Below are 288358 nucleotides of genomic sequence, written 5' to 3'. Positions count from 1 at the left end.
CTGGCAAGCTGCTTTCCTACCAAATGCTATGTCCTCAACAGTTGGGAGGAGACATGCTTCTGGGTACACACAGCTAGGTGGGCCCATGGGAGGTTTTTCTGGACAGCGTGGGTGATAGGGGGTGGGATTACAAAGGAGGGCCAGGCTTGCTGTCTGCTGCACATGCAAGACTGACAAGGGCCTAGAACCTTTGTGAGGAGGCAGGTGGTGATTGCTGGGTCATAAAAGTTTTGTGTTGGCTGATGATGATGTTTCATGACAAAGAGTGCATGAGGGTGAGAGACAAGGATGCTGGGCTAACATCAGGAGGAGCAGGGGAAGTGACCCAGATTGACACATCTATAACGCCCTCAACTTGGCACCAACTCAGGACAGGGAAACACTTGGTTGTCTTGTGAAGCATGCTGTGAGAAGTGAAATCCTCTGTCTCCAGCTTCTAACAGGAGGTGATACACTCCAGGGTCATGTTGCCCAAAGACAGCAAAGAGAAGAGAGGACTCAGCTTTCTAGATCTGTGACTGGGCCAGTGTGTTCACAAAGGTGCCTGTGGAGTAGACACAGATCCAGTGTAATATATACTAAAAAAATATATATTCACAAAATGTAAGCCAGAAATTCAAATACCTTAAAGTGCATGAGACCTACATTGTATAAAATCTCATCTTCCTGTACCCCACCCCTTCTTAAGCTCCTCTACCAGTGACATTCTCTAGCAGATACATGGCCTATATCCAATATAGAATATAAAATATAGAGACTATACTTTTCCTACAAATTAGAACGTAGTGTTCACAAAGGATAGATGCTTTATTTGTACTGATGGGACCAAAGTGCTTAGAACAGGGCCTTCTACTTACTACAGGCTCAATATACATTTTTGGAAGGAGGGAAAGGAAAGAAGGAAGGGAGGAAGGAAGGAAGGAAGGAAGGAAGGAAGGAAGGAAGGAAGGAAGGAGGGAAGGAAGGAAGGAAGGAGGGAAGGAAGGAAGGAAGGAAGGAAGGAAGGAAGGAAGGAAGGAAGGAAGGAAGGAAGGGAGGGAGGGAAGAAGGGAGGAAGGGGGAAAGAGAAAGAGCTGGGTTCTGTTGTAGACAGTGTGCATTAGGCAGGGGCAGCCACCCAGAGCGAGCTACAGAAGCCACTGTAGGTCCACAAATGGCAAGGCTCTGATCACATCAAATTGCGTTTCAAAATCAAGGATGCCAATATTGGTTCTCTTGCTTCCCATTTATTGGGTAAACATTTCCCAATGCATAGCTCTGTTCTGGGAGCAGCTAAGCACCTTAATGAGAATCGTGGGCTGGCTACCAGAATCATTTAATGTCTTGGCATTTAAATCACCAAATGCTGCCTTAGAGCTGACTCAGAGCTTACTCAGAGCCTGCGAGGGTTTTCTGTCCAGAGACCTTCACTGGATTGCATTCAGATTGTCTGACTTCCTAGTGAAGAGAAAGGAAAAACTTCAGAACGTTACTTGCACTAATATACATTCAGGGTACTTCCATAAGTTTTCCCCTTGCTTTAAATAAAAAACTAGCAATACTGTTCTTATTTCTTCTAAATACATTTTTCTTTTCTTCCTTTAATGAAAACAGCCCAATTTGACCATGCCATGCCCCTGGAGACTAGATGAATGTGTGACCACTAGAGGAAGCAACAAGTCTGATGGCCATCTGACATTCCAGGAACATTTGGACGAGTGAGTGAGTGAATGAAACGGTTATGAGTAAGTTAGTGAGTGAATGAAAGCATTATGAGTAAGTGAGTGAGTGAATGAAAGGGTTATGAGTAATAACTCTGTCCTGGAACTTAAAACGTAAATTTAATCCTTCACTTCAGTTGGTTATACATCTTTCCATTTTGCCTCTTGATCAATTCATATCCCATAAGATCACTTTTTATTGTGCTGTAGAATGGAAAAAGGTTTCTTTTCCAGCATCACTGTGATTGTTTTGAAATGCCATTCTGTCTCTCTGTTAAGATTTAATTATCTGTTGCAAATAGCATCTGCGAATTAATGTTGCCCAACTCATTTTGGAATGGAAACGATCAAATATTTGGTAGTAAGAAAGCCAAGCAGTGATGGCTACACCAAACACACAGCTTTCTGCTATGGCTCATGTCAAACAAAACAATATGGAGTAAATCAGAGAGAGAGAAAGGGGACCTAACAGCTAAGACACACGTCATAATCGCACCTCACTAAATTGATATATTTTTCAGTAACTTTGCCTTTGCCTTGTGGAATGAACACACACACACACACACACACACACACACACACACACACACACACGGCTAAGGAACTTCTGTAGGCACCTGAAAGCTGACTTGCCTGTCACTTTCCACTGGAGTACTATCACTCGAGATTAACTCCCATACAATCAGTCTTCTCCAAACTCAATTGCACTTGTCTACATTTTGAGGAAATATTTGAATTTCTCCCCAACCATTTGGCACATCTGCTTTGAAATTATCTTATTGAACACTGAGGCTCCACTGAATCTGAAAGTTTCATGGTTCATGTAAAGTTTGTGGCTTTTCCAACAATGATTCAGGCTCAGAGCACGGCTTAGCTCCTGCTTCGCTCTTCTTTGATGCTGTTCTGCGAGTGCTGTCTCACAGGAGTAATGTTTCTTCTGTCCGGGGTATTCTGCTAGAGTTGTTCGATCTCCAGGTCTGTTTTTTCCCCATACCCACATGTCAATCAGCTTGTCTAAAGCTAGAAAATGATAGTTGGAAGAACTGAAATTGCTAACAGCCTTAAACACCAAAATTTATTCAAGGTGCAGCATGACTGCAGAATAAATAGTGGCATTCAAAATGGGGCCATGTCACAAAGGCAAGTCTCACGATTAGTCTAGTCTAATCTTCTCCAAAGTTGCAGAGAGCATTCAGACAAAGTCAATTTATCTTGAGTGTCTTTCTGCCACACGTCTTGCTGGCCTAGCAAACTCAGTCTTTAGTTTTAACTTTTTAAAGCTCATGTTAACCATCCGTGCTCCCAGGGGCCTGTGGGTTGTGGAAGACATAAGAGCCAAAGACACAAAGTATAGATGGCAGCACCAGGTTTACATGGTAGGACTGAGGAGGGTGGTCATATGTAAGACTAGACATACCCAGGAAGTTTCCAGCATTCGCCCTTAGATTTACCCTGGCCTGTTTCAGGTTTTTCCCAGGGCAGAGAGCGGCTCTGAGGAGAAGGGCGTGGTTGGCATTTAAGCACCATTTGAAGCACAGAACTGGACCTTTGGTGAACTATTATTTTGTTAAAAGGTTCTTTCTAGAAGGCTTCTAGCCTTCATCTCACAGTGGACTGATTACACTGGGGAACATGGTAAGGTGGCTTTTCACTTCTGATACATACACATCTTAAAAGAAGGAAGAATAAGAAGGTAAATAAGAGAAGGCAGAGCAAGGAGGATGAAAAACTCCATGATAACTTAAAAATGAAAAAGCTGACAAACACAAAATGACAAGAATAGCAAACACAAAATGATAAGAATGACAAGAAGAGCTATGGTTTAGCAACAGTTATTCTGACAGAATGGGTGACCATTGGTAAACACACCTCAGATCATAGCCTTTGAGAAAGGAGCAGGTGCCCTGAAGCTGTGTTGTGGTGACTGTGCTTCATGGATTCTTTGACCCTGTGGACTGGTAAACACAGAGAGATTTGGTTTTTAATGCTCTTAGACTTTCTGCTGCACCGAAGTGTGAAGAAACCCAGCTAGCCGGGCTGTGCTCTTTTCTGAAGAGCCCTCTGGAGGCCCAGAAGCTTGCAGAGATGTGAATGGAGGTGCTGGTCCAGCCGGTGCTCAGATGGCCGGGAGGCCGTGCACAGGTGATTGTCCCCTGCTGCCCTTGGAGAACTACTTCCCACGTGCAGTGTGTCTCCTTTGGTACGTGCTCATGCCATCTACATCGTCTTGCTCACCGGCTTCATGAGCCCTCCTTGGAGGGAGCCTGGAGCCCCTCCTCCAATTGGAGAAGGGCCCAGGGATGTGGCCCCTGCAGAGGAGACCAGGATACCATACACAGGCCACATCGCCGAAGACAAATGAGACCAAAATGGTGGCCCCATCTCTCTGACGTCCAAGCAAAACCCTGTGCTGATAGTATCAATATATTGAAAAGGGCACGATTTGTCTACAAATTAAATACAAATCAAAGATTCATCACTTTCCTAATGAGGTTTTCTCTCAATCTTCTCTTCTCCTCAGAACACAGCCTCCCCTGCCTGACCCTGACCCTTCTGCAATAATTAAACCCTTTGTGAGGGCCTATCGTCCTGAATACCCTGTTTCCCTTTCTTCATTTCCATGATACGCCTTTTAGAACAGAGTGATTTGAGCTAAGCACGTGGTTTCAAATGTGATCGCATGCACTCCACGCATAGAACACTGCTGGAATAATCTCCTCGAATATATTTTAGTTACTGATCCCCATGCAACTGGATCTTGTGTCTTTAAACCACTGATAACCATTCTGATGCAAGGTTTTGATCATTATCTCACACTTCTGGGTCTCAGTCAAGGCCACTGTGTGTGCTGTCATTATTTTGGCCACAGGCCCTTTCACATGGTTTATCCCTAATCTCATTATCTCTCATTTTTCTCTCTTTAATTGCATTCACCACTTATCCTACTTGGAACCAGCCCCTCAGAGTGACACTGGCTTTTTCACCTCCATCTTTGTCCACAGGGCCCATCTACTGAATATCATTAACAAGTGTTCTTACCACCTGGGCATCTTTTCTCAGGACTAAACTGGTCCTGCCCTGACCTTCTCACAGCTCCTAACAGCATTTGGTGCCAGCTTCCAGAGTCTGATTTTCTTTCTAGTTGGACAGTGTGTCTTTCCTGCCTCGTCCATGCCTAGTGCACTGTGAGTTGCTTCCAGTTGAATATTTATGATGCTAGGAAGGGGCATCCTATGTCTAGTCTCTTCCATCTTCCTCTCTCTTTCTTGGCTTCAAAATAAACCAACAAAAACCATTTATTGCCGAAACCGGTTTGGCTCAGTGGATAGAGTGTCAGCCTGCGGACTGAAAGGTCCCAGGTTCGATTCCGGTCAAGGGCATGTACCTTGGTTGCAGGCAAATCCCCAGTGGGGGTTGTGCAGGAGGCAGCTGATTGATGTTTCTCTCTCATTGATGTTTCTAACTCTCTGTCCCTCTCCCTTCCTCTCTGTAAAATATCAATAAAATATATTTTTTTAAAAAACCATTTATTAACTGTTTTTATGTGTAATGAAATACCAGAAAAGGTATTCTATGAACTTTTCTCAGTTATGCATTGTTACTTATTAACAGGTGAATAAGGTCTGTTTTCCTAAGATGACTTTTAGCTCTGGTGAGAAATTTCATTGAACAGACACTGTGAAAACTTGGCTCCACTATGTTTCTCTCTCTGTGTGTATGTATATAATTTCTCTGTTTATTTCTATATTTATGGGATAGAATATAAAAATCACTTTTATCCCCCAGGAAATAAAAGGACCCATGATTCTTATCTTTCTCATGAAGCCCTAAGTATAAAATGTATTTACTAATTATTTCTGAAAGTTTCACATTCCGTTGCCTTGGCCTTTCCCCGCAGGATCTGGAGTTGGATGTGACCATAGCCCCGTGGCATCATGGGTTGTGAATGCACTCATTCCTGATCACCCTTGTTGACATGCTTCTGATTCCTTCACCATCCTTGCTCCTCCTCTGGGAAATGTGTGCATTACCATCATCTGCTCCAGCCCCCTTTGTGAATGATGAGAAAAAATATTAATTGATTTTTTTAGGAATTAATTATCATTGCCATGTTTCAGAGTCCCTATTGTCTCTCGGTGACCCCTGGCTCTATAAAGTTGCATTCAATTGCATAATTTATCTCACTACTTCATGGAGCCTTTCATTTCAGAGCATGGGTTTCTTGCCTTATTTTTTTTTTAACTTTTTAAACTTCAGTATGAGATAATTTTCTCATTTTGCTCTGCCCAGGTACTTTATATCTTATAGGTATTTCTTTTTTAGCATTCATCATTTTTACCCTTCCTTTTTCCACGTAATAATAATACTTAGCATTTATATGATGTTTTCATCTTAAAGTGCTCCACAAACTTATGGAGGTTTAATTGTCTTGCCCTTTTGGGCGCTGCTAGATCAGCTCCCAGAGACCCAGACGCTGCCTCCAAGGTTCAGGCAGGGTCCCCTCAGGCCCCACCAGCTTCTCTCTGACCTCCGGTTAATTCCACATGCAGTGGGCCTTCTCCAGAAGGGAATGAGGAGAGCCATGTCCTTCAGAAGTAGGCCACAGAGCATCCTTACACATCTCACCCCATTAAAACTGTAATCGATTTCTAAACCTATACCTTATGACCATTTGTGAGAAAGATGGCACTTTTAACATAGAAGAAGATGAAAAATGGGGACTATACCCTTAAATATCTAGCTTGCTTTCAATCAGGTGAACAGAGAGAGGAGCTTCCTAGAAATGCTCAGCAATACTGATCAGTGGGCAAGATGTTGTTTTGGGCAAGGACCAAGTGATCATTCAGTGAAAACCAATCTTTCATGGTGCAGCATTGTGGATTGATCACCTATGATCATCTTGTGAGTTTTATTAGAGTTGTTGTCAATGTTGATGAAGAGTCATTTAATAACTTTTCTTATTAAAAAACCAGCAAGGCAACCTCATAGAAGTGAAGAATTAAGAACAGATTTTTTTTTAGGCTCCCTGAATTTTTACTTTCTCTACAGAGACTTAGTAGAATTATCTATTTTCCACCCTCTCACCCAGCCCCCAAAGACCATAGAATATTCTCTTTATATTTTGCCCCACTCTCTATTTCTAATTTTTATTTTTTAAGCCTTGAAAATAAGTATAAATACATAACCAAGCTATGGGAGAAAACTATTTCTAGTGTCTATTCTTATTAATAACTCTTCAGCTACATTAAAAAAATTTAGTAACTCATTAGCTGAAACTTCAATCAATTGAGAGCATTTACTCATAGATAAATGATAATTGATGAGCATATTAAAAACTCTGAGGCATGGCAAATTCTCATGAGCCTTCTGAATCTCTAAAGAAATATTAATTTTTTTTAGATTTAGTTTTCTTTTGAACTGTATCTTTATTCTAACAACTTGAAAATGAACAATTCAGCTATTTTGCACATACAACAAGCTTAATAATCCCATTTCTTGTATATCTGGCATACTACTTGTTGTTCACAGTATATATTAAAATAAATGATAGAGTAATGACTTTCTGATTTGAATATCTATTTATACAAGGCATGTGACTATTCCAGGGAAACTGTGATAAATTGGGAATATCGTGTTCAGGAGTTACTCCTTATCAGGATAATCATATTTGGATACTGTAATGGTTTTGCAGCCTTGGAAATTCACATGGTTTGTAGGACCCAGGAATCAGATGGATCGTTGTATGTGACCTGCAATTCAATTGCTTATAGAGGCTATAAGTGAATTGCAAAGGTTATTGATTTCTCAGAAAATAATGATGTCTTGACCTTGCCACTGTTCAAATAGAATTAAGGAATTCTTTCCAACAGGGATGATGGTACAAGTAAGCAGGCTTCCTTCCGAAGGATAAGTTTGCTGAAACTTTTACTCCATATATTGATTGACCCTAGTGTGTGCATGAGTATGGGTGTGACTCTTGGTGTGAGTGGGTATGTGTTGGCATATGCATGCATGTGTGTGAGCATATGTGTGTTGACGCATGTGTGTATGTGTGTATAGTGTGTGAGGAAAGGTATTTAAAAAACTTGCTTGTGATTTGAATTGAGCATAGAGGAAGAATAAAAATATGACATCTTTTGAAGGATGGGAAAACAGAAATAGAGTTTAGCTACAAATGCATAGCATTTAGAGCAAAACATTGAGTAATCCTACTAATGAATATGTAATTACCTGCAGAGATAAGTCCTCTTAACGAAACTATGTAAAAAAGGAATTAAGGGGTCAGGTCAGGGAGAGCTTTCCAGAAGATGAAGAACTTGATTTGAATTCATGATGAGTTAACATGTTGAGTAAACTATAGTATCTGTCTGTCTCTATGTGTGTATTTGTATGTGCATGGGGCAGGCAGGGGTATGCATGTGTGTACATATGTGTCTTCGTGTCTCTCTGTGTGTATGCGCCTATTTGTGCGTATGTGTGAGTCTGTATGTACGTCTGTGCTTCTGTTTGTGTGTATGTGTTTGACAGGTGGGGATGTACGTCTGTGTATGTGTCTGTCTGCACATGTCCATGTGCACGTGTGTGTGCTTGCATGTGTGCCTGCTGCTGCCAGAGTGTAATTCAGACTGAAAGTAGAGCAGGTGCAAAGGCTCTGGTGAGAGTGAGCACCTTGCTTTCCAGCCCCTGAAGCAGGTGTAGCAGGGCCCAGGAGAAGGGAAGGCCAGTGCTGTGGCTGCATAGCAGGCTGAGGCTGCTGCCAGAGAATGATTTTGGCTAATACCCCAAGGGTGTTGGAGGAGTCTTAGTAGGTCTGGTTAGCAGGCAGCAGATACATTGGTCAAGTTCACTCTGGTGTCAGTGAGGAAAACCGACTAGGGGAATGTGAAAGGGTACCTGACTCCTTGTACTTAAACATTTCAGAGGAAATGATATGTAAATGGGTACCTTTTTAAAGAAGAATTGAACCCTGCACATTCAGCATGCCCCACCCCCTTAATGCATTAGATACAAGAGGACCAAATGCTGCTGTCTCCAGGTTGGACTTGAGGGACAGTGCTTCCTGCCTCCACACAGCCTGGCCCAGTCAGTGATGCCTTTCCATTTGTCCATATCTTGTCTCCTCCATCCAAATCGTCATGCATTGTTGTGCATGCATTGGTTGTTCTAGTAGCTTCTCACTGCCCTCTGGCAAAGCTGCCATTTCTAAAAACAACCGTGCACTCAGCAATCTGATAACCCATCCACAGAGGTGAGGCGGAGGGATCACCCAGGAGAGCAGACGTGGCTGCGGGAGGTGCGATATTGCCCATCATTGTTAGACTCCATGGAGGCTCTTGGGGGTGGTGTTTTCTGGCTGCCATAACATAGGATCACAAACTGAGTGTCTTAAAATAACAGAAATGTAGTCTTTCACAGCTTGGGAAGCCAGAAGTCCAAAATCAAGGTGTCAGCAGAGATGGTTGCTACTTGGGGTCTCAGAGAGGGTGCCTGTTCTAGGCCTCTCCCCCTTGGCATTCCTAGGCTTGTGGACGCTTCATTACAATCTCTGTCTCTTGTCATATGGCTGTCTTCTCCCTTTGTGTCTCTTCTAATAAGGACACTAGTCATGTTGGGTTAGAGGGCCCACCCTATGCAGTATGACCTCATCTTAACTAATGACTGTACATCTGCAATGACCCCCTTTCCAAATAAGGTCATATTCCGAGGTGCCATGGCGGGTGGGGAGTTAGGACTTCCACATAGCTTTGGGAGACACAATTCAATCCACAGCAGCTGGCTTTCAGGTTTTCAGTTGCTAGAATTCAGGGACCCAGTTCCCAGAATGAGGAAACTCTGCTGGACGATCTTTACTGAGACACTCTGGGAAAACATAAAGGAAAGAGAAGATAGCCTGTGTCCCTCAGAGCTTAGAATTAAAGTTCAGACTTGGTTTTCTTCCTTCAAAAACACTGTGAGATGCTGACCTGTGATAATGGGATACATGCATCTGAATATGCTTTATCGCTGCATCCCTGGGAGGATTCATTAGAATGACTTGGCCACAGAAACCCTCATGAGAGCCTAACAAACATGCAGGCGTTTTTCCCTACGGAGCTGGCTTCATTACAGGTGACTTCCTGAGACCCAGAGGTGTGTGGGTAGTTGAGTAACAGCTCTTTACTGCTGTGTGCCTGCTGCTGTCAGAATTTTAAAGATAAACATTTGACATCCCCCCACTGAGCCTGTTGTGGTCCTGGCTATGTTGCTCATAATGACAGATCCAGGTGGCCTAAATTCTCTGTTTCTGATGGTGGGTTAAAATACCTGCCCAAGAATTTATTTCATGCCTTGGAGTCTGCAACCTGCTCTGGCAAAGGCAGGTGTTCCTGGCTCGACTTCCTGTGTTCCTTCTTCCACAAAACTTGCAGAACTTCTTACACGCCATCCCGTTAGATCCCAGTGTCTCTATAATGCATTCATCATTAACACAATGGTCAAGGGAGGTCACTATGAGGATGATTAAATGAACAAAGTTTATCAGAATAGGGCCCAAATCATCACCTTCACTGTGGTCTCTGAGCCCAGGGCCTTCCCAGAGTGCCATCAACTATTTATGGTCACTCCTGAATGTCCTATGTCACATTCTTCAATGAAAATATATAGCAATGAACACTAGCTTTGTCACCATCTGCCTGGAGAAGTGGCACCACCTTTTGTGCCTCAGTTGTACAATCCACAACTTAAATGAATTGGAATGCCATTCAGCTTTTCAGCCATGGCAGCAGGGTTCTGTAAATGGTGGTGGGTGTGCTAAAGGAGTGTATCCCCCACCCCCAGCCCTGGAATGGCCAGCCAGGGCCTCCAGCAGCTGCAGTGGTAGCTGGGAACTGCAGCTGTTTACCCCAGTGTGCCATACAAATATTGCCATTTTTATGTGTCAGGGGCATGCAAAAAGGAAGACCTAAAAGAGAGGATATCAGGTACCCTTTGAGATGAAAGCTTTTTATTTAATTCCAAGCTCAATTCTTTGAGGTCTGATCCAAGTTATGCATAATATGTGTTGCCTTCCTATTTGATCCCCAGCCATTTAATAAACATCTATCCCAGATCCATTACGTGCCAGGTCCTCCTCTTGACACAGGTGATACCGGGATGCCACAACAGAAGAGTCCTGTGCTCAGGGATAGACAAGAAAACAGATAGAAGTAATTAGAGATTGGGATAGTGTGGAGGCTCAGAGTCTGGAAGAGCAGGATGTAATTCTCTGGGTGGGATAAGCAGGGAAGGCTGTCTAAGGGATTGACCTTTGAACTGTGACTTGAGTGATGAAGAAACCTTCAAGATTAAGCATTGAGCTAAGAGAGTGCTGGACAGGGAGAGCAGCTAGTCAAATGTCCTGAGGCAGCAAAGAATTGGAGGTGTCAGAGAAATGGAAATGAGGTCACTAGCTTCCTCTCAGTTTTTTTTTTTTTAACATTTTTTATTTACTTTATTTTTTATTTTATTTTGTTAATCCTCATCCAAGGATATTCCTCCAGTGATTTTTAAAGAGAGTGGAAGAGACAGAGAAAGAGAAACATCAAATGAGAGAGACACAGCAATTGGTTGTCTCCACAGGCCGGGATCAATCCAGCCTGCAACCGAGGCATGTGCCCTTGACCAGAATTGAACCCAGGACCCTTCAGTCCACAGGCCAATCCTCTATCCACTGAGCCAAACCAGGTAGAGCTCTCTCAGGTTTAACAAACATCTTGACTCTCTCCTGGTTGAAAAAGAACTTGGGGGAAATCTACTGATCATATTTTCCCTGCATTGGAGCAAGAACTGTGGCAGTGAAATGTCTGACACCCACTAAATACACAGCTAACACATCAAGCCACGATTCCTTTCATGGTGTATAATCTGTCCATTTGTTCAGGTTAGGTAGTCATTTGCAGCATTCTGTCCAAAAGGAAAGCACAGTTATATTACTGGGTAAATAATGTGCTCAGAAACAGGATTTTGAAATATAGAATTGAGATTGACAATAACAATTTGTACTTGTGGACTACTTTTCCTCCTTTGACCTCATAATTTTTCTCAACATAGTATGAAAGCATGAGTATGTTTTACACATCCTCATGGCAACCATGTGAGTCAAAGTGGCAAATCATAGTAGTAGCAGCTAATATTTACTAAATGCTGACTATAGCTATTCCAAGCCAGTCTAAGGCAAGAAATACTCATATATATATAATACTCAAATACTGATATATTAATTCTAGGTGTAATAAATGTAGTAAATATATTATGCTGATTAGTATGCTATTATTCAACAAATATTTATTGAGCACCTACTATGTGCCAGCCACTTATTTCAGACCTGGAGATAGTGTTGTGAACAAATTAGACAAAATCTCTGCTTTCACAGAGTTTAGTTAATTTCCTTTAATCTTTATAACACGCTAGTAAATATTATTATTGCCACTTTAAAGGTGAGAAAACAAATGTGGAGACTTTAAGTAACTTTTCAGTCAGGCAGATAATAAATGGTAAAGCCATTACTGCCTAGCCAGTCCTGTAACATGGAGTGAGTACCTTCAAATCATATATGATGAGACTGAACTTTAATTTCTTAAAGATGATGCCCTGAGAGGTTGCTGAGCTGAAAATGCAGGTACAATGTGCCTCCTGACCACACTCCAGCCCTGCCTTAGTCCCCATAACAGATCAAGATAACACCCAGGGCCCTGGCCAGTGTTTCTCATGGTTAGAGTGTCAGTCTGTGCACCAAAGGGTCTCGGGTTTCATTCCCAGCCAAAGGTACATACCTGGGTTGCAGATTTGATCTCTGGCCCCAGTCAAGCTGCATGTGAGAGGCAGCCAATCAATCTGTCTCTCTCATATCAATGTTTCTTCCTTCCTCCCCATCCTCCCTCCCTTCTTGAGTGGAAGGGAAAAATGTCCTTAGAGGAGGATTAACAACGACAAAAAAAAAAAGATACCTACCAGGAACACCGGAAGTGGATGTGAGCTACCTACCAATCTTATTGTAGGGACACAGGAAATGGACGAGAACGTCCCATGGGCCTTTTAATAGGGACACAGGAAATGAAAGTGAACTTCCCACTAGCACAAGTCTCATTATAGGAATACAAAGAGTATCAGTGAACCACCGGGACACAGAAAGGAGAAGTGAGCTACCATTGGTCTTCTTGTAGGAACATAGGAAAGAGAAGTGAACATCCCATTAGCCTCAGTCTCGGACCTTTGTCCTGAAAGTGGTACTGGATAACCCAGGAGTCTGAATAAGCACTTTGAGGCACACAGTTTTATTCTATCTACTTCACTTGTGTCTTATATGAAGCAACATACACTGCAATGTGATAAGAAGGAAAGGTTTCCAGTGAATTGGCCGTTTTAGACGACAACACAGAAGAAGATTCAGGATTGAAACAAAGCAGTATGTGTCTCTTTCCAAGATCTGTCTACCTTCCCCTGGGCCAGGTGACCTCACTGCCTGGGAACGTTTTCTTCTGGGACAATTTACAACCATTCACTTTGTCCTTCCTGATTAACCCTGGTAATCAGATACGTAGAAAAACCCTCCCTTCACGTCTCTCGGAGGAATCTCAAGGCATTCTCCTCCCATGAATGGCAACCATATTAGACCACAGAGCTGAATAACAATGAAATAATGGGCTGTGACAAGCAAATAGCTCTCTGTGTTCAGCTTTGCTGGGCCAGTGGAGGTATTTTTATACCTGGATGGAAGGGAACCTTGTCCAGGGCAGGGCTGATAATACCACGACAGATTCTTTTCTTTGGAAGCCCTTTTCCTAGATCCTCTTGTATATGTTAGCACAAAGAAGGTACCTCAAACGTAGTAAATACCCCAAAATTTAGTAGCTTAAAACTATAATCATTTATTTAGCTGACAATTCTGCAATTTAGCAGTATAGGTGGCCGTGGGCAGGAGGTTCTCTGGTCTTGACTGAGCTCTTTCCCATGTCTGTGGTCCTCTGCAGTCAACTTGCTCTCTCTTAGTCCCAGAAGCTTGACTTGGGCATCTGGGTTGACATGGCCTTGGTCCCCTGTCTTCTCAATCTCCAGCCAGCTGGTCTGGCAGGTGGGCAGAAGGTCAAGAGTGAGAGGGGGGAAACACACAGGGCACTGGGGTCCTGGGACTTGCTCAGGGTGACTTCTGCCCAGGTCAATGCCAAGGCCAGTCCATATTCAAAGAGGGGACATGGATTCAACCTCTTGATGGGAAGAGCTGCCAGTCACACAGCCAAGAACTTAGCATTCAGGGAGGAGAAAGACTGCAGTGGTTTCTACAAACCACTCTGTTTCACAGCCCAGCCAAATTGTTTGAAAATGAAGTCCCTTAGGTAACAACTATCTTTTAAATATTGTGTTACTATTTTATTATTCCTACTAGAGGCCCGGTGCACGAAATTTGTGCACAGGGGAGGGGGGTGTCCCTCAGCCCAGCCTGCACCCTCTCCAATCTGGGACCCCTCAAGGGATGTCCGACTGCCCGTTTAGGCCCGATCCCAATGGACGGGCAGTCGGACATCCCTCTTACAATCCAGGACTGCTGGCTCCCAACTGCTCGCCTGCCTGCCTTCCTGATTGCCCCTAACCGCTTCTGCCTGCCAGCCTGATCACCCCCTAACCACTCCCCTGCCAGCCTGATTGATGCCTAACTGCTCCCCTGCCAGCCTGATTGCCCCTAACTGCCCTCCCCTGCTGGCCTGATTGCCCACAACTGCCCTCCCCTGCAGGCTTGATCACCCACAACTGCCCTCCCTTGCAGGCCTGGTCCCTCCCAACTGCCCTCCCTTGCTGGCCCTCTTATGGTGGCCATCTTGTGGTGGCCATCCTGTGTCCACATGGGGGAAGGATCTTTGACCACGTGGGGGCAGCCATCTTGTGTGTTGGAGTGATGGTCAATCTGCATATTACTCTTTTATTAGATAGGATAGAGGCCTGGTGCATGGGTGGGGGCCAGCTGGTTTGCCCTGAAGGGTGTCCCGGATCAGGGTGGGGGTTCCCTTGGGGTGTGAGGCGGCCTGGGCGAGGGGCCTGTGGTCGTTTGCAGGCCGGTCATGCCCCCTGGTGACCTAAGTGGAGGCCCTGGTATCTGGGGTTTATTTATCTTCTACAATTGAAACTTTGTAGCCTGGAGCAGAGCCAAGCCTTCTGCTTGCTCCATGGCAGCAGCCATTTTTGGGGGGATTTATGTATCTTCTATAATTGAAACTTTGTAGCCTTAAGCGGAGGCCCGGGCCGGCCAGGGTGTGTGGAAAGCTTGGCTTCCTACATTGCTGCGGGCAACCCTAGCCTCCTGCTCTTTCCAGCTCCGTGGCTGCCGCCATTTCTGTTTGGGTTTATGTATCTTCTATCATTGAAACTTTGTAGCCTTGAGTGGAGGCCTAGGCCCGCAAGGGCAGGTGGAAAGCTTGGCTTCCTCCATTGCCGGGGAAACCCAAGCCTCCCTCCTGCTCTCTGTGGCCGTAGCCATCTTGATTGGGTTTATTTGCATATTCGCTCCTGATTGGCTGGTGGGCGTGGCTTGTGGGCATGGCTTGTGGGTGTAGCAGAGTGATGTTAATTTGCATATTACTCTTTTATTATATAGGATTACTTTCATTTTCCTGGAGATATCTCACCTCTCATTTCCATTGGACTCAGGTCACACTCTGAAGTCCTGGTAGATATTCCCCAAACGTGACTTAACTCCAGGTCCATCAACATGTTTGCCATCACCTTGGAGGCAGATGTGTTTTAAAGTTTAGAATTTTTCAGATTTCAGAATTATAATAGGTACATATACTGTATATATTGCACAGAGTCTGGGCAGCATTCCGTAGTCAGACACATTAATGTTTCTACATTAAAATGTATGAATATCATACTTAGTGGGATAAAGACCATAGTAGCCTCATATAGTTCAGCCAAAGTTCCATTGTTTCAGGATCCCTTACCCTGTCAGCTACCACCAAATGAGCAACAACAACAACAACAACTATAATGGCAAAACTTCAGTTTTCAGAATGTCTTGGATCCAGAAATGTAGATAAGCGATTAAGGACCTTTGTAAAGTATTAGAATAGACTGTGGTTCTTATGAAGGCAGCGGCCAGGCTTTCTCCCTGTTCCTTCATGGACTCTATACTAAACAAAGGGCCCGAACCATAAATACTCACTAATGTTTGAAGGAATAAGTAAGCAAACAACTCATGCACAATCGTTTCCCATCAGGTGGGTTCCTTCTGCAGGTTTTTAATTCCTCCCTTTTGATGCCAATTCTTATTAACTTTTACTTTTTAACGCAATTTTTTGTGCCCTGGCTGGGTTGATCAGTTGGTTAGAATATCGTAACATACACCAAAAGGTGCGGGTTTAATCCCCAGTCAGTGTACATACAGGAGGCAACCAATCGATGTTTCTCTCTCACATTGATGTACTTTTTTCCTCTCTCTCCCTTATTCTTTCTCTAAAATTAATTTTAAAAACACCATATCCTCAGGTGGAGGGTTAAAAAATGTAAATAAAAAGCAATGATATTAATTTTAGTATGACTGCTAAGCAACATTAATGATATAAAAAAGATGAAGTCTGTCTTAAATAATAGCAATAATCGTAATTTATTGAGTGATTACTGTATGCGAAGAACTATTGCTTTACATGTATTAGCTCACTTAGTCCTCATTACAACTCTAAGAAATATGCCTAATCATCATCACCACCATCATTCCTGATCAACAGATGAGGAAGCTGAGGTTCAAAGAGGCTAAGTAACCTTTTTCAAAGGTCACACAGATAGTGAATGACAGTCAGGATTTAAACCAAAGTCCTCTGGTTCCAGTGCAAACACAGTTCCCCACTAGGATGTTAACATCTACACCATATGCAGTCCCTCTAGGAAGACAAGACATGTGCATGTCTTAGATGCAACCATAGAAGAACAAACGCTACTTAACACCAAGGCAAGAGGGACCCACGACATATGCTCAGGGCAAAGAGGGAGATGGAAATTGCATGGAACTGTGACTGCATGTGCCATCTTTTCCCAGGATTATTATTTTAGAATCATGAACCGTTCTGCTAGTACAGATAAGTTTTCCCAGAGCCACATTTGAGGCATAAAAGCAATGAATGGATGACTCTATATAAATTGAACTGCACTTTTTCAGTGGTGATAGGCGTCTGTGGGCATGTGCTGTGTGTGGATTTGGGAAGTTGCTGGTATGTGTGTGTTTGGTTGGGACTTAACAATAGAGTGTGATCACAGCAAATGGCTGTCCTGGGGCAGGGGAGAAGGAACATTTGCAGTGCAGGGAGATTTCTCTGATTGTTTTCCTTGTTGCTGAAAGTTGAGCTGTAGTTGGTATACTGCCAGCTGGCAGTTAGAATAGACATCTCTCTGTTCTTGCCTCCTGGTTCAGCAACTGGTGCAGCTTCTGTAGCTAGATTAATTAGTAGGTATCTGATAAAATGAGAGACAGAGCATTTCTTGTTTCGGAGGTGTCACAGTTATGTTAAGTTGTTACTTTATATCCCAGAATAAACAATATGACGCAGACCTACATCATTATTGTTTAACACTGTACCAGACGACAAGGGATGCTGCCTGTGAAACCCGAGGAGGCTGTGTGAGCCCCTCCTCTGAAGTGTTGATGACAAGCAGTGTTACCTATGAGAGGGGTCCTTGACCTAGCATGTGTGAACCTAAATCTACAATGCTGGCTGCTCCATTGACGAGGCTTTTCCCTATAAATTCCAACATCTGGAATGGCATTGGCTTTGTAGGTCACCCACACATCATATAAATGTCCAGAAAATGTAACTGGCCAGGCTGCACCTTCTAAATTAATTAAATTATGGTGCTAAAATGACGAGAGAAATTATTGGGGTGAGAGAGAACAAATTGCTGTACATTTGCCTACTTTCCCACTCTTCAAAAGATAGCATATTTCTTCCTTCTCTGTGCTCAACCCAAATCACTGATTTTCTGCTTTTGCTCACACACACATATCAATATGCATATATATACACACAAAAACATGTACAGGGCACCAACTCACAGGCACACCTACATCAGCACACACCAACACACATGTACGTACATACATGCACACATACATCCAATAGAACATCCTATGATTATGTAAATGTACCCTCTCTGTGCTGCCCAAATATGTTACCTACTGGCAGTCTCTTAACATGAGTTCATGGAAATGGGGGTGAAGCTTTCATCTAATTGAACTTTACTTAATTCCAATTTAAAGTTATAGCTATGGCTGCCAAATGGCCAGCATAGCTCTGGAATGGAAGCCCTGTGAGGATGATACTTGGTTTCCACCCACCTCTGTATATCCAGCACAGAGGATGCTTCAAGACGTGTTTGTCAGCTGAAGGAGTGGAACCCTCAAAGGTCAGGGTTCTTTGCAGAAGTCACTGAGCTGTCAGCCCAGAGAGGATCTTTCCAGTATTGAACATATACTTTCTACAGCAGGAGATTGCCTCAATGGAAAGGATTGTTTTAGTTATTGTTGGTTTGGGTGGCATATTATAATTGTCACTAATAAATTTCCCAAAGCTTTTCAGGATCCATATATACGTTTGTTACCCACACAATTTCTTGGGGGTGATGGTTCCTTCAAATGTTTACCCAGGACGAGAAGCAGAATTGTGTAGTATTTCACTTGGTTTGTCGTGGATCTGCCTGGCCCTGCTGTCAGTCTCCTGGCATCTCAGAGCTGGAATGGGGCCCATGGCCACACTCTACTGGCCCTTCCCTGCTCTCTCCTCTTCTGGCTTCTCAGCTTCCCTTCTCCAACACACCACCTTGCTGTTTTGCTCAGAGACGGCCACAGGCTCTCTAGACCACTCACCTCCTTCAGTCTCCCCAAACTTTTTCTTCCTTCTCTCCAGGTTTTTCTCATTTCTTGGCATCTACTTAGGATGTGGCAGCTAAGAGCATAGCTGTCATTTTGAGCTATGTACCACTGTCATTGCCAATGTTGTCACAGAGAAAAAAATTAATTCTGATTATCCTTTGAGGTAAGGTGCCACGTTGTCTGGGAGTGTTTTGGGCCATAGCATGCAATTCTGTGGAACAGAAGCAGGGCAGAAGATGCCCACCTGGGTGGCACACTTCTCACCTGCACAATGGGAAGGGCAGGAATAATGGTGTGCACCATGCAGGCATGTGAGGGGGGTTACTAAGTCCGTGTTAATGATGGACGCAGAGAAGGGCCAGTACATGGCTGTCACTCGAAATGGCCAGCTGCCACAGTCTCACAACCCTGCCAGCTCCTTTCTAAGCGAAGTTGGGCAGTCCTAAGTTCCAAATGAAAATTGCCGGGGGAGCTGGATAAATAACACATCCCTGATGAACCAGCGAATACACAGACTCAAATGTGTAAAGTGAACGTCTGGCCTCCTATCAACCAGCCTCGGCCCTGGGGATGGCTGGCCACCCTGCAAGAAAATTAGCCACACGCTGCCCCTAGATAAAGAGGCCTATCCATGTGCCGATTCTCCAAGCCACACCTGCCTGTAATGGACCACCCTGTTTGTGGCCTCCAAATACCAAGTCTCCGGGCACACAGCCTGGGAAGTTAATAAAGGAGGTGGCACCTGCTGCTGAAGCCACAGGCATTTCCAGGCGCCTCCCACCTGCCGCCTGGCTCTCTTCCTCCTGCTGACCACAGCTCGGAGCTCTGGGTTCCATCTTTGCTTGCTTCATTTTGGGGTCCCCAGCTACACCTCCCTCCACCCACTCTTGCTCTGAGCCCTAGCAGAACAACTGAGAGATGAGGACTCCATCAGGGTGTTGTTAGGGCTGTCTGGGCTCACAATGGCCCATTTCTGGTGATTGGCAGCTACTTACACTCAGCCTCCCACTGAGCTATTGGTGAATGTTCTTGTTCTCTGCAATTTTAAACTGTTCCTGGCCTGAATATTAATATGTAAGGTCCAGTTCATGAAAAAAAAAATAATGGCATTTAAACCCTTTAACACCGAACCTGCGTATAGTGCAATGATTCCAAAGTCTCCCCAGAAAGCTCTTAATTTCAGGTTAGCCAAGGCATAAAGGGTGAAGACTACATTGTTAGTAATTTCCTTAGTGCATATTCATATTTTCTTTAGTTGGCTTGTATTAGCCCAGTTTTGAATGAACAAGCTGGAAAGGACTCCACTCACATTCAAATAAAACCTGATTATTATTTAGTCTTTTTCTTTACACTCTATCAGGATATGATCAGGCTATTACATGAGACATTTTCTAAAACTTGTCACAGGAGGGACAATTTGGAACCAATTATACATAACGAATCACTTTGCACATCTTTATCTCAGATGTAAAACTTGCTTTTAATATAATCTCGGTGTGTAATTTTTTTAAGGTAAATTATCCAGAATATAAGAAAACATGTTTTTTTTTTTTCTCTCATTTAAATAGATTGGGTCTTATCTTTCTGCCTATGTAGTCAATAGGATTAAACTTCTAAATGACAGGCCTGTGTGGTCAGGATTAGAATGATGGGCATGATTGCTGTGAAGGTAGACCCCAAGTCCCTGAAGTAGGGCTAGGGGCCTAGAGGCATGCAGGGTCTATTTGCTATCCCAATTCTCCCCAAATTCTACCTTTATTTTGTCCTTAAAAAGTGAATACTCAAATCCCACTCATGCTCTTCACATATCAGAGTAGAGACTCTTGAACTGACTTAACCACTGTTGATGCTGACTTGAATCACCTGGCGGGGTGTGTCCCCGCTTTCCACACTGTCTTCTTTGTAAGGAAGCCGCTATGCACAGCCCAAACTTAGGGAGGGGCACTATGATCCTTTTTCTTAAAGGTGAAGTAGATTTATAAATTATTTGGAAATCCTCTGCATGGGAAATTTAGCTTGTTTCCTCATTTTATTAACTTATTCAATTATCTATACTAATAAAAGGATAATATGCTCATTAGACCAGGAGACCTTCTGGACATCCTTCCGGACAAAGCCATGGTGACCAGGCCGAGGCAGAGGTGGTTAGGGGTGATCAGGCCAGAAGGGGAGGGCAGTTGAGGGTGAGCAGGCCAGCAGGGGGGGGCCAGTTTGGGGTGAGCAGGCCAGCAGGGGGGCACAAGGGGGTGATCAGGCCGGCGGGGGGGGGGCAGTTGGGGGCAATCAGGCTGGCAAGGGGGGGCAGTTGGGGGTGAGCAGGCCGGCAGGCAGAATGGTTAGGGGTGATCAGGCAGGCAGGCAGGTGAATGGTTAGGAGCCAGAGGTCCCGGATTGCGAGATGTCTCTCAAGGGGTCCAGATTGGAGAGGATGCAGGCTGGGCTGCGGGACACTACCCCCATGCTCATGCATGAATTTCATGCACCAGGCCACTAGTGTATTTATATTAGCATGGACTCATGGATTTGGGACTCATTTGCTTGTGATTTCATCCTTTTAAAGAACTAACACCATGAATGGTACTTATGAGGTACATATCTCACACTCTAAATGATCTTTCATTCACTAAAACATATAGCAGGAATCTAGGGGATATTTCTCAAACATACCTACACACTAATTTGTAAGTACCTTCTGGAATGAAATGATACACAGTTAATCCTATGTATCTGTTTCCATAATCTCATTTGATCTTGCCTACTAATTTATTTACACACATCATTAAAAATAATCTTGGGGATATTTTCTTGATATTTACCCTTTTTTCTGACATATAACTCATTCACTCAAGTTGCGTCTTTACAATTATTTAAATCAGGATAAATCTGCAAAACTTTATATTATTCTAATTAGCAATCCATTTATCCCACCTATTTTAATGAGTTCTCAGTTCTGGGAAGCAAGGAATGATCAAATTGGACAACTTGTGTTTCTTTGGGAAACCCACATTCTAGTCCAGGTGGACCAGCAACCCAGGCATGCATGAGTAAGGAAAGAAAGTCATTTTCAAAGGAAACAAGTGCCATTAAGAAAGCAGAACAGCCAGTATGTCCTAGTTGGTTGAGTGTCAGTCGTCTTGGTTCTATTCCTGGTGTGAGTGCATGTATGGGTTGCGTGCTCCATCCCCAGTAGGGGGTCATGCAGGCAGCCAATCAATATCTCTCTGTCCCCTCCTCTCTCTCTCTCTCAAATCAATAAAAACATATTTTAACAAAGCAGAACAGAGTAACAAGAGCACAGTGAGTGGGACATTCATTTTGATGCACATAAGAGAGGGTTTTTCAGAGATGTTTATCCTGTCATGTTAATTTCAAAGTCATTTTACTCTTGAGTCACAGTAGCAGGTATCCTATCTAATAAAAGAGAAACATGCAAATTGACCATACCTCTGCTATGCCCACAAGTCACACCCACCAGCCAATCAGGAGTGAGTATGCAAATTAACCCAACCAAGATGGCGACAGCCATGGAGCTGGAGTGAGCAGGAGGCTTGGGTTGCCCCCGGCAATGGAGGAAGCCAAGCTTCCACCCGCCCTGGCCGGCCCTGGCCTCTGCTCAAGGAGGCACTGAAAAAAAAAAAAAAAAGGAGGGGCTGGGAGCTTGGGTTGCCAGGGGCCATGGCCAGCCTGCAAACAGTCATTAGCCCCTCACCCAGGCTGGCCAGGCACCCCAGCGGGGACCCCCACCCTGAAGGGGGTGTGGCCAGCCTGCAAACAGCCATCAGCCCCTCACCCAGGCTGGCCAGGCACCCCAGTGGGAACCCCCACCCTGAAGGGGGTGTGGCCAGCCTGAAAACAGCCCTCAGCTCCTCACCCAGGCTGGCCACACCCCCATGGGGAGAGGGTTCCTGCTGGGGGGCTTGGCCAGCCTGCAAACAGCCATCAGCCCCTCACCCAGGCTGGCCAGGCATCCCATTGGGGACCCCCACCCTAAAGGGGCTGTGGTCAGCCTGCAAACAGCCATCAGCCCCTCACCCAGGCTGGCCAGGCACCCCAGCGGGACCCCCACCCTGATCCGGGATACCCTTCAGGGCAAACCAGCTGGCCCCCACCCATGCACCAGGCCTCTATCTATACTAATAAAAGGGTAATATGCTAATTAGACTGGGAGACCTTCCAGGAGACCTTCTAGACATTCTTCTGGACAAAGCCATGGTGGCAGGGCCAAGGTAGAGGCGGTTAGAGGCCAAGAGGGGAGGGCAGTTGTGGGTGATCAGGCCAGGATGGGACGGCAGTTGTGGGTGATCAGGCTGGTGGAGGGCGGGGCTGTTGGGGGTAAGCAGACCAGCAGGGGGGCCAGTTGGAGCAAGCAGGCCGTCAGTGGGGGTCAGTTGGAGGTGATCAGGCTGGCAGGGGGGGCATTTGGGGGTGAGCAGGCTGGCAGGCAGAGTGGTTAGGGGCAATCAGGCAGGCAGGCAAGCAGGTGAGTGGTTAGGAGCCAGCAGTCCCGGATTGCGAGAGGGATGTCCGACTGCCAGTTTAGGCCCGATTCTTGTAAACCGGCAGTAGGACATCCTTCGAGGGGTCCCAGATTGGAGAGGGTGCAGGCTGGGCTGAGGAACAACCCCCCCCCCCCCAATGCATGAATTTCATGCAACAGGCCACTAGTCAATATATAATTTCTTCATAACAGCAATTGTATAAGTGCACATAATTTGTGGGTATAAAGAGAGTACAAATGCCATAGATATTTTATACTTATATTAGAGGCCTGGTGCACAAAATTTGTGCATGAAGGGGGGTGGTCCCTCAGCCCAACCTGCACCCTCTCAAAATCTGGGACTGCTGGCTCCTAACCATTGGCCTGCCTGCCTGCCTGATTGCCCCTAACCACCTCTGCCTTGGCCCCTGCCACCACAGCTTTGTCTATGTCGGGAATGATGTCTGGAAGGTCGTTGGCTGTCTGGTCTAATTAGCATATTATGCTTTTATTATTATAGGTAACAGCTAGCAGGTTTTTATACTTGATCTTAGCCAAAGTCTGAGAAGAGATAGAGCTTTTTAGAGTCTACAGAACTATTCAGAGACCTTATCACATTTTATCACTAAGGGGAAGAGGGATGATTAAGGAGCACAGGGACTTTCTCAGCTTCACTTCACAGATGAGATATTTTAGGATGAGAGGCATTAAGTAGCCTGTCTGATGGTCTGAGCTAGTAAGTGATACAAATGGGAATCAAATTTAGATTTTAAGATTCCAGCTTCACTATTGAAAATTTCCTAATATTTACAAAGCCTGAATTATTAAAGCTCCATCTAATTTCTTTCAGGCTCATCTGGGAAAGTGCTACTAGTCTCAATCAAATGGAAGGCATATTGTTATCAAGGACTGTGGTGGAAATAGTGGTGACCATGTTGGTAATGGGGAGATAATGGGACCTTGCCAGATAGCTGCTCCCTCTCAATCCCTAACAGGGAAGCAAGTTTAAAAACCCAAATTTACCCAACTGTTGTCCAATCTGAGTGACCAGGACTCTACCTGAAGCTCTTCATTTATTGAATCCCAACATCAACCAACACAAGTTGATCAATCAACACATACTGATTAGTACCAACTGATTTCCACATTCTGAGTCTCAAGAACTTTAGGTTCTGGAAGAGCCCTTCCCCACTTGGAGCTTAGAGTCTCACAAAGGAGACAAATATTAAACAAATTAGCACATTCATTTGTTCAGCAGATGTAAATGGACAAAGAACTGAGGAGAAAATATAATGGAGATAGTGTCTGTGTAGCACAGGGGACCCAACCTTAGCAAGTGGGGGTAAGAAAAGCTCTCTTTAAGAAGTGGCACTAAATGTGAGCCAGACAGGAGGGCAAGAAAGTTCCAGAAAGGAACTTGTGGAAAGCTTTTCACTTTTGAGGAACTGAAAGGCCTAAATGGTAGAGCATAGAAAGGAGAAGGAAAGTGGCAGGTGCTGAAGTTGAGGCAACATCCCTTCAGCTCAAGTGTAAAGCCCTAAGTGGTCAGGTCCTCATGGCCCCTTTGACACATCTCCTCTCACTGCTCCACGCTCCCTCTGCCCAAATGTGTTCTTCTAATACTGGGGTGGGGAATGTCTAGCCCACAGGCTGTAGCCAGCAAAATCATTTGTTCTGACCCTGCCAAAGCATTAGGAGTGAATTAATTAAATGTTTGACCAAATATAGCAGGCTGATTTTTAAGTTGATAATTCTGTATGGCCCGAGAATGACATTATAAATATCCAAATGGCCTGTGGCAGAAAAAAGATTCCCCATCCCTGCTCTAATACAAGTGGGCTCCACCTTTGCTTTGCACCTGCCATCCCCATGCCTGGAGCACCTCTCCAGACACCCACGGGGCTCACTCCTTCACCTCCTTTGTCCCTGGGCAAATGCCACCTCTCAGTGAGCCCCCACCCCCACCCCCGCCACCCTGCTTGTGGAGCAATTTGCCACCCCCTAGACTCCTGATTCCCATATCCTGCCTGATCTACTTTCCCAATGTCCTTATCTCCTAACATGCTGTCTATATCCTTGTATTTTGTTTGGAGACTGACTCCCCCTCTCTGTAAAGTAGGAGGTTTTCTCTCTTTGGTTCTCAGATGTTGCCCCAGTGGCTGGAACAGTGCATGGCTCTCAGTAAATATTTGTGGAACTCATGCCATAGAGAACCATTGAGGGATTTGAGGCAGGAGAGTGACATGATAACATTTGCATTATTAAAAGAGTATTGTCAGTGTGAGGCAAATGCTTTGAAGTGTAGCCAGGACTCTGGGGATGACCAGGTGGGATTTTATCAAAATTCTGTTGGCAGCTATTCCTGGAGGCTGAAGAGATAGCTGTGGCTATAGTGGGAATGTTGGCTATAAAATGAGTTTTCAGGCTCCTAGGCAAAAATAACCCTTCTTTAAAAATTAGGTGAACTCCTGGGAAGAAGCCCCAGAATCACAGTTGGTGATTGGCCCCCCATTACCTACATCAGTATCTAAAGCATACTCAGGCAGGTAGATACAGGTAGCTCTCAAGTGTTGGCTGTGCCTCCTTCCATGTTCAAGTGAACAAGAGAAAGATTAGAAATACAGAAAATTTAGTCCATACTATATAGCCAAATGCAGCGCTTGAGGACAAAACCTGAGAACTCTGTGTGTGTACCAGAATCAACAAAAGGATCCAAGTTTTTCACTACAGAAAATAAACTCACTGAATTTGGAAAGTGGGCCATGACCTGCCCTTGGGCAGGTGAGGTGGGCCCTGAGCTTCTTCCACCTGCACCCTCAGCATGTAGGGGAGCGGCTCTGGCTGCCAGGAGAGGATAGAAAGCTCCTCAGAGATCTGAGATTCTGTGGAGAAGAGTCGGTTCCTAGCACATAAAGATTTTCTCAGAAGATGGAATGACTTCTTTCCCTAAGAACTACATCTCTCCTAAAATCCACACAGACTTCCTAAATCAGTTTCACATTAAAATTCCCACTAGCACAGCAGTTCTTGTCATACCTCATCTCTGGGGGTCACAGGCAGTGGCAGGCCTATGATGTAAGTTGTCCTAGAAGTTGCAATGTTGAAACAGAGGCAGGTTTCTAGAATCTTTCAATGAGAGATCTAAACTTTGACCGCCTATGTCAATGAATAACTTGAGCATATGTGGTCTCACAGGGAAACTGTTCTGAACTATAGGGAAAAATAAGGTGGGGCTTCTGGAAAAGGAAGAAACCAATGATGTGCCACTCTTACTGGAAAATTCTTAGACGTCCTACATGACTCGGGTCAGATAAATTTCCTTAGAAGCAACAGTTGACATGCTTGTATTCAGAAGTTCTCAAAGCATGGTCCGCATATTGCTTAGGAGCTCCAAGACCTTACATAGTGTCCATAAGATGAGAACTTTTTGTATAACGGTCAGGGCTGGCTTCATGGGCTTGTGCTTAGAAGGGTCCCATGCTTGGTCCAATGATCTGATGTTAGAGTCTTGAAATTCCTCATAATGTCTAAACAAGGGGATCTACATTTTTATTTTGCACTGGACTCTGCAAACTGCATAGCTGGTCCTGGTGACCTTACTTAGATAAGTGTGGTAGGCAGAGTTCTAGGATGGCAAGTCCCCTCCCCCTGCTGTGCATGCCCTGTTTCTGTAGATTATATCTATTGATGTTTACCATGCTAGAAACTAAAACTAAGGAAATGTTCACATGTTTATTTTAATTCATTTAAAACTGACTATAATAAAAACATTGCATATTAATACAAAATAACATACGTTTAAGAAAATATGTATATTTTCCCAAAAAAATCCATGAGGAAAATGGCCTTGTTTTACATTTTTGTAAATTTCTTTGCTGTCTTGCTGAATGAGGACAGCTTAGTTCTCATACTTCTTCTATATTAGTCTGTTGCTGTGTGCTTGTTCTGCTTGAAATATATGAAGAGAATCCAGTCTCACACAGATATGTAGTTAGAAACAAGAGGAGTATATGAATTCAGCTGTCCTCATTCTGCAAGACATCAAAGAAATTTGCAAAAATGTAAAACAATGCCACTTTCCTCATTTTTTTGGAAAACATAGTTATTTTCATAAAATTAAGTTATTTGTATTAATATGTAATGGTTTTGTTATAGTTATTTTAAATAAAGTAAATAAATATGTGAACATTTTTTTACTTTTAGTTTCTAGCATGGTAAATATCAATAGATATAATGCACCAAAACAAAGTTCTTTTAGTTTTTCAATGCTTTTGAATAGTGTGAAGACCAAAAACGTTGAGAATGGTTGATCTAATCTGACCTCATTGTACACAGTAGTCGGGGTCGGGGGTGGGGAGTGATGAGTTGGGGAGAGGGTGAATGCATTAATGTCGATCATGTAACTATTGTAGGCTGTATTGTGTCCCCAAAAAATATATGCTCAAGTCCTAACTCACAGTACCTTAGATTATGACCTTATTTGGAAATAGGGTCATTATAGAAGTAATCAATAGGGTGGTCCTAATCCAATATGACTGGTGTACTTATAAAAACGGGGAAATTTGGAAAAGGACACATAAAGAGGAAAGATGATGTGAAAACACAGGGAGAAAATTGGACTTGGCTGGAGTGATGCTTCTAAAAACCAAGGAAGTCCAGGGATTGCTGGCAAATGCCAGAAGCTAGAAGAGTCAAGGAAGAATTCTCCTCCATCCTGGCCAGTGTGGCTCACTTCTTTGAGTGTGGTCCTGTGCACCAATGGTTGCCAGTTCAATTCCTGGTCAGGGCACATACCCAGGTTGTGGGTTCGATCCCCAGCAGGAGACTCTTTCACCTTTCCCTCTCACTCTCCTTCTCCCTCTTCCTCTCCCTTCTTTCCTTTCTAAAAATCAATTTTAAAATATGTTAAAAAAAAAAAAAAAAAGAAGAAGAAGAATTATCTTCCAGAGCCTCAGAGGGAGCACAGCCCTACAGACACCTAAATTTTAGACTGGCCTTTGTAACATTGAGAAAATAAGTATCTGTTGTTTTAGGCAACTCATTTTGTGGTACTGTGTTAGGGCAGCGCCAGGACACTAAGACACCCATGTATATGCTCCCTGTAGTGGACTAACTTCCCATGAGTTACTTCATTCAGTCCTCCCAGGATCAATGAAAATAGGTGGCATTCTATCCATTTTACATATTAGGAAACAGAAGATTAAAAGGAATCAGTATTTCAAAGTCTGCTGCCTCCTACGAATGGAGGGGTTTGTTATTCTTCCGCAAACCCACTCCTGTGATATCTCAATGAATTTACTCAGGCTTGTCATAGGCCGAAAATTGACTTGGGCGGAAAACACTCTATTTGCTGATGCAGAGTTTATCCTTTAATTGTGGTACTCATACAAATGAGGTAATTATTATTTAATTGTATTGGCCTAGTATCTAACCATAAAGTTAGTAATTATTATTTTTACTGCTGAACATTAAGTCAGCATTACCATTCATCAATTTCATCAATGAATACAATAAGGCAATTCAACACACATCTACGGAGTCTCTGCAATACAGTAGTAGATATTGGAGGGGATGCAAAAGTTGATAGAGGACATTCCTGCCTAGGGATAACCAAACATAAAGAAAAGAGAGTTAACCTTCCAGACAGAAAAACAGACAAGGGCCCTCGGGGACTTCAGGGACATGGGGTCTGATGGGAGAGAACAGGAAAAACTGAGTAGGAGAGGTGATTGAAGTTGTGCTCAAAGTGGCATTTAAAGGTTGTCCAGGGAATTGACAAAAGCATGGAGTGTGGTTCTCCCCTCCCCACTCACTGTGTATCGTGAAATCACAGAGGAATTGTTTGTTCAGCTGCAAGAAGCTCTGGCCTTGCTACAAGGTTAGAATTGGCCTCTTGTCATGGTCCTTCACAATTTTCCCTTACGTTGTTCAAGAACAAGGCAAATCCTTGCTAAGGCATGTGTAACTAGAGATGGCCCAGCCTTCTCTTTTTCACTCTTTTTAAAAAAAAATAATAATTTTGGGGATACAATTATCCCCACCTTCACTCCCAAATCTTAGGAACCTAGAATTTTCTAGTTTCATCTTTCTTTTCCTTTAAGAAAGTCTACCTTCTAGAAGGATTCTGAAATTCTTTCAGGTTAATGTCTTCATGATTCTTCTCAGGGAAAGAGAAGTTAGAGTTTTGAACAAGAACAAAAATCTTATTTAACTTAAGTCAAGGGTGTAGATCTCTGGTGAGAGAATATCAATAATCTGTAAGTAGATGGGAGAGATCACTTTTTACAAAAAAAAAAAAAAAAAAAGAAAAAGAAAAACAAAAAGACCTTTCCATTGTCCAAGAAATTGCATAGTCTGTCCATAATGAAGTCAGGTTAGACAAAAGGATATTCTCCCAAGAAAGGTAGCACCCGCCATTGCCTCAGTCTCTTTCCAACACACTTCCTAGGAAACTCCACCTTTTCAACCTTTGTTCTCCATAGTTTAGCCTAAAATAGGTAATTCCCCAAATTCATTTCTCTGGCACAGAATGACAGAAAGCTAGGCAGAACCCCAGAGTGTACATAGCCATGCCTGTCATAAGTCAAGGCTCTCTAGGTAGTTATCCAATGTTGGTCTTAGCAAGGCTAAGGCAGTGGGAGCAGTGGCCTGGAAACGGAGCAAGCCTACATTCTACAAGCCTACAACCAAGCTTATTGATTGGTAATATTTCATTTCTAGTTTAAAACACATGAATTGATATGAATCAAAAATTCAGAAGTTAAACTTCTTTCTACCAGGCTAACAATTTTCCTATAATTTGATGGATAAGCCACTCTTAATTGAGCTAAAATAGTTCACACATACCTCATGCCATTGCCAGGCATGAGTACAAGTTCCAGGGAAATAAATTCTCTGAAGGACTCCACCAGCCTGTCTACACAGGGTCAATGGTGGTGGCTTCTTTTCCTACCAGGTCACGCTCATTTGAGAATTTCATGATTATTTCACATGGCAGAAATCATGGAAATAAGTTGGTGTAGGGGGAAATAATAAGCAATTGATTAAAATTGGAGAAGCCAGTTGATAAGATGCATTTTGCCTGGTGATTTGTGTTAAGTGCACAAAATCAAGCCATCCTTTTGTGTTGTAACTGAGCTACTCTCACAGCGGACAAAATATTTCCTGCCTAACAATTAACTTGCAGAGGATTAGTCAATCTTGGTTATCTAAAGAGCAGATTATCCAGTTGGTGGATTATCTAGGTTTTTCATTTATCCTTATTACATCACTGTAAATAAAGAGAACTAATCCCTTATTTTTGTATTGAAAGGTGCTTTTAAAATGCATTGCTTGACTTTATATTCAATAATTTGTTCTCTGCCTTCATCAAGAGTGGTTATATTGACATCTGAGGCTGAGAGAAATTAGATACATTTACATAGTGAGTAGGTTTCCCCTGAGAACTGACCACAGCCTTCTCATGTTTGAGGTTAACATTGGACTCTTTCCTTTGCACTATAGACAAGAAACTGAAACTCCCCAATCTGGATACTTGTGATGTTTTCCTTGGAACATATTGACAATCTGTATTTGTTAAAGTTTGTTTTCTTATATTACCTGTCATTTACAGTGATTTATTCTAGTGTTGCAGGAGATATAATCAGGAATTGGCTCTATATTTAGCCATTATGTTTTCATTTTTAATTGAGGAAAACATTTCTAGTAGGTGTGAAAAGGAAACTGATGGTGCTATATCTACTAAGGACCACTTAGTTTATCAGTTTGGAAATGAGCCCAAATGTTGGTCATCTGAGTGAATGGTTTCTTCACACATGACGAGGTCATCATAAGCTTGCTTTCACTTAATGGCTAAGTCTAAGATGCTTTAACCAGCCTTAAAAACCTTTTGTTCACCAGCCAAAGGATTATACTCAGTGTAGGAGTCATAGGGTATGGACCCACTCCAGCCCTTGGAATGTCTTTTATTATTGACGTTAATGGTCAAACAGATAAAGACAATATAAACAGAAACTTAAAACTTGTCATACTACCATATTTTTCTCAACAATCTGTATGTAAGAACAATGATGACTTTACCAACTGTAATCTAGTTAAAATAGAAATTTAATAGCTATCTCTAGCTTGGTTGTGTGATTGCCTGATGCTTCAGTTTATGAATCTTAGTTAAAATTATTACATTATCAATGGTTGACTACCAATGAGTGGTTTGGGTTCATCTAGGTTGCTATAACTTGAAAGATTTGTTTTCTTTAACATTTGGCCCAAGTACAGGGAGACTGAATAGACCAAGATGTTGGACATGCCTTGTCATGCAAAATAAGATAAACTTTCTATATACTTCTAAGTATAACCTAATAATCTCACAAATTCTTCCTCCCTTGAGAAATGTGATTTTGATTAGTATAAAAGAAAATGGGCCTGGTCAGAGTGGTTCACTTGATTGAACATCATCCTGTGCACTGAAAGGTTGCCAGTTCAATTCCTGGTCAGGGCATATACCTGGGTGGTGGGTCTGTCCCTGATTGGGGCACATACAGAAGGCAACCGATCGATGTTTCTCTCTCTCTAAAATTAAAAATATATATATATTTAAAAACGAAGGAGAAATGATAAGAGTATGTTTAGAGGACATGCTTGGAAAGAAGAATGTTGCTTCTCAGATTGTCAACTGTAATTGTACCTAAATTTTGTTTCCTGAGCCATGGGTGTCATTTAAGATTTCAACCTAGGCATTTTCCCTTTCTAATGACCCCAAATAAATGCAAATTATCATACTCTAACACAGACCTTTATTTGATGGAAAAAGGTAACATCCTAAAAGAATTGAAAGACTATTCCTTGGGCTTTCCAGGTAAATATTTCCTGAAGGAGGATGTTTAATTTACATCACTTATGCTAAGGGCATTCTTGGTAACCTTTATATAAAATATAATTGGAAGTTATGTTGAATTAGGATAGAGAATTCCATTGTCTATGAAACTGGAGGCTTTTTAACCCTTTGGGAATGACTTGAGAAAACACTGGAATATGGCAAAGGGCTGTGGCCAGTAATGGGAGAAGAAAAAATTTAGTCAAGAAGAATATTAGGTCTCACTTCAGAGGAGTGACAAAGAAGATGAGGGAAAGTTCATTATAGGAAGAACCAGCTGTGAAACTAGTATGTAGGGCTATAATATGTTTTTGTAGACAAAGGGCTAGTGAAACCTTGTAGGATGGAGGTGCATGGTCAGGGAGCTGAGCTGCAGCTCCTGGAACAACCAGAGATCAGCGTGGTGGCCCTCAGCACATCGTGGCCCATTCAGCCTGGAAGTGAGAAGGATCTTGATATAAGAGGGATCAATGGAAAACTAAGCAATATAGTAGAGAATCCTGAATGACATATGAGAGCCTAGAGCTTAAATGGAAAGGTGAAACAATTGCAAAACATCAAGAGATTCTTGTTTAAAATTAAACTTGAGAATGTATGGAGGCAAGCAGTGGTCAAACATAAATTCATAGAATGGTGAGAAGGTGTTTTCATTTGCTTGTTCTAATACTAATGAGCACTTGAAAAACCTTGGTTAGATGAATTCTTTGTTCCTAATCAGGACACCTGGGGTAAACAGGAGAGAAAGATCAGCTCTTGCATTCAGAGGCCTAGAATGTAAGTTTATTTCTAAATGGTAGTCCTTCTCCTGGTAAGATCAAGCCAATCTTTGAAGGTCAACACTGGCTGGTCTTCATGTTCCACTTTAGGGCTGGAGACTTTGTCTATTCTCTCTGGCTCTGGGACTATGGGCATTGGGAGGGGTTGGAAAGATGCTAGGGCTTACAAACTCTGGTACTTTTCTGGGAATGCACGGTGCCCTGCATACCCTCCATAAACAACTGTTGGATGAATGAATCAACACAGAATTAAAGAGATGCGCATATATATCAAACTCCCTGTCTATACCTAGGGCCTTCCATGCTGTGAGCTCTCAGGAAGTATTCCATTTCAATACAGGGCAGATGTTAGTACTGCTTGGAGTTCATGGTGGTCCTTCTCTCCTGGACACACAGAATAATTTGAAGTAAGGCTTGACTGGGTGGCTCATTTAGGTTAATGGAATGTGGATGTGTGGCACTTCTGAGTGGATGCATTGGAGAGCGGTGAGAGTCTCCATGATCCACCCCCTCTCCCCCAGGATTGTGGAAGTATGGGCATCAGATAGAAGCTTCCAGGATGCTGAGCCAGCACAGGGAGAATAGCTCTGCAGAGGATCCTTGACCAACAACTGAGCTCAGAAGTACTGAGACATAGGTTGTCTTAAACCAGCCGTGGGCAAACTACGGCCCGCGGGCTGGATCCGGCCCGTTCGGCTGTTCTACCCGGCCCACGGAGCTGAAAGAGCAGAGGGTTCTCTTGCTCTCCCCTCCGCTCCTTTACTTTGAATTTATATTAGTTCACACAAACACTCCATCCATGCTTTTGTTCCTGCCCTCCGGTCCAGTTTAAGAACCCATTGTGGCCCTCGAGTCAAAAAGTTTGCCCACCCCTGTAAACCATTGAGGCTTTTAATGTTGGATGTCACAACAGCACAAGTGAACCCATCTGGACCAAAATAAAGTATTTGTTTTTCATTATCCCTTGGTCAAGGTATGTTTGTTGTAAGTTTCTATGGAACTCATACTGGCACTGGAATAAAGGTGAATTGAAAGACCTCCCAGAAAGGTTGCCTGGTGTTTCATAAAAATCTCCAAAGAATGGCTCCCAAATGTTCCTTGGAAATAAAGTTAAGGTTCAGCACCTCCCTGAGCTCATTTAGTAAGGAAATCCATACAGATAGCTGCCCCTAACCTCCACCATGAGTCAGTCTTACACCCGGGACCTGTCGTCAGGCACAAACCCCAGTAACACTTCACAATGAAGTAGTACTAATTACATACACACATCTTTGTGCCCCAAGGGCCACTCATTTAATGACATGAGTGCATGCATTCACCATTCGCTGAGTATGTCCAGACATGAGTGTGTGTTACTACTCCTAACCTGACTCATCTCGGCAGCTGCTGGGCACCTAACCGATGACTGTGACAAGGTGGGGGTTTGAACACACGGCAATGACTTTGAATATGGCATGGCCATCTCCAAGGGCATTTTCACTTGGGGAAAGAACTGGGCTCCCATCTCAGAAATAAAGCCTGAGATGCCAGCTTTCTGTCAATCTTCCAAACATGGGCACATGCAGTATTCTCCACATAAGCAGCCTGGCTAACTGCCAACTGTTTTCTATAGAAAAGAAGCTTACTGCTTCTTATACTCAGAAAAGCACAGATAAGGCAGGAAGGTGGAGGGGGTAAGGATGGGGCCTGTCTGTGCCTCTCCTACTACCCCTCTCCCCCTCGTCCCATGTTCCAGCCCATAGACTTCGCTTCCTCCACATCTTCCACTTCAAACATCAGTAGGACTCAGTTTAGCTTTTGTGTGCTCTTCTGTGTGGATGAAGGCTATGGAGTTTGGGGAGCAAGAATTGCTAGATGGACCCCTGAGGTTGGCTCCACGTCCACTCTCTCTGATTGAGGGGCTATGCACAGAACATCTCTCCCAAGCCATGTCCTCAACTGTGAACCGGAGCTGGAGGAGCCAGGGAATGATGCATTTTCAAGTCTTTAATGAGCTGGACAGAATGAGAGCCTGAGCTCTTCATAGTCTGATGTCTCCAAGCAGGGTGCAAGCTTCTTCAGGGCAGAGATGTCTTTCGTCTTTTGTTACCCTCCACGGGCCCTGATGGCCCATCAGCTGCCCTAGTGGGGGTGGTAGTTAGTTGTCCTACAAGCAGGGCCTCCCCACCTGCCACCCCCAGGGCCCAGCATGTGAGCACTGTGAGTCTGGCCTCAGGTGAGCTCCGGGTCAGCCCCAGCCACTCTGCCTTCTTGTCCTCGAGACTTTGCAGGTGACCTTGCTTTGCCAGGCCCTCCTCTGGGGGTCTTTGCATCTTTTATCTTGAAGAGCAGCCTCCCTGAGAAAGCAGTGGTGCCACCACCTGAGCAGGGCACAGCTGGAAGCAAGTGCTTCCTCTCACAATAGGGTCAAGGCTTCAGGAGCATAATTACCCCAGGAAAAGCGTTGGCCAAGCTGACTCTCAGTTTTGGACTTTCTCCCTTCACCTTCCTGCTCAGCCAGTGGGAGGCAGTGACTCTGAGACAAGCCTGTGCACCCCACCTTCCTTTGTTTCAGGTGCTGTAAACTTGCCATTAAGCCAACCAACATCGACTCTTGAAAGGGGTTGTGTGGGGTTTTTATATTCCTCTCATTTCTGTTGAAACGTGACACTCAAACTTGAGAAGGGAGCAGAGATCAACAAACCCTGTCAGCCCTGTCAACCCAGGTGTGACAGCACCATCTTCCTAAATTGCCACTAATCTGCCAGAGATCTATCTGCAGCCTCCAGCGCGCTGTTTGCTCACATTCGGTTAACACTTTACATTTCCCTTTCTGAGGTGTCACTGTGTGCCATTTAGTCAGAAGAACTGCGAGAGCAGCTACAAGCACACGGATTTGGGAAGCTGGAAAAAGCTGATTAGCTATTCAGGGAGAATAATCTTATTGAGAGTAGTAAGAGCCGTATAAAGAATGCTTTTCCCTTCCCAGTAACAATCTTCTAATTATGTTGTCAAGCTTGCTGTTGAGTTCTCCCCCTGTGCCATTAAGAAACCTTTTTCTATGTTAAGAAAGAGATTTCCAGATTGTGATGCTGTTTGCTGATTTTTTTTATTGTTTAAAGAATCTGTATGTATTAAACCAAACATTAAAAAATGATTCATGTGCAGCATAATTACTTGAGATGAGGCATGGCAACAAGAGTGGGAGGTGAGAGATGAAGGCGGTGCATGGGGGGGTGCTCAATGGGGCTGGGATGGGGGCTGGGGTGGGGTGAGGATTAGAATTCTACATCAGTGCGTGATACTTTCACCTCAGCAACAAAATGTAGTAACTAATCAATAGTAGCTAGAAGGGTCAGGAGTAGGGTGGGTGCTAGGGAGGTGCAGTTGTAGGTTTCTGAGCCAAGCAAACATTTCCAATCAATAGGTGATCTTCATTGAATAAGAGAAACATGAAGTTTGAATTGTGCACTGAAGTGCCCTTCTGATTCCTCCTTTCCCTGCTTGAAAGGGGAGACTCCAAGTCATGAGATGCCTGCACTGAGAAGCACTGGGTGGCTTGCAGACCCCCAAAGTCAGTCATACTTTGATCTCAGACCCCCTTCTGCAGGAGAGAGTCAGGTGACCAGGTGAAACGTGGTGTGAATGCTCAGTGGCATTGTTCTTTGCTTGTGGGCCGACACTGTCTTCATACCACCTGCTAATTTAAATAATGAACAGTGAGAAGCTTTTTCTTTCTTTTTAAAATGATTTTTTAATTGACTTCTTAGAAAGAGAGGAAGGGAGAGGGAAAGGAAGAGTGAGAGAGAAACATTAATGTGAGAGGAAAACATTGATCAGGTGCCTCCTGCATGCACCCCGACCAGGGATCAAATCCCAAACCTGGGCATGGGACCTGACTGGGAATCGAACTGTCATCCTTTGGGTGCTCAACCAACTGAGTCACACTGGCCAATGTGTGACTCCACCTGAACCAGGGCACAGAAGTGGGTATCAAAAGATTCCATTATAACAAATCCCACCAAAACAAATAAATGCTGCAATCTAACCTGTGTGTGCCACCCAGCAAGTAGACTGTTTCTGGGGAGTCTACTCACCTGCAGGACCATCTATACTCATCAAGTTATATTTCTTTTGCTATGGTAGGGTTTTAGACCAATTCAGACAAATCCTCGATTTGGACAATTTGTAATTAATATGTTTGGGAGCTTTATCATAACACCTTCTGATGTATTTATAAGACTGGGGAGTTATTGGAAAGGACTTCTCTCGTAGTTGGCGACTTACACAATAAGATGACTCCATCAATCATCCATTTCTGAGCAATTGCATTTCAGACTGAAACTTCCTGGGAAGGGGTCAGTGTGGGAAAACAGAGATTGTATGCCAAATAAGTTCCTCCTGCCTGTGCCACTTTGAACAAATGTTTTACCTCTCTGACCCTGGGCTCTCAGAACTATGTATAAGAATGAGCACTTATTTCAGAGTTGTTGTAAGGCTTAAAAGGAAGTGCCTGGCATAAGTAGGTGTTCGATAAATTGTGTATTTTTTTAATTAGCTAGCTCACAGTGAAAGAACTACCTGAATGCTGATTTCCATTCTATTCTTTTCTCTTCTTTCTTTGCTTTATTTATTTTTTGAATAGGTAATACATGCACAAAACTCAAAAGATACTTTTCCTTTTTACATTCTGAGGTGGGACCCAGGAATGGCACTCACTCCACATTGAACCATAAACCCAGGAAAGAGGAGGACCCTCCCCACCAACAACATCCCATTGTTTGATTATATGGATTACCACAAATTACCTAATCAGCCTGCTGTTTGTTGATTATTTTTAATAATTTACATTGTAGTCAATGCTGCAATGGATATCTTTGAACACATATAGTTTGCACATGAGTCAGCATATATAAAAGAAAAATTTTCTGAAGTAATATTTCTGCATCGAAAGGAATGTGGCCCAGCCGGCGTGACTCAGTGGTTGAGTGTCGACCTATGAACCAGAAGGTTACAGTTCCATTCCTGGTCAGTGCACATGCCGGAGTTGTGGGCTCAATCCCTAGTATGGGGTGTGCATGAGGCAGCGGATCAATGATTCTATCATTCATGTTTCTGTCTCTCCTCTCTTCCTCTCTGACATTAATAAAAATATATAAATTTTTTTAAATGTGCATTTTTGATAGGAACTTTCCAAAAAGTAGATTGCTCTCTGTAGATTCTGCCCAATTTGTACTCCCTTAGGCCTTGTCAGAGAATGCCATTTCCCCCATTTGACATCCTTTTCAACCCAGGGTGTTATACAACATTCCAATCTTTGCCATCCTGAGAGGGAAGCTGTGGTGTCTCACTATAGTTTTAATTTGTGTTTTATTTTTATGAGTAAAGTTGGGAGCTCTGTGTGTAAGAGGCACTTGTATTTCATTTTCTGTGAACTGTCTTCCTATATCCCATGGCCATTTATTCTGTTACATTGCTGGTCTTTTGCTTATTGATTTGTAGAAGTTCTTTATCTATTAGACAGATTAGTACTTTATGAGTTCAAATATTTTTTATCTAGTTAGTCATTTGTCTTTTCTCTTTGAACCTATTCCTTTTTGTAATTCAATTTTTTTTCAAAATTTTTATCAAAGGTGATACAAAGACTTCTTAAGCATGATCCATAAAAGAAAAAATGATAAATTGAACATAATCAAAATTAAGAACTTCTGCATTTCAAAGGACACTTAAGACAATGAAAAGACAAGTCACAGACTGGGAGAAAATATTTGCAAATCATTTGATAAAGAACTTGCATCCAGAATATATGAGGAACTTTCGGAACTCAATAATAAAAGGACAAATAACCCAGTTCTTAAAATGGGCAAAAGGCTTGGAAAGATTTTTCACCAAAGAAGAGATAAATGGCCAGTGAGCACATGAAAAGATGTATAACATCATTAGTCATCAAAAAAATGCAAATCAAAACCACAATGAGACATCACCTCACACCAAGATAGCCATCATCACATAGACTGACAATAACAAGGTTTGATGAGGATGTGGAGAAATTGGAATTCTCACAAATTTCTGGTGGGAATGTAAATAGGGGAGCCACTTTGAAAAACACTTTGGTGATTCTTTTAAAGGTTAAACAACTTACAATATGACCCAACCATTTCACTTGTAGGTATCTACCAGGAGAAATGAAAACATATGTTCACACAATACCTTGCACATGATGTTCATAGCAGCTTCATCTTATAGCCCCACATGGAAAAGCACCCAAATGTCTATCAACAGATGAAGGGATAAACACATTTTGGTACACCTATACAATAGGCTATTATTCAGGAAAGAAAAGAACCAACTTAGGATGCACACAACAATATGGACACATCTCAAAATAATTATACTGAGTGAAAGAAACCAGACAAATAGCGTATACACTATATTGTTCCATTTATACAACATTCTAGAAAATGCAAATTAGTCTAGTGCAGTGGTTCTTAACCTTTCTAATGCCGTGACCCTTATACAGTTCCTCATGTTGTGGTCATCCCCAACCATAAAATTATTTCCATTGCTACTTCATAACTGTAATTTTGCTACTGTTATGAATCGTAATGTAAATATCTGTGTTTTCCGATGGTCTTAGGTGACCCTGCTAGTGGTTCTCAACCTGTGGGTCGCGACGAAAATAATTTTATGGTTGGGGGTCACCATAACATGAGGAACTGAATTAAAGGGTCACAGCATTAGAAAGGTTGAGAACCACTAGTCTAGTGACAGAAAGCAGGTCAGAGGTTGCTGGGGAGGGTTGAGAAGAGAGATGGGAGAAGTTAGAGGGATGGATAACAAAGGGCATGAGGAAACATTGAACGTGAACGTGATGGATGTGTATTGTCTTGATTGTGGTGAAGTTTTCATAGGTGCACATGTGTGTTAAAGCTATTATATTGTACACTTTATATATGTGTGTTTATTGTATATTAAATACATTTCAACAAATTGTTTTAAAAGGGGGAAATTATATGTAGGGGAAATCTTTTTATAGATTCTGGGTCTCCAATTATGAAAAAATTCTCTATTTTTCCTCTAGTATTTTTTTGTAAGACTAGACAAGATTTCTTGGGTATGACACCTCAGATAGTTTCATTTTTCACATGTATATCATTCCATCTTGAATTTGTATGGGTGTATAGGGTGAAGTAGAAATCCAACCTTTTTTCCCCCCCCAACTAGGCCAAATCATTCACTGCAAAAAAAAAACAAAAACTGATCCTTCTACACTTGAAATGCTGTCTTTATCATATAGTAAGTCTGATTATATTTAGTTTTGTTTCTGGACTTTCTTTGATCCTTTGTCTATTTTTGTATTAATATCATACTGCTTTGATTAGTGTAGCTTTCAAAATATTTTAATGTTTAACATGGAAAGCCTAGTGATTTCTTTGTTACATTTAATTTTTAAAAACTCTGACTATTCTTGCTTATTTACTTTTTCTTACGAAATTCAGACTCGATATATTTAGTTTAGAAAATTCTCCTTGCGCTCTTTGAAGGTGGCAATAAGTGTATTAAATGGTACAGAGCATCTTATGGAGAAGTGACAGCTTTCTGCTCTCGAGTCTCCTATCACAAAATCTACTTATCTGAAATCCTTTCCTTTAATTTGTCTTATTTTATGCCCTCCAGTAGCATTGAAGTTTTCTTTATATAAATCATGTAGTGGGTTTTTTTTAATTAAATAAATATTTTAAGAGCCAAGTTGTCTTGTAGAAATTTAAAGATAAGATGGAGCTAACTGGCCCTGGTCAGGTGGCTTAGTTGCTTGGAGTGTGGTCCCGTACACCAAAAGGTTGTGGGTTTGATCCCTGGTTGGAGCACATACGGAAGGCAACCAATCAACGTTTCTTGATCTTTCTCTCTCTCTCTCTCTCTCTCTCTCTCTCTCTCTCTCTCTCTCTCTCTCTCATTCTTTCTTAAATGAGTAAAAACATATCCTCAGGTGAGGATTAAAAAAAAAGTGGAGCAAACTGACCATGTGTCAGTCTTGGTTTCCAGGTCCAGGACTGTTGCTGACTACCCAAGTCACTGAGCCTGTTACTTGACCTCCCTGAGTCTCAGCTACTCTGGGATCCTAGGCCTCACACAGGTCCCTCCAGACAAACGCAGCAGGAGGCCTGGGCTATGGGGATGGAGGGTAGCAGATGCACCCAGACCCAGGCCCAGGCACCAGGACACTGAGGTGCTCCAGGGCCACACATCCCATTCCTCCCCCAAACCCATGTTCTTTTTCAATTCTTGGCCCCCTGGGCTTCGTCCCAGCCACAGTTCCTGTTTGAAACCTTACAACAAGGGCTGTGAGGGGTAATAAAACCCACACTAGGCCCAAAGGACGGAGCTCAGGGCTTTCTGCTGGGCCCCTAATGCCCCACTCATTTATAAAACTAATAATGGCCAATAATTATCAAGGCTTACTACTGGTCTGGCCTCCTGCCCAGCTCATCTAATATCCCAGCAATTCTGTGCGCAGCACTGTTGTTCTCCCCATTGTGCAGATGAGGAAACGGCGTGAAAAGGTGAAGTAACCTAAAAGCCAGGCAGCTAAGGAGTGGTTGAGTCAGGATTTCAGCCCAGGTATTTTCCCTGCAGGGCCCACACCCTCAAGACACTGTCCATCTTTATCATCCAGTTAAAGCAAAAATATGCAAGGTTCCCAGCCTGAAAGGGCAGGGAAGCATGAGAATTCTTAGCTCAGAGGTGGGATTTCCAGGGAGTCAGAGAGAGGGGCAGGCTGAACTTTACCTATTAGATTAGTCATAATAAGGCATAATACAATGGCCGCTCAGAGACCCAGGGTGCCTCTGTGTTTCCAAACCTTCTTCCACTTGCAGACAGATTTTGAAAATGGAAGGGGATCTAGTGAGCATGGTCAGCAAAATAACATATGGAAGTGAGTTAGCTGTTTGCCTAAAACTAGGGGTTTGATGGAGAAGACAGGGACTAGAGTGGATCTCCTGGTCCCAACTGTGGGGGGAGGAAAGCGGAGAGAGCGTGCAGAAGAGGGTGGGAGACCAGGTGTACCTCCCTCAACACTGCGTGGAACCAGCGGGGTGGGTGAGGGGGCACTGTCGATAAGAAAGACCAAAGGGGCACAACTCAACCTTGTCAAAGCTTAGCAGTTCCCAGCAGTGGTCCTCCTGAATATGGAAAACTAAAAGGGAGAAAAGGGAAGAAAAAGGGCTAGAGAGGAACGAAACCAGAAATTTCTATTTCTTGGAATTGCTGATATGTCTCAGGAAATCCCACCATGGCTCTGTTCTAATTAATGAGGCATGACACATCATTTCTCCTTAGCGGCTGTGCTAATGTCACCCCCACACGCTCTGATAACCCCAGTTGCAGAAAGCTCCATGGAGAAGAGGGGAGGCGAGAGGAAAAGGTCAGGGTGTCTGCACCCTGCAATCACCACTTAGAATGCAGCTTGTCCTCCCAGATCGCACGGAAGCATCCCAGCCTAGAAGCCTGGTGATTTCGGTGGCTGGCACGATTTCTGTCACACTTTTGATCACATTTGCTTTTAAAGCTATAGACTGCCCAGTGACGTGGAACTTAACAAATGGTCCAACCATCATCACTCATGCGCGCTATCTCTCTCTCTCTCTCTCTCTCTCTCTCTCTCTCTCTCTCTCTCTCTCTCCCTCTCTGCCCCCCACTCCAGAAATGGAGATACTCCATAATATTGATCGGCCTTCAGGAGCTGCTAGTCTAACAAGTGGTTGCTCATGGAGCGTGGAGGGTGACAGGTGCTACTGGGCGACCCCCATCTGTGTCCCTGGGGCCTGTCTGGGTTGAAAACCCACCAGGAGGCAGGAACCCAGTGCTGTGGATAAGAGTGAGCCTTCCTCTGAGGAATAAGCCTTGCCACTTCGGTTGCTGCATTGAAGCCACAGCCCGGAAAGCACTGTCTGCAGCCCCTGAGTCTCCCAATGGGCCTGGCGCGACTCTGTGGGAACACACAAGAGTCTGGCTCGAGTGTCGGGCAGGATCTACTGCAGGAAATGTCAGGTAATTGGGCTGGAATGACCGCCAGAGACCACAGGAGTTACATCCTGGCTGTTTGAACTGCCATTGACCATTTTACGCACAGACATGGTAGCCTCTATTTTCTCCATCCCTTAAGTGCCTTAATATCCACCCATAAATGCAACGGGAAATGGGTAATGATACAGGAGAGAGCCGTCCTGTTCTCATCCCATGTGTTTGAAAAGTCACTCAAGTGCCTTTTGACAGAGCAGTCCTAGAGAGCCCTGGGTGTGTGGGGGTGGACCGGCTTGGGGAAGCAGGCCTGCCACGCTCCCGATACATGAGGAGGAGTGAGGTCTGTGCCGCTCTGAGCCCAGATGCCTGCTCCAGCATCCCCTTCCGTCAGCCCCGCTCCTGGTGGCCTGCCTTAAAATTTTAGCTCTTCCCTCAGACCCCCATGATCCCTGGGCCCCACTCCCCTCGGCTTCAGTTTCCGTATAGAACCTTTCACCATTTGGCAAGCTATGCAGGGTGGTACTTCTTTATGGGCCAGGATGCACTTCCTGTGCTAGAAGAAGACAGGGCATTTTGTGGGTATCCCTGGAGTTGAGAAGAATCACTGGCATGTGCTAGGTGCTTCATAAAGATGGTGAAATGGAGACAAGGAGGCGGGGCAGGGAGGAAGAGGAGGCAGGCTAGGAGAAAACGCAGGCTACACCTCACAGAGGGGCGGTGGGGAGCAGCAGTCTGTCTGTCAATCCACTTCAGGATTTACATTCCTTGACTATATCATGGGACTCCAGAGTGCAATTATAGTCAGAAGTGCTTTCTCACTAAGGTACATAATGATTCATGCTGAGAACGTAATTAAAATATTGTGGTCGTTTAAAAATAATGCTCTATTAGGATAATACACCAAAACGGCTAATTCAGAAGGAGTGCTTGCTACTTTCATTGCATTGTGGTTCATATGGTATATCAAACGCTTTCATCTAAAGCAGGAAGGTCTATATTAATACATCACTGTGATGGGCCTTGGTTTCTGGGTGGGTGACATTTGAAAATCTCTGTGTGCTCCAGAGTGTCTGAGAGCAGCGTCTCAAGCTGACTGTGGTTTTTGAAGTTCTGGCATCCAGACGCCGGGAGGCTCCTCTAAATATCACCTCTGGTCAGTCCACGTGAAGGCTGGACTCCTGCTAGACAACCTTTGCCTCTGTCCGTTTGCAAATTGCACAGGTTGGAATTCTGAAACCCAAGCGATACACAGGGCTCCATGCTGCTGGGTGGGAAGCAGTCCTGGGGGACCCCGTAGTGCAGCCTAGGCACCTCATGGCCCACCTAGAAGAGGGGTCTGAGGAGGTGGGGCCTCAGCACCCAGCATCCACCCTCCCTGGTCCTCAGCAGGGCAGGGTGGCTCTCCTAAGAATCGAGACTCTGACTTCTTAGGGGTCTTGAAACAATGATGTACAGCTAGCATTTATTGGAGTCACCCACCTTAATTGAGAAGCTATTTTAACCAGGTCTCACAAACTTTGGCTGCCTCAGAGTTTCCCAGGGGCCGTGTTAAGACAGATTGCTGTGTGCACCTGGGGTTTCTGATTCACAGGGTCTACAGAACTCCGAGGCTCCTAGGGGATGCCCAGGCTGTTGGGCAGGGCCACCATGGAAGCCCACCACTTTCCTAGTGCCCTATAACAAGCACTTCACACTGACAACGGCACCCAGGCTTCATGCATCCCTGTCGTGGAGTTGTTATTGTTATTCCTTTGTGCTAATAAAATTAAAGTAAGATTTAAAAATCAGCAAGTAGACAAAAAAAACAAGACGAAGAGTAGGTTAGGAATCGGCTCAGGTTCATGCACTGTCTGTGACTCCTGCGCCTGTGTCCTCACCTAGTACACTCAGTGTGGACAGAGGAATTAACATGGATCAAACTGCTCACAAGCCACTCTAGTGAACTACCACGCTAGTAGTTTCCGGGGGTCACCAAAACAAAGTACCACCGACCTTGTGGCTTAAACAACAGAAATATACCGTATAGTCTCACAGTTCTCGAGGCCAGAGCCTGAGATCGAGGGGTTCTCAGGGCTGGTTCCTCCTGAGGCTGAGATGGCACATCTATTGCAGGCCTCCCTCCCGCTTCTGGTGTTTGTGGCAATCCTTAGTATTCTTGACTTAGAGGTGCATCACCCTGGTCTCTGCCTCTGTGGTCATATGGCATCTTCCCTCTCTGCCTATGTCTCTGTGTCTCTTCTCTTCTCGTCAGAACACCAGTCATTGGATTGGGCCCCCCCTAATGACCTCATGCAATTCACATTGGCTCGACTGACCTATTTTCAAACAAGGTCACATTCTGAGGTGAGGTCATGGGAGAGATTAGGACTTCAATATGCCTGTTTCGGAGACACAACTCAACCCGTAACAGAGGGCATGTGGTGTTACCTAAGCCCAGAATCTGGACTCTCAACAGAAGCAGAATCCCCAATCCTGGGCTATAGCCACTGCTTTGGTGGCCCCCATCCCCAGGTGGGAACACAAGGGAGCCTGGGAAATGTAGTCCCTGGGATCCAGAGTAGAGCCATGATGGGGAGTAGGCCAGCAGGCATAGGGAACAGAGAAGTCCACCTAACCCAAATTCTGGTCCTTATCAGCTCCCGTGCTAATGCTGACCAACACTTTTATGCCTCTTGGTCAGCCTTCTCACTTCTGGGAGAGGGAAGAAAGCCCAATATTGCTCAGAGTCTGCCCACACCAGTGGAGATAGTCATAAAGTTCTGTTCAGAGAAGTATGACTGGTTTTTCTTAAATCATTTGTTCACACACTCGAGTAGACATATAGTATTTCTATTTATAGCAATCATTACATAAAATCACATCCTTCTCCAGAGCCAAAGTTGATCAGCCCCATTCACTAGAATCTTTGGATGATCATAGTATGGCAGGCATGATGTGGTGGTAGAATTAATGTCGCATGTACAGAGAATATGCTTGGGCACTTTTATCCCACACAGAGAGACACAATTACAAGTACTGTAGCACAGGTCCCAGGTGTGGGCAGACAAAATGTCTTGTGGGTTGAAGGGACTGAACCTCATTCATGAGTTTGATGAAGGGACAGATGCCAAATTAGAGAAAGCAGGCCCCCATTTGCTGACAATTAGGAAGAGGGGAGATAGATTCTGGCTGTGGGAAAAGGTGATATTTGTAATTGTTTCATGGCCTAGTCACATCATGTCCAAAGGATGATAAGCTGGTTGCTAAAAATAGTCTTAAGGCCAAATAATGAATTTTGAGCTGTCAGCATTTTTCAGTTTCTCACTGCCCCCTGCACAACCAGCTCCCACACCTGCTGGGCCTTCCCCTGGCCAGCCTGGCAGGTGCCTTTCTCCCTTTCTTCTCTCTGTGTGTCTGGTCTTATCCCTGCAGGCTCCCTCGAAGATGCCACCAGTCCAACCTGAAGCTCGAATGTCTCCTGCAGCATGGTGGAGGCAATTCAGAAATTGTGGCCAGGATGGTTGTTTCTGAAGGGAGCCTTCATTCTGAGGATGGCCAGGCTGTCATGTAGGACTGCTTATTAGCACCAGGACCTCCTGTGCTGTGTGGCACAGCAAGGAAACCAAGTGAAGGGCAGGGCGCTCTCTGATCTTGGCTCCTCAGATAGAAGGATTGCTTTTCATTTTAATTTTATTGGCTTTGTTTTGGGAGCAGGAGTTCTGGTCTTGGCTTTAGTTTGTTTTAAAGAACAGTATAGAAAGAAGGAAGAAAACAGAGGTCAGAGAAGATGGAGGCAAGGCAGCTGCCCCACCAGGCGAACTGCTGTGTCACTTATAAATATTGCACCTCATTCTCTGTGAAGCGTGCTCTTCTGAATGCCCTTGCACTCTGCGTGCAGTAGGAGATCAGTCAAGGCCTCCAGAGAAATCAGTTTTAAAAGGGGTTCTCGAGGACTGTGCCGAGATCAGCTTTTTATTTTTATGGCCACGTAGCGTTAAAGAGTTTTCAGTAGAATAAAAGAGCCTTGGTCCACCATCCTTTACCTTTAAAGAAATTGTCATTTCTACATGGCAGCCAGTTTTTCCTGACTAGCAAGCAGGGACTTTCCCTCATGGGAGGGAAACATCATTTGACCATGGGACAGGGAGGCAGCCCCAGGCACCACCGTGCTGTTTCTCAGGTGGAAGAGGAGGCAGAGGTCTTCTGGCCATAAGGCCTTCTGCAGGGACAGTGTCCAGGAACTGCACCATGTGAGGGTAGGATGGGGCCAGCTGCCATCAGGGAGCAGGTGGCCAAGTACTGAGCCCCCACACCTGTGACTTCTCCCCACCTTCAGAGCTTTTCTCACTTGTCTCTATCCCACTCCCTCTCAAGAGAAATAACTATTGTCCGGTGCAAAGAGCAGTAGTCTGGGGTCTATCCATCTGCTCTGTATTAATAGTAGTCATGGCCATCACCATTGTCACCAATGTTGCCGTTATCATCATCATCACCATCTATTGAATATGTCCTGTGTTAAGCATCTCATCTGAATCAACACAGTTGATCTTCACCCAAGCCTGGGAAATAGTTACTGTTATTCTTATTTTATTAGAGGAAATGAAAGCTCACAACCTTTCAATACCCTTGTAGGACCACACAGGTTTCCAGAGCCAATAGCAAACTCAGGTCAGCATGATGACAGGAGCCCTCCTGCCCTTGGGGCAAGTCTAATCTTGGCTGCCACCTCAGGGCCTCTAAGTGGGGGAGGGGGGGTGCATCCCTGAGAGGTCAGCCGGCTCCCCCACCATGTCTCTGTTTTACTCTCCTTTTTCCACTTGCAATCACCTCATCCTCATCTCTTTTTGTTGGTCCTCCCAGGCCCTTTGCTGATAGCATGGAGGAGAGATGCACATTTAATATTTATTTTGCTTCTTACATATGGTTTGATGCTGCCTGTTCACAATTCAAAAAGCAGGTGGATTAGAAGGCTTATATGTCTTTTAGAAAAACTCATCTTTGAAATATAACCCTTTGTTCTTGTTCTGTGGACCATGGAGCCATCTAGAATAAAGACAGGCTGTGCTTCTATACACATACATGCCATTCTGACCTGAGGGTGTGAGTCAATAAGATAATTCCACTCGCTAATTGTTCATCTCTAAAGGCTCCACTACAGCTGGGAAAACATGGGCACACACAAGTCACGGCCACACAGCGACCACCGCTTTCATTACAGCTCACCTGCTAATGTGCTATTTGATAACAGCCAATATTTATCGTTACCTGACAGGACCGTGCTTTGCGAATGGTGCCTTTTATGATAGCTCTTCAGTTATCCGTCACTACCTCTCAACCATCGTATGAAGTAGACCCCACTGTTATTCCTGTTTCACAGATGAGGAAATGGAGTGACGTGCCCCAGTTCCCACAGGTACTGGGCATTGCGTCCCAGGCAGCCTGGCTCCAGGCCCATTGCTTTAACCCCCTGGGACGTGCTGCCTGAGAGAGGGTGTCAGAGCCATCAACATGGAGTCAGACCTAATAGCTCCTGCACAACCTAGGCAGAAATATTGGTGAAAATAGTAAACACTAACCAATCAACCAACCAATAAGAAGCTATGCCACACACACAAAGAAATCCTGCTTTTAGTAACTTTTTCACTGGTGTAAGTGAATTGGCCAGCAGCTTTGACATCATACAAACATCAGGGAGGTCACTTTAGTGATTCCGAAGGACATTTCCTAATGATGAAACAAGTCATAAACTCCTTTCTCCCCCATGAAAGAGTAATGCTACCCTCCAATCTGCTCATCTTTTGGTAGAAAAGTACCTGAACTTTGATGATCTTCATCGGAAACTATTTATTCACTCCAGCCAGAAAGTAATCCGTTGGCAATTTCAGCTCTGTGACATGCAGAGAGAAGTCTCAAGTCCCTGTGATTGGATCGGCCCACCCTCCATCCTATGCACTTTGGGTGTGAGAAGGGTCACTAATACATTTTTATATCTTCTTTGCGAATGGTGCCTTTTATGATATATTGTCAGCCTCTTTCTTACTTAATGTTACACTTCACCTTATGTTTCTCCTTGCCTGATATGGAAACTGTCATTCCAATCTTCTTTCCTTTCTTTTTTTTTTTTTTTCTTTCTTCTTTTTTGTCTTTCATTTACCCGGCATTTTTACGTATTCCTTTATTTTCAACCTTTCTTTACTATATTATTTCAGGTATGTTTCTTGGGCCCAGAATATACCCAGGGATTGTTGGCTAATCCAATCTGAGAGTCTGTCTTTTAATAGAGTAAGTCTGTTATATTTAGTGGAATAGCTAACTACTTGGTTTTATTTCTTCCACTTGAACATGTATTTTTTGTTGTTATTTATTTTTCCCTTTCTTTCTTTGCTGGTTTGACTAGGTATTGCTTCTGTGCCTCCTACTATCTGGCTAGCTCCTCAGTAGCATTATTAATGATGTCTTTCCTTCATGGTATGCATAATCCGACATATACTGCTTCATATACTATGACAACAAGATCCAAGGCATTTTCCCACTGAGACACCCATTTTCCTCCCTTGGGTCTCTAACACCTGCATCATCTCAGTCAGAGGAAAGCAGGGGAGCACTTCATGCCTGTTTTCAGGCATGAAGTGCTCATTGGCCCCCTCAGATGACATGACTTCTACTTCCCTGTTCCCACCATACTCATGCTTAGATTTTGTAGATTTAATACTTTTACTTCTGGACTATTATATGTCTCTTCAATTTCAAAAATATTTACTTAGCACTTGTATTTCTCATTCCCAGATAAGTTACCATCACCACTTATATGCATCTATGTGTGTTTATCTATTTGTTTGCTTGCTTATCTCAAGATTCACTGCTCACCAATGCTTCCTTTGGTATTTCCCCAGGAAAGTGACCCAAATATTTGCAACTATCTTTTCTTCACCTCAACACCCCAATGCTGTAGTATTCTTGCATCTCACACTCCCTCGCAGAGTCCATAATTCTATTCTATCATCTTCTTGCTTTCAATGCTCCAGATAAGAAATTTATTCCAGTACGATTCTTCTTCTTCCTTCAATCTACATCTGAAGGCTTATAGATTTTTCTCTTTATTTTTGTCATGTAGGGAATAATCCCCAACTATTCCTGGCATGTGTCTTTCCTGGCATAGCTTCCTAAATCCGTTGACTCTAGTCTCTCTTTAGTTTTTGCACTATTTGTTTGTCAATTGTCTCTCCTCCATTTGTTTCTTTCATTTTCTATCTGGAACTCTTACTTTTCAGCTGGAGGTTCCCTTGGATCTACCCTCTACTCTCTTTTCTCAGTGTTTCCTTGCCCTGTGCTTTGAAATATCTTTTCTTCTCCATCTACTAGGGTACTAATTTGGTTCTCAGCAGTGACCATTCTCTACTCCAATTTAGCTAGTACTTTTTTTAAAGCAGGAAATGGGGTATTTGCTATAAGAAATAATTATTGTGTGGACTTAAATCTCTGACAGCTGTTTGCTCAGACACCATTCCAGGTGCTCCCACCTGTGTTCTGGTGAAGGTCTCTCCCTTTCCCCCAGGATCGTTATTTGCTATGCTGCTTAGTATGGCCATGGACAAGCTGTTAGGGAGCAGCTCAAGGGTCACCTCTGGCCTTGAGCAGTGGCCTGTCCAACCCAGGAGAATCTTCTGTTCCCTGACCCCCTCACATTCTCTCAGGAGTGGAGAACACCAGCTTTCACTTCCTCCTTGGGCTAAGAGAACCCAACCACCTGCAAGGCTCTGTGGGACTTCATCCAGGGACCTGTCTCCAGACCCTCAAGTCTCTGAACATTACAGAGTCCTCAATGCCCATTTCTGTTCAGCCCAGAGAGGCTGGCAAGAAAGTCCTATATCTGTTTCTAGACCCCAACAGGGCCAGACCCCCAGGACTGCCAGTGGTGAAGTAGACGGCTGCAGCAGGGAAAGACACCCACACCCATCTTCCAGAATCCTGTCTCATAGCATCTACACCAAGCCCCATGTCTTTATGCACTTGTGTTAATTAGCATGGCGACATTAAGGATATTTGCAGGAGTCCTCTCAGAAGCAGTCAGTTGTACCTGAGAATTTTCATTTAGCTTTATAATCCCTTTTTTAATTAGGAGGCACAGAGCGGGCAGATATGCACTTGATTATTAATTATAGCTATTAATAATAACATTTATAGCATTTTTGAGTACTTACCATGTCTGGGTTCTGTATAACCATTATTTTAACTCCATTCTTTCATTTAATCCTCATGATACTAAGTGAACTTGACTTTGTTGTTTTTACTTTTCAGACAAGAAAATGGAAGTGTCAAGAAGTTAAATTGCCTGGAGATGCCCAGGAGGTAAGTGGCAAAGTTGGGTCCCTGGGTCCAAAGTCTGATACTTTTCATAGCACTTTGACACACTGTGGGATCTCTTCATCTGCATGTTCATTTATCTGGTATCTGTCTTTCACCTGGACAGTGAGTCCATGGTGGGGAGGCCTTTTCTTCTCCATTATGGTTGGACCTAACACTGCCATAGGAACTGGTGCACAGTGGGCTCTCTATTGATGCCAATGAGAGAGTAGAAGACCTTCCCTTCAATCCTTCATTGATGAGAAGCATTCCTTTTATTGACATCTATTCAATTGCCGGCTTTGTCCTTGAGTACAGGACCAGCTGAAAGGTAGCATGGAGATGTGGGGGCATTAGCTCAGCCATCCCACTGATTCTGGATTGGGCAGAGGAAATGTGGACTGAGCTGATCCCAGAGAGGTTGGGAACTTGGAACCCTGGCCAGAAGGCCAAGGCCAGTCCTCAAATGAGCATCTTTGACACAATCTCCAGCACAATCCTAGTATACCAGAAGGTGGGATCCTGCAGGACCCCAGAGAACAGAAAGAAGCTGCTGAGCTGAGAGAAGGAGCCAGCAGATGGGTTCCAGTGGGGAAAAAAAAACAACAAGAAGGAGATCAGAACCTAAGGAGTGTGAGTTCTAGGAAGGTGGGCTAAGCAAAGGGCGCTTGGCCCTATGGACCGAGCCAGCAGGCCCTGGGGGACCCTTTGTGAAGAGAAGAGGTTGGGGTGAGAGAAGGTCAATCAGAAGTCAGTTGTTCCCTATCCAGCCAGGCTTTGCCCCTGACACCTGCTCTCTGCTGACACTCCCCACACTTTATCAGTGTGCACTGTGGCTTCCTACAGACCCATCCTGAGCTAGGGATTCATGAAGGAGAGGGCCTGTGTGTCCCCCAACTCATCCCCACCAGGCACATAGCTGCTTGTGAAGCCAATTAACACATGAATGTGTGCATGAGTGCTGAAAGGCCAGGATGAAGAACTGCTATTTTTAAAATTCTGCTTTTCCTCCCTGAGGAAGAAGATCTTAGAAAGATTAATGATTGTGATGACAAATATATTTTAAAATTAGGGATGGCACGTCTTTCCTCATCAATTTCTATTCTTTGGGTCATTAAACCTTGAAGTTTTAAATGGGAAGACACTCACTCAATTAAAGCAGGGCTTCAGAGATGTGTGAAATATCAGGAAATGGGTCTCAAGTCCTTCTTACCATTTGTGATCATGACAACTTTATTTTGGCAAATCTTTGCACATTAGCTTACTAAGTATTTTTTTAAAGTGTCGTGTTGCTGTGATGGGACCACCTGTCAATTCACATTCCATCCTGGTCTGTGGCCCAGCTCATTCTCCAGGTCTCTGATCCCGTTGCCCTGGCATGCTCTGTACATGCCAGAATAGTCTACTCCAATGTCTGCCTGCAGGGGGCACAAAGGAGCAGAAAGTCACCACCCTCAGAGGAGCCATGTCGTATTTGAATTAAGGAGAAAATCTGATGGCCACACAACTTGGTCCACCTGTCCCCAGTGAAACCCTAACCCCTGCCTAACTAGCACCTGGTTATCTGCAGGCTTCCCCCTTGGCAGGAACAGCTAGAAGCCACAGTTGTACAGATTAGCCTTCTGCCCCTTCAGATTACACCTGGCATACAGTGCCAGCTTTGCCCTGCAGGGCAGGTGCAGGCACTCCTTGACATGCATGGATGTTTGGATGCCCACCCCCAACCTGTGTTTTGTGGCCCTCCTTATTCCCCATTTGCCCATGCAGCCCTAGTGCATCCAGCATCCTGAGACATTCCTTTCATCTCATTTCTCTGGTGTTGCTTCCCATATCTGCAACTGATGGCTAGATTTTGAATCTAATTCCTGCAGTGACTCTTGGTATCTGAGCCCTTATTATCTCTGCTCCATGGCTTAGGCTGTGTCCCAGCACACTGAATGTCCCTTCTGGGCCCCAACTCCCTGGCTATGTTACACTGGCTCCGTCTTCCTCCCTGTGTGGGCTCAACACAATGGAAATTTGCCTTCACAATTTTATGGGACAAATTATTTTCTCCCTAGAATTTTAACCCAAACAAACTATCAAGACTGACTACATTTTCAAACAGATAATTTCTCAGTAACTATATCTACCATCCACAATATCAGTGGGCTACTGGGAGATATGCCTCATCAAATGAGAGAAAAGCTAACAGAGACAGAGATATAGGTTCAGAAAACTGGGAATCCAAAAGGAGGGAGGCAAAGAAACTTCCAGAGTGAGTGAGAGTGAGAGAAGTTGGGGACACAGGCACAGAGGAGGAGGAAGGAAGGCAGGACAGGTGTCTTCCAGAAAAGGGGACAATGGCAGATCACCTGATGCCTTTTGCATGTTGAAAGGAGATTCACAGTTCTCACAGAGTTTAGGAATAAATTAGTAATAAATATGCAAAAACTAATGCAATGAAATAGAAAATTTATTAAGTCTGAAAAAACAAAAGAGTTGCATAAGGGAGGAAAAGAAGCCTTGGTACCACATGGCTCTGCTGTGAATGATAGTTATGCTGTCATGAAATGTAACTTCCTCTATTCAAATATTGACCTGCTCAAGTCCTGCACCATAATGGGTTTATAGGGGAGGAAAGGCCTATATAAGGTGTGTGTGCAGAGGGGGGTAATATGGAAAGAAGCTAAATCCTCCATAATTCCCCATAATAGGAAGTCAGCTAAAACTCAAGTTAAAAAAATCAAGAAAAAGGAGAAACCAAGATGGAGGCATAGGTAAACACCTAAACTGCTGCCTCGCACAACAATTTCAAAACTACAACTAAAAGACAAAACGGACATCATCTAGAACCACAGGAAGTCTGGCTGAGTGGAAATTCTATAACTAGAAGGAAAGAGAAAAGCACACTGAGACTCAGAGGAACTGCGGAAGGCAGAGGTACTGAGACGCACGTGCGGAGAGGACTGGCAACTGAGTGTGTGGCTGGCTTTCTCAAGCAGGAGGGAGACCAAAGCTCCTGACTGCATTGAATTCCAGTTCCGGGCGAGACTCTAGGGACCCAGACTCATTAGGGAAGAAACTGGACTGTCTGGCAGCAGGCGGAACTCAAAGGCTACTTTCTCTCAGAGGTGCTTGCAGCGATTACCCTGGAACACTGAGACACAGGGGCCTCTTAGGGCAGGGCTGATGGGAAACCAATGCTGTCTGCTTCACCCTGAGACTCCGCCCCATCCAAGCTGAGCACAGAGGCTTTTGCAAGTCTTGTCTCATAAGGGTGTCTCCAGCACAGAAGTTCTCTCAGCGTAGACACAGCTGATCCTCATAGCCAATTGGCCTGGAGGTCAATTCCTCCCAGTGATACCAACAACAATCAAGGCTTAACTACAACAAGACTGTGCACACAGCCCACAAAAGGGTGCACCAAGAGTGTCCACCTCAGGTAACTAGGGAGGCTGAGCCACTGGGCCCTATAGGACACCTAGCACACAAAGCCACTCTATCAACTCAGGGAAGCAGCCAAAATGCGGAGACAAAGAAAAAGGTCACAAATGAAAGAAATGGAGGAAAGCAAACGACTGGATATAGAGTTCAAAACCACGATTATAAGATTTTTCAAGAATTTTCTAGAAAAGGCCAATAAATTTAGCGAGACCCTCGAGGATATGAAAAAGGACCAACTAGAAATTAAGCATACACTGACTGAAATAAAAAATAGTATACAGAGATCTAACAGCAGACTAGAGGATCGCAAGAATCAAGTCAAAGATTTGAAATACAAAAAAGCAAAAAACACTCAACCGGAAAAGCAAAAAGAAAAAAGAATCCAAAAATATGAAGATAGTGTAAGGATCCTCTGGGACAACTTCAAGCGTACCAACATCAGAATTATGGGGGTACCAGAAGAAGAGAGAAAGCAAGATACTGAAAACCTATCTGAAGAAATAATGACAGAAAACTTCCCCTACTTGGTGAAAGAAATAGACTTATAAGTCCAGGAAGCACAGAGAACCCCAAACAAAAGGAATTCAAAGAGGACCACACCAAGACATATCATAATTAAAATGCCAAGAGCAAAAGACAAAGAGAGAATATTAAAAGCAGCAAGAGAAAAACAGTTACCTACAAGGGAGCACCCATATGACTCTCAGAAGATTTCTCAACAGAAACTATGCAGGCCAGATGGGAGTGGCAAGAAATTTTCAAAGTGATGAATAGCAAGAACCTACAACCAAGATTACTCTACCCAGCAAAGCTATCATTCAGAATTGAAGGGCAGATAAAGAGCTTCACAGATAAGAAAAAGCTAAAGGAGTTCATCACCACCAAACCAGTATTATATGAAATGCAGAAAGGTATTCTTTAAGAAGAGGAAGAAGAAGAAGAAAAAGGTAAAGATAAAAATTATGAACTACAAATACATATCTATCAACAAGTGAATCTAAAAATCAAGTGAATAAAAAAATCTGATGAACAGAATAAACTGGTGAATATAATAGAATCAGGGGCATAGAAAGGGAGTGGACTGACAATACTCGAGGGGAAAGGGGTGTGAGGGGTGCGGGAAGAGACTGGACAAAAATTGTACACCTATGGATGAGGACAGTGGGGAGCGGGTAAGGGCAGAGGGTGGGGTGGGAACCAGGTGAAGGGGACTTATGAGGGAAAAAAGAGGAACAATTGTAATAATCTGAACAATAAAGATTTATTAAATTAAAAAAATAATAAAATAAAAAACAGTAGGGCATTGGACCATGTGAAAGCTTACTATTATGTTAAACTCTTAATAGCAGGAAGATGTTCTCATGATGCCTGAATATATGGGGTGCATTAAAAAATATTCTTAGCTAATCCTGTGGTTGCATGTTCTTTCCTCTTATTGCATTTTTCCTTTGTGTTGACCAATTCCATTTTCTTCACTGCTGGCTGCCTAACCCTAACCACACCTTCCTTAACAGAGATATGAGGTTATAAACAGGAATCTGCTGCACTAGAGGTAAAACACAGCCTCTTAGGTAACAAATAACTTCCTATCTACCCTGACAAATAAAAATAGAACTTACTTATTTAGGAAGTAAACTTGTAAAGGAACCAAGATGATTTTGTTGAAGTTTTGGGGGAAAAATGGGTCTGCCTGGCTAGTGTGGCTTACCAGTTGAGCATCGACCTAACAAAACAAAACAAAAAAATCAAGTAAGATGAGTGAAAGTATGTTATTTAGAAATCCTATATAATAAAAGGCTAATATGCAAATCGACCGAATGGTGGAACGACCAGTTACTATGATGCGCACTGACCACCAGGGGGCAGACGCTCTATGCAGGAGCTGCCCCCTGATGGTCAGTGTGCTCGCCAGAAGCCGGGCTCACCGCTGGCGAGTGCAGCGGCGGTGGCAGGAGCCTCTCCCACCTCCGTGGCAGTGCTAAGGACCCCTTGGCAGTCAGGCAGACATCCCTTGAGGGGTCCCAGACTATGAGAGGGCGCAGGCTGTGTTGAAAGATATCCCTCCCCCCGCCAGTGCACAAATGTCATGCACTGGGCCTCTAGTGTGAAGGTAAATATGAGAAGGGGAGTGTAATGGGTGACAGGGAACTTGGGCTCAGGACACGCTGTTTTTGTCATAAGCCAATTTGAGTTTTCAGACTATGTATGTCATTGATAAAAATATTTTCTTGAAGTTTAGAGGGAGAATGAGAGGACACCACGGTTCTTGTACCTGGTTTGGTGAGCACAATACGATCACTGCTGAGTTTCTGTTAGTGCAGTTGGCTAGGGTGAATAATTTGGGACCAGAAATGGTTATATTTTTGCAATTAGCTGAAAAAAAACATAATTGATTTTTCACCTCATTATCTAATTATTCCCTATCCCTTAATATTCTGCGTGGTCTTTGTAATAATTGTGAGAAGTGGCAAAAGATGAGATAGAAAAATGTCAAGATTTAGTCGTAACAGTTAGTAGTGCTATTTCTGGTTTTAACTGGGCATCGGGGAAAGCTGCGTCTTCCCTGAGCAAGCGCTTCATTCTCTGAGCCGTGTTCTGAACTACATATCGAAGTAAAGTTCCACTTGGATGGTTTTACTGCATTCACGCTCAATTTAAAGCTGTTTGGAACATATATTTAAGCAGAAAGAAAGTTAATTTTGCCTTCCTTTACCTCATCTTCGCACCTGAAAAGAAAGTGACGGTGTTTGAGTCCTAGAGTTGCCGCCTCGAACGAACACGGGGAATTGTGGGTGCTCCACAGAAATCATCTTGATTGGTTGCCGATTTCACTGTGTGCTTTGCCCTTTCCGGGTTGTCTTCTTACCAGTGGCCATCAGCTCACACAGTGAGTTGAGGGAGGAGGGTGGACGACCAACCTTGTGTCAGCTCTTACTGATGGGGGTTGGAGTCCTCTTCCTAGGGACTGTGGGTATGTGCTTCTTTGTCCATCCTGGCTGTGCTTACCACCCTGTAACCTGTGCAGTGCCTCACCTGCCCCCTTGAGTGTCCCCAGGGGTGACGGTGCTAGTTTTCTGCAAGGACTCAGTGAAGCAGTCCTGTGAAGCCCTTAGAACAGCCGGGCACAAAAGGGGACAATGGAGCGGAAACCGGTTTGGCTCAGTGGTAGAGCGTCAGCCTGCGGACTGAAGGGTCCCAGGTTCGATTCCGGTCAAAGGCATGTACCTTTGTTGCAGGCATGTCCCCGGTGGGGGGTGTGCAGGAGGCAGCTGATCGATGTTTCTCTCTCATCGATGTTTCTAACTCTCTATCCCTCTCCCTTCCTCTCTGTAAAAAATCAATAAAATATATTAAAAAAAAAAGGGGGGGGTGGGACAATGGATACCTCCTTCTCGTGTTTTTATTATTGCTGGTGTGGTTGTTAAACTCGCTGCATGTCCTCAGTGTTTGTTTTCAATGTAGAGACATATTTGCATTCTATGTGGGTGGAATTTGCGATGTCTGCTGGACATGGTCCAAAATCAAATGGAGACCCTGACCCTGTTCCATGCCTTCTATTGGGGGAAAATGGGTGGGGGGCTGCATGCATCCTTTAGCCTGACTGGGACTTGAATCAACCTCATTAGTGAGATAAGGGCTCACCTTCTCTGTTCCCAGTGTCTACATGGGCCCAACCCTGAGTGAACATAGACTGGCATCCAGTGACTGGAGCAGGGAGGCTTTGGGATCCAGCCAACCCCATCTGGAGGTTTGGTTCTCCAGGGGGTCAGCTGGGTCACCAGGACCCCAGGACACCTGGGCTTCCTTCCCAGGCAGTCCTGACTGGCCTTGTCCTGGGCCCTCCCTCCTTCACTGGTAGTATTTGGCCCCAGACATTCTTGGGCACGACAGAAGAAAGAGCCCTGCCTACAGGGTGGGTAGTGGGAGGTCACAGATGCTATAGGTAGAAGGAACCCTGGAAATCACACCACCTCTCTATAGGCTGGCATCTTTGTTCAAACCAACTCCTTAGACACCTGATGGGTAAACTGATGAAACTCTTGCTGTGCCCCAAACATGACTGGGGTCTGGACGCCCCTGGTCTGCCTCCCCCGTAAGGATCACAGCCCCTAGTTTTCCTGGAAAACTGTTAGGAAGCCCACGTCTCATCCACCTTGAATTTACTGATGAGGAAACAAGCCCCGAGAGGCGGGGCCTGCTCCAGGTGTGTCCTAGAAGTGTTCCAGGTGTGTCCGAGCTGCCGGGATGGTCTCTGGTGGGGATCATTGGCTCCCAGGGCAGCCCCAGGCTCCCAAGGCAGCCCCATGCTGGGCCCAGCTACTGGCCTCCCTCCTCATCTTCAGTGGGATTTGAATGAGAGTTCTGGTTCCGTGAGCAGGTGTAGTTCTGGTTTAGTTCTCACATACTAAAAGAATAAAATAAAAGTAAATGAGAAAGCTATGGCCCTTGTCAGAACCATCACGACAAGAAATCCATGCAAAACGGGGCTGCAGCTCCTCGGGTCTCAGGGAGGAGCTCACTTTCTGCCCCGATGTCCAGACTTCTGTATGTAAACAGATTCCCTCCTGTGGTTAGAACATCACCTCTTCCTTGGAAGCTGTGGCTCCTGCGCACCTCCAGACCTGCATCCTCACACCGCGCTTGGTCAGCACCCCCTCGAGGCCGTGTTGGATCAGCTGGTGCTGATCCCGCAGGTCACAGGGGGCAGGAGGACACTGTCTCTGCTTACACAGGGATGGGGACAGGAGGATGAGAGGCACAGTGTTAATAAATGGCCTCAAAGCATTTTGGCTTTTATTTTCACTCCTCATAGTAAACAGAGTTAGAACCTGGGCCCCGCCCCCCGCCCCTCCCCCATCCACATGGTCAGAAAGTAGAATCTTTGCCCCTGCTTGACCCTCCCGTGCACCGTCCTCTGAATGTGCAGCCTCAGTGGCCTGGCATTGGGGTCATCTGGCCCTTTGTAAAGAATGTGGTTTTCAATTAAAGCCGGGCTGTCTGTGCAGGGGGCAGTCACCCAGGCAGTCTCATGGGAGACCCATCTCCAGGCTCTTGTGAGGGACCCAGATGTCAGCATCGCCGGTCTCCACAGTGGCTGTGTCCATCAGTAGTGGTGTGTGTCACTGTGGGAATAATTCTGAACCTGCTCCGCCAGCCAGAGCCTAAATAAGATACTCACACAAGTTGGTGACTACCCGCTGCAGATACTGACCTCATATTGTCACAGCTGTGCCCATAAGCTCACAGGCAAGTTTCATACTGAAGCCTGCCTTTCTGGCCCATGTTTCATTTTTCCACACCAGCCGTTCACTCGTGCAGTCACTCAGCGATTATTTCTTGCACACAGCTATTGGCACTAACCACAGTGAGCATAGAGATGCAACAATGAGTGAGAAAGGTGTCCCTCTATCTCATGGCATTTCCACTTTAGTGGTTCACATATCACACAAACATCTATTATATAAAAGCCAAGTGACCAGAACGCCGGAACGACCAGTCACTATGACGTGCACTGTGGCTGGCCAACAGGGCCCGATCGGGGGTGGCCCCTCTCCTCCCCCACCCCCCACCCCGGCCTGATCAGTTCCCATTGGGGCGAGCTGGCTGGACCCCACCCGTGCACAAATTCATGCACTGGGCCTCTAGTTTACCCAAATGATGACTTAGGAATAGCAGTACTACAATGCTGCCGCAGGGCACTGTAGATCCCTCCCTGTCCAGGGGAACCAGGAGAGGTTCCCTGAACAAATGGCATTTTAGTTGCAACCTGAAGGAAAACAGCATCAGGCCAGCGGAGATGGGACAGAGCCTTGCTCACTGCACCACCCACCCCTCCACTTTCTATAGCCATAGAGCAAAGGCCCGCACCCACCCTGGTCGGAGCAGGAACTAGGCAATGTTCTCTAAGCCCAGCCCTAGGGAGCAGTGGGAGAAAGTGTAGGTGCTGCCTCACCCCATGGCCAGATCCTGTCTTTATTCTCTTAGTTGTATTAAGGACTGTGTCAGTTTTCCTGTAAGGACATGGGGTGGTTTTCATGGCCTGACCTTGAAGGGAAATGCCCAAGGAGACACCTTCACTCTAGGATCACAGTATGCCTCTGGGAGCCCCAGTTTACCAAAGAAAAGACAAATGCATGCATCTTTTTTTTTTCCTTAAAAATACTTGGGAAAGCAAAGTTTCCATACATCCGGAGTGAAGAGGAAATTTGTGGATTAAAGAGTTCTGTTTTCCCCGAGCCAACCCCTTCGTCCACACTGGGGATCTGAGCTACCTTAGAAAGAGGCTTGGGAGCTCGTGACTCTGGCTCCAGCCTGCTCCCTACAGTTTGGCTCTTATCTGTCCACTTTGGGAAGAGGCGTCAGGGAAGGGGCGCTGCTTCTTGAGTTCCCTGAGGTTGTATATGCGTGAGCCCCAGACCCCCCCGCCCTCCACGCTGCCCAGGTACCTGGCTCTGACCTCTCATCCACAGACCCTGGAGCTTTGTCTCAGACATGACCAGGCCTGCACCACAGCCTTTTCTTCTGAAAACTGCCACAGTTTAAGTGGGTCCCGCAGTGGCCCTTTCTCTTTGGAGGAAGCCACTGTTGGGCGTGTCCTGCTGGGTTCTCAGGCCCCTTGCAGTCCTCAGAGCCCTTTGAAACCCAGGCTCTAGCCCTCTGAGGACCCCATACCCCTGACCCTAAGTGAGGCCCTGGCTGCCCTCCCTGGCCATCAGAGTCTGAGCCCCAGGCTCACATGTGCATGAATTTGCCAGTTTGTTGGGCTCTTGATCTGGGAATTCACCGTCAGGCAGCTCCCTGTAGATGCTTTATAAAAGTCTCTTTGTGTTGCAGAGAATGTTCTCAATGAGCAGGGTCACACTCTTTGCTAAGAAACACGGCTCGGCTCTCCCTGCTCGAAAGGCCAGCCTCAGCACCAAGAGGGAGGTGGAGGACTAGCCGCCATGACACTTGTGTTTGTCCTGCTGCTAGAGGTTTTAGCTGAACTTCTAGTAAATCGCTCGACTTCCCCATCCTTCCAACATCTTCCTGGTTTAACCATTTCAGTGATCTACGAGGGCACTTTGGAATAAGAAAGGGACTGCAAAGGCATTTAGAAGAAACGGTGTGGACTGTTTCCATGCGATTATTAGATAAAACCACCTTCATAGCAAATGCCTTTCCCTGAGCCCTGGGCACGGAAGGAAACCTTGACTTCTCAGCTGCCGCTGGAAAATCCTGCGTGCCGCCATTCCAGGTCATGGGAGTGAGAACCCCAAAGCCAGCAGTTGCAGGGCCTGGGTACCCCAGTGAGGATCTGCCCTGTGGTGGGCTGCAGGCTGTTGAAATCAGACCAGCATGGGAATCAGCTGGGATGACAGTCACAGGCAGTGGGAGCCATCCCCCAAGTGTTACTGTCTTAGGCTGGCCTGGGCCCACCTCCTCTAAGGTTTTGTCCCCTGAGGCTGCTTGGGGCTAACCACATCAGTCCATTGTGCTCAAGGGCCCCCGCCCCGACTTTTCTCAAAGAATGTCAGGTTCAGGTCTGGAGAGGATTCTGTTTGTCACTTAGGGCCACTTACCTGGTATTTGTATTTCATTCACAATTATATTCCCAAGGCCTATAATAGCACCTAGCATACTGCAGGTGCTCAATAGATGTTTGTTGCACCCAGGAGAGTCTGTTAGATGTGCTCAGGATGCCCCTTCCTTTCTTTCCCCCAGAGATCCCTGAGAGCTGCTGGAAGCTGTGGGCCAATTCACTCAGGCTTCCCAACCACAGGCTGGCAGCTGTCAGGGCTAACACATAGCCTGCCTACTACCTATCTTCACCCCAAGGGGTCGGCGGGGGGTTCCCCTCAGTGGCAGAGTACACCCCATTCCCAGTTGAGCCATGCTATTCCAGAGTAAAGTGGCCTTTCTCAGCCTTTTAATTCGGACTCTGGACATCTGGTCTCCAGCAGGCTTCTCCTAGCATGGCCTCCTGGTCCTCCAGGCTCCACCTGTGTCCTCCCCAGGGAAGGTGCTTGGCCCCGTCTCCTTCTCTACTAGAGTTGTAGCCGACATGGGCCGGCACCTGCTCTCCCATGTAGTGGGATCACTAGGCTCAGCCACTAATTTGTGAGCAACCCAAGGGCAGGAACTGTCCTCCCTCCCTCCGGCACGTGGGAAGGCTTAATTAGCATTTGTTGGGTGAATGAATAAATGAAGGGCCGTGAGGGTTCTCTGGAGTGCTCATCACCTTTTGATGTACTGCACATAGACCTGAGCATTGATTGACTGACTCACTGTCTGTCCTCTCTCACTAGCGTGTGAGACATCTGTAAACTGAGGGCCTGCAAAATGGGGGCACACATAGAATCTCCAGAGATGTGCTCAGTGAATAAATCTATCTTTCCACTCCAACACAGAGTAGATACTTAACAAACAGCCTGGCTGATACACTGCTTCAACTCTCAGACTTAATTCACCAGTTATCCGTCAGTATAAACTCAGCATCCTATATAATAAAAGAGTAATATGCAAATTAACCATCACTCTGCTACACCCGCAAGCCACACCCACCAGTCACGCCCACCAGCCAATCAGGAGCGAATATGCAAATAAACCCAACCAAGATGGCTACGGCCACAGAGAGCAGGAGGGAGGCTTGGGTTTCCCCGGCAATGGAGGAAGCCAAGCTTTCCGCTTGCCCTTGCCGGCCTAGGCCTCCACTCAAGGCTACAAAGTTTCAATGATAGAAGATACATAAAACCAAACAGAAATGGCGGCAGCCATGGAGCTGGAAAGAGCAGGAGGCTAGGGTTGCCCCCGGTGATGGAGGAAGCCAAGCTTTCCACACACCCTGGCCGGCCCAGGCCTCCGCTTAAGGCTACAAAGTTTCAATTATAGAAGATACATAAATCCCAATAGAAATGGCTGCCACCACGGAGCAAGCAGAAGGCTTGGCTCCGCTCCAGGCTACAAAGTTTCACTTGTAGAAGATAAATAAACCCCAGATACCAGGGCCTCCGCTTGGGTCGCCAGGGGGCGTGGCCGGCCTGCAGACCACCACAGGCCCCTCGCCCAGGCCGCCCCACGCACCAAGGGAACCCCCACCCTGATCCGGGACACCCTTCAGGGCAAACCAGCTGGCCCCCACCCGTGCACCAGGCCTCTATCCTATCTAATAAAAGAGTAATATGCAGATTGACCATCACTCCAACACACAAGATGGCTGCCCCCATGTGGTCAAAGATCCTGCCCCCATGTGGACACAAGATGGCCACCACAAGATGGCCAGCAGAGGAGGGCATTTGGGAGGAACCAGGCCAGCAAGGGAGGGCAGTTGGGAGGGACCAGGCCTGCAAGAGAGGGCAGTTGTGGGTGATCAGGCCAGCAGGGGAGGGCAGTAGGGAGGGACCAGGCCTGCAAGGGAGGGCAGTTGGGGGCAATCAAGCCTGCAGGGGAGGGCAGTTAGGGGTGACCAAGCCGGCAGAGGAGGGAAGTGGGGGGCGACCAGGCCTGCAGAGAAAGGCAGTTTGGAGGGACCCAGGCCTGCAGGTGAGAGCAGTTGTGGGGGGAACAGGCCTGTAGGGAGGGCAGTTAGGGGTGACCAGGCCTGCAGGGGAGGGCAGTTAGGGGCAAACAGGCTGGCAGGGCAGCAGTTAGGCATCAATCAGGCTGGCAGGGGAGTGGTTAGGGGGTGATCAGGCTGGCAGGCAGAAGCGGTTAGGGACAATCAGGAAGGCAGGCAGGCGAGCAGTTGGGAGCCAGCAGTCCTGGTTTGTGAAAGGGATGTCCGACTGCCCGTTTAGGCCCGATCCCACCGGGATTGGGCTTAAAAGGGCAGTCGGACATCCCTCAAGGGGTCCCAGATTGGAGAGGGTGCAGGCTGGGCTGAGGGACACCCCCCTCCCCCGTGCATGAATCTCATGCACCGGGCCTCTAGTTTATACATATGTATGCCACATATTGATATATGTACTTCTATAACTATTATTAACCATATGCTGTTGCTAGCGCTATTGATGTTGTTTGACATTAGCAGGTAGGAAACACTGATTGTCCCCATGTCAGTTGTGTGGGGAGCAGGGGGAGAGGGGGATATCTACCCACAGAACCTGAAACCAAGTCAGCTGATTCCTAGTGCACGTGGCTGGAAGATGAGAAGAGGCAGGGGAAGGGCAGGCACTAGCTGTACCCTGAGTCACGACTGGCCCTGCTAGCCTTGGGGTTGGGGTGGCTAGGCATCAATTTAGTGGGAAAGTAGCATGTGTTTATCAGTATCACTCATGAAATTTAACCTATAAATACTCGTCATGTAAGGAAACTTAGGAATCTCTGGTCTAGTGCTTCTCAACTCCCTGAGATTATATCCCAACAACAATATAATCATTAATGCACCACAATAAAAACAAAAACCACTTTTCACAAAAATGTTTTTTAAGGGACATAAACAAGTGCTATTGAGAGTAAATCTAGTGCTTGTGGATCTAAATGCCAAAGTGATGATTGCACTAATAGCTATAAATATTAATGTGTTACTTCTATGATACTGTAAAACATGAATCAATGTTAAGCCATAATATTATGTGCAATTAATGTTCCTGATTTGACTGGAACATGAAAAACAACACCAACTGCATTAATTGCTCTAACATTGTTAATGGTGGGGTGGGGCCATTAGCACCACACTCTACACTCTACTCAGGGGGGCGGGGGGGGCACTAGTTCAGAAGATCCAGCCCTGAGTGTTTTGCCCAGCTCCATGGTCAAGGATGTCACATTGCTTTCTTGAAATCAGCCATCATGGGAGAATTTATACTGGAGGAATTGACAAACACTGCAAGTCTGGACTTCTTTTTCTTTTCCTTCCTTCCTTCCTTCCTTCCTTCCTTCCTTCCTTCCTTCCTTCCCTCCTTCCTTCCCTTCCCTTCCCTTCCTTCCTTCTATCTTCCTTTCTTTTGGAGCCAGTTGTTGAACACTTAACCAGCACACCTCCACCTGTATTCCACCTAAACCAAATTTACATCCCAGTATTATTTTCTGTGGGGATTCCCTGCTCAGGTTCAGTCCCTTTCTGACCCTAACACACAAATGACAGGTGGAGAAACTAAGATTTGGAGAGATTAGGAACTGGCCCAATGTAACACAACTTATAACAACAAAACTAAAAAACAAACAATAAAAAACCAGGCCAATTTTACCCTACCAAATTCATTGCTTTCTCTACTATATTTATGTCCTACCATGGCTATACATACTGTGTATGGTTTTGAGACAAGATTGCTTTTCATTTAGAATTTGAGATTTTAAGAGTTAAGTACTTCAGTAAAGTTATGATTTATATAAAGCGTCACAAAAGAGTGTGTTTGCAAAAATTATTGGAGAGCGTTCAGGATATCATTCAATGTTGCTCAGCTGTGTAGTTATTTTTTATTACTAATGAAAACATATTTCCCTAATTGTTCAAAACCATCTCAGGACTGATCAGTGTACAATATAAGTATTTTATAGGTGTAATTCAATTAATCTCCAAAGAAAAATATCTATTGGATGCATGTAAACATACTGGTTAAATTGTATGTCTTTATTTCTTCCACTCCAATGACCGAGACTGTGGAGAATAGACTATAAAAATTGCTCCAAGGAGCTTATTCTTTTTTTATCACCTGTCAAATTATTGCTGCGACACCCATAGTTGGTGGTGAAACATTGAGATCCAATGCTAGCTAGCAATGAAACGCCAAGTGTGAGTTGTGCATTGAGTTTAGGTAATGTACCAGAAAACACTGCATGAAAACACTAATTTTCTCAATATATATTAGTACTCATGGTGTTTACCAATGAGAAGTGAGGATGTTTTTAAACAGTTTGTTAACTTGAAGTCTTGGCCAGGCTGCACACAAATGCTGTGTAGCTGGTGTTAAAATTGGGGACAGAGGCATCCTCAGGGCTGTGAGGTCTTGGCTGCAGCATCACGCCCAGCTGGCCTGGGGAATGTCCTGGGTCATATGCACCCTTACTCCAGGCTCATTCGCTGTTTACTATTAAGGCATCGCCAGCATTCCCAACATTCCTCCAAAATGAACAGCTTCTACTCTTTTCTCCATGCTGCCTCTTCTTAGCTCTTACCCACAGCACACACCCAACTCCTGAAGGAAAACTCCACACGCATTCACCCTTAAGCCAGTCATTCCATTGAAGGAGAGCAGAGCTATTCTTAACAACCCATCTCAAGCTGTTGAGCAAAGAGCTGGTTTAACTTAATTGATCTGGCCTATCAGAAAATAAAATAAGAGAAGTACGAGAGACGTTACTATCAGCCTTAGATGATACCGGCATTCAAGCATTTTATTATCTTCTTATTGAGCAATGTTTCCTAGAAAAGCCTCTTTGTCTCGTACACTGTTCTTAAGAACCTATTCTTCAGTTTTAAGGAATAATTGTTGTCTAAGAGCGCGAGGAAAAAAATAGTATCTTGGATATGAAAATAGTTGATCTGAATGTGATCTGCTAAAAGCCTGTTCCATCTTTGCCCAATATGACTTTCCAGTGTGCTCTGTCTTCATGTTTCTGTGACATGGTTTGAACCTCATATTTGGTGGCTTCGATCCTTGTGCCTCTTAAAATAATCTTCACTGACAAACTGTGGAAGAAGGGTCAAAATCTGAGTGTGTCCTCTGGCTCCCAAGCATTGTTGCAACATTGCATGAGCATTTACATTTGCTTGATTCCATGAAGTCTATGGTTGCTGTGCTTCAATTCCACACTAAAGGTGTAGGAAGGAGCCTGGCCTTCACTTCACACTAATCAATATCTACTAATCTTCCAATGAGCACAGAGCAATCCAGCATGAAGCTGGTCCCCTCCTTCTGCACTCTAGTGCCAGGCATTACATTCATTGAACAACCACATTAAAAAAACAAACAACAACAAAAAAAACACCCTGTGGATGTGAAACGAGGCATCCACATAGAAGTGCACTTCACCAAAGCAAAAGCAGAGTCTAGTGGGAGAACCATTTCCTGCAGGATGAAGAGTCTGGGGAATGATGCATCATTTTAGATGAGCAGGTGGCATTTGCTTCCATTTTTTATATTTATAGAATAATTATTATCACTTTATAGTGACATCCTTATAACCCCATGAACTAGGTCAGACTGTGTTATAGATTATATTTAAAGGATTAGAACAGGAAGAAGAGAATTCTTTCTCAATGAAATTTTTTAAATAAATTAAACATAATTTATGTACATTTTTTAGAAGTAAAATAAAATTTTATGGAGTTTTTCTTTCTTTCTTTTTTTTAGAACATTTGGAATATATATAAAAAACCTCTGAGAAAAAAAGGAAATTTCCTTAATCTCATTCCCAGAGGGAAATCTTTGTTAATGTGGTCATTCAGATTAGGCATTTCTACCATAAACATCATAGAGCTCCTAAAAATTCTCAGTTTTGCAAAATGAAAAATGGGTTGGGGCAGACTCTCAAAATCTATGGAACATTGTAACTAGGGCCTTAACAAAAATGGTATAATCTGAATGTTCCTGATTGGAACCTTTAGCAATACCTGGAGATATTTTTGGTTGTTAGGACTCAGGATGCTACTGGCATTGAGTGAGTGGAGGCCAGAGGTGCTGCCAACACCCCACAATGCACAGAAAAGCCCCACAGCAAAGCCTTATCCAGTCAAACTGTCAATACTGCTGACCAAAAAAATCCAGACCTAACCACTTACTGTCCAAAGGCCTCCAACAAAACCTAACCTTCCCTGTAAAATCCCACTCATTGCCTTTCTCCTCATCTGCCCATTACTAACTCATTTGTTCCTGCATCCATTTAGTTATTTACAAATATATAAATACTAGAGGCCCGATGCATGAAATTCATGCAAGAGTAGGCCTACCTTCCCCCGGCTGCCAGCACCAGTTCCTTCTGGCACCTGGTCCTTCCGGCCACCAGCAGGCACTCAGGACCTGGGCTTCCCTTGCAGCCCTGGCTTCGTCTGGAAGGACATCTGGTCTAGTTAGCATATTACGCTTTTTTTATTATAGATACTAGGGGCCCAGTGCACGAAATTCGTGCACTGGGGAGGGGTCTCTCAGCCCAGCCTGCCCCCTCTCACATACTGGGAGCCCTCAGGGGATGTCCTACTAATGGCTTAGGCCAGCTCCCTGTGGGGAGTGGACCTAAGCTGCAGTCTGGCCTCCCTTTGAGGGAGGCAACCGGGCTGATCAGGGGAAGGCGCGAGCCCCATCACCCCGCTGCTGCAGCCACTGCCAGTCACTGTAGCCGCCAAGGTATTTTCATCAACACAGACTCCAGTCCCTTCACCATGAAAAAATGACAACTTTCTTTAGGCATTTTCAAGATGTGTCTTTCATAGGATATGACATTTCTTTCTTTATTTTTCTTTTTATCCTCACCTAAGGATATGTTTCCATTGATTTTTTTCCCCTTCCCTACAATCCCAGGCTCGGCCCCTGACCAAGCCTAAAGCCTCCACCCCAGGCTTTAGGCTTGGGAAGGGGTTCCCCCCCAGCACCTCGGATAGCAGGCTCAGCCCCTTCCCAAGCCTAAAGCTCTGCCGGAGGCTTTAGGCTTGGAAAGGGGCCCCCCCCACCCCTTTGATGGCTGGCTGGGAGTGATCTGGGTGCCGAGGAGGTTCCTGGGACCCAGGTATGTATGCAAATTAACCACCATCTTTATTGGGTTAATTTGCATACTCACTCTGATTGGCTGTGGGCGTAGCAGAGGTACAGTCAGTTTACATGTTTCTCTATTATTAGGAAAGATGAGAATACAAAAATGAATAGCCCACAACCCCAGCCCTGGAGAATCCTGCATTCTAGACAGGGAGGTGATATGAACAATATCAACATCCATTTGCTTTATATCTATTAACTCATCTAATCTTGCAATCACCCAATGAAAAAGTCCTATGATAACTTTCATTCTTCAGATGCAGAAAGTGGTACATTAGCAAACAATTGCAATAGATGAAAGTGCCAACGTCAACATGCAAACAATGCTGCAGGATCACAGCAAATATTTACGAGTTGTTTCATGTCAAGGGCTCTGGATAAAGTGATGAGCAAAAACACTGAGTTTTTTAATAATAAACATAATTTACTAAGTATTTGGTTATTTTAACATATGCCAAAATTCAAATAAATTTTATTTATTTTAGTTTTTAATGTTTATTTTTTCAAAAATTATTTTTTTCAAAAAAATAGTTTATGTTTTACAATTTTAAAGGATAAAAATATTGTTAATTGCTTTTATATTGATGTGTGGCTTCGAGGACAGGGGAGGGAGGCATGTATAATTGTCCTAAAGGATAGCATTTTAAAAGAAACAACATCTAAATTTAAAACCCTCCCTCAGGGAGAAGTAATGAATTGATAATGACGAATATTGTTTCTTTTATCCCAAGTTTCTAGGATTAGTTTCCATGCTATTTCTACATGTTTTTATGAGTATGTGGTGGGGAGGTATGTATGGAACAATAAATGACAAAGAAAAGAACCTAATCAATGCTATCCAATATGGTAGCCACTGGCCATGTATAGCTTTTAAACTTTAAATTTGGATATAAATTATTTATTAAATAAAATTAAAAACTCAATTCTTCATTCGCACTCACAACATTTCATGCATTCAGCAACCATGCCTGGTTAGTGGCCATCATAATATTGCACAGGGCAAATGTATATTTCCATCATCACATGGAATTCTGTTGCCAGCATCATGATAAATCCCCATATTTCTAATTGTCATCCAGCAACAAAATAAGGGTCCATTATAAATTTCTAACCATTCATTTAGTCAGCCATTGTGAGTAAGGAGCACATTGCCATATCAAACAATGTGACATGATTTTTGTGATTGTAAAAAGTTTGTCATTCTTGATTCCTTGAGAGAAAACAATCAGATTTTATATGGACACGTTTTCAAATCTGGATTTACAAAGTACTCTGACTTTGAGAACTGTTCAGAGACCCCAAGACCTCACAAACATGTTCTGGGATCAAAGGGAGTTCCCAAGTGGTATCTATGGGACAAGGACATGTACCAGTACACAGAGCTGGATGGACCCAAGCCCCATGAGGGGAGGGATCTTAATGAGGATTCGACCTCCTTGAACTCTGGCATTGCAACAAGCTTAGAACCAAAAACTGTTGTCATTCAAGTGAGTCACAATCCTGTGGGCCACCCAGAGGCCCCCGCTGTCTCAGGTGGTTACGGTGTGACCGTATTAGAATGGCACACAGAATCAAAAGCAAGAAAGCAAAAGTTTCCTTCAGTTACAAGGTTTTCCTTCAGTTCCCTTCTTTTAGGAAACACCAAGATTAATAACAAACCAACAAGTTGACCTGGAATTGTGTGTGTGTTGCCCTTTCTTTTTTTTAATTGAGATAATTGACATATAACATTGTTTAAATTTAAGGTGTACCATGCATTGATTATGTATGTATGATTGTGACTGTGGCATCATCTAACACTTCCATCAGGTCACAGAATTATTTCATTTTGTAGTGAGAACATTTAAGATCTAGTCTCTTAGCAACTTTGAAGTTTATGATACAGTATTGTTGACTGTAATCATATTCTGTGTGTTAGCTCTTCAGGACTTACTCAGCTTCTAGTTGCAAGTTTGTACTCTTTCACCAATGTCTCCCCAGTTCCCTCAGCCCAGCCCCTGGTAACCACCATTCTACTCTATTTCCATGCGTTCAGCTTTTTTAGATGCCATGTATAGGTGAGATCATACAGTATTCACCTTTCTCTTGCCTGATTTATCTCATTTAGCATAATGCCCTCGAGGTCCATGCATGGTGTCATAAATGGCAGGATTTCCTTTTTATTTTTTGTGGCTGAACAGTATTCTACTTCTGGGTATATATACAAAGGAGAGAAAAACAGAATATCAAAAAGATGTCTGCATTCCCATGTTCATTGCAACATTATTTACAATAACCAAGAGATGTACACATCCATTCCTCAGTGGATGAATGGTTAAAGAAAATGTGTGTGTGTGTGTGTGTGTGTGTGTGTGTGTGTGTGTGTGTGTGTGTTTAAGGATAGTGGGTGAGAAATGAAGAATTGTCCCAGTCAACAGATGGCCAGCTCCCTCTTGGACCTCCAAGTTTCTAATTTAACCTGCAGGCCTCTGAGCCATTGGTTGGCAGCCACAGAATGCATTTATCTGTCCTGCCAGGAGAGCTATTCATCAGCACTGGTGAGAAGTGCCCACTATCGCCAGGGGGCAGTCAACAGGCAAGCAGGTCTCCTCCACTTCCTCATCAAGGCAATTTCCTTTCTGCCACAGCAGTCCCGGGGGGAGAGGGGGAGGATTCACGGCCCACGTGCAACCTCAAATCATGGGAATCAGTCATAGGAAGCAGCCTTCACCCTGCAGTACAGGAGCATGCTACTCAATGGGGGTGCCTTTGAAACCGGAGAGTGTACCCTGTGCGTGGATTCGCTGGGGGTGTGCTGCTCTCCCTCCGATGCAGCTGCTGGCTGATACCATTTTGCTCTTGCTTTGTTCCTCACAACCTCTTCGCACTGAACCCCAGATGCCAGTGAAATGGTCACAAAAGAAGTATCTGGGTTAAATGCGTGCTAAACAGGTTTAAAATTACTGCACATTGTTTGGAAGCAGATGCAAGCCTCAAACAAATGCAAAACATCAAGGCAGATGCAAAAGGGAGGGCAATTTGAAAATCGGATCCTAAGTGCCTGATTCTGTAGGGGGTGAAATGGGCTGCCTCCCCTGGCCATCCATGAGGCTGTCCGGGCCAGCTGCCCCAAAGGGCAGTGAGAGCCATTTACTAAAGGCAAGCGGAGCTGAGGAAGGGCGGACACCCCCTCCCATCTTTGGCTTTGTCACATTTGCCTAATTTCTTTAACAGTGGTCTTTATATTTCTAGTATCTTGGGAACTGCTATTAAAATATGCATCAAGCTCACTTCTGCTATTTATTTTCTGGATAACGTAATGAGGTTGCCCGGGAGCCTTTTCTCCCTTCCATCCACAAAGCTTCCACACCCACACCAGTGAATAGCCAATATTTAATCATGGGTTGCTTAGTACATAGTTCTGTTCTTTGTTTTTACCCTGGGTACATTTTGCACACCAGTGTCAATGGTGTGGTTTGCAAGTTGCTAACTCACAGGCTTACATTTACATAATCTACTTTTCGAGCCTGGCATCTTGCACAAACATGTTTAACTTAGTGCCGGGATTTCATGATAATAACATTGGCCATGGAACTGGGATCTTGTCATGAGGTATTCTTGAAAAGCCTTCCATTTTATTACAGCACCAGTAGAGAATGGGCTAACATTTCCTATTCTGTGCTAGGCATCTTAAGAAGCTCTTGACTCCTATCTCTGTGGGGTAGACACTGTGCTTTGTCCTGACCAGTTGGAACCCTGTCTCCCTCTTGGGTATTTGATCAAGATCAGGATATTGACCATGGCCTGCCTCAACCCCCATCCCAGTGCTGGGGTCCCCATGCCTCATTGATTGCATCCTATTCCCCATTCTAGTTCCACTGACCGCAATCCATTGTCAACTGGAGTTAGCTCCTGCTTTCTTTGGAATCGCTACAACCACATGGCCCACAGGACCTCGACTTTACTGTACTCCCTGAAGGGAACGCTCTCCCTGGTGCTGGCTGCGTCCCAGTGAATGGAGCACAGGCGATGGCAGTCAGCGGTTTGCTCTCCTGCTCCGTGACACCAGCTCCCAGGGCTTCTCTGTGCAGACTCAGCGTCCTTAGAGAAAAGGACGGTGGTGCTCCCACTGCCAGGGCCAAGCCAGGGAGGTGATGAGTTCATGGGTTCAGCGACTGGAGTGAGACAGGGTTCCCATGGGGGCAGGAATAGTCCTTCCTCTCCCTGGGAAGCACAGACGGAGCAGGACAACCAGGGGACACGGAAAGAAATGCCACCATGACAAAGAAAAGGTCCCAGAACAGGAAACCTGTGCCGAGCCCTTGAATTTGGAAGATCTGAGATGTTAGATGTTTGATGTTTGGGGGACCTCAGAAACTAGATAGTCTCCCCACATCCTTGGATGTTTAAAATATAAAGAAGAAAAAAGAAAGGACAACTTTTGGGCTTAGAGCTGTGCTTTTATTCAGACGTGGAACAGTTCAGTACCATGTAGACTATAAATGTTCCCAGATCAACTCGTGTGGTCTACCAGCCTGGTCAGGACCTTGATTGTGTCAAAATCCAGAGAGAAGACAGCACTGAGGATGGGTGTGTGAGGGCCCCGCCTTCCCCGGAGCAGGATCACATCACTGCCAAGGTCACCTGTGCCTCAGTTGTCTCTGGTGGTATTCAGAGGTGATGCTTCACCTCCCAGAACTGAGCAGCTCTTTGTGATCCCCTAGAGCAGGGGTGAGGAAACCTTTTTCTGCCAAGGGCCATTTGGGTATTTATAACATCATTCTCAGGACATAGAAAATTATCAACTTAAACATTAGCCTTCTCTATTTGGTCAAACATTTAATTAACTCACCCCTAATGCCTTGGCAGGGCCAGACCAAATGATTTCATGAGCCTCATATGGCCCACGGGCAAGACATTCCCAACCCTGCCCTAGAGACAACTTTTCCTTGCTGTGTGTGGTATGTTGCCATTTAAACACTGGAAGGAAAACCATTTGAAACATTCTTTTCTATATTGATAAAATTAACATTTTTTTTCCAAACACAGATTGAACCCTCAGGGCCATGCAGACGGTGCACCTCAGCCCCATTCTGCACCCTATTCAAGCCAAAGGTGTCTTTGTGAACCTTCCCTCGTTTCCTCAGGAGGGGGAAACTGGAGCAGCATTTTCTGAGGCTGTTTCGTGAGGTTGTTTTCTGTGTGCACAATACAAAGCAGAAAATTGAAACAGAGGATTACTGGAGGAGACACATTGTAGCCAGCTATATAGCGCACATTATTTATCCTTTATTAAGTCCAGACATGACAAAGAGCCCCGCTCCTCCTGGGGTGTGGACAAGTGGATGTCTAGAACCCTCGCAGGCAACAATTATCTTTACAAATAGCCCTGCTGCGCTCGGCCTCCTGTATTCTCTGCAACAGCCCACACAGTATAGGGCCCCATATCCCAAATAGCACTTGAGCCCTCACAGATATCACGCACAATGCAGCCAGGTATGAGTCACACAACTCGGCCCCAGGGAAAGAGGCTGAGACATAAAGCAGGGTTAATCAATGGCAACCCCACCTGAAAAAAACGTGTTTTCAAAAACATCTTCACTTCCCACACTCCAATTTCCATTAGCAGAGAACAGATGGAGCCCAGACACGGGGGTGTTGAACTTGGCCCAGGGAGGCTGTGAAGTGGGAGCATTTCTGAGAATTAGTAAGGTGCTGGATCTTCTGTTTACATTTGGGGCTCACTCCATGCAGACTGCCTAGAGCCCGTAACTTACTCATAGGGTCAAAGGGCCCTCCTGTCTCCATAAATTATAAGCCTCGGTAATTACCTGCTTCTTGAAATGGGCTCATTCTTCCTTGTGGGGAAGCCTTCTGAACAGCACAGCCTCTAGGTAGAGAAGGAAGCTTGGGAGGGTCAGGGGACACTATTATAGGAGAGTATCTGCCTCTGTCTAGCCAGGGGTGTAATAAATGGGAGAGACCAAAAGAGCCCTGAAAAAATACATAAATGTTGTTTGAAGAAAAGCATCAGCCTATCAATAACTTACTGCCCAAGTGGGTAAATCATCCCAAAGCTTTAGGCTTCCTATCTATGGCACGGAAATAAAAACACCCACCAACTCCAGGGGGTTTGTGATAACAACTATAAACTTCACATGGTGTTTCATAGGTGTCTGCGTTAGAGTGGCCACCTTGGCTTCAGCCCCTCTAGTAGACTTCTGGCATCCAGCATGGCAGCCGTGAGTATAGCGTAATTTTGGTTAATTTGTGGGACCTGAAAGGGACTTGAGAGACCATTTAGGTGGAAGGGTCCCAGCCTGGGTAGCCCCACCAATCTAGGGGCCCTTGGAACTGGGTGGTGGTCTAGGGACAGCCCTGTCATGTGGTTGGGTGAGGCAAGGATGCTCAAGGACCTGTGATTCAGAGTGAGTTTTTGCAGATGAGCAAGTGAGGTTTAGGGAGGAAAGCAAAGATTCCCACATGGTTCCTGGGAGTAGCTTTAGGAGAGGAAAGGAGGGCAAGAGAGTACTCAGTTGGGGAAGGGGTGGGGATTGACGTTTTCTGGGAGCCCTGTGATGCAGAGCTTGGGCACATCCATGACCCCACCTCCCTCCCTTGTTGTAGCCCTAGGAGGTGGGTCTTTATCGTCCCCATGTTAATTATGGGGGACCGAGGCTGGAAGAACTAGTAAATGGCACAATGTCACGCAAGTAGGAAGGGCAGGGTGTGGATCTGAACCCATTTTATCTGACTCCAAAATACCTGCTCCTTGTACCAAGAAGGGACCAGCATTGAAGAAGTTTTGCCCACCTCACTCTTTTGTTATGTAGTTTGACTGTTCATATATATTACATAGGCATACATGCACTTCCACTTATATACATAAGAAAATGGGTAGGAATCAGGGCATCCTGGGTTAATCAGAAGTCTCGTTAGTGTTTGGAGTTCTGCTTTGACTATGATAAATTGAAGATGTTCATTGGAAATTCAAAGAGATCTCTCCATTGGTCAGTTAGAAATACAGTCTAGAGCTCAGGGGCAGCAGGCATTGGGAGTTAATGACCCAAGATAGGTCACAAATCACTGTGGCTTCCATCATTCCCTCCCTCTCTTGCTCACTAGAATGAATCAAGCTGCCATGCTGTGAGTTGTTTTACAGAAAAGCTCATGGGGCAAGGAGTGAAGAGCAGACCTGGGACTGAGGCTCTCAGTCCAACAGCCTGTTGTGAACTGAATCCTGTATCAGATTTTCCCTCCTCCCACCTAAGCCATGTTTTGCTTCTGTTACATACAAGGACTTATTTATTGTCTTGTCCTATTTCCCAAGAGAGCCTGGAAAATTCTTGGCAAATTTGAACCATCCCAATGTACTGACTTGGAGATTTATAAGCTTTTATTCTATTTGCCCCAGCCTGGGCTCTCAGCACCACTCTCAAGCCCAGTCTCTGACAGACTTCCCACTGTCCATCCAAGCCAGACTCAGCACCACTTCCTCTAGGCCCCAAGTGCATTAGTTCCCCTGGCTCCTGGGTAAGACATTCATCACTTCATGCTACAGTGAGGGGTTTTTTTGTTTTGTTTTGTTTTGTTTTGTTTTAATGTGTGTGTTGTATTTTTATGGACTTTGCAAAAAAAAAATGGCATAAAGTTTTTCCAATTGACCTCAGGAACTACCAAACTACTCTAGAGAACAACAACAACAAAGCAATTACTATTCCTTGTTTCAGTCCATGAAAACCCAACCAAAAATGCTGAGCATTATTTGAGATAAAGTTTCCTAAAAGAATGATGCATTTGGGGGACTAAATTAGAATGTTAAGAAGTTGATTTATACACACCTGTAAAAGAGAAAGTTTTAATAACCTACTTAACTACTTAGTAATTCTAAACATATTAATATGTCATGGAATATCCCAGTGAAGATGGCATCATTTCTCTCCTGTGTGAAGGCATGGCAGGGCAGCAGGAGCGCTGGCCGTGGTCCTGATGCTGGGCTCTGTCTAGGCCTGGTTCTTCGTTCTTTAACTCTGCAATTCTCAGCAGTCACTTCACTCCCATAGGTTTCCCTTGTGAAAAAGCAAAAGTGATGATGAATATTTACCCCGAAAATTCTTCATTTAAGCAGATAGAACCATCCCAATTTAATGTTCCAGTATTTTTTTAAATATATTTTATTGATTTTTTACAGAGAGGAAGGAAGAGGGATAGAGAGTTAGAAACATCGATGAGAGAGAAACATCGATCAGCTGCCTCCTGCACACCTCCCACCGGGGATGCGCCCGCAACCAAGTCACATGCCCCTGACCGGAATCAAACCCGGGACCCTTCAGTCCGCAGGCCGACGCTCTATCCACTGAGCCAAACCGGTTTTGGCTAATGTTCCAGTATTTTATAAGCATTTCCCCACGTGCCATGGAGTGATGATAGAGCAAGGGAAGAGGGCAATAAAGCTGGATACTTTATAAATAAAACCCTGTCTATCAAGACCTGCCATTAGCAGATACTTTGGTAATTTGTACCCACTACATGTATTGTATCTACATTTAGTAGGATGAAGCCCTGAATCTAGCAATGGAAGACTCAGCTGCATCTGTTTCCTATCAACTCAGCACTCCCTACATCTCCCTGTATCCTGCATCTTCAGAAGTGAATGATCTGCGTGCGGCATCCAGAGTAACTCCTGATTTATATGACAAGTGGTTTATCTGCACTCTCCTTTTTTCGTTTGCTCTAGACAGCATGGTTTACTGTTTATTAGCTCAGAAATTGTTTTCCTGGTTTACAGTCAAATGTAAAATACCCTCCTATCCCACAAAGTCCCAACACATGAAGGAAAATCACAAGGCCACCTGGAAACCATGGCTACCAGCCTCCTCTGCTCTCCAGCTTGATCCCCCTTTATTCTCTACTCCTTAAAGGGGCAAATGGGAAAGATCATGGGTCCTGAGGCACAGCTCACAGGCCAGGGTGGAAGGTGAGGACTGAGCCCTCATCATCTCATAACTCCCTGTAAAGAAAAGCAGAGCTTTCCATTGACTCCTACATGCTATGGGCAGAGGAGATAGAAAGCAAGTAGAAATCAAAAGGAGAATAAGGTTTCAGCTTCCCTGCAAACATGCTGCAAAGTACCTGCAGTTCTCATCATTTGCAATAGTTACGTTCTGTAAAACCACTGCAAACCCTGAATTACTTCATGCGTGTTTCTATTTAAAGACACCTTATCTAATATATGTTGTTGATCCACTAACATGGAACTCACAGCCAACAGCACTATAAAACTTGTGCCTGAAGGGAGCTCATCTAATGCACGTACTTTCTTCCTAAGGCACATTGCGGCCTTCTTGAACTTAGGAACAGTAGACAGACTTCAGCACCATGGTTGGGGGCCACTTAAAACAGTGAAATCACTTCACAAGGTACATAAATGTCTAATCACTATGTTGTACACCTAAAATTGGTATAATATTGTATGTCAGCTGTAATTGAAAAACACATTTTAAAAAACACGATGAAATCACTAAAAAAACCCACAAAATTGAGAAAAACATGGGGCCAAATTGACTGCACAAAGGACCCTTGTTTACTGAATGAAATAGGAAGGCAGAGTGTTGCCCTATTAGACCTCAGCTGGGAACATGCCCATCAGGTGACTCAAGTTTTCATCACTCTGCAAGTGTCCATGCATGACTGCAAAGGCATGGTAGTGAATGATCTAGGGCAGTGGTCGGCAAACTCATTAGTCAACAGAGCCAAATATCAACAGTACAACGATTGAAATTTCTTCTGAGAGCCAAATTTTTTAAACTTAAACTTCTTCTAACACCACTTCTTCAAAATAGACTCGCCCAGGCCATGGTATTTTGTGGAAGAGCCACACTCAAGGGGCCAAAGAGCCACATGTGGCTTGTGAGCCGCAGTTTGCCGACTACAGATCTAGGGGTTACAAACAAATTGTAGTAAGTAGGCGAATTTGTAAATATGGATTTCATGAGTACTGAGGATCCACTGTATGTAATTCCTGGGAATTCAGAGAGTGTTCTCTGCATAGGCAAGCAGTCAGGCAGTGCATTTATGAGATGAGGCTGATTCCAACCCTGGCCCTGTCACTGCTGCTGTATGACCTTAGGAAAGTCATTTAACCTCTCTGTGTTCTGGTGTTCTCATCTGTAAAATGGGAGTTATACAGTTCTACAGCAATTTTGTGATATTGGTCCATGCTTACTTCAGTAAACATTAATTGCTGTTGTTGTTGCTGATACTTTGTTATTATTGCCATCCACTGTAAACATTAAGTCCACTGAAAGGAGTGGGATTATGAACTAAAGTGCCCAAGACTCCTAAATAGGCATTTACTGAAGACTATATACAGAATGCTGTTGATGGAGCCTGAATTCGGTACAAGGACAAAGCAAACAGTTCTACTTCTTATTGAATCTACAAATTTTCGGGCTGAAATTTTTCCTATTTTAAGGTCTAGACTAAATATAGAGAGACCGTGTCTAAATTTAGTAGGATGAATCTCTCTATTCAATTCTGGGTCTTTTAACTGTCACCACCCAGTGCTCCCACTGAGGTTTAATGATGCAGACCTTTTGATGTGGGCTGCACTAAACAGCCTCTCTCAGGGCTTGAAGTCTGGGAGCAGGAGGAAACAGAAAAAGGCCTAGAGACCATCTGTGAAGAGGAGAGGGAAAGAGTGCTGAGGGGGACAGGCGGGGTCTCATAGATGGTAGTTTATTCCGTCTGATTTCTTCTAGAGGAAAAAGCGTGAGAACCACAGTGGGGAAAATAAACAGAACAAATCAAGGAATCCAGTTGGATTTACATCAGTGCTGTGCTGGGCCAAGTTTAAAATCCAGCCAGGACTAGGATCACTGCTTTGTAGTGTTTGCCAGTTTCCATGGCATAAGTACTCCCACCATGGTGGATTTCATGCTGCCAGCATGATGTCCAGGAACATGGAGTTGGAGAGATACACAGTGTGGGATGTTTCCTCTCTTTTGATTTCCATCAGCCTGATGGAAATTTTGTCAGGTCTTCCCCAAGGCAGCCAAGGTCAGCCAGTAGTCACAAGTTACATTCTTCTTCCTGGTCTTTTCTCCCAAAGCTACAAGTTGATTCAGTCCACCATTTGCCTCCCAAGTTGCTATCCATTGTTTTACGACTGCCTTGCATGGTTCTCTCTCGTGTGGGATTCTAGTAAGAGACTCTTCACCAATAGCTACCAGACCGCCACGTGATGTCACTTGTCTCAGGTTACTCTAACAGCAGCTCTCACTTTAGTGTGCCAACTTTTGCATCTGTTTGGGATAGGACACACAATTCTGTGATAACCACCTCACTCGCAGTGGCTTCTGACAAGAAAAGTTTTTATTTTGTTCATGCTACATGTCCAGCTGGGTTGGGGGACCCTGCTCCTCCTCATCATCCCTAAAGGACCTGGTCAGCAGAGTCCTCCCTGAAATGTCCCTAGCCACCATAGCTGGCTCACTCTGCAAGGAGAAGGGGCTGATTCATAGCAGCTCCACAGACTGGAAGTGGCGCCCATCACTTCATCACACCTCACTGGCCAAATCTCATCTCTCCTCCAGATGAGATCCAGGAGGACGTGACCCATGGCATTACTGACCACTGCAAGGTGCTGAGCCTGGGCTGCTGATTCAGCCAGAGAATAAGACCAAGGTCAGAGATGAAAGCTTTGTCTACGAAAGTCATTTCTAAAGAAACATTTTCCACTGCAGCTACTGACTCTGCCCTGAACCACAGCGTGATTTCAATGCTGTGTCATTAGTCATGAAAGATCCTGGAGGCTGGATGGCCATGCTATTATTGTCCCTCCAGGGAATATCTGTTGAATGATGAGTCCCAGGAGAGGACAGCCAATAGGCCATGGGACTTCTCAGCTGTTGACTTAAGGCCAAGCTCTCAAACATGCTGAGCAAACTTTGCCAATTTTTTTTAAATCCCCATCCAGGCAAAATCATCACTAAGGTTGTGCAGAAGGTTAATTCAGGTGAAGCAATATTAACTGGTCATCTCCTTCAGTGCCTCGTGGCAACTCACTGTGCCTGTGGGGAACACATTAGCTCAGGATATATTGCCAAGTACTAGCCTTGACTAGTGGCATCTCCTTTGTGAACACTCATTTGAGTTGAAAAGCCATTTAAAACAAGAAAATGAAGAGTTAAATCCTGTTTCCAGTAATATTTCACTAGGTATCAGCCAACTACTTGCCAGTCTGCATTCCAGGCATTGTAGAAATAGGAATCATACAAAGGTCAATAAGACTTATTTACATTCCTCAAAAAATAGTTTTGTGGAATGAGAACTACTCAACAAATACAAGAAAATGGACAGAGAAGAAAGACAAAGATCTTGAGAGGGTAGGGCTGAAGTACGTAGTTTCAAGGTCCAAAGTAAACATCAATTTTATATTAAGTACCACCTTTATTACTTGGAAATCTTATTTTTTAATGGCAGATGATAAAAACAAGTCTCTTGTGTCTTATTTCTGTTCTAGCCACCACTTCTCCCTGGATAGATCCAACATTACACCTTCAGAAATATTTCATGAATATATAACATAACAAGCATATATATTTTTACCCTTTCCTCCATTTTTATGGACAAGTGGTAGCCTATTGCATATAGCATATGTCTTGCCTGAGTTTTTATTTCAGAATCTAGCCATATCAAAATCCATTAAGAGACTTCATTTTCTTTCATGATGACCTAGGTTACTTGCCGATATAATTTGTTTAACCTATTCTCAATTATTGAATTAGTATTTTTTAATATTTTGAAATAACAAAAAATAAATAATAAGCACAAGGTTACCCAAGGCACAAGTTTCTACGAATGAGATTGATGTTAGAAGTTTGCAAGCATTTGAATTAAATCTTAATGTACATTGCCAATTGTTCTCCAAGGAAGGTGCACTGGTTAACACTCCCACCAGATTACATGAACGTTTTTGTCTCTTTATATCTGGTCAATGCATTTCCAATCCAAAGGGTGAAAATGATACATCATTTTAGCTGTAATTAGCATTTCTCTGAGTGTCTGAGAGAGGCTGCACACTTTTTCAAATGTTGAAGACCCATGTATGTTTCCTTTTTATGACTTAACCATCTAGTGACTCTGAACATTTCCCATTGAGTTGAAATTTTTATTGATTTGTAAGAGCTCTTTATATCTTAAGGAAACTAACTGTTTTGCAATATAAGTTGCAAATATTGTTCCCAAATGGTCCTCTGTCTTTGCTCTTTTTTTTTTTTTTTTTAGGTACGGAGGAGCTTCATTCACAAATACAGTATTATATATTTGTAAAGCCAGGTTAATCAATCTTCTCTTTTACCAATTTTCCTTCATGACAAATATCTTCTTACTTCAATATTATCTTCTTTAAAAATACTATGATTTATTCTATTATCATTATAATTTCATTTAGTATGTCTAAAATTTTGATCATGTAAAATTTAAACTGGTAAAAGATGGACTCACTGGTTACCCAGTTGTTTTAACACTACTTTTTAAATAAATCATAATTCCCTCACTTATTTGAAATGTCACCTTTTGCATATACTAAATTTCAGTATGTATTTAGGCCTATTTCTAAATTTTTCAAAACTGTCATAAATCTGTCTATTTAGGTACTAGTGCTACAATATTTAGTTATATCTTTTTTATATGTTTGACTATCTACTAGGACTTGAATCAGCTTATCTTGTTCTCGCCCTCCCTCCCCCAAGAACCCTTTAGTGTTTTGGGGGGGATCACATTAAATTTATAGATTAACAGAAAGAACATGCATCTCTGTGATTTATGCATCATCCTGTTTAAAACAATGTACTTTACTGTTCATTTGCTCAAGCTTACTTTATGCTTTCAAGAACATTTAACAGGTTTCTTGTAAATTATTTCTATGTATTTTATCATTCTTGTTGTTCCATTAAATGGAGCCTCTTCTTTGGTATTTTTTCTAATACATGTTTCTATGTTCTATTTCTAGGCCACTGCCTGGCGGTGTAGTCATCTCAGGCCTTTTAAAAACAATGATAATTATGTGATCTTTTTATCTTGTTGCTCTTCATAGTTCGGGGGACATCCTGCAAAATACCTAAGCAAAATCCTTCCCTCTCTGGCTGTAGATTTCTGCAGCTCTGCCCAAAATGTTTTAATCTTTGTCAAAGATAAAACCAGGAGCTGTGGCTGCTCTTAAAACGTCAATGATTTCTGTTCATTTATGCATCATTAGGCCTGAGCAAATGATATTCAGGTAGTTACTCTTATTCTGTAAGGCCTCTTCTCTGGGGCGGTCGGGGAAGAGGGGGTGGCAAGATATCACTATCAACTTAATCTCCTTTTAAAGAAGAAACATGAATTTACCTACCAAAAATGACTTCCTGACACTTACTGCATTTTTTATTTTTGCTCTGCAGGCCCTACCATCAACTACAGTGCTGCCTGGTCACAGAGGACCTGAACTAGGTTCAGCCCAACCACCCTCTCAGCCATTCACACAAAGCTCTTGGAGACATGAGGGGCCAGGCACCACCTGTCAGGTCTACATCATCAAGAAATGCAAGCATTTCCTCTGGATGCCTTTGGTCCTCATCAGTGCACATACAATGCCGGTGCTATGAGACAATGTCTTAAGACACCTCTCTCCCCCCCTATCAATTTCATCATGAAAGTGCACATAGTTTTTCCAGTATTTCATAACCAACGCATACTGGTTCCAACCAATTTTAGTGTGAGGTTGCTCATGTCCAAGAATCCTGCCTTCTTTCACTTTTCACGGAAAGTTCACTAAACCGAATCACGTGCCCCAGGAAGGCCTTTCGTTGTACTGGGCTCCATGCAGACAATATCCTGAGATGCAAGTGCAAACTAGCTGGCTGGTTATTTCCATCTTTTAGTTTCTGGTATGTTTTTCTTTTCTCGTGAATTGCTTATTTAGGAATGCACAGACAACGAAGACTGATCAGACCCAGCCTTGTGAGGCATTCATAGGTAAAGAGCAAAACCAAATCAAAGGGCTCATCCAGTCAATATTTGTAAGCACTTTGCAGGCAGCAGGGTGGCAACCACAGAGAGGACACCATCCAACCTACTGAAGGAGACTCGCCTTATACACCTCCCTGGAGAACCCAAGCCCTTCATAGCCACACATTTCCCCAGACACCCAGGATCCATCTGAGGCACCTTGACTCTGACCATTGTTTACATGATGGGAAATATGAGGGGGAGAGAGGAATTAGCTCACCATCTGACTGTTCAGTTTGCTGAAACATCCTGGCCTCCTTGAGGATGAAATGCCAGTTCTAAAATCATGTCCATGAATGCCTATTATTGTTTTAGGACAAAATGATATGCCTATGAATAATTAGGTGATTGGAGGCTTTTTTTTTTTTTTTTTTTTTTTTTTGGTAAGGAAGTGGTTCTCCCACCAGTATAATTTCTAGTCTTCAGAAGAGCAAAACCTGTAACAAACATGGGAACAGAGATTGAGGAAAAAGACTTTACCTAAATGCTGTTAGGGCAAATCCTGTGGGAAGGAGAAGTATGGGCACGTTGTGGAGCAGAAGGAGAGCTCACCTGAAGACAGAAGAGTGGCCCCAATGTCCGGCCATCCTAGGTCAAAGCACCTCAACAGCAGCAAGGAAGTTTCCAGCAATAGGTGGATGCACAACAGATGTGGAAAACAGACCCTGCCTGGAACATTCTGACATTCTGGATCTGGATTGTCCAAAGACAGTGACCAGGAGGGAATTAAGGATACACCAAGTTGGAACTAGCTGTATAACAACAGATCAAATGCCTTTTTGTACAAAATGGACGGACAGTTGTTCAAAGGAACAAATGCCATCAAAATGTGTTGACCACTGCTCAATGTGAAATTTCTAAGGTGGCCAGAGGTGTGAGGAAAGGATGGAAACATAGAGGATGTGATGAAGAGACACCTAGCTCTACCAGGTGCCCACCCACTAAGAGCCAGTTCTGGAGTGGGAGGGAGGCCTGGTCAGCTAGACTCCTGTGCTCTTTCCCTTTTTTTCAACAACTCTTTGCATAAGCCCATGTTTTCTTAGGGGAGAATTCACTACCATATTTTGTGACCCATTTCTTCTCCCATTATCTAGGCTAATTTCTTCAGGTTTGAGGTTTGGGAACACACTGAGGTGTACTCCCAAAGAAGGTCTGATCTTATCACTGGTTCTCAGACAATTTCATCCTTGATGATCAAATCCAGAAGATTTTTCTCTCCTGCTAAAATCCAGAAGAAATAGAAAAAGAAATAGAAACATCCCAGTGACTATAGACAGCTAAATTTTGCTGGTTTTCTTATCATCCTGTCAATCCAGGAACCATTAACTCAGGATCAACAACATATCAATTAAATTCGATTTGGATTTGGATTACAAATTGCAATCATCTGAGAGATGAGGCGATGGAGTCTGTTTCAGAAGACTTTTACTCTGCAGCTGAGGATTAACAGACAATCACAGCCCTGACTGCACGATTTGTCCTTGGATATGTAAGTACAAATGCATGCTTCCTAGCTCTGCTGAGCAAGGGGGGTTCATCAGGATGCCTGCAACTGCTGAACAGTTCTGTAAAATGTTTGCTTCCAGAAAGACAGTCATGATGTGTTCGTGGCTGGTGGGGGACTCATCTCCAGTATTCAGGGAATGTTACTGCCATTTCTATTCTTTTAAAGCTCATAATTTTTCAGGCAAGGGGCCCTAGATCCAGAATGGATTTGCTCAGTTTTACGCAATCAAATTGCTAAAAGAGAATAGTAATCTCATTTTTGTTGTTGTTTCATGAGAAAAAGGAGGGGGAGGAGGCTGGAAATAAATGAGCAAAAGAACCCTTGGAATTAGCAAAATTGGGTCATTAAAAAAAAAAAGTTAAAAATTGAATCTAGTGATTTTTAGAAAGTATCCCATTATAGGGTGAAAAGCTTTAGTTAATCAGGTTTGTTTATTTGTGTGTTTGCTTTTGATCTGGGAAAGAATAATGACATGGATAAGAGGAATTGTGCCTCAAGGGGATGAAATCCATAGACTGGCCAGTACAGCCTTCGGTAATATGTCAAACAGATCCCCGGAAGTGAAAGGGGGAAAGATTACAGATTTAACCAATCAATGGATTTTACCTGTAAAAGATGAATGCTGTGGGTGAGGGCCATCCCCAGGTGGTTTTCATGGCTCCTCTAGTGTCATCTGGTTATGAAGAGCATGAAAATGCAGGCTTCGGACACACAGACACACACACATACACCCTCTTCTGGGAACTCTCATCATGGCAAACTTTCCCAAAGTTAAAAGTGAGAGTAAAACCTCCCATGTCTTGAGAACTGGTTATTATTTTTCTAGTTCTATGAATTTATGTTCAGTTGATAAAATATTGTTTTTAAATATGTGACAGTTATTTTCTGCTAAAAGTGATAATTCCCAATGCACTCAAGGTTGCAGTAACAGTGGTACAGTAGAACCTCGTTCTAGAACATCTCCCATCTGGAACAATATGCTTTCAACATGACAACCCTTTCATGCTGATATCTGTATGATCAGTCACTCATCTCTCAGGTGACAAAGAGAATGCATAAATATGAGTCAGTTTACCACTGTTAAAATCTCAGGATATTGTACTGTGAATATTTTCATGTTTTTTGCTTTTGTTGCAACTTATAATTATTATTAAATTTTCATTTTTACTAATTTTTGCCTTTTTGCCCTTTTTGTTAAATTTTCATTTACATTTCATGTCCTTTTGTTTTTAAAGTGTTTACTTATAGATTAAACAGTACAATAGGCATGTACTGTATATAAGACAGGTTAAAACAGGGAGTAATTTGGGGGTCTGGAATGGGTTAATTCAATTTACATTATTTCTAATAGGAAAAAATGATTTGATTTTCAAATAGCCTTCCGGAATGAATTAAGTTTGAGAAACTATAAATATTTTTAGAAAGAAATTTTGCCATGTGTTTTAACAGTCACCAAAATGACTGTCACCAAAATAATCTTTGCTACACTAATTTCATGCTCAGAAATTTTTCCTAAGGAAAAGTGCCAAATAACATACATGAAAATATGTGATTATTTATATAAAAGCCTAAGCAACCATTACGACCAAATGACCGGAACGACCGGAATGACCGGTCAACTAGTCGCTGTGATGCGCACTGACCACCAGGGGGCAGACACTCAATGCAGGAGCTGCCCCCTGGTGGTCAGTGTGCTCCCACAGCCAACCTCCCATGGCCCATTCCCTGGTCTGGCTGGCCAACCTCCTGAGTTCCCTCCCCCCAGCCAGCCAGCCCCCCGATAGACCTCGATCACAGGCCAGGCCGAGGGACTCTACCCATGCATGAATTCGTACACTGGGCTGCTAGTTTATTTAATAATAGAGAAACATTGGTAAGAAGGAAATAGGGGAATCATTTTATAAATTATGATGCAAGATATGTTGGAATTTTTTGAAATGATTTTGACAATGTGGGAATTACTAATGACCATGTAAAATGACCAATGCAAGATATGGATATGGATTGTATACTTGCGTTACATATATAAGCAAAAGTAATTTCTGCAAAAGGAAAAACTGAAAAGGATACATCTTCTCTTTTGTCATCTTATAGTTAGATGTATTGGTATTTCATTGTAATTTCTGATATACTTGACTTTGTACATAGCTCCTTATATTGTACTTTGTATTCATTCCACCTTGAGTTAGGCAGAAATCTAAGAACTCTCCCCTGTGGTGAACACACCCTGTTTAACTGTGAATAGATTAGGTTATGTTACTCAAGATCCCATCTGGGCAGAGATCCTCTGCTGGCCTTGAGAAGTAAGCTGTGGTGTTGTGGAGGCCTGATGCTGGCATCTAAGGCAGCCTCCAGGAGCTGAGGGCAGTCCCCAGCTCACAGGCAGAAGGAAAAAGAAACTTCAGTCCTAGAACTCAAGGAACTCAGCTTCCACCTGTGCTCCTGGCACCCACTGAAATAGCCTCACTTTATGGACTTAGCTGTTATCATTAGACATTGTTCATTGAAAGCTATGCATGGTTCCCAGAATGATTAGGTTTTCCTAAAGGCATCCGAGAATTATCAGTGTGGAGCTAAGCTAGAATAACTGTGAGATAGGCAGTCCCTATGACATTGCCAAAATCAAGCCTTTAAGAGGTCCTTCTGACCACTTGGTTAATGTAGGTAAATTATACAATTTTCTATGGCCCAATATACGCACAGAGCAACAGACCTAAAGCTCTTAGATAGATGATAAATAAATAGCTAGATCTTATAAATAGATATTGATATAGAGATAAATGGGTGGATAGATAGATGGATGCATAGATATAGATAGATAGATAGATGATAGATAGATAGAGATTTAGTATGAGGAATTGCCCTTTTAATTTTGGAGGCTGAGAAGTCACATAATCCATAAGACTGAGACCCAGGAAAGCTGGCCTAAGAACCAGGAGAGCTGATGATGTAATTTCTTGTCCAAGTGAAGGAAAAGATCAATGTCTCAGCTCAAGTAGTCAGGCAGAAAAGGGGTAAATTCTCCCACCCTCTGCCTTTTATTTTATTCAATCCCTGATGGAATGGATGATGCCCACCCACATTAGGAATGACAGTCTGCTTTAATGAATCAACCAATTCAAATGCTAATCTCATCTGCAAATACACTCATTGACACACCCAAGATACACCTAGAAATAATGTTTAATCTGAGCACCCTGTCCAGTCAAGGTGACACATAAAATTAACCATCACAATGGGAATCCTCCACCATGCCCACTGTGGGGTTTAAGTCCTTCTTACAGATTCTTGCTCTCTAACTATGGGAAGAATCAACACCAAGCCATTGCTCAGTGCTTTTAACAATAGTGCATGTCTGAAGATTGTTCCCAAAACACCAAATTATTAACCATTGCTGTGTCTGTGGACAGAAATGTACTTGAGACAGGGTTAAGGATTAAGTGTCTTTCAATCTTGCTCATGGGTTTCTGTATTTTTTTAAATCCTTCACGATGATAATAACTTTAAGCATTACAAAAGAAGGAAAGAAGATGCTGTGTTCTGATTGAACTGATCAGGTGAGACACACCCCACATGGAGTGATTTATGCTTGGTCAAGTCTGTTCTTAGAGTGAAGATTCCTATGGCATCTCTACCTCTCAATCTTCATCTGCTACAAAGACTCCTCTGAACCCTGGCCAGTGGCTCAGGTGGTTGGAGCATCATCCCATACACCAAAAAGTTGCAGGTTCAATTACCAGTCAGGACACATGCCTAGGTTGCAGGTTTGATCCCCAATTGGGGTGCATATGGAGGCAACCCATCAGTGTTTCTCTCTCTCTCTCTCTCTCTCTCTCTCTCTCTCTCTCTCTCTCTCTCTCTCTCTCTCTCTCTCTCTCCCTTCCTTCCTCTCTCTCTCTCTCAAAAAATCAATAATAATTTTAAAAAACATATATCCTTGGGTGAGGATTTTAAAAAAAGACTCCTGACTTTCTGGATATTAAGCATCTTAGAAAAGTAGGCAAAATTCCTACAACCTGATAGAAAAGGAAGGAAGGAATTGTTTAGATCAGCACATCTTCAACTTTAATACACACATGAAATTCCTAGGCATTGTATTGATATGCAGATTGTAGGACAGTGGATCTGGGATGATTCCCAGGATTCTGCATTTTTAACAAGATTCCAGGTGACGCGAATGCCACTGAACCGGGGACCTCACTTTGACTCTCAGGGCACTAGAGGGAACACCAGTATATGATTGTTGAGCTCAAGAGTGCTCTAGCGGCAAAGTTCTCTAAGGACTGAAGAGTCTTGATTGCCAATAATATTGCAATAAGTATTAGAGGGAAACAGTCATGGTGGGAAATGTCAAGTAAATACTTTGAATGAACTCATGAGTGGCTATTGTGGTGCTGAAAGGGCTGTGGGTGGGACTCTGATCACAGATCTGACACCAAGTAGCTGTTTCCTCAGGGCTTCAGCTTTCTTGTCTGAAGTGAGTGGGTTGGATAAGATGATCTCTAGAATTCCGTTCTGCTCTGAAACTGAGATTCTTATGACTGAAGTGGAATGATCCATAGTTAAACTTCATTACTATGCATGTAGAGTAATACAGTCATTAAAGTTGACATGAGAGTTCTACTGGTATAAAAGACATCCAGATGTGGCAGATTTGAATTTGCATGTTTAACTGCTATTTTCCCAGGGAATCTGAAATATCAAAATTGTATTTGTGACAGTTGTGAGCCTGCAATGTCATAGTCCAGAATCTACTTGTCATGCAGAGTGAATAGTTGTGTTGGTCAAAATCATGGGGTTGGGATTGTTGTTGTTTCCTTGAACCTCCAAGTCCCTAAAATGTTTCATCAGCTACAAAGAAGTTGGAGAAAGGTCTGTGTATCTGGTGAAATTAGTCAAGTTATAATGTTAATTTAAAGTGTAATGATAAATAAATAAATAAATAAATAAATAAATAAATAAATAAAGTGTAATGATTATAGCCTGAGCCCTGGTAGCTTTCTCTTTTGTAAACTTTAAATGGTGAATAAATCTGTTTCTGTCCAGCAATGTGATTGAACTGGGGGCATGTAGGATTCTTATAACCAGTTCTCTTTGGAGCTGCTCACCTAGAGCTACATGGAGTGAGAGGCAGAGCTGTAATGGACCCCAGATCCAGCTGCCTTCAGCAGTCTGCTCTTTGGCCTCCTAAGACACAGTCTGCAAAAGGAACGTATGCCAATTAATGGCATTGTGGAAATAAACGATGACCACGCAAATGAAAGCAAGCAAAGTCTATTCAGAGGTTACTATAGCAGGGAGTTGGCCACCACCACTTTTGTTTACTAGAGACTCAAGGCAGGCAGAGGAACAGGAAAGCACATGGTGAAAGGGGACATCTGAAGTGTGCCCTGATGGAGTGTGCTGGCCTGGGGAAGCTAACTAGAAGTGGGCATCCTATGTAATTGGTTATAGGAGCATATTTGGCTTTCTCTGATTGCTTCTGGGTTAAAATCAGGGACAAAAATTAGGGATGCTGCCAGTTACTGATCAAGCCCTGGCCATTTGGGGGCAATTGTTACAGGGTTGTTGGTTGACTTCCTGCATTGTTACCAGAGATAGGGTCAACTTTCTACTGAAACACATCTGACTTACAGATAGCGGGCTGGCTTCCTGCAGGTCTTATAGCGGGTTGCTTCCTATGCCTTCTTCTGTAGATAAGGGGTTGTTTCCTAGGCAGGTCTCTGCAGGTGGTGGAGCAGATTTCTATCTTTATATATGGTCTGGCCATTATCCATTTGCATATTCAGTCTTTCAGTTTTTAACTGTAGCTAATGAGGGGAAGATCTTCCCAAAGCTTTAAGGGAGTCATGATGGTGCCCAAATCAGTGACATAAATCAGTATCCTAAAAATCTTTTCTAAGATGAGAGTACCCTTCTAATTCAATCAAGGAGAAAGACTATATTCCACTCTAATGGAAAGGAAGCTTCTCTAATGGGTTACATGTTATCCCCATAACAGAAAAGGCAGATCTTGGTAGAGGATCTAGACACTGGAGAGCAAAAGGCTGAGTGTGATTGTTCCAAAAGGGACTATGGCAACAGATCCAAATAAGCAAAATACTTGGGAGATAGGAGAGATGAAAGAGCACTTAAGACCAGCCAAGTTCTGTTGTGAAGATCCCATATGCTCCAAGAAAATTTTGGCTAATGATGTGATTTTTAAAGGTAACTTTATTTGGGTTAGCATATACCCTGGAGAGAATGGATAGGAATATTTGAGTTTCTGAACTTGAATGCTACACTTAGACAAATGACCGAAATGGCACTGGGCTTCATGTCATCTCTGTGAGGTTGAGTCATGTTAAAATAAATGGATAAAACCAAATTTTTGGATATGTGGAGTAGAAGACCACACAGGTCCTATCCAACAGGTCTTCATCCAGCACAGTCCTTTGTGAGAGCTTATCTAGAAGGCCGTCATCTGGGCAGCCTTTCTCCCTGGCACCTTTTCAGCCAGACCACCAGCCCTTTTGGGGTGGCCATAAGGGTTTTCAGTCAGCACCTTGACAAACTATACTGGAGCTTGAGGGAAAAGGATAAATCAGTAATACTAATCTTCTTTTAAATTCAAATTTTGGTAATTTTTTCATGAATACTTACATTAAGTTTGATTTATTTAAATATTGCAATAAAGAATTCCTTATCTTAATTACTAGGTTTTCTGGTGCCCCCTTACATTTTGCACCCAAGGAGGGTACCTGGCCCTAATCCCAGACCTTCATGGCACTGGATCACTTCCCTTTGTAGACTCCTTTTAATTTACACATTACAAAGCTCCGTAATGTGAGGAAAAATGCATAGGTGAGAATCCCTTATAAGAATATTATGAAATACAAATTTAGTGATACAGATTAGCTCCAGATTTTGGAAGTAACAACATTAGAGAGGCCAGCTTAACCATCTGTTATCAGAAATAAAATGCCTGCCTGATTTTGAGGTTGGGCAACCCACAAGGCTGCAAAGCAGGGTTGCAGACACAGCAAACCCTGCTCCCAAATGAGAAGAAGCAAGATGAAAAGATGAGTGCTGGCCATGTGCATCAGGAGGTAAAATCCATGAGCATAGGAATAGCCATTTTATCCATGTTGTAACCTCAGTGCTGAATGCAGGGAAGCTGCTCTTCAAACTGAATTAAATTCCCTGCCTTTTCATCTGGCTTTCCCATGTGGACAGTAACCTCATCAACAAAAGCATCTTGGATGTAGGGTACCATGTGAAAAACCGATGGTGCTGATGGTGAATGCAATAATTAAATCCCTGGAAAAGAGAAAACTGTAAAAAGAGGCTAACATGGTGAGCCCTTGTCTGTGAATGACATTGGTCTCTTGGGTGAGCAGCACTAACCATGTTGAGGCTGTTTCATTCTCACCACCCATGGAGGACAGGAGTGGGACTGGGGTGAGGAGGTGTTCCTCTGCCTGCCTTGGGAGAACACTCCAGAGCTCCTGAAAGGCACAGCAGAATGGAAAGGCCAAGGGGCTGCCAGATAAATTACAGGACTCCCAGTCAAATCTGAATTTCAGATAAGCAACCAATACTATTTTAGTATAAGTCTGTCCCCAATAGCACTTGGGCATCCTATATTTTTATTGGCTAGCATTGACAACCTAAACATCAGGGGTGGGAATTTGAAGCATGCAGATGGATCATCATGACACCAGTAATAAGAGACTGACTACTTGGGGCTATTGAGAGCCAAGCAAGAGCATCCTGATGAGCAGTGTTTCCCTCCCCAACAGGGTCCCCGTGGAAGCCCAGCATGGCTCCGGGACTTTGTAAATTCCTAAGAAAAATCTCAGAAAGATGCAGTGAAATGGGAGGAGTTGTGGAGAAAGGCGAGAATAATGATTAAGGGGGTTGGTGGGACTATTTGATTTATGGTTTATGAGTAGAGATTTAAAGAGCCAGATAGGATTTACCTTAATTATACAATGACTAATTATTCAAAGGCTAATGACAGAGATGAATGCCTGTAAATATCTTTCCAGGCAAAAGCACCAAAGGTGATTAAACTCTGCTAGACTTAGGGACAATGGGACAGGGTTAAGAGAAGAAGAAAAAGTTATTAAGATAAAGAGCTTTCTCTAAAAACACCACAATCCTATTCATAATACATCCTGTGTGTTACATTGATTTCTTTAACATTTTGCCTACTTTTATTCTTTGGATGTTTTCCACAGTTGTGAAAACTTAGGTTCCAATCCTCTGGAATTCACTATGGACAGGGAGTGAATTCACTAATAGGTAGAGGAAGGAAGTTTCTGAAACACTAAATAATTCAGTGTTAGGTGATGTATAAAATACAATAAGAGGATGAAAAACACTATCTAATACAGGAACTGGTTGGCTTTTGTAAAAAATCCCAGAATAGTTAAGATTTGCTGATGGATGCAAATCCTTAGGACTCACTTAATTCTCTGGTAACAATGCAGGAAGAAATGAACAAACTTAATATGGCAAGTTTGTATTTTGAAGGTCCTTCTTAGAGACAAATAACATTGTTCTAAATAATGGACAATGACTGCAGAGATCCAATTTTACATTTTATTCAAATATGAATTTGAATCTCAAACACTACAAGGCTAGAGGGAAAGTGGGAGCAAGGCTTCTCCCTCATAAATGAGCCCAATTGCTGCCCACACCTCAGCAGTTCCTTGGCCATCCTTGCTTAGGCAGCGAGCACACATGAACTGATTAACACTGTGTTCACCCATTATTAAAGTGGTCCCACGAAGAATGCTCCTTGTTAGTACTGGTGATGAAGGTGAAGGAATTTAGGAAAGTGATAGCTCTTAGCCAGTTGATAGTTTTGTAAATGACTTTGGTCCCATGCTCATACATTTAAAGTAGGAATGAGCTATTTCAATTTTTAATGTCTATAATTTACACATGCTATTGGGAATACAGTGATGTGTGGGAATTGGAGAATGGAAAGTCTTGGGATATGCCTGTCACCAATATCTGGATCTACTGTCATACTTTTCCTTGGGGAAAACAAATCAGAAAGATAAAAAATTTCCACTTGATACCCTAACCAGTTTGGCTCAGTGGATAGAGCATCTGCCTGTGGACTGAAAGGTCCTGGGTTCGATTCCGGTCAAGGGCATGTACCTTGGTTGCAGGCACATACCCAGTAGCGAGTGTGCAGGAGGCAGCTGATCAATGTTTCTTTCTCATCAATGTTTCTAACTCTCTATCCCTCTCCCTTCCTTTCTGCAAAAAAAATCAATAAAATATATATATATATATATTTTTTTTTTTAAAGAATTCCACTTGAGTTGTTGTATCATCTATACAGTGGATTTAATCTGGTCTATGTTACCTACCTCTCAGTATGAGGATGAAAGTTTGCTTTCACAATGTTCACAGTCCCTCAGTCCATCAACTGAGTGGTCCTTCGGAAATGCAGAACTTTTGATACTTGTTTCCCAATGTTGACCACTTCTCATCATGTCCACTGGTTCCCAAGTAGGAATTTGCTGATAGGAGCCCCAGAGATATGACACAACACATGTTTCTAGGTGACATTTTAGATATATAATCAGAATCTCTGTTTTATAGAAAATACAGTTAATAATCCTCTGGATATAAATTAGTTTGTAAGCATATTGTAAGACATAATATGTGTGGATCAATAATTCTGCTCAGAACAGCTATGAATTTATCATGATTTTATTTACTGGGTTGTTTTTATTGTTTGCCACCTATTTAAGTTCAGCAAGAATATATATTAATAATTATAATTAGGTTTAGGAAAAATTAAAGCCAAGTGAAAACAAATGGCTACATCTTTAGAAGAAAATTCATTTCTTTGTTGTCAAGTTAGCATGGCGTCATTAAGGATTCTAGATTGTTTGCAACTTCTACGTGGTCTATTTGTGCACGAGGAAAACAATGAGTCTGAGCTCCCCTGCCCAACCTACAAGGTGATACAAACATTTGCTTTTTATTTTGTGTTTAACGTCTGAAACTATTAAAAAGTGATATTTGAAGGCCAACAATGTAAGAAACCAAAGTTGGTGCATTGTAATTTTATGACTTTCTTTGGTATTGTCCCACTGATGGCGCCAGTCCTGCCAGTTTCTGTGGGTGCCATCAGGGACAGATAAAATGGCAATGTTACATGTTACAAAACAATCTGGAGCAATTTGTCTGGAAATCCTGAGAAAGGCAATTCTCTAAAACATTGGCCATCTCCTGCCTCCTGGAAAGCATTGAAATCAACCTGAAGATGATTCCTCCAGTCTGGCAGGCATGGAACAGCTGCACCCATGGTGCTCTCCAGAGAGGCCGTGTGGAGTGGGTAATCAAGCTTGCACAGTGCAGGGAGCCTCTTTGCAGCTAAACCATTTCAGTCACTTGCCAGTAAGAAGACGATTTTCTTTTTATTTAAAAAATTTAATGCTATAAGAAGTACACGGTATCCAGAGGCCTCAGAAGAGGGGGCTGGTGACTTACAGTGCCAACCTTTTCTCTTTTTGGACTATCTGGAAGGTATCTTAGTGCTTGGCTGGAGAAACCTATGGGTATAGCCACCCTGGGCAGGCTCACATATAATTCTCTGCATAAGCAAAAGTGACAGCTCCTTCAAATGGTCACCTGGAAAAGTGCTTCTAGCAGAAACCCTGGACAGGGACTCAGGAGACATGGGTTTTCATTCTGCTTCTGCCATGAATGGCTGTATAACCCTGGGTAAGTTGCTTAACTTCTCTGGGTCTCAGTGTGTGTGTTTTTTAAATAAATCAAGAGATTTGGACTTGATCTTTTCTAGCTCTTATGATTTACGATTCTGTGCTTCGTTGATATAAAAATTTATTGTAAGCTCAATACTTTTCTGACATGAGTTTGGGCTAATTTTTCCTAGCCACTCTCTAGAACCAGAATTTTAACATTAGAGAATGCGAGATGTGATGTCCATGTGCCCCTCAGACCAGGCCCCTGAGAGCTCCTTGTAAGCATTATTTCCATGTGCAAATGAAAGACATATTCCATATGTCATAGGCTTTGGGATTTGCAAATGTGCATGTGGTCTCTTAGAAAACAAGAGACTCATCACTGTTAAGTTGATCTCATTACAGAGTAATAAATTGGAAATTTCAATGAAATCAGCTTGATTTCCAACTGACAAATTTTGGTTACAGGGTGGAAAAAAATAATCATATTTAAAGCTGCAACAGCTGTTACATGGCATTATATTTTAAAACCCTTTAGAGGAATTAGTTAATTAATTTTAACATTGTTATACTCTCCTTAATAGTGTTCCAAAATACCTAGTGGTGATTAATCATGATTGGAATTTTTATCAGTCATGATCTAATACATTTTTTTCTGAAAAGAAGATTTTATTGCATATTAAAATTACTTTGTTTGAATTCTTTAATTATAGATCTTAATCTTGTTTGAAAATATAATCTTTATCAGTATCATGCAAACTTAGCGCTTCTCTTCAAAAAAATTTTTTAAACTTTGCATGAATTCTTTTCTTTTTTACTTTTTAAAATACCATTTACTTTCATGTGGCTTTAATGAGTAATTGTTTTCAATAGTTTCTGAGTTTCAGTCAGCAATATTTCATTCCAGAATAAAAGGTAATGATCCATAAATTCTTAATGCCATATTTTTATAGCCATTAAATTAGTCTTTAATGGGTTCAATAAGTTCCATGATGTATGTCATTAATTGTTAATGGTGTTTTAACTAGATAATTGTTATGAAAAGCTGTTTATCATCACACTGGTGAATGACTGATTCGTGCTATCTGTTCCACTTCATAGTGCAGTGCTTATTTTATCTGGCTTTGTGTACTGAGAGCAGATCAGGTACCCAAAATGTGCAGACCAAATATCAAATTCCAACACCAGTGTATCATGTGGCAGAGACATAACTCTACAGCCTTCAGTTCTAATTTTTTTTTATCTTCTGTATCAGTTAGCCATTGCTCCTACAGTGCTGAGTAACATACCACCCAAAACCTCAGTAGCTTAAAGCAACCATACAGCTAACAACTACAATCAGTTGACTTTCAATAAAGGATGGTATGGGTGGTCCTCGTCCAATCAGTTGAAGGCTATCAAAGCAGAGAAGAATGCAGTGTTGACTCCTGTCTGAGTTGGAAGCCTACTGCCTGCCCTACAATTTTGGACTTTCCAGCCTCAACACATGCATCTGCAGGCTTGGTGGGGACCAGCTGTTCTAGACTGGGTTTATCTGGGCTTGGCTCATTGACATAGGTTGGGGCTATGCCTGTCCTTGAGTCTCTTGAGCTACCCAGAGCATGCTCTTCTTGAGCAATGGCAGAGAAGCAAAGGGGCTAGTCTTATCACTCAAGCACATTTCAAGTCCTACTTGCCTCCCATCTGCTAACATCATTGGCCAAAGCCAGCTGTTGATAGAGCACACAGTGTGGGCAGGGAAGCTCACTCCACTTCCTGAGTGAAGAATGACAAAGTCATGTGCAGAGAGTGAAGATAAAAAGGAGGGTGAAGAATGGCCAGCTATTATTCATTCCACCCTTCTCCTGAACCAGATAAGGCTGGTGATCCAAGGCCCCATAATAGACACAGGCTCCACTTACTCCTAACATATCTACCCTCTCACTCACTTGGGACCAGATGGAATCAGGGGCAGGAGGTCAAAGACTTTCTAGAATATCCTTTGAAGGCAAAGTCTTCTTTAAGAAACTTAACCAGGCACCACTGCAAAAAGCATAGTATTATCATTTTAAAACTTCAATTTGTATTGCACTCACTGACTGTTTACTCTTTGGTTCAATTTTATTTTTTATTTTTTGGCAACTTTACATGGGTTATGGATTTATTTTCCAGCCTAATAAATAGGTTTACTTTTGGCTTTTAAATGCTACAACTTCCCTCCTCTGTGTTCATTTTATGACCTTTTCCGACAGACAGTGTCTAATGCTTGTGCTCAAAGAAGGCTACAATTATGTCTGCAAGGGGAGGAGCACAGAGAAGACATGACAAGACTCCCCGGAGAGAAGAGCTCAACTTTGCCAGCAAAGATGGATGAGTTTTGAAAAGGGATTTCTCAGCCAAGGGAAAAACATATGCAAAATCAGAGAAAATGATAATTGGCAATAATCAATAATCACTTCAGTATAACCAAGCCCAACTCAATTGATACATGGTCAAAATATTGAAACATGGTTATGAATCACATGCACACATGTATACACACACACACACACACACACACACACACATACACACACTTTCAAAGCCTTCGGTATCATAGCATACAATTAAAGAACCTACAATGTCAAGGAGTTTGTGGGCCTATCACTGGATTGGAAAGTTAATTATGGGTTCAAATTTATAGGACAGTTGAATGTATGAGATTAAGGAGAAAGAAAAATCAAGGATGGCTCATTTTTCTAATTTGGTTGATTGTGTAGATGATAAGGTCATTACCTGTCTTAGGAACAGAAGAATGGGACCTACGGGAAGGAGGAATGCTGGAGTTCAGACACAAAAAATTTACCCATGCCTGTGAGGCAGGTGCTTATCTGGGTCTGAAGCACAGAAGTGAATCGAGGTTTGAAAATAAAGAGCAGAAATCGCTAACATAGATGTGATTGGAAGTATTATGGTCCTGACACTCCTGGGTATGGAGGGAGAAAGGGATAGTGATGGGGCTATGGAAGGCAAAGTGGAGAAGTGTGAGAACCAGCAGAGATTTGAGTCTCAGAATCTAGAAGAGGAGTAAGCTCCAAAGAGAATGGGGAGAGGGCCGCATGCCTGACAGGTGAGAAGATCACTGAACAAAAGGCTGTGGGTTTAGGAATAAAATCATTATTTTTAAAATTAAGCAACAAAACCCCTATTGGGATGCTCGGACTGCTTGCCTGCCACATCTGGTCTCTTGGGAGATGACAGACCTAAACTGAGGAACAGCAGCTTACTCTGCAGTGGGTCCAATCGAGGAAGCACATCAGTGTCACTAGCAGTGGGTGAAATCTGTCATTTGAGAAGGGTCCCGGGTGCTTCTGGACCAAGGGTGGGCAAACTTTTTGACTCAAGGGCCACAATGGGTTCTTAAACTGGACCGGAGGGCAGGAACAAAAGCATGGATGGAGTGTTTGTGTGAACTAATATAAATTCAAAGTAAACATCATTACATAAAAGGGTACAGTCTTTTTTTTATTTCAATAGTTTTATTCATTTCAAACATTTTAACAAGAAGAATGTAAACACTAATTATTATAATTTGAAACTTCAAAAAATGGAGGAATCATAGCACAATAACATACCTTATATTGAAGATGGCAAAGGCAAAATAAAATTGCCTAACAAAGGAAAGGTACAAAAGCTTTCAAATTAAACTTAAATATAATAAAATAATTTAAAACTAAAACAAATAGAAAAGAACAAAATGTGTAAACAGTAAATTAAACATTTTCTTTAGTGCAACTTCCAAATTATGCCCGGGACGTAGATGTAGATGGCAATGTAGAGTGGGTTGAAAGGTTTTTGGTCTTTAAAATATCAACTTCAGTGGGAACAGTGTTGTGGGTCTCCTTTTTAGCTAATGCTCTGATACTGTGCTCTCCAGGGGCGTGTCTCCCTACATCACCACGATAACGTGTCTATGCATTCCCAGGGTGATGTCGGGGGACGCGTCCGCGGGCATTACAAGGAGCCTCTGGAAGATTGAGAGGTTGTTCCTTCTACTGAATGATTTATATCCGCCCACTCAGAAGAAGGAGCTGCGGCGTGTTTCCCGACGTTGCCATGTTAACACTGCTGCTGGTGAAGGAGCGGAGGGGAGAGCAAGAGAACCCTCTGCTCTTTTGGCTCCTCGGGCCGGATAGAACAGCCGAACGGGCTGGATCCGGCCCGCAGGCCGTAGTTTGCCCACGGCTGTTCTGGACACACTGACAGTTCCAAGAAGTATTCTTTCCTTGGGTGTGTTTTTCTACCTTATCTTTCAAATCACTGTTTCAATCCTCTGCTCCATCCAACCTACTGTTTTTTCCTTCCAGTGTATTCTTTATTTCAGACTGTTTATTTTTCATGGTTTCTATGTTCTTTTTCATGCTCTTGAGCATTCTTATAACCATTGTTTTAGACCAGCCGTGGGCAAACTACAGCCCGCGGGCCAGATCCGGCCTGTTCGGCTGTCCTATCTGGCCCATGGAGCTGAAAGAGTGGAGGGTTCTCTTGCTCTCCCCTCCGCTCCTTTACTTTGAATTTATATTAGTTCACACAAACACTCCATCCACCCATGCTTTTGTTCCGGCCCTCCGGTACAGTTTAAGAACCCATTGTGGCCCTCGAGTCAAAAAGTTTGCCCACCCCTATTTTAGACTCTATATCTGATAAATTGCATGCCTCCATTTCATTTAGCTTTTTTTCTGGATAGTCCTTCTGTTCTTTCATTTTGGGCATGTTTCTTTGTCTCCCCGTTTTGGCTGCCTCTTCGTGTTTGTTTCTGTATTAGAAAGATCTACTATAATTCCAGCCTTGGTGGGGTGGCCTTCTGTAGTAAGTGTCCTGTGGGTTCCAGTGGTGCCATCTCCTTGATCACCTAAGCTGAGTACTCCAGGAGTGTTCCTTGTATGGGTTATGTGGGAGCTCCTTTTGTAATTGAGTCTTGATTGCTTATTGGCCCATTCATGCATGGGATAGACTCTCAGGCTGGCTGACTGTGAGACTCAACCTTACCACAGCATGCAAGCTGCTGTGCAGGTTCTGACCACACAAAGCAAAATTAGCTTCAGCTGACTCTTGTGTCTGCCAAGATCTCCCTTTGGATCTGCTCTTGTGACACATGCTTATTTGATCCTGCTTTGATGTTGTCTGAATCTGGCCACTGGATGTGTTTGTTCTGAGCCTCTTGTGAAGGCCAATGTTAAAGGCTGCCTGTGACTGGCCCTAGGCAACATGTCAGGAGCTACAAGTAATATACAATTTGTGACTACCTCTGCTGGGCCTGGGTGCACACAGGATGGACCAAGCTGTACACCAGGGCTGGTTTTTACCAGCATCAGGCCACGGGGCAGGTCAGCAAAAGTCCCAAGACACCCCAAGATCTGAACTCCCCCTGCCTTTGCCTGCTAGCTACCATTAGGATCAGTCACTGAAAGAGCCTCTGGTGGTACTCAAGTTGGATGCGGTAGATTCTCAGTGAGTCACCAGGTATGGTGTTCACCACATTGATACAGGTTCAAACTTGGTGCCAATGCTGGATCTGAGCCACTTAGCAAATGTTCCTGGGTATACCAAGTGTAGCTGCCATCCGCTGAATGCTCCCACACCTGATAGACAGAATCTCTGCTGATTTTCATAGCCAGATATTATGTGGGCACCTCTCCCTGGCTCTGGTGCTCTGGGCTGGGGACTCCGGCTTATGGTTAGACCCCACTCTTCTCTGAGGGAATCCCCCACAGCTGAGATATCCCTATCCCTCCAGAGCCTCAGCCACCACCCCTGAGAGTGGGGCCAGCCCTGTTAGCTTCTCCACCTTTCCTATCAGTCTTGATGTGACTGCTTCTGTCAATCCTTGGTTGTAAAACTTCTCTTTAGTTAGTCTCCTGTTGGTTATTCAGGATGATTGTTCTATAATTTGGTTGTAATTCCAGTTTGGTCCTGGGAGGGTTGAGTCTTCTATTTACTCTGCCCCCGTTTTGTATCCACACATTATTTCTTTTCTTCTTTTTAATAATTTCCCTCCTTCTTTGATATTTTCTATTTTCTGAGACATTGTTCTTATACTTTTCATGAGTTCTTGGAACATATTTTAAATAGCTGGTTTAAAGCCTTTTTTAAGAAAGTACAATGTCTTGGCTTCCTTGGGGGCAGTTTCTATTGATTGATTTTTTTTCCCCCTTGGGTATTAGCCAGACTTTCTAGTTTCTTTGTATGTCACTCATATTTTTTTTAATAAAAACTGGGCATCTTATACAATACAACATATCAACTCTGGAAATTAGATTATTTCCCCTACTTATGTTTTGTTGTTATTGCTGTTAGTTTAGTAAATTTCCTGAACTAATTCTCTAACATCTGTATTTTTTTAAACATATTTTTATTGATTTTTTACAGAGAGGAAGGGAGAGGGATAGAGAGCTAGAAACATCGATGAGAGAGAAACATCGATCAGCTGCCTCCTGCACACCTCCTACTGGGGATGTGCCCGCAACCAAGGTACATGCCCTTGACCGGAATCGAACCTGGGACCCTTCCGTCCGCAGGCCGACGCTCTATCCACTGAGCCAAACCGGTTTTGGCAACATCTGTATTTTTTATGTGTGAGCACTGAAGTCTCTGCTCAGCTAGCTTAGTGTCCAGCTAACAATTAGATTAAAAAATGTTTTAAATACCTGGAACCAATACTCTCCCAATCTTTGGTGAGAAGCCAGGCTATTCTTGCTGTTCTAATAGAGGCTGAATCATTTATAATTTGGGTGGTTAATATTTCCAACTACGGTATAGGTTTGCTGTTTATCCCTTCAATTTAGAAGCTTTTCGGAAGTTTTTATTTCTATTAAAAGGTTTAGGTAGAGAACTTTATACAGCTTAGATCTAACTGAAAATGTATATAATGTCATAATCTTAAATGAAAGTTATTTTTAATGGAATAAGAACTTAAAAATAAAGGGGGGAGCCAGACAGGACAAAATAGACATGCAGCCACAGGAGATCTTCCTGAGTTGGAGCAGGACTCCTTCCTCTGTCACTTCTTGAGCCCAGGTTATACAGCAGTTGAGCCAGGTGTCCCAATATTCAAGTTACAGGTGGATGCACATGTACCTTCACTGGATAATGGGCCCATGGAGGGTGCATGCCTTTGTCATTTCAGTGACACAAAGTGCCTGGCACAAAGCTGTGCTTGTAAGATGGTCTCAGCAGATGTGTTGACAGTGATGGTAGGAGATTGGATTTCTCTGCCCAGGTCTTTCCCTGGCTTGTTCACAGCCTGAAATAATCATTTAGACTCAGTCCTCAAAATGGACTACTTTGTTTTTATCCTACATGCAAGGTTTGAGAAGATTTAATCTGGCATTTAGTTAAGGCTATCATTCATGTTGTAGAAATCAATTTGTAAATTCGTCTGATTATTTGGCTCAGTTTATTTCTGAAAATTTTGATAGATAAGAATTTGTTGCCAAACCTGAGACATTCCCTTATTCAAATGCACACACAGAAGCAGACCTCTCAAAACAAACTAAGACAAATGTATTCCCTGTGTTCAGTTCCCTTGTGGCATTTATTCCTCTGCTCCTAAACATTAGTGGAATAAAGGAATGTCAACTCTTGTATGGTACAAACTCAAATCAATGAGAAAGAGAGAAAGGCTCTGTGCCCTTTGCTTCAGTATACACAAAGCACAAAACAGTGATTGGACAATAGCAGTTATGGCAAGGCAGGACAAAACAAACAAACAAATACACAAATCAATACATAGTTTGGTTGGCTTTTAAAGAACCCTTCCTAAGAGCCACAGTCTCAAGCCGGCAGTAAAGTTTCAGGCGCAATTCTCATGCCATGTGACTCCCTGGAGGGGGGAACATGGTTGGTTGAGGTTCAAAGACCTGAGCTCTAATTACCAGCATAATTAGAATAAGAACATGTTGCTCACTCTGGAGGGGCCAGCCCTGTGTCTCTGGGAGAAAGTGTGTTTAAGAATTCCCATGGAGTCGAAGGGGAGAAAAGGGACCCCTTGCCGAGGCAAGCCTAGTCTTCAGCTTGTCCTATGTAATTTCATGCCACTGTTTTGAATGTGCTAACGAGGCTCATTATTTTTAGCTGCATCAGCGAGGGGATCAGATTCCTGCCTGGGTGTGCTGCCTGGGGAAGGGACTTGTTTTCACACAGCCCTCAAGACAGCCAGAGAACGTCCCTTCTGTGCAGGGCAGGACTCTCCCAACTTGCATCTGTTTCTCCCACAAATCCACCCCTTTCAGCATTTGGAATCTGGAAGAAGCAAAGGATAATTTGATTAGTGGAAGCAGAGGAAGGAAGTCAACCTGGGCAGGAAGTAGAGCCCCTCATCTGATAACTAGACACCGTGGGCCTGAGTCAGCTAATGGTTGCAAACCAGTGCTGGAGGCCCACACTCATGCCCATGTGGACACCAAGACCCGTGGTGATATCCCACACCCTGCGTCCTGGATGTCCTGGTGGTGCAAAGCTCGGTTACAGGATCACACAGGTACTTCCCAGCTCTCAAGGCAGACTCTTTAACCTCTCTGAGCTTGTCTTCCCAAATGGAAAATAGGGATAAATATTCATACCTCACAGGAATAATGTATCTATTGCCACTTGTCAGATAGAAAGCCCGTAGTAAATGTCAGTTGTTATCATGGTCTGAGCTGCATCTGTGTTCACGTGTATGGTGCCTGCATTGACAATCTCCTACAATTCCCATAACCAAGTCTATGACAAAGGGACCGAGTGAGGCTCTGAGGGGCATCAATGAGTGACACAGTGATTTCCTGTCTCCTGATGAAGGAGAAGTTGCAGATAAGAAGCTGCCTTCATGAGGAATCTCAGAGACAAAATGACTATGACATGGTGATTATTAGAAGTAGGAGGTTAGGAGTGAGAAAGCCTTATAGGGTTCTGGCTGGGACAGAGCCATCTATTGGGAAGGGAAGAGGTGACTCCATGGTGTCTAAGTGGGATGTCTAGAAGGCAAGTGGATCTTCAATGAGGCTAGAGTACAGGAAATTGCCCTAGTGTGATTGTAAATTTGGGTGGAGGCAGTCTACAGGTAGTTTATTGCTACCATAAGCATGGATGGACAGCCTTGGGGAGGGCGGGGTGGAGGGGGGCCTGTGGAGGGACAAGAGTCCAGGTTAGCACTCAGTTCAGAGGGTTAGGGGCCTGTGACAGTTTGGACATGAGAGGAAAAGTGACTTACCAAGGGGAAGCCAGGAGACCAAAGCCCCAGAAGCTCTGAAGAAACAGAGAGCTGTCCAGAGTGGCCACAGCCAAGGGACCTGATACAGGCAATCACTGCTGGTTTCGGGAAAGGCTGGCTATGGGGTGAGAGGGAGGACGCCAGGCATGCGTGGTTGGAGGAGTGAGTACAAGGTGAGCAAAGGGAGGAGAGAAAGGACGGATAGTAGGTGGAGGAAGCTCGTGGGTCGTAGAAGCTGGGAAAGGCTTTATAGAACACTCCTGGGGGAGATTTAAGAAGACAAAAGCCAGGGCAGCATGGGGCTTGGTGGGTGTCCTAATGGGAGTACACCTTCTCTACAAGGTTCCGTAGACTCCATGAAAGAAGAAATTGCTTCATGTTGGGTTAAAACAGCTACTCCCACACATTCTGGCAGAGAAAGAAATTATCTGACTTGAGAGCAGAAAACCATAGTGACTCAGAGTCCTGGCTTTGGAGCCAGCTGGGCAACTCTAGGCAAATCTCCAAACCTCTCAGACCTCCTCAGAACCTCAGTCTCTCGGGTAACAGGAAGATCAAGAGTGCAGGGACCCAGGTGGATCTGGGAGTCTTGAGAATACCAATGCATCGAAGGCAGGAGCTCCCTGGTTCAGCTTATGTCAGAAAATTCATTCAAAAATGGTGAGATTTGTGTTCCTTAAGCCTAATTTTGAAATGACATTTAAAAAATGCAACACAAGAAACAACCACGCATAGCAGAAAGGTAATTTCCATAGATAAGTTTGCTAGATTTAAAACTGGGCAGTTTAAGGTAGGAGAGAACCGGCTTTCACTGTGGGAAATGGGTTGAACAAATCCCCACTGATCACATGCTTTGGGGCTCAAATGGGATTACTCCGGGTCCTGACCAGGGCTCCTCACCCTATCCTACTGGGTGATTTGAAAGAGTTCTGGAATCTCCGCTGTAAATGTAAATACTGAAAACTCTGGGTGAACCTAAGAACCCAGGAGTGAGCAACATCAGCCAACAGGCTTCATTCTGCAATCCCCCTTGGTGGATTCACGGCCAAGTGTAAACATCTGCTTTGACATCCTCTGACAGATTGTAGACAGGAGCATCCAAAAACTTATGCCTCATTCTATTGGGGGAGGGGAGGGAGAAAGAAAGAATAGAAAATAACATATGTGAAATCCAGTTTGGGGTCAAGGACAATTGCTAGATGAGCAAATACCACAAACATTATGAAATCTATTAACACCCCACCCTGGTGACTCGGGCCTCCCCTACCGCCTTCCCTGTCCACCTTCATCACTGTGAGACCCTGCATCCAGGGCATGGCTCTTCTCTCATGCTGATTGATCCATCCAAGTGGTCGGCCTTCATTATTACAGGGTTTTCTTTCTTAATTGGTTAAATCCAGAGCTGCCATTAGGACTTGATTTTTAATTCCACCCCTCTCTGATGCTTTACTTAAAAACACACCTTTTCTGACCTCCATGTCAGCCTGGCACTCAGAAATGTTTAGCTTCCCTGAATAGTGACATGTAGAACAGCGTATGGCAGACAGATAATTAGAGAACACAACACTCCTGTAAGCCAGAGGCGACATCTCCAAAGTCAATCTCGATTTGCAGCATTGCTCTAAAAGGTCTTCATGTCATTCGTGCTCAGCTCCAATCTGTGTCTTTGAGAGGAGGATAGACTCAGGTAAAGTCCAAATGCTGGGTGCTTGCCCGAGGTGGTGTCCCATTGCACAGACTCAGGTATGAAGTTCCCTGTGTTTGCAGACACAGAAGGCCTCTGCCACGTCTACCTTCATTATGCGAAGCGGAGCCTCTTCCCTCCACTTCTCAAGTTCTAGAGTCATAAACTTCATCGGGGCTTTTTCAGGAGGGCAAGGCGTTTGAGGCGGTTGGGGGTGTTGTTCCATTCACTGCCCGTCACCCAGCTCTACGTGGAAACAAGCTCAGAGCACTCACCAGAAGGATGTGGCCGGTGCCAGGGGAAGAAAGGTGGGAGGTGACACCAGGCCTCCTGGAGTGCCCTGACTTCATTTCCCAGGTGACCCAGCCGGATCGATGATCACTCTGGGGAAGGATGAGAGGATGTGTCCCCATCCTGCAGGTGCCCTCCCAGCATGAGGCTGTGAGCGGTGACAGAGGGTGGCAGCTTTCCGATACCCGCATCGTCCGTGTACCCTAAAATGCTGACCTTTATAAACGAACCTGAGCGTCTTCCCTTCAGCGTGTGACAGCACTCACCTTTTTTCTGTGGGAGCAGTTCGCTAACAGGTTTTCTCTCTGCCGTTTATCGCGCACCAAGGGCCAGGTCTGGGTCTAATGGTTCCTTTTCAGTGAGCTGTCTGCTGCTGACTGTGGAAAGTGTAGGTTTGGCTGCATTGATGGCTCTCGGTAATGGCTGTGATTACACCCTGTGCATCTTCTTCCCAGGCCAGCCTTTCAGCTGAGCAGCACATTATGCCTGGATAAGACTCAAAGAGCGGCTTAATATCAGGTTCTCTGGGGCTGTAATAAATGGTTCAAGATCGGGCAAATACAGCCACAGCAATATTTCTGTACAGTCCTCGGGTTAAAACACATCAATTGAATCTGTGGGCACTTTTTTGAGTTAAAGCTCAACTTCTACGTCTCCCTATATCCATGGGAACTGAATGAAAATAAACAAAGCCCTTGCATCCAGTGCAGCGCAAGAAAACTCACATGCTGCTACCCAGTAGCTCAGAAAACACACTTGTAGGAGCACAAAGGGGAAAACCCCAAAACCTGCACTATGCGGTTGCCAACAAGGCTCTCCTGCATCTCCAGTGGGATGCTCGCGTTAGCTTGTTATGTTATGTCTTTTTCTTGAACACTCCTGGGTCTACAGGGTTCTGCTGTTTCGATTATTTTGGGATGGAGGTGGGAAACCTGATTTAATTTGTGCCCTCTTACACATTAATTAAACAAGAGACCCTTGATCACCAAGCAAGTGCGTGTCTTCTTTCATTTCTAGGTAATATGTCCTTTTCTCCTCTTTTCTCGTCCTTCTTGATAGCATGCACTCAGAGGTATGGTCTGCAGGAAATGCCATTTTCACAGCACACTTTTCTGCAGCATGGGCTCACAGGCCATGTCACAGACTAGATGGAGTCTTGTGCTGGCTGTTTAGCCTCTCCAGATCCCTGCTCTCTTATGGATTTGAGGTACTCACAGGGTGTACTGCAGTGCAATCCTAGCGCTCGCCAACCAGAGGCAGCACCAGGCTCCACAGGTCAAAGGCAGGATCGTCAACAGCATGCCCATGCTCCAAATGTCAGATGCCAGTTTGGGGTTCTCAGGCCACCTGCACTTCTGACCAACTGGTTGTAAATCTCATGACCTCTTCCTGTAATGCTAATGCACTGTAATGACTCTCAGAACTCAGGAAGTGTTACCCTTGTGACCACAATTTTATTATAAAGTCAAAATTCAGGACCAGCCAAACAAGAGGTACATGGGCAAGGTCTGGGAGGGTCCCAAATGCAGCGCTTCTGTGCTCTGTCCCATGGAATCAGGGCACATCACCCTCCCGGCACATCCATGGGTTGTCCGGTTTTTACTGGGGGGTTATCGCAGAAGCGTGATTGATTGAATCACTGGCCAAGTGATTGAACTCAGTCTCAACCTCCCTTTTTTCCTAGAGGCCAGAGGTTGGGCTGATATCCCATGGCCCAAGGTTTCTATCCATTAATCATGTGGTTGGTCCACCTGGCATGGCCATCCCAATCCTGAGTCAATCCTGAGCTCTCTGGGGGCCCACCATGAATGACAGAGGCACTCCTCTCTCTTGGGAAATTCCAAGAGCTTAGAGTTACCTCCAAGGAACCCAGGACAAAGGCCAGACAAATTCCTCATTATTTAGTAATTATATTAGGCTCTGATAGGAGCATGATGGCAATGAAATGGGGAAATGCATGTAAAGCATGAATTACAATGTCCATAGTCTGTGGTTAACACAGTAAGCACTTAGTACATGTTAGCTGGCGGTATCACCATCGTCATTACAATCATCACAGTCCTTATGACTCAGGTCCAGTTCAAACTCTCTAATACCTAAACAAAGGTCCCTTTTATTTTCTACCCCAAGCTAATGTGCTAACTTCAGGTGCTAACAAACTTTATAACAGGGTATATTTGACTAATGCTCCAGACATCTATCTATAAATCATCATTTCTGCATGAACTAAGACACATACCAACTAATTTTATCAAGTCCTAAATTTCTAACTGCTTTTCAGAAAAACTTCATTTGTAGAACCTTAACCTATATTTTAATTTACACTATCTCTCACCTTTGATGCATTTTATGGGAAATGGGTTGGTTAGCTCTAAAAACCACAGGCAAACCAATAAATGCAAATCATTTTCACACTCGTGTGTAATTTTATCCTCCCAACAATACAAGGAAGTATCTGGGGATCCTCAGCATGTTACTGGGGATTCAATGGCACCTACATGGGGAGGGCAAGGGGAGGAGACAAATGGAAAAGAGTCTAACAGGACCCCGACCTTGACCCTGGGATCGGGAAGCTGAAAGGCCAGGGTGGAGATGATGGCCTGTGGTAAGTAAGGAGAAAGCAGAGCGTAGAGCAGGGCAGGCGTATGGCAAATAAGCGGTTATCCATATCATTCTTCATGATCTCTGGGTGAAAATTAGAGTAAAAGAGCAGCCGAGTTAACAAAATGCGATGAAAAGCATGCCAGAGACTCCAGAGAACTAAACTGCATGGAAAAATACAGTGAGGGAACAGTGTATACATCATTAAAGATAATCTACAAGTGGCTACTGTTCTAAAACTAGAGAATCTTCTACACAGCAATCATGATAACCAGGCCCCATCTCTGTATGTTTTTGTGGCAACTTCACCTCATTTTTGCTGGCGTTGGATTTTCTGCAGCAATCGGAAATGATGCTCCCAACATGCACCTGTGGGACAACAAAATCCAGGCCATGACCTCCAGTCCTTCCCCTGCCAGCGCCCGTGGAGCCCACCCCAGAGCAGTACCTCCCGACAGCCGCCCATTGTCGCAGGCTGCCCTTCTGTGTGCCCCCCTCTCAATCGCCACCCCCCCCCCCCCCCCCCGCTAATTGGCCACTGCTGCTCTCAGCAAGTCAGCAGCCATAGGCAGTACTTAACTCCCTTCCTTTCTGAGTATTTTTAGTGCTTTTTCCCCTGCTAACCCAACTCCCAGTCCCGCCACATCAGTTTGCCTGTGGGAGCAGTTTGAATATCCTGCTGTTAAATATCCTTTGCACTTATGTAGACCCGGGAGCGGGATTGTACTGTTGAATACAGAGAAAATGCTCGAGAAGCAAAATGTACTCTAGGTTAGCATCTCACAGCTGATAATACGTTGGAGGTGTCCACTCTTTTGTGGGCACTACTTCCATTTGAAACCTGATCTGATCTTTATAGCACGATTCTGCTGGTCTCCAAGAAGCCTCCCTGCTTTGCACTGCTGGGCCCTGGTGTGCAAAAGAGGAAGGCTGGATGATGATGCTGTTTCTCCCTCCTTCTTCACGCAGCCTGGTTCCTCCCTGGCCCTCTGTAAATCTGTTCCCTCCCCCAACCTTTCTCTGTCTCTCCTCTGCTTCCCTGCGCCCTCCCCCCGCCCCACTTCGTCCCCAGAATGCTGACTGGCAGGCATGTGACTTCAGCTTGCCCTGCCACTGATTGCTGGCAATGTGGGGGGGCCACATGGCAGGGGATAAGCCTGGTGATGGGGATTCAGGCCTTTCAGCTCAGAAGCCACCTGTGATTATGGAGGGACAGTTTCAGCTGAGAGATGGGGCCAGAGATTGATAGCAGTGTGGGTGAGGAAAAAGTTGAAGTCCTACATGTGGATGATTCTTTCAAGGACATTAGTAGTGGGTGCAGCATAGCAGCTTCCAAGAGAGCAGGATGGAGAGAAGAGTTGGAGGACTAGAAAGGTTGGACACATGGACAGGCGAGGGGAGGAGGCTGAGAACGGTGAGACTGGAGTGTGGCACAATCTGGAAGGGCTGGGAGTTCAGGGCTCAGGGAAGCATTGATTTAAATTTTTTTTAAGATTAATATTTAAACCCTGGCTGCGTGGATCAGTTGGTTAGTGCATCATCCTATACACCAAAAGGTTGCAGGTTCAATTCCCCATCAGGATGTATAAGGGAATCAACCTATCCATGTTTCTCTCTTTCTCTCTCTCTCTTTCTCTCTAAAATAAATAAAAACATATTCTCAAGTAAGAATAGAAAATAGATAGATAGATAGATAGATAGATAGATAGATAGATAGATAGATTTAAACTGTAAAGATTCCAAGACCTAATCCTTCTTGCTCAATCAATCAGAAAGCATCCGTTGCCCCCTGCGCTATGCCTGGATCACCATCCTGGGCACTCTTCGCTGCCAAAGGCTGACATTTCTCATATTTTTTATTATCCCTCTGTCAGCAGTAATAGCTGACTGATATGAAAACACGTCCCAGAAAACACAACTGCTATCTGCAATGAGACTTCCAGTTTCTGATACTGGTGCCCAGGACAAAATCCTCCTTGACTTTCCAGGTGTAGCTCACATATTACCGCCCTTGTGAAGAGTTTCCCCAACCTCCTCCCTCCTTTCCCATAACCATCCCCACCCTGGCCCAGGACATTTGCTTGAATCTCTGTGTTGAACTGATGTTCACCTGGGCTCCTTCCTCCTCAAGATCCCCAATGATCCAGGGTTAAACTTCTATAGTTTGATGTTGCCTTTGCCCCCTACATCTTAAGAACCTTCAATTTTGTGCAGATCTGACACTGCAGGGTATCCAGAGGGAAGGGTCAGTGCTAATCTGCTTCTCCTGTAGAGAGCCTGGCCCGAATCCCAGCTGGAGGACCAGGCTCCTTAACTTCAAAAACTTCAAGACAAATTAATGGAAGGACTTTAGAAGTAACCTCTTCAGAATATGAGCTCACTGTCACCTTGCAGAAACCACCCAGGAACACAGCATCCTGGGGCCATGGATGCCCTAGGGACAGAAGTGATAATTCAGTATCCAAGGACAGGTCTCATCCAGTGGGAATCAGAGCTGTTAGGAATCATGCCTATAGGCACTGATCATGACTGCCTTGGAATGTTAGCACAGAAGAGGACATAACTCTCACTTTCCCTCTTTTCCTGGAGGTGATTTTTTTTTATATGACTAGGGAATATACATCAAGTCACTGTACTGCATAGAGTGTCAATGAGATGCTATTATGATACTTTCTTTAAAAAGGTCCTTGGTACGCAATAGTAAGTGACCTGTAGGCCCAACTACCTTGAAGTCAGCAGCCTTCACACAGTTGTGAGAGAGGCCTCCTAGCAATAAGTTCCTCGACATGGCAGTCCAGCAGGGACTGCCTCCTTTTGGATGACCTTGGTTCTATGCATATCAGAGTCTAGTCATAGTGTTTCCTGGTTTAGTTCTGGCACAGGGAATGGAGTTGGAGATTAAGCATTCTCTACTGGAAATCTTTCTTTCTCTAGAATGTGTTCTTGCTAAACCTGCCTTCTTCTGGTATTTGGGTCCTTAGTTCTGTCTGTATCGTGTCCTGCCTGAATTTTACACAATAGTCTCCTAGCCAGTCACCCCAATCACGGTCCCACATGGCTCAAAGCACCGTCTGCTCAGATATCAGTGTCCACTTGCTAGAGGCCAGTTTAATCACGTCAGTCTCTGGCTTGAAATTCATCAGTGGTTTCCCATTGCCAGAAACCTGGGAAGCCCATCAGGATCTGGTCCCTGGTGACTTCCCTACAGACTTTTCCAGAGCACGCCCATAAATCCCATTTCATCCTGCCTGCCTTCTATGGTGGGACTGATGATTGAAACCCCACTGTGTCTTACTATGTGTTCTTATGGTCAAGATGAAGGTTGAATTACACTTGCTTTGGGCCAAGCTCATCTTTAAAAATTCAGTGACTCTCCACTGAGTTCTGGGGCAGAACATAAGCTATGTAGGAGGAAGTCTGGACATCTCATTGCTACACACTTCCAACTCTCCATCAGCAAAGCACTGAGGCCTGAAAGAACTGAGAGCAGCTTCTAGAAGGCTTAGTCTGCACACTGAGGGACACGGGGCTTCCAGAAGGGTCCAGCTGCTCCTAGAGAGCTGTACACATGAAAACTGGGCAGTTGGCTCTCCCCAAGGCCAGACATCCCTGCGCCGGCTCCTTCATGCAGAGCCAGGCCCAAGGCTGTGCTGACATGCCTCCGAGCCTCCAGGATGGGCTCATCCAGGGAAAGGGTTCCCACGGAGCCTCTGGTGTTAGGTGTCCAGTTCCCAGGGCCAGAGCCTCCGACAGGTCCCACGCGGGCAGGGCAATCATTCAGATGAGCTGAAATCCATCATATAATGAGTCCCATATGATACTCATCTTTTAGGAGACATGAATAAATCATTGTGCCCGACAGGAGACTTGTGCCCAAATGGAAGGGAGGAGGCATGGCTGTACTTTGATGAGTAGTGCTGGGGGACAGCAGCGATTTAAGGATGAATGCGCCTTTCTGTTTTGACCCACTAAGTCCCTGGCACCTGTTGAAACTAGACCTGGGCAAAGGGCACAGTCCTGCAGCTAAAGAAAGACATTAGGAACAAAGCCATCTGCTATCAGAGCTCTCCTCAGCCAGGCTGGCAGACATGCAAGCAACACAAAATGCTTCTGCGAGGCCAAGAACCCGAGCAGCCCCACCCCCATCCCGCCTGTGCCTGGGAGACAAGCTCCCTCCTTTGCCTCTTCCCCTGGGGCCCCTATCCATCCAGGCAGGCACAGTTCTGTCCAGCTTGCCAGTCCTCAGTGGGGTTTTTCTTTTAACAGGGGTGGGGAACGTCTGGCCCGAGGGCTATATAAGGCTTGCAAAATCATTTGGTCTGGCCCTGCCAAGGTATTCGGGGTGAATTCATTAAATGTTTGACCAAATATAGCAGGGTAAATTTTAAGTTGATAATTTTGTATGGCCTTCGAATGATGTTATAAATATCCAATATCCCTTGGCAGAAAAAAGGTTCCCCACCTTTACCCATATTCTCCACCCCTTCCATGGGGAGACAGTGTGACATAGTAAAATGTGGGCTTGGGATATGTTCGAGTCCTTGACCCTCGCATGCTCTCACCAGGCTGTAATGATAGGAACAGACTTCACTTCTCAGGGTCTCAGAACCTTGGCAGGGAATGTTGAAGACCCAGGCTCCTCAGGAGCTCCCACTATGTGCCCCAAGACAGCCCTGAGACCTGTATTTGGAGGGACTTCCCAGGAGCTCCTGGCAACAGCTTTAGAAACTGCCACACAACATCAAGGTGTTCCCACAGGTACCTTTGGAAAAGCAGATGTAACCTCTGCTGGGTCACTTCACTTTGAAGCTGGCAGACTGCAACTGTGTAGATGGGCCCTCTACAAGCAGCGCTGTCGGCATCATTTCTGCCCAAGTAGTCACGTCGGATACTGTCATTTGGTCACATTCAGGAATCTGGTGGTGCTTAAGGCCCTCATTTGCAATAAAGGATTGTGTCAGCATTTCTGTGCTGAATTCCTATTTTCAATGATTTATAATGAAGCATATTTTTAAAATGGTTTCAGCTGTTTGAGCTATATGCAGCCAAGAGAATAGATCCCAGGGCTTTTTTAGCACTCCACTAACTATGAAATTGTTTGATTTTTACAAAATATACTTAGCAAATTGTTAAAAGTATTGGCTAAACACAGCATTTCATAAATGAAATGTTGAAGTGATCAAGATGTTGAACTTTAAAATCATCTGCTTTCGCTGAACAGTGCCTTTTTTTTTTTACAAAGTTCAATAAGTATTTTAACATAATTTTACACAACATTATAAGTGCATTGATACATGTGGTAAATATCACGCCACTACACATTCTAATTACCTGATTACATTCATTTACATTAAATTTGTGATTAAATGTAATTTCGTGCTTACTGAGTGACAATCCCTCTGAAACAACTGCTTCCTACTCTCTGTGGCAGTGTGTGAAAGCAAGTGCAGCCTGGACCTGAAACGTCCTCAAGAGCAATCAGTAAATCCCACCCATTAAATCACAGTTTTTCCAATACAACTGCAGCCAGTACAACTGTATTTTCTCAAATATAACTACATCATGTGTTGTGGAGTTAGGTTGTAATGAGGGAGGTGTTAAGAAAAGAAGATGCTGCTTTGTCTCAAAGATTAGGAAATCTGACCTGTGTAATGATGACAACTACATTATGGGAACTGGGCAATGGGAGTCACCTGCCTTCATTCAAATCAAGTATTTTTAAGTCATAAGAATCTTTTCTTGACTTGCAACATTTTATAGTCTTTTTCCAAATTCTATCTCATCTCCTACTATCACCATAGCAACCCACATCCTATGGCAAGCCTGGGGACATTATCAGATCAGTGGTTCTCAACCTTTTTAATGCCACGACCCTTTAATACAGTTCCTCATGTTGTGGTGACCCCCAACCATAAAATTATTTTCGTTGGTACTTCATAACTGTAATTTTGCTACTTTTAATGAATCGTAATGTAAATATCTGTGTTTTCCGATGGTCTTAGGCTCTACAGCAGCAGTTCTCAACCTGTGGGTCGTGACCCACAGGTTGAGAACCGCTAGCAGGGTTGCCTAAGACCATCGGAAAACACAGATATTTACATTACGATTCATTAACAGTAGCAAAATTACAGTTATGAAGTACCAACGAAAATAATTTTATGGTTGGGGTTCACCACAACATGAGGAACTGTATTAAAGGGTCACGGCATTAAAAAGGTTGAGAACCACTAAGCTAGGAGGAGGAGGCTTAGCCCTGAATTTGGCCTTGAATGCTAATTTTATCTTCTTGTTGTGAACATTTAGCCTCGTGTTACATTTCAGCAGCCAAGTATATGCTATGAGAGCTTTCTTGGTGGATCTTGGCTTCCATTGATATCTTGAGGTCCCCCCTGTGGGTAGCATAGTATGATCAGGAGAAACAAAAATTACCTGTGCCTCGGAGGTGAAGCACAGCGGGACACAGGTAGAGGCACATTCTCTAAGCAAGACAGATAGACTCATCTTGTAGCCCAGAGTGGCTTCTGCTGGGTCCCGCTGCCTAGGGGAGGGTATGGTAACACTCCAGGGCCAACTGGAGCCCTCTCCACAGCATAATTATTTAAATGGAACAAAACACAAGCCTTCCTCGCTGGAAGGAGGCGAAGAAGTGCACACTGGTGATGTGCACACCTGAGTATGCTTGAGGTTTACCTGGAGGACTTGTTAAAACCCAGATGGCCAGCGTGTATCCCCAAGGTTTCTGATTCAATGGGCCTGGATGGGGCCTGATAATGTGCACTTCTAATGAGCTCCCAGGTGAGGCTGCTACTGCTAGCCTGGATGGTGCCTCCTCTCAACAGTGTTATGGAGACATTGCAGTGGCCCCCATACCCCACTGGGATCTGGGTCTAGACTCTCCACCTAGGCCGTGCCTACTAACACTGGAATGGCAGTACCCCCTTTCTTTTTTTGACCCCTCCTTGAATCGGCAGCTCCTTATTTACAAAGAGCAGTGTAGCCCATCATTCACCTGGAAGGGAGGGAAAGGAGCATCTTCAGAGCCACATGGCTCCCCAGAAACCTAGTTACCAAGTAGTTGCCAGAAATCACTGCACTTCGGGGTCTAGTCAATTGATCCAACTCACTGAATATTTGTTCAGGGCCTATTCCGCAGGAAAGATTGTTAAAGTCAATAAGACTGTTCCTTAAGGAACACACATTGAAAATTTCCATGACCCACTCCAGGTCCAAAAACTTCCCTCTATGAAACAGACTTAAAATGTCAATCCTTACATGTGACTCCTTCACAGGTAGAGTAGGAGACCCAGTAATTATATTTCCCTCACATTTCTCTCCCAAAATGGAAGTCATTGCTCTGTTCTGTAGCTCAGATAGGCATATGTGAAATCTAGTTTGGGTCAAAATCAAGCATTCTGTTGATATTCAATATAAGCAAAAATGTGTAACTATCAAAATATTTCCAGTAGCAGAAGGGTTTCAGGAGGCAGATGTAAACCCCATTTTGGAATCATAAGTACTATTTTATATTTCCTGCACGATTACAAAGAGGTGCAGAGGAACGCCGGCAAAAACATTATTTTGGAAAAATATAGGTATATATATTATTTTGGATGCAAGTGCTTTCTGATAATACTAGTGTAATCACAAGTAACCCCTGGCTTACTAACGTTGAAAAGTTGGTGCCCCACATTTCCTGCCTTACTCCTCCAGGGGTGCGGAGCTACTGCCACGTGTGGGGGACTTACCTCCATCAGAGTCTGCGCACATGTGTCTGCCCTCTGTGATTACAGTCCTGTCTACTACCATTTGCTCAGCATAACTGTTCCCCACCACAGAGAGGGATAGAGACAGCCTTGTGAGTTATCAATTTCCATCAAAACAGCTGTTGGTACAACCTCCCTAAGCCCCTAAATAGCACAAACTTGCCCTGCACGTACCTAATACTTTATTCTTACTGTATTTTCAGGAAACAGCATTTATTCATTCATTTGGCATTTAGAAAATATTTATTGAGCACCTACCATGTACTAGACACTGTGCATTAAAATATTTGGTAAATAGACTTCCCCGAAGGCAGGAGAGACATAAGGATTTTGGCTAAGATTGATGTCAGCTCTCGTTGGGGGCCTTGCTCCCTTGACTCAATCTTGTCACCTTTGTCCCATCACCTTCGTCCTGGCTGCTCACCTAAACTTTAGTTCCACGCTCCCAGTCTTTTCTAGAAAAGGTCTCTATATGTATATTTTCCATCTTCTTCTCAAATGCCTAAATTTATTTTTATTCCCCAGTTTAGTTCTTTCTCTGAACTTAATTAATCCATCTGTCGATGGGTGTTGCACTCTGCTAAGCAAGGAAGGAGAGGGAAAGCTCCAAGGATACACCAAGGTCTCTGCTTTAAGGAAAGAGATAGTGTGCACATAAGTAAACCATATAAATAACCAATAATAAGAGGTGGCATATACTGATGCTGACAAGCAGTGGGATTCCTCAAGGGGTGGGACACAGAGCAGGGAAGCGTCCAGTGTGAGGGTGGACAGCAGGGAAGGCCTCCCTGGGAAAGGGGAGATGGCGGGTCTCCATCTCCCAGGCACATGTGCCCTGGACAGAGGGAGTGGGCGTGGTAGGGAAAGTTCACTGACCTCTCTGAGGTCCAGCAGCAAGAAATTAAACCAGGAAATTGAGCAAAAGCTTCCCAAGTTTTGTAAGGAAAAAAAAATAAACCTGTATTTCCAAAATAAGTTTACAATCTAAAACCAAAATCAGACAGGCATAAAGGGTGGCTGTGAAATGCCTGGGGTGATGTTTCTCAGAATGGTGAGGCCAGGGGAAGGTTGGTTTGAGGCTTACAAGTCCACAGCTTCCTGAAGATGGCCAATTCTCCCAGGCCTTCCTGGAGGGCTCACCAAAAGGTGCCGAGCCTCAGGCCCCTCTTCACTGTGTGCATCCTGCCCCGTCTCTGCAGCTCCATGGCCAGCCCTCCCGTGGTCCTCCTTCTCACACCTTTCTTTCCCCTGCTCAGACCTCCTCCACAGCCCCATCCCACTCTTCCCCAAACTTTCTCTGAAAACAGGTACCATAAAACTGAAGTAGCATGATTATTCTTTCTTTTGCTCATTAGATATAGCTTTTCTTCTTACCAATAATTTGTAAGGCAAATGAATTGGATCTTTTTATATTTATATTTATGAAAAAAATTTTAACCCTATAGTAAGTTTATTGTTTGTCATTCTAGACTGTAAGCAGTTTCATGTCCTTTGTTTCTCCTTAGATAATGATATTAGTTTTAGGGAGTCTGTGGATTTTGGTAGAATATCTAGGCTATCATTTTTTTCTTTAAAATATATCATCTCTTGAGGAAAGATGACTGTAACAATAATGACAACAGTAATCATAGCGCAGCTAAGCTACATTTAGGCCAGGCCCTGTTTTGAACACTTGACACGCACTTCATCCTTTGATCCTCACCATAACCCCAAGAAGGAGGCACCATGAACAACCCATTTTGCAGATGGGGAAGTTGAGGGTCAGAGAATGTAAGCAACTTCCCTAAAGTCACACAGACTAAAGACTAACTGGTGCTTCCATGATATTGTCTGATGATGTGTGGATAACGTATTCGCCCCTCTGTGATGCTGACTTGAAATATGACTTCATCCTGGGGAACATTTGCATAAATAGGAGGAATTCTAAGTCCTGCGTGGGATCCAGGCCCTCTTATCAGTCTGGAACAGTTGCTCTACCTGGAGCTTTTCCTCACAAAGAACAAGCCTAGCCCTTGGCTCCCAGGTGAGTTGGGAGATGGTGAAGGGGATCTTCCCTTAGTGAAGGTGACGATGCCCCAGACTGTCCAGTTCCCATGACCTTTCCTGCCCCAGAGCCCATCAGCATCCTGCCCTCCCTTCTCCCTCACCTTGCTTTTCCCTGGTGTTGTCAGGTGATCGCAGCCCTAGCATCGCTGTCTGTCTGAGATGAGCTGCTGGCATTCTTGAAGCTAAGCAGGTGCAGGAGGGAAAAAAGGCAACGTGCTTTTTAGGAAGTCATATGGCATTGTACAGCAAACAGAAGGCAGGCGGCTGATTTCAAAGCCCAAAATCAGATCCTTTTATTTGTGTAGAATATATCAATTTGGAATGCACAATTTGAAATTGCTGGTTATAGAATTTGATACATTTGATTGTAGTATAATTTTCCAAGGCTGCTCTATCCAAATCCCAACCCAGGGTGACAAGCTCACGGTCAGGTTTATTTTTTCTGAAATCATCACCTGGTGTCCCAAGCAATGTGTTTTACAGGAAATGCTGGTTCTGCTCCCATTTCTAGCATGTGGACAGCGCTCTTGGGGGCCTTTGTTTTTCTGAACCATCTACGACTTGCCATATGCTGCTTAAGACTTCTCAGAATGAATTTTTATTTGTGTTTTCACTTTCTTCCTTACTGATTTCTGCTTAACTCAACTTCCATGTAAACAAAATAGTGAAAATATTTCCAGATTACAGCCTCTGCTCTCATCTCTTTCCCATTCTAAAGCACTTCTTTAGACTATGGCTTATCCCAAATGAAGCAGCCTTAAGCTCAGAGGAGAGAATGATTTTGGCTTCATAACCTATGTAGGACTGTCACCGCCATCCATCCTGGCCCACGTCCCTGCTTCCACGTCCATCACAACCTCTAGGGCAATGCCACCATCACCCAGAAGCCATCCTGCCCCATTCCTTTTGCCCCACTCATAGCCTCCGAGTCCATTCTCAAATGAAGGAGGGACTTCTTTCCTGTGGTTGAGGAAAGCTCTCCTCAAGAGCTTGCTCATTAGTGGGAGGTATGGAAGAGTGTGCCCCCTTCCCTGGAACTGCAGCAGAGACAGAAGAGGAACCATCTCAAAAAAGGCTTGGCTTTATCTGGGTCACCCCTACCTGGCATGAAGCTAGAGATCTAGTCCCTTCCAATAGCCCTGGGTGGGGTATCACCCCTTGAAGCCCTGAGGGCTCTCTGCCCTCTGTCTCAGCGGCATCTGCATTCAGACCACCACACAGCACATCTCGGAGTTTGGAGTGACATTCCAGCTGCCACTGGACCTCACTCTGGTTCATCTCAAGGGCACTGGTCCACACGGCTCCATGGGCGACAGCTGATCCCAGACTCAGTCACAGGAAGTGGATCCTTCAGTGTAGAATTCATTTCCATTTCCTCATCACTGCCATTTTGAATTGACAGGGGTACCATATATAGGTGCACCATGCATAAAGCTCTATCTTAGGAAGAAACAAAGAAGAAAGAAATAGAGAAGCAGGAAGGAAGGAAAGAAGGAAGGGAGGAAGGAAGGAAGGAAGGAAGGAAGGAAGGAAGGAAGGAAGGAAGGAAGGAGGGAGGGAGGGAGGGAAACAAAGAAATTCTTCTTAATTATTGTAGTCATTAAAATAAATGAAGAAGAGTAAAGCCCTGGCTGGATGGCTCAGTTGGTTGGAGCATCATCCCATACACCAAAAGGTTGTGGGTTTGATCCCTGGTCAGGGCACAAACTGAGGTTGTGGGTTCTATCCCTGGTCCAGGGGTATACAGGAGGCAGCAACTTATTGATGTTCCTCTCTCTCTCTCTCTCTCTCTCTCTCTCTCTCTCTCTCTCTCTCTCTCTCAAATCAATAAACATATCCTTGGGTGAGGATTTTAAAAAAAGAGTAAAGAAAGGTCACATTAAATATGCATTGAAATTAAAATACTAGCAGGTATGCTTCCAATTTTACCATTATTTTTAACTTTTGTCGTGAATTACAAAACCTTGGTGGTTAAGATAGCTTTCAAAACCAAGTGTTGTTTTTGTTGTTGTTGTTTTCTCTCTCTCTCTCTTCCCTCTCAGATTTCTTTGTCTGCTTTGGGCACACATGTCTCTTCTACACAATGATTTCTCTCTCTGAAGCAAATACCATCATATTTTTTACAAATAGAGAAAATGTGGATTATAAGATTCCTCAGATAAGCCACAAAATTAAAAATGTAGGAAGCATTATTGTCCCCGCGCATGGGAGTGTTCCCTGCTGGCTCATATCCTAGGAGCATCACTGTTGACAGCCTGATGCATATGCCTTTGGCCTCTTTTTCTATTTATTTATTATCCTATCTTATCATTTCTGAACAAAAATGGAATCACATTCTTCATACAGTTTCACAACTTGATTTTTTACTTAACAGTAAATTGTAGCTATCTTTCTACGCTAGGACAAATAGACCCACTTTATTCTCTTTCTTTTCAATTGATGCATCTTATTTCCTTGAGCAAATGGTTTTGTACTTTATTTTTTAACCAATCTGTTACTGAAGGGCATTTGAGTTTCTTCCAACTTTTCTTTTGTAATAAATCATTTGCAATTTTTACAAACAGCCCTGCCATAAGCATTCTTCACAGAGAGTGGGTATTTCTGTAGCATAAACTCCTAGGAGTGAAAATGTGAGTGTGAACAGTGGAAATGTTAAAGTCATTGCTCAGTTGTACCGGGTGTGTATCCACGTCCCCATTTTTCCATCCCTCACTGTGTGGGTCCCATCATTTAAAGAGGCATTTTCATTTGCTATGGTATTAAACACCGGGCCAGGAGGGCATCACATCCACTAAGTTTCTTTTGATATCCTAACCTGAAAACAATGCCTGTTGACATTAAGACAGTTCACAGTTAAAAAAAATAGTGTGCAAGTTCTGCAGGTCATGATCTCTACACTTTATGAAAATGAATACTTTTTCAGAATGTGATTTCTTTTAGGCCGTGACTCTCAAGATGTGTAAGGCAATATGGTTGCCAGTTCTCTGAGTCTCTAGCTCATTTTTACTTTTTGGTGGGGAAAGGGGGGAGAAAGTGATAATTAAATTCAATGCTTTCCTTAATTCTATCAAGTGCATCTCAGTTTCCCGGAGCTATGTATTTAGAGGATTTAAGTGGGCGTTCCAACTCTCCAAGTCAGCTGGTGACCAGGGCTTGCCCACTTCTGTCTGCTGAGCAAATGCGCCTGCAATCACTATCATTAGCTCCTAACAGGTTTTGGGGGGTGAGGAAAAGCCGTTACCAGCCTGGGTGGCACCTCCCAGGCTGTTGGGCTGCCAGGCTCTGGGCCCCCGTGCAGATGAGGCCAAGTGCCTCTGGAAGCAAGCCCTGGAATGCCATGCCTACCTCAGAATCCTGTATTTTGTAAGCTGTCCTGCCGATAGGGTCATTGTAGGGACAAAATTGGTTAAGTGGATTAATATCTGTAAATTCCTGAGGAAGTACCTTGAACATAGTAAGCTCTTTAGAAATGTTTGCTAAATAAAGAAATAAGAGGAGGTGGGCAAAGGGGGGGGGTGGGCATCTGTAATAATGTCAACAATAAAAATTAAGTTAATAAAAGAGAGGAAAGCGCTTTATGCATTTTTTATGATTTACACATGCTAGACCTTATTAATATTCACTTTTTAAAGTGGGTTGTATTTGTTTTTCTCTTCAGTCAGTTCAATGAGTATTTAACAAGTATATTGGATTTAATGTACAATGAAAATTGGACACCATACCTGAATAAACTGTGATTTTATATGAGGAAAGGATTGACTTTTTATGGGGGGATTGACTTTTAGCAGTGAGAGATCAATAAGAACCAAATGAGAGAATGCTAGGGATTTGTATTCACCACACAATGGTTGAGAGAACAGTATAATAAAACTCACATACCTTTCATCCAGCCCCTACAGTTTTCAACATTTTGCTATTGTGTTTTATTATCCACCCCACTTCGATTTTTTCGTCCTAGAGTATTTCAGAGGAGGGCTTTTCAGACTTTAATGTCCATGCCCAACACCATGAATGTCATTGAGAGGCAGGTTCTGCCACAGCAGGGCCGGGCCTGGGACTCCAGTTCTCAGCAGCTTCCGGTGATGGATGCCAGGGCGGCTGGGCCAGGCCACACTTGGAGTTGCAAAATTTTAAAGCAAAACCTGACCATCATAAAATTGCAGGCACCAGGCATTTATTTTTTGTAAGTATGAAGGCAAATGCAGCACTAAGTACAAGCCGGTACCTTCTACCTCCTACATATACCCAGGTCTTTAGCTTTTTGTAGTGAGAATTAACATTCAGGATGATGACTCACAGAACTGCAACATCCAGAATCAGCAAAGAAAGACCAAACTGGTTCCTTCGCTATATTCACAAAGGCAGACAAATACTCTCGCATGTGGTACAAAGACTTCTAATAGCATCTCTCAAAGAAAATCCTTATCTGAGTTAACTATACTAATCAAGGGGGAAAGGCCATCTAAAATCTACCCCAACTATCCCATTTTCTGAGCATTTCTGTTCATTAGGGTTTTCTGCTCAGATAGGGCCTCAGCACCGTTGGCTGTGGAGGCCCTGGCCCATGCCGGGACCCGTTCATGACCTCTGCTCATGTCCTCAGCCAGGCCACAGCGTGCCAGAAGCACACCTGGCCCTCACTTCTACAAATGCACTTCCACTGCTTCTGCCATGGCGCTCCCACCATGGCAGGGATTTTAGCCAGTACCAAAAGGAACAGTTTTACTTAAGTGATTATATATTTAATCTCTATCTAGAATAGACGTAAAAGGAAGTGATGACTGTTGGAAGAACTTGACCATGCAAATGAATGAAAGTCCAGATGAGACGGGCTGAGTGAGAAGAGTCAGGGACGGGACCATAAGCAACACCAACACTTTGGAGACAATCTAAAGAGGAGCCGGCAGAGGCAGCGGGTAGGGGAAGATCCGAGTGGAGGTGGGAAAGGGAAGAGCAGGCTCCCAGAGCCCAGGAGAGCATTTTACAAAGGGAGTAACACGTTACCAAATTTTACTATAAATGTGCCCAGTGGCGTGATTTGGTTATTAGCAAACAATTTCTTTGTTTCTGGTATCACGGTTAAAGGACAACATTCAGAAGTGTTTGCTTACCTCTGCTTCACACTGCTGATGACAGGGGTCCTGCTGTAGGGTTCTGGGAATGGCCAAGCACCCGACTCCTTATACTGGGCAGACATAACAGACAGCAGGTCATAGTCACACACACACCATCTGGGGGAGGGGACACCACACGCCACACAGGGCCACACAGGGTGCCCTCAGGCAGAATGAACAAGCAAGCACTGTTGAAGGGGCTTGGTAGTGACAAGAGGATGGGGTGCTTCTTTGAGTAGTTCCATAGGCCGGCAAGGCCCTGAGGCCCACTACTGAGGGATGAGAAGGCACTGGGCCTGTCCCTGTGAAGAGAGAGGGCTGTTTGGCTGGGAGACCTGATCCATGGTTGCAGGGTTGGGAGGGGACTTGCACTTAGGCCTTTGGAACTCTTCCAGTTTCACCAGAGGTCAAGGCAGTACGTGATAATGGGTCTTAATTTAGGCCGTACACAAAACACCATTTACATTGAGTGGCCAGATTATTATGATCTCTAAACGCATAATAATCTGGCTACTCAGGAGATATATATATATATATTAGAGGCCCGGTGCATAAATTTGTGCATGGGTGGGGTCTGGCCAGCCTGGCCAGGGGGAGGGGACATGGGTGGTTGGCTGGCCTGCCTGCTGGTTGAACGCCTGGTCGAGGGGACAATTTGCATATTAGCCTTTTATTATATAGGATATACACTGAGTGGCCAGATTATTATGTGTTCAGAGATCATAATAATCTGGTCACTCAGTGTATATTCCAAACAACCAAAACTTGGTTGATTCTACCTATTACCTAGCAACCACTGGGTGGACAGCCAAGCATGGCCACCTCCGGTGTCCCTGGAAAGGAAGTTTAACCAAACAGTGACGTCAGTTTATCCCAGAAAGGGCACATTAATGAATGCTGGAGAGAACACTCCCATGCCATTCTCTCTACAGTGTGATCTACTGTATTAATATTCATATGTGAGGAAAGGATTGACTCATACCAATTGCCTTGCAAGTGAAATCACACAGATTATTACCAACTGTGGATAGTGAGCACACCCTGATTCCTCGTAATGGTGGATACACAGTGCACATGTGTCCAAGCCCATAGAATGTACAATACCAACAGTATGCCACATTTTGATTACACATTTTTCATTTTCTTTCTTTATTTCTAAGTAAGTAATGTCTGCACATGATACAGGTCCCAGGGGCATGAATGAGTATTTAATAAGAAGTCTCCTCCCACTCTGTCCTCAGCCACCAGCCCCTCCCGGGGGCAACCAGTATGCAGTAGGCACTCAGTAAATATATGTTGAGTCAATTAACCAAGAAAATTAATTTATTTCCAATATTCAGGATCATTCCTCTGAATATCAGTTCCCATTGAAGAATACAACAGACAAGGAATACACAGATTGATTTGGTTTGTTCATTTATTTTTATTTGTTCATTTTTTTTTCAAATCCCTAATGTCATTGTGGGAATTTATTCATTCTTGATGTATTTAATAGATATTGATGGAGTGTTTGGTAGACAATATTAGGAACTGCAGATAAAATAGACACCCTCCAATGGGAAGAGGCAGGCAATAGTCAGATTCAAAATAAATGCATAACAGGTAAGATGGAGATAAGCATCGTGAAGACCGGAGCATGGGTGAGGAACAGGGTGTGAGTAAGTGACACCAGAGCCGGAACCAGGAGGAAATGAGGAGGTGAGCAGGCAGATATTGGCAGCATTCTGGCAGTAGGAATTCAAGGGCAATGGCAATAAACTGCCTGCAACCACTCATGGGGGGTTTGTTCAGTGCTTTATTTTGGTTTTCACTCTTCCTCCAAAAGTCACAAGAAGAAAAACTATCCACTTAATTATAATTTTCAAGTGTCTGAGCTCTAGCGTTTGCGGTGTAACAGCATGTGTCTGGCTTCCCAACTTGGGACAATTTGGCTGGGATCATAGCTGTCACGTGAGATTCTGCAGCCCATCTGGCCACCCTGAGCTGGTCAGTTACTGGGGACTAAAGAAAGTCACCAAAGGAGAAGGCAGGCTCCACCGCACAGACGAATGCGTCGATGCAGCATCCAATCTGAAGTGCCCACTCTACATGGCGGGGTTGTTACTGTGTCTGAGCCATCCACAGCCCTGAAGGAGCTAGCAACTTACCTGTTTCTATTTCCAGGTTAATAAAAAATAATAATAATAATGCTATTACAGAAACAATTGAAAAAAATAACATGTTAATGGAAACACACGTGATAAAATTTCAGACAACTGAAGGATATTTTATCTCACTGGATCAATGCCTGTGCTGTGACTTTTGTCATCCTGAGTATTTCTCACTAAGGTGACAATGTCTGAGGAGACCATACACATCCTCAGGTAGTTCTGCATATCATTAAGCATCAAAATCCTGCCCTAGCCGAAACCGGTTTGGCTCAGTGGATAGAGCGTCGGCCTGCAGACTGAAAGGTCCCGGGTTCGATTCCGGTCAAGGGCATGTACCTTGGTTGCGGGCACATCCTCAGTGGGAGTTGTGCAGGAGGCAGCTGATCGATGTTTCTCTCTCATCGATGTTTCTAGCTCTCTATCCCTCTCCCTTCCTCTCTGTGAAATATCAATAAAATATATTTTAAAAAAAAAAAAATCCTGCCCTGAAGAAGAAAGCCCTAGTGATAGAATTCTCCCAACCATTCATGGAGAGGGAGAGATGGGGAAGGAAGGAATGGAAATTTACAGTTACCCCTGAAAGTGTGTTAAGTCTGTGGCTTATCACCATGTGGGATAAAGGCCCTAGTGTCATGACATTAAGAGCAGCGATACCTGCGGTGGAGTTCCCATGGGCCAGTGAGCTGATTGCAGGGCCTCTGCACCTACCACTCCACCTGCCCGTGGGACTCTTTCGTAAACACCCACTTGGGCCCAACACTGTTCTCTCAGTGGACCTTACCTGATGATGCTCTGTTAGATTGGAAACCACCCAGTCTTCCCTGTCTGGTTTTTCAATACAGCCCTTCTCACTGTCTGACATACTGCAACCTTGACTTGCTCATAGAGGGATCCAGTGGAATGTAATGTTCCCTAGAGCATCCCAGGGATGCACTAAAGAAGTTTTCCACCTGTAACAGCAAAGACACCGGCCAGTGGGCACAGCCCTGCCTGCGTGCTCCTGATGAGGACGGAGGCGCAGTGGCCTCCACAAGCAGAACAAAGGTGCCGCCTCCTTCTCCAAGGCCTGGTGCCAGTCTAGGTTAGCTGACGTGTGTCCATCTGAAGGAGCCAATGGCCCAGACACACTCCCAAGCTTTCAAAACAAGCCTTGTGTCCCATATTTTCCTCAAACAATGAATATACCAAGTATTGAGAAGTAGGATTTCAGATTGAAGAGGTTCTACGATTCAGATGGCAAGGTCTGGTCGAAGTCTGTGGGACACCAAAGGCTTTTCTAGGGAAAGTAACAGAGAATGGCCCTCAGGTTCCCGGGTACATGCTGCCAAAAACGAAGAACTGACCCTCTTTTTTATTGTGCTAAAATATACATAACGTAACATTTGTAATTTTAGCCATTTTTAATTGTGCAATTCAGTGTTATCAAGTACATTTACATCATCATGCAGCCACCACCACCATCTCCAGAACTTTTCATCTTCCTAAACTAGAACTCTGTATCCACTAAACGCCAACTCCCCATTACCCCTCCTCCAACCTTCTCACCCACCATTCTATTTCTGTCCCTATGCGTTTGACTATTCTAGGGACTTCGGATCAATGGAATCACACAGTGCTTGTCTTTTTGTGACTGGCTTGTTTTGCTTAGCCTAATGTCCTCAAGGTTCACCCATGTTGTAGCATGGGCCAGGATTTCCTTTCTTTTGAAGGCTGAATAATATTCCATTGCATGGATATGCCACATTTTGATTATCCATTCATCTGTCGACGGGCAGTTCGGTGGCTTCCATCATAGGGCTATTGGGAATAATGCTGCTGTGAACGTGGGTGCACAAATAGGAACCAATTTCATGTTAAAGCATATGTACTTCTGAAGCTGGGTGTGAATTATTAAATGTTTCATCATAATTACAGGGGAGGCATGTTTCATCCTGCAGCCCCCAAGTGTTCCGAGTTGCACCGTAAAATACAATATAAAGGAAGCAGCTCTAAAATGGAGCTGGAGCTGCCATCTCAGAGGAACTGCTTTGCACATGTTATGCCTCAAACTTTTGGAATGTTAAAACTGGGCAAAATAACCCTTGGGACCAGCCTAACGCCACATTGTGGCCCAAAGAACTGTTTGCAAAGATAACAAGAAAGCAGATACTATGACCAGCAGACTGATGGCTACTGATGGTTGCCGGACTCAAAATTGAAAACCTTGTTTAGAATCAGCGTCCTTAAGTTAGCTTTTCTGTGCCAGTTGAAATGCCTTCCTTCTATGGACGTAATCGTTCCCTTCCCCTTTCTCATAAATGCCCCTTGCTTGTATCTCCTAGTCAGAACGCTATTTGGGTTTCTGCCTGGATCAATGTTTCCCAAATAGTTATTCTTTATGATCTCAAGTAAATGCTTATTGCCTCTCATTTTGAAAGGTGTTTTATTTTGAGGTTAACAGAATCATAGTAAGAAGTCCTATTGTTTTTTTTTAAATAAATTTTTATTGATTTCAGAGAGGAAGGTAGAGGAAAGAGAGATAGAAACATCAACAATAAGAGAGAATCATTGATTGGCTTCCTCCTGCATACTGGGGATCAAGCCCACAACCCAGGCATGTGCCCTTGACCAGAATCGAACCTGGAACCCTTCAGTCCGCAGGCTGGTGCTCTATCCACTGAGCCAAACTAGCTAGGACAAGTCCTATTATTTTTAACAGAGATGTCGGGAGGACTGAAGGGCACAGTGTGGGTTTGGAAACTCCATGGTGTAAGGTTGGAAATGGAATCTTCGGGAAAAGGCTGGAGGTTCCTGGGGTGCCCAGTGGCCTGGCTGGTGCCCTCTAGTTCTTTTTGTCATCGGGAAAGTAGGCATTGGGCCAAACACCCAGACATTTGGGACTAGATGTTACAATCTGCTTGTTTGGAGTGGGGAACAGCATGCCTTCCCCCATGGTGGCCCAGGGAAGGCAAAGGACGAAAGAGGGGCTGGTGCCAAAACCGGTTTGGCTCAGTGGATAGAGCCTGCGGACTGAAAGGTCCCAGGTTCGATTCCGGTCAAGGGCATGTAACTTGGTTGCGGGCACATCCCCAGTAGGAGGTGTGCAAGAGGCAGCTGATCGATGTTTCTCTCTCATCGATGTTTCTGACTATCTATCCCTCTTCCTTCCTCTCTGTAAAAAATCAATAAAATATATTAAAAAAAAAAAAGAGGGGCTGGTTTTGTTTCAGGGGCAACTTCCCTCTCCTACCAGGGTGGGCCTTGAGTCTGCATGTGGGCTCCATAACCTTCTGTGATACCCGAGGACCAGGACCCCACCATCACCGTGATATTTTTGTCTGTTATCTTCATTGCTGGGCTGCGGGGTTTTTTTTAGACCCAGCAGCCTTGATATTAGGCTTCTCAACGATGTTATCCATTACACTGTCAGCCAGGCAGGATGCCTCAGTGCAGGCCAAGTGTCAACAGAAGGTGAGGAAGAAAATCAGCTGCAATCTAAAGCTAATTACCCTGCCTAGAAGTTAATTAAATGCTTGTTAGGAGCAGCAGGGTAGATCCTAATTAAACTTGTCTAATAACAGTCCCCTGACATTCCCGGACACTGGGATTCCTACCGTGCTTAAATAACTCCACCGAGAGCAATAATACCTGTCACATCTCCGAGTCAGGCAGACTGCTCAGATGCACGGGCCTCAGTATTTTCTGTGCTAATTTGCCACATATCGAGCACTTCACATGTGTTTAATTTACACATGTTTTATTTGGGGGGCCCCCGGATTGCTCCTAATGATTTTGTCATTTCCCCCTTTTTTTTCCAAGAGGAAAAGAAAAGGACTAAAATACAACCCACGAGCTGCAGAAGCGGTCAGCAGCGTTATTTTGTATGATTTGGGGTAATGATCATGATTAATGCTTGTTGATTGTGATATCTCTTGTGTTATGTAAATAAAGCTGTGGCCTTCTCCTTCCAATTCCAGGGTGGTGTGGCTGCTTTCATTTGGAAGCGAGCAGGGGGAGGGCAGGGAGAGCCCTGCCAGCCTGTGGATGTGCTCTGAGCCTGCAGGCGCTTTCCCGGCCCCTGCTTGGCAGTGCCCACCCCAAACTCATAAGCCAGAGGGTGAGAGCCATCCCTGCCTGTAGGGGCCTCTCTCTCCACCCTCCTCCCGCCTCCCTCCTCCCTCCTTTCTCTCAGGTTCAGGCTGTGCCAAGGTGTGCAGAGAAGTAGAAACCATTCCCCAAAACGCAGCCTGATGGAAGAAGGAAGGGGTTTGGGACAGAGGGCAGCTGCAGGCCCCAAACTGTCAGCAAACTGAGGTGTACTTTCTGGTGTTCTTCTAACCCCAGTGGGAAAGAAGTGGTGAACGGGGAGAGAAGTCGGTGTGTTTGGGGTGGTTTGGGAAACGAGCCGGGCGGAGAGGAAGGAAGTTCACGTTCTCTGGTCCTCCCAGCATTTGGGATGGAAAGTGGTCATGTTCAGAAACAGAATTGCAGCGCCATGTAGGAGGTTCTGACCAACACAGGTTCTTTCTCATGCTAGGAGTGTCTGGGTTTGCTTTTTGTCTTTTTAAGAAACACATGAATGCCTGCACAATTTTAATGTCCATTAAAAAAAAGGACTGATTTTTGGCCAGGTTTTGCTGTTCAGCTGATGAGTTGTGGCACTGTGTGCATGAGGGGTGAGCCGCCAGTGTCCTGGCTATGTCTCTGAAAAGGATGATGTCAACGACAAATATTTTTTGCTGATAGAACAAGTCCATTCCAGAACGCCCCAGACAGGCTTTGTCTAGTGTGAATGGCCTGGTACTGCAGAGAAGCAGTGAGGGTCAGGCTTTGGGGAAGAGTCGCCACGAAGGCAGTTGTTTTCATTACAAAACGAGCATCCACCTACATCCTTTACACTTGGGTATGTAAGGATGTTGGGCTCATTCATTTTGCCCCTGCAAATTGAGCTTCAGTTTGACTGAGCAAAGTTATCCCCCATGTTCCCTTGGAGACTGGGTAATAAAAGAGTTAAATCAGGCAGCCCCTTCTTATTTTTCACCTTCTCACCAAACAGCATGAATTAATGAAAAGATGTAAGCACTCAGATCTTTTCTGGCAAGAATGCTTGTTGAAATAATCAATTAACCTTGGAAGATCAAATTGACAGGGCTTAAGTGCAAAGTTATTTAAGATGCCAGATTATCTAGCCAGATGATTGCATTTGTTGCAATGCAAGAAAGCAGCAAGAATGCTTTTGAAAATTTTTCAAGACTTCAGAAAGATTTAATGTTATTTCCCCACAGAATTAATCTGCCCATTAGAACATACTTTAACCTCTTACGAGTAATATCCTGGGATAACTTTAATTTACCTCTTCCTTTATTCACACAGTGAAAATGATCTGAAGACAGCAAACATATAAATTAGTTTCAAGCTTTTGCTTTCATTTATTTTCAAATGGGCTTTTAAAAAAAATTAAATAAAATCTCAATTTGCATCACATTTTTATTTTAATTCAGATATTCTAAATTCACCAAAGCTCCACTTGGATGTCTTTTATTTGCAGTAGACTACACTTGCTATTGTATAATCAAAGATGAGAACATTTTATTCAAGCATGCTTATAGGGGGGAAACTAACATTTTAATAACTCCATGGCCAGTCTGACCATTTTTGCAGAACATAATTATGCATTGCCCAGGGGTCGGGGGTGAGAGGGATCCCTGAGACTTGGTGTCAGTAGGTGCATTGTAGCATCTGACCAACCTTGGCCTGGTAGTGCGACATCAACTAAGGAGATGCCGCGTCTATCAGATCATTTCCTTTGGGGTTTGCACTTGTAAGAAGATGTTAGGAGCAGTTGGTGGTTACATGGTGTTTACTTACCCCACTTTAAGAAGCCATTCATAAGATGTGAGCATTGCTATAATTTGGAACAGTAACTGCAGAGGAGAGTGTAATTCAGCCTCCACATTCTCCGACCCTGGCCAGCTCCATGACAGTTTCTGTTTCTTGTGAAAGCAGCCTGCTTATTGGTAATTCCTTTAAATAAAGGAATTATTTTCCTAAGCAATTTGTTTTGATTGTGTTACGTTCTAGCTCGTCCTCCTCTGCTGTGATGAAAGAAAAGCTAATCTGCTGGTTTACTATCTTGCCGCACATAAAAGACAAGTGGGAAATGAAATTTTCGAAAAGCTGAACTCCTAATTTTTTGTGACAAAATGTGAATGAAAATGATGAACTTATTCATAAGAGATGAGAATTTTGAAATGAATGATTTATGGGTATAAGCCTTAAAATATATTAATTTAGGATGGAGGCAGCAGATTTAAATGTTATTTGGTAGCTGAGCACAAAGGACGTGCACAACTGTATTGAGGTACAAACAATGCACTTAGCCTGTCATGCTATTTGAGTGAGCATGAATCTCAGAGCTCTCAGAGTGAAATGAACCAGTGGGGTCCATAAACCCATGGGTGGTGGGTACTGATGCAACACAACCAGATGTGACATCCATCTTGATGGTGCTGAGTTTGTGAATGCAGCCCATAAATGGTATTTTGAGCACTACAGGTTGAATTGGTTGATTCTCCGCTTGGTATTCTGTAAGAGCACATCTCTAGCTTTATCTCAAAGGTTCTCAATCTTGGCATTATTGACATTTGGGTCCAATCATTCTTTGTTCTGGGGGATGGTTGTGCATTATTGAATGTTGGGCATTATTGGATGTACCACTAGATGCCAGTAGTACCCACCAGCCCCCCAGTTGAGACAATCAAAACTATCTCTAGACATTGGCAAATGTCCCCTGGGGGAGGGAGAGAATAGCCCCTAATTGAGAAAGCTTGCTGTAACCTACAACAACCCATGGTCATGGGAACATTGTTCTTAGGCCTCGGCAGCCGCTGACATACCAGGAAGCTAAGGAAGCCTAAGGTCCTGGCCCCTCACCTCCGCAGGCCCTCCAGAGGCTCTGTATTTAATTTTGTATTTATAATTTTATGTTTGCTTTTTTGTGTCTTTATTAAAGAGGATACCCCAAAATCTACAGGTTTGGCCCCATAAAATCTAGATCTGCACCTGGGTCTCAACCTAGTTGATATTATTCAATTTATTTTACAGAATAAAAATCTGTCCAAAATGGCTCCTACTCTTCCTCGCCATAGCCAATTTGTTTACACATTCAGCTAGTGTGGTGGGATGAGTATCCCACTTTGAACACAACACCCCTGACCTAATGGAGCCAGAGAAGATTTTGAGCAAAAGAGTCAAGGCCCACCCAACATCACTTCCTGTGTTCATCTGAAACTTCCACAGCCCAGGAAGTTGTCATGCACTTGAGCATTCCACACAAATAAAGGTTGCCAACTGAAAGTTCTTTTATAAAGCTACCTTCATATCAAAAATTGCTTGAGAAATAATCCCAGTCATTGCCAGCAACTTCTTAACTCTGAAAACATAATGAAGAAGGGGAGTTGAGATTATCTATGTATATTTTCTACGGAGACTTTGTCTTGTTGGAGAAGTCAGAGCTCAGGAATGATCAAGGGGAAGATAGGCTTATGTGAAAACAACTCCAATTGCCTGACTATGCACCCTCTCTTGAAACCTTAAAGACTTTGACTGTTCATTAAAATTAAATCTGGTATAAATGGAAGATAGATGGATGGATGGATGAATAGATGAACAAAGACTTGTCCTGCCATGTTCATCTTTGTGATCCTGCCCCATGTCTGTCTCCCTGCAATGCCTACAAGGGGGATGGCAGTCAGGTCTGTGCAGTTGACCCCAGACTTTCCATGGATTAGAGCTATCTGAGATAGAAGTGATCTCTCTTTCACTGAAACAACCTTTTTTAAAAAGCAAAAAATCTTTATTTATTTATTTATTTATTTATTTCAGAAAAAGAAAGGCAGAAAGATAGAGAGAGAGAAACATCACTGAGAAACATTTATCTATGGCTGCCTCCTACACACACACCCCTCCCAATTGGGAATTGAGCCTGCAACCCAGGTATGTGCCCTGTCTGGGAATTGAACCAGTGACCTCTTGGTTCCTGGGTCAATGCTCAACCACTGAGCCACACCAGCTGGGCACTAAAACAATTTTTTCTTCCACTAAACCCGTGGTCGGCAAACTGCGGCTCGCAAGCCACATGCAGCTCTTTGGCCCCTTGAGTGTGGCTCTTCCACAAAATACCACAGCCTGGGCCAGTCTATTTTGAAGAAGTGGCGTTAGAAAAAGTTTAAGTTTAAAAAATGTGGCTCTCAAAAGAAATTTCAATTGTTGTACTGTTGATATTTGGCTCTGTTGACTAATGAGTTTGCCGACCACTGCAATAAACCATTGTCAGAAAGATACTTCTTCTAGAGCTTTAAGTAGCTGCCACCTCCATTCTGGATCATGAAGCAGCTTTCAGCCTGAGAAGTTCCTTCAAAAGACCATGTCACATTTTCTTTGTACATAGAATGCATGACCAAATGATATCTGTAACAAAAGCTAGTTGATGCCATGTTTCTGGACCATCTACCAACTACCTTTGGCCCTATTTGAGTCCCCCATTATTTCTGGGTCCTCTGGAGTGCTCATGAATTGTCTGAATGGGAAACTGCCAAATGCAGTGCTTTCTGCTTCCTGCCCCCTCCTGGGATGCCTGGGTACATGCATCCTTGACTCAGGATGCTCCCTAAAGCTCAGTGGACTTCTGGTACCAAAAGGCCACCTGAATTCTCATTGCCTCCTACCCATGGGTCCTTGGACATGTGGACATAGCCTTCCCTCTCCCATCACTCCATTTCCTCTCTCTTCTGAGGCAAGCTTAAACCAAAATTCTCTCCTCCCCCAGACAAGAGTGACACCCCTCATAGGAGCTGTTCTTTTTAGTTTGAGGAGCTGGAATCACCCTGTGGTCAGACAGAGGCAGTGGCTTTCTGCCAGGTTCAGCATTGTCATTATAACCACACTTGGAGCCATGATGCCCATAATGTTTGAACCAGCCTGTGGCCAACTGGCTGGGACACTAGAGAGTCCATAACCAGCTGAGATTCTACACCTCGATTCAGGGCATTTGCTGCCAGTGGCAGGGTGGGGTGTGGTGCGCCTGAATGAAAGTCTTTCCAGGTAGATGCTGAGACATGGGCCATGGTACAGCACAAACAGTCTGTGCGTGTCCAGACGAAACGCCTTGACACAGAAACCTGCTATCCTCTACAGTAAATACCTGAACTTGGAACAAAAAGCAAGAGGACTCCAAAGGACTTAGGGAAGCCTTGACCTCCTCAGGGTGAAATCTGTCTATTTGGGGCAACTGCAGGTTCTCCCTCCCACCCACCTACTACCCTGGCCAGGGTCCTCTGGCTCCAAGGCTGGGCTCTGTCATCAGCTGCTCTTTTCCTCCTAAATAGGGAACTTTATGTTACCTTGATCTCTTCCTCAAAAAGACCCTATTTCTAAGCTTTTCCCTAGAAGAATAGCTCTAATTTCACAGCTGAGAGAAAACAAGTTAAGTTACCTGGTATCCTTCTAGAGAGGGATTTTGGGAGTGACATGGGATTTCGGGAGGGACAAAAATCAGGGAGACGGGCTTTCTCTCTACTGCTTCTGCCTTTCAATGTCCGCAGCAGCTGGCACTCCCAGACTGGCAACGGTGATGGTTCTTTGCATCTGGTTCAGGGCTGTCCATTCAAGTACCCTCTGTACCTGAGCCACCTAGCTATGTGACCACAGGAAGTCACCACCTCTCTGAGCCCAGTGTCCTCTTTTGTAACATGGTCACTGTAACAATCAGGTGCAATGTCAAAAGGAAAGCACCAGGCACTCAGGAAAGACTCCGTGAATGATAGCTGTGTGTTTGCAATAAATGAGGTGGAGTAACTGCTTTCGTCCTGTCTGCTCATACCACACATGTGTCCAAGCCATTTAAGACAGGGATCCTGTATCTGACTCCCCAGGAAGATCCTCAATCTCCATCTGCTACATCAGAATTTCTGTAGCTCAGGACCTAGGGATCTGCACCCCCACCTCCCCACAACCCAGGTGAGATTTCCACATGCTGGTCCAGCTTAGATGAATGGCCCTGGACTGTGTACATTTTGATTTTGTTCGTTGTCTGTACTCTTCTCTCAACATGCCAACACTCACTGATTTAGAAGTGCTGCAGACCACTCATTGCGATTCCTTGGATCAAGCTCTTAGGACAGTAATTTTTCTGTTCTAAGGCTTTTTAAAGTTTTAACCTCACTCTCTAACCCATGGGGGGGAGGGAGGGAAGGGGTCAAGCATTTGTATAAGCTCATTGCTCATAGCAAGGTGAGGTTCCTCAGGCTCCTGGGGTGTCCCCCAAGCTAGCCGGGGAGCCCAGCATTGCCACAAGAAGAAGAGATGCATGCTGAGTTTTGTGTTGGTCCATGAAAGCACTTCTGTGCCTTCAGAACACGGAGCTCTTGCCTGCTTGGCTGGGATCACTAGCCAGCACTGCATGCTAAATATTCTGCTCTAAGTGCCAGTTCTTCGTTGTCAAAAAATTGCACGTTCTGCTCTTAGTAATTGCATCAAAGACACCATTTTAACACCTTAAATGTGTCCCCAAGCCTGATAAGGGAGTGAACCGAAGTGCACAGCAAGTCAGGGCTGTAGGGTCATGTATGAAACTCGGACTCCTGATGCAGAAGTCAAGGACATAATTTAGCCCCAGTGATGATGACCACCCTGCATCAACAGTGCACGCCAAGCAAGTTACAGATCCTCTGCTCTTGTCGCTTTGCCTCTAACTGCATGACCTTAAAATACCTGCTGAAAAGCGAGAAATTCAATCAATAGTCACAAGTTTTGGGCCTATAATGTCAAACAAGCCTTTCCAACTTAAAAGATTTGTTTTGTTGCTGTCATTTTACACACTAATCCCTGCAACAGAACTGGGGTGGGGGTGGGGGGCCTATTTTATACCCTATTAAGGATGTCAATGATCATTGGAAATAGGAGACTCACAGAGAAAAATGCTTCTAAAGATTATACCGTGCAGGGCAGGCCACAACACGCAGGCCTTGTTTGGTGGCTGTTCCATGAAAATGCCCCTCTTGGCACCTGGGTCTTAACCACACTTGCCCACTGCCTTGGTGGGCTCCAGTCAATCCGATTTTATCAAGATAACAAAATGGCCAGCTTAGCTACTGCTTACTTATCACCTCCCTTATGCCAGCACCATACTCACTTCCCTCCACAGGTTAACTCAGGCCTTATGACAACCCTACACATTATTATTGCTCCCATTATAGAAGAGGAAACTGAGACAGGAAATGTCAAGTGACTTGGCTAAGGCCATACAGGTGTTAAATTGCAGCATGAAGGTTTGAACCCAGAGGGTGTGTCCCTAGATTGTACACTGGTAACCACAACAGTAGACATCAAACCCTACGTAGCTTTTACTAACCAGGCCCACCCAGAGGCATCACATCTCAGTCTACACACACCCAGTACACAGAGGCCTCTTCACTTTAGGAACCTGGTGGAGCACTGGCTAGCTTGGCTGAAGAGTCATGAAGTGCCCCCATCCACCTGGGGCCTGTCTGCACCCTCCTCTTTCTCTGCAGATGCCCTTCTTCTGAGTCCCTTTACCCCAATTAAATGTTTGGTTGGACGGCTCTTATCCATTGGAAATGGCACCACGAAAACACTAACTGTAAATCCACCGCAGTTCTACAAGTTGCAGAACTTGAAGCATAGCAGCTGCATCCACTCTGGCCCAATCCTCCTGCCACGGACCCTCTGCAGACTTCCTGACCCGCATCCCCTTCAGGGCAGCTCAATGGCAACTTCAACCAGACAAGGCAACGGGCACAATGAAACGTCCAGTTGAATGGCGTGGATTGTGCCTCTACACTGACACCTGGAGAGGTAAAAATGGCAGCATTCCTGTCTGCGATAAACTCAGATAAACTGTGGTACATCAGACAATGGAATATTTCTCACTGATTTAAAAAAAAAAAAAAAGCTATCAACCCATGAAAAAACAGAGAGGAACCTTACTACGTGAAAGAAGCCAATCTGAAAAGGCTACATATTCTGTGGTTTTAACTATTCGACATTCTGGAAAGGGCGAAACTATGGAGCCAGTAAAAAGATCCGTGGTTGCCAGGGTTTGGGGAGGACGGGATAAATAGAGCACAGGGGATGTTGAGGTCAGTGAAACTACTCTGTGTGATACTGTAATGGTGGATACATAGTGCACATGTGTCCAAGCCCATGGAATGTACAATACCAACAGTGGACCCTGATGCACACTATGGACTTTGGGTGATGATGATGCAACGAATGTCTCACTCTGGTGGGAATGTTGATAGTGGGTGAGGCTGTGTATGTGTGTGAGGGAGGGTGAATATGGGAAATCTCTGCCTTCCCCTCTATTTTTCTGGGAACCTAAAACTGCTTCCCCCAAAAAGTCTATTCATTAAAATTTTAAAAAATACATTTTCTCATAGTAAGACTTTAAAATCTGATATGCACGTTGCACTCATCGCACATCTCAATTCAGCTGGTTTCAGGTCTCAGTATCCACCCGCCGTAGGTGGTTCAGCCATATCCCCTGCCCCAGCCCTGCTCTGCGCCTGGACACCTGGGGCCATTGTCTGCTGGATGGAGCCTAGAGCAGGGGGGCACAAGGAGAAGAAAACTGTATGGTCATCAATACAGCACTCCCCTGGGGGTGGTGTTTCATCTTCCTATATGCCTAGTTCATCCTGCCTGTAAACAAAAGCAGGTGATAATGAGCCATTTAACATAAAATGCTTCACCTCACTGTCAGGCACAGAGAAGTAAGTAAAATGAGCATCTTGCCCTGACTTTACCTTTTCTTTCAGAAGTGGTCAAACTACTTGTATTTGGATGTGCAAAGCACCATTTATGATATTTTGGGTGTTGTCCTCAGTTTCATTTCACAGAGTCCCCACTGGAGTAGTGGTCCTTGCTGGTATTCAGAACATATCCGCTGAATTCAGTGGATCACCATTATTTATTAAAAGGCAGGTGTTTTAAGGCAATTAAATAAATAAGCTTCATAAATGTTCTTACTTTGTTATATAATAAGGTGGGAAGTTAGTTTTAAAATATAACTGAAACTCTACCCTGCCAGCATGGCATATTGGTTGAGTGTCAATCTATGAACTAGGAACTCATGGTTTGATTCCCAGTCAAGGGCACATGCCCTGTTGCAGGCTTGATCCCCAGGATGGGGCGTGCAGGAGGCAGCGGATCAATGATTCTCTCTCATCATTGATGTTTCTATCTCTCTCTCCCTCTCCCTTCCTCTCTGAAATCAATAATATATATATATATATATATATATATATATATATATATATACACACACACACATATATATACCTGTAACTCCTATAATATTGTATACCAACTATACTTAAATAATTGTTTAAAAAACACAAACATAAATTAGGCATAGTAAGAAATTAATAACTAATAATAAGTAAAACAATTATGACAATATATTGTAATAACACAAATAAAATAGACCATTCCAAAAATCAAAAATTATAAAACATCAGTTATTTACTGCCTTACATCTAAAACTCTTTTATTGAGCATTTTAACTATCAACTAAACTGCTCCGTTGAAAATTAACTTGCTACTACTGAGTAAATCTGGTACCAAAACAGTCGTTTTGGAGATGACATGAGCAATAACAGTGATGATCAGAAAGCTGACATCCATGAGGTACTTTCTTCCTCAGACCCTCGTGACCATCAATGAAGAAAGCATCACATGATCTCACTCATATGTGGAATCTAATAAATAAAATACAATGATGAACAAAATAGATCCAGAGACACGGAAGCATGGAACAGTCAAATCTCAGAGGGAAGGCAAGGAGGGTGGGAAGAGGTCAACCAAAGACCTTGTATGCATATACACATAATCCATGGACACAGACAATAGGGTGGTGAAGGCCTGAGGCGGGGAGTGGGAGCGGGCTAGAAGGAGTCAATGGGGGGAAAAGGAGGACATATGTAATACTTTCAACAATAAAGATTTTAAACGGAAAAAAATGAAAGTGAAGCTGTCCGTGTCACAAACCACAGGCAGACCTCAGGGGCTGAGTCAGGCCCTGCCCAGGTGCTCAGAGGCGGGACCTTTCCACCTGCTGTGGACAGGACGGGCTCACATTTCACAGAATGGGTCAGTGAGATGGATGCTGCTCTGGGAAACATGAGGGCTGTGGTTACTGCCTCAGGTTCTGAACCTCATTCAGTTGTTCAGTCACTTCTCCTTCGAGGTAAGGGGAGGGACAACTTTTCTGCATGGAGTTCCCGGTTTCCGTGGGAAAGCTCCCAGAGGCGAACACAGCCCCGGGCACAGTCACTGCTCAGTCAGCACTGGGAACCACAGCTCTTCCTCTGTACTAACCAGATCTCGTCCCCACATAGTTGGGAAAGGCCCAGGCAGGCGTGCAGTAATATTTACTGAGTAAACGAAAAAGCGAGTTGAGTTTTAGGAGGCTGAGAGAATAAATAAATATGAAGTGAAGAATTGGGGGTGAAATGAAGAAAGAAAATGAGAGCCTGAGAATGAGAAGGACGAGATGGCAAACGGGAACAAGAGCAGCCTTGGCTTCGGGGAAGCAAAGTAAGGGAAACGCTTGTTGGTGAATGGGAGGGCAAGACGCCAAGTCCTGTAATAAAGAAGTGATTAATTGAGGCAGCCAGGGAGAGGATTAGAAAAGAGAGCTTTTGATATTGTGCAGTTAGGAAGGAAGACTGCAAAGGATTTTAAAGCATATGAAAAAAAGAGAGAGAAGAGCTGAAAAAAATTAAAAACTGGAGGACTGATTTTTAAATGGTTTGCTCTTTAATCCAGCCCAGCACGCAGGGTCCTGCTAATAATGTGAATTTCTCCTTTGGTTACTTTTCCTCAGGAAGCAAAAATCCTTGTTTGAAAATCTAGGCATCCCAGAACCCAGTCGTGTGAAATAACATTCAAGAAATACATCATGAATTCATCATGCTATTTAAGTGTTAATGGGACTTTCAAATTCTGAGTGACGATAGCTAAATTCTACCTCCCACACATTCATTGCAAAAATTCAGGTTCTTGCATGTCGTATGTAAAAAACTCGGTGTGGAATGGATAAGCTTCTAGCATTCTGTGCCTAGCTGGAACTATAATGTAACATCGTCTAAAAAGAGACTCTGAAATGTTTAAGATAATGTGGGTTAAATGGGAGAAGAGGGCTGTGTATAATGACAGCATGTCCACCTTTGCTGACTGCCCCTTGGAATGGAGACTAGAATTACCTGGAATGTATACTGCACCTTTCTTCCTAGAGCCTAAAATGCGTATGTATTTCTAATTTACCTTCACAAGGTTACTACTGATAAAAGGTATTACAGGGACATTTCCTGTCCCTGGGAAGCATGTGGAGTAGAGGATGTGTAAGTAGGTATACAAAATCGCCAAGACCATTTTCAAGTTGGAGAATTAGGAGACCAAATTGGGTCCCCAAAACCTGCAGTGAGATCTAGACTCATTTCCTAACCTCCATTCAACACTGTGTCCGCTGGACCCTGGAATGACCCACTTATCATTGGCTAACTATGCAGAAAAAGTGAAACAATGCATTTTGTGGGCCACAACAGTCCATTATGTTCCAATCTCTTTCTAAGGGTGAGGAAGTAACTCAGTAGCAAATCCATTGGTCCCTGGGAGTTAGCCCCCTTGCTTGTACTGCCATCAGCAGCCCTGGGAGACTGCCTGAGAGATATCAGTGGACGGAGGTTGAGACATCTGTAGGATGTTACAAGGAACACAAACTGCTTACCAAATGGTACCTATTACTTTATCATCAAACAGAGAGAAATTCACAAAAATGAAGAATTCCCCAAACCATGGAGTACCAGAGTCACTGCGAACTCAATAATTTCTTAACTTAAGTCATTCAAGACCTGAGAATCATATGTACAAAATTGAAAACTTTTGAAGACAAGAGTGGATGTTGATTGAAGTGTCTGTATATCAAACGTAATTATATTAACATCATTGACTGCTGCTTTTCATGGAGCATTATGTTTAAAATATTTTCAAGTACCTGGGTGGCTTAAGCGATCCACACCTTAATCCCAATTTGTCCACTGGCTAATCTTGAGCAAATCAAATTTCTATTGAAAGCAATGTTTCCCTCTGTAAAATGAGAAAGTTAGACCAATTGATTTCAAAAATTCCTACCAGGTTCTGTTGTCCCGTGCACTCCCATGACCCACACTCTCTGGCTCTGTTTCCTCTGAAGACATTAAACTGAATGATCCTGAGCCCCCTTAGTTGCCAATAAAGCCAGCACTGTGGATTCCATCAACCAGTCTTTTGTTTGTAGCCACATAGACACCAAGGCAGTCATTTCTATAAAAACCAAAAGTGTCCAAACTTCGCATAAGTGCCAGGAATGTACGCCCCTATGACATCACGACAGGGTCTCACACATCTTATCTCCCCAGTGTCTAAAACAACAGCCGGAACAGAGGAGGCCTAAATAGACGCTGGACCAAAAGGGAAGGCGAGTGATTACTGTCTGTGATTCCTATGCTGGGACAAGAATCACAGTTAAAGCGCTAAATCGTTTTTTCCTATTGGCATGAGTGTCCAAAAATGTTTTAACAGAAGAAAACCGATATTCAAAAAGTGCTTTTTCCTGAAATTTGCAGGGAAGTAGAAGTGTGCAATTTATAACCAGCAGGGCTCTTTTCTCACAAATGCAGTGGAGTCGTTTAACTAAAGAAATACTTATCTGCTACACATGACAGATTAAACAAAAAAGCTGTGGAATGTAGAGTTACACCGCCCACCAGAGGAACCCCTCGCAGCCCCTACGTAGGGCACGTGGAGGACATCATCGAGTCTTCTGAAACTTATGGAAACTGTTATCAGCGGAAGAGACTAGTGTCCTCTCAGTGGAAGATTCTGGAAATTGTCAGCAGGGTTAGGATTCACCTTTCACCTGGGTGTGTAGCAGCAAGGCATATCCTTGGCCACTGTTTCCCAGGGTAACCTTCTAGAAGTTCCTGCAGGTGCAGATCAGGGGTGATGGATGAAGAGGAGACCGTGGGGGCGCTCCTGGACTGAGCCTTCATCACTGTGACTCTGAGGGGGTGGTAGCTGATTTCGGATTTCCCTCCCCAGAACGGGGGAATGGTTGCATCCAGTGTGGCCTCGCTGCCCATATGCCATTCAGCTCCTGTCTGCCTTTTTGTTTACACTGGGGACACAATAGAAGCTATAGTCCTTCCAATACATCATTTATAAGTGTATTCTACCTCTGAATGTACAGACAGAACTGGCTGTGGGTGAATAAGCTCTGTGAATATTGCCAAGACACTGTGCTTTGTTCAGCATTATTCTTCACAATAGATACCACACTTTGGAAGTAATTTTAAAAAGGGAATCAAAATAGTGGTACTTTTAGCCTTTGTTTCTTTTATACCACACTGCATTCTCTGTCTCTCATTCAGCCGCTCCCATTATACTGACAAATTAAATAAACCACTCCATTGCAGAAAGGCTCAGGCAGGCAGGACTTCGCTCCACTGCAGCCCCGGGAAGTTGAAATAAACATTGAGGCGGTTTCTGCTAGCTAGTTCAGCTAGCTTTACTCGAGGAGCAAAAGGGGGAAAATGGGGGGGGGGGGGGCGGGCGTCAGAATTTTTGAGTTCATCAGCAGCACCTGAGAGCTGGCCTCTGCAGCAGGTGATGGACCGCCGCAGAGAGGGCTGCCTTTGCTAGGAGTGCGGAGAGTGCCTTCCTGCTGTGTGGCCCCTGGGAGCGGGGACAGGTGAGTTACAGGAGGCTCTGGGGCAGCCGAAGCCCAGTAGCGAGGGGCCGGCTGGGGGGCAGCTGCAAAGCTGAGCAGCTGACGACTGGGAGGTCCAGAAGTTTCCTCCTTGCAGGCATCTTGGCTTTTCTCTCCTTTTGTGAGGCATAATTTATTCATACATTTGCCGAACTGCTTCCTACAGAGAGTGAGTCACTCAGGTGCGGAAGGAGAAGCTCCCGCTCTGTCTCTCTCTGTCTCTGTCTCTGTCTCTTTCACTTCCTTTCTTCTTTCTTTCTCTCTTAAACTTTACCTTGACTTTTAGAAGTTTTTGATTTGTGCTTTTACATCTATTTTTTGAAATGCAGGCAAAGAAAAAGTAGAGGCTAGGATTGTTGAGTATGGTGTTATTTTTTGTTCGTCTTTAAGGTCCAAAGATTGACTAGAGACATGAGCGTGAACTTTGGAAGAGGCCCCTGTAACTTTTGGGCTGAAAGCAGTTTATGTTGTTTTGTGTTGTTGTTATTGTTGTTTCAAGAGAATAAACAAAAACATGATTTTATCCTTGGGAGGGAAGCACTTTTAAATTGAATAACTGATTCTTTTTTTAAAAAGACACAGATTTACTCTGAAATAGAGTGCACCCTGAGTCATTCTGGTGCAATCTCTGAGTTTATCACCATTAGTGAGGCGCAAGATGAGGTGCAGCTCTTTCTGTAAAGGAGTTCTGGTTTGACTTGGAAACTGCTGAGAATGTTGTAGAGATCCTCTTCCAGGGTCTGGGCTGGGACCGCACCTCCCCCACCCCTCTCGCTCCCAACCCCTCTTAACAAAATAAGTGGACTTGGTAGAAGAGCCCTGTCAAGAATGCCGCTTGTCAGGGATCTCAGAGGCAGCCCAATTTCCTTATGAAAACAGAGCTCCAGTAAATGCCAGTTCCAGGAGATGGCTTTGAAGGCTCCAGCCACCAGCTAGGATGACCTCATTTAAAATGCATGGTGGCTCCGGCGTGAAGAGGGAAACTGTGTTCCAGCAGAGGCGTCCCCCGGCTTCGAAGTCAGAGGCCACTGCAGGCAAAGGGAAATATTGAGCCAAAAGAGTTTGAACAGAACCATCGGGGTTCATCTTTTATTACCAAAGAAAGACTTGAAAAAGCCCAGGTGAAATTTCCTTCCATTGTCTAGGAAAATTCTCTGTAATTTGCCCCCAGGGAAATCCAAGTGCCTTGTGCCTAGGGCCCCCGCCCCACCTCCTCTGTTCTTCTCTCTCCTCCTCTCTCGGGGTAAATGTCTCCCGCGTCCCTGGAGACCGGAGTGGGCGAGCAGGGGACGCTGAAGGTCAAGGTTGCCCACTGTGGCCTGACTTTTAAGCTAAAGAGGTTTTTCTTTCTCTTGTTGCCATGTCAGGTCTAATTTGGCCGCATTATGCTAGAGGGCCGGGTCTGCTCCTGACAGGAGGGGGTTAAATGAGATTACAAGCTTTGGAGGCTGTCAGCAGCTCCTGCTGCCCGGGATGTTAAATTGCGATTTAATGGTCAGCTTTATCTGTAGAGTATTAGTGGAAATCTGCTGTTTTCAGCAACTTAATTGGCACTGTGTTTGCAGGAGTTTTTCGGGGAGGTAGGAGAGCGGACCGGATTTTAATGCTGAATTATTTAGAGATCACACTGGCAGCACGTCAGTGGAAATCGGTGGCGTGTTTTGTTTTTCCCAAGCACGGAGAGCTTACAAATGGGCAAGATGCCGGATGCGGCTGTGACACCCGAAACTTTCTAAAAATATTCCTGGGGTCCGATGTCGTTTATTTATAGACGGAATCAACAAAGAGTAACAGTTGCTATCACCACATATGTGCACGCAATGCCTGATTTGCTGAGCATCTCTGCTAGAGAGGCTGGGAACGCCAAAGTGTGTGTTGGTCTTTCCAAAATTTCAACAGTGTGGAGCTGAGGGTTCCTGCAGTAAATCACAGTGACCAAGGCAGCACAATTTGGCGTCATGTCAGGGAAGCGCATGTGCAAGTGTGTGTGCACGCGTGCCTATGTGTGTGCCTTCCGTGTGCATAGAGGATGGAGCATAGTCGCTGACCGGCATGCTGGTTTGTCTATAGGTGTCAATGTCATGTGGGTAAAGGTTGAACTGAATGAAATGGTGAGCATCCCATCATGTTAGCCCTAGAAGCCCATTAATTACCTACTGTGCCGTCCAACCTGGTCAGAAGGGATGAGCCATAGAATTTGGTACTTCCACACACATACCCACAGAGGTGTGGGTGTGCTGTCTTCTTAGGATTCCCGCTGGGAGAGAGTCTTCCCATAGGAGGGGAGAAACTGCCGGGAGCCTGAATGTTGGTGTCACTTGAGGGAGGCTGGGTTGGGGGGGTGGGGGGAGGATGCATGCAGGATGGTGAGAGAGAAAAAGGCAGAAAGAAGAAAGAAAACAGAAAGTGTTTTCCCGGCAGGCATCCGCATTGTCTGTTCCCAGTTAGGGTCAGTCCGGAAAGTTCAGGATTAGTAAATTTAATATCCTGTCAAAATTCTCATGATAATGAATCCTGGCCGGCCGCTGGCACAGCAGCTCCAGCGCTGCAGCCGTTGAGATAGCGCAGCTAATTTATGAGCAGGAGATTGTGCTGTGCTGGCACCAGCAGGCCGCCCAGCTCGCGAGGGGCGGTCCCCGCTGCCAGGCCCCGATCTCGCTCAGCAACCAGCCCGCCGCCCCTGAGTGGCCCATTTGTACCTCTTTCCCTGAAAGCCTTGTTTTTTCCTAGGAGAATGGGAAAAAATGCCTCGTAGGAAAATCTAATTCAAAAATGATCTCTCCCCAGCCTGTTCTGACGCTGTAGCATCAATATTTTTTTTTTTTTATCCAAAAGGGAGTGTAGAAGGATACACACAAAAGTTTCAGAGCTGGGAGAGAGGAGAGATGAGTGAGAAGACGGGAAACTGGCTAAGAGAGATAGATCGCAGATGCTGTGGCTGCCTCCTCTAGCCCGGCCTGGGCAATGTTTAGGCTTCAGGGGTGATGCAAGATGTTAGGTCCCTCCAAGAGGAACATAAAAACGAGAAAGTTCCTGTGCAATTTGTTCAAGGCTCTGCACCTCTCTAAGCAGCTGTCAGATCCGTACATTATGGTACATTGAATCTGAATGAGGCTTTCAACATCAAAACCTTGCATCCATTATGATATCATCTCCCGCTCTAAGCCGTAATGCTTATTAATTCTGCACCCATACTCTCCCGGCTTCAGCAAATGTATTCCATCAGCCTAGCATTTAATTTAATTAGTACAGCTGGGCTCTCATTCTCCTTTCTGTGTCAGAGGTATTGTCAGCACGTTCTGCTGTAACACAATTACTGATTGCTTTTAGATAGGCAGAAATATGATTAGGGTATTGGGTGACTGTATCATAAGCCTTATTAGATTCATTTGAAATCTGGAGATAAATAGGAAACTTTTATTTGCAGTGTAATGAGATTATGCTTATTAGGCCAAGACCTCACAGCCTTTTGCAAAGAACACTGTATCAGTCGGATTATACTCTGGAAACACACTCTGCTCCCAGCATCGGAGCCATTTCTGAGAGCCTTCGAGACTTCACTGTGTCACACTGTATATGTTTTAGGATTATGGCCACCTTGTATCTTCCTCATGATAAAGGACATGGATATCCCTCTTCTTTCTCCAAGTCTGATGAAATACATACAGCTTGAAATGGGATTTTATTTTCTGAGAAACGTTTTTGAAAAATCAGTGCACAGGCTAAAATAAATTATACTTTTTAATGTATTTATTTGCTTTTAAAGATATTTGCACTTATTAGATGTTGCTTTCGGAGATTGGCATGTAATGAATGTCTTTAAAAATCCCTAGTGCTCAATCTCTAAAACATTTATCACTGCTGTTACTGTTTTGATAACAACTAGTACAATTCCAGAAACATTTTTTTCATTGGCATTTATGGTGATAATCTCAAATTTCTAATATTTGTGGAGGGTTCGTGCTGGAAATTTATTCCACCCAGAATAAATCACTTTTGAATAGTGTGAAACTACCATGAATAGGCTAGCATGATTTGAGAAAAATACTGAAATAGAAAGAATTTACTATGGCAATGTATTTGACTGGGCTGAAATTTGTTAAATATACTTTTGGGTTATGAAATGTAATATATCTATACCCAAGGGAAACAATGATGATTTTTCCTAGATGTAAAAGTTTTAGAATGATATATGAATTTTGCTTCAGGAAAATACAAGATATAAAATCTAAATTTGTAAAATACATGCCATATATTTAGACTGTGATTTATCTCCTAGATCACTCCAATCCCCCACCTCACTTCATTTTTACTAGATAGTTTATAACATTATTTGATTTAAATATTTAAAAGTAGATTATTCTCATGAACTCATTTGTTGGATAAGACCTATCTAGTACAGAATACCAGTACAATGTGTGTGTGTGCTTTGATGTTACTTTATACAAAACAAGGAGCAGCTATTTCTTAGTTAAGTATGTGGTCAAATCAAGATATATAAAAAGGAAAACCTATGCTGATTCACCAAAACTGAGAGCTAAAAAGGAAATGAGGGTTTGGGGGCAGGGAGAATGGGTGGTTATTGCTTAATGGATACAGAGTGTCTGTTTGGGGTGATAGTAAAGTTTTGGAAACAGATAATGGTGATGGTCACACAACATTGGGAATGTAATTAATGCCACTGAACTGAGCACTTAAACATGCTTAAAATGAAAAATTTTATATTATGTGTATTTTACTATAACAAAAGAAAAAGAAGAGAGAGAGATGGGGTTGGTGTATGCACCACCAGCTTGAGTTGCAGATTATGGATGCCCTGTGGTCAGTGACTTCCTACTTCCACCTGTGGATTTCCCAATTTTAAGTTCTAGTCAAGTGAGCTTTACACTCATTCCTGCAAGTTTGATTTCACCATTTCTTGCCAAATAAAGTATAAGAAATTCTAGTGAAGACACTTGTTCTTTCCCCAAAAATGATCCATGACAAAGATCTTGCTTGGCCTTGGCAAGAATTCTTGGTGGCATAATTTGTATCCAGAATTAAAGTAGGATCCTTGACTATGTTCCAGGTTAATATTCAGTGAAAAAGTCATGAATAAGGAATGAAGAAACATCCAAAATGTTTCAGTGGCTTTATTGTTTCAAGGGCACTGAGGAGAAGGTAGCCAACAGTTTGCTGTACACTGTTGTTGTTTTTCCAGCTTTACTGAGGTATAATCCTATATCCTATATCAGGCGTCCTCAAACTACGGCCCACAGGCCACATGCGGCCCGCCGAGGACATTTATCTGGCTCGCTGGGTGCCGCTGCCTGTCCTGCTTAGCAGCCGACTGGTCCCAGGCCCGCAGTGTGCATAGGAATTTGTTCATAGTTTTTTTTTTAAACTATAGTCTGGCCCTCCAACGGTCTGAGGGACAGTGAACTGGCCCCCTGTTTAAAAAGTTTGAGGACCCCTGTCCTATATCCTATATCCTATATCCTATATCCTATATCCTATATCCTATATCCTATATCCTATGTAATAAAAGCCTAATATGCAAATCAACTGAATGGAGGAATGACCAGCGGAATGACTCGTTGCTATGATGTGCACTGACCACCAGGGGGCAGATGCTCAATGCAGGAGCTGCCCCCAGCCCACAGGCCCCAGGCCAGCCAAGGTGGGTGCCAGCGGGGGGTCCCCCAATTGCCCCGCTGGTCGCCCTACAGATTGGCCCTGATCCCTGGCCAGGCCTATGGACCCTACCCATACACGAATTTCATGCACCAGGCCTCTAGTTGACAATAAAATGTACAAATAAGATATTTAAAGTGTACATTATGGTGACTTCATATGTGTGTACTTTGTGAAAGGATTTCTGCCATCTAGTTAATTAACACGGGTATCTTTATGCATAAGTTTGAAAATATTTGAGTTCTACTTTCTTAGCAAATTTCAATTAATTAATACAGTGTTATCAACTAGAGTCACCATGTTTTACATCTGATAGCTGAAAGTTTATATTCTTTTACCAGCCTCTCCCTCTTCCCCCTCCTCCCAGTGCCATCTTTGAATGGGATGAATTGAAGTGGAGACAGGATTTAAATTCGAGTGTAGACATGAGAAAAAGTAGAATGGGGTTGGCCCTCAGCAGCCAAAGTGAGCCCTCATCTTAACCAAGCCACCCTAAAAACGCTCTCTATTCCTTCAGTAAAGTATACGCACACACTTGTATAAGATGTCCTTGTATTTGCTCCAACACCATTTTTATGCCACTTGCAATGTTGTAATTTAACTAAGTATGATGCGAGCCATTGAAATATGAGTGCAAAAAAATGTTTTATTTTTCTATGAAACTAAATTGAGTACTTTGGAAAGACTAGATTTTTTAAAAAAAAAAATTGTATTGAAAAATATAGAATTACCTATAGATGAGACCAATGTCAGTTATTAGGAAAAATCATCAAAACCTAATTTTATATATTTAGATTGCTTCATGGGTGGTTTTAATTAATTTTTTCACTTAAAAAAAACAAAACACATAGATGATGCACTTTGTGGATAAATGTTGTTTATGCAAAAAAGAGGACTATGAAAGCCAGTCAGCAGCCTGGCCCAAATCAAAATATACTTATGGTTTACATTAAACTACTTTGAAATGATATATATACACTAGGGGCCCGGTGCACAAAATTTGTGCATTGGGGAGGGGTCCCTCAGCCCAGCCTGCCCCCTCTCATATACTGGGAGCCCTCAGGGGATGTCCTACTGATGGCTTAGGCCTGCTCCCCGTTGGGAGCGGACCTAAGCCACAGTCTGGCCTCCCTTTGCGGGAGGTGACTGGGCTGATGAGGGGAAGGCGCCAGCCCCATCACCCCGCTGCTGCAGCCACTGCCAGTCACTGCAGCCCCCAAGGTATTTTCATCAACATGGACTCCAGTCTCTTCACCATGAAAAAATGACAACTTTCTTTAGGCATTTTCAAGATGTGTCTTTCATAGGATATGACATTTCTTTCTTTATTTTTCTTTTTATCCTCACCTGAGGATATGTTTTCATTGATTTTTTTTTCCCCTTCCCTCCAATCCCAGGCTTGGGCAGGAGTATAACAGCTCCTGCCCCTCCGATCGCAGGCTCGGCCCCTCCCCAAGCCTAAAGCCCCTGCCTGAGGCTTTAGGCTTGGGAAGGGGGCACCCGCCCCTCCGATGGCCGGCTGGGAGTGACCTGGGTGCCGAGGAGCTTCCCGGGACCCAGGTATGTGTGCAAATTAACCGTCATCTTTGTCGGGTTAATTTGCATACTCACTCTGATTGGCTGTGGGCATAGCGGAGGTACGGTCAATTTACATGTTTCTCTATTATTAGGTAAGATATATGATTTCTTACTCTAATACATGTTTCTCCAGCATGACAGCCTAGAGGACCTCTGTGCTGGAGGGAGTTGGGAAGGAGGACAGAGGGATTGGCTATGCTGTGCCCTCCAGAATGGAGTTCTGACTCCAAGGAATTTTCTGGTACTCTGTGGAGGTTAGTGGAGATTGCCCCTGGGGTACAATAAGCAAGTATGCACAAATAAGTGCCCGACAGAAGCATACATTGAAGGTAGCTCGTCCTTTTGCTATGGTCCTAGAATGGGATGAAGGATTAGAGTGAGAGGGGAGAGAAATATCAATAGGTGGCATCTCATGACCTTCAGCCACTTTCTAAGGAAGGCTTAGCTGTTCATCTAGAAAATTCTCATTTAACCATCACTTGGATCCATGTTCTCCCTCTGTGTTCCTATCTAGTCTCAAAGGTGAGGTTTCCCAGTTAAATAGAGGAAACCACACAGCAGAGAGGGCCGTGGGCAGTGCTGGTCCCTGCCCCAAGCTAACCACCAGGTCAGCACCCTTGAGCTCCAGTCCTTGTCTGCAAATGACAACATCTGCCCCAATAACAAGGGCTGAGTCTGACCTCTGCATCTGCACAGCCCTTCCTGCACTAGTATAGATGCTCTGTTGCCTCATAGAGCTCAGGGCCAGAAAAGAAATGATCAAGTCTCTCACTTATTTTTGTTTCTTCCCCCACTGAAAGAGCTTCTGCCTATGGTACCTGGGCTAAGCCACTAAATTTCTCTGTGTTCCACTAATTGGTAAATAAGGACATAACAATAGCTCTGTTGCAGGGGTGATGTTAGAGTTTAATGGTAGTGCTGAGTGCTACAGATGGACGATACAGATTTAAACAATGCATATGATATGTAACATGCAATGCATGTGTGCATGTGTGTGCACCTACATTCACACACAGACAGCATCTCTAAGACCGCGACCCCATCTCGGTGCTGCACTCACAGGCAGCGCTCTTCCGTTTGCCATGGCTGCAGCTGCCTGGCTATTTCTACAGCCATGCAGAAAACACATATTAGAAAAAAAAAAAGTCTTCAAACTAGTTACTTACATTCATATACCTGCAAAAAAAGTCATCTTATCAAATCATTTTACTTTAACCTAATCCAGTCAGTCTAATCTGTTGTACACCACAGTATCAGTCTTTTACTTTTTTGTGTTCACCAAAGAAGAGAGATTTGAAAAAGAAAAATATAAATAAAGATCGGCAGTGGGTGAGAATACTACATATTAGTCTGTGAGGGCTCCCTCAACAAAATACTACACGCTGGGCAGCTTAAACAACAGAAACGTATTCTCTCACAGTCTGGAGGCTGGAAGTCCAAGACCCAGGTGTCAGCAGGGTTGGTTCCTCCTGAGACTGTGAGGGAGAATCTGTCCTGTGCCTCTCCCCCAGCTTCTGGCAGTTTGCTGGCAGTCTTTGGCATTGCTTAGCATGTAGAAGCATCACCCCAACCTCTGTCTCTGTCATCACATGGCCATCTTGTTCCTGTCTGTGTCTCCATGTGCCAGATTGGATTAGGGCCCACCCTACTCCAGTGTGAGCTCACCTTAACTAATTACATCTGCAATACCCTATTTCCAAATAAGGTCACGTTCTAAAGTACTGGGAGTTAGGACAGTCCATATGAATTTTGGAGGGACACAATTCAACTCATGAAAAAGCAGAAAGCGTTTTGTTCAGAAATGATGAATTTCACAAAGAAATATAACAGGAAAAATCACCAGGCATTATAATTCTTGGGTGCATTTTTAATGGCCTCAACCAAAGCTGACCTGAGGCTCATCCTATAATCTTGATGAGGGTGACTGCTGCTCCAGGCCTCTGCTGTATCATGAAAATACTTGGTGATTTGTTACTTTTCCCCTGAAATATATCAGTAATCTTGTTCTATTTCTAAGGGAATCTGCTTTGTGTGTGGTATTAGTAGAAATGGACAACTGGACAGAAGTAAAAAATGGATAACAGAAGCCACATAGAACCCAGATCACACAGAGAATAGGTAGAACTTGAGAACAAGTTCAGTAACCTTGAAGTTTCCATTTAGTGTTGACTCCAGGGCTGGGATTCTCCACCCTGTGGACCTCCGGAGCAGTTTCAAGCAATGTCAGATGTGGGCCCTGACCCTGACCCACTAAGCCACTCCCTCCAGGGGGGAGGTCCCAGCATGCAGTGAATGGTAATGGCCAGCCGGGGTGAGAACCATGGCAGACGGCATAAAGATCTGGTGACTATCAACATTTGGCTCAAGGGGTAGAATTTGGGAGCAGTAAGTGAGGTTGTCCACAGCATTTCGTGCCTCTCCCTGAAGGGCCAGTCCACCCCCACTTGGCAGCAGCTATAGATTAGAGCCTACCTGACACTCTGACATCTCCCAAACCCCCATCTGAGTCACCTTACTTCCCTGGTAGCCCCATTGTCTGAATTTTTCTTAGCAACTTTCTCTCATCAGAACCTAGCCTAGCCCAGGTCAGTCTCCCTACACACAGATGAACAGTTCAGCTCCCAACTCCCACTGTGTGCCTGGCAGGGACTAAGGCCAAGGGTATACTCACTTTAATAGACTCCTGGCTCCATCTACTGAGAACTTACTGTGGTGAAAGCTTCACTTCTCTGTTATGTCCTCCATCATAGAATTGTTCTGTGGTGTTTATTAAACATACAGATTCTCACCTTTCCTGCATAAAGACCTTCTAAATTAACATCCATATGGGAAGGGCTGGAAATATGTATTTTTTTAATAGCATCTTTGTTGCATGTAACAATTTAGCAAGTTTGGGAAGTACCATATTCTCTCCTTTAATTCCCACCACAACTCATTAAAGCAGGTACTACTATAATTCTCAGTTACTAATGAGGAAACTTGGCTCAGAAGAGTAGCTTGCCCATGGTCACACAGCTAGTAAGCTACAGAGGCCATTTAGACACATGGGCATCCATTGTAGACAGCATGGCAACTATTTTAGTCACCGTGGCAGGGTAAATAGAAGTGAGATTTGGAGGTTGGGGGCAGTTCAGGGTCTCTGGATAGCTCTCGATCTACACTCTTACACACATATGTCCCTCACTCTTTAGCCTTGGTGGAAGATTATAACCATCATAAGCTATTTTCCAGAAGAAAGCTCTGCAAGTATGCCAGGTCACAAGGGATGTATCAGCTTTAATGACCTGGTGGGTGGAAACTGCTGCATTATTGAAAACTTCTCATCCCTGTGTAAAAGGAAATTGTATCATTAGGTGCTAAATACATGTTTACCACTAAATTAAAAACAATTTTTATCTCTGGCTTTATTTTACAGGTAAAGGTATATTAGGAGGAAATAATGACAGTCAGAATTCCTAGAACTAGTAGATTAAATGCAAGTGTAATAATTGCTGTATATTTGTTTGATGTAGATTCAAAGGTAGAATCACAACAGTAGTAATTAGAGTAATTACTAAAGTCTGCATTTAATCCAAAAGCCCCAGGGAATATTACAAGTTCATTCATCTGAGCCTGATAGGTTTTCTATTAAAAATACGCACTGCCTCGGGATCTGTCCCCAGTCTGTTCTTTGGTGAGCACTAGTTTGAGATAGTATCTGCCCCGCTTTGGGTCATGGCTCTCCGTGATGTCCTCTGTAGGCTATGGGAGGATACCATCCAAGGAAGCTACAAATAAGAAGAGGAAGTATTAATCCTCCTAGGATTATTTTTCTTGGCATTGGTGATATAACCGTGTGTTTTCCAGAAGTACGTCCCAAGGAGAGAAGCCTGGAGGTAGAGCATTCTCAGTGAAAGAGACTAGACTTTTGACTGCTTCTCCTTTCTGATCTGGTAGAGCCAAATGTCCTTCAGGACAAGGTAATTGAGTTGAAGCCACTGGGATGGAATTTTATAATTATCTCCTAGGTGATCCTCCTGAGAATAACTAGTAGAAGAAAATACCCAGTGCCACAGTGGACTTCAATTTATTCTCAGCTTGTTGGATTTTAATCATTTCCTATAAACCTAGACTTCAATAAAGGGGGTAATGGTATTATTCATCTTGGGTCATAAAGGATGGTAGGGTTACCTCTTAATGGTCTGTGTATATTAAAGTATGCCATGTGTACTCATAGGTTCTCACTGTCCTACTTAGGCTCATATTACTACTCTGTGATGAAACTAGATTAATAATCTTTAATTATATACTTATTTACATAGGAAAGAAAATGATTCGATAGCAGATCAAATTGAGTCTTTTGGGAGCTCAACCAATTCATTAATTGAACCACCTATCTATATAATATGTATGTGAAGACTACATATATAGGATTTATAATGCAATCAGAATGATATAAGTATATATCTACCAGTGCAAAACAGTTTGTGCCACTCAAGAGTTTAAAATATTTATCTTCCACCTCATAACTTGGGTGTCCAGTTCTGCCATTTGCTGGTTGTATGACCTCAGGCAAATGATTTACCCACTCCACATCTCATTTTTCTCATTTGTAAAATGGGGACAAAATTACTTGCTATGTCTCAAGGTTGTTGTGAGGAACAAATGAGATAATACATATAATGAAGTTAGCACAGGGCCCAGTCATAGTAAGTACTCAGTGCATGTCAACCAAGGCTGTTATTGAAGCACCTGTGTCAATGACCAACTAGGTCCTGCTCCAGATAAAAGTGATGCATGCTGATTGAGAAAAGAGTCATTGTCTTTTTCTCTTAAAAGAAGGAGAGTCTCCCGAGATTGAACTAAGAAAAAAGTTTAAAAGAGCTTGATTGTTTTTCCAACTGTGGATTGCAGGGTTATTGTTATCTATGCGGGCAATTCAGCCCAGGTTCCTGCCCAGTAACCTTGCTGGAAACCTCCAGCTTCACTGACCTGTCTCCACAAAAGGTTTCTGTGGACCAGCTGGCCCATGGCACCAGGAGAGAAAGCTAAGGAGTGTCCCAGTGTGCACCCCAGGGTTCGTTGTGCTACCTCTCATGACCATCTTTTATCCCCAAAAGAGTCACAGGGTCGAGAACTGTCATCTCAGACAAAATCATTGGTCACAGAAAGTGGTTGGCACAAGGATGGTCACTGAGGCTTATTGTCAAGGAGTTTTAAAACTAGTAATTGCCATCAAAGCAAGTTTCAAAGAACACAACTCAGGTTTTCTGTCTGTTCTCCAATCAAATATTCAAAAATGATGACAGCTTATACACCTGTTCTAGGTATTCTCAATGTAAATCTTTCAAATAAAAGGGAAGCTCAGATAGTGTAACTTAATGAACGTTGAATTGTTTCATAGGAGAGTAAGCTGGACAATCAGGCTTACATAGCAGCTATCAGTACAGCAAATATTTCCTTTTCTTCACATCCAAACCACAGGAAAACCACATGTCTATCTTTACCCAGGGCCCTGAATTCACTGAACCTACAGAAATACGTGAAATCGTAAAGAAACCTGGATTCTGGCGGGTACTGAGAGTAAAGCTGGCTGCCCCACATGGATGAACTCTGAGCTAATGGGTCCTTAGATAGCCCCTTCCTGTGTTAATTGCCAGGCTCTGTAGACCCACAGAGAAATCATCTCTAGAGCTGAGAGTGTGGGGTCCAGGTCCTGAAGCACTTTTATCTTCATCACCTATAAAAACCCCTGAATGGCAAGGGAGGAAAACACCTAGAAGAATACCTGGAAACTGATACCTGCATTGAGGTCACATCTACAACAGTCACTTTCACCAACACAGACAAAGAGCAATGGGTAGCAATGAAGAGTCCCAGAATCCTCAGTGTGGTTTGTAATCATGTTCTGCAGTGACGTTAATGTGGCAAAACTGGAGAATCCTGAGAGATAACAGCACACAGTGCTGAAGCCGGGGTGCAGTGGCTGGGAACAGAAAGATGTGGTCCTTTGGAGGAGAAATTTGGGATCAGCTGTGCTTCAGTGACAGAGTCACTGAAAAGACTTTCCAAATGTGGCTTTAGATGCTGTGTGTCCAAAGGTCAGGTGGGCACAGGTGGAAAGACTATGTCTGCGGTGTCTCAGACCCACCCTTCTAGCCTTGTCCTTGAATAGGAAGGGATGACTCCATCAGCAAAGGTTCACTGAGCACTTAGAAGATGGAGGATGCAAGAAAACAAGAAAGCATGGACACAGTTGTTGCCCTAAAGGAAATAAAATTGAGTGGGGAGTTGGGACATACTCCTATTTTTTCAAAACCAAGTATGTAAGGCAGAGGCACGAGGTACATGTGGTTATGACCCAACACCCAAAGATTAGCGAAACCATTCTCAGTGTGTCCTTCCTGCCCATGCTCCGGCCACATGAGGTTCCCCAAGTCTGCAAAATTTGTTTTTGTTTGTGTGAGATCATAGTCACACAGGCATGGGACCAGTGAAGGACTTTTATCAGGATCCTTCCCAGCAACCATTTGATAATTTCCACTGAGGTCATTACACATGTGCTCTGAATTCAGACCGGGATCTATGAATTAAAAGCCATGCACAATGCCATTTTGGGAAGAGCATGAAAAAAAGATGGAAATGGATTAATGGTCAACATACTACCTTTTGCCAATTGTTGCCATTCAGATGTTTAACTGAATTGTAAGTTCACTGAACAAAACAGTACAGTGGTCTGTTTTACTGACTGAAGCTGTGAACTTCAGGAATCTTTAAAATGAAGCATGTGATTGGTAGACACTGGTTATTATTTCCTATTTCACCCTAAATCAGCTAGACATGGAAAATAGTGATGACATTTTCTTACTCCAGGTGAGGATGTCTTTCAGATGCGGTTCCAACAGCTTATGCCTTATTTTTCTGGCACTGCTGAGGTTGCCCCAGAGTAACTGAAAAATGCTTAGAGTGAACCCCTCCTCAACATATCCCATCAATTTCAATGAGTTTTTGGTTAAAAAGCATACTTTAAAAATGCAAATATCTAATGTATCAGTTATTCAAACTTCATTAAAATTTGTGATAATGAGAATGGGGTTAAAACACAATGCGCTCCTAACCATCCTTTTCAAACCTAGAGAGGGTGTTGTGTGGAGGTCAGGGCAAGGCTGAGCAGGACCAGACCAGGAACCCTATTGCTGAGGGAAGGGGGGATCCTCACCCCTTCCCAGCAATCTGGTCCCATGATGGGGAGGAGGGGCACCCTAACATTTTTATGTTGAGTTCCCTTTCCACCTGCAGTAGTTTCCTGGGGCTGTCATAGCAAAGTACCACCGATGAGGAGGCTTAAACAGCAGAAACTGATCATCTCAGCTTGAGGCTGGAAGTCTGAGATCAGGGTGTCAGCAAAGTTGGTTCTTTCTCAGGCTGTGAGGGAGCATCTGTTGAAGCCTCTCTCCTTGGCTTGAAGTTGGCCATCTTTACCTGGTATCTTCACATCATCTTCCCTCTGTGCATGTCTGTTTCTGTTTCTGAATGTCCCCTTTTATAAGAATACTAGAGGCCCAGTGCATGAATTCATGCACAGGTGGGGTCCAGCTGGCCCAGCCCCAATCAGTGGATCGGGGCCAGGCCTGTCGGGAGAAGATGGCAGGAGGTTGGCCAGCAGACCCACCCCCTGTTGGGGTAGGAGGGTGATCAGGGGCAGGGCCAGCCAGGGGAGGAGCTGCGAGCCCATCAGGGTGGGGTGGGGCAGGCCAATCGGGCGAGGGGCTGGCCGGGGGGAAGGGCCATGGCGGGGGGGGGGGGGGGGGAGAAGGGGGTTGGCCGGCCAGCCCCATCCCTTGATTGGGCTGGTTTGCTGGCCACTGTGGCTGTCATAGCAATCGGTCATTCAGGTCATTACAGCATTATGGTTGCTGGCTTTTTGTATATATAGACTAGTCCTATTGGATTAAGGCCTACCTTAATGATTTCATCTTCACTAATTACATCTGCAGTGACCCTATTCTCAAATAAGGTCACATTGTGAGGCCCAGGGGTCAGGATTTGGACATATGAATTTGGGGAAACACAATTCAGCCCATAACACCACCTACATTGCAAATTCTGGAACTACATTTCCAGTGATGTGCAGGCTATTTCCTCATGAATGTCCCCCTTCAAGTAAATGTGACATGGCTCATCCACCACTATCCTCTCATGACCAAAGTGTCATCCTAACTGCTCCAAGTGCTGTGCAAGGCAACACAGATGGCTAAGATCTGCAACTTATTTTCAGAAGACTTACAGTGAAGAGAATATGTAGATTTGCAAATGACAATAACACAAGGTTACAGAGTGTAAGTGCCTTCACCAGACAGAAAGAAGTCACTCTGGAAAGGGGAGCCCACCCTTGGCTGAGGGACCAAGGACTTGTTGCTAAGATGGCATTTCAGAGGGCCTTAACCCCTTCATGTGTATCCCAGGTATGAGTGCCAATGGACTACCTTCTCAGAGTACTGCTATGAGAACCATACTTTCTGAGTCAGTATTATAAATATAATTTTTATCCCCAAAATTGTCTTTGTCAACTTTTTTCTGTCCTTTGAATAGACATATGTAAAATTACCAGGCACAGCCCCATGTCTCCCATCCGTATGCTTCCATACAACTCTCAACAGGACAGCAAGATTCTTCTCACTTTCCCCATTTACTCTCACATCTCTCACCTTCATCAATTAACAGCAGATCCTAACCACCCATGAAAGAAATTTTGGTGCCTTTTCATTTCAATCCCAGTTGATTTGACATCCAAGTTTATACCGTTATTTTGTAGTTCTAGCAACAGGAGCAATTGAGATTCAGAAAATTTCATCCATAGGTGCCACATTTGCATTTCCTGAGTAGTCTTCAGTGAATAGAGTTTATACATTCTTTCTTGAATGAAAACAGCAGTGGCAGAGGCGGCATTAAAATGGTTGGTAAGGATGCCCGGGCCACCTCATAGCAACCGCCAGGTTTCCAAGGGCAAATAGCTCCTCCCGACCCTAAGCAACTGGATGAGAACATCAAAACATGCCTTGTACCAGACCTCCAATACCCATTAGTGTTAGGAGCTGTTACCTCAATCATGAGTGACAGAGCCCTAATTATTAAGGTAATTAGAAGTTATAACACTGGCAATATTAAAGGGAGAACTTCCAGAGCCCATTAACAATGTTACTTTAAGTGATCTGGCTGTGAACTATTCAAATCTTTAATTACATTATACGTCTATCTTAAAGGGTGATGTAATTAACTGATGGGAGAGGGGATTAATGTATACTGACTGCTGGTAACACTTGTAAGTACTATTTTCACAGGAACTGGCTGCAGCAATGTCGTGTAGTTTTCCCCCACTTAACTGTACATAGCATGTAGCTTAAAAAGAAATCATGACCTTGATATATCTATGTACATTTTATGCACAAATATTTTTGTTCCTTTTTTCCTATTTAATGTATTTCTTTATAGTAAAGGTATATCCACCTAAACCTTGTTAAAGGTAAACCAAGGAACCTTTAGTTTCTATGTAAAATATAGATTCTATTTTTTGGTACATATATAAATAATCAAAGATTATGCCTTTCTATCTACTATACTTTAGGATCAATTTGTTCTGTTGACATAAAGTTATAATAGGAAATCTTCCAATAATTAATATACTGTTAATTTTTTCCCTTGAACCCAAGTAATAAATTTTATATTGCATAAATCATTATATCTCAGTTTTTCCCTACAACTATTTATCATGAAATCCAAATTGCTTTTTATTTAGATTTGTAAGATTTACTTTTTTATCACAAGTTATAGTTGATCAAAATTAGGTGATGTTTTTTAAAAAATTAGACTTCCAGAAAATACAATATTTCAACTTGCCTGTATTGAGAGCTTTGCTTTTTATTTTATGAGTCATCTTTCATTTGAAAATCGTCTACTAATTCATTATACACATATAATCTATGAACGTTGAATTTGACACTGTCTTCACTTAAAATCAGTCATCTCCCTATGCCATTCACACTAGATTAAAGTTAATGTTACATTTACTTTTTCTTCTTTGGATCAATAACACCCTCTCATCTTCCTTCCCTGTCAGACTCTAGCTGTTTGTTTATTCCTCTCATATCCAGTTCTGAGGAGCTAAGTGAGCATTCAGAGAGCCTTCCTCTCGTCTCTCCACTTATATTTGTAGACAGAGATGTAGGGGCATCTCCCACTCATCTTATGAGTCCTCTTTTCATCTATGCTTATGCACTAACAGATCCTTTGTTCACTCAGGGCAGTTGATGCTGGATAAATGTGCTCATGTTGGCAACATCAGCTCTGCAGGGATCTGGAGAGAGATGTAAGAATGGCACGTTGAACTCACTTTTGGGGTTTTATAATTCATACTGAAGGAATGGGAAATGTGGGACCCTGTTCTTGCTTACTGAAGTCACTTTCTTTACTAATGTCTGAAGTCCAGAGCACTGTTGGAAATAAGAAGCAGAGAGTGAGGATAGAAACTAAAATCTTTTCAAGGGGTTGGGATCTACTGGTGTTCAAAGGTCTGATGGTGCCGAAAGACGACTAAATGCATGCCCAGTGTTCCAAGTGGGAAATTTCCCCGGGGTCTTTCCATTCCCTCCCAAGTTTGAAAACGTGGGAAATCTGATATGGGTTCTGCCCATGTTTTCTCTCTTTGTAGTGGACACTATCAGTTGTCTGCCCACAGCCATTCACACATGCTGTTTTCCCCCTTTTTAATGAAATCCTGATTTTCCTCAAGTCTTTACCCTCTTCCCTGTCATCAGGTTTTTCAAGGGAAAGGGTCCCAGTCCCAACACCAGGAGCAATAAAACTGTCACAGGTATCTGTTCACTAAGAGAGAAGGTTTAGGCATGACCTTCCAGCTGGTGAAAGGTGAAGGAAAGTCCATTCAAGGGCATTTGATTGATTTCTTTTCTCATAAAATGGGTCACGTGGGAAAATATGTCCTCTTCTTCCCTTGGACATTGTCATGGGAGAACCTGGTCATGTTTGAGTGTGACACCTGAGTGGAAACAACCATGAGAAGAACTGACCAGAGGGCCAACTGACACCCTGAAAATGGCAAGAAGGAAGGCTAGAAAGAACCTGCCTGTTCACCCAATGAAAACCCAGGCACCAAACTTCTTTGAGGCCTTTGTTATTTGAGATTAAATTTTAAAAAATGTTTTTCTTATCATTGAAGATTACTAAATTTGAGTTTTCTATTACAGCCCATTACAATTTGTTTCTTATTCTATGGCTATTGTTGTCATAGATGATCATAAGCAGAGACAAGAGCACAGAAGGCAATATTGGGCCATCTATTCAAGAACACAAAAGAGAGTAGGGCTGCTAATTCTGCTGCAAAACAAGTCAATCTTAAGGCTTCCCTCATAATGCTCCCTCATAATGCTCCCTCATAATGCTTCTAGAGGTCAGAAGGATGCCAGTCACTAATAATGATAAACAAATAAAGTGGGAATGAATGAATGAAGAATGCTTTAGCGACATTGAAGAAATTTGGAGATTCTTACCACAAATAAATCTGGGAGGAGCTTTTCTTGGCTTGCAATACTTCTATCTTAACATAATTGTATACCAGGCCTAATGTCACGGGTTCCCCTGGACTCCCAGAAGCCATCTTTTCTTCATGTGTACTTGAACTACACATCTCATCCTGTTGAGGAACCAACAGCAATTCTCAAGCAAAAATCTTCTAATGTCTCTTCTTTCCACATTCATTTAGAGCAATAGGACTTACAAATTTCTACCAGTAACATATCAGCATGGAGCCACAGGTTCAGGAAAACCATTCTGTCACAATGGCTGGCTGTGGAGAGGAGTTAACAGAGAAGGGATTAACATCTATGCCACATAAAGTTGTATCCCAAGCAGCTAATAAAACTCCCAGCACATCATAGACACACAGCCTATGTTAAATGCATAAATTAGTGAATGCCACTTACTGTGGCAGGGCCTTCATTACATTATTCTATTTAATTTTAATTTCAGCCTTAAAAAGTAGGGGTTGTTAATCCTGATTTACAGATGCCTAAACTGAATCAGAGACCTTAAATAATATTTTAAAATCTTTATTGTTGAAAGTATTACTAAGTCCTCTTTTTCCCCCAATTGACCACTTCCAGCCTGCCCCTGCCCCCCACCCCAGGCCCTCACCATCCCATTGTCTGTGTCCACAGGTTATGCATATATACATACAAGTTCATTGGTTGACCTCTTCCCACCCACCTTCCCCTTCCCTCTGAGGTTCAACAGTCTGTTCCATGCTTCTATGTCTCTGGGTCTATTTTTGTTCATCAGTTTATTTTGTTCATTAGATTCCACATATGAGTGAGTTCATGTGATACTTATTTTTCTCTGGCTGTCTTATTTTGCTTAGCATAATACTCTCCAGGTCCATCCATGCTGTTGCAAATGGTGCAGCCATTATGGAAAGCAGTATGGAGTTTCCTAAAAAAATTAAAAATGGAACTCCCATTTGACCCAGTGATCCCACTTCTAGGAATATATCCTAAGAAACTCAAAACACTCATCAGAAAGAATTTATGCACCCCTATGTTCATAGCAGCACAATTTACAATAGCTAAGGTTTGGAAACAGCCTAAGTGCCCATCAACAAATGGGTGGGTAAAAAAACTGTGGTACATTTACGCAATGGAATACCACATGAGCAGTAAAAAAAAGAGACCTTACGTAATTTGCCCAAGGTTACACACAGCTAACAATTCCAAATTTCAAATCTGTCTTTGTAATTCTATAACCAGTGCTTTTTTAAATATACTTTTAAATTACAATGTACTCTTTTTTATTGATTTTAGAGAGGAATGGAGAGAGAGAGAGAGAGAGAGAGAGAGAGAGAGAGAGAGAGAGAGAGAGAAACATTGATGTGAGAAATATTGATCCGTTGCCAACCCGCAACCTGGGTATGTCCCCTGATAGGGTATCAAACCTGTCACTTTTTGGTGTACAGGATGATGCTCCAGCTGAGGCACCCTGGCCAGGACTCTAAGCCAATGCTTTTGCCATGGCCTTTGGAAATATGTGACAAGAGATTTAAGAATTAATTTAATTTTTAGATGTTATCCTCCATTATGCATTTGTTCAATTTTCTTTTTAAAACACGTATTGCAATTTTGTAAAATATGAACCCCTAAAAGTTTGTATTTTGAAAGTAGCTGTCACCAAAATATACAGAGTTGTATGAGTATATTACAATTAAAATTTCTCCAATTCTTACTCTATGTGATACACAGGCTATATGCATCTACTCTCAGATATTTTTTCAAGAGTGACATTGACCTAAATGAGAAAGCATTCATAATTACAACACACAGAGTGGAAAATCATAGGGCTTTCCTATGGGGAATAAATGCTACAGATCCCTGACCCAACCCACCAGTGCCTAACTAGACTAATGAAATGTGTAAATTAACTCCACACATTTGCATTCTTTGTTTTCAACAAGTGGCAATATATTCACACCTTTCTTTGACAGTGTCCCCGATTTTGTGCATGAAAAAAGGATTATAATAGTTAGCAATTCTTTATTACCTAGGATGCAACTGTAGAAACACATTCAAAAATGTCTTTCTTTGTGGGCACAGGGATGCCCATGTGAGGGCCCACTCCTACCCCCACTATAGGTCTCAGAGTGGCCTTCCATGCCTGTGTTTGGAAAGACAGTTTTCTCAATGTTTTTCACTTAATCAAAGCCATTGCTACTCAGAGCTAAAAAGTTAGATTTTTTATGTCCCAGAATTAGAAGTCAATTGACAATATGCTCTCTGATAAATCTTAACCTCTATTTACTTTAGATGTCTCTGTATAACATTATTGAGTCATTTTTAATCACTATAAAACATCAGAGAATTAACTTGGAACACATGGGAAGACTGGTGGAAAAGAAAATCTTATGAAGTGTAAAGAATTTTTGAGCTAAAATTAGTAAGATAGTTAACATTTGAAAATTATGAACTCTGCAGGAACACTAAAATTTTTTCATTTTTCAGAGCACACTGAAAATGTGCAGAACTAGAGACCCATACAGTGAACAGAATTCAAATTGAATGAATTTGCCCTCAAAAGATTTTTTCACCTATTTTGATAGGGGTTTTTTTCTTTTTGCTAGTAAGTGTTGATTTCAATATTTACTATGGAAAAACTAAAGTCTTACAGAATTGTATACTTCTGTGATACTCTTAAATTTCCTGTGTGTTTCAGGTGTATCTGTTTATGAATATGCATGTCTAATATGTGTATGCCTGTATGTACAACAGAGTATAATTTAATTCAAGGAGTTGTGCCTTCCACCACAACAAATAGTTTTTGGTTGTTGTAGATGGTTGTTTTGTTAAGACTTGAGAGTTTCAAGGATCTCATTGTTTCAATGAGTTAGAGTTCATAGAGGCAACATTTAGGTTTTTCTGTAAATGAAGTCAAGACAATAGTATAGATAACTGATTCATAGATAGTCTGCTTATCTGGCATCAGGAGATAGATGATCCAGGCAACAGGGGCCAGTTCTGTAGACCTGATGTGTATGCAAAGAAACAGTAGGAAGAGATTTCCTTTCCCAGAGGGTCATTTCTTTTCAATGTGCTTACAGTTCAAGTAGAAAGGAACCCCACAAGGGTGCCACTTCTCCACACATTGCCAACCATTGACTCCTGAATTTGATTTCTAATATCAATATCCCCCATTCTCCCAACTAATTTTAATGAAATATTATTGTAATCTTTCATTAAAGCTGGTTTTAATTTTATCCAATGAGGACAATATTCTTGGTGGCCAACCTAAGATCAGAACTGCTGGACATGGAAATTGGGACTCAAACATTTTTTGTTATTATATGTTTATTTCTAGTCTGCAGAGGCAAGATTTTTTAAAGGAATGAAATGGGGAAAAAAATTGATACAGAGGCAAATAAGCATTGAACAGACTGTCAAACTACAGCGGGAAGGCAGAGGAGGTTGCGGTTGGGGGTGGGGGGCGCTGTAGGAGATCAACCAAAGGACTTATACGCATGCATATAAGCATAACCAATGGATAAAAAACACTGGGGGGGCGGGCAGGTAAAGGCATGTACTGGGGGGAAGGGGAGGCTGGGGGAAGGTCAATGGGGGAAAAAAAAGGAGACATATGTACTACTACTTGTAATACTTCAAACAATTTAAAAAAAATAACTAGACAAAAAAAATAAAAATAAATAAATAAAATTGGAAGATATAAAAAAAATAAAATAAAATAAAATTAAGTTGCCATCATCCCAATGATTATTTTATGACATGACAAAATACAGTGTACCTTAAACACTCTTTTTGGAGCTGGAAATAAGGTAATTAAAGTTGGCTCCTGATTAATTTAATTTCTTCTTGAATTCAGTATCAGGAAAGTAAAATGCACTTGCAGCCATATTACATTTGCATGGCCATAGCCGGTACTTTCTGAGCAGCAATTCTTAAAAGTTTGGTCTCTAGGCCAAAACATATGCATAGAAAATATAGAAGACCTAAAGAGCTTTTGTCTATGTGAGTTATACCTATAAATATTTATCATATTAAAAATTATCACGGCTACATTTTAGAATATTTATTTTTTTATATATATTTTATTGATTCTAGAGAGGAAGGGAGAGGGAGAGAGAGAGATAGAAACATCAATGATGAGAGAGAATCACTGATTGGCTGCCTCCTGTACGCCCCCTCCTGGGGATAAAGCCCACAACCCAGGCATGTGCCCTTGGCTGGAATTGAACCCGGGACCCTTCAGTCCATAGGCCGACGCTCTATCCATTAAGCCAAACCAGCCAGGGCTAGAATATTTATTTCTTATTTTAAAATGGCAATAATGTATAAAATAACAATGATTAGTAAGTAAATAAGTATTACTTTTTAGCCTATTTCTATAAAAAAGACTATATTTTCAAGAAAAGAGAAGCAATTTAGTGTAAACAGGCATTATTTTAAATCTGGTTCAATAGAAGACTGTTAGATTCTCATATTTGCTTTAGTATTCAATCTAGTGCTATGTTATTTTTGTTAAAGCACACGAAAAACAAATAGGGTCTTACATAGATATGTAGTCAGAAATGAGAAGAATATTTTAACAGCCCTTTTAAATAATTGTGGATATTCTTTGTTACTGCACCAAAACGTACATGTTAGTATCTATAGGCCAGCGATTTTCAACAGGTGGGCTGCCGGAAGTTTTAAAACATGCAATACCTATTTAGTCAGGGGCACTTGACCTCTTTTCCCTTATATCAGGGGTGGGGAATCTTTTTTCTGCCAAGGGCCATTTGGATATTTATAACATCATTCACAGGCCATACAAAATTATCAACTTAAAAATTAGCCTGCTATAGTTGGTCAAACTTTTAATTAACTCAACCCTAATGCCTTGGCAGGGTCAGAACAAATGATTTCTCCAGACTTATACTGCCCTCCGGCCAGACATTCTCCACCCTTGCTTTAGATTGTCAAATTTAAAAAATGACAACAGCCAACACAATAATAGCCATCGGTGTGAATGAATCAAAATTATACCTATTTTTTATCAGTCTGGCAAAAAATATAGTTTGTGGTGTGTGGCAGAATTTTAATAATTAGTTTATGTGTGCCATGAGATTAAAAGGGTTGAAAATCACTGCTATAGGTTAATTACACTGTAGAATCTGAAAATATGTCAATGAACATTTTGTAGTATTTTAACATTTAAATCCATTGGTTTATCTTGCACTTTGAATGAATCTTTTACCAATTCATGATTTTTTGACATCGTGCATTGGTCATTTGGAAAATATTGGTCACTGAGTCATGCAGTTGACACATTTCATTATATTTTATCCAAAAATTACATATATTAAAATCACTACCAATCTCATCAGAAAAGCCTCTAAGAAATGGGATAATATGAAGCTCATAGTAGCAGATACAAGTTTTCAAACCATTGAATTTTTATTTCAAAAATCAAAAGTTAATATTGGCAACAAATATTTTCAATTACTTTCTTTGAATTGACAGGCTCCTTCATTCACTTTCACCAGATATTTAAGTCTTGATATCCATAGTTTGTTGGGTGTTCTTTTAAGTAAAGATGGCAGTCCATCAAGAAAGAAAGGTGCTAGCCCAGCTGGTGTGGCTCAGTGGTTGAGCATCAACCTATGAACCAGGAGGCCATGGTTTGATTCCTGGTCAGGGCACATGCCCGGGTTGCAGGCTCAATCCCCAGTGTGGGGCATGCAGGAGGCAGCCGATTGATGATTCTCTCTCATCATTGATGTTTTTATCTCTCTCCCTTCCTCGCTGAAATCAATAAAAATATATTTTTTAAAAGAAAAGAAAGAAAGTGGCTAGTTTAGCTTGCAACTCATTCTCACAGTGACTTTGCCAAGAGGACCATTGCACTTGAATGTGCATACTTCCCACTTCATCATATAGAACACTAAAAAGACAAATTCTCAAGGGTCCAGAATTAATAAAATTAATCCTTTCTACAGCATTGTGAAGGTAACTCTTAAGTACAACTGGCCTTATTACTATCATTTCCCGTGAACACATGACTGAAAAATACAATGATTACTATTTTTTCCTGTGAACACCGGGCAGTGAAGCATAACATGACTACTAGTACCACTTGGCTCCACTGCTTGGATTTGGGCCCAGACCCCAGCAGCTTACTCACCATTGATTCTGCACCATCAACCAATGTCCAAATGTCAGCACAGTGAAAAGGACAAGTAATATCTTGGTATAATCATGAATATAGTTTGGATCTTGGGACCCTTTATATAGGTTTTGGGATTCCCCAGGTGGCTGTGTTCCATATTTTTAAAATTGTTAAATTAGATGACGGGTAAATGGGTTTTTTTTAAAGGCAGTTGTTTTCCTAGAAATCTATGGGAACTCCAGGAACCCATAAAAATAATTCAAGCACAAGCCCTAGTTGGGGGTGGGACGGTCTCCATTAAAGTGGCCAAAATGTGTGATATACTTTGAGAGTTTTACCTAGAAAAAACTGATATATTAACTTATAGAGCATCTGCAATTTACAAGTGAAGAATGAATAGGAATTCAGGTCTAAACTGACACTGTGTGTCGCCGGTTAGAGTGCTTTTTCTAGGAAAGGGCTGAACATGCACCTCCTACTTCCATTCCTTGGCCCCACTGATGGTGAGCTAGGAAATAGTATATGAATCTTGGTATAACTGGATTTGCTAGTAATGTTTAACAAAAGACAATATTCATTTTTAAAAAATAGGAATGTGACTGGTATCCTAAGAAAACTACATAATTTAATTTTTTTAAATCTTAGAAAACAAGGAAAGTATCATTTTTGGTATAGTGGGTAAAAATTGTAAAAATGCTAGTATAAGGCAATCCACAGTTCAGACCATAAATCCATTTTTTAAGCAAACAAAGACAATGAAAGCTAGTAATGGCTAGCACGGCAGATAATCTTCAGCATTCAATTTATGCCTTGGCAGTTTACTCTGTTTTTGGTGAATGCATGTTTTTTTAAAGCTTTTTGGCTTCAAGTCAGGCAAAAGCAAAACAAGGCTGACAATGTACGGTATTATGAGACTTTCAGATTGATGCCAATGACAGCAACTCTCAGCTCATTTGTTTTGAAGGTTGTGCATCTGATTAGAAGAGTATTTAACAAGCTTTTGGGGGGAATTGAATAGGATAGGTCTAAAAACAGAAAGTAAATGCATTGCTAATGTCTATTGATGTTTTAAGAATATTGGTCTTTCATAACTAGTTTACATGGAAAATACATTACAAAGTATTTGCAAGGTGTTTTTAAGTCTTGTTTGGACCAGTTGTTGATCACTTTATTATTGCTTAATAAGCCACTAAGGAGACTACATAACTGCAATACAATTGTTTATTAAACCTTTCACAATGAAATGAGCACTTAGAGAGAACTGTCTCTGCTTTGTCTTAACCAATAATTATAATGTATTTACCATGTGTTTTTTTATGTCATTGATGCATGGTAAATTGTATGTATGGTGGTTTCACATTTTGTCCATAAGAGTTATTTTATAAGTGTGTTAAATCTAATTAGAACATATGTAGCCAAGAAAACCAGCCACCAACACAAAGCTCCGCCCACCGGGCCACATATTGCCTGATTTCATTCTTTTTGCTGCGGAATAGACATTGAGCTGTGTTCAACTACTGGGTTCAACTACTGGGTTCAACTACAAGAACTGGGTGGCAGGTTCACATTAAAAAGGTGTTTTTTTCCTTTCTGGGAGGTTAATGGTGAGAAAATCCACATACTTTCTGCCATTGGAGCTAGTATCCTATCATGTTTTGGTGCATTGATGCATCAGCCATGCACGTGTGTGGTCTGACAGACTGACAGGTTCTAATTTTTGCAACCCCCAGTGGTCTCAACAAGATTCTTGAAGTGATCTTTTTCGTGTGATACATCTAGGAAGACTGGTCTAGGTAATCACATATCTATAATAATAAAAGTGTAATATGCTAATTAGACCAGACGTCCCTCCAGACGACCTTCCAGACAAAGCTGGGGCTGTGAGGGAAGCCCAGGTCCCGGGTGCCTGCCGGCGGCCAGAGGGAAGGAAGGCCTACTCTTGCACGAATTTCGTGCATCGGGCCTCTAGTGTATTTGATAATGTGTGTGATATGAATTAACAATATTAACTTGAGAAATATGAGATAAGAATTGAAAACTGTAGCCAGGAAAACCTCCAAAAGCCTCTATAAGAGTGTATATTTTTATATCTAAAAATTTAAGGATTCAAATCGCCTTAAAAACCTAAGTAAATGCATCCCTGGCCATGTGGCTCAGTTGGTTGAGTGTCAACATGTGCACCGAGAGGTTGGCAGTTTGATTACTGATCAGGGCACTTGCCCAGGTTGTGGGTTCAGTCCCCAGTAGGGAGCATGAAGGAGGCAGCTGTTCAGTCCCCAGGAGGGGGCATGAAGGAGGCAGCTGTTCAGTCCCCAGGAGGGGGCATGAAGGAGGCAGCTGATCGATGTTTCTCTTTCTCATTGAAGTTTATCTCTCTCCCTCTCCCTTCCTCTCTCTCTAAAAATAATAAAAAAATATTTTAAAAGAATCAAGTGAATGCAAGATGGTGATTCATTAACAGATTTCTGTGGTTGGGAAGAAACAAAGCAACTTGGATTTGAATCTCAGGTTTGCTTACTAGTTGTGTAATCTTGCAGGAATTACTTACTCCTCTGAGCCTTTGTATCTGGTTCTGTAAAATGAGCGTAATGATAATATCTACCTCATAGGGCTCTTCTGAAAATGAATTAAAGTGGTCCATGAACTAGGTCTGGGAAATAATAATTGCTCAATAAATGCTAGTAATTGTTCTTGTTGCTGCCTTTGAAAGCATACTGTGTGAATCCTATTTACTGAAGAAACTAAGTCACTTGTCCTATGAAAGTTCCCGTATTTTCCATTTGCTGGTTGTATTCATACAATTTTCTGTCCCCTGGATTTTCTGTTAATTATTTTTTTCTAGAACAATGCTGTGCAATAGAACTTTCTACCATGATGGGAGTGTTCTATATCAGCACTGTTTAATACAGCAGGCACTAGCTAGCTACATATGGTTTTCTGAGCACTTGAAATGTGGCTGCTGCCACTGAGGAACTAAATATTAGTTTTAAGTAATTTAATTTTAAATACTTTTAAAAAGCCAGATCTAGGGCAACACAGTGATAGAGACTTGACCAGATTCAAGCTCTTTTTGTGTGTGTCTAAGAAGCATTTCTAAAAATATATTTTTATTGATTTCAGAGAGGAAGAGAAAGGGAGAGAGAAAAACATCAATAATGAGAGAGAATCATTGATCGGCTGCTTCCTGCACGCCCCCCAACTGGGGATCAAGCCTGCAACCCGGGCATGTGCCCTGACCAGGAACCAAACTGTGACCTCCTGGTTCATAGGTCAATGCTCAGCCACTAAGCCACACCATCCAAGCCCAAGAAGCACTTTGATGAGATATTTCCTTAGGTGAACACGGATCTGCCACAGACACCAACACCAGTGCACTGATCTGGTGCTGAGTTGGTCAATTACCTCTCTGGGCACCTTCAATGGAGAGGCCCTTTCTGGTCTTGTATGTGGATTGTTCCTGCTCACAGACCTTCTGGTATCTGTCAGGATTGGTTCCACTTTCCCAGTAGAGAGACAGACACAGGAGGTTATTAATTCACCCAGCCACACAGCCAAGTCCTTGAGACAGCAACAAACCAGTCATCTTCATAAAAACCCTCACCCTGCCCTAGCTGGTTTGACTCAGTGGATAAGTGTTGGACTGCAGACTGAGGGGTCCTGGGTCCAATTCTGGTCAAGGGCACATGCCCAGGTTGCAGGCCTGATCCCTAGTGTAGGGCATGCAGCCTATCAATGATTCTCTCTCATCCTTGATGTTTCTATCTCTCTCTCCCTCTCCCTTCCTCTCTGAAATCAATAAAAATATATTATTTAAAGAAACAAACAAACAAAAAAAACCCTCAGCTTTAGCCATTGCTGTCCTTCCCGGTTTGATCTGGTTTCTTCCCCCAAATTTTTATCTTCTGTAGCTTGTGGACAAAACCACTATCTTCTTGTCTTATCCTAATTTTATATCAGTCTCCTAAGGAACCTTAAATTCAGGAATATATTAATTTCTTAAAATTTCCCTTCTATGTTTCCCCACGCATCTACCCATTTTTCCCTGCCTATTGTTGGACAGAAATTCTGAAATATGTTAATACTAATTCTATTGTTACCAGCCATCTGTTCTGTTAGAAAAAAAAAAAAAATCAATTCCTCGGGTTGTTCTTTTAAGTAGGCATAAATGGATTGATTTTATTTTCTTTTCCAGTCATTTTGCTTTGTTTTAAATGAGTGAACTCCCAATAATGAAAGAATTAGCTAGCTCCATGTGTCACGGAGGTTGGCTGCTATGCCCTGGTTACAGGTCCTAGGCGTGTGCGGGTGGGCCACGCATTGCTCTGCACCTCCGCGGAGCGTATGCACAGATGTGCGGAGCATCAGAAAACAGACGGGTTGCATGTGAAGGCTCCCAACCTTCTCCTCAGTGACTTGATGTTTGGTGAAAAATGCAAAATGGTTTAGCATTACTTTTCTCTCTCACTGCGTATGGTCAGAAAGACAAGCAACAGCCCTACTTGTCGTGGGCAGTGACAGTGTGAGCATTGGAGGGAATTTGGCTTTGCAGTGCCTCAAAAGTATGCTAAGACCTCTGTACCATGCTGTCCTGTGTGACCTTGAACAAGTCACCTATGCCTCCCCACTTCGGTGTTTTCATCTATTAAATGGAGGGAATGTACTACTGCAAAATAGATAATGGCTGAGTCACAGTAATGACATCCATTGAAGACTGAGTCAGAGTCATTAGTGAAAATAAAAGCCTCCTTTTTAAGGTATTTTGTACACAGCTAAATAGAAACTATGTAGCTTATTCTATATTTATTGGGCATTTGAGATGATCCAGATCTTTCTATAAGACTAGGAAGTGGGGTTAATTCACAACTAATTCTGCTGACATGAATACTGTAGTATTTTTAAAAGTATAAATCATAGTATCTACACTAATAAAAGAGAAACATGCAAATTGACCATACCTCCACTACGCCCACAAGCCACGTCCACCAGCAAATCAGGAGCGAGTATGCAAATTAACCCAACCAAGATGTCGGCGGCCACAGAGCTGGAGTGAGCAGGAGGCTTGGGTTGCCCCAGTGATGGAGGAAGCCAAGCTTCCCGCCCGCCCTAGCTGGCCCTGGCCTCTGCTCAAGGCTACAAAGTTTCAATTATAGAAGATAAATAAATCCCAGATACTTGCTTCCAGCAGGCCCTGGCCTCCTCTCAAGGAGGCACTGAAAAAAAAAAAAAAAAAAAAAAAAAGGAGGGGCTGGGCGCTTGGGTCGCCGGGGGCGGGGGGTGGGGGTGGTGATCAGGCCAGGATGGGACGACAGTTGTGGGTGATCAGGCTGCTGGGGGGCGGGGCCATTGGGGATAAGCAGACCAGCAGGGGGGCCAGTTGGGGGTGAGCAGGCCATCAGTGGAGGTCAGGACAGTGGGGGGGGGGGGGCAGTTTGGAGTGAGCAGGCCAGCAGAGGGGCAGTTGGGGGCGAGCAGGCCAGTGGAGACGGAAAGTGGGGGCGAGCAGGCCAGCAGGGGGGGCCAGTTGGGGGTGAGCAGGCTGGCATGGGGGGCAGTTGGGGATGAGTAGGCCGGCAGGCAGAGTGGTTAGGGGCAATCAGGCAGGCAGGCAGGCAGGTGAGTGGCTGGAGCCAGCAGTCCCGGATTGTGAGAGGGATGTCCGACTGCTGGTTTAGGCCCAATCCCTGTAAACCGGCAGTAGGACATCCTTCGAGGGGCCCCACATTGGAGATGGTGCAGGCTGGGCTGAGGAACACCTCCCCCACCCCCGCACAAATTTCATGCACCAGGCCACTAGTATAATTATAATGGTAGAAATAAAATATAATCCAATGTATATACTGGAAGAAAATTCTATGCATTAGTAGTAGTAGATGAAAGTGATTCTTCTTTTCCCTACTTTTCTATATTATTCAGATTCTTGACAGTCCTCCTATATCACTTAAAAGTATTTAATAAATGTTTTTCTATTAAAAAAGAAGAAGAAAGAAGAAAAGGCCCCATCCAGAGGCAGCTAGCCAACTGGGCTCATCAAAGAAAAATGCTTCCTTGTCCAGTAGGTCTACAGGGGGTCTATGGTACAGCAGGGCCACAAGGCAGAGTCATTACCACCTTCCTGTGAGGAATGGGGGTCAGCATATAAGAATTCAGGCCTGACAACTGCAGCTGTCCCTGTGGTAGGAAGAGTAGGCCAAGGTGTTATAGCTTGAATTATGGCTCCCAATAATTCATATGTTGAAATTTCAACCCCCTGAGAATGTGACTATATTTAGAAGCAGGGTCTTTACAAAAGAGATAATCAATGCTAGCAAAGTAACTGCATTTAAGCACTCCAATCAATTTCTCTTGGTTGTTGGCTTAACCTGGGAGAGGCAGTTCTCTGACCCCTACTTAGTACCACAGCAATTCCTAAATGTCACACACTATATTCAGCTTTAGGAACACTCAGGTCAAATAGAATTAGTATTAACATGCAAAAGTGTCCTCCCTTTCTAGGTGCCCACCACCCAGTAGGGATAACAAACAGATACCCAGCCCACCGTCATGCATGTCACAAGGCTTCCCACCCCCCAGCAACTTGAGCAAAATACCATGGATACCTCTGCAATGTGAGCCTGTGGAGTCCTCTAATTCCTATAGATCCAAATATGCATAATGGCTCAAACATACTAGAAACAGACTTGCCACATGGCCCACCCTTGGGCATTTACCCTAGAGAAAGGAAGACCTGCATTCACATAGAATCTTGTACACACATATTTGTAGCAGCTGATTCACAATAGCCTAAAACTGGAAACTACCCAAAGGTCCTTCAGTGGGTGAGTGGTTAAACAAACTGTGCTTCATCCATACCTTGGGATATTACCTAACATTGAAAAGGAATAAACTACTTATGAAACTGAAGGGAATTAGTATGGGGGGGGGGGAGGCAGTCTTAAAATGTTATGTACTGTATGCTTACATCTATATAACATTCTTGAAATAACTGCAGTTGAAATTATGTCATAATTACTTTCCCCCAACCTAGATTACAAAGAACTTTGTCCATGATTTATTCTAGTGTTTGTATGGTTTCTTTTGTTTACATTTAATCTTTTGATCCATTTGGAATCTATTCTTGTGTATGGTGTGCTATGTAAACCCAAATTTATTTTTTCCAGTTAGCTCTGCAGTTAGCCTAACACTGTTTATTGAAAATATATATTTTTCCTTGACTTGAGATATTATCTTTATCAAATACAGTTGTCCCTTGGTATCTGTAAAGGATTGGTATCAGGAACCCCTCAGATACCAAAATCCTGGATGCTCAATTCCCTTATATCAAACTAGGGGCCCAGTGTGTGAATTCGTGCACCTTGAAAGGAACTGTGGGCCACGAGGTTGTGGTAGGCACAGGGGCAGGTCTTGGCACATCCTCCATGCCCCCGCCTGGCCCCTCCCACTGTGGTACCCGGTCCCCTGTCTGCCGGCAGCCCCGCTCCTGCCACTGCTGCCGCTCCCACATGCTGATGGCACTGGCCCCGCTTGCACCCACTGAAGGTGCGGAGCAATTGGGTCCAGCGCCAGCAGTGCGTGCAAGCAGTGGCTGCTGCCCTGATCACCCCTCAGGAGCAGGGGGAAGTGGAGAAGCCCTCAGGGGCGAGCAGGGCCAGCAGCCACCGCTCGCACCTGCTGATGGCACTGAGTGATTGGGATCAGCATTGGGCACCAGCAGCGGGTGCAAGCGGTGGATCTGGTGCCAGCTGCAGGTGTGGGTGGGGCCAGCACTGGCAGTGGGTGCAAGCGGTGGCTCCAGCACCAGCAGCAGGTGCGAGCTCCGGGCAGGACCATGGCGTGCGGGAGCAGAGGCTTGCCCCAATGACAGCAACTGGCACCCCGCCTTGGTTTGGCGCCCCCACTCACCTGCTCCACCATCCCACCATGGCAAACGCCCGCCATGTTCCACACACGCCCCCTGGTGGTCAGCGGTTGTTCAGTTGTTCCAGTTGTTCCACCATTCAGTCTATTTGCATATTAGCCTTTTAGTATATAGGATGGGATAGTATTTGCAGATAACCTATGTACATCCTCCCATACACTTTAACTCATTATTATAATACTTAATACAATGTAAATGATATGTAAATAGTTGTTACATAGTGTTGTTTAGGGAATAATGACAAGAAAAATAAGTCTGTAGATGTTCATTACAGATGCAATCATCATAGGTCTAACTACATAGTACACACAATTTTGTTGGAATCATATTGCATTTATATGATCATTTTAAAGGATTTTTGTCTTCTGGGGTTGAGAATTATTCAAAAAAACTGTATCTTTCCCTTTGCTCAAGTCTTTGTGTACTTTAACTGTTTGAAAGCTTTCCTGACGAACATGATTCAGGTTTCTTGAGTTTATTTCTAATTTTTATTACTGTCGGGGATAGTGATGATGCTGTTATTCTTTTTCTGTGTGTGTTGTGGTAAATGGGGGCCTGTCTTTTATTTTACATTCTGAATTTTGTTGGTATCTATAATATATATTGATTTTAATATATGTTTTATTTCTATATATGCATATCCTATCTAATAAAAGAGTAATATGCAAATTAACTCTCACTCCACTACACTCACAAGCCATGCCTACCAGCCACACCCATCAGCCAATCAGAGCGAATATGCAAATAAACCCAACCAAGATGGCTACGGCCACAGAGAGCAGGAGGGAGGCTTGGGTTTCCCCGGCAATGGAGGAAGCCAAGCTTTCCACCTGCCCTTGCCAGCCTAGGCCTCCACTCAAGGCTACAAAGTTTTAATGATAGAAGATAAATATAGCCCAACAGAAATGGCGGCAGCCCTGGAGCTGGAAAGAGCAGAAGGCTAGGGTTGCCCCCGGTGATGGAGGAAGCCAAGCTTTCCGCACACCCTGGCCGGCCCAGGCCTTGCTTAAGGCTACAAAGTTTCAATTATAGAAGATACATAAATCCCCCCAAAAAAGGCTGCCACCACGGAGCAAGCAGAAGGCTTGGCTCTGCTCCAGGCTACAAAGTTTCAATTGTAGAAGATAAATAAACCCCAGACACCAGGGCCTCCGCTTGGGTCACCAGGGGGCGTGGCCGGCCTGCAAACCACCACAGGCCCCTCGCCCAGGCCGCCCCCCGCCCCAAGGGAACCCCCACCCTGATCCGGGACATCCTTCAGGGCAAACCAGCTGGCCCCGACCCGTGCACCAGGCCTCTATCCTATCTAATAAAAGAGTAATATGCAGATTGACCATCACTCCAACACACAAGATGGCTGCCCCCATGTGGTCAAAGACCCTGCCCCCATGTGGACACAAGATGGCCACCACAAGATGGCCAGCAAGGGAGGGCAGTTGGGAGGGACCAGGCCTGCAGGGGAGGGCAGTTAGGAGTGACCAAGATGGCAGGGGAGAGCAGTTGGGGGCGACCAGGCCTGCAGGGAAAGGCAGTTAGGAGGGACCCAGGCCTGCAGGGGAGGGCAGTTAGGGGTGACCAGGCCTGCAGTGGAGGGCAGTTAGGTGTGACCAGGCTGGCAGGGGAGCAGTTAGGCATCAATCAGGCTGGCAGGGGAGTGGTTAGGGGGTGATCAGGCTGGCAGGCAGAAGCGGTTAGGGGCAATCAGGAAGGTATGCAGGCGAGCAGTTGGGAGCCAGCAGTCCTGGATTGTGAGGCCCAGTGGGATCGGACCTAAATGGGCAGTCGGACATCCCTCGAGGGGTCCCAGATTGGAGAGGGTGCAGGCTGGGCTGAGGGACACACACACACCCATGCACGAATTTTGTGCACCGGGCCTCTAGTATATATATATATATATATATATATATATATATATATATATATATATTTATATATATACACTGAACTCTTCAAAAGTGATAATACCATGAAAGCTGAAAAACAAGCATCAAAAATAAAACAGATGGGAGGATCATTCGAATTAAAAGGAGACTGAGTAACATGATGAGTGCATGCAATGTGTGATTCTTGCTTGCATCTGTATTTTAAAACCTAGAAAGAAGATTTTGGGGACAATTGGGGACATTTGCTTATGGACTGTATAACTAGATGTCATACCCTGTGAGAATCAGGGTAATGAATCAGGGTAAGTTGTTGGGCTGGGTCTTTTGTAGTGTTTTTACTATTTTATTGAATTTATTGAGGTGACATTGGTTAAAATATAGGTTTCAGGTGTATAATTCTATAATTCTACGATATATTATCTATATATTGTATTGTGTGTTCACCAGCCCAAGTCAATTCTCCTTCCATCACCATCTACCCCCCACCTTTACCTTCTTCTACCTCCGCAGACCCTCTCCTTCCCTCTGGCAGTCACATACTGGGGTGCTGTGGTTTTGTAGAAGGACATCCTTGTTCTTAGTCAGTGCCAGAGTGTTGGACTGCCAGTCTGCAATTTACTTCCAAATGGTTTAGCGTCCAATAAGAACAGGCCAAACTGTACACACACAATTCACACACACACACACACACACACACACACACACACACACGGAGAGAGAAGCAAACTTGGAAAAATGTTAACAACTGATTAATATAAAGTGTTCACTGCATTATCCTTTCAGCCTTTCTGTAAGTTTGTTTTTGGGGTTTTTTTTTATAAAAAGCTGAGGCAAAAGGAAAGAATCTATGTAAATGCTTGGCATGTAGTATGTCTGTAGCAACGGTTATTTTGTTGGTTCACATCCTGGGGAGGACCAGAGTTCTAGGTAGAAGACAAGGGTTTTAAAACATCCTATGTGTCTCCCACTCCCTGCTCTCTTGAGTTCCTGAGGTGAGTATAACCTCAAGGCTGATCTCAGCCCCCACAGATGATGCAAAATCCTCTGGCCTCCCCCCACCCCACCCCCCAGCCAGAAGAATCACTTTATTTCTGTACTTAACATGTCCTGATCCACTACCTTCCAAAATGCATACTATTAAAGATTCTCTTCCCACTGCACCCCCAGCCTGGGCCTGCAGCTGAAACTCACGGTAGATGGGGTGTGGCTGGTCTCTCCCCTTTGTCTTCCATCTGTCCTGGGCTCCTCCAAGCACCTGCAGAGGGGCAGGGATTTGAAAGCAGCACAGACCTCCCCTGGCCCACACAGAGGACAGATGTCTAAAGTGGGCCCTACGGGAAGCCTTGTGGCTCTCTGGCACCTGAGGGCCTCTCCTGATCCTCCTTCTGCAGTGACCCCCTCCTGCTCCTGGGCGTTCTCCCAGATCCTCCAGTGGAGTAGGCCAGGAGAACACTGTAGCCCCCACCCCCTGGATGGCTCCACCATCAAAGCAGATTCCCCAGGCTGCAAAGTGACAGAGCAAGGCCTCTGGCTGTCCCTATGGAGCCCCTAGGACTTGATTTGAGGTGAGGGGCTAAAAATAAGGCATGGCATGTGTACCCAGGCAACTCAGTCTGTGAGAGGGAAGACACAGCCATGTTGGAGGATCTGACAGGAAAAGGGGGGCATGTGTGCATGGCCAAGAATCAGGACGGCACCTGAAGGCTGATGTGGGAGATGCTTGCCAGATGGAAGGAAGGATGGACAAAGGGCAGAAGAAGGCAGAGATGTGAGGAGAGGTGGACCCACTTATTCTACTGCTTACATAGGGGCAGTTTAATCATAAGAAAAAAACAGAAGTAGGTGGGGCCTGATTGAAGAGGGTCCAGGAAGCTGTGCTACCTGAGTTTTATTTTGGAGAAATAGGGACCCACTGAAAAGCTTTTAGCTGTGGTCTGCTCTGCTTATATCTTCACTTTACAAAGATCATTCTAGAAACGATCTGAAACATGGGTTGGAGGGTGACCTGACTGGGGCCCTGGGCAGCAGGATTTAACCCAAGTGATGAAGGAAGTGTCCGGGCAGTGGAGCGGTGGGAGGTCAGTTAAGAAGGCTGCAGTCTGGGCCACGACTGGACATGGGGCTGGGGGACAGAAGGATGGAGACCACTGACCTTGAGACTCCCATTGGGGCAGGAGTGCCATTTAGAGAGGCAGGTGGTGAAGGGAAGAGGCAGTGAATGGACAGGGAAGCGCTTGCCTTAAATCTGACTTTTCTGCAAAGAAAACTTTTCATCACAACCTTCATGGTCAGAAATTGAGTATGCCCAGTGCCTCATCACAAGCCGGGAGAGAGAGAGGAAGAAACTAGAATATGCAGGAAAGGAATGGGTTTAGGGGCTGCCGAACAAAGATGGGTCAACTGATGGCCAGCAGCACTGGGAAGGACCCGTGTCCAGAAGAAACTCTGACATGGTCCTGGACTCAGAGGCGCCATTTCCACAAAGTACCAGTGGGCATGTTTCTCTACCTTAAACGTGAGGAATGTATGTTACACAGGCATCAGACCCAGAGCAGGAGACATCCAGCTGATCACTGAGTGGGGAGGAGTGGTGGGTGCAAAGTGAGTGTGATGAGAGTGGGTGGCGGGCGTGGATCTCCTGAAGGCACTTGGAAAAGCCACACTGCACATATGGGAAGGAGGTGGACTAGGAACGAGGATGAGAGTGTGAAAACTGCACAACTGAAAACAAGGCAAACGAACACGGTCCCGTGCTGCAGGGCCAGGAGAATGTTACACATCAAGAGGTCATGGGGCTCTCCCAGAACTCCAGGAAGCCACCACTGACAGACTGAACCTGATACCAGACCCACACGTAGGAAAGATGCTGATGATAGGATTTACAGAGGCATAGAGACTGGAGCTTTATCAAGGGCCAGTGTGGTGTGAGTCATCACAACCTTCATGGTTAGGGATGCCCAGTGCCTCTGTACCTGCCATGTGCTTGGAGCTCCTGCCTCTGTCTCCACGGACTTCTCAGTCTAGCTGGCTGGCTGCAGGGGGAGTGGGGAAACTCCAGAGGGCTTGGAAGGGTCAGTAGGTTCTTAAAAAAGAGGAAGCATATCAGGAGAGGAAAATGACATGAAGAAAGACACAGACCTCTCAAGTTATTCCGAATGTAAGATTCATTACCCCCTAAAACGCACAGCATTACTTAAAAGGTAAAATTAATTAGTTTTGTGCACTAATTTATTCTTCCTGTCTCCAGGGAGGTATCCACATTATTTTCACTAGCTGAGTAATGGCCAGATGTTTGGGTCTCATGTGGACAGGAGCCCAGCACTCTCCTCTGTAGGTCCTACAGTAGGCGTCTCCCAGGCCACTCAGTGCATGGGACAAAGACTGGGGTTGAAGTTGAGTCAGCAAAGTAAAGAAAGACCTGCAGAGTTTCTGAGCAGTGTCCAAAGCACCAGCATCAGTGTGGAGGAAATGCAGGTCAGCGTGATCAGAGTTTCGGAAGCAGTGAGAGGCCTAATCCAGAGGGTAGACAAAGGCCTGCAAGCACCAGTGAATGCTGCTCCTTTCAGAGTAAAACTGGCTGAACACCCCAAATTTCATCCAGAAAGGCTCACACTGCCTTGAAAAATCAACCACCGATATCCGAGAAACAACCACCCACGCCTTCCTTGGCATGAGCTTATCTATCACTTACCCCAGACTGCTGGTAGCTCTGCTTTCAACAACACAGGAAGAAACGGATGCTTTTAGCTGTGACTTTGTCAGATAAACAACAAGAGTATCATTGTATTTTTGAAGAAATAGGACAATTTAGGGGGAAAATGTGAAACACCAAATTGCATAAGCTACTTCAGATCCAGATGGCATCTGCGCCTAAACGGACTTGCTGGCGTAATTGCAGGGAGGGACGGACTTGAAAAATAATGTCCCTTGCCCTAACTGGTTTGGCTCAGTGGATAGAGTGTCAGCCTGCGGATTGAAAGGTCCCAGGTTTGATTCCGGTCAAGCGCATGTACCTTGGTTGCAGGCACATCCCCAGTAGGGGGTGTGCAGGAGGCAGCTGATCGATGTTTCTCTCTCATCGATGTTTTTAACTCTCTATCTCTCTCCCTTTCTCTCTGTAAAAAAAAATCAATAAAATATTTTTTAAATAATAATAATGTCCCTTATATTTGAAATCTTTATTCCACAGCATTGCTCCTCACGAACCCAGTGCATCTTTACACGGTGCATCGCAGTTCTTTCCTCAGCCCTGTCATAGTACTCAGCTTCTTCCTTCACCATGCCTTTGTGTCCCTAGAACACAGAAGCCAAAGATGCCATCCTGATATGAACCTGCAGAAAGCCCTGGGGACCTAAGGTCACACCTGGAGGCCTGCCCAAGCCATCCTCTACAACGACGAGGGCTCTGCTCAAACTTTTGTTAATCGGATATTGTTTAAAAGAGCAGATGCATTCCAAGAATCTGACTCTTGAAGACTCACACCTGAGAGGGCAGGTTACTGTAGAATGGGTCTGGTGACCAGATGCCCTCACCTGAAGGAGTGTTCCAGAGGCTGCGGAGGGCCAAAGAGTAGGCAAAGGGTGAAGATGGACGCCACCTTTTGGAAGCCTCCCCTCTGTCACACGAAGGACCCCTGCCTCTTACCCCCAAACTGGAGCTGGTGAGAAGAAAGGATGGAGGTCAATGTTCAACTGTTTTCTGTCTTCTGGCTGCCAGGGCTACATTCTCACAGTCCAACGCTGCTGGACTTTTCCCAGACTTTCTAAGGATTCAAAGTTTGCCCCACCTGTCTGGTAGAAAATATTTTATTTTATTATGCAGGCTTGATTTCTATGCCTGTCAGCAAAGGCCTCACTCTCAAGAAGACAACCTGATTGACATATTTTCACAGCCACAGAGTTTCAAATGAAGCCAAAGTCCAAGCAAAAGGCCCCAGTTGCCAACACACAGGAGCGGAAATCAATGAGAGGCTCGGTGCAGTTCTGCGTGTTGTTTTTGCAGCGCCATAGGAGGGTACTTGTTAAGTGTCCCCAACAGTCACGCCGGGTTATTGGCTCTCCCAGAGGAATGTCATCTGCACCTTCCAGTTGTCACTCCTCCTCTACCTGCTGGACCAGTACACGGAATCAATACAAGATCATTTTTCTATCTTCTGTCTTGATACAGCCCCTGCCTAGGTATTTGCAAGAAGTTCTTGTAAAGGTTTACAGGGCTCAGGCAACAGGGTTCTCTGATGTCTCTAATTCCTCGAAGAGTTCCACCCAAAGGCGGGTGAACCAGTAGGGGAAAAAGAGACCCGTGGTTTGGTAAATTTTGTTATTTTGTTGCATCACTAAAAGACTTTGTGAGATGCCTGACAATTCTGATAGTCAATGATTCATGACAAATAGAACTGTCACTTATGAGACAGACGTAAGGTACCAAGACTAAAATAGATCATGTGAGAGGCGTTTGTCTAAAACCACACCCAGCCCTGTGACAGCTTGCCCTGCAGTGGGGCAGGCAGGTCTGCTGCAATCCTGTCCAGCAGGTTGGCTCACAGCTCCATTGGAGGGCTTTTGTGGCTGCTCTCAGGTGGGCTGCTGCCAGCATTCCCTGGGAGACAAGCAGTGAGGAAATGAGTGAGTCCCTGCAGAAGAGCCGACACTTCCAGGTCGCTGCTGACCTCAGGTCTGGGCCCCCAGAGCTGATGCTCCAGGTATCAGAAGGCAAGCGGGAGAGCCCGTTAGGCCTCATCCACACTAGTTGGTGAGGCTCCAGGAAGCTGTGTTTTGAGTGAGGGAATGTTAAGAGTGCCATTTGTTGAGCACCTACTGCATGGCAGGCACTGTGCTAGGAGCTCTATATATTTGTCTCCAATACTCAAGACAGCACCGATAAGTACATATAGCATTCTAAATGTGTTGCTGGGGAAACTGAGGCTCGGGTGTTAAGTTTTGCCTGAGGTCTCAACATTGAAAGTGGTGAAGCGACCATTTGAACAAGTCTGGCAAATTCTGCACCTTTGCCCTTCCTGGTTTCCTGGTTTCCTCCTCTCAGAAGGAACAGCGGAAAGTTAGGGTTGTCAAATCAAGTCTGCTTATGAGAGAGCCTGCTGCATGCCTGCACTACCTCTCAGCCTTTGCACTGCGGTTCCTTCCCCCTTTCCTGCTGCCCACTGGTGAGCTCCTCTCCATGCTCCAGAACTTGGTTTTGAACACAGGCTGCCTTGGTTGAATCCTTGCTCTTTAGCTCCCTGAGGGCACAAGCTTGAGCTAAGTACCTAAACTCTGTTCCTGCTTCTTGTCTGAGATGCAATGAGAACTACTTCCTGTGAGCATCAGCTGGGATAAAGCCCTCATAGATTTACTTAACGGCAGCTAACTTCATGTTAGCTCTACTCCCCCTGCTCTTGGTATTAGAGGTCCCTTGTCTGTCTTTTGTCATATCTGGTAGGTACCTCTATGCCAGCCATGGCCACCTTGAATTTTATTGTCTGTTTACCTTTCTACTTACTGTTCCAGACTGTCTCTTTCTTGCAAGAAAGAAATTTCTCATTTATTTTTATGCAATTGTTTCCGAAGTAAATATCTTTTCCAAGGTCTGCAGACAGGAACCTTGATTATCTCACCCTGTGCCCATGGTGGCTCCTCAGTAAGTGTCTGTGGTGTGACTGAGTAGCCAAGTGGCCCTTGCTGAGCCATTACTGCACCTGGTCATCCCACATGCTGTGCACATCACATGCCACACAGGGTTCTGATGAAATCATGATGGAAAAGGCAGGGCCCGTCCTTGCAGAGCGGGCATCACGGCACAGAGTCAGAGCATGCAAGGCAGTTAGTCACAAGCTAAGCACTCTTTCCTGGGATCATTTTACCTTACAAACTCCTGAGGTCAGGGATTGTGTTTTTCTATTTTTCTCCTGTGATGGTTCCAGACCCTTCATCTGGCAGCCCACCTTCTGCCCTCATTCTCAGTAGGATGCGGATCTCTACCCTGCACACTTCTATCATTGCCCGTGATATGCGTTACTCGAGTAGTCTGTCTGTCCATTGATCTCCCCTAAATTGTCATATTGTCATCTCCTTAAAGATCAAGTCTTGTTTATTTTATATTCCCAGAGATTAAGAAAGTGCCTACAAATCCTAGATATTGAGTGTTAGTGTTTGTTAAATAAAAGAGAAAATGAGAAGATGAATGAATAAATGAGTGAATGAGTGAGTGAAGGAATGGACAAAACTGTACCATGAAGCAATGAGATACATAAATGATGGGTTAGCAAAAGAAACAGAAACTGCTATAGAGGCCCCATTCTCAAATGGAGAACCTTTGGTAGCAGGACTGGCCAAAAGGCTCCAGGCTTGACCTCCAGGAAGGAGCCTTGGACTTCTGAAGAAGTAATCCATGGCAACCTATGTCACAATCACAAAAAAGGGGGTCACATGCCACTGAAACCACTGAGTTCAAGGATATACTGCCAGGACTGCTGCCTGCTCTACATCCTAAGAATGCCTCTCAGCCCTGCAAAGCTGGCAACTCAACATAAAATTGAATGTTCCCTCTGTGGCCTCCATCACAAAAGCCGCTCCACAGAACTGTGGACACAGGAGCACTGCTCTGGACAGTCTCCCTGGCACCACCTTTCTGGAAGCAGGAAATGGTCACACACAGCAAGAAGATGGCATTCACTTTCACCTTGAAATCTTCCCCTGGTAAGAAATCCTAAGTGGGAAAATGTAATTGACATTCAGAATCCTAGCTGCAAAGGAGTCAAGAAATATGTTCTGTGAGCTCTCCAGCCTCCATTAGTAGAGGAAGGGGAAGGAAGGAATGCTGAATGAAAAAGGCCATCCAACCCAGTATGTGTCCACATTGGTGTGGGCCCAGATATCATCATCTGCCAGACAGCCCATGGCCTAGTGAGCAGAGAGAGTCCTTGTGTAGCTGGATCTGAAATGTCGCAAACACAAGGAGACTTGCTACTTCCTGACACTCCATCGGAATTTTTTACCAACATTAGCAAAGAAATAAGGCACAAATTCCTGTGGATATTAGTTCCTGTTGAAGCAACAATAAGAATCTCAAAACCTACCCAACATCACTTAGAAATAAACCTATCCCCAGACAGCTCTGGACCACACTTGGGTCTCCATCTTATTTCATGATTCATTAGTGGAATAGCCAGAATCCCATGTAACAATTCCCTCCTTCAAATACTCCTACTATGTTCTCTTTTCTGGAATCTCCTCATGACTCATTAAAATAAAAAGCAAAACCAGGCATGACTTCTGATGTTCTGATTCCAAATGGAGATAGGCCAGCTAGTGCACATTCAATGTTGCCTGCCCAAAGGAAACGAAGTAGGTGCAGAGAACGTACTTATCTCTGCCCCTACCTCATGCCTGCTTTCTCTCTAAAGTCCATGGGAATCCCACATGTATATGCACAAACAGAATTTGGCATCACAAGTTAAGATTTCTGCTTGAGAGCATTCTCTGGAACAAAATCTGACCCCTCACTGCAGTAGGGCTTTCTCCAAGTCCAAAAAACCCAACCCCAAACTCATTAATTTATCCAATTGACTTCAAGGAGTTTCCCTGGGCAATTTCCTTGTGGTGCCTGAGGCTCTGAGCAATATTTTTGCTTTTTTAATCAGCCTCCCTAAAGAAGTCTGTTGATCTTCAATAGAAATCTGAGTGTAGCTGGATAGACCTCTTTTAGTCCAGGCCTTAATGTTGTATTTGAAATCTAAGCAGTGACTGCCTTTTAGCTGTATATATTTTGGGGAATTGGTGAGCTGGTTGTTTTTACCTTGGCTCCTGGTCTCTGATGGTCACTGGTGATAAAGCAGGACCCCATGTGGTCATCTGCCAGACAGCCCAAGGCCACAAGACAGGCCCATGATGCCATTGTGGTCCTACAACCCCACTAATGAAAGTGTCCTCCTGTGGAGGGAGACTTGGTTTCCTGGGAACCCAGAGGGTCTCAGAATGACACCATCCATCCTCGGGGAAACTGCCTAGAGAGGCAGAAAGCAGAGGCACTGCCCCATTTTAATTAGGGGGCCCAGCACTTTCCTCCCCCTGGGGTTCCAAGGAGAACAGAGGCAGCATTAAACTATGCCTGTGTTTACCTATATATAGGCACCTGAGATTTGTGGAGAGCCCTACTCACATAGAGGGAGAAGAACCTGCTGCTGGCACTACAACCAGAACTGTGAATTAGTCCTTATCAAACTTTAGACATGCAGATTCCCCTTCCTGACCCATTTCAAAGTCTTCACATTTGGGACTCATCTTTTCCATTACATCTCCCATCTCCTTCATGTCCAGATGGTCCTCATTTGTCTCAAGAGACCTAAAGTTGACATGCTCCCGTGTTCTCTGACCGAGTTGTCCCCACAGTCATTCCCTCAATGGCACAGAGTGTCCAAAGCAGAACTTATAGCTCCTCTGGTCTTGTCCAAGTGCCTTATCCCATGGACAAAAGTCCTGAAAACCAGAGTTTCCCATGGACAAAAATCTAGTTACTATCAGATCAGTGATGCCAGGCTCATCCTCATCAAACATCACTTTAATCTCTGCATTTATTCTTGGAGGACAGACTTACTTCTATCAAAACAATAACAAAATGTGTGCTACTTATTGATGCGTAGTATGTATGAGAACCTGTGCCAACTCTCACAATAAGAGGATTGTTTATTTATTCAGTTGAGAAAATTAAAGCTAAAAAGTAACTTGCCCCAGGTCACCCAATTCCAAGTGGTAGAGACCTATGGCTGGTGTGTTGAGGCTCCCAGCATCCTTGCTGAAAGCCAGCCCAGTACTTAGTGATGGACATTCCAAAGGTGGGTGTCCTGGTGGTCACCCTGCCTCTCTTGCCTTGGAAACGGCCTCCACAATGTGTACCACTGCAGACACAGGAGGAGGGTTCTCTTAACTTGGGCAAATGAGAGTTCAAGGTCAGGAAAGGGAATAGAGAAACCCCTAGGGCATCCTGGGCTCTGCTCAATATCCAGTACACACTTCAGCAACTTTTTAAAGGGGGTAAAATAGGTTGAATCATGTCACCTCAGAATTAATAGCTCCCTCTACCCCAAAATGTGACCTGATTTGGAGAAAAATATTTACAGAGGTGATCAAATGAACTGAGGTCATTAGATTGGCCCTAATCTGACATGACATTGTTCTCAGAAGAGGGGGGCACAGTCTTTATCTGTGCAGAGCACAGGAGTCATAAAATCACAAACCATGGGAATGCAAAAGCTCATCTTTATTTTCCTATGACTGAACCCTGTTTTATCTCAATCTTCCAGTCCACCGTGTAGCTGAAAGCAATCTCAGTGAGTTCCATATTTTCTCAGCCAATTTGGGATGTTCTCAGTCCAAAATCTGGGTGTCCTTGAATTTCTTCTCTCACAGCTCATACCCAGCCCATCAGCAAATGCATAGCAACCTCTGCCCATCTCAGCTTTTCCACTGCTACCCATGTATACTGTCCCCACTGGGTCACACACAGTGATCTGCTGGCTGGGGTCTCCTGCTGGACAGCGGCCTCCTTTTTGGACCCCTTACTTCTACCTGGCCCCCATAGTCTACCCTCTATCCAGCAGCTAGCATGATCTTTGAAAATGTACCACAGTCTCATTACTTACCTGCTCAGAATCCTCCAATTGCCTTCCAACACACTCAGAATTTGAGCAAAAGCTTTCAAAGAGTTCTCTGAGATCGCCCCTTCCACCTCACCTCACTGGCCTGACCATTTCTCCCTTTTCTCATCTGCTCCAGAAAACTGGTTCCTTGGGGTTTCTTGAATACTCCAAGTTTTCTCCCACCCTCAGCTTCTGTTCGCGATGCTCCGTCTGCCTGGACAGCTCTGCTCAGATGTTATCTTTCCTGACTCACCTACATTCCCTCTCCCCTTAACTTGTTTTATTGGCCTCCAAAGCATGGATCACCATTTAACATCAGCATCTAATGCTCATATCTGTTCCTTTATTGTCTGTTTCCCCAACTAGAGTGCAGGCTCCTTGAGGGTGAAACTTCAATTGGTTCATAGCTCTATCTCTAGAACCTAGATTACTGATTAGCAGACAGCTCTTAATAAATATGTGTTAAATTAATGAAAAATTGAGTTCGTTTTCTCTTATAACTAACAATTAAATCTCCTAGTTCCTAAACCAATCACTTAACTCGTTTTTCTACTTATTTCAGCTGTAAAGTATTGCTCCTCAATACTACAAATGCATATATTTCCTTCATCCAAATTATGATTATTAGAAGTGTCTCAAGTATTGCTTTGGAGGGAATGTAAAATATATCTTTTCTCTGCTAAGAAGTTCTGTTGTGATTGGATTAAAAGATAGTTAACAGGGATGGGGGAAGATGATGATGAATCATACCAGCCTCGGCATGTCTGCACCTGTGAAGATCAATGTGCCAGCTCTATGTGGTTCTTTAAATTTAAGTTGAATAAAATTAAAACTTAGTAGCTCAGTTGCATTTGCCACATATCAAGTGCTCAGTGGCCACATGTGTTTAGTGGCTACAGTAATTGACAATCAGATAAGGACATTGCCACCACCACAGAAAATTCATCTGAAAGTATAGGTCTAAGCCCTGGATTACCTAACATTATTCTCTGTCTCCAATTAGGGGGAATATATTGAGGTAATTGAATGCAGAGATAAAGAAAATAATTTATCCTGTTTAAATACTATATTATGATAACAAAAACAAGCAGATTCATAAAAATATTTCAATAAACCATCCTACCATCTGGCGAGATTCCTCATGGACCTGGACATGGAAAAGACACAGAGTAATAAAACTGTATAAGATGGATCTGAGCATCAACATGTGGAGCGAACATTAAATCATTCTCCTAATGCTTGGTGCCACAGACCCTATTTTCCCTACTGTGGACAACGGTGCAAAACTGTAATTATATTTAACACAAAAAATTAACTCCTGCTGATGCCAAGACATAACCATGATCTTGTTTTGGTGTGCCCCGTAATCATAAAACTGTTACAATGTGGAATGGAGCTGCCAAAGGTATTTTTGGCATGTGTGTTGTTCTTCTTTTTTTTCATCTAAAAATGTGTGGGAACCTTTGATTCCCTGATTCTCACATCTTGGAGAAGGATCCCCTCTTATTCCATGGTCACCACCGGACCACGAGCTAGGAGTCCTGTGCCTCTTCAACTACAAAGTAGAGGTGATAATTCCTCACTGCACTTGTATCCCTGTTAAAACAATGCAAATAAATATGGATTTGAATACATTCGGGAAGAAATGCTAAATAAAGTTAAAAAGTGCTAACCTATATATATCACAGCCCGCCGTCTCTGAGATGCGCATGCTATTATTTGCTTTTGACTCTAGGAGACTTTAGGTGAGAAATAATAAAAGAATAAATCAATTCCACTTCCAATTTTCCTCCTCACAGTGAACGTCACTACTGTTCACCAGCCTGAGACTCCTTTCTCTTCCTGCCCTCATCCAGTCCCCCAGCAGGCCCTGGCATTTTCCCCCTAATTACATTTTAGCCTATCTATCCTCTTTGTCTCAACTGTCACCACCCTAGGCTGTGTCACCCTATCTCTCACTGGGACAAATGCAGTAGCCCCTCGCTGGTTTCTCTGCACTCTCTCTGCTTTTCTCTAATCTATTCTTCACAGCACAAGAAACTCTTTATAATACTTGCACCTGGTCATATCACCGCTTCAATACCCTTCATAGTTTTATAAGGAGTTCTTTTATTGAAGTCTAACATACATACAGAAATGGGCCAGAGTAACAGTGTATGGCTTTATGGGTTTTCACAAAGTAAAACCCCCATATATCCAGCACCCAGAGCATTACCCTCATCCCAGAAGTCCTCCAAACTCCACTGCTCCCAACTAACCTGACTTCAGATGCCATGGACTAGTTTTCCTGAAGGGGAGAGAGAGTGGGGCAGGAAGAGATTAACCAAAGAACTTGTATGCATATATGCATTGCCCATGAACACAGACAATAGGGTGGTAAAGGCCTGGGGTGAAACACGGGCAAGGTGGAGGAGCTCAATGGGGGGAAAAAGAGGGCATCTGTAATATTCTCAATAAAGATGCATTTTAAAAATAAAAATAAAAAAAATGAAAGTGGGACCTGCAGTATGTATTCTTTTGTATTGGTTTGTTTTGCTAAAAAAAAAAAAAATGATACTTAAGAAATTCATTCATGTTGATGTGCATAGTAGCAGTTCATTCCAACTTTTGGCTGTATACCATTGTATGAATATACTCGGTGTCTAACATATACAGGGCCTTTAATACTTCTGTTGAATGATTATTGAATAATAATAATATCTATTAAAAAGCTTTGCTGAAAACCACGAGTTCTATCACTCTCTCCAAAATGAATTCAAACTAGCACTAACTTTTATTCATATTTCATTTTAAAAAAAGGAAATGTGCCACACCTACAAGGTAATCCTTTGGCCAACACAGCATTGGGACACTGCACCATGAACTCTGATTTTGGAACCTGAAACAGGATACTTAGTAGGTTTGGATCCCTCACTTCTGGTTTGTCTTCCAGAAAGTTGGCTAGGTTCATTAATTCCAAAGGCTTTATGCTCCCTGGAAAGAAACTTCATCTATTGCACCTATATGACTTTGATATGCAACTGAAATTATCCTGATGCAAACCTAATCCCACTAAGCAGAAGGCTAAGAGCATGAGAATAGGGGAGACACTGCCTCCAGTGAGTGCTCCTTGCCAAGCATGCTACCTGCTTTGTACACATGCATCAGAAATGGCATTTTGCATAAGTGGTTTTTATTCAGGCGCTTATTGAGAAATAATCTCTCTATCACAGCACCCCCTCAGTGGGTAATTGACAAGTGTTCACTTTTGCATGCAAAAGGAAATGTAAATCTCAAAAAAAAAAATAATAAAACACTATAAAATGTGCCTGGAAACATACAGCATACTTCCTTTGGCTAAAATGCACAACTACTTGTTTGAAAGACATTTTATCTTTTGCTATGTTAATACCTTTAACCTTTTAAGAAGGAACGAATCACTGTCTTATTAAGACTAGTTAAACTACTGATTTTCCCAGTTGGTTTTCAGAAAAATGTGTGGGATTCAACTGAGTATGTGTTGAATCCCAACCAAAGTCCAACTGGGTCCTTAGAATATTAACACAAAATGATGTGGTTGATTTAGGCTGATGCCAGAGGAGGAAATACTTTCCGTTGGAAAAACAATGGGATTGGACAAAAATATGTGAAATCAACACTCTTTTATTTCCTGAGAAGTTTACGTATTAAAGTCTGGCTTAACAGTGACCAATTCTCTAGTTCAACAAGAGGTTTTGAGTAGAGAAAGACTTCCCAAGTGGTCACACGTGAAGTTTGTAAAGGAAGGTCAGAGAAGAAGACCAAGGGCCAGCTATCCTGTCCCCGTGGCCTGTCACACCAGTGCTACACCTCCCTGTCTCCGTCACTGCTGCTTTTTCTAGTTTTGCCTCTGTTATTGGTTGAATCATGTTCCACTAAAAAAAAGGCATGTCGAAGTCTAACCCCCAATACCTCAGAATGTCACCTTATTTGGAAATGGGGCCTTTGAAGCTATAATTAGTGGAGATGAGGTCACACTGCCTTGATCCAATGTGTCTTGGCGTCCTTATTAGAAAAGGACAAGATACAAAGGCAGACACAGAGAGAACACCATGTGTCATTGGAGACACGGGTAGTAGGGATGCAGCTGCAAGCCAAGGGATGCCAAGAATTGCCAGCTACCACCAGAAGCTGGAAGAGGCAAGAAGATTCTGCCTAGAGTCAGAGTGAGCTCAACACTGTTGACATCTTGATTTTGCACCTCTGGCCTCCAGAACTATCTCTATATATAAAAGCCTAAGCGACCATTACAACTGAACGACCAATCGAGCAGGCACTATGATGCACACTGACCACCAGGGGCCAGACACTCAATGCAGGAGCTGCTCCCTAGTGGTCAGTGCACTCCCACAGCCAACCTCCCCCGGTCCCTCCCCTTGGCCGGCAAATCTCCCTCGGTTCCTTCCCCCATCCCTCTGGCCCTGTTTGGCAGCCAGCTGGCAGGCCCCAGCCAGCCTGGCCCCAATTGGGACTGCACAAGACAGCCCCAATAGGCCCTGATCACCAGCCAGACCAAGGGATTCCACCGGTGCACATATTTCATGCACCGGGCCTCTAGTTAGAGAATAAATGTCTATTGTTCTAAGCCATCCAGTTTGTGGTACTTTGTTAGGGCCTCTCTAGGACACGATACACTGTCCTACCTTAGTCCTCCCAGCAAGGGGAGGGAGGGGCAGGAGCTATCCCAGAAGCAATCTCCCAGATTGCTATGAACACACAGATCGTGATTTCAAGTTCTGTTGACAATCATGTAAAATCCTGTATGTGATTTGTGAACAAAGATTAGAAGGGAACATATAAAGATGATTATTTAGAGTGGTGAAATGAAGATTCTAGTTTCTTTTCTCTAATCCTCTCTAATTTTACGAAATATTGTTATAACACTTAAAATTTTGTTAAGGCTAATAAAAAAATTTCCTAAGCTAATTGGGTTTTCAGATTTGATTAACCATATTATTGCCTGAACACCCCAGAAGTGCCCATTTCTATTGACATTGCTGGTGAAGGCCAAATCTGTAGGGTCCCTCGGTCCAGTCAAGAGCTATTATTTAGCCCTAGCCAGTTTGGCTCAGTGGATAGTGTTGGCCTGCGGACTGAAGGGTCCCAGGTTTGAGTCCAGTCAAGGGCACATGCCCGGGTTGCAGGCTCGGTCTCTAGTGGGGGGCATGCAGGAAGCAGCCAATCAGTGATTCTCTCTCATCATTGATGTTTCTATCTCTCTCTCCCTCTTCCTTCCTCTCTGAAATCAATAAAAATATTTTTTTAAAAAGAACTATTATTTATTCTGATAATAATGAATTGTGTGCTGGAGCAAGTGCCTCATCCCTGTATCTCTAGGCCCAGCCCTGACTGAAAGCACAATTTCACTACCTTTTTGCATCAACTGTGATTGTGAGAATGTAGGTCAACACGTGATGGTCCTTTGAAGGGAGTCTGTCTTCTTTCACTGGCTGTTTTTTGGTTTTGTCTGTCTTTGGTTTTTCTGCAGTTTTGCTATGATGTGCTTAGCTATGGATTTCCTTTTATTTATCTTGCTTGGAATATATTGATTTCTTGAATCTGTCATTGGGTGTCATTTGTTAGTTATGGAAAATTATCAGCCATTATCTTTTCAACTGTTTTGTCTTCACCCTCTCATTCCTCTCTTTTTAGGGCTCTGATTAAAGATATATTAAACTTTACATTGGATGCTCTGTGCCTTTTCCTTTTACTCTGTATTTTTCATTTTTTGTCTATCCATGGTGATTTTTGGATATACTTCTAAACTATCTCTCAGTTCACTAATTCACTCTTAAGCTCCATCTAATTTAGTCTTTAATCTATCCAGTGAGTTCTTAATTGAATTATTGCATCTTTTTTATCATGAATTTTTTTTAAAATTCTATTTCACTTTTTTTCAATTCCCAATCCATTTTTTAAAGCCTGGTTTTATCTCTTACAGTGTCAACATATATACCACATCTAATAATTTTAGTATCTGCAGTTTGTATACTTCTGATTTGGTGTCTCTTGTTTCTGCTCATTCTCACTCATGGTGAGTTATCACCTTGTATCTGGTTATTTTTGTGCACTGGACACATTACTTTTTTAAGTATGTGATAAAATTCTTTTAGGCCTAAGATGATGTTGCCTTCCCTCAGGGAATAGTTTTATTTGCTTCTGTAGCTTACTGGGGGAAGTAGCAGTCTGGGACCACCTCAAACCAAGTTCAAGTCTTGAGGTTTTCTTGAGGGCTGCAGAACTGTCCTTACTCCTGTGGTGAAGCCCTTCAGTGATGCCAGCCCATAGTGGGGGTAATTTTATCCAATTCCCCAATTTAATGGACCTCAAATTTGAACTTTTTCCCCTTGGTTGTGTGAGGCCACTGAAGCACAGTTCAGGTTTCACGCATCTCTTTCCATTCAGTCAATGCCTATAAAATCCAAAGAGGCCTAATATGCCAGGGCCTGTCTGTGGGTTCTGGTCTTCTCCCGGATTCTTCACTATCTCATTAATTCTTTCATGCCTTAAAAAACTGATTTTATTTATATTACATTTTGCATAGATTTGGGGGTTATCCTTTGTGGAAGAGCTATAGCAAATTATCTAATCTGCTGTTACTGGAAGTGGCAGTTCCCACAATTAAAAAAAAAAAAAAACAACCCTCAAGTATAGATAAAGCTGTACTTATAAAAATTTTCATTAAAAAAAATCCTCTTAAAGTCCTTTTAAAAATTTCCAAGTGATAGAGCTTTCCATGTATTAACTCATTTAGTGCTCACTGAAACGATCTCAAATTCTATACTATTATTATCCACATTTTAAAATGAAGAAAATGTGGGCCAGAGACATGGGATAACTTGACCAAATTATACACAATTAGTAACGTGCAAAGCTATGATTTAAACCCAGGCCTGGCTAACTTCATTGCCCATTCTCTTTATCTCTGCATTAGAGACAGGACTGAAAACTGATATTTTAATCTATGTTTTGTGCAAGCAGAAAAGAGTTCTTCGGGAGATGAGTGGCAACCATGAACAGTCAAGAAATCAATGGATAAAATATGCTTTCACTGCATATTTTATACAAATTACTTCAACCATAAAATTTGACAGCTTGTAAATAATGGCTTAAGAAATCCACAAAGAAGAGAGGTAAAATTAATTTAGAGGCTGATTGTCCCTAGTCTTTAGCTATAACCCCCAGTTCTCTGCTTTCCAACCCATAATGGCATTTCATGGATATTTACTTTAATTCCCCTTCATTCTCTCTCCGTGTCTAAATGATGGAGGAGTTATAACCCAAATGTACATTTATTTTAGGAAGTATATAGGTTGAAAGCGAGTCTACATTTTTTAAATCATTGAAACTAGTATATATTTTAGCAAGAACAAAGCAGCATGGGGTGAAAATAAGTAACTAAACATGAAATAATTAAGTACTTAGATGCTAAACTAAGACTTACAGTAATCTAACTTCAGCATACCTTGTGAGTTGTCTTAAAGGAACATAATAATTCATTTTTATTATTATTTTTAAATATAACACAATCGTTTTGTGTAAAACACTGAGTATAAACACAAGTTCCAGGACAGTATTAAAAACAATAACTTACAATTCTTATTAACTTCTGTTTTGGAATGATTGCATGAGGCTACCTCAAACATGTACACATTGTTTTTCTCTAGAACTATTCTAGTAATCATCTAATGGGCAAATCCGAAACTCATGCTGCAGAGGGTCACTTCCTGGGGCCCTTTTAAAATGCAGATCCTCAGGCAGCTTTCAGATGATGCTCATGCTGCTGGTCATGGTATTTCATTTCAAGGCACAAGTTTGAGAAAGGTAGTCCTTGAATAACAGAGAGGAGGTGTAAGAAAAATCCAGTAATTGTACCCATAAAAAATGTTCAGTGACATTGTGATTTTGTTTAAACATACATCAATTTGTCTACATAACTTAGAAACGACTTTTAGCTTAGCACTGCTGTTTTAATGTTATTTTCTAGCACTGCAAATGACTATCCAGCTGGCATGTGATACACGTTTTTTTAGATTTGTTTATTGATTGGCAGAACTTTAGCAGTTTTTGAGATAGCATCCCATGGAGGGCTGGAAGAAGGGTAGAGGATAAAATCAAAGAAAAAAGATCTTGGTAAGTGCATATTTCATCAGGAGAGGGGGAGAGAGCTGTGTGTGTGTGTGTGTGTGTGTGTGTGTTGTACCTTCAAGCCTATACAGACAGCAAAGCAAAAATGTGTTTTTATGTCAAGGTGCAAAGAAAAAAGTAGAAAAAAATATATAAATATATAGAGCCCAGCCAGTTTTGCTCAGTGGTTAAGCTTCAACCCATGAATCAAGAGGTCATGGTTCAATTCTTGGTCAGGGCACATGCCAGTGTTTCAGGCTCGATCCCTAGAAGGGAGCATGCAGGAGGCAGAAGATCAATGATTCTCTCTCATCATTGATGTTTCTAGCTCTCTCTCCCTCTCTGAAATCAATAAAAACATATTTATATATATATATATATATATATATATATATATATATATATATATATATATAGTTCTGAAAAATAAGATGTCCTCATAGCAATACTCTATTTATCCTAATGAATGCAAGTATTTCTTCTTTCCAAGTACTAAGTTCAATGTGATACAGCATGTTTTTTTTTTATTCCAGATACAGCATGTTTTTTTTTATTCCCTTCTTCATTTAAAAGAGAGGACTCATAACCCAAAATAGAAGATTATCCACTACTATTACAGGGAGGAAGGGAGGGAATGCATGGCCAATATCCAATGAGAGAGAAAGAGAAAGAGAGAAAGAAAGAAAACAAAATAACAAGTCTTATACTGGATGTTTGGCTATTACTTTTTTTATTCTCTCCCCCAAAAAACTGCATCTTAATGTTATTATTATACTGAGATCCAGAGTCAAGTAACTATTCAGTCCTAACATCTCCCCATGGACCTCTTATGAGGAGAAATGATTCCACATGCTCTTGAGCAATAATATGAAAGATAATACTCAATTTATATTGCAAATAAATTTCAGCTTGTAAAAATGGGCCAAATTTCTCACTCAGCATTTCTGTCCCTAGTCTTTAATGAAACAAGAACTCTTGAGGAGATTGAGAAACATGTAGAAAAACAAGCTAATAATACAACGGTGGTAGAAAAAAAACACACACAACAATTTTATCAACATAGCCTAGTTTCTGACTGGAGGATAATACATAGTTCATCTTTAAAAAATTTGATTAGATTGGGTTTAAAACTTACTCTTGGCAAAATATTATGAAAACCCTCTAACTCCCAATACTTCTAATTCACTTTGGGATCAACCATTATTCTCAATATTGTATTGTTTTCTTTTCTCTCTTTCATTTTTGCTTTGTGTGTAATTAAAAATTGAATTGTTGGAATTAGTAGAGCCAAGGATATGGGTTCAGTCTCTATAAGAATGTATTAATTATATACTAACTAGAGACCCGATGCACAAAAATTCATCGAAGAGTAGGCCTTCCTTCCCCCGCTGCTGGCACCAGCTTCCCTTAGGCTGCCGGCCAGCACCTGGGACTCAGGCGGCTTCACTCTGGCCCCAGCTTCATCCGAAAGGATGTCCAGAATAACGTCTGGAAGGATGTCTGGTCTAATTAGCATACTACCCTTTTATTATTATAAATTCTAAAGTTGCAGAATTGTATTTTATTGTATTTTTGTTAATCCTCACCCGAGGATATTTTTCCATTGATTTTTAGAGAGAGTGTAAGGGAGGAAGAGAAAGAGAAACATTGATGTGAAGGAGACACATCGATTGGTTGCCTCTCACAGGCCTAACCAGGTACCTGAACTAGACTGGAATTAAACCAGGGACACTTCAGTCTATGGGTTGACACTCTATCCACTGAGCCAAACTGGCAAGGATGCATACTTACTTTTAAAAATATCTATATATAGCCCTGACAGGTTTGGCTCAGTGGATGGAGTGTCGGCCTGCAGATTGAAAGGTCCCAGGTTCAATTCCAGTCAAGGGCATGTACCTTGGTTGCGGGCACATCCCCAGTAGGAGGTGTGCAGGAGGCAGCTGATCGATGTTTCTCTCTCATTGATGTTTCTGGCTCTTTATCCCTCTCTCTTCCTCTCTGTAAAAAATCAATAGAATATATTTTAAAAATATATATCTATATATATAAAAACCTAAGCAACCATTGAACCAGTACTATGGTGCGCACTGACCACCACGGGGCAGACACTCAACGCACAGGCATGAAAATGTGGAAAAAAACTGATGAATCTCAGAAGGAAGGGAGTAGGGGTGAGGGTGGGAAGAGATTAACGAAAGATTTTATATGCATACTAGAGACCCGGTGCATGGATTCGTGCATTGGTGGGGTCACTCGGCCTGGCCTGTGGGGATCAGGCTGAAACTGGCAGTCTGACATCCCCCAAGGGGTCCCAGATTGCAAGAGGGCACAGGCCAGGCTGAGAGACCACACTGATGCACAAATCCGTGCACCAAGCCTATATATGTTTTTATTGATTTGAGAGAGAGAGGAAGGGAAAGAGAGACAGAAACATCTATGAGAGAAACATCAATTGGCTGCCTCCTGCACACCCCCTACTAGGGATGGAGACCAAAACCCCAGGCATATGCCCTGACTAGGAATCAAACCAGTGACCTCTCCAGGCATGGGATGATGCTCAACCAACTGAGCCACACCAGCCATGGCCAGACTTACTTTTTAAACACTTGGTTATCTTTTAAGTAAATTATAGGAAGAAAGAAAATACAGTCTTATTCCACATGTCTTTTGCTGTTCATTTCTTTATATAGATGTCAGTTTCCACCTGGTACCATGTCCTTTCATCCCAAAAGGTATCTTTTATCATTTTTTGTAGCAGGTTTGTTGGCTGTAAATATAATCAGCTTTCGCTAACACAAAAATGTCTCTTTCACTTTTTTGAAAGATAATTTTGCTTCATATGACATTGCTGTGAGTGACAGTTTTGTAGATTTTTTCTTTCATTATTTTAAAAATATTTTTCCTTTAAAGATATGATTCCTAAGGAATCAGCTTATATCCTGTATCTTTGTTCCTTCAGCTAATTTCAAGATTTTCCCTTTTGCATTGTTTTTTTTAACAGTTGGACTATAAAGTGCCTAGGTATGGTTGTTTTTCTATTTATCTTGCTTGGAGTTTGATAAGCTTCTGGGATCTGTTAAGTCAGGTTTTTCATAAAATTAGGCAGGTATCTGGCCATTATTTTTTCAAAAATGTTTATATCTCAATATCACTTGCTTCTCCTTCTGGCATCCAATTACATGTATGTTAGACCATTTGATATTGTCCATAAGGTCTCTGAGGCTTTGTTTATTCTTTTCAATATTTTTTCTCTCTGTTTTTCATGCTTTGTTAGTGCACATCTGTATAAGTCTAAAGTGCTTACCAAGCTCCTTTAACTTGGCCAGACTTAACCTTCAACCTAATTTTATTGCCCTTGTGGATCTTTACAGGGCTTAGAATTAGGTTTTGTTAGGGCTGGACTAGAGCAAATCTTGCAAAGCATCTGATCCTAACTCCGAAGGCAGTCTTTCTGGTGTTTCATCTGGATGCCTCAGGTGTTAAAGTGGTTTTAACAAGATTTCTGCCACCTGACAAGGATAGAACTATGACAGTGTCTGTACTGCTTACCCTCTAGTTTTTGGTTGCACTCTCAGTCTCCTACCAGCTTCTATCTGATAAGCCTTGTGTAGGGACATCCAGGCCTTCAGCCACACACTGACAGGGCAGCTTCTATCTGATAAGCCTTGTGTAGGGACATCCAGGCCTTCAGCCACACACTGACAGGGCACCCCCACAAAGACTTCTGGAGTCCTCTCCTTACATGGCTATAACCTTTCTGCAGTTCTATCCCACAGATTCCAGCTGCTTCGTGTACCCAGAACTCCGATTTCTGCTTTCCCAACTAGAAAAGACCACCATGCTCTCCTTGGGTTCCAGCCCTCTGCATCATGGCCAGGAAATTGCCCCCAGGCAGACAGCTAGGGTATGGGCTCATGTTCTTATTATGACTGTTGTCTGCTGCAACTTGCTCATATATTTTGTCAGATTTTACAGTTATTTGTCTGCTGGAGGACAATCCAATACCAGTCTGTCCATTTTATACATATTTATATTTACCTATCTAACAAATATTGAGTGTCTATAATGTGCTAGACATTAGAATTACAGTGTTGAACAAATAACATGAATTTTGCCCTCATGAAGTTTACAATTTATAGTGTGGGGCATGCAGGAGGAGGCAGATCAATGATTCTCTCTTATTGGTTGATGTTTCTATCTCTCTTTTCCTCTCCCTTCCTCTCTGACATCAATAAAAATAAATTTTTTATAAAGAATAGTCAAAGGAGATAAGGATGGCTCACAGGAAAATCACTTGTATACAATTATTGGAAACTAGAGGCCCGGTGCACGAAATTCATGCACAGGGGGCGGGGGGTGTCCCTCAGCCTAGCCCGCACCCTCTCCAATCTGGGATCCCAACAGGATCGGGCCTAAACAGGCAGTTGGACATCCCTCTCACAATCCAGGACTGCTGCCTCCCAACCACTCATCTGCCTCTGCCTGATTGCCCCTAACTGCTTCAGCCTGCCAGCCTGATCACCCCTAACCCCGCCCCTGCCAGCCTGATTGACGCCTAACTGCTCTCCGGCTGAGCCAATTGCCCCCAACTGCCCTCCCCGGCAGGCCTGGGTCCCCCCCCAACTGTCCTCCCCTGCAGGCCTGGTCTCCCCCCAACTGCCCTCACCTTCAGGCCTGGGTCCCCCCCAACTGTCCTCCCCTGCAGGCCTGGTCTCCGCCAACTGCCCTCACCTGCAGGCCTGGGTCCCCCCACAACTGTCCTCCCCTGCTGGCCTGGTCCCCCCCAACTGCCCTCACCTTCAGGCCTGGGTCCCCCCCAACTGTCCTCCCCTGAAGGCCTGGTCCCCCCCAACTGCCCTCTCCTGCAGGCCTGAGTCCCCCCCACAACTGCCCTCCCTTGCTGGCCTGGTCTCCCCCAACTGCCCTCCTCTGCTGGCCTGGTCACCCCTAACTGCCCACAACTGCCCTCCCCTGCAGGCCATCTTGTGGTGGCCATCTTGTGTCTACATGGGGGCAGCCATCTTGTGTCTTGGAGTGATGGTCAATTTGCATATTACTCTTTTATTAGATAGGATATTTACAGAATCTCCTTTGGATCTGTGACATAAAGATAGGTGTTATGTGTTTAAAATATAAGAGTATCTTAATTTAGGATTGGGGAGAATGTCTCTTTGATGAGTGATGAATAAATGTCTATCAAGATATCCTATGGTTCACTCTTCAATTTAAGATTAAACATTTTTAAATCATTATAGAGAAAGTTTCAAACACAGCATCTATAAACTCATATTTTAGATCAGCCTTCACATGGTGCCAAATTGCATGTTATTTCCATCCACACAAACTAGATAATTTTTTCCAATATAAACAAACTAGAGGCCCGGTGCATGAAAATTTATGCACTGGAGGGGGGGTTCCCTCATCCTGGTCTGCCCCCTCTCACAGTCTGGGAGCCCTCAGGGGCGCAGCGATCAGGGGAAGGTGACGCCCCATCACACCTCTGCTGCTGCCACTGCCGGCAGCGCAAACCTTGGCCGGCCCTGGTTACCTGAGCCACGGGCGGCCCTGGACGGCTGGTCCGCTGCCATCTGAGACTTACCTGCACCTCAGGCATCGGCTGGGCAGCCACCATCTGAGGCTTGCTTGCACCTTGTGACAGCCTTAGGCAGCAGGGAAGCCAACATCCGAGGCTTGCCTGCACCTCAGGCATTGGCTGGGCAGCTGACATCCGAGGCACAGGCAAGTCGTGGGCCGGCTCTGGGTGGCTGGGGGGCTGAGGGTGGGTCTGGCCTCACCTTGCACCTGCACCTCCTCCTCCCCTCCCCCCGGCTGGGCTGAAAGGACTGTGGGACTCTGGCGGGGCTGAGGGGACTGGGTGCCGCCATCTTGTGGCTATGGGCGCCGCCATCTTTGTGACTTGTGATGGTCAATTTGCATATTCCCTCTTTATTAGATAGGATATTGGTCAATCTGGTCAATTTTTGCCTCAATCATCTGGAGATTAAAATATATTCTTTTCAGCAAAAAGGAATGAATACTTATATGTATGGCATACTTTTCCAAACAGGTGCAAAAGGAGCTCTGCTAATTAAAATTGTAAAGTCATTCTGATATAGCAACGCATGCCTCTTTTCTGTGTATGATACTAGCCAAAAAAAATGCATTGCTATCTCAGTGCGTGTGTGTGTGTGTGTGTGTATTTGTGTCTGTGCGCGCACACGAGCGCATGTGTGCACTGTAGGCAGCTATGTGCCCATAATCATGTGCATATATAACCAGTTTCTCAATGTCACCTCACATATATTTTACTCAGCTAAATTACTGAAAATAAAATGTATGGTATGATATATTGCAACCATATATTGTGTACAGTTTGTATATAAAAAAGAAAGAATGATTAAAAGTCGATGAGAGACTGTTTATAAATCTTGATTGCTTCATAATTTTAACTTTGAGCAACATTTTTATCATAATTATAGGCTTTCTTAAAGCATTTATGCAGATTGTTGTTACTCAAAAGGGGGTTTATTCCATTTTGGTATAAACTACACTTTTTTCTTTATGAAATCACTCTTTGAGTTTCTAATACTCAGTACTCTGCCAGAGCTGCAAGATTCAAACAGCAGGAAGAGGGCTGTTACTGCTCCCTCCTCATCTGCCCACCATACTGCCCCACCAACACAGGGAAAGAGTGGAAATTCTCTGGAATAATAAGCAGTTGATATCCTTAGAAGATTTTGAATTCCTTCTTGAAAACTAAATGGTCCTGTGAGGGTAGGACATTTTGTACTCCTTTCTCAGATCAAGAAATTAAGCCCTCGAAGTCTAAACCATGACAAAATAGTCCATTATTTCATTCTAGAATCATAAAGCATTAGCTCTAGAACAGAGATTCAAACACTGTTGAGTCTTGCTGCCTTACATTTAAGCTTGGAAAACTGAGGTCTCCAAGAGGTGAAGTGATTGCCCCACATCATAGCCATTTAACTGCATTGAGCTTCCAAGCAACAATTTAATGGAGATTTAGACTGAAATGTTCAGAGGCTTCGGCATCATATAGATGCAAAACCAGAGAAAAACTTTTCTTCCCGTAAGTCCGAAAAAGGAAAGAGGAAAAGAAACTCATCAGCGGAAACAAAAACTAAAACAAGAACAAAAAGAAAAACTTTAAGAAGTGAATACCAGATGAAAGGGAGGAACTTCAGAGAAAGACTGAGAGGGGCTCTTCCAGAAAAATGACCAGTGTCTCCCCAAATCCTACTGCAAACCAGCTCTCTGCAGGAGGATTGCACACCGTATGAGGAGACGACCCAGCCTGCATTAATTTGCCCTCCCATCTTTAGGGCCAACGTGGTGCTTGACACATTGTAGTAGACCAGTAAATATTTGGGAAGTGAATGAATGAATTTCAGGAACTAAAAAACTCCCAAAACAAAGAAGGAGTAAGATCTTCAAAGCCTATACTTTAGGAAACCTGTTTCCCTCAGTATGCTAAATAAACTTTTCTCAGTGGAAGTAATAAGATTTGAAGATTTGGTCACTGTTTAAAAAAAAAATGACAATTTGGTTACAGGACAGCATGTGACACAGTACCAAAGGGTTATAACAGACTGAGGTGTTAAAAATGTTCTGAGAAAAGGGAGTTCATCTACGGTTTTCAAATGAAAACACTGAAATGTCCCCATAGACAGAGTCCCAGCTTCCTAAAAACCAACACCTCTGCCCTGGAGACAAGGGACACACCTAGACTGGGCTGCATTGGTCAGATTGGTGCAGTTTTCCCTGGAGAAGTAAGATGTTGCGTGGCCTGATTTCACTTTATCCACCCTCCCCCTTTGCCAGGGAAATCCAGGTGAGTAGGTCTGCCAAAAAAAACAAATGAGAGGACTTTAAATAATATGGTGATTTTTTTGAGAGCTAGGGCTCAGATACTTTTACATTGATTACATAATTTAGTTGTCACAATAACCCTATAATGTAGGAATTAATATCTGTAATGATTAGGAAACAGGATTGGATAAGTTAACTAACTCGTTCAAGGTTGCACAGGATAAAATAGCAGAACAAAGCCAGGCTCCAGCAGAGGCAGTCTTGAGTTGCTGTCCATGTCAAAATCATTTCATTGTTAAACAAACATCTCCATACCTATGATGGACCCACCACTCTTACTGAGAGCTGCCACCCACAAAGCTGTGACCTCCTTTCCATCTCCGAACACCAATACACAGAGGCTAAAAAGTCTTCTCTAGACTGCTCATGTGCACATCACTTACTAATATGAAGCAGGCATAGACTTTAAGTATTAGAAACTTCACAAAGTTATTTTAACCTCAAAAGAAATTTATTTAGATTGTGAATTAATTAATGACTTTGAATTTCCTTTATTCATATGTTTGCATATTTATTCATAGCGAGAAAGTTCTTTATTCATGTGTGTGTGTGTGTGTGTATGTGTGTGTGTGTGTGTAGATAGATAGGTATAGATAGATAGATAGATAGATAGATAGATAGATCAGCATACTCCTCCTTTTAACGACAATTATTCAAGTTCTACCCTAACAATATTTAATCCTTTGGTGAAGGGTTCCAATAATTATAACTGGGCTTCTATTTTAAAGGACTGGAACAAAATAAAATATAGGCCTTCTCAGCTCTGATTCGGAAAATACTTTATATTCCCATTGTCTTCTTATTCAACAACTTGTGGATTCAGTTCTGATGGCATCTGGTTGACTGTGAGAGTTGACTATTGGGAAAGAATGGAACAGGGAAGCTTATGTCCAGTTAAACATGAATTGGGAAATTCAACCATCACAAAATTCATTATTTTATCACTCACCAGTTAGTTCAGTGTAACCCTTGGATAAATACTACCATGAAAATGAAATTATTAACTTTAACTAAAAACAGGTAGGTAAGAGTTACATTTAAAAGATATATTTCCAGAGGGTGAATTCTAATAGTGTGTAAATCACTGCTAACAATGATTTTAGGCTCAGTTGGCCTGGATCAGTAGTTGAGAGTCTACCAATGAACCAGGAGGTCATGATTCCCAGTCAGGGCACATGCCCGGGTTGCGGGCTCGATCTCCAGTACGGGGTGTGCAGGAGGCAACCGATCAATGATTCTCTCTCATCATTGATCTATCTATCTATCTCTCCCTTTCCCTTCCTCTCTGAAATCAATTAAAAATATATCTTTAAAAAATAAAATTTATTAATTAATTAATTTTTAAAAAGAAAGTTGTTTCACCTCCTGGAATCCCACCTGTCATGATGCTACCATCCTTCTGAATGAAGTCTTCCTTTCTCCCACCTTCTACCTGAACCATCTCCAGCCTTCAAACCCCTTTCCCAGTGTTCTGACCGCTCCTTGAACCTTTTTCAATCTGAACTCCTTCTGATGGGTACCAGCTGCACCACACAATTTTACGCGGAAGCTGTGTAGTTCTTTCATCACATACTTATTGCACATCTGTTACATTTAGCAAGTGTAACTTGCTCTTCCCTCAAAAGATGCAAACCCTTTATAACTTATATGTCTTCTTCATAAGGACCTGCTTCTTGCCCTGTCCTACTTTACTGCTCAAAGTCAGATATCCAGTGTGCTGAGACAGGGCTGCCTGCTGGAGGTGATGTCTGTCCACTCTACCCTCCCCCACCACACCCATCTTTCCAGCAAGCATGCGCACTTCAGAGGATCAACCAGGATTCTGCTGAATAATTGTGAGATGCTCAATCATGGCACATCAGGCATAAATGGGAACATGCGTGAACACATATTCCATGTCAGCATGTTGGAATTATACAGCCAGATCCACATGGGCTGTGGTACATGCTTTTACATTCTAATTCTTTCATAAAATTGGAAAGCAACTTATACTAGTAATTACAATACAATGTGGTTTCTTCAGGATTTTCAAGTAATTTCTTAGAAATACTGTTCTAAGCCAGGGATTTTCAACTCTAAATTCCAATCAGAATCGCTTTGGGCCCTTTCTGAAAACATAAGTTTTCAAGAATTTGAGTCAGCTGATCTGGGATGGGGCCTAGACATTGCAATGGTTCCAATGTGAGCTATTCATACTTACCATCATTTCCCCAGGTAGGTCAGATACTTTCACATGTGAAAAGAATGAACTCTAGTTAGAAAGTAAAAATGCTCACATTTTCATTTTTGTAAATTTATAATTAACTCTATATTCCTGTGAAAACTAATTTTAAAAACTTAACACATCTGGTTTTCCATTAAAATATAATTTAAATCGATGGACACAGAGAAGCTTTGGTTATCTACCTCAATAGAATATTTGCTCTGTGTATTTTAAGAGGGTTTGGAGGGAGAGGCATTAAATGGCGTTTTGATTCTATTTCATCTATGAGAATATGAGAAACAACTTAAGGTCTTATTTCAAGCACTTTTTCATGTGTATGCATTCATGGAAAATAAGAATAGGTCTCAGGCTGATCTTAGAGTAAAGCAACTTAAAATTAGTGTTTTGATCTCAACGTATTATAAATTAGATAGTAGCCTCAAAGATTCTTAGTCATTTTCTAAATGCCTGTCATGAGGATATTTGCAAAGCAGAGTAACATAGCTTTCCTTTTTCAAGGAAAAGACCTGCGAATTTTATTTTAATTTCATCCTGATGCATTTGCCTTTCATCGCAGTTTGTAGTATAATCAAAAGTTCCTATTTTGACCTTCCAGCTTCAAGAATAAGTTCTAAAAATGAAGCATTGGCATGATGCTTATACAAAGGAAAGGAGAAATGTAGGTGAAGCAGTAAGTTAAACGAGGTTCATATTATAAAAATGTAACAACAATTAATAACCTGTTGTGACACAGGCATTACCTTACATTAGGTTATGGGTGTGGTCCTGTCAGTAACTGCATTTTGTGTACGAGTTAGGCATCACTAAGAGGTCAAAATCTGGGGAGACATTCCAAGGAGGACTACGGCTCTGAGTGAGTAGAGGTAAATATTCTCACTGATTTTCAGGGAGAACAGCATGTACAGGACACTGTGCCCACAACTGCACCAAGTATTCCTAGTGCTCTGGGACCAGAAATACAAAGGGTTCCTTTGAGCTACCCCTAAGGGAGCGCATTTCTTTAGGAGTTAGGGCCCCTTGTATTAAAGGGGCAATTCAGACCTTTGGGGAGGAGAGCCTGCTTAGGAAATGGAGAGGGAGAGGGGAGTCCCAGTCCCATCTCTGGGGAGCCGGAACAAAGGAGATGTTTTGCGAGCCTACGGGCTCCGCTTCTCAGAGCGTCTTTTGGCCCCATCCCTCCGCACCAACTAAAAGGAAAATCCAGTTCTGACCAGACTCCCCAAATCAGAGAGGTGGGAATAAAGTGGCTGATGCCCTCCGCGCTCTGCTGGTGTCTCTGGGCATCCCTGAGATCCAGCGTGGCTGACCTTGACTGGGCCGGCTGGCTCTTCTGTGATAGCTGTGACAGCGGGTCTTTTCACCGGTTGCTACCACCAGTGTCACTACTGGGGCCCCGGGAAAGGTTTGCTGCCAGGGGCCGAATTCGCTGGGGAGAGGCCTGGGTGCCTGCGGAGCGCCCAAAGCGAAACCAGAGAAGGGAAGTCGGGATTCTGCTCTCAGTCCGCCTCCTGGCGCCAGGATCTGCAAAACTGCCACAATCGGAGAGGGAAGGGGGTCGAAGGGAGGAGGGCAGTGGTGGGGAGGGAGGGAGGGAGGGAGGGAGGGAGGGCGCTTACAAGGGTCCTTCCCCCAGGCCTGCACTGCTCATTCACCCCACTCCTTCTCTGCGAGGACTGGAGAGGGGCGCGTCCTGGCTTCTACAGAATTCCAAGGTCGCTTTCCAGCGCCCGGGGCTGGGCCACTGTACACCTGTGCTCCTGTGAGCCCGACCTAGATGTGGGTTAAAATTCCACTTCACAACCCCCATTGATACGAGATCTGAGTTTGACATCTGTTTGCCAGAGTGTTTTGCACTTAGCCTAACACCCACTATTAAGTGACAAAATTGTGGCAGCCTGTCAAAGCCAGCTGACTGGCAGCTGCTCCGCTTAAAGAACCATTCAAATATTTGCAGGTTTTGAAGCTTTCGGCAGTGTTGTACCCAATCTTTCAGTGATTTAACACGTAAAATGTAAGTCAAAGTTTTAAATCTGGATTCCAAAATGTTTCCATTTTCCATACAAAAGGAAAAAGCTTTCAGATGTCTTGCTGGAACTGGTCCAATTCCAACGTGCCTCCTTGTTTCCCATCACAAGATTCCTGCACAAACCCGTTGTTTTTAAAAATGTCAAGGACCAAAGCCTCTCTTCCTGTTGTTACCAAAATCTTATGTGACAGAACTGAATTACCTTAAACTCCATGGGAATACGGTTTCTCAAAAGTAGATTTCAAAACAAAATAATTCCCACGTAAAGGGAGCATACCTGCTTTATTTGGCATTCTACGGTTACACTTTGGGGAAAGTGAGCTGCTGGTTAATATCTGAGCTCTGTGGTGATTTCCAAAACACTCCCTCCTCTCTTTGCACTCCTAAATACTTAGTCCGATTGAGAAATAATTTGCAAATGACAGTGTTTCTCTAGATTAAGGTCCATTGAGTAAAAGTCATGCTGGTCTTTTGTCGCCACAATTAGAGCTAGACAGACAAGGATCTCCAGAAAAGTGCAGCTGCCGGCAATGAAAGAAACCACACTCCCGAATGTTTAAGATCCATCGATAAGTACACACCCTACACCCTGACACACCAAGGCCCTGGCAAGCACTTCTACTGTACTTGCATGTCTTTATTTTTTATTTTTTTCATGTTGGTAACTATCTTTCTTCCTGGTGGGAGAGGGACATAAGTCCTCTGGGTAAAACATGGGGTCGTCATTTTTAGAAAGACAGTTGCTTTTGATATATCTTCAGAGAAGATCAGAGGGTGCTAGTGTTAAGTACGAAGTGCTGACAACTTTACACAATTGAAGAGACAGAGACAGAAGAAGGTAAGAGGGGAGAGAGAGAGATCCAGCGCCTTCTCTTCTCCTTAGATGCTCTCTTCTGCCCGCTGGCCAGTGGGCCCGGTGGAGAGGGCAGCACTGCCCTTCCAAGGAGCGCTGGGAGCTTGCCTGCAGAGAAAGTCGGGGCGCAGGGAGGGTCGGAGTCCGCGGCACACACAGCAGGGCTCCCCACCAAGCGAGCGCCCGGGTAAATTGAGGCCGCCTGGCCAGGGCGACTTTTTACCTGTAGTTTTGTGTCCACAATACTAATCTTCAGTTAGACACTGTCTTTCGTTCAGCAGCTGCCGTTAGTCGCAAAGGCAAGGGAGGAAGGGTGTGTGTGTTTAAAACCCCGAAGCAGAGGGGGGCTAGGCCAAATTGTCTGTCCTCTGAGCGGGAGAACAAAGCTGAAGCTATATATCCCCGAGAGGAGGGAGCCTAGAGTGAGGACTGGCGGAGGGGGGGTGGCGGGGGGTGGTAGGGCTGATAACCCCGGGAAACGAGGGAGGCACCGCTGTGACTCCGGACTGCGGTGGGGCGACTGACGTTCTCCCATCCAGAGGTTGGGAACGGACCCCGAAGAGTTGTTCGAGGCGACAATCGGTAGCCTGTGTGTTGGTAGAAGAGACAGTTTTTTTATGGGGTGGAGGTGCAGGAGGCAAGGGGGGATCAGGTCACTGCAGGTTTATTGAGCCCGAATCTCTGAGGCCAGGCAGGGTAGGGGGTGAGGGTGGGGATGGGGTGGGGATGACTAGGGACCAGGAAAAGTGGGGAGCGCGCGGGCGGCGGCTGGGCGGCTCGAGGGAAGAGGAGGAGGGCGAATGGGGCGGGGGGCGAGGGGTAAAGGGCTGGGGCGGCGCGGGGAGCACGGGAGACGCAGCTCCACCTCCCAGCTCAAAACGGCGTCGCAGCTGCTCCAGAACCAACTGCTCAATTCTATTCACTGTCGAGTAGGAACAAAAAAGTGGCTATTTATTAGAATACTTGTTTGGTATTGTTCGGCGCCACACAAAAGGCGCTTCATTATGTGGAGGGATTCCCCCTTTTCCCAGAGAGAAACAATAACTTGAAATTGTCTTTAAAGTCTTTTCTATCAATAATAAATTTCATTTTCTTGTCTCTCTCGCCTACAGCGTGTGTGTCTGGGAGGGTGTGCGCGAGGCGAGAGAGAGGAGCATGTGCGTGTGCAGTGAGTGTGCGAGCGGGGGTGCGCGTGTGAGTGTGCGCGTGTGAGTGTGCGTGAGCGTGGCGCCGGCGCCGCGTCTGCGGTGCAGGCGCCGCCGGGAGCCGACCTGGCTGGGGTCCCAGGGCAGCGGCGCACTCCCCGCATAGAGCGGGCCGGCCGTCCCGAGGAGCCTGGGCTGGGGAGATGCCCCTGGGCATTGCTCTGGGGGCGCTGCCGCGCCGGACCGGCTCCGGGGCCCGCTGGAGCTGGAGGAGGAACTAACTGTAAGTGTGTCTTGAACTTGCGCGGGGGCTTCAGCGCGCCGGGAGCTGGGGAGGAGGGCCGGAAAGGCTCTAGGAGCAGGCGCGGTGTCTACTGCGACTTTCTGTGAAGGAGGGTAGGGTGTCCCCGCAGCTTTCGTCGTCCGTAGAGAACAGGTGGGTAGCTGTGGAGACCGCCGCAGGCGTACTCGCGTGTGGGGTCCATTTGTCATTTTCTTCTCTGTAGGTTCACTCCTCCCCTCCTCCTCCCCGGCTTTTTAGATTGGCCGCCGCCCAGTGGACCGAGACTCTGTTTCTCTCTGGGTCGTACTTTTGGGGGAGGGGAAGGGAGGTCGAGCCTCTCGATTTCAGGGAGAGTCAGATTCGCTGCATTTCCCGTTTTCCCGCGGCCATTGCCCCTCCTGCCCCCTCCACCAAGGCCCAGATAGCGCTCCGCGCCCCTGCCCTGGGCCGCGCCGGCTCTTGCGCTCTGCAGCGTGCACTAGGCAGCGCTGAGAACGAAATCCGAGGGTTGAAATTACGTTTCGAAAATGAACATGTTGAGCGTGTGCCATTTAATGAGAAGTGTTTTGGGCAAAGAATCAATTTAATTTTGACTGACCGACGGTCTTGACTGTGTTAATGCTGCCACAGACACAAATCAATGAGCAGCGAGTCCTTGACACTCTGCGAGCGACTCTGGACCCGGCGGCGCCTGGCGGGAACCCCGCCGGCGCGGCCAGCACTTCAATCCCACTGGCTACACCAGGCGCTGAAGGTGGAGTCTGGTGTGCCCGAAGTTCCTGCCCGCTGAATGGGCCGCCTCGATAGGGGGTGACCCCCACAAGGGCATCAAGACCCCACAGCGCGCCCTCCCTCCTCCTGCGAAATCGCACCCGCTCGGCAACACTGTATCCACCAGCGCCGGCAGGTCGCCCGCCTCCGCCCCTATTTTCCGGGGTTGAGCCCCCCGTGGAGAGGAAAGTCACGAAGTTTCCAAGGTGAAATGTGTGTTCGGTGGCGGCTGGTGCTGAAGTCAACGGGCCGGGGCGAGGCCGACAGCCATCGACCAGGAACAAGACGGGGCTGGCTGCCTCCTCGCAAGAAGCAGGTGCTTGAACACGATAGCGGCAGCCAGTCAATTAACCCATTAAAAGCCCGCTTTACTCCATCGATTTCCAGGAGCGCGGTGGGGGCGGGATTCTGGAAGCTCCTTTGTGAAGGGCGAGGGAGCGGGAGCCAGCAGTCCCCAGTTGGCGCAGAGGACCCCCGAGAAGCCCTGGCCTGGGGGAGGGGGTTGTCTCTGCTGGGATTGGGACCACGGTGCTATTCCCCAGCGCGGGCCTGGCGGGCCCCGAGGCCGCGGCAGAAGGGGCAATGTCCTGGCCAGTGCCCTCTGAGGCGCTCAGCTGTGGATGCAGACAAGATCCACGCGGAAAGGAATTCCACCCCTACCCCATTGAATTCCTCAATGCTCCCACGGTTCCTTCTCGGAGCAGCCTTTCTCCCTGATGAACTGTGGCCGCAGAGAATGCCAGGTGTGCTCTCTGAATATGGCAGAAAACTTCCAGGTGGCCTGGTATTTGGGTCCTGGTTGTCACCGGGAAGGATGGAGCAAAAGGCCAATCCAGATGTGGGTGTCAGCATTTGGTGTTGGGTGGCGGGGGAGGGATGCACAGGATTGGAATAGAAAGAAGGGGTCATCCCTCAGAGGAACCTGCCCAACCCTGGGGCAGGGCCACTAGACTAGCGGTGCCTGATCTCTCTGCCCACAAGTAGGAGTAGGCCACTGGGACCCCTCCTCCGGCTGTGCTCCAGGGGGCTGGCCTCTCCGTGCAAAGGCAGAGGGTACAACCATCTGCAAAGAAGGGTGGTGGTCAGCCTCTCCTCGGAAGCAAATTCGCCTGTGTGTTCTGAGTGTTGAGCACAATTTTAGGTAGCTAAAACAAAGAAAATGCACAGTTTCTACCCTGAGACCCAAATCCCCCTCCTCTGCTGCCTTTTGTCCTTTTGGGGCCACTCCCCAGAGCCCTGGGTGCTAGTCTGAGAGCAGCCAGTCCATAAAGGGAGAGATGGCACCCAGCAGCCAGATAGAGAGGTGGAAATTTCCCTTTAGCCAACGTTGTAAAAAACTCCACTGTTCACCCACTCTTTCCTCGCTGCCCCTAAATTAAGATGTAGGTTTTAAAGGCTATCTAAAACTTGACTCTTTTTCTGGTCTACCCATCCTCCCTCCATCTCATATTCATGGTGCTGGGTCCCCTAAAATGGTTAATGTGGGGAGGGAGATGCTTTGGGGTGGGCTGCAAGTCCTTCCCCATCCCTGCTATGGAAAGACTGCCTCCACAAATATTGACGAATGATGTGATTTCCCCTGGCAGGACAGATGGCTTCTGCCTCTGTGAGGTAAGATACAAGGTATTAAAATGGAGCTAAGGGGGCCCTCTCTTAGCTTAGAGCACAGGGCGGTGGTCCAATCCCATTGCCTGAAGATTTCCAGGGACCCACTTCCTGTTTACTGTTTTCTGAAGTAAGCAACACGTGCCACTGAAAAGGCTTGAAATGGTGTCAAAGTGATGTTTTAATCTCATTGAAAAGTGTATTAAAGGACAAGATGTAATTTATGTGAGATGCTCCGATGAAAGGAGAGATTGGAGTGGATCGTCCTTTCACTCATGTGAACCTCATGTCATGTTTATATTGAAGCCTGTGCAGCTAATCTAATTTACAATAACAGGGATGGCCTGTAAGAAAAAAGCATCTCTGATTTCACTTTATTTCTTTTCATATAGAAATTCTTTATGACTTGTCTCCTCTTGTGCATGAGGCCTTTTCTATTTGGGGGGCTAATGAGAGAAAATATGAAAAAGGGCAGTGTTTACTAGTAATCAGTGCTCTTCCCAGCATACACCCGTTGGCCATTGGCTCACCTGGACTTGATTGGGACACTGCACGTGCCCAAAACACTGTTTTTTTTTTGTTTTGTTTTTTATTTCTGTGAGTTGAACATCACCGCAGTCTCCTGTATCAAACTCTACCTTCTCCCTACACTGGGGTACAGGGCCTGCTGGGCATGTCTGTTTAACTGCAGGGTCTGGTTCCGTTTCTTCCAAGGATTTTGGCTTTAGAAGTTAGAGTAATCAGATGCCCTATATTCTCAGACCTTAATGTTCTGCAAATTTTAATTTGAATAGTTAGGAAGCCTCCCTCCCCAGTTCCAAAAACCCTGATCTGTGCTGAGTCTTTACACTGTCTTAGAAAGAAACCAACACACCTCCTGCTCAGATGAGGTGCTTTGTATTCTTATTATGGCAACGAACACAAGCATTCTTCACCAATTAAAAACTTCACGCGTTAGAAAATTACAACTTTTATACAACGTAAAAAGGTGTATTCAAACTGTTAATTACCGGGGTTTGTGTAAATGAAACTTTAGCAGTGACCCATTTAATTTTGTGGTAATTGCTGACAAAATAAGACAAGGATGAATCACAATACAGTATATTTATCTTGAAGGAGAATATTGCACTTCTGTAGTTAAGCCAAAGAGTTAAAAAATAATGGGGGAGGGGGCTGCAGAAATATAAAGTGTACATAACATTTAGGGTTAAACCCGAAGAGGGCGCGGCTCAGGTGGCTTTCTAAAGCCCATCCAAATTTTGGAAGCGCGGGTATTTTCTCCTCAAAATTTAAGGCACTCCAACCGTCTCCTCCGGCACGGTCAAGTCTCAGCTACGCGGAGTATCGACTTCTACGCAACTTTTGCGGGTCCTAGAAATCTGGGAGGTGGAAGAGGGCGGGGACCTCTCTTCCAGCCTGGCCTCAGCTCTTGGCCGCCCCGAGCCCAGGGGGAGGAGGGGCTTGTGCCTCACAGGGGGCGAGAGGGATCCTTGAGGATCCCGAAACCGATGGCCAGGCCAGGCAGTAGTTGGCAAGGCTAGGTGGGGAGTAGGTAGAGTGGATGCACCGACGCCCCCTTGACAAATTCACTTGGTGCAGATGAATTTGACGGCTCTTTCCCCTACCCGCTCCTTTGTAGGACTTTTAGTGACGGGTGGAGGAAAGCCCTTCTTAGATGGCCAATCTTGGCCGCCCCAAAGTCGGGCAGCGGATTAGCTAAGGTCAACTAGGCCAGGCTACTGGGAAATAGCCTGGGTCCCCACTCCAGCCACTTTCCTCCCGAACCCTGAGTCATCGGTGTGGACCCGAGAATGCGGACAACCTGCCGTGCCCACAGGTGTGTCACGCTCCGCGCGCCCACCGCACCCCCCCCAGTCAGGGACAGGCGAGGACTGCTCTTGTTTGGGGGTCGCCGCGTCCTCGGGGCTGGCACTCGGGCAAGAAAAGGGAAGAGATCGTGTTTTTAAAGACCATCCTGTAGAACTGAGCGCTATGGCTGCACTCAGCCCAGTCAGTCCTCTGCCCTAAGTGGTCTGGGCTGCCTGGGCACCCAGCGCTCAGGTTTCCCCGGCAGGTAACCTGTCTGATTCTTCCCGGAAAGTTCCCCGCAAAAGAAGGCCTGGCAGGCGGAGCGGCAGGAGGAGCTGGAGGTGGCTGCGAGGCCTGGCACGCAGCGGCCGCCCAGCTCCGCTCCGTCCCGGTTGTCCTCCCTGCGGAGCGCCCACAGTTCCGCAGCGGCGGAGGGCGCGATGCTCCCCTCGGGTCCCAGTATTTTCCTCCCTTGTCTTCTCTCTTTCATTCATAAACCTGGTGGCTACAGACGCAGCTTGAATATTGACGTCTCTCCCCCAACTGCTCCGCCGTTAACCCAATTACAGAATTCATCAAGAACTGTGTTGAATTATCTCTTTCCATACAGTATCAGCATTAGCCTAATTAAAAGCTATAATGTCTGATATAATGATTAAATCGTTAGCTCTGCTGTAGGGAAGCAATATTTTGTTTTCCCTTCAATTAGAAGCTGATTGAGGTTTTCAGAGCAGGTCAGCTGTGAAATTTGAATTATATGTGTGAGTACTGCTCACAGGGTGAGCCCCTACTCGAAAGCTCCCAGAGATTCTCCAAATGCTTTCACCCAGGGAGCGAGGAGGCACAAAACAACACACACACACACACACACACACACACACACACACACACTGGGTTGTTCGCTATTCACTGCGATTTTAAGGCTCTCCACACTGATCGCTGGAAAGAAAGCTTTGCTTACTTTCCAGGGGAAGGGCTTTATTTCCCTTTTCCTGCAGACGTTCCTGGAACAGCCTCCAAATCCGACGCTTTTAGTTGAGAAAGGACGGTGGACTTGTATACTCAGGGAGGCTACAAAGACCTGCTCTGTTGCTGTCCCCAGTGGCACAGATGTCGCTCTAAGTTCCGTACTGGAAAGCAATTCTCTATTCCTTCTCCTTCCTCACTTCTCCTTTTTCCCCTATTTTTTTTTTTTCCTCTAAAAACTGAACAACAAAAAAAACTTTTGCGCTACTTTGACTCCTTTGTCTTTGGGAACAGCGAAGCCCAGTGAGCCGGACCAGGGCTCAGTGGTGGTAATGGGGTAAGGTGGGGGGAGGGGTGCTCAAGCGCACCCGGGGACCCGGAGAGACCAGCGCCCCCCACCCCCGCCCCCGCCACGACTCCCTGGCCCGTCACCTGCGCGCCCTGGCACGCAAACCCTCGAATGAGCCCAGGAACCGGGAGCTGGAGAGGAGCGTGCAGGAGCCGGAGAGGGGCGCGGCGGTGAAGAGCCCGGGCCTCAGGCCCAGTAGCTCCCGGAGGCCGGCGAGAGCGGCAGCGGCCAGCAGACGGCGATCGCGGCCTGCTTGTTGGCTGGGTCAGGGCAGACCCACGCGGGGCCTGGGAGGAGGCTCCGCCACCCAGCGAGCTAACCCCGCGCCTCCCGGGGCTCTGGGCAGTGGGGGGTGGGGAGTGGAACCAGCCTCCACCCCGCCGTCTCGCCCCATGCGGTGTTCCTCTCCAGCCCGCATCCAGCTGGACTCCGCGGTCCCCTCCCACGCGCGCTTTCCGGGTCTCTTCTCGGTCTGCGCCTCCTCTTGGAGGCCCTCCAGTTAGCGGAGATGAACTCGAAAGGCTCTTCTAATTAAACTGTCTTCCTTTTCTTTTTCTTTCTCCCATGCTGCCTTCTCCTCTTCCTCACTAAGATCGCTCTTTTCTCTCCAGAAGTCCTGCCTAGGAATTGGCGGCTTCCTCGTGATTTACCTCCCAGGAACTTTGGTCTCAGCCCTTTGGGGCCACACCAGAGTCTGGAAGACTGCGCCCTGGGCAGTCCACAGAGGCGCCAACACGTGGCCTGAGTCCTCCAGGGGCCTCGGAAACCCCTGGAGCTAGATTGTGTGAGGCAGCGGACATAGATGGACATCTCCCGGGAGGGTGTCGCCAGGACAGGCAAGGCGAAGGAAGACAGGAAGAGTTTTTCGTTTTCTTCGCTGTGATCTTTGTCTGCCCAGAACTCCTAACCTGTCCGTCTCTCTGCTTGCTGGGAGCTTGAGTCTGGCGCTGGTACAGAAAGTCACCTCTAGGTGCCTGAAAGCTCGCTTTCATTAAAGATTGCTAGGGGCAGGGTGAGGATTCTGTCCAGTGATCTCTCTACTTCCCAGATTTCTCCTGAACACAACATGGAGGTGGGCAAAGCAAAATCTAAAAGTTTGCGTTACTCTATATAGGCAGTTTAAGCTAATGGTGTTAGATTTAAGTCTAGAATTCAATCTATTTGAAAGTTAAGGGCTCGTGTATATTTCCTAAATACATCACACACATATGTATGCATGTGTATTTTGTGTGTACACATGCATGTAAACATGTATATATGGGTGTGCATATACATATATATACATATGTATATATTCATATGCACATTTTCTTTACATACACATGTATGTATACCTATACATATACCCTCTGTGTATATAGATGTATATATGTATGCATACATTCTATGTATATACACTTATATGCATATATCCTGTGGGTACACATATATGTATATGTATGAAAATATTGTGTATATGCACGTACATATACATATACATCTGTGTATGTAATTTCTTCTAATGATGGCTTGGATTTGGATTTTCTTTAAGGATCATTCCCATCAGTGAAATAAAAAAACAGCATCTTTACTTATCTACATCCTAAGTGGATCTTCCCTTTGGCATTTTGAGATAGAGGCACAATGAAGTTTCGGAATTGCCATGAGAGCAAATTTGGTCAATCAACAGTGAAGTAATCCTTCGATAGTGGTCTGGGTTCTGGCACTTCTGGTAAATAGTGTAGTCTGTCTTCAAACCCTCCAGCGCCTGGTCTTTGATAAAGTTCTGGGTTTGAAGGAGGTTCCTGCCAAAAGGGGGGGAGGGGGAGAGAGAGAAACAGAATAGGGAGAAGACGTGTTTTTCAAACTGTTTTTGGACTGTTTTCTCTATTTTTAAAGAGTTAACTGGGGAGAGGGGTCAGAAGGAGCAAGAAATTGGGGCTCCCAAAAGCTATTACCAGCAGGAGTTGATATGACGCTCTTCAATCTTTGTGCCGCGATGCAAGGCACTGAGAGGTCTGGCACGCAGTGCCCTGCCACTGCCTAATTGGCATAGGCAGCAGCTGCCAATCATCTATCACTTGGCAACAAGTTACACCTGCAGCTTCAGTTAATACTTATGCACATGGGCACCCATAGTGTGTGCCTGCTTGGGCCCAGGGAACATCTCCTCACTAAAAAGGACTTATGGAGAGTGCCCCAAATGCTAAGCACTAGTGCGATCTCATAAAAGGCTAAACCATTTACTTCCCATTTAGGTGCTCTGGAAAACAAGGGTAATGTCCTATTTGGAAACAATTTTCAGGACTATGTAGAAAGAAACTAGACCATTTCAAAGTCAGCTATCCAAGTTCCCAAAAACATAAAGCATTCCTGCAATGCACACTGGAGTGCAGGGTGGTTATACAATAAATTGCTCCATTGATATGGAAAATAATGTGCCAAGCCTGATTCATACAAAGTATTTTCAGGGGGTCTTAGGCTATTTGGTTTAAAATCTAAATTGAAAAGCAGAGGAAAGAAATCTTTCAATGGCTAAGTGGATAATATAGTTTATAATTTGTAAACCATTTCCTTTATTTCAGTCTTGCTGACTTTCCATAACACACTGGATCTCACTGCCTCTTAAATTATCAAAGGAAAAACGGATCTATAGTATTCTTAAACAATATTCTTGTTCTTTTTCTTGTTCATTCACAATGTAACTGATATTTGGAGGTAGTACATGAAACAAATAAAAAGATTTAACAAACTCGATTGGTGAAATAAGTTGGTTGAAAACCAAGTTTATAACCTAGATATTTAGTGAAAGATAAATATAAAATGACGTTTCCTTTCTAATATAATTTTATATTTTTCAATGAGTTCACTATTAAATGCTGAATAGCCTGAAATGAAATCAGTTTAATCTGCAGAGACCAATTTACTGTTGCATTGCATACTATAGCAACCTTGCAATAATAAAAAGCCACAGTAATAATCATAATAATTGACAGGAAAGAAGGCATTATCCCTGTACTGTGGATAAGCAATAGGGTCAGGAAATTCACAACCTCAGATTTTTTCTTTAATTGGGGACAGAGAGTTGCGGGGGGGGGGGGGGGAGGGGGAGTGGAGGTGTCACGTATTCAATGCCCAACATACTGAAATATCCTTATTACTACCCTAATGATCATTATCGTGTGTGTTTACTTCCATTCCAAGAAGGTCAGTCTCCAGCTTTGGTTAGGCTCCACTTCACCCACCAGCAACCTCCCAAGCACCTCCCACTCTGGTGCTCCTGGAGACGCCCCAATTACTCCCTGAGGGCGCAGGAGGGGTGCGTGGTCTCTCAACGGATTTTCTGTCAGAAGTCTTTGGGCCACTTTCCTATCATCCATCATCCGGATGGAAAAGGTACCCTGAGTGCAATGGTGTTATGGAAGATACTGTGGATGTTTCAGCCACTCCAGGAACCAAGCCTTTCATTTGCATAATGCAAGAAAACATTATCTGTCTCTTGGTCCCCAAACCCCTTTTCCGATTAGCTTTCTGGAGGCCTCGCTCTGTTCACGCAGTTTTGGAAGTTCTTAAAGCTTGTGGAAGATGCTCTCCAGAAGAGCGTGGGCTACCTCATTCTTGTGCGATTTTAAACTTTTTCAACTGTTGTTAAGTAACTAGATTCCAGATAGTTCTTGTTTTCGGCCTTACTAGAAATTCCATTTTAGGAGGCAGAAGCGCCAAGGTGAGAAGAGTGTGTGACTGTAACAGCCAGACTTATTAAAAGACATCCTTAAAAAAAAAAAAAAAAAAAAAAAAAGTTCAGGGCTAATGCTAAAAGAAGCTATGGAGCCAAGCCCGGCACAAATGCTCCCCCGTTACGGGAATTATTGGGGCCTGGACTGTGAAGGCCTTGCTTACGAGACGGGCCACTGGAGAACTTACGAACACGCTGCAGTGGAGCTCAAATCCCTGGGAGGGCGAAGGGGACTGAGTTGCCCAAGCCTCGCAGGAGATCTCGAGGGGGTCTTTAGAATGGCGTTCCTCGGACAGTATTTCCTGCTCCTGAGGTCGCGCCCCTCCTTTCCACCCCGGGGGCGGAGATGAGGGCGAGGTTCCTGCCACAGTCCCCAACTCTCCCCCTTCCCAGCTGGCGCAGAGTTGGCCGGCGGTAGGCAGAGGAGGAGCTGGGTCAAGGATGCGCTCAGTTAAACGCGGCTGGGGGCTGTATTCTGTTTTCCTTACCTCCTCCCCCCACCCTGAATTATCTTCGTCTACTTTTAAATCCAGTAGTTAATCACGCGGAGCGCGCGGGCTGGGAGAGGCGAGGGTGAGCTCGGAGTTCGCCACCGTCGCGCGCTCTCAGGAAGCAGCTCGGCGGTGACCCCCTCCCGGCCCGCCCCCCCTTCCTGCCCCTGCTCCCCCTTCTTTTCTCCCCTCCTCCCCGCTCCGCCGCCCGCGCCCAGTGTATCTACTCCCTCCCCACGTCACTCGCCAGCGCGCCATGCAAATCACCGCCGCCGCCAGCTCCCATTGGCCGCGGCGCGCTCATTTAATGGCAGCCCGGGCCGGGCGTATGGCTGCTGGGCCCCGCGCGCCGCCGGCCCCGTGTGCGCCTCCACTCCCAGCGCAGGGCCCCGGGCAGGCAGCGGGCAGCCCGGGCTCGGCGGCCCCGGCTTCCTGGACTTCTCTGCGCGCCTGCGCTCCCTTGTCTGCCCTCGGCCCCCCTCCCCAGCTGCACTGTAATCCCCTCAGTCCCCCCCTCCACTCCCCCCTCGGCGCCTCGCTCCCCCCTAGGCACCTGGGACCCGCACATGCCCAGCGCACGCGGCGCGCCGCCCTGCTAGAAGTTGCATCCCCGGAGTTGGAGGCCGCTGAGGACCGAGTGCAGCACGAAGGAGACAGCGCCGGGCGACAGCGGCCGACGAGGAGGAGACGGAGAGTCCCGGATCGGGGCCCGCGCATCATTCTCGTCCCTAAAAGTGGAGCTGCAACTTGGCCACGATTGCACCTGTTTGCACTGCTCTGCCGAGAGCGACCCTGCTGCTGCGGCGGCGGCGGCTAGGACAGCGACCCCGGTCATCACCCTCTTTGGCAAGTGGTTTGTGCACGAGGAGAAACTTTCCACCTGTGAGCCGGACCGGCGCTGAGTGCGTGTGTTTTTTGCCTCTTTTTTGTTGTTTTTGCCTCCACCTCCCCCTTCTTCTCTCCGCTAAGACCTCTCCCCACACACCCACCCTCAAGTATCGCTCTGTTTGAGACCCTCTCCATCTCCCAGCCCCCCGGCCGTCTATGCTCCAGGCCCTCTCTGCGTGGTGCCGGTGAACCCGTGAGCCGCCCCAATGTACAGCATGATGATGGAGACCGACCTGCACTCGCCTGGCGGTGCCCAGGCCCCCACGAACTTGTCAGGCCCGGCCGGAGTGGGCGGCGGTGGGGGAGGTGGCGGCGGAGGCGGCGGGGGCGCCAAGGCCAACCAGGACCGGGTCAAGCGGCCCATGAACGCCTTCATGGTGTGGTCCCGAGGGCAGCGGCGCAAGATGGCCCAGGAGAACCCCAAGATGCACAACTCGGAAATCAGCAAGCGCCTAGGCGCCGAGTGGAAGGTTATGTCCGAGGCCGAAAAGAGGCCGTTCATCGACGAGGCCAAGCGGCTGCGCGCGCTGCACATGAAGGAGCACCCGGATTACAAGTACCGGCCGCGCCGCAAGACCAAGACGCTGCTCAAGAAGGACAAGTACTCGCTGGCCGGCGGGCTGCTGGCGGCCGGAGCAGGTGGTGGAGGCGCCGCCGTGGCCATGGGCGTGGGTGTGGGCGCGGCGGCCGTAGGCCAGCGACTCGAGAGCCCCGGCGGCGCGGCGGGAGGCGGCTATGCTCACGTCAACGGCTGGGCCAACGGCGCCTACCCCGGCTCTGTGGCGGCGGCTGCCGCGGCCGCGGCCATGATGCAGGAGGCGCAGCTGGCTTACGGGCAGCACCCGGGCGCCGGCGGCGCGCACCCTCACGCGCACCCGGCGCATCCTCACCCGCACCATCCGCACGCGCACCCGCACAACCCTCAGCCTATGCACCGCTACGACATGGGAGCGCTTCAGTACAGCCCCATCTCCAACTCGCAGGGCTACATGAGCGCCTCGCCCTCGGGCTACGGCGGCCTCCCCTACGGCGCCGCGGCTGCGGCCGCCGCCGCTGCGGGTGGCGCGCACCAGAACTCGGCCGTGGCGGCGGCGGCGGCGGCAGCGGCCGCCTCGTCGGGTGCCCTGGGCGCGCTCGGCTCTCTAGTCAAGTCGGAGCCCAGCGGCAGCCCGCCGGCCCCGGCGCACTCGCGAGCGCCATGCCCCGGGGACCTGCGTGAAATGATCAGCATGTACTTGCCGGCCGGGGAGGGCGGCGACCCGGCGGCGGCGGCTGCCGCCGCGGCGCAGAGCCGGCTGCACTCACTGCCGCAGCACTACCAGGGCGCGGGCGCGGGCGTCAACGGCACGGTGCCCCTGACGCACATCTAGGGACACAAGGGGAACTGCGGCCCGCGCTGGCGACGCGCGAAAAGGAGCGTTTGGCCAGACCGAGGTTCCCGGTCTAGCCCTGCGCGGCCTTGCTTTTGTGCAGACGTTTCCACCTTCTTGTAGAAAGGAGAACACTGGCTACGAACACTTGGTGACACAACCCCCTGTCCCCCACTCGCCTTTCTGGGAGCTTCTGGGAACGGCTAGGCGCGGACACAGTCGTGCGTTTTAGACTGAACTTGGTGTTTTCTTGAGACTTTTTGTACAGTATTTATCACCCACAGAGGCTGAAAGCGTTTCTTTGCTGGAGGGGACACAAAGACCAAACCAAGCAAGAGGCGACTCCAACTTTTCTATCCCGCCAGCGCGCTCACTCTCATCCTTCCTCGCTTCCTGCTGGCGTTTGGTTGTCCGGGAGCTGTTCTCGGTTGTATCGATGTAGTAAGGCAGATCCAAACACGAGTTTTTCCGTAGTTGTTACCACTTTTGGGTTGGTTTGTTAATTTATACAAAGAGATGTCCCCATCCCCTTTCTGATGGCAGCGTTATATTCTAAGTTTTGTAAAACTTTTCTGTATCTGAGCTTTTCCATTTTTTTTTGTTTTGTAATTATTTCTTGTAAATGCATTGTGAAATTTTAATTTAGGCGTTTCAGCGTGGGGAGGGGTATTCAAATTATGTACATAGTTTCCTAAAAAGCCTTTCTACTAAAAACGAAAGAGATAACCCCTCTTTAAAAATGCATCGAGTCAATAAATTCAAGAGAGGAAAAAACTCGGTTCTTCCCATAAATTTGAAACGTGCTAGTTTTATATGCATGTTTTATGAGCTCAGAATACAATTAGTAAATCTGACGAAGGAGAAATTATCAGCATGGTTTAAGAGTGAAGGGAACCCCAGGGGAGAGGGTACGATTTTTACAGAGCTTCGTTCAGTGGAAGGGAAGGAAGTTAAAATCAATAGATTATTTTGTAGAGTTTACAGTGTTCGTACAGAATGGGAAATAATTACAAAAAAAAAAAAGTCGTTTTATACGCTGGCCCTTTGGTGTGTTTTTATCTTTGGGCCATCACTGCGGGATTTTTTGATTCCTTGCTGTGGGCTTTGCATCCTCTAGCTGGCCCCAGATCCGTGCCCCCAGGAGAGAAGAGCCCAATGGCGGGACCAGGCCAAGGTTGGATGACAAAAGACCACTGCAGGGGCATAGGGGCCCCTATTTGCCTGCAATTAACAAGATTGCAGGTGGAATTTATCTAGATTTGACTCAAGGAAACACAATCTCTGAACCAAAATGTACTGTAACCAAGCCCCTCCTTCCCTCCCCCATCTTATTTCTCCTTGGGAAAGAGCAGAATAATTTTGATGGACTTTCGCACACAGACACAAAATTGGCCACTCCCCCCCCCCCAACCCCAGTGAACTGGGATGCAAGTCGCTAACTGATGTGAATGCAAAAATGCGGTGTTTATTATTCCTGACCAGATCTAAGGTTGGTTAACGCTTTAAAATTTTTAGTTATATTTTTTCTAGGTGTTTATTGGTACATTGCAGTTTTTTTTCCTGGAATTTAAAGTTTTCTGTAAACTTTGTCTTCAAGTAATCTGACAGCATTAAATATTGAATTTAAAAGGTATACTGTAGCAAATACATTTTGAAATTAGTCACAACATAAAAGTGAAATTATATTTTTGAAAAAAGAAACCTTTAACCCAGATCAAAATATGTTGATTTCATCAACCCCCTCATTTTCTCAACATCTTTTCTTATCCTGGAATGAGTATAGATTATCCATCCAAAAATGGGCCTATCGTGGTGGGTTAATGAGAACCAAATTCAACCTGCATTAAAGAATAGCTTTAAGTAAAATGCTCACCTGACAATTGACGTGTAATTTTTTGGAGTCATTTTGATACTTTTGCTTAAACCAACCATTTCTTAAAGTGACTGCAAAATTTTTTTTAAAAAGATGTCGACTGCTTCTTCCAAACAAGATAATAAAGCGCCCCTCCTTTCTTTCTTTCTTTTTTTTTTCTGCCTTAGCAATCTGATCCTTTGTGAAACAGTGGCTCCTAAAAGTGTTTGGATATATGTGGGTTGCTAAGCAGAACAGCATCAGAGATCTGGGAATAAATGCCACACACAGTCCCCTCTGGGAAAGAAGCTTTGGGAAATTCTGTGATGCTCTGTTAACTCACCAGCCCATATAAGGGCCAGACCACATTTACTCTGATATTCACAGAGTTAAATGGACTTCCTAGTTCTTTTGCTAACTCCCAAGCTAGACTTCTCCCTGCACTTACTAAAGTGGCAGACAGATGTGTGGCCGTGCTCACATAAGTGTATGACCAAGTTTATATCTATTATCAACGATTGGCATCTAAGTCTTAGCTCATTATATCTATTAGTAATGTGGGTCACACTTGAAATGTTTGATACTATAAAGGTTGAGCAGTATGCTGGGGACTCCAGGCAGACCTGTCTGTCGGTTTCCCAGAAAATGGATTTAGAGTTTGGCATTTTTCTGTATGTGCCTCATACATAGGCAGCTGAAACATTCAATGCCAGGTACCCCAAGTCACTTGTTAAAAACCCCAGAAAGGTCTTAAAATAAGAATTCCGAAACCGCAGCAAATTTGGTTGGTTGGCTAGAAGGGCAAGGAAAAAAGCAAATTCTTTAATGACTCCATTTAAAAACAATATGGGGTGGGAGGGTGGGGAGGAGAGAGATTAGCTAGAATTCCTCTCTCAGGAAGAGACCCTGTCAGGCCCGCAGTGTTTCTCCCATTTAAATTCACGGATTTATTCCACTACAGAACCACACTGAATTCAGTGCTTGCCAAGGTACTCCACATCATATTCATGAAATATTATCTGATGATAATTATTATATGATGGCTTCAGTCACTTCCTAAATCGTGGGATGGTATTTCTATTTTGTTTGAAAACCGTGTGGAGAACAGGGACCGGATTTGGGGGGGGGGGGGCCTTTACAAAGTTTGCCTAACTTCCAGCGGGGACCACTGCGGGAATTCTTCCTGGGCAGGCCTTTGCACGCAGCCCGGCTCTCTTAGCTGAGGGTAACAGGATTTGTTGAGGGTTTTTCCGCTGTCTCTTAACCCCCTCTACACCACCTCATCCTAGAAACAAAAAAACAACCATTTGGCCCCTGTAATTGTTGTTAGGACTTTGAATCACCTCCCGCCAAAGAAACCCACCAGTAGCTAGAAATGAATTAATCTTAAAACCAGTAGCGGGTACTGCGCGCCTGCTCTGCAGATGCGTGTCGGGTAGCGTGACTGATAGGTCTATTAAAATCATGCATGTGGGAGAATAGCGCGCATATTCACGCATTTCATCTTCCCGACAAAGACTGGGCAACGCAGATTTCTGTCTCCGGAAAATTCTGGTTAATTCGAGAAACTCATCGCGGGTGGCAGGCCCCTGGAAGGCGCGCTCCAGGGCGACCTGGGCTCCCGCACCCGCCTCCCGCGGCCCCCGCGCTCCCACCCCCGCTTCCGCAGCCTGGCCCGCGGGACAGAGGCTCCAGATACGTCGGCGGCAAAATGTAATAATAGGTTTGATTCCTTGGAAACTTCAAGTGAAAAGCAGACTTGGCCTTGGCGCAGCTCTTTTTCCAGCGTGACTATTTGGCGGGATTGAAAGGCCGGGCCAGAAAGGAAGGGGGGAGGGGGGGCGGGCTCCCCGAGGCGCGGAGCCCAGGCAAGTGGGCCCGGGTTCTTGCCCCCAACTCCTGCAGGGTCGGGAGTTGCGAGGACTCAGAGAGTGCCGGCCGGGAGGCCGGGGCGGGGAAGTGGGCAGGCAGGGACCTTCACCTTCGCCCTCTGCTCGCGGCCCGGGCCTGTGTTTGCCAGCCCGACGGGGTGCCGCTGAGTTCTTCCCTGCCCCCACTTCTTTCCCTGGCCTCCCTTCCTGCTCCTCCCACTCTCCCTCCCTCCATCCTCTGGGCCCTTCCTCTCCAGCTGCGCGCCCGCTCGGCCCCCGCTGCGCCCACCCCCGGGAACCCAACTGACGCGGCGGGCGGCGCCCTGCGCCCTGGATCCGGGTCCTGGGTCCCCTCCCGACGGGAGCAACAACCTCCCACCCCCACCCTCCGCCTTCCCAATGTCGCCCTTCTCTTGCTCGGTTCACAATGAAGCCCTGAGCAGTGGGCGATTTCCCGGCCTTCGCTTCTCATCCTGCTCAATTCTTTTCCTCTCCACCTCTCTGGAATCCCCTTCCAGTCGCGTTATCCATTCACGTCTCCTTTATTTCCTCCTCTTCTCTCCCTTCCTCTCCTCACTGCCTCCAGCATCTTCCCTTCCCTTTCTCTCCGGCCTTCTCTTTGTCTCTACTCGCCGCCTCCTGTATCCTCCAAGGCTTGGCCCCCGGTAGTCCCGGCGGCAGTCCCAGGATGCTCCCTCTGAATCTTGAGTCAAGGTTGGCCGGTGCCTGGGAGCTGCCGGTCCCCAGCCTTCCCTCGGCTGCGTCCCCACGGGCTTGGAGCGGGAGGAGCTGGGGGTCCCAGGTACCTTCTTGGAGCCTGCGGCCTGGGCGTTCGCCCCCAACTCACTTGGGTGCAGCCTGGGCTCAGAGGCCGGGCGGGGTGTCAGCCGCCGCGGGGATTAAGATGACTGATGCAAGGGAAGAGGGCAAAGTGTTTTTGTGTTTAAAGAGGGCAGGATTAGTGGAAAGAAAGTCCTGACCCGAGGTCAGCTGCAAGTCAAACCCTTTTACAATCAGCCAGCGGAACAAGCAGGTCTCCGGGTCTGGCCGCAACAAGTGGGAGAAAGGAGGGGGAAGGGAGGCAGGGCGGAGGAGCGGGGGGCGGGGTGGGGGGTGGGAGGGGATGGCGGTGGCCGGGACGTAGGGAGATCCGCACCCCGGGGCTAAGCAAGTGGAGGGCGGCAGGGAGAGGGACACACCCGCATCCCCGGCCCCAGCCCTCACTGTAGGGGCGCCGGTAGCGGGAATCAGCGCGGCGTGGGTTTGGAGCTTCACCGGGCGGGAGTAGTTTGTCCATCAGAATTCTTTTAGAATGCCCGCATCTCCCATTTCCTGAGCCGTCTTCTGTCTGCTCCTCCGACCGAGCCTGGGGAGAATGCTCGCTGGGCTCTGTCTTATAAAAGCAATCTCATTTCCATGAGAAACCAAAACTACAAGACTGGATCCTCGTTCGCTCTGCCTTTTGCGGTCTTACAGGCTCTCCAGCAATCGTTGCCTTACTTAGGTCTTTGCAAACCTTGGTGTGTGTGTGACAGTACTGGGAAGAGGGGAATGAAATAACTATATTAAATCTGTCTCTAAAACCGCATTCTCCTTCAAGGTGGAGGAATGAAGCATGGCATGGTTCATCAGGAGGGAAATCCTCGGGGCTCACCTGAAAAGTAATAAAAATGAGTTTGAGGTGGAGGGTGGGGGTTGGTGGTGTCAGGGAAGAAAAAAGTAAATACACGTCTCTTCCTTAGCAGTCAGGTTGGGAATTTGTGCTGAAATAACTCTATCAAGAGTTTTAACAAATATGAAACACAGATGAAGAACCCAAACAAGTGATACATCCAAAGATAGAAAGAGGTCATCTATTTTGATAATAAAAAACATGATTGCCATGTTTTCCTCTAAATTGGCTTTTCATGTTTAAATGTAAAAACATAAACAAGAGGGGTGAGAGAGAGAGAGAAAGAGCAATTTTTAAAACAACACAAAACAAATAACTCCAAGAGAACTGGCACATACCCACGGCCTACCCTGGATACCCTAGGGTGCTGAATGGGTTCTGGGTTCCAAAGCAAGTAACAAATTGCTACTTGGTAAGTTGCTAACTGTAACCTATGGGGAAATTTTGCCTGTGGCTGAAACCCTGGACATTGTGAGTAATTCTGAATGCCCCGCAGGCAGCTCCCGAGGATTTAATTGCCCCCGCCACTTCAGAACAACCGTGTGGGTACATTAAAGATGTTGTTTGTAAAGAACAGCAGGTCATCACATGCAAAGCCTCGAAATAGTCAGCCAGTCAAATCAGTGGAAAAAAATCCGCTTTTGTTAGATTTTGCCATTTCAGGAATTAGGCATTCACTGCAGAGCTGCAGTTTTGAGAAATTGCAATGTCAGGCATGTTCCCAATGGGGAAATATTGTGAGAGTGTGGAGGAATGTAAGATTGGGTTTGACAATGGGGAAACTGACAAGAGTTATCATCCAGACATTGTTTTCTCTCTGAGCAACCCCGAAATGCTAACTAGAGATGATATCTAGTGGCAGCAATAACACTCTATGTTTGTCCTACACACTTATAAGATATGAAAACAAGAGTCTTAGACATCTAAAGGATTGACCCAGGGTTTCACATGACGAATACTGCAATTGATAGGGCACAGTGCCGTATGGCAATATAAAATCTATAAACAGTGTAGTAGCAGTGTCAAGAGAAATTCAAAGCAGAGGCCAACTTATATTTTTATTTCTAAGCAACAGAAGAGGTGAAAATCCAGGTGAGCATGTTTTAAAGGATTTAGAAACCTCACGCTTTTAAATAATCCCAACTCTTAGGGGGAAATTTCAGTAAATGTGAAAACCCAAACTTGCACAGTAAATTTAACATGAACATCCACGTAGATGTAGAAGCAGGAGCTTTGTTCTTTGTGTTAGAAATTGAACTGAAGAGTGATGTTTATCCTTGAAAAAAAATTGGCCATTTGCATTTTTACCAAGAAATGACTTATCTGTGCTCAAAGAAAAGGAAGGATCAATGTGAAAAGTTAGCCAATATGGTATTGATAGTATTTCTAATCTTTGTTGAATGGTAGTACAGCCACATGGGAAAGAAATAAGAATTGGAGTAAGACAGAACTGCAGTAAAATCATGGCTTGTCACAGATCGGCTCCAGGTTCTTGGTCAAATGTCCTCAACTCCGAGTTCATTTTTTTTCAAATGCAAAACAGAAATAAAACCAACTTCATAAAAATATAGTCAAGATTAAAGATCTAAGGTGTATGCTGTGTCTAGCAAATAGTAAGCCCTTGATAAATGGTCATTTGACTGTGTCATCTCAGGCAGGGGTAAAGAGGAGAATTGAGGCATTAAGTGCCAAATTTGACCTAGGTGGGAAACAATGGTAATTGTACAAACCAATATTCCCATTCATCCATACTAATAACAATTTCTCTTTAGAGTTACCTGACAATCATCATATTCTTTCATTCATCTGTTCAACAAACATTTGTTACCAGTATATTGTCTGTTCAGGTTATTATATGAGCATGTGTTATGAGTGTAGCCTTTTACCAGATTCTGAGAATGCAAAGGTCAACCTGAAGGGGCTCACTGCCCAGTGGGTGAGTCGGATTGTCATATAGGCAAGGGCTACAGTTGTGGGACAGAAGTACATGCCAAATGCTACCTGATCATTTGTGCCCAATTTGGGGGAGTCAGAGAAGGCTTCTCAGATAAAGTGAAAGCTAGGCTGGAAGCTGAGACATCCTAGTACTGCTCTAACACTCCCTACGAAGGATCTTCTCACTATTATTTTAAGCACCAGTGAAGATTGCAATGTAACTTTGAGCAGAGTACATATGGTAACTACTTTGTTTTTCAATGAATGGCTGTGCCAGGTTGGCTTGGAATTGTCAAAGATTTAGACTTAGATATTCACTAGGACAGAGGTCTTTCACCTTCAAGGTACATAGGACACTAGGGGAGATTATGACAAATCCATTTCTCAGACCCAGTGCCTCTGATATGCTGAGTCTGGGGTTCCAGTGGGACTCAAGAATCTGCACCTTCTTAGGCAGATTCTTTCTCAGAAGATGCTGAGGCAGGTCCTGGATGACACCTGGAAAACCCACATTAGGAGGTGGGTCCAATAGCTGCTAAGACTGTATCTAAATCATTTAAATTTGAACAGTTTAGTATATATAAAATGCTCTCATTTAATTGTTCAATACATGATTTTTGGGAAAAAAATTAAATTAGAAGAAGAAAAAAATTTTAAGCTGGCACCCTGACTGGTGTGGTTTAGTTGGTTGGACATTATCTCATGCACCAAAAGGTTGCCGGTTCAATTCCCAGTCAGGGCACATGTGGGGTTGGTTGTGGGCTTGATCCCTGGAAGGGGACATGCAGGAGGCAGCCAATCAATGTTTCACTCTCATATTAATGTTTCTCTCCTTCTCCTTTCCTCTCTCTCTAAATATATATATATGTATATATATATTTAAACTGGATTATTAGAATCTTGTAAATAGTAAAGACTGACTGATTTACTGATTTGCTTTAAATAATGGACAATTAAAGGGACTAATCAATGTCCCATTTTGTGTCTTATCAATTTCTAATTTTACCAAACTAATTTGTGTTTACATAGGTCTATACAGCCCTTATGAACACAGTATGGGCCAAAACATTCACATCAATTCATTGAGAGTTAATTTAATGGCATTGGAAAAGCAGATGGGCATTTAACAGTGCATATGAGATGGAATAAATTGGTTTAGTCAGCTAGTTATAATCAGAATACTATATTATTTAACTATCAAGTTTCTCAATATTGTAAACTGTAAAATGGGAGTATCTTGTAAAAAACAAAAACAACACCTCAATGCATTAAGTACTTTAAATGTCTTTGAGAGGAAGAGGTTGTACAAATAGATGGGCTACCATTTTAAACAGAATAAACTAATATGTATCAGCAGTATTCTATCTAGAAAGCATGCAATTCTGTATTATGGATGTTACTTTTATGCTGATCATAATAAAGACAACATTCATTATATTTATAGATACAAATCTAGATTAAGGTGTGGTCATGGAAGATGTCAGAACCTCTTGGAGTAGCATGTGAGAAGATAATTTTTAAATGGCGATATAATAAGAGAAAATGTTCTTTATAAACAATCAAAACTATGCTGATAATATAAGAATTCCAATATGGCTTTTAGCTAATTTCAGGACACAAGGCATCATTCAAGAAATCAGATAACCTATGCATTTTAACTAAAGCTTTTTGGAAAAAATGACATTGTCTTTGTTGACTAAATCACTCATCATTTTAATGGATAAGAATATCAATCCAAATAATCAGGTACCATGAATAGTAGGGAAGGCACAGTTTCTGAAACTCTCGTTTGGATTATTATCACATATTATGAATACCATTGCTGCTATCATAATTATCGCATGCATGTTCCTTGTATATTCCCCACAACATCCAGAACTATAGACATTTGTCACCACATGATTTACATAGAGAAAATAAAATCCTGTCCTCAGAAACAAAGAAAGAACATACTGGAACGGAGTTGTTTAGAACAGAGTTAATGAAATGAAACAGAAGTAAAATTTAGGCTGATTCTTAACACTGTCTCACTCATGGTCAAAACCAGTAGACAAAGCATCTTTGTGGAAAATTGGTAGAAATCCTGGTGCTGGAAGTATTTACAATGAAAATAGACAAAAAGCAGCTGAACATATTTTAGCAATGCATTGGTATATGAGTGTACATGTTAGTATTTTACCATCTCTAATTCACTCTGAGTTGCATGGATTTAAATCTGATTATGTTAATCTGAGTAAGATGTTAATGTAAAACATTTCCTGTTAATTTAAAAAAATAAATCATTTATATTAATCTTTCAAACTGAGAATACTACTAGAAATGTATTCTCAACTTTAAAACACTGACTATAAAATTTGGATAACAAACTAAATTATGCACTTACTAAGGGAAATTATATAAAAGGCTTAAAATAATTAAACCATACTTTATTATCCAAAATGAATATGTAACCTGTAGTAACTATTTACAGAAAACTAAGATTGTATTTAAAGTCACAGCTCAAATTTAATCATGCATTTGCATTAAAAATAGGTCATTTTAAATCAATCTATAAGTTACAAGTTCAATCTAATTTGAACAGCTTAAGTGTCAACTGAATTTGAAGCAGTTATGAGTCTTTAAATTAGGTTTGAGGAAAACAGAGCATTTGTAAGAACATTTATAAGGTGAAGTCTTCACTTCACGATAAAAAAAAATTAACCAAAAAAGTGTCAGCCTGTCAGGAACCTTGACCACTCTCAGCTTCATGGAGGTGAATGCTTTCCCTTGTTAAAATAATATTCTGAGGGCTCAGATGTGCCTCTGGGCAGAAACCACATGCAAACTAACACACTCAACCAAGCCTCCTGGAGAACAGAAATTCTGTCTGGCTTGATTTTTTTCTTTTTTTTTTTTAATGTTTATTTCAAGCATCAACACAGTTCCAGACACATTGTGGAGGGACAACTACTTATTGAACTCAATCAGTAGAGCAGGGCCTAGCAGGGACTTTAGCCTGCTGGTAAGGAGCCAGTACTGAGAAGGGCTGCCTGCTTCACCCCAGGAGGCCCCGCCTACACTCCAGTAGCCCCTCCCTCCCTTCCTGGTCAAGGTCACCTAATGGTGCAAAGAAGTGAAGGCACCTCAGGGACTTAGCACAGTGCCTGAATACTGGGAGCAGTAGTGCTTTACAGCTGTTGTCCTTGTTATTAAGGAGACACAGAAAGCAAACTCCAGTACTGTGGCTTGGCACTTGGATACCAGAAGTTCTATAAGAGTAAAGAACTCCTTTGATGTGGAAATAGGTAGACAACTAGTCCCAGCCAGATCTGTCTTCAGATGCCTACCTTATGATCCTCCTTTGTAATGCTCTTTGTTGTGTATGAATTCGACTGTGTAACTTGCTTGTATGTTTAAAATGTACCAAACTGAAAATTTATTTCTATAATTAGAATGCTGGGTGTGAGAACAGTGCAAAGTAAAGCAAATGGGCACCTATTATGGGTAGCAGGGCAGTGCCAAATGAACTGTCCCAATTTTGTTCCCTATTCCTATACTTTCCCAAACTGTGAGCTGAGGCACCCCAGGGGCCCCACAGAACTCAGAGGGATAGCGTAGGCTATTTTTAAATTCTGAGGGAAACATAATGCTGGACATTTGGTCAGATGCCATGTGAGCTATACCTTAAGGTAGTTTGAAATTTTAATATTCCCTTGTAGCTAAATCCCTCTTCATGACATTATGTCTTCGCAAAACTGTGTTTTGGGCAGTTGCTGTGTCACATTTCCTCTGAAAAGAGTGATGTGGACCAGGAAATGAGGTGTTGGGGTCCCACCTGATCCCAGGCTGGAGAAGCTGCGTAGTGCCCAACACTGCACACAGCGATTAGTTAGTCATTTGCATTGGTCAGGGAATGAAGTGAAAGAATTATTTTCTCATTCAATTTATGTAATTTTTCTAAATCTCTACTCAGTTATTAGAGCATAAATATATATTAAGTTTAGATTTAGCTACTTAGCAAATAGAACTGTTAGATATTTTGAACTGGAGCACTATAAAAAATGTACTGGGACACTTAGGGTATGGTAAATTTTTATGATCAAAATTCATATTGAATTTGTAGCTTATAGGTTGATTTAAAATAATCTGATTTTGTTTAGGTCAATACAATGGTCTAATTTAACTTAACTTGAAACTTTAAATATAATCTTATTTTTCTGCAAATAGTTACTACAGGTGATATGTTCATTTTGGGTGATAAGGTATTGGTTTAATTATTTTAAGAATTCTATATAAATTCCCTTAGTAAGTGGCTAATTTAGCTTATTCAAATTTCACATTTTTTTAAAAACTGAGAATATACTTCTAGTAGTAGTCTCATTTTGAAAGGCTAATATACATGCCTTATTTTCAATGAGAAGAAAGTTTTTACATTAATATCTTACTCAGACTAACATAATGAAATATAAATGCGTGAATTGGAGATAGCAAAAGACAGGATTTGCTTATTTCTGGATGTTGTGCGTAATATACAAGGAACATGCAAGTGATAATAAATAATAGCAGCAATGGTATTTATAATATGTGGTAATGATGGAAATAACCAATCAATTCAGTACATGAAGGTGGCAGTTCAAATGGTAGAAGGAGTCAATATGAGTTATAACCGTTACTCTGACATCAAAATATTTAATTAACATTTTTTTTCAAATAATTATTTTATCTTATAGGAGTATCATTTGTATATAAGTAGGAGAAAAGCTCCCTTTGAAAGAGAAAATTATGCATATGTAAGTTACTTTCTTCAAAAACTTTTTTTAAAATATATTTTTATTGCTTTCAGAGAGGAAATGAGAGAGAGATGGAAACATCAACGATGAGAGAGAATCATCAATTGGCTGCCTCCTGTGTGCCTCCTACTGGGGACCGAGCCTGCAACCTGGGCATGTGCCCTTGACCAGAATCGAACCCGGGACTCTTCAGTCCACAGGCCAATGCTCTATCCACTGAACCAAACCAGCTAAGGCTTCATTGCCTGTTTTAACATAGCCCAGCAAAATATACAAGATGGTTTTGATGTTCAATATAAAAAAATACTCTTAAATAACCTCTTGCATTGAAGCCAGGACTCTGTTGTAAACGTACAATTGTGTTTGAACTAGATATGATTGAAATATTTTGGTTGGATATATTCAACATAGGAACAAGTAGAAAACATAATCCAGGCCAGTGAATGGAACATTAATAAAATGATTAGTAACAAGAGGTTACTCAGAAACTAGAAGTAGATACAAAGCTTCCATTTCTGGGGGTCAGAAATGGGTCACTTTGGGAAGACCAAAATATTAGAAAGACAAAAAGAGTCTGGGGGGAGGCCATCCTGCTTCTGAGAGGTGTTGTGTATTACGTATTATTGCAAAGTGAAGGACCTGGGTCAAAAATTGTGAACAAACGTTAAGGATCACACCCTCTACCTAAGCTTGCATAGGATTCTTTAAAGTAAGGAGACCTAACCTGCCTCTGTATGCCAAATAGTTCCTTATTGTAGTCATTTCCTGGAGCTGCCATAACAAAATGCCACAGACTGGGTGGCTTAAAACAAGATAAATTTATTGTCTCACAGTCTGGATCCCAGAAGTCAGAGATCAAGGTGTTGGCAGAACTTGTTCCCTCTGAGGCTGTGAGGGAGAATCTGTTCTAGGCCTTTCCCCCAGGTTTTGGTGGTTTGTAGGCACTCGCTGTTGCTTGGCTTGTAGAAACATCACCCAATCTCTGCCTTCATCTTCATATGGTGTGCTCCCTATGTGTGTCTATGTCCAATTTCCCCTTTGTTATGGACACCAGTCATATTGCATTAGGGTCCACTCTATTGCCCTCATCTTAACTTTATTGTTTGCAAAGACTCTCTATATAAAAGCATAATATGCAAATCGATCAGACGGCGAACAACTGTTTTGCACTGACCATCAGGGGCCAGACGCTCAACGTAGGAGCTGCCCCCAGCCTGAAGGCCCTGATCACCCAATTGGGGCCTGTCAGCCAACCTTTTGGTCCCTCCCCCTGGCCAGCAGGCTCCAATCACCTGATGGGAAACGGGGAACCAGGAGTGGGTGGCGGCGGGCATGGGCAGCGCCAGGCCAAGGTGGATGTGAGCGAGCGGGGCCCCAATTGCCCTGCCAGTTGCCCCACACACAGAGGGTGACTGGTGTTGGCAGCGGGGGTCAGGGCTGGCTGCCAGAAACTGAGGAAGATCGGCCCTGATCTCAGGCCAGGCCTAGGGACCCTACCTGTGCACAAATTTTGTGCGCCGGGCCTCTAGTCCTATATAATAAAAGCCTAATATGCAAATCGACCAACCAACGAAATGACTGGCTGAATGACTGGTCGCTATGATGCGCACTGACCACCAGGGGGCAGACGCTCAACGCAGGAGCTGCCCCCAGCCCACAGGCCCAGGCCAGCCAAGGTGGGTGTGAGTGGCTACCCCCCACTGGTAGCCCCACAGATCAGCCCTGATTGCTGGCCAGGCCTAGAGACCCTACCCATGCATGAATTTCGTGCACCAGGCCTATAGTTTCCAAATAAAATCACACAATGGGGTTAGGACTTCAACATCTTCTTAGGGAACACACTTCAAGCCATAACATTCACTTTTTTCTTTTTTTCTTTTTAATATATTTTATTGATTTTTTACAGAGAGGAAGAGAGAGGGAAAGAGAGTTAGAAACATCAATGAGAGAGAAACACCGCATCAGCTGCCTCCTGCACACCCCCTACTGGGGATGTGCCCACAACCAAGGTACATGCCCTTGACTGGAATCGAACCTGGGACCCTTCAGTCCGCAGGCCAATGCTCTATCCACTGAGCCAAACTGGTTAGGGCAACATTCACTTTTTTCAATATGACATTTTTTTTGCCTAGTAATAAACACTGCCCATTCTGAGGACCCTACTAGAAAATGAATGGTTTAGTTTTTGTGGGCTTTCAAATATTTTACGTGCAATTATGCCCTAATCCAATTTGTAAACAGGACCTTTTAATAAAACTATTCAGGACCCTCAGACTGGCTTGGAGTCTACCTTGAACTAATCATCTGTATCGCAGTATAGTAGGAGCTGCAGGAAAACAGAGAAGACTCACTGTAGTAATATTAAGGCAGCACAGTGAGCACATGACTCGTGAAATTTATACTGAATATCTTGCTTTAATCACAGGAGAAAGAAAACTGAAGACCCCAGACTTGGCCTTATTTTTATTATTGATTTATTTTTCCTTTCTATTGAATTTATTGGGGTGACGCTGTTAACAAAATTATACAGGTTTCAAATGCATAATTCTAAACACATCATCTGTACATTCTATTGTGTGTTCACCACCCCAATCTTATTTACTTTTTAATTCAATTTATTTTGCAGTATATACTAGTATAAAGTGTGTCTTTATAATTCACCTTTATCTTGTTGGAAAGACTATGACATATAAAGAGATTGATCACTATTACAATTTACATATATAATCTCACTTAATCCTCACTACACATCCAAAGTGTAACTATAATTAATACCCACTTTTTATAGATGAAGAAACTGAGAGGTTAAGTAATATACAAAGGACCTATAATTAATGAGTGAAAAATTCAGGATTAAAATCTAGAACTGACAGATTCTAATACTTATAATTAACTAGAGGCCGATGCACGGAATTCGTGCAAGAGTAGGCCTTCCTTCCCCCGGCTGCCGGGACCAGCTTCCCTCTGGTACCCGGGACCCGGGCTTCCCTCGCAGCCCTAGCTTTGTCTGGAAGGTCATCTGGAAGGACATCCAGTCTAATTAGCATATTATGCTTTTATTATTATAGATGTAATGCATATGAATATTTTTAATATATTTTATTTTTAGGACAGTTTTATGTTCATAGCACTATTCAATAGAAAGCACAGGGATTTCCCATTTACATCTCGCCCCACTCTGTTCCCCAACAGACTCCCTCACTATCAACATCTCCTCCAGAGTGGGACATTTGTAGCAATTGATGAATCTGTAGTGACACATTATTTTCACCCAGAGTCCATAGTTTACATCAAGGTTCACTCTTGGTGTTATATATTCTATGAGGTTGGACAAATGCATAATGACAAGTATCCATTATAGTATCTTACAGAGTAGGTTCATTGCCCTAAAAATACCTTCTGTTCCACCTGTTCATCCTTCCTCCTTCCCTAGCTCATAGAAACCACTGACCTGTTTACTATCTCTACAGTTTTGCTGAGTATTTTCTTAAGGTAAACAGTATTTAAGGTTTCTAAGGAAAATAGCCACCCCTCGTTTCACCCATCCTTATCTCTCAGTCCCATTCCCCATCAGCAATTTATATAACCCTTGGCTATTTTCCTCATTATTTCTTTCCACATTTCTAAATGAAAAGTTCATATTGCTTATTCTTAATTTGTTAATTTTAGATATTTGGACCTTATTCTTCAGAGACTGTAAAGCTTTTATGTTCTTTTACATTCTTCCAAGCTCCCTCTTTCCCAAAGTAGGTGTATCATTGTTCTTCGTTAAATCAATATTCAGGGTACACCTTCGTCTGAACATGGCAGTAATGTTTGTGGCTGAGCCCAGTGGCAACAATGAATATATATTCTATAAACTTTGTTTTCCCTGAAGTTATTAATGGTCTTGTTTTGTGAGCATTGTGGTTCATTTACTTAGGTTTCTCTGCTCCTATAACAAATACTTCCATAGTTTAAATCAATATTGTAAACACCTTTGATACTATTTTCTGAAAGATTAAACACACCAGTAATTTGTGAGTTCAATATCTTCATGAAGCCATATCCTACCAGACCCCTCTGTCCACATGCTCTAAACTGGATGGGCTTCTCTGAAGATGTCCACATAATGGTCATCATTACTCTTCACTTTCCCTTTCTTCCATATAATTCTCCCGTTTTCTGCACCTCGTGTTTTCCCTCTTGCTTGACTTACTCTCTTGTTTTGGTAACTTATACCTTCCAGTAGGCTGTACAACACTAGAGTGGTAGTTTAGCTAGGCATAGGTTTCTAGGTAAAAAATAACCTATCTTTGAGATTTTTGTCTTCTAACTTACTATATTGCTTTTGAGTGGTCTATAAAAATATTTCTGTAATCACAGAAAGTTCTATGAACAGTGCTCTAACATTTCAATTTTAGCTCTCACATTTTGGTCTATGATGCATTTTGAGTTAATTTTTATATGTGGTTTGAGGTAAGTGTTAGCATATGTTGCATACAGGTACACAATTGCTCTAGTATAATTTAAAAAAATATTCTTTCCCCATCAAATTGCTTTGGCACCTTTGTCAAAAATCAATTAATCATATATGTGTGGGTCTGCTTTTGGACTTTTTATTCTGCTACATTGATCTATTGGTCTATCTTCATGCCAATTCTATACATTTTTACAATCACTCTTGAAAACAGGTATTATAAAGTCTCAAAATTTTTTCATCCTTTTCAAAATGATTTTTGGTTGTATATGCTCTTTGCATTTCCATGTAAATTTTAGGATAAACTTGTAATTAAAAAAAAAGCCTTCTGAAATTTTAAGTAGGATTTTATGGAATAAATAGATGAATTTTGGAAGAATTTATATCTTAACAATATTAAATCTTCCTATTATATTTTTCAGTTTAAATCTTTAATTTCTCTTAACAATGTTTTGTAATTTTCAGCACACAGATCTTGTACATCTTTTGTCATATTTATTTCTAACTATTTAATATTTGATTATGCTATTGTAATGATGTTGTTTTTGAATTTTAGTTTTTGATTGTTCTTTGTTAATATAAAAATACATGAGTTTTGAGTTTTGATCTTGTATCTTGTCACCTTACAAGATTTTTTCTAAGTTCTGGTAGGTTGGGTTTTGTTTTTTTTGTGTGTGTGTTTTTGTTTTGGTAAATTCTATAAGATTTTGACAAAGACAATCCTAACATCAACAAATAAAGACATTTTAATTTCTTCCTCTCTAATCAGGATATCTTTTTTCTTTTTTTAATTTAATAAATCTTTATTGTTCAGATTATTACAATTGTTCCTCTTTTTCCCCCCGTAAGTCCCCTTCACCTGGTTCCCACCCCACCCTCTGCCCTTATCCCCCCCGCTCCACTGTCCTCATCCATAGGTGTACAATTTTTGTCCAGTCTCTTCCCACACCCCCCAAACCCCGTTCCCCCTGAGAATTGTCAGTCCACTCCCTTTCTATGCCCCTGATTCTATTATATTCACCAGTTTATTCTGTTCATCAGATTTTTTATTCACTTGATTTTTAGATTCACTTGTTGATAGATATGTATTTGTTGTTCATAATTTTTATCTTTACCTTTTTCTTCTTCTTCCTCTTCTTAAAGAGTACCTTTCAGCATTTCGTATAATACTGGTTTGGTGGTGATGAACTTCTTTAGCTTTTTCTTATCTGTGAAGCTCTTTATCTGACCTTCAATTCTGAATGATAGCTTTGCTAGGTACAGTAATCTTGGTTGTAGGTTCTTGCTATTCATCACTTTGAATATTTCTTGCCACTCCCATCTGGCCTGGATAGTTTCTGTTGAGAAATCACCTAACAATCATATGGGTGCGCCCTTGTACGTAATTAACTGTTTTCCTCTTGCTGCTTTTAATATTCTCTCTTTGTCTTTTGCTCTTGACATTTTAATTATGATGTGTCTTGGTGTGGTCCTGTTTGGATTCCTTTTGTTTGGGGTTCTATGTGCTTCCTGGACTTGTAAGTTTATTTCTTTCACCAGGTGGGGGAAGTTTTCAGTCATTATTTCTTCAAATAGGTTTTCAGTATCTTGCTCTCTCTCTTCTTCTGGCAATCCCATAATTCTGATGTTGGTAAGCTTGAAGTTGTCCCAGAGGCTCCTTACACTATCTTCAAATTTTTGGATTCTTTTTGCTTTTTGCTTTTCCGGTTGGGTGTTTTTTGCTTCTTTGTATTTCAAATCTTTGACTTGATTCTTGCATTCCTTTAGCCTGCTGTTAGGTCTCTGTATAATATTTTTTATTTCAGTCAGTGTATGTTTAATTTCTAGTTGGTCCTTTCTCATATCCTCAAGGGTCTCACTAAATTTATCGGCCTTTTCTAGGAAATTCTTGAAAAACCTTATAACCGTGGGTTTGAACTCTATATCCAGTGGTTTGCTTTCCCCCATTTCTTTCATTTGTGACCTGTTTCTTTGTCTCCACATTTTGGCTGCTTCCCTGAGATGGTAGAGTAGCTTTGTGTGCTAGGTGTCCTATATGGCCCAGTGGCTCAGCCTCTCCAGTTACCTGAGGTGGACACTCTTGGTGCACCCCTTTGTGGACTGTGTGTACAGCCTTGTTGTAGTTAAGTCTTGATTATTGTTGGTATCACTGGGAGGAATTGACCTCCAGGCCAATTGGCTGTGAGGATCAGCTGTGTCTACGCCAAAAGAACCTCTGTGCTGGAGACAGCCTTATGAGACAAGACTTGCAAAATTGCAAAAGCCTCTGTGCTCAGCTTGGATGGGGTGGAGTCCCAGGGCTGAGCAGACAGCCTTGGCTTCCCGTCAGCCCTGCTCTATGAGGCCCCTAGGTGTCAGTGTGCCTCGGTAATCGCTGCAAGCACCTCTGAGAGAAAGCCGCCCTCGAGTTTCGCCCGCTGCCAGACAGTCTAGTTTCTCCCCCAATGAATCTGGATTCCCAGATTCTCACCCGGAACTGGAGTTCAGCGCAGTTGGGAGCTTCCGCCTTCCTCCCACTAGAGAAAGCCAGCGGCACACTCAGCAGTCAGTCCTCTCTGCACGCACTGGTGCACACGCCTCTGGACCTCTGCCTTTCACGGCTCCCCTGAGTTTCCGTGCGCTCCTCTCTTTTCCCGACAGTCCAGACTCCCCCCGTATGAGTCTGGGACCCCAGGGTCTCGCCTGGAACTGGGGTTCAGTGCAGTCGGAACTGGGGTTCAGTGCAGTCGGGAGCTTCCATGTCTCTCACGCTAGAGAAAGCTAGCCAGGTACTCAGCCGCCCATCCTCTCCGTGCGCGTGTCTCTGTACCTCAGCCTTTTGCAGCTCCTCTGAGTCTCCGTGTGCCCCTCTCTTTCCTTCTAGTTGTAGAATTTCCACTCAGCCAGCTTTCCTGTGGTTCTGGATGATGTCCGTTCTGTCTTTTAGCTATAGTTTTGAAATTGTTGTGCGAGGCAGCAGTTTAGGTGTTCACCTATGTCGCCATCTTGGTTTCTCTCAGGATATCTTTTTTCTTATCTTATTGCACTAACTAGAGCTTTCAGTACAGTGATAAAGACATGTGGTGAGAACAGACATTCTTGTCCTATTATTGATCTTAGGGGGAAGTTTCAATATTTCACCATTAAGTATGATGTTAGCTGTAGACCATGCTCTTGGATTCCTGATCCTTTATATTTGACTTATTTTTATTTGTTTGCTTTTTAAAAGACTTGTTCTATAGTCTTCCTATGTGAGTTGCATTTCCTTTTGTTTGCTTTTATCCCCTCTCTTTATTCCTGATTTTGAAATTGAGTGGTAATGTGCATTGACGTGAATCATTTTTCACTTATTGTGCCAGGAATTTGGTGTACTCTTTCAATATAGAAGGTCATATCCTTCAAGTCTGTAAAATTTCATGAATTATTTATTTATAGTTTCTCTGTACTTTTCTCTGTTCTCTTTTTCTGGAATTCTTACTAGTTAGAAGCTAAATTATCCCTTTCGTCCTCTGATTTTCATAATTTTTCTCTTCTATTCTATTCTCTACCCTCTCTCTTTTGGTTCTCCTTTCTTAGAGAGTTTTTCTCATGTATCTTTCACTTATTCTAATGATTATTTTTTTCAGCAATCACAGTTTTGTATTCCATGATTTATTTTGTCCTCTGTGTGTATGTATTTGTTTGCTTTGTTTTGTTTTAAATATCATGATGATTTTATTTTATGGATTTAACACCTCTTGAGTTTTAAAAAATGCTTTCTACTTACCTTGGATTGCTTCTGTTCTTTCTGAATCCCTTTGCCTGTTAGTTTTGGACCCTGTCTTTCTTATGGGAGGTCCTACAAATTCTAGTCACCCTTTTCACCTGCTAATATTTAAAAATGAGGTATCAAAAAGCTGATTGGAAGCTTTGGGAATGGGCTATGTGCTACCCAGCAGGCTTTATTGTATCTTGAAACTTGAATGATTCACCGAGGGAATGTCCAAATGTCAGTTATCTATTGTTTTCCCCACTCTGGAATACTTTTGCTTCTCTAGAGAAGACTTATGCAGTTTTCTAATTCAGTGTTGAGGAAATAGATTACACAAAGTTTCTGAAATCAAACACTCCTCTTTGATTTCTTCTTGAATGCCCCCAAACCCAATTTTCAAAAAATGAACTCTGTAAGTCAAATATGTATTTATTCTATATTATTGTGTGAGAGAATTTCCAATCATCTCCAAAGGAAAAAGTATGTTTTAGAATGTCTGTGAGTACAATTCTTATTATAAATTACCTATCAGGGGAAAAAGGATGAATGATCCAGAACTCTAAAAACAAATTACTTGTGAAATGCATTCTGCCAATATAAAAGGGGAAAGTACTCAGCTAGGATCAAGTATCTTTGTTCTTACATCATTAGTTTATTAGTGTTTGTGGAGCAAGTGTTTTCAGAGATGGCATCCTTAAGACACCTATCATCTAGTTTCAGTCACTCAAGAAATAGCACCTAGTGTGTGCCCTGTTCTAACATATAAAAACATGCCATTTTAAACCATCTCAAAGATATAGTTTGCTTTCAGTAGAATAAAGTAAAAATGGGAAAAATAATATTTTTCTACATTTAAGAAGAGCATAGCTGATGGATACTAACAAGTTACAAAAGCAAAATTAAATGTGTTTATATCATGCATGTAAAATTATGCTGATTAAAGTGTCAATATTTGGTTTGGATATTAATATATTTTTATAGCATTTCCTAAGGAATAATCACATACCAGAATTACCTGGGATGTTTCTTAGAAATATGGTTTCTAAATCCCATCAAGAAACAGATACTCAGATTAGATATACCTTAATCTGAAGGTGGGTGTGTCTCAGAAATCTTCATTTATTCTTTACTTATTTTTTTAAATTTTTTATTTATTTTTTTATCTTTATTGCTGAAAGTATTGCAGATACCCCCCTCCCCCCACACACCCCTGATTGACCTCTTTCTTTTTAAATCCTCATCTGAGGACATGCTTAGAGAGTGGAAGGGAGAGAAAGAGAGAGACATCAATGTGAGAGAGAAACATCCATCGGCTGCTTTCCATACATGCCCCCACCATGGATTGAACCCACAACCCTGCTATGTGCCCTGACCAGGAACTGAACCAGGACCTTTCCATGCACAGGATGATGCTCAACCAACTGAGGCACTCTGGCCAAACAGAAATTTTCATTTCTAACAAACTCTCTAACTATTTTGTCCATGAAACAGTGAGAACCATTGCGTCAGACAGGGCCTTCACTTCTTTGTGAACATATCCTATCTAATAAAAGACTAATATGCAAATTTACCGTCACTCCAACACACAAGATGGCTGCCCCCATTGGTCAAAGATGGCTGCCCCCATGTGGACACAAGATGGCTGCCACAAGATGGCCAGCAGGAGAGGGCAGTTGGGAGGGACCAGGCCTGCAGGGGAGGGCAGATGGGGTGGGGACCAGGCCTGCAGGGGAGGGCAGTTGGGGGGGGGGGACCAGGACTGCAGGGGAGAGCAGTTAGGGGCAATTGGGCTGGCAGTGGAGCAGTTAGGCATCAATCAGGCTGGCAGGGGAGTGGTTAGAGGGTGATCAGGCTGGCAGGCAGAAGCGGTTAGGGGCAATCAGGCAGGCAGACATGTGAGTGTTTGGGAGCCGGCAGCCCTGGGATCAGGCCTAAATGGGCAGTCGGACATCCCTCAAGGGGTCCCAGATTGGAGAGGGTGCAGGCTGGGCTGAGGGACACACTCCCCCTGTGCATGAATTTTGTGCACTAGGCCTCTAGTTAACCAATAAAATGAAAAAAGTATTCCACTTGAATTTTTCTAGGGCAAAACTATTCCTATGGAGTCATTGAGTTATTCTAACCTTTGGAAGTTGAATTAATTCTTTCAATATAAAAATTAGATTTTAACAAAATTGACATTAAGGCAATAAGTACCCATTAATTCCTTAGAACTGTGCTGTGATCACTTGGACTTTGATTACTATGGCCAAGGAACTGCATGTTTTAATTAAAATAAACTTATGTAGATACATGTGGCTAGTGCAGGGGTGGGCAAACTTTTTGACTCGAGGGCCACAATGGGTTCTTAAACTGGACCGGAGGGCCGGAACAAAAGCATGGATGGAGTGTTTGTGTGAACTAATATAAATTCAAAGTAAAGGAGCGGAGGGGAGAGCAAGAGAACCCTCCACTCTTTCGGCTCCGCGGGCCAGATAGAACAGCCGAACGGGCCAGATCCAGCCCACGGGCCGTAGTTTGCCCACGCTGGGCTAGTGGCTACCATACTGTACAATGCAGATGTCCACCAATTCCATAATCATAGAAGGTTCGCTTAAATTGTCCTCCAGGGTAAATAAATGCGTCCAGTGGTGCTCAATTGATATGGAGAGTAACTAGATATGTTCATCAAGTTCTTTGGCTTCCTTGCAGGAAAGCTGCTAGAGTAAACAGTATTACTAGTCTTATAATGTATTTTATTTATGGAGAAAATATATTTTGTATATTGCCTTATAATTGTGATGGGAAAGTTTACAGATGAATGGAAATATTTCCTTTTAGGTTGTATGTTTCAGTTCTACAATATCTGTGTGTTCTTTTTTAATCATTTTTATTTCTCTATTGATATTCCCCATTTGTCCCCACCTCTATGTCCATATTTTTATTTAAATCTTTTAATCTATCCTATATAATAAAAGGCTAATATGCAAACAGACCAAATGGCGGAACAACCGGAACAACCGAACAACCAGTCGCTATGACATACACTGACCACCAGGGGCATGCGCAGAACATGGTGGGCGTCAGCTGCAGCAGGATGGTGGAGCAGGTGAGTGGGAGCGCCAGACCAAGGTGGGGCGCTGGTTGCTGTCATCAGGGCGAGCCTCTGGTGGTTACTGAAAATTCTTTGCTCCCGCACGCCATGGTCCCACCCAGTGCTTACAACTGCTGCCAGTGCTGGCCCTGCTCGCACCTGCTGCCAGCACTGGAGCTGCTGCTCGCACCCACTGCCAGCACTGGAGCTGCCACTCGCACCCACTTCCAGTGCCTGGTGCCAACCCTGATCACTCGGTGCCAGCAGTGGGTGCGAGCAGCAGCTGCTGGCCCCAATTGCCCCTCAGGGCTTCTCCACCTCCCTCTGCTCCTGAAGAGAGATTGGGGCTGTTAGCCACTGCTCACACCTGCTGCTGGCAATGGCCCCGCTCGCACCCGCTGCTGGTGCCAGTCCCAATCGCTCCACGCCTTCAGCGGGTGTGAGCAGGGTCGGTGCCGTCAGCGCATGGGAGCAGCAGCAGTGGGAGCGGGGCTACCGGCAGATAGGGGGCTGGGGGGCCATGGCAGGAGGGGCTGGGCAGGGGCATGGAGGATGGGCCAAGACCCGCCCCTGTGCCTACCACAGCCTTGTGGCCCACAGTTCCTTTTAAGGTGCACAAATTAGTGCACTGGGTCCCTACTTTATAATAGTTGTATTAAAATTCATAGTTTCTGTCATTGGTCTGTTTCTTTTAACTGATTTTTCTCCTGCTCACATTTTTTCTCACATTTGGTTGCATCTTTATATGGTTAGTGATTTTTTATTGTATGTTAGGCCTAGTGGATGCAACATTGCTGAATGTACAAATATTATTTCTTCATTTTAAGAATGTTGAGTTTAATTCTGAGGCAGTTAATTTACTTGCAGATCAACTTGATCTTTTAAGGCTTGTTTTTAAGCTTTGTTAGAACACATCTGGAGTTGTCTTTATTCTAGGGCTAGAGTAGCCCTATTCTTAAGCCATGTCCCTTCTGAGATATCAACAGAGTACTTGGTTGATTGGTACTTCATTGTTCCTCAGCCCCATGTAAGTTCTGGGATTTCCACTCAGGATTTCAGTTCTTGGCAGTTGATCTTTGCCTACTACGTCAGAGCCTTGCCTTTAGCATGCAGAGCCAACTCTTCAGTCAGAGACTCAAAAGGATATTTATGCAGATATCTGGAGCTCCTTCTCTTGCACTTCTTATATCCTGCCCTCTCTCTTTGGTCCTACTCTCTGTACTTCGACTCCTCAACTCAGCAGGAATGCCTTATTCTGCATGGGCACCCCATCCTTGCATCATGGTTTTGGGAGTGCCTCCAGCCAGAAAGCTGGGCGGTCATGGGTTTCACCTCATTTGTTTCCATTCTCATAGGGATCACAGTCCTGCACTGCTCATTGTCCAACATTTGAGAATAGTTGTGCCATATATTTCATCCATTTTTTATAGTTTCTTAACAGTAGAAGGTCTAGTTTGATACCAGTTTTCCATAATGGCCAGAAGTAGAAGTTCAAATTGAACTTAACTATCAAATATAGCTGAAAGGACTGCCAAAACTTAAAAAAATTTAAACAGTGAACTTTCCACTGTTCAAATAAACTTGCCCAAAGAAAAATGTCCAGATAATTAGAATACTTGGATAGAGAAAAATTTCAGCATTTAACAGACCAATAATTTGTCACATAGTTTCATCAAGCTCTGTTTTGGACTAGGAAGCAAGATACTTTGGTTCTTCTGGATCCACGGCACCTGCTGGTATAACCTTGGTTCCCTAACTGTGTGCCAAGGTCACCTGGGACATCACAGCACACTCACAGAGGTGCCACAAGATATTTCACCTTTCCAGGGAGACACAGTGATACTTGTCATGTGGTGGACCCTGCATCAACTACCAGCCTGATGTAGTTCACCGTTTTACACTAGGTTGTACCACATTTCTTACGACAACATCATTATCTTTGTGAAGTTGGGTTGGGGCAGTTGCTAGAATAAAAATCAAGTACCACACAAAAATCAACAGAGAACACAAAATGAAAGTGGTGGTGGCCAAATCCAATGGCAGACACACATGCCATTAGTAAGAAATTATGATTATTTAAGAATTAATTAAAATATCACATTCACATCCTAGCTGGTTTGGCTCAGTGGATAGCGTGTCAGCCTGTGGACTAAAAGGTCCCAGGTTCGATTCCAGTCAAGGGCACATGCCCAGGTTGCGGGCTCGATCCCCAGTGGGGGGCGTGCAGGAGGCAGCCAATCAATGATTCTCTCATCATTGATGTTTCTATCGATCTCTCTCCCTCTCCTTTCCTCTCTGAAATCAATAAAAATATATTTTAAAAAATATCACGTTCCCCCTTCAATTTACGTTTTGTTTTTTTTCAAATGGCTAGAGAGTTGTTAGTATACAAGAATATTTTAAGTTGAATCTAACTACTTAATAAACAAAATTAGTAGGGTTTTTGTGGGGTGGGGAGTAGATGAGGACCCTATAACAAAATTACTAAGACACTAAGGGTGCCATGAACCGAGAAAATTTGGGAACTTCTGCACTAGAGAGTTAATCAGTCTGAACATCATTGTCCCCATCTGCAAAATGCAGGAGTTGCATTAAATTGTCTTTAAGGTATCTTTTTATTCTAATGTTTTAAAAATCTGTAGTTCTATATCACTAGAAGTGGTTCCTAAGTGATATGATAAATGTGGTATGTTAACTGTATCATTTCTGAAATCAGAGAGAGCTAAGAAGAAATGCTAAGATTCCCAAGTTGTCTCTGAAACAAGAATCCCTAGGGCTCCAAGGGGAAAAGGGGGGACCATAGACGGAGATCCATGATGTTTCAAGCAGATAAGGACCATGATTTTTAAATAAGTTCAAAAACCCATATCAACATGGATGGCTCTAGCATAAAATAAAAACACTGTATTCACTCTAGAACTCTCTATCTTTAGAAGAGGGGTTACCGAAAAAACCTGTGATGGAAGGATTCCATGCATAGAGTTCAGAATGTCCATTGGACTTGGACATAAAAATATTCATCTTAAAGTCTGGTTCAAACCCTTACAAAAATAAAATAAAATAAAATAAAAAATAAAAGTATTCATTTTTATTAACCTTTAGCTGAAATTTAGCATTTTTTCAGCTATGAATGTAATTAACAAACCCAAGGAATATTAGCATTACCTGGGACTTTGTCACCAATTGAAATAATCAGTATTTTCATATCACAGTACAGTTGTTGAAAATATTTCAAAATATCACTTATACTTACAACTACTTTGAAATTGCATTAGATTTTAGACCTGCCACAGATCTTGTTTCTTAGTGCATTATTGAGGTAAATTACTACTATATCACAAAATATTTGAAAATATTTTGATATTTGCATTTTAATGAGTTGCTTCCTTAGTAATCTTAAATATTAGTTTAATTTGTCATTGTGGAGAAGTTGGAACATACATAAACGTAGGTTCAATGATAAATAGAATCTCACATACTCATCATCCAACTATAGCGCCACATTCTTTTAATGCTGCATTATCTTGTAGTAAACTCTAGACATTATATAATTCCATCTGTAAATATTTCAGTGCATACCTCTAAAATATAAGTTCTTTTGCTTGAAGTACAATCATAATACCATTCTCATACTTTAAAAAATTAAAAGTTCCTTATATGTCATCAAATATCCCAACAGTGTTCAAATTTTCAAATATCCATATGTGTTAGAATTTTTTAGCTTTTTAAAAAAATGAGAATTCAAATATGTTCACACTTTCAATTGGTTGATATGTCTTATAAATCTCTTAATTTATAGACTCTGCCTTCATTTCTCTTTTGTTGCAGTTTATCTCTTCAAATAAAAAAAAAAAAATCCTGTAGCAATTCCCACAGTCTAGGTTGTGGATCTCTCCCCTGTGGTGTAGTTTATCATGTTCCTCTTTCCTCTGTGTCTCCTGTAAACTGAGAGGGTTGATGCCATCAGATTTTGGGAGGACAGAATAGGAGGTGAGATTAATTCTAGTTGTCAATGGTTAGAAGCCATTGATTTTCAGAGTTTAGACTCATTAGTTAATTAGAGGTTACAAAATAGATTCTTTTAATTCTATCATTCCGTATAATCTATCATCTGTATTGTTTTTACAAGGTAAAATATGTCTCATAAACTATGTGCTTACCCAGTGCAAAATTAGTCAGAATACACATACTTGGGTTTTTTTTTCCTTTTGTTTAGCAATTTTCCAAATAATGAGTTGGTTCCTTTTATGCATTTTATCTGACACATTTTTAGATTTATTTTAAATATATTTTTATTGATTTCAGAGAGGAAGGGAGAGGGAGAGAGAGATGGAAACATCAATGAGGAGAGAGAATCATTGATTAGCTGCTTCCTGCATGCCCACACTGGAGATCAAGTCCACAACCCAGGCATGTGCCCTTACTGGGAATCTAACCGTGACCTCCTGATTCATAGGTCAACGCTCAACCACTAAGCCATGCCAGCTGGGCTTATTTTACACATTTAGAAACATTATCCCTGAAAAGGGGTTCATGGGCTTCACCAGACTGTCAAATGGGTTAACGTCACAAAACAGTTAAGAACTCCTACTTTTGCCAGGCCAGTGTGGCTCAGTGGTTGAGTGTCAACCTGTGAACCAGGAGGTCAGGGTCTGATTTCCAGTTAGGGCACATGCAACAATTGCAGGTTCGATTCTCAGTAGGGGGCATGCAGGAGGCAGCTGATCAATGATTCTCTCGCATCATTGATGTTTCTCTCCCTCTCTCTTCCTCTCTCTGAAATCAATAAAAAACATATTTTAAAAAACCCAAAACTTCTACTGTAGACTATTCCAAAAGATGTAGAGGTTAATGTGAGCACTTCCCCAGAGTCATTCCAACCATTGCGATAGCCAGTTTCCTCATCTCCCACAGCACTTAATTTTCATCGCATGCATTTTGGTGCTTGATGAAATGCCACCTTATGTTGCACTGTGGGAGATACATGTATGGAAATCCTATAGTAATAGCTGTGGTATAGAGAGAGCACTAATTTGAAGTCAGATGGTCTAATTCAAACATTGACCATGCTACTTACTATTTGTGAAAACAAAGGCAAATTCTTTGCCTTTTTCAGCTTCAGTTTCTTCATAGGGAAAATGATTCCTAACTTGAAGAATTGTTCTAAGAACTAAAGGGGGGAACATTCTTAAAAGATTGAGGCATTTTTGGTCCTCAACAAATATTTGTTAAATCTGATGGTTTCCCAAAAGCAGAGAACTTGTTAATTAGATCTTTTGTGCTGATCATAGCAGTAAAAAATTAAAAAGAAGTGCTTATTGTACCCATGATTTAGGGCCCTGTCATAACACATTCCCACCCTTTTCAACTCTCTCTTTTCTTTTCTCCCTCCCTCCTGTTTCTTTCTCTTCCCTCCCTCTCCTTCTTTTTCTCCTCCTCCTCCTCCTCCTCCTCCTTCTCTTTTCTCTTCTGCAGTAACCAGCTCTGGCCTGACAGTTCCAGAGTCTGTCACTGGAACAGGTGTACAAATACTGGCACACACAACCGTGATAATGGCAACAACCACATACATAACCCTCACTATGGGCCTGAAGTGATTCTGTGCACTACAGCCAGAGTCCAGAGGTCATGCTCTTAACAGCCCTACGCACTGCCCCTCAAACTGAGGTCTGGACATTTCTGGACTTTCTCTCAGTCTTAGAGGGCAATTTCCTGACCCTTATTCCAGTCCCCACAAGAAAAGTCCCAGGCCTTAAGAAATCAGCTCAGATCTGAGCTCCTTTGTGATCCCATTTATGGCAAACAAAAGTGAAACATGATCATTTTACAGAATTAGAGACTGGAAAGAACTTCTGATTTCAGAAGCACAAGTTTTTAAAATGGATTTGTATGCATAACATCCATTGCAGTTAGTGATGGTGGAGTCAGTGACTAATAAAAATGTCATTTCCTGTGATTTTTATAAATTACAGTAAATATGCCAGTAATCACCCACATTAGCTGCTGAAATGCAGGCAGCCATCTGGAGTAGAGGCCAGGGGACCTCATTGAAGCCTCAAGAGGTAAACCCCACAGGTGCAAATTGACACCTAGGAAAACAGTAGTTAATATGCACTAGAATTTAGAGAAGGGGGAACTGTTAAAATAAATGTATGTCAAGCAGACAAATTTGGACTTCTCAAGAGGATCTGTCACATCAAACAGGAAATAGTTATAAATTACTTGTAATGGTAAAAATCTTGTCATTTATAACCTTTAAAGCAACGGGCTCATTTAACAAATCAGCTCATAGATCATAATCTAGGACAGTCAGCCTGGGTATTTATTTCACTTTTAATGTGCAGAAGTCAGGGCAAACCATGCATGATCCACAAAAGACCCCACAGTGTGCCGTCAGCTCTCAGAGCCATAGAATGAACAAGAGAGATAACTGCCTCAGGCCCAGGGTGATGAATATGTCAAGATATGAAAACCCTTTCTGCTAAAAGGAAAATTAAGACATGATTGGAAATGTCATGCCTTGGGTAGTCTCATAATGAATAATTCCAAATAAATCCCACAATTATTCTGTTTATTTGTTTTACTTAGAAGCTATTTGAAGTCATTGGAGCTGAAAGAACATTTCAACATGCCAAGCGTATTTACCATATCTTGTAATCATCTTGCTAACCAGTTCACGGGCAACAATAATTGGAGTTCTGTGTTTATTTCAGATTCCTCAATATATATTGGCCACTGATAAGAAATCCAGCTCGGAGACATTGTTAAAGAGGCTGAAACGCCTCCATGAAAGTGTTCCAGGAGTGCGGCTCAGGCAGATGAACACACAAAGCTATCTGCATTATTTGAAGATTCAGTTTGAATTAGGTATTTATGACAGAAATGCTTAAAGAAGTGTGCATGCACTGAATAAGTATTTGATGTTAATTGATACGGGGTTGGAGGGTTCTGAGGAGAAGGAGAAGGAGCAAAGAACATAGCCACACACCAAACTAACCAATCTTTATGTGAGAAAAAGCCCCAAGAGTGGGAATTGTGTATAGAGCGCACATTTACATAGTGTTGTAAATGAGCTACAAGAAAGGACAAAGTTGGTCTCCAGAAAGACACTAACTCAGAGTTGCACTATATCACCTTCCTTTAACCTTCTCCCTGGCATCTCTACACCTCCATGTTTTCTCCCCAACCCAATTCAACCAATGCTTAGCTCTGCCAGGAAAAAGAAGTGCCGGGCTGCTGTGACATGCTACAATGTGGACACCACCCATGAGTGTGGGCACAGGCTTGGACACACACATACATTCACAAGTGCAGTCACACACACACACACACACACACACACAGAGTACAGTTAGAAGGGCATGGCTATGACAGCAGCCACATTTAGAATCCCAAGGTCTGTTGGTTGGGTAACTTTTCCCACCTGCTTGCTTTTCCACATTCTGCCAAGGTACACTTGTAGTGGGGTGAGGCTCTGCCTCTGCCTGAATATATGAACTCAAACTAATTTTCAAAGAAAGCACAGAATTTAATCTTTAAAAGAAGTTAAAATTTAAAAAATGAGCTAAAACTGGAAAGCAGTCACTGGTTCCTTGAATTTAACTGCTTACTTTAACAATAGTTGTTGATCTTTCTTTGGACTTAATCATCCCATATAATAAAGAGCTAATATGCTAATTAGACCGGACAGTGGAATGACCAGCCAGGGCCACGAGGCAGCCGGAGATGCGATGGCCAAGCCCCTTGCACGAATTTCATGCATCAGGCCTCTAGTGTTTTCATAATGATGGCTAGTTTCCATAGATTGGTTAGTGGTTGTCTGTGAGGGAAGAGGGATTTAGTGAAAGGAGAGTGTATATAGGTAAAGAGTTTAGGCACTGTTCACGTGGGTAAAAATTCTTTAATTCAGAAAGAAAAGCTGATTCTGGGAACCAAATTATCCAAATCAACAACCTCCAGTCTGGAGTATCAAAACCAAATCATACCAAAACAAGTCTATATTATGCATTTTACTTTGGCAGACACCAAAGATGTCTGTGTTGCACATTGATTTTTTGAAATCTGTGTTGGGGTAGCCTAGGTAATTTCTAGAAATGTCGGCAATCTACAATTTTAGCCTCAATTGCTAGATTATTACTGATGGAAATAATTTTTTTCTTTTTTTTTTATGAATTGAATGGATAATTGTCTCAGTTCTATGCTTTTAAACTATGTATAGGTGTACAGTATGTATTGTATGTGTTGACTATAGATTACAGTCATGTGATACTTGTATGAACATCATTGACTGTACTTACACAAACCTAGATGGTCTAGTCTACGGTTGTAATTGTATGTGCTAAACTTTTATACAATTGGCAGTGCAGTAGATTTGTTTATACCAGCATCACTGCAAACCCATAGTATACATTGGTTAATACAGCTATGAAATCATTAGGCAATAGGACTTTTTCAGCTCCATTATAATTTTAAGGGACCATCATAATTTTAAGTCATATATGCACTCTGTCATTGACCGAAACATCATCATGCTGTGCATGACTATATCTTACATCTGTTAATTTTAAGCAAAGTTTATTTCTATAGAATAATGGGTAATTTTTAAAATATTTTGGGCAAAATGTTACAAATTCATTATTCAATAACACAACTGTGCATGCTGTATTACCTTGGTTCTAAGACAGGCATTTTTAGTTTTATCATCTCTGGAATCTAAATACACCATTATCATTAGTGACGACTTATAATTATAATTGGCAGAGTTCTTTTATAGTGCCAATAATGGCATATTAGGCTTGTTGAGAAAAAAGTGTTTATGTGTGGCAGTAACCTATGGATAATTTCCTGATATAGTCTAGGGTGAAAAAAAAATGTGCCAAGGATCACCTATTCTTCCCTAATACTTCTTTATATAGGAATTATAAATTGAATTCCCAAACTTCAGCATGGCTTTTTTTTTTCCTAAAACGTCTTGTGTTTATAATAAGTGCTTCATACTAGACTGCAGTATGCATTTGACAGAGGGTTCCTATTGCTTTGTTCATCATCAACTGAAAAGTTACAAATGAAAACTCTAGATGACTCTCAAAGGATGAAGCAAGGAGACCAGTTTTCCAGTTAGTACCAAAGCTGACGATGAGAAAAAAAAAAATCAAAGTTAGTACCAATAAATGGGATTTAGTCAATATTTTAAATTTCAAGATGAGCATGCAAATGTGCAACAAAGTTCTAAGCTACATTTGTGCTTGTTTCCTGGAAACTCGACAAGGCAATTATTGTAATGTAGAAAAATCTCTACCACAGACCCCTCAACCATGACACACAGTATTTCAGCCTGAATTCTTTGTATGTCTATCCTCATAGCCAGAAATCTGGGAGAAGATTGTGAGCCAATTTTAAATATTAAGTCAGTATGAGGTGATATGGGGACAGTAGACAGAAGAGAAATATGTTTAAATTAAAAAAAATTTTTTTTAATGATAGGGTTTTCAGACAGGAAAAAAAAGACATATTGGCTCAATGCTCCAACAAACTCCTGCCTCTTACCACAAGCTTGCTGACTTGTGGGATACACCGAAACATATGCATATACATATATAGCAAATATCTATATTCTTTTTTTTTCTGGCCAAGAAATCATTTAACAGTTGAGGTTGGTATTGCTTCACTTTCAGCCCTCTGCTCTTTACCTCATCTCATTCTTCCCGGGAGCATTACCTCACCATCCTATATGTACAATTTAAAGGGAATTACCTATTACTTCAATTATTTGTTCCTTATCAACTGGTGTTACACTACAAGGATTTGCATTGAAAGGACACAAAGAAAGAGCAAGTCATGGCACATAGCCAAATAAAAGAGTAATGTTCTGGTGAATTTAGCCTAAATAATTTACTGCTATATAAAAGTGGAAGAGTGGAAGGTGAACCCTTTGACCAGTAAATCTCTCCTGCCCGTGAAACCCTTATCTGGTCCCCTCCAACATATTCCACACGAGGAAGCCATCATCATTGGCTCTGGTTTGTTATTTGTAAACCTTGATCTTCTGCACTCGGTGTCCTAAATATGGATAATTAGCATCAGTTTATCACGCTTCTGCATATTTTCCCTTCTCTCCAAACATGCACGCTTCTATTGGCTGCCATTCTGCCACAGAAGATTATGGAGACAGATTGCAGAGAATGAATGTGCTAAACGAGATTAGGAAGGAATAGAAATAGCAACTTGGCCAATAAATTCCTCGTGAGAGCCTTATCATACAATTACACGTTGATTTGTTTCACACTCTCCCAGCCTCTTAATCCAATGCCCCCACCATGAAGAAAATTTCACTAATTTCTGAATTACTGCATATCCTACTGACTTGTTACTGAGAGTAGTTGGAAGGCGAAACACTGCTGAAAACAACACATCAAACTTTATAATAAAAAATTAAACTTTAAATGTCAAAATGGGTGGTATGAATCTGCGATGTTTAAAGCATTTTAGCATCTATGAATGAATGCTCAAAACCCTGGCATAGAGAGATATTTAACATCTCTTTGAGCACCAAATGCTCTCATTTGCCACTTTTGGGGGTCCAGAAGTATACGAAGGGGAAGATTACCTTGCTCTTAAACAGAACTATCTGATGTGTTTTAAAACAGGACAAAGTATTCAATTATTTTCTATTATCACTGACAACAGTCATGGTGCCCCTGAGTACTTCCTGGAAATATCACTTGACCTCTTTGAATACAGTGTCTTCCTCACTCAAAACAACTGTTTGAGATGTTATAGCTTCTTGTATCAACAAAAACTCTTGCCTGCTCCTGGTCTCCATAAAACACTGTAATAGGGCATCCACAGGGGGAGTGCTCCTCTCCTTCCTTTGCCTGTTAATGTTACTCTCCCCAGGGCTTTATAATAAGTTAGGAATTTGAAGAGGCCTATTAAGCCTTCCATCCACCAGGGGACTATTTTTAGCACAGAGCAGCAGTCAGGCATTATGTTGCACCTACAAAAGCAAGGTGCTGGGGCAGGAGAAAGCCCTGCAGAATGGAGGTGATGTTTACTGGAAGGAATGGAAATCAGATCAAATCTTAAAAAGGATATGTTTGTGCTCTCAGAAGAGCAAAGGCTTCCAATTCATGGTGGGAAGAATTAATTAGCTAAAGAAATTCACAGCAATTGTAAAGAGAGCTTTTATGCATAGATCATGATGTCGCCTTCGCTTTCTTTTCTCCAAGTCATGTCTACTAGGAGTCTCAGAAGAGAGAGCCCATAATCTGGAGAAAGGATTCCAAATTTCAGATCTGCTTCCTGGTTCTGTGTTCAGAGAAACAACTGGACAACATTCATTCAACAAGTCTGTACTGAGTGTCTCCCATGTGCCAGGCCCTGTTCTGAAATGGTGGGGTGTACCAACACAAAGAAAGAGCCCCTCTCCGGGTGAGCTGACAGTTACAGGATGCTGAAATGTCTTGACTAATGTTGCTGACTATGAGTTTGCCTTTTGTAAGCTGGCTGATCTATTGGCTCCAAGAGATTTCCTTATCCTGGAACTTCCTTCCTGCATTTACCTTGATAGGGTGAGAGGGATCAAGGAGCCTATAAGGAAGCTCAGGGAGGGACTTGTCTGCAGGACCTAGATTCTACATGGGCAAGTGGTGGCTCAGAGAACACCTGTGCTCCTAGAACTGCAGCCAGGAGCACATGCCACAGGGAGGGGCAGCCACAGTTCCAAACCCTCCTCAAGTTCTACAGTCATCTGTCCAGAAAATAACAAATCATCTTATATGTTTTAGCAGTTCTACATTACCTGCATCCTCCTCTCCTCCAAAGCCACTGAAATCCAAGGCACCTGTTATTGGGGACATGGGTCATGTTGAATGGGGTGAGGGTAACCTAGAGAAGAGATAGCACTGGTTTATTGTTTGTTCCCTAGAGGAAATGTTCTGGGGGCTTTCTGGTGCTAATTTGGTGGACTTTTAGGTTTGGCTTCATCTGACTCCTCCACGCAACTAGAGACAGACAGGAAGTCTCCCGGCAGGAGTCTTACTGGTGGACTTGGAAATCAGCTTCCAGAGATGGGAGGACCTCACGCTGAAAATGGAAAACAGATGAGGGGTTATTGATAACCGTCCTTCTCTCCTCTATGTCGTATTTCCTAAATTAGTGAGCAACGTTTGGATGGGGGAACAGTGAGAGGGAGCCGTTTGCCATTAATCTGGGAACAAACGACTAACCTCGGTGACTGGTATTTTCGCCTTTCTTTTCTCACTTTTCTCAGTGTGGGGAAGCGGTGGAGCCCGCGCGGAGCGATTGTGAGGGGCTCTGCTGGAATTTGGCAGCGCGGAGGCTTGGAGAGCAGCCCCATGCTGGCTTCTATTCAGCAGGCCAGTTTTCCTCGAGCTTTGGAAGTTTCACTCAGCCGTGCACTCAATGGCTTCACAAAGCTGATTACAAGCTTCAGCGCATTCCTGAAGGAGCCAAAAGCAACGCAGGTGCAAACGAGCCGAGGGAGCCCCTTATCCCGGTGACAGAATGGGACAAGCTGGGAAAGGCTTGGACCACACAAATCCAAGCTCACCAGGCAGCAGAAAGCCTGCCTTGGGAACCGGGGGTCATTATCCGCCCTATTCAGCAGGGCTCGGGACCCTAGGGCCCCGGGAGGCCGGCCCGCGTGGGAGCGCCAGCGCTCATCTGTGGGAGTGGAGACCTCACGGGGCCCTGCAGCCAGGCTTGGGCGGTGGACGGCGGCTTGTGCGTTCGCACCGACAGCGCCAGTGAAATCCGTGCTCCGACGGACCATGTGAACACTAGTAGGAACATGGGAGAAAAGAGTGTGCAGGAGGCAACCCCGTGCGTGGACAGTGCGCAACGTTTGTTCATCCCGAGTCCAGACTGCACTGCCCTGCTCCTCTCCAGCCTGAAGCTGCAGGTCCCATTTGGTTCCCCAGGCCACTGCCAAACACTCCGCTCTGAGTCCCTCAATGCCTTTTCTCCCTCAGCCCGCCTTTCCCTTCCGTCCTCGTGGCAACGGGGTCCCGCGGAGGCGACCGGACGCAGTGCATTAGGACCTACAGTGACCACGTGCGGGGATCCGGGGCGGCGGGTCACAGGGCCGCCCCGTCGAAGCGCGCTCGGTGTGGCCGATGACTCCATCGCTGCGTGTCTAATTCCGCGGCGAGGAGGAGGGCCCGTCCACTACGAGAGAATGAATGACGGCTCCTGCTCGGGCTCAAAGACCAAAAACCGGGGGCGGTGGGCGGCGGAGAGAGGAGGGCAGCGCTGCGGGTAGTGCGCGGGAAAGGAGGGCGCGGGCCCGGAAGGATGTTAGGCGGGGTGCGGCGGAGCTGGCGCGCGGGGGTCCCCTGGGGCGCCCGGAGTCCGCTGGGGGAGCCCTGCGCCGCCTCCAGACCAGCGCAGCACTCGAGTTCCTGCGTGGGGCAGGGCCTGGGGCTCGTTGGTGCGCGCTCCCTGGCCCCTTGCCCCGCCTGCCGCGCTCTTGGCCCGGCTGCTCCCGGGGGTCCTCGCGGGCAGGGCGCGGGCGGGCCGGGCGCGCACGCCGACGCTCTTTTGTCTGATAACTAATTTGAGTTAATGCGATCTTTATGTAAAGCTAACAGCGGATAATTGTCTATTTTCTCGCCAACAATCTCCATCACAATCACTTATCTGGAAACCTGCAGCTGGATTAATCGTTATATTCCCGAGATGTGCGTCACTGTAATTCTCAGTGAACGCGTGTGGGGACATAGAAACGCCTCCCCCGCGCTTGTGGGACCGGTTTCAGACCTGCCTGGTTATTGCCCGGGACCCGGTGTGTCCAGGGTTTGGTGCACGCGTGCAGGGTTGTAGGGCGCCTTCTCCAGGACTAGCCTTTGTTCGGGTGGGTGTTGTAGGGGGTGCCGGAGGCGGAGGGGGCGAGAGGAGGAGAGGGGTGGTGAGGCTGGATGAAGAAGAAACGGCCAGGAGGATGAGGAGGGCCGGGCGCAGCCCACGTCTAGCTGGGCCTGAGCAGGCCTTCGGCTCACGGTGACGCGGCCTCCGCCTCCGGGTCCACCCAGCCAGTGTCAGAATCAAGTCTTTTGACCTTGGGGGAAAGGATGCCCTCCCCCACCCCCTCTGCAGGAAAGGTGCTCCCTTTCCTAGGCTGGGTTCCTCAACCCTGCCCCACCCACCCGTTCCCGCCTTAGGTCCCTCCCCCAAGATTCCCATTTCCAGGACTCCCATCTCAGCAAATCATTGGCAGTATTTACTCTCCCGGTGATTGAAATCCCCAAGGGAGCAAGCCTTGGGTGTGGAAACACGTCCCAGTGCCGCAATCCCCAACGGTGCTCCAGTGTTAGGGGTAAAACAAGAACGATGGCAGATGGAATTGAGGCCTCTGGGGTGTGTGTGTGTGGGGGGGGGGAGGCACTTGTATGGCAAAGATTTTGTCTTTCTGAACTGAAGTCAAAACATGAGTGTCAAGTGAAAATCCGCGTGGCGGTTGGTGGAGGGCCTCTGCGCCTGTGCCTTCGTTGTGCGCAGTGAAGCATGAAGCGATTGACTGCTGCAGCCAAGTGCTACGTGTGGCCGGTCACTTGGAACTAAACTATTAGAGTCCATTTACTTCTGCAACTCAGAATTGCCAGCCAAGGGACCACCACCACAACTTTTCAAAGTTTCTGAAAAACAGCAAATCCAGTCTCAATTCGTGACAGTTCTTGGCCCCAGAGAAGGGAGCTATTTGTGTCCCCTTTGGCAGTATAACTCAAACTTCCAAGAGTGAAAGAATACAGTGACATAAAATGCCACGAAATGACTGGACTTTTACATCAAGCAGGACCCCAAATTACCCCCCAAAGAGGGCACTGTAAATTCCTGTTACAATCTCCCCGTCTTCCATTTTCCCCTCCAGCAACTTGATGAGGTCTTCAAAAGCAACCGGGTAAATCCACCCTCGGAAGTCAGCTTGCCCGGGCCCTCGCCGCATTTCCCAGGGCTGCTTTTTGTTGTGGCATTCTGGAATCATCCCACTTCATCTCTCACCTGAATCTTGTCATCTCGGCCATCTTGAAGTGATCTGCGAACAATGCTGGTCCCCGCGACAGGCCCGCTGGTCAATCAGGCAGAACAGACTATGCAAATGGAGTGGAGAGGCGAAGCGCCCGGGAACACTGGCGCCCATTGTCTTGGGGATTTCAAAGCGCGGAGCAGCTGCGCAGACTTGTCGCTTTGGACCCTCGGTTGCCACACTAATGTCATCACTGCAAAACATCAGATTTTGAAAACTATACAATCCGAATTCATTAGCAGCCTTGGGCAAAGGTTTCTCTTCTCCGTGACAAGTTTCAAACTTCAGATCCCCTTCTGCTGAGAGGGCGAAAGGGAGGGGGGAGAATTTTGCAAGTGACAACCGCTGATGATCCATAATTTCCTCTTTCTGACGGATTCAGACATTTTAAAACCCGTCCTTGGGGGTTCAGAGTTCGGACCCCTGACCTAAGCAACGCTGAAATGTTGATGTTTTTGCGGGTTCTCTTGTGCTGCTTGCAAGTTTAAATTCACCTAGAGCAGCTAAGGTAACAAGTGAGGTGAGTTTAACAAAGACACCGTCTTCTGCTTTTATAATAATGCCAGTGAGATATTTTGAAAGTATTTTCTTTAGGTTGAACTCAAAACAATCCATGTTAGAGCAATTGTGCGCCCAAAAGCAAGCAGGTTAGTTACACAGGCAACGACGTTCCCCAGCGGCGCTGCTACAAACGCCTCGCCAACTTAGAGTGCCCACCGTGACACGCGTCTTAGTGATTATGTAATTGTTCTCCCGATTGCTGAGATTATGAATCTTCTCCCTCTCCATCGCCTCGCCCCACCCCCAGCTGCCAGGGTGATCTCGGTTTTTTCTAGAAACAAGAAGCGGGAGGGATCTGTTAGGTGCTGGCGGCCCATGAGGTGGGTGCTAAGGGCCCGGGTGTGGGTGGGGAATGCGTTGGGTCCCGCCGGACCCGCACCTGCGGGCGCTGGACCCCGTGGCCCCATCAGGTCCGAGGGACCCGAGGCCGGGAGGAGCTTTGATTTCCAGACTTCTGGGCTCCCCAGGGCTCCAGAGAAGGCAACTTTCCCCTCCTATCAATCTTGTTTGTCCCCCAGGCCCACCCATCTGAGTTAATGAATCCTTCCTCTGTTTCTTTACAGGATCCGTGTACTCTGTTCTCTCCCTACCACATCCGTGGGCCGGAAAAATTTTCCAGGAAAAGGTAGTCAACACGAGAAAGCCACCAAGCCAATTTCTAGCCCGGAAATGAAAAATAAACGTTGAGGTTGAAGGCGGCAAAGGGCTGCGTCCTCCCCTTCCAGCCTCGCACATGACCTCTCTCGGCTGCCCCCAGCCCCTCCTCTCCCCCTCCCGCTCTGCCTCTCAAGATGCCTGCAGGTCCCTTAACAAACTGGGGTAGGATTTGGGAGAAGAGTGCAACCAAATAATGTTTTTGTAGATACAACCGGAAGACCAGAGAAATAGTTGGGTAAAAGGCCCCGTTGGGTGTGTCTTGCTTGGTTGGGGGTGAGGTAAAGCTCTTTGTAAATAGGGACACCTTTGGAGGAAATGAACTAGCACATTCCCTGGAAAATTGTATAATTTGGACCTCAAAGCTCCAGAGAGTCACAGGTCAAAACCTGTGGTTGCTCTTGGAAGTCTCTGTGTGTCTATGACCCTCCAGGCTGGGCTTGGGCCCAGAGCCCCTCCAGGTGCCCTTGCCCTGCCTGCCCACTTCCTGCTCAGGCAAAGCCACCCATGGCTGGTGCAGGTCTGAAGGCAGAGGCGAGCTTTCTGGAGGTCCTGGCTGTGGGGAGGCACAAAGGATGATGTGAGTTTCAGGGAGACTGAGTTTTGCGGGGTTGGATCACTTATGTCTCTCTAGACAGTGCCTACTTCATTGTGAGTTTTCAAAATGTGCTGAAGCACTGAAGAGAGTGGGGCTGGTGGCTGTGGAAAGTCTTAATGGCCATGGTGGACCTTCCTTTCAGAGGTGGCTCAAGGGGGCCCACTCAGGTTGGGCCAGGGCCCTGGTGGATAACAGGATCTGGTGAGCCCAGTCTTGCCCTTGCCTCTCTCTCTTCTCACACACATTCATTCTCACACATGCCACACATTCTTATGCACTCATACACCCACAAAACACAGGCACTATACACTCATACATACAAATTCCTGAAATCTCTCACACAGAGACACATGCCACACAGAGCCACACAAGTTCACTCTCACACATGACTCACACACACACACACACACACACACACACACACACACACTCCTCTGGGGTCCTGAAGTCACTGGCTGGCTGAGTACTGGGGTTGGCTTATGCCTGAGCACCTGGTCCTCATGGGAGGAGAAATCAAAAAGCTGGGAAGAATACTCTGTTAGGTACACACAGGGATGAGTGCACAAATCCTTACAAAAATTCAACAAATACAGAAAAAAAGTGATGTTGATGAAGGACAAGGGCAGTTTATCTCTGAACCCTTTTCTTCTGAGCTCTCAAAGAGTGAGCTTGCCAATGGATTGAATTATCACATTGTATCCAACATTTCCAGGTTCCTACTTTCTCCCAGGATAGTTTCCTTGGCTGCCCACTTAGACTTCTGTTATCCACTGTGGCAGCCACTAGCCATGTGAGGCTACTGAGCACCTACAATCCAGCCAGTCAGAATGGAGAAGTGTGCATGAGTGTACACAGCACACACCGGATTTAAAAAATGCCATGTGCAAGAAAGCATGTAAAATACCCGATTCATCATTTTTAAATATTGGTTTCAGGTTGAAAGGATTGCATTTTTGATATATTGGCTACAATAAAATACATTCTTGAAATGAATTTCACTTGCTTCTTTTTATGTTTTAAAACTGCATCTATTGGGAATTTAAAGTGACTATGTGGCCCACTGATCCTCCAGGAAATGGAAGAGGAAAAGCAAAAATGTGGAAAATGCTGAGTTCATGTTTTAGCAGGAGGGGATACAGACCCAGCCCGTGTTAAAGTTGCTTTTAAAACATACTATATTATCAAAGCTTCTTTTCTTTCTTGAGAATGCATGGTGGTGGGTGGAGGGCATCACACATTGTACTTTATTGCTTGATTCATGTTCTTTTCATTTTAACTTTAATTTCATCTAATTACTGTATTGTGATCTCAGTCAGCAATCTTAAATGAACTCTCAAGTAACTTTTGAAGAATCTTGCTACAAATGTTGGATAATGATGAAATGTAAATTACTACAGGTTATTGTATAATGTCTACACAGGGCTGGAGCAACCCCTTTCCTGTTATTTTCAAATTTCAGGTCAGCATTTTGGTAATTTTCTGCTTTATTTTTTTCTCCTGCAAGGTATTACCAACATTGCTCACCACCATCACTACAACCCTAAACAAAACAAAATAAAAACTTGAGGAAGAATTTATATCCTGTGAAAATGATTTTTACTAAGCAAGAATGGAATTTCTTCCATATTTTCCCCAATAATTGATTCATAATTTTAGAAACCTATGAAGTCATATCTTGATCAAGGAGATTAAAATGAAAATATCTGTAACCTTTTTGTGTTTTTAAAAAAAGATATTTAGAAGTAGTCTACAGTAACATTTTAGAGATAAGATTTCTAGCAGTAAAATTATAAAACTTATAAATTATATTTCACTTTTGATGATAGCATGAAAGGAAAGATTGCTCTAAGAATATTGTTTTTAATAAACTCATTATAGCTGCAACATGAAAATTCTGCATGCATATATACTTGACATATATACCTTGAATTTTTATATACGTATGTTGAAGGCTTATGTAATTAATGAAAAAAATTCAGCAAAAATGTGAGGTGAGTCTGTTTTGCCAATAAATTGGAAGTATCTCAGACATACTTTTGATAAAATTAAAAATTTATTTCTGTCATAAAAGAAAATCTGTTGTTCATTACTAGTATGTCCATTTATGGTTCAATTTTTTAAATTTAAGGGAAAAAGAAAATATTGTAGAATAAGAAGAATGATCAAGGTTTTGTGAGTAAGCTAATTCAAATGTTTTATTTTTTGTAGTAATTCCTTAGAAAACATCATTGTTGTCATGAGAAGGTTCTGCTCAATTAGTAAAAAAAAAATAATAATAAAATATTTTATACTTTAATCAAACTACCTGGTTTTTTAAGAGTTTCCAAGGGAATAACAACAACAACAAATTAACATATCTTGCTGAAGAGTCATTTGTATAGCGTTAGAAACTCAAGTAATCCCACTTTGGGTGAACAGGATGGCATATTTAGTAGCATGACAAGGTTATTTATTTTTGTGATTACTCATGTTGGCTCTTATTCAACTTACTGAGATAACTAAAGGAAAAATCACTGCAAGAATTTAGACACTTACTGTCAAATCTGCTCTTTTACTTTTCAATAATCATCTTGGAGTAAAAGAACAACCACAACAAAAATGGTAAAAAGGCATAGAGAAGAGGACACCCAGCACATAGCACCCAGACTACAGTATGGAAATGCTACATGCCAGCCAAGTTCCCAGTTAAGTTATTCTTGGCTATATTTAATATATGGCCTCATTGGCTTTATCATGTTGTAAAATTAGAGAGACACTCATTGGCTTTCTGTTTTTCTTTTTTTCCTGAAAGACTATAATGGTCACACACTTTCAAATATTCACAGACCAGATATTCTGGATAAATAATCTAAGATTAACTAAATTAGGTTAATGTTCATACTGGGCCAGTAAGATATTTCCCTTGTGGTGACATTATCTGGTGTCAGCTACATTGATTGAAAAAGCACTATAGACCAAAAAAAAAAGTGTTATTGCAAGATTTCTCAAAAACAGATAAGAAAGCAAAGAAGCCCTCTAGTAAATGAGGAATCTTATCTAGATTTTAATATGTCTGTAAGCAAATTTGTAAATGTTTTTGCAAGTTAGACCACTTGTATGGGAAAGCAGATTTTTCTAAAGTTTCTAGAATTCTAAGCCAGTCACTATAGTTTCTTTATCCATCCATTGATGATGGGGGTCTTTTTGCTTTTCCTCAAGATACATTTCAGAGAATGGCTGGAATAGCATCAAATTCAGGGTTCAATGTCTGGACTGTTTAACGCATTCTAGGATGGATAGATCCCAACAGCACAATGCTTGAATACTGTCGTGTGAGGGCACCTTCCTGCTCTTCCATATACTGTTTCTATATAACCTCATGATTGTTTCTTTCTTCCTAAAAACTGCTATTAATACTGATGAAATTCCTTATAACAGGACCAAAACATCAGGGCTTCAAAAAGATGGTACTTGAGACGTTTATATATTTGCTGAAGTCAGCATAACTTGGTTTACTTTCCTAGCTAGCCTCTATCGCCTTTTCATAGGTGAGCAAGTAAATGTTCCATTTGTCTATCCTTGTGATCATCGTCCTCTTATCAGTGTTCACTGAATTGTTTTTCCATTACCATTGTTATCTACTTAATAGTGGCCCGGTGCATGAAATTTGTGCACGGGGCGGGGGTGGGGGGATGTCCCTCAGCCCGGCCTGCACCCTCTCCAGTCTGGGACTCCTCGGGGGATGTCCGACTGCTGGTCTAGGATCGGGCCTAAACCAGCAGTCGGACATTCCTCTCGCAATCCGGGACTGCTGGCTCCTAACCGCTCACCTGCCTGCCTGCCTGATCACCCCTAACCACTCTGCCTGCTGGCCTGATTGACCCCAACTGACCCCCCTCACCAGCCTGCTCGCCCCCAACTGGCCCCCTCGCTGGCCTGATCACCCCCAACTGCCCTCCCCTCCTGGCCTGATGGCCCCTAACCGCCTATGCCTCAGCCCTGCCACCATGGCTTTGTCCAGAAGGACATCCGGAAGGTCTCCAGGAAGGTCTCCCAGTCTAATTAGCATATTACCCTTTTATTAGTATAGATTATCACAAAAGATATTTAATAAGTTGACAATTTGAAATAATTAATACAATGGCTGTTATGAAATATATTTCAAAAATAGAGGCTAATTCAGCAACTAGAGGATGCCATCCCACTTTAAAATTAATAGATTTAGAACATATATCTGAGGGGCAATAACTTGGGATAGCCCTGCCCTAGTTGATTGCTCAGTGGTTAGAGCATCGGCCTGAGAACTGAAGGGTTGAGATTCGATTTCCTGTCAAGGGTATGTACCTCATTTGCAGGTTCTATCCCTGGCTCTAGTTGGGGTGCATTCGGGAGGCAACCAATCAATGTGTCTCTCTCACATTGTTTCTTTCTCCATCTCTTCTCCTCTCACTCTTTCTAAAAAATCAGTAGAGAAAAATATCCTTGGGTAAGGATTAACAAAAAAAAAAAAAAAAAAACAGAAATAATAACTGGGATAACCTTTATCTTCAGGTTTGAATGCATTTCTCGCATAGATATACTGACTCAGGCATGCAATAAACTGTAATGAAATAAAACTACGAAGAAAATGGAACGGAACATTCCTGATTGCATTCTTATAGGAAAGTGAGCACTTTGTGGAAGACTATTGTACTAGTTCAAATATTACAGGGAGCAACAGCTGTGCAGAGATAGAAACTCTGGAAAAACAGCTGCCAAAGCAAAAATAGAAAAGCAAAATAAATTGAAGTTTGAGGTCTGGAATAAAGAATTTTTTTAATTTAAAATACTAAATTTCATGTGAAAATGAGAGGGTGAATGTCACCTAGCTCTGCTCTCAGGTCTGCTGTGGACATCAGGGGCCAACTGATGGTCCCCCCTACCCCCAGACTTTTTCTGGTCCCCAAGGCCATATATATTGATTCTAGAGAGAGAGGAAAAGAGAGGGGGAAAGAGAGAGAGAGAGAAACATTGATGTGAGAGAGAAACACAGATAGTTTGCCTCCCAACTGGGAATTGAACCCGCAACCTGGGTATCTGCCCTGACCAAGAATCGAACCGGTAACCTTTTGGTGTATGAGAGATGACACTCAACCCACTGAGCCACACCAGCCAGGGCCCCAGATCTTTTTAGCCAGCTTCAGCCACCAGGGCACTGCTGCTGCTATGTCCTTCTAGGGCAGGCTTGCAAGAGCCACTGGCATCCCTGAGAAGACAGAAGTCAGCAACCCCTCTTTACTGGAGTCTCAGAAACTCCTATTGCACCTTCATGATTTGACTTTAGAGTCTGGGGGATTGGTTCACAATATGCCTGTTGTTTACATCACAGGTACAATTTTTGGTTGAAGGGTTTGCTGTCCTTTGGCACTTTATTTGGTCTGGCCTTTCACAGACTTTCTGACTCTTTCCAACCGCACCCCGATGTACTCCAACCACCGGGTCTTGTCTGAGGAGCAGGAGCAGCACCCACGCCTCTCCCCATGCCCTTCAGCTCTTCAGTGCAGCCCCTGTCTGCTCTGGAAGAAAATGAATCTGTTCTCTTTGCCGCTGCCCCAGAGAGTACATTTTTTGAGAGGTGGGGATAGAGCAGCATCCTTTCCATTCGTGAGCCAAACTCCCAATCATACCTCCTTCCTCCTTGATCTGTGTGGGCCCAGGGTTTATGGCTTTTAAAAACATATATTTCATGTGCTTCTCTGTCAAGGAGAAAAGATGGAACAAAGGGAGGGAAGGACTCTCAAAGCTCATTACATGAAAGGATGTTTCTGGAGGTCTGTAGCCGGGCCTTTTATTTCAGGTCTGCAAAAAATTAACAGATACCTTCACTGTTAAGCTGCAGTAGTAACTTCTATTCCTTTTGATAAGAAAAGAGAAGATGGGAGGGTAAGAGTTCAATTCAATAGATAAATATCTATTATATTCCTGGTACTCTACAAAGTGCAGGATACAAAGTACAGAGATATTGGTTATAATTCATGCTCTCAAGAAATTCTCAGCCCTGTGGGGGAGAAAGAGAGTAAATGCTTGAATAGCACACAGTTTGGCGATGCAGTAGCAGGTCATTCCATGGGGGCGCTAGGAGGTTATGGGCATCTGTGCCCAGTGAGATCACAGCCAGCATCCACAGACCTCAGTCTTAGATAAAGAGGGCAAGGGAAAGGAACTATAGGCAGGGAACAGAATTTACAAAGTGCAGAGGCATGAAAGAGGAATGTTGTCAGGAAAATGCAAGCTGCCTGTGCCAAAGGGACACATGTACAGGAATGAAGGCTTTAATAATTCTGTGCGGAAAGGAGCAATTTGGGTCTGGGGCACTCAGGAAAAGCTTCCCAAAGGGAGATGGAACTTGCTTTGGGCCTTAAAACAAAGAGCACACCTCGAGAGCCTGAGTGGAAAGATACTTCTCAGCAGAGGGGACAGAAAGAGGTGGGGTGTCTGCAGTGTACTTAGGGTGGGGCATTCTCGGGGTTGGTTGGAGGAGAAGACTTTGAGATGTAAAGGGAGGGCGATAATGCTGGGGAAGGAGTAGTGGAGGGCCTTGATGGCAGGTGTTGAACGTAGATCTGATTCTTTGGGCGATGAAGATGCAGTGAATGATTTAGAGCAAGAAAGATGGGTGAGGTTTGCTACATCCTGGATGTGTAGCTGTGTGTGGAATATCTCACTGCTAGGGTTGATGTAAATGGTTTGCTCCTTGGTCCATGAGAGTTCTCCATAACAAGAATCTGAGAGCAACTGAAGAGAGAGAGCAAGAGAGAGGAGAAGAAGAAAAGAAGAAGAAGAAGAAGAAGAAGAAGAAGAAGAAGAAGAAGAAGAAGAAGAAGAAGAAGAAGAAGAAGAAGAAGAAGAAGAAGGAAGGAGGAGGAGGAGGAGGGGGGGGGAGGGGGGGAGGGGAGGGGGAGGAAGAGGAAGAGAGAGAGAGAAAGAGAGAGAGAGAGAGAGAGAGAGAGAGAGAGAATGAGAGAGAGAGAGATAATTATAGGTGCTGAGTGGCCAACCTCAGGGTTCTTGAAACAATAGGCTGCCCCTTTCTGGGTATGCTTGGCCCATAATCTGGCCCACATTCCCCCTCACGTCATTAATTGACACTCCTCTGGTCAGTCCACTTTGGCCACAGTGATCTCCTTCCTACCTCGGCCTCAGTGGGGCTGTTTCCTCTCCCTACAGATGCCTCACTTCCTGTCCATGTCAGCTCTTTGCTCAAAGACCTCTGGTTGTTTTTCAACTGTGCCCGGCTGAGGGGCCTTTGGAATAAGCTGGACTGAGTGTGTAGCCTGTTTTAATGTCCGGACTTCTTCAGCATGGCGGGAGGTTGCATCAGGCTGCCTGGAGGAGAGGCGTTGGTGCCAGCAACAGTTGGGGCGGAGATGATTTCAGATCTGATTGCACCTCGCATGGCAGCATAATTGCCAATCAGTTCAGGAGAGATTAGATTCAAAGCTGCGTTCACGTGGCTGGGTCCCACCTTGGAATTATTCTAAGCTAAGGCAGCACTGGTGCCTGCCACTCAGGTCCTGGAGCCTGTGATCCCCCTGGGGCTGCAGAGAGGCTCAGGCATGTTTTCCTCCCACTCCCGGAGCCCTGCTGGGCCATCGAGCTCCAATCAGGGGGCTGTCAGAGGGGGACCCTAATGCTGTCCTTTCAGGAGATTGCTCAGGAAGCCAGGACAACCTCAGGATCCCTAATGAGCTCAGCAGCCAGGGGCTTCCACTGCAGACCCCAGGAGTAGGCGGGCACACGGCTGAAGTGACAGGATGCTCATTCCTACGAGCAGGCACCAGCTGTGTGACCAGCAGCGACCCAGCCATGTGGCCTGGCCCCAGAGTGAGCTCAGTGAGCCCGGCTGTGCCAGTCCAGATAACAGCACCTCCAGGAGATGAGAGACTATCCCCATGTTACCCCCAGTCTTCCTCAGAACTCCCTGGGTACAATCACACATTCTGAATTTGAATATGAAGACTAATAAATGAGAAATGAAATCAAAACTCCTCATATATCAAATGCACCACTGCACGGGAGACAGGACTTTAAACAGATTCACACAGACACATTTCAAAATGGGCAATTTGGATATTAAAACTCAAATGCTCTCTGTGGCTTTGGGAGCAGTGCCAGCATGTTCAGTGGGCTGAGAACAAGCCCCTCACCAAATCTCTGAACCCCCATCCCTTATCCTGCTGACCCAAGCGCACTTCCACCCCCGGACACAGCTCTGCACACAGCTGCCCTCCCCTCCAGCCCCATGCCATTTAGAGACTCTCTAAGCACCTTGTAGATTTTTTCTCAGCTGGAACTTATTTTCCTGTGCCTTTTACTTCTTTTGGACAGACCTGACTCGGTTTGCTTATCTCTTCAGCACTGGCCTGCGCTGGACTTGGCTATGGGAGGGAGGAGTAAAGCAGGAAGGGGGTAAAAGCCAGCATCTACAAGAGTGTCCTTAGCTTCCCTCTTAGGCAATGGTGAGAGAGCTCTGGCTCTTTCTGGGACAACCTCAGGGTCCTTAAAGAGCTGTAGGCAATTAGGTAGGGAGCCTTGGGAGGGGTGCAGCTGGGGTGGGCCTCCCTCATCATTCACTGCTTTCCAGTGTCTCGCTTCCACCTGGACACAGGCAGGACAGTCTTCCCCCTTTGATGATCAAGGGCTGTTCAAGGATAGGCTGGCAAGACTTGTGAAAAGTTTTATTTATTACTAGAGGCCTGGTGCATGAAATTCATGCATGGGGCAGGGTGGGGGGGTCCCTCAGCCTGGCCTGTGCCCTCTCCAATCCGGGACCCCTCAGGGGATGTCCGACTGCCAGTTTAGGCCCTATCCCAGAGATTGGGCCTAAATCAGCAGTTGGACATTTCTCTCGCAATCTGGGACCGCTGGCTCCTAACCGCTCGCCTACCGGCCTGCCTGATTGCCCCTAACCACTCTGCCTGCCGGCCTGATCACCCCCTAACTGCTCCCCTGCTGGCCTGATCACCCCTTCCTGCCCACCTCTGCCTCAGCCCCTGCCACCGTGGCTTTGTCCAGAAGGATGTCTGGTCTAATTAGCATATTACCCTTTTATTAGTATAGATTTTTACCGTTCTTTAATTTCATTCTGTAGGGGGGAAAAAGACATCCTATATAATAAAGAGGTAATATGCAAATTGACCCTCACACCCTCACACAAGATGGCCACCCCATGTGGTCAAAGATGGCCACCCCCATGTGGTCAAATATGGCCACCACAAGATGGCCGTCAGGGGAGGGTAGTTGTGGGCAATCAGCCCACAGGGGAGGGCAGTTAGGGGCAACCAGGCCAGCAGGGGAGGGCAGTTGGGGGTGACCAGGCTGTCAGGGGAGAGCAGTTGTGGGTGACCAGACCTGCAGAGGAGGGCAGAGTTGGGGGGGACCAGGCCTGCAGGGGCAGGCAGTTGGGGGCAATCAGGCCAGCAGGGGAGCAGTTAGGCGTCAATCAGGCTAGCAGGGGAGTGGTTAGGTGGTGATCAGGCAGGCAGGCAGGCAGGCAAGCAGTTGGGAGCCAGCAGTCCCAGATTGTGAGATGGATGTCAGACTGCCAGTCAGACATCTCCCAAGGGGTCCCAGATTGGAGAGGGTGCAGGCTGGGCTTAGGGACTGCCCCCCCCCCCACCCAGTGCATGAATTTCGTGCACTGGGCCTCTAGTTCTTTTATGATTGGTTGAGGACTGGCAATAAGTAAAAACTGGGAACAGTGTAAAGTGGGTATCCTGGTTGTATGGGGTGGCTCAAATCCTCCAGGAGGCTCCAGTCATGTTTTGTTTTAAATATGCTTTTATTGATTTCAGAGAAAGGAAGGGTGAGGGAGAGAGAGATAGAAACATCAATGAGAGAGAATCATCAATCTGCTGCCTCCTGCACACCCCCTACTGGAGACTGAGCCTGCAACTCAGGCATGTGCCCTGATTCAGAATTGAACCATGACCTCTTGGTTTATGGGTCGATGCTCAACTACTGAGCCCCACCGGCCGGGCTCATGTTTTAAATATAAAGATGACTGTAGTGCACAAACACACGGGCTGCATGACACCTGAGAAGCACTGCCAGGGGAACTTGGAAACATTGCAAGTTGTCTTAGGACTTGTCAATGCTTTCAAAAGGTGAGACCTTTACTTTGACTTTAATACAAAGCACATGGATCTTTGCCTTTTCATTTATATAAACTTGTCAGCACGTAGCCTATAGTGGAATAATCTGATGCCAAGCACTATAGCAACTCCAATTCAAAGTATTGAGCTACAAAGCTCTAAATTTGGGTGCAAAGAGCACTGAGGGAAATGTGATATTTGGCTCTCTGGATGAAAGATCATAGATCCAGCTATGGACAATTCTAGCTTTACAAAGTCTGTGGGGTGGGGTGAGCTGCAGCATTCACAGGATAAATATGTGTGATGTAATGAAGCCAGTGATCTTGAGACTCTCGTGTGATATCTTGCTTCTCTGGGAGTTAAGTAGCATTAGCTTCTCTGAGATCAGTTTGTGTTTAGAAGCTGAACCATCATTCTGTTCTCAGAGAAGTGGTGTTGGAAACAATTACTTAGGGATGTTCCAGAAATTTCCTAATACAAAGATTAATTATAGTCATTTTTAGATTTCATGAAAACAGTTGTTTAAGAGAAAACGGCCACAAAACTGCTTTGTGATCATGCTCAATTTATCAAGGTACATGGAAATACAGTATAATTACTGTGGCTTTTGGTTATTTGAATTAAGAAGTACCAAACTCATTTTGCAGCAATTTTGGGAAATAGCAGGAAGAAATGACTAATATAATGAATGACTTCTTCTTCTTCTTCTTCTTTTTTTTTTTTTTTTTTTTGGTACAGATTGCAAAATACAAGCTCTTTTCTACTGAGGCGTGTGTGTATGTGTGTGTGTGGAGGGGTGTTGAAATCAAGAGTATTTTTCTCTAAACATTTTTTATCTCAGAAGGCAGCATTACGTGGAAGGAAGAGGGAGGGGAAGAAATGTAATGTATTCTAAGACTGTATGTTCTAAGGTGCACTTACAGGAGCCAACCGGTCTTCAAATTCTTGCCACCTCTGGGTATAGGCAAGGCGCTTTGCCACTGGACAGCCCAATGTAATCAAGAGAAGCCCTGCTCCAATGTGTACGGCTATTTCTCCAGCAAAATAGAGTGTGCTGCCTTATACATGTGTACTGTACTTACACCAAGGAAATGGGGTAGGATTTCACTTAAGACTCTATGCACATGCCTGGTGGGCAAGGACGTCCCAGCTGAGCATGCCCTTGGGTCCAAGCTGGCGGATACAAAGAGGAAAAGAAATACCAGAAAACTCACCACAAACTTATTGCTTGTTCTTCAAGTTTTGACGTTTCCAGCCAAACCTTTCTTCCCTTGTTTACTTTCAATGGCATCAAGGCAATTAGCTGCTTTTTGTGATTTTCCCAGAGATTTTAGTTTATTCAGTGGGAGCCACAGGCAATAGTGGGCTTGCACCCTCTTGGCCAGCACCTGAAGCCCCATTCACTTTTAGCTAATTCTGACACAAGCTATTCCAAGTTCAAGACCTAAAATCAGCTTGTCTCCAAGAGTCTTGCTTCCTTTGGTTGAAGAATTAAAAATGCAGATCTAAGTGGCAGGGTGCTTAAAGCTAGTTTACGATGCTTCTAGGTCTTGTAGTGAGAGGAGGTGGGGATTGAAATTGTGGGTTTATTCTGATACATCCAATTCAAACCCAAATCGCAGAGTTCTTCCTTCCCTTCTCCCATTCTGTGCTTGCTTCTCCTTTTCCTGCAGCTATACCCCTGGCTCCCAAGAATTTAAAAGTATTTACTCATATACTCTAACCTCCAACATATGCAATATAGATTCAGAATCAGTACATCAATACAAAGTTCAGGATTTCTTTGCAATTAATTTTGTTTTACATGGTTTAAAGTTTATAAAATATAGATACACACAGGTACTCAGTTTCACTCTCATTCTTATGCTTTCTGTACAATTTCCACTGATCCCTATAGGGCCTATAGTATAGGCAAATATTTTTGCTTCCTTTAGGTTTATCCAGCCTGAGTTTCTTTTTGCAAAATATGGGGGGTGCATTTATGTAGGTGTTATTTCCACTTCTTTCTTACAGAACATGTTAACATACTATGTATACTCTTTTACATCTTGTTTTTTTCACTTAGCAGCATACCCTGGAACTTATTCCATGCTAATTCACAGAGGATGAAATGTCATTGGATGTGTTCTGTGTGGTGTGGAAAGGCACCCCTGATGCTCTAAGATGCCAGGCTGTACCTGGACCTGATCAGCCTTGACTGGCTCTGTGCACCACCCTGACAACAGGCCTGGACTAGCAGAACGCAACTCCTCATCCGTTATGATAGAAAACCACCTGTCTACAGCACTCCTCTATTTTATCCTCTCCCAGTTGGAGCCTCTAGCTTCCTCTCTCTCTATCGTGGGTAGAAAAAATACAAAACCCAGAGGCAATCATTGGCCCTCCTCTGTCCACCTGTTGCCCCCCGCATCTTATTAATTTCCTTTGTTGATTTTCCCCAGAAGAAATACACTAAGTCTTGTGCCATATATATATATATATTTGCCTATTTTCCCATTGTAAGCCACCCTGAATAGGTACCATGCCAATGGTTTCCCCCCAGTGTATGGGAAAGTGTCATCAAATGCTATGATGGATGTGGCCCTGAATGCGCTAGGGAAACTCTTATATGGTGAGTGTTGGTGGCGTGTGTTGCCAAAGGACTGATGTGATGGAAGTGTTCCTGGATTTCTGACCAGGACCCAATCTGACCAGAGGTTTCCCTTGGTCTCTGAGCCCCAAGTGGGGTCCTGGATGAAGAGAGCTGGGTGACAGGGCAGAGCACAGAGCTTTCAAGCAATCAGAATCTTTCCTATCCATTTTCACTCTCTCTGTTCTCTTTCCAGTTGTCTTAATGGCAAATGTTCTTATTGCTGCTGGGGATGTAGTCTTTAATTAATGGTCTACACTGAGCCAGACACAGGGTCTTCCTCTGGAAGCTGGATGGAGAGGAGATATACTCTCTGGTTCTTGGTCGCCTCTCCAGGTAACTGAGGGGCTGGGGCTTTTACCCTTCCTCCATCATCAATTTCTACTTCTCTTCTTTTCTCTGCTTTTTCTGACTTCCCTCCTTTCTTCCTTCTCTCTCCTCTTTTCCTTTTCTCCAAATCTATTCATTGTCCCCATTGCTCTGCCATAATACTGCCTAATATAGACTCTTTCTGTTTAATTATTCGCTACCTTTTTCTTTGAAATAACAAAACATGCTATCCAACCCTAAAAACAGACTTCAGAAATTGAAATAATGCTCTGAATAGATGTAAAGTTCACAAATTCCCTTCTTTTATCTAGAGGAGGGAACAGGGTGTCAAGCTGTAGGTATAAGCTTTTGGGTGCAATGTTATGTCAATGGCAGCTACCAGTCAACAGAAAATTACATGCAGAGAAGTGTTGGCGTGGCAGGAACACCATGTGGAGAAGCTGGGGTGGGAAACATGCAAAATAGGATATTAAAAAAAAGGTGAGTAATGTTCAGAAACCAAATAAAAAGACCGATGTGATCCCAATGACACACCAATAATACAAAAATTCACCAGAAATTCCTGGATGGTATTAGCTAAAATAATCTGTTTCAGTTACATTGTTCACCTACAGCTCGGGCTGAGATAAAAGCCATTCCTTTCACTTGGTTCGTTCTGTCAGAGGGAACTAAGTTCATTAAGTTCCTGGAACTTGGGCTGCTAGGAATTTACAAGGACACCTTTGAATGTGTCAAAGGTGGATTGAAAGGTGACTGCTGAAACTTCAGCCCCCAGTGATTCCCCAGTGCAGAAGGAAGAGGAGTTGGAGGAGGGAGGGATGTGATTCTTGTTCAAACTATAATGACCCCCAGTCTGATCATGATTTCCTAAACATGCATTTCTAAAGTCTATATTTGCAGTTAAGTTGATATTGGGGTAAAAACTAGTTTTGGAGTCACTGTAACAAACTGAACTTTAACTGCCACCAGTTATCTCTATAGGAGAGTGATATCCGATGTTCAAGATAATGAACCTGAACACTGCAAAGTTACGATGAGTCTTTTAAACCACCCCAGGTTAAATCAAGCACAATGTTCTTTTATCGTTAAGCACAGTGCAGCCTATTTCTTTGAGAGCTGGGAATCTCAACCTGCCTGGTTACCCCACCGGGTGCCAAGCCATCTTGAACCTCGCTACTCAGTCAATGCGTGGCCATGCACTCATTGCTATGGTCCGAAGCCTGGGGGTCGCACATGATGCCTCCCTTTCCCTCAGAACCACGCTCCAAACATATCAACAACCCCCTGCTTCACTTCACCTATTCGCACCACTCTAGGCCAGACAGCTGTCGTATCTCACCTGCCTACACAGTAGTCTCCGGACTGGTCTCCTACCTCCCTCTTGCCTGCTTCCAGTCTGTTCCCCATAGAGCAGGGGAGAAAACCTTTAAGATGATCATTCAGATCACAAGACTGCTTTGTTTGAAACCCTTTTGTGGCTTCCCTTCACGAACAGAAGGAGACCAAATCCCAGATCACGGTCTTCAGTGCCCTGCCCCAGATCACCCTGCACCCGGTCAGCCCAGCTCCCTCTGGCTTAGACGTAGGCCTTCTGTACGCAGAGTTGTGCCCCCCTCAGGGTTTCTGCATTTGCTGTTCCCTTGGCCCAGGATGCTCTTCCCACGACTAGGATTCTGCTTAGATGTCACCTCTGCAGAAGCCACCTAGTGCAGGACACACTGTTGGAGTTCTATCAGGGCTCCCTGGTGTCATATGCTGGGGACCCCACTGCACTCTGAGCTCTCCTGTGAACAGGATGCCTCTGGCTCCCTCACTATCAGATTGGATGAGTGCCTGGCACCATGCCTGGCATTTCACAGGTGCCTGAAAAGGTGTGTCCATTGAATAAGCAAAACACAACTGCTTGTGAAGTGGAGGAGCCAAGAGAGACAACGGGGGCTTGTTAAACTGGTTTTCATGTATATGTAGGCAGTTCAGCCCTTGAAGGTTGTCACGTGCTTAGGGAGGTGGGGCCACAAATAGACAGACATTGAGCAGGTACTTCATGGGGAGGTGCCTGGTGATCATCACTGTAGGGAGGGGAAAAGACACCAAGATTCACTCCCACTGAACCTCAAGCAAAGAGCATGACTGGAGACAAGTGGTAAAGCAACGCAGTGAGAGCTGGCAGGATGGCTGTGACAGCCTCAGAGCACCTGCCATGCAGGAGGTGAGGGCTCAGTTTCAGTTGGATCTGAAGTAACAATACCAGCTTGGGAATAAATCTGAAGGTTAGGGTGGTTTTCCTCTTTCTTTCTTCCTTTGAGTCATGACACTTGATAAGTGAAGGGGCCAAAGCAATCTGCTCACCACACTGCCAGTCCCACTCAGACCAGGTCTTGCCCCTGCTGTTGGCCACATATTCACACACAGGTTATGAGTCGTGCCTTCCAGAATGAATGCCATCAACACACACTGCCAAAACAGCTGGCCACGGAGGCTGATGTTTGTCATTTAGAGATTTTAAGATTGCCATTTAAAAAGCGTACACACAATACACAATACGTGCTGAATAAGGTAAGAGCTAAAAGCAATAGTCCTAATCATCTGGCTCTTACCTCAGGTATACATAACTCTATTGGATTCTCAGGAGTATTACAACCAAAGAAAGGATTATATTGAATGAATTAAACATCTCTAGGCACCAACTACAGGCAGGAGCTTCTCATCTGAGGTCCTCCAATACTAAGCAATTGCTACACAAACCCACCCAGAAACGCAGTTCACCAAACATGTTCAGACACAGGTTCTGGTCATCGAAGAAGCCTTTTATCTCAAAAGCCACAGCAGAAATGTATTTTCTAAACTACCAGCTACACTAAACCCCATGTCCCCACACAATAGAGAATTGTGATGCTCTCCTGTATCTCAGCGTCCGCGTACCTATGCCAAGGATTGTCTCTGTGAACCAGCATGAGGTTTGCCCTGTGAGCAGAAAAACACCCCTGACAACTTGAATGCTTAATCAGCACCTGGGGAAGTGTCCCATGCAGTCAGATGTTCGGTGAGCATCACTCTCTTCTCGCTGCCCATGCTGTGGTTGTAGATGACAACGATGCTAGCGTATCTCGATACTCTCAAGATGACTGTGCCTTCCTGAGCTTAGTCTGTGTGTTTTGTGGTATTACTCACCGTGTACATCTGTCTCAACTGATTACAAGCATATCAGGTGCACAGCCCAAGTCTAGCAAAGGAGTTTGTACACCGCAAATGTTCAATGCATTTCTGATTAAAGATGAAAATGCATCTGTAATCCTACATCATCCAGTATACACATGCCTGATGGTGATTGATAAGCATTTCTTGTGTTATAAATAAAGCTAAACTCCTGCATGTACATGTGAATGAATGGATGAAGCGTCAGGAAGATATCACTGTTTTTATTTGTAAAACACAGAGAATTGTGCTCAGTTACAATGCCTTAGTCTGGGGTATTGAACAGAATACGTCTGTACAATTACATCTGTTGCCCAGTATGTTACTTGCCGTATCCAAACATCCTTCTGCATAGCTCTTCAAATGCACAAACCATTCGCATGAACACACATACAAAGTGGGAGTAAAACAGTGCTGCTAACAGACTAGCCCAGGGCCACACAGCAAGAGGTGCTTGGTAGATTTGCCTTTGCTTTGAAACCAAGAGGGTGTGGGAAGGGCGGTGGTGACCCAGAAGGAGGACATTTTCTGGCAGTTAGTGAGTGACCGGAGGAGTTTAAAAACCTGGAGGGAACTCAAAGGCCCTTAAGAGGGAAATAAATAAATGAAAATGTCCAGCTGCTCATTAATCACCAGGAGCTGTCTGACCTGGGAGGTGGGGGCCACATTATTGCTATTATAAACTATACAAAGGTAAAGAAGAAAGTAATTACCTCCTTCATACACTGAAAAGTTAAACGTGGAACTGCTTGTTGCCATGGCCACACCAGACTGTTTACAGCGTGGGGCTTCTCCTGGCCAGGCACGGCCAATTCAGTAGCTGGGGGGAACGCAGCACTTCCCCTTTAATGACATTCACTAGGGTTCCTTTCTTTTAGTAGGTTCTTTCTTTGAAAATAAAGGCCAATTGATTATGCACATACCTTCACAAAGAAGGATACGCAGAAAAGAGAAGGGTGAGACTGTGAGTCAGTAGCCCACGATTATCGAGGTGACATCAGCTGAACTTCCTTAGCCAGGAGTGAAGGTGTCACCAGACCCGGAGGTCTGGGCACAGCTGTCCCCCACATCAACAAAATGATCCCACAGATTACTCTTGATTCTTGAAACCTATTATCTGTTAATGATTTCATCAATGAGCCTATCCTCAGGATTCTGCTGAGATGAAGGAACAGCTTGGTAGGTGTCTGTGGACAAACACAGAGGAAACAATGCAAAGCCTAATTAATCAGGGATAGACGAACCCAATGACTCATCAAAATCTTTAAAAATTGGGTTGAAATGAACTGGTGTGATGTGAAAACAACAATGACATCTCCATGACTAATGAAATCATAACTTCATCTCGGGTGGAGGGTGGGGGAAGGCTCACACCCACTGGCCAAGTGTTGGGAGACTTCACCACCCAGACCACTCTTCAGTTTAAGAAACAATCCTTTTCTCCCTTTTTCTTGAACGTCCTAGTAACTTTTTGTTTTGCGGAATAACAAGGTATTCCCTTAAAAGGAGCACCACAGCCTTGGGTTTGGGGGTCTGAAATGACCATAACCACACATCCATTCTAGGATGCCATGTCAAAAAGGAAGCAAGAGCGAAGGCTTCTTCCCCGTACTGTGCTGAGCACTCATCAGGTTGCTGGATTCCTATCTGCCCATTCCTACATGGGCAGATAGGAATCCAGCCCCCCACTGACTCCAGTTGGCCCATGAGTCTCACCCACAAACTGACCAGCACTTCTGAGAGGAAAAAAGGGAAGACTTGCAGAGTAAGGATTCAGAAACTTTTGTAACAATATCAAAACATAATGCTATGTCTATTGAATCTCATAATAAAAAAATTGGCTGGTATTTCGTTGGTAATTTTTATTTCATTTTTAAAGTAATTTATCTTTCTTACGTTTGACAAAACTATCATTTCATGAACAGCTGGAAATGTAAATGAAATATCAGTCCTTCACTGTGGGGTTGGCAGTCTCAGTCACACAGACAGGACCCGCAAGTGCATCCTTAAGATGGGACGACAGCCTTGCCTAGCCAAGACTTATATTCCTAGAGGGATTGATTTTATGGCTTACTTTTTAAGCTTTTTTTTTTTTTTTTTTTTTTGAAACCGTCTCTAGGCATTAGCTTTCCTGTTCTTTTTGTTGGGTAAAAGAGAGTCATGGAAACCAGCTCAGGTGTTTTCACAAATGGCCCCTGTGCAGGCTTCCTGAACTCTGTCCTGAGGTTCCCAGCTGGGGAGCTGCCCCACAGGCTCTGGGCCAGTTGAGGACATGATCTGCTCTTGGACAGGGTCCAGGAGAGACCAGCTCGTGCCAAGAGCCGCTGGGAAGCTGCGCCCTCCCATCGCTGAGTACTGCCTGAGCGACCATGCAAGCAGCGTTCAGTTTACAGAAAGGTTATAGCCCACGTTCAATGATACACTAGTCACATTAGGAACTTCGAACATGTTTTCATGGAAATAATGTTAAAAATTGAAATTACGTTCTCACATAAGCCTATTAAAGCCCATTTAACCCACAATGGAGCTAAAGTTTTAAAGAAATAGTTTAAGAACATTATTCTAAATATCTCTTAAGCTTGACAACATCTCTTCATCCCTCTGCCTCAGCCTTCTCACTGTTTTCTGCCTCTAGACTTGCTCATACCAAATTATTATCTTTTTTTCTTTTCCTTTTTTTAAATTGATTTCAGAGTGGAAGGGAAAGGGATAGAGAGAAACATCAATGCTGAGAGAGAATCATTGATTGGTTGCCTCCTGCACACCCCACAAGGGGGAATCAAGCCCACAAACTGGGCATATGCCCTGACCAGGAATCGAACTGTGACCTCCTGGTCCATAGGTCAACACTCAACCACTGAACCATGCCAGGTGGGGTGCCAAATTATTTCTCATACTGCAGTCAGAGAGATGCTTCTGAAATAATTCTCCATGGCCTTCCTGCCTTGCAACCTTCATGGGTACCCTAGGAGCCAAAGTTCAGCCTGGCTGTGTCACCTGGCTGGGCCACCTGCCCTGCTTTGGTTGACAGCTTTGCCTGCTTTCCATCAGCCAGAGAAGGAGGGAACATCCCAGGATTGTGGATCCTCTGCCCTCTCTCCTCCTTCTGGATTATCAGACTCCTCTTCTCTTTAGCTGGTCCCAGCTGCTCATCTTGGAAGAGCTGATGAATATTTGGGGGGGAAGGGAACTTCAGACCATATCACATCAAAGATGGGAGATACAACTGGAGGAGTTTAGCACAAGAAATAGTTATTAGAGCATCATAATAACCATCATCAGAGGTTATGATGTCCCTCATAACCTTAAAGGTTGGCTTTTCATGTCTCCAGTGGGCTGAGCTAGTATGAGTTAAGATGCAATGGTTTAGGATGGAATGTTCTACCCCAATCATCTAGCAATGGTGCGAATTCAGCAAGTCTGTCTTGGAGGTGTTCAGGCCAGATCCATTTTCAGTGATGCTGTAAAGGGAGGTGCTATTTGGATGGAAGGTTGAGCTTCATGATAAAATTTTAAGAGAATCCTTTGCTTCATCTCCTGAGGTTTCTTATGCCCCAAGGATGGTCCTGGGATCCATCTGGTAGGTGGTCTGAAGCTCTTCCTCTAGGAGAGTTGGAGGCAGACAGCAGCAGTTTGCAGCCCTTAGCTGAGAGAGCACTTCTTGAAGGGCACAACCCTCCCAGTTTGTTTCTTGGGATAATCTTGAGGTGGGTGCCTGCATTGGCCTTGTCCTTTCATATTCCAAAATTCTTTGTTTTCAGCTTTGAGCTGGAAGTAAAAAATAAGCCTTTTACTTTATTGTGGCATCTTCCACTCATTTACGTTGTTTAAAAATGATTACTTCTTCCAATTCAGAGAGCTATTTTATCATTAATTCACTAAATGAGGCTTAATGCTTTGAGTTTAATGCTTTGAGTATTCATAAGTCTTTATTCAGACCTGCAGAGTGATATTCAGATATACTCACAAACAGGTATTAAAATAAGTGCATTTATTTATTTTTGTTTGTTTATTCAGTCATCTGTGTCATTTTCAAATGCAGCGTAAAAGAAATTCTGCTCACTTCTCTGTAGATAGATCTCACAAGAAGAGAAATGTAACTTCTATCACACAGGCAGTTCTGTGAATTTGAGGGCACATTGTTGGGTTGAGTGGGTTAGCAAGAAAGCATGCTGCTTAAACAAAGACACTTGAATTTGCCAAATCTTTATTATTATTATTATTATTATTAGAACTAGGAACAAAGTCCCAACAATAACTGCATACTTAATTTTGCTTCAAATCCTCTTTTTCCTAATAGAGCTTAATAAACAAAGAGAAGACTCAAAATGCTTTTTGTTTTGTTTCATTGCAGCAATATTTGCCAAAGACTCAGGCAACCCAAGGTTTTACTTCGAGTCAAACAATCAGGAACCAAATGGTTACTGAGGCCCTTCTCATCTGGGCATATTGTTTCTGAGATGGAAACTGAGACCCAGGGAAGTGAAGTCATTTTCTCCACATCCAGGCAGAAGTTGCAATGGATTATCACACTCAGGAAAGTAACTTCAATAAATACAGGGGAATGGTTATTAGGGAGGAAAACTACAAATAAATAAATATATAGGAAACTCTTCAAAGCAGTGGCTATCTTGGTGAATAAGCAAGAATATTTCCCTTTAAGATGGCCAAGGGCATGACTGGAGCATCTGGTGACCTGTGTGTGGATGTGCAGATCTGCACCTGCTTAGTGATGATATGCAATATACAAGACATATGTGCACTTTATAAAGTTCTGTTTGCCAAACTCATAGTAATTTATGTAATCATACACATAATGCATTTTAACCAAATACGCAAAGACGATTTTTATAATGCCACTTAGGATCTAGATTTAACTTAAACCACTACTTAGTCTATCTCTCTTAAAAGGATCCTAAAAGGGAATTTTATGACAACATTATCAGTAGCATTTTGCTGATAATTAGAATAACAATAATAATACCGAGTTTTTTTTTCAGTAATAATGGTGTTATTAATGAGATTTTTATGAAAGACAGACTTCTTTGGTATAATTATGAAAATTGATCTTTTGCATTTTACTTATTCACTGAAATCAGATAAGTGGCTTAACTACATGTATTATTTCTAATAAATATTCAAAAGAATGCATTTAAACAAGGCTCCTCATTCTATTCTTGCTCATATTCCTTGCATTTAAATAAAAGTGTAATTGCTCTGCTTTTTAAACTGCTAGTTTGGATTAGCTGTCTAACCTGTACAGTGTAGCTGTTTGCTGTTTGCATTTTTAATAGCTTTATTACCATTTGGTGAAGCCTTAATTTCTGACTCCCTTGAAGAGTCCTGCCTTTAAGTCAGCACTACAATTTAACCAGCAATAATCTGTCAAGATAAGATAAAGGCCCACACCAGATGAAACGCGGTATTTTTGTGGGCCTTTCTGTCATTGTTAAAGGCAATCTCTTGGTACGTCAAAATGTAACCTCTGAAAGTTTTCTAAACTTTGCAGCATAATTTTACAGCGTATGTTCTTAATCAGTGGCTCCAGAATGCATTCTCTTGTTCACCAGGGGAAACAATTAGAATCTCTGCAAAGTTACATGTGAATATATGCACTCAAGGACATTAGCAGGAGTATATAGTTACATATATGTTGATGTGTGTGTGCATTTGTACACATGGGAACACTGCAAGTAGGAGCAGAAAAGCTTTAGTTTTTCAGCAATAGTAATTATTTTATTTTCTAAGAACTGGATTCTATACATATATGTATATATGCTTGACTTTTAAAATTATGTCAAACATGTAAAAGTGGAGAGAGTAGTGTGATGAACCCTCAAGAAGTCATTACCCAATTCCAACAATTGCCAATTCATAGAGATTTTGTTCTATTCATCCCATCTGTGGATCTTTTAAAAATAAGGAATCATTGAGGGTTGGGTGGAGGTAGGCAAAGTGAGGGAAATGGGAGACATCTGTAACAGTACCAACAATAAAAATAAATAAGGAATCATTTCTTTTTAAATCATGATTACATACATAGTCACTCCTGGAAAACTAACAGTAGTTCTTAATATGATGAAATATCTAGTCAGTGTTTAAATTTTCTAATTGCCTCACTTAATTTCATATAACTAAATTAAGTATGCCATAAATATATTTTTTCTGTTTAAAAAACCTTTTTACTTGAGCCAGGATCCAAATATGGGATCCTACATTGTGCTTGGTTGAAATGCTTAAGTCTTTTTCAATTGTTAGGTCTTACTGCCGATTCTCCTCCTCCTCCTCCCCCTCCATCTTGTCTTACAATTTGTTTGTTGCAGGAAACAGTCATTGATCTATAGGATTTCCCACTTTGGGGGTTTTCCCAGTTGCATCCCTGTGGGTTAGTCTAACCCGCTCCTCCCAGGGGTCCTCAAACTATGGCCCGCGGGCCACATGCGGCCTGCCGAGGACATTTATCCAGCCCGCTGGGTGCCGCAGCCTGTCCTGCTTAGCAGCCGACGCGTCCCGGGCCCGCAGTGCGCATAGGAATTTGTTCATAGTTTTTTTTTAAAACTATAGTCCGGCCCTCCAACGGTCTGAGGGACAATGAACTGGCCCCCTGTTTAAAAAGTTTGAGGACCCCTGAATTCTAGGGTTTTGATCAGATTCTGGTTTCATGGGGGGAGAGAGGCAATTCCATTCCCGAGGTGGTTCTGTGTCTTATCACAAGGGTGGTAATTGGTAATGCTTGGCTGTCTCCCTCTTTTTAATGTTATTGGCTGCTGCTGCCGTGTTGAGACACACGAATACATTTAGGGTTGGAACATGGTCCTATTCGAACTGTCTCTTCTCCTCCCCCTATTAATAAGCTGGAACACTTCTATAAAGAGAAAAATCTCCCCATATTATATCTGGTTGCCCAGTTGTGTAGTTTATATTGGATAGGCAGGATAA

The 288358-nt window shown here is 43.9% G+C and overlaps 2 protein-coding genes across 4 annotated transcripts; both read left to right on the top strand.

The window, feature by feature from the left end:
- Positions 1–144729: 144729 nt before the first annotated feature.
- LOC308243606 (uncharacterized protein) lies at positions 144730–267445 on the top strand. 3 transcript variants are annotated; one of them, XR_013960080.1, is made up of 5 exons: positions 212830–212972; positions 248182–248312; positions 255011–255164; positions 259526–259727; positions 264465–266144. XR_013960080.1 is itself a non-coding variant. In XM_080659272.1 (4 exons), the coding sequence occupies exons 2-4, from the start codon at positions 248241–248243 to the stop codon at positions 264572–264574; spliced, it is 336 nt and encodes a 111-aa protein (XP_080515398.1). In that variant the 5' UTR covers positions 144730–145011; positions 248182–248240; the 3' UTR covers positions 264575–267445. The 3 variants fall into 3 exon arrangements, 2 of the variants coding, with proteins under 2 accessions (XP_080515398.1, XP_080515399.1); XM_080659272.1 differs by lacking the exons at positions 212830–212972; positions 259526–259727 and adding an exon at positions 144730–145011 and having other exon boundaries at positions 264465–267445; XM_080659273.1 differs by lacking the exon at positions 259526–259727 and having other exon boundaries at positions 212710–212972; positions 264465–267445.
- On the top strand, positions 223103–226734 carry SOX1 (SRY-box transcription factor 1). Its single transcript, XM_080663110.1, has one exon. It carries the CDS (start codon positions 223773–223775, stop codon positions 224934–224936), a length of 1164 nt encoding a protein of 387 aa, XP_080519236.1. The 5' UTR covers positions 223103–223772; the 3' UTR covers positions 224937–226734.
- Positions 267446–288358: the final 20913 nt, after the last annotated feature.

This window comes from Plecotus auritus (assembly GCF_963455305.1).
Source record: "Plecotus auritus genome assembly, chromosome: 3".
Classification (NCBI taxonomy): domain Eukaryota; kingdom Metazoa; phylum Chordata; class Mammalia; order Chiroptera; family Vespertilionidae; genus Plecotus; species Plecotus auritus.
Note: the sequence above shows the minus strand (reverse complement) of the source record. Positions and strands in the feature narration are given on the sequence as shown.

What these genes read in the sequence shown, in the direction of transcription:
- LOC308243606 (XM_080659272.1), top strand. Translation starts at nt 248,241, where the DNA reads ATGACATACACTGACCACCAGGGGCATGCGCAGAACATGGTGGGCGTC. An exon ending in GCAGCAGGATGGTGGAGCAG is followed by an intron (nt 248,313 to 255,010) that starts GTGAGTGGGAGC and finishes TGTTTATTTCAG; the next exon opens with ATTCCTCAATATATATTGGC. An exon ending in GAAGATTCAGTTTGAATTAG is followed by an intron (nt 255,165 to 264,464) that starts GTATTTATGACA and finishes GTTTCTTTACAG; the next exon opens with GATCCGTGTACTCTGTTCTC.
- SOX1 (XM_080663110.1), top strand. Translation starts at nt 223,773, where the DNA reads ATGTACAGCATGATGATGGAGACCGACCTGCACTCGCCTGGCGGTGCC.